Genomic DNA, 288358 nt, shown 5'->3' with positions numbered 1-288358 from the left:
AGTCACACTTTATTTTCTGTTCTAAGAAACATCTTATTGTTGTACATTAAATATACAATACTATGAGTTCTATTTTAGTTTTGTTTTGTTTTGTTTTGTTTTTCGAGACAGGGTTTCTCTGTGGCTTTGGAGCCTGTCCTGGAACTAGCTCTTGTAGACCAGGCTGGTCTCGAACTCACAGAGATCCACCTGCCTCTGCCTCCCGAGTGCTGGGATTAAAGGCGTGCGCCACCATCGCCCGGCTTATGAGTTCTATTTTAATATCTGCATTCATGTGTAAAATTTATTTTAGTACATCACCCAACCCCTTCTCTTAGCCTTTCGTGGCTCCCTTCCTCCAAATATTCTTTCTTCTACTACTTTCAGAACTTTTAAACATTTTTATTATATTGTTTTACTTATTCATTCATTGTGTGTGTGTGTGTGTGTGTGTGTGTGTGTGTGTGTGTGTGTGTGGACATATGCATTGTCAGAAGAAAACAAGTAGCAGTTAGTTCTCTAATCACCCTAACCATATTTCTGTCCCATTTCCATGACTTTAAAAAATGGACTTTCCAAGTGGGACAACTGGCCCCACCCCTTGCTCATAACTGCAAAAGGTAAATTAGCCAGGGCAATACAGGAGAGCTCACCTTGTGATGAGGACGTGGGAGAACTGGCAGGCAAACCAAACTGCTAGCCAGGTTCAGAATCAGGGTTATGACTTGGCCCACCCCAACATCTACCCCATCTATGATCAACTGAAGCATATGAAGGAACCTGAACCACAAGACCCAAAGCTGAAGGATCTCCACAACACAAGGCAACTACAGGATATCCAAGAAGAGTCCTAGTGAGAATCTAGCTTCAATAGAGTAGTAGAAAACAAAGCACTTGGATCAGACCAATGACTCTATGCAATGAATACTTGCAAGTAAAAATATAGAGACAAAGGAGTTTACTGCACGATTCACTGTGTCACACTAAAGCTTCCTTGATGAGATTTTTAATTTTTTTCCTTTTTCTCTTAAATTTTGTTTTATTTATTTGGGTAGGAAGCAGAGGGAAGATGTGAAAAGACAGGGAAATGAATTGCTGCACAGACTCCTCCCATCATAACACCAGGGCAAATCTGTCCTATTACACTGACAAACATCTTTTGTCTAATTAAACCCTGAAGACACTATGACTGCAAGCACTAAAATAATACTCTGTCCAAGTCATATTTCTAGATACAAATTAGTAAAAGTTTAGTCTGCTACAGTGACCTTTTTGTTTGCACAGAAGTGTACAAATGCATGGTGGGATTTGTGCAAATATCATGCATTTGGATCTTCCTTATAAATATGACACTATATTTACCATAAAAATAACATACAGTACTCTGTATATATTTCCAGGGCCCATGAACATAAGTTCTCCCTTAGAAGGAAATATTTTGTGAGTTCATAAAACCATCTTTTTTTATTATTCTTCCAAAATTATCACTTAAAGATTAATTCTCACACCAATTACTGGGTTCAGTGGATTCTTTTCAACTTCAGGGGTCAATGCATTCCAGATCAAATTCAGAAAGCATCCCTTGAATCTCCCAGTCTTAGCTAGGCTAACTTTGCTCTCATGTACATTTGCTGTTCTTTTATTTTCTAAACTCTTGTTGCAATACCAGCAGAGCTCCATGACTCACCTGGATGGAACTCTGAAAGGTAGGTCTGTGCATTAAAGCCCCAAATCCCCTTTGAATGGCTGATGGTGGAGAATTGAAGCTGTACTTGACACTTGAAGCAGAACAAAAAGAAATATTAATTTCCTGGCAGAGTCAGGACTTCAAAATGAGAATATTAATGTGTAGTTCAAGTTTACAAATAAGAAAGACTACACTGGGGAGACATTCAAAGATGACAGCAGCTCTTCCTTCGAGAATATTTCCCTCATTATTCCAGCCCAGGAGCACATGATTTCCCCATGGGGCATTGCTCTGCACAGAAAGAAAATTAGTCATGAGATTGCCTGTTCTCAAATCAGTAGGTTAAAAGCCCAGATGACTAGTCAGTGTTCCTTCCCCATGAACTCCCTTGCTTTAACCTCCTACCAGCTTACTTCATCCTTATTTAAAGTTTCAACCAAAGTTTAAATCTATGAAAGTTGACTTAAATATGTCTTAGGTCACCAAAGCATTGTATTACATCAGTAGCTTCAGATGCACAACAATTCTATTCAACAATAGGGAGTGTTCCTTGATGTGAAATCATGAGTCCTATGCTAATTGGTTTCATTGTTCTTTTTCCAAAATAGCATGGAGTGTATTACTTGTTAGGCAAATAGAAAAATTGCATTATGCCATTATTTATGAGACATCATATATGGAATGTATTCAGGTTCCTTTACACATTTTTTTCCTAAAATTAGTTACTTTTTCTCTTTAAAGGATTTATTATTTAAAAAAAAAAAAACTATCTTTTTTCATTATACATACCAATCCAAGTTCCCACTCCCTCCCCCCTCCCATTCCCTCCACATACCCGCCCACCCCACCCCCATCCACTCCTCGGAGAGTACATTGCTTGGGGAAGGTCCAAGGCCCTCCCTACTGTATCTATGCTGAGCTTAGGTATTCATCCAAAGAGAATAGGTTCCCAAAGCCAGCACATGCACTAGGGATAAATCCTGGTCCACTGCCAGTGGCCCCTCAGTCTACCCCAGCCATGCAACGGTCACCCACATTCCGACGGACTAGTTTGGTCCTGTGCTTGCTCCTTCCCAGTCTGGCTGGAATTGGTGAGCTCCCATTAGCTCAAATAGACTGTTTTAGAGAGTGTACCCATCATGGTCTTGACTTCTTTGCTCATATTCTTACTTCTCCCACTCTTCAACTGGACTTTGGGAACTCTGTCCAGTGCTCCAATGCAGGTCTCTGCCTCTGTTTCCATCCATTGCTGGATGAAAGTTATATGATGATATTTAAGATACAGAACTCCTATTTCAGGGTACTTATTCTATAGTCTGACTTGCCACAGCTTAGACTGTTGTGAGTTTCTTTATTATTGCCATCTACTACAAAAATATGTTCACCTTTAAAATGAAATACTAATCCCATTCCATTTGGGAAGAAAGGGACATTTTTAGAATTATTAAAAATTTTAGAAAAATATAAAGGAGGTATTTTGACTTATGAATGGTTCCACTGACTTCAACAATAGGCCACAAATCATAGTTACATTATTGTGCAAATAAAATTTAAAATGCTGTAGGAAACTGTGAGGGAACCCAAGGTTTACTCAGCCTTTTCAGATGTTATAAGGCAGCTGATGGTGTCATTGAAAAACAGCTCTCAGTAACTTAGTAAATCAGTGTCTTCAAAACAATGTGAAAGAAAGAAAAAAGAATATATAAAATTTGTGGACCTAGATGTTTAAATATATTTTCCTCACTCTGTGAGATTTTCATACACATATATAATGTATTTTGGTTTAACCACTTTTTCCTCTCAAACTCCCCCACTGTATGCCCCTCCAAACTCTACATCTTCTTTTATAAACTTACTTTAACACACTAAGCCCAATTTTGACTGTCCATATGCTCATGTGTGTGAGGACGTGTATCCATGAATGGTCAACATACTAGGGTCCACCTATTTTTTAAAAACTCTCCATGCACTAACTGCTATCATCTACCTTTAGTTCTCAGCTAGGAGTGAGAACAATAATCCATTTCTCCCTCCATGCTAGAATGTTGACTGGTATGTGTGTTGACACTCTTGTGAGATGTGAAGACATCTACCAACCCCAGATCAAGGACAAATCAAAATAAGAATACTACCAAAGACCAACTTGGTGAACCAATGACTTTTATTGTAACTGATAGGAACATTGGTGAGAAGTTACTTACAGGAGCAGAAATGACTCAAAGAGCTGCATCACCGAAGCCCACCACAGCTCATGAAAGCTGAAAACCTAGAACATATTTCTTAATCTGTAGGCAGCTCACGAAGTTGAAGAGTGTCTTTTCCAGCTCATTGGTTTTTAAACCTCTCACAGACAGACAGTTCTGCTTGTGCTTTCTTCTTCTAGGCTTCTCAGCTGATCTGAGCTCCTTTAGGCAGCTGAGTTTAGCTGAGAGTTTCTAGACAATAGTTTGTCTCCAAGTGCCATGGCCATCCTTATTGATTATATACTTGAGTACAAGAGAGGTCTAGTGAATCTAGTCAGTTCAATGGACTTGCTCAAGCTATTGAGTTGTTTACTCTCTAAACCTAAGAAGTTTCTCTGTATGATGGAGTATTTAACATACTCTTAAAACATCTGGATAGTCACCTCCCTGCAAACACCTTGTGCTTAAGGAGCATTCCTCCAAGATGGAAAGTTCTATTCTTGAAGGAAACTACTACACAACAATGAAAACTTTGCAGGTCTTGTAGAGGGCAACCGAAACTGCTGTGATTTCAGGAGTATAATAGCATAGCACATCCGGAAGACAGTATCCATGCATCTCTTCCCAACCTCTCCTCCTTACAACCATTTATTTGACCTCGGATTCAGTGATAGTTTTCAAATTATTAGAAGTTATACAATTATGTACCCTACATGCCAAATGAAATTATGTCCATAAAGGAGCATAACTTAAGGATACTGTTTAGTAAAAGAAAAGAAAAATAACTCAACACTTGTTATTCCAGAATAAATCGCTTATGAAGTCTCAGTTATTTTCTGGTTACAGTGAAAGTTTCTAGAGGATTTGATCCAAGGATGGGTATTCAAGAAAATAAGAAATGACAAAGTAAAACACAGATACCAAAAGGAACACTAATCCTTATAAAGAAAGGAATTATATGAAGAAATGATATAATGGACAGAGGAATTAGAAGAAATTGTTAGACTAAGTTTTATCACAATTTATGGTCAAAGACTACAATTGCTAATGCCATAACGCTAGGTTCAACAATCATAAGTACACAACTATGAAGGCAAGTCCATTGGTCGGTTTCTGGTCACTCTCCCTAAAAGTAGTTTCAGAGCCTTCTTCATGTCATTGTTCCTTAGACTATAGATGAATGGGTTAAGCATGGGGGTGACCACAGTATACATCAATGAAGCCACTGCAGTGGCATGGGGGTTTTGGGACACTGCAGAACTGAGGTACACTCCCAGGAGGGTGCAATAAAATAAAGAGACAACAGAGAGGTGAGATGCACAAGTGGAAAATGCTTTGTACTTCCCCTGAGCTGAGGAGATTGCACGTATGGAGGATACTATCCTGGAGTAAGAGTAAAGGATGCCAGACAAGGGGCCCACAGCCAAGAACATGGCTGCAATATAAATCACTATGTCATTAAGAGAGGTATCAGAACAGGCATGGTGTACCACATGATCAAGTTCACAGTAAAAGTGAGGGATTTTCAGGTCTGCACAGAATGACAACCGCAGTACCAAAAAGCTGTGTAACAAGGCATTCAGAACACTTATGATCCAGCATGCTAGAATCAGTAACCCACAGTGTCTTGTATTCATGATAACCATGTAGTGTAGGGGGTGGCAGATAGCCACAAAGCGGTCATAGGCCATCACAGTTAGCAGAAAGATGTCCAATACTGAAAAAAGTAGTAAGAAGTACACCTGAGTGATGCAGTTCGCATAGATGATAACTGTGCTCTGTGTCTGGATGTTCACCAACATCTGTGGGACGGTGGTAGAGGTGAAGCAGATGTCTACAAAGGACAGATTGGAGAGGAAGATGTACATGGGCGTGTGCAGGTGGGAGTCCACAATGATGGCCATGATGATGAGTGAGTTGCCAAAGACAGTCACGAGGTACATGGAGAGAAAAAGTCCAAATATGAGAGGTTGAGTTTGAGGTTGATTCTCTGAAAATGCAAGAAGAAGGAATTCTGAAAGTTGAGTGTCATTTCCTTGATCCATGTGTTTGATACGCCTTCTAAAATAAGAAATTTGGAGAAGATTCAGTTACTTATTGGTAACCTAACATCAATGTTTATTTCTTCCTTCATTTCCTTTCTTCTTACTTCTTCTCCCTGCTGCCCCTGCCCTTGTCAACCTCCTAGTGGTCACATGTCTGAAAATAATTAACTCTCTCCTCTGGCAGCTAACAACTTTCAATGGCTTTTCAGCCAAGGTTAAGGTCTTATGAAGCCTTTTGGCTTCCACCATAGAATGTTGACTGATCTGATCTTGTGTAAGTCTTGTGCAGACAACCATAGCTGTTGTGATTTTATAAGTATAAGAACCTTACTGTGTTCAAAAGGCTCGATACCACAGGAAACCCTTCCAATCTTCTGTCTCCTACTCTTTCCACTTCCCCTTTCACACTATTCCCTGAATCTTTTGATTTAAGTGTGTCATCTTGGGCTAACCATTTTGTAGATGTTTACTCTCCACATTTGGACAAGTTATCAGTTCCTATATTATCCTGCATCCACTGAAAAAAAAGAAGTTTCTCTAATGAGGACTGGGAATATCACCTATCAACATAGATATAAATATTTAGACTCATGTTCATATTATGCACATTTAGCACAATAATAACTGCACATTCTTCCCTAGGGCCTATGAGCTCACCAAACAAGCAGTTTCTGGTCATATAATTTATATTTTAGGCATGTATCTACTACTAAGGAACTTTGCAAGCCTAGTCTTCTATAGTCATGAAACTTAAGTCTGTGTTGTGTAGTTATACCACAAAGAGAGTCCTAGTGTTATTTCTGAGTAGAAATTCCCATGTCATGTTCAATTTGTTCTCAGAGACTTCATATTAAAAAATCACTAATGTTCCTCATCCATCTGTCTTATGGTGGCATGAACAGCATAAAGTTTCCTTCCTCCTGCCCCACACCCATCAAAGCCTGAGATGTGTGTGAGAACTGGCCAGAGGTCACAAGGGTGGGAGAGTTGTCTCTGCCCCCATCAGCTGCAACACCTGGGAGAGCAGGCCCTGCACCTCTTCTGGGTAACAAAATAGAGTCAATTTGCAGGTGGAGGTGGAGGTAAAAGTTGTAAGTATGGGAGCACTGTCCCCACTATTCATCTCTGGTGTGGTAGTGTAGAAGGGAGAAAATTGCCCCCTCTCACCTCTTGTCCCTAACCACCTGCAACAGACAACAGAACTGAGTTCCTCTTACCAGCTGCAGCACTCAGGAAAGTGAACCTTGTCCCTCACCTAGGCAGCACAACAGAGTTTTCCAATGGTTGGAGGTAAGGGTGACCAGCTCAGATGTTGTGAGCAAGGGAGACCTGTCCCCATTACTTATCTGACATGTGGTGGAATGAGCGAAGGAGAGATGCCCCCCATCTCCCACTCATCAACACCTGAGATGTAAAGGACCTGGCCCTGGAGTCATGAGAGCAGGAGGGCTGCCTCTGCTTCTCACTTGCTCCTGTACCTTGCTTGGGCAACAAAATAGAGCTGGCCTGTGGGTATAGCTGTGGGAGTGCCATCTGGAGGGCATGAAAGCAGAGCATTAGCCCAACCCCTTGTGTATTGCTGCAAGAGGTGAATTACCTGAAACAATGCCAGAGAACTCATCTTTTGATGAATACAGGGGAGCACTGGCAGGCAGACCAACCCTGCAGCTACCCAGGTCCAGAACCACGGTTATCATTTGGTCCACCCCAACATCTACCCCGTCTATGATCTGCTGAAGGATGTGACGTGACCTAACCCACAGACCCAAAGCTGCAGGATCTCCACAACACAGAGAAACTACAGAATATCCAAGAAGAGTCCTAGGGAGGGCCCAGCATCAAGATAATAGTAGAAAACAAAGGCCTTGGACCAGACCAATGATTCTTTGCAATGAATACTTGCAAGTAAAGATATAGGGATAAAGGGGTTTACTTCATGATTCACTGCGTCACACTGCGGCTTTCATAATGAGATTTTTAACTCTTTCCCCTTTTCTCTTACATTTTCTTTTGTTTGGGGGGAGTACAGATGTGAAAGGATGGGGAAATGAATGGGATCAAGATAATGATGTAAAAGACATATAGAATAAATAAAAAACATTAATAAGAAGCTCTTAGATACACTTCTGAAGTGAAAATTAAAAATGTCCCTGGTTGAAACACTACCTAGATAAATATGATAGAGTGAAGGAAGACAAAATACTTTCAGTGTAATGAAGGGGAAGCAGGAGGGGCAAAGTTGAAGTATGAGCTTTATCACATGGTTACTGATGTGCTGGACACATCAACTTCTCAGATCATCAGCCCTGGCAGCAAGTACCTTTACCTGTTGAACCAACTTGCTGGCCCAGTTCCATAACTTCTTAAAAAGGACATTACACAATGAGAGATATTTACATGACCACTAAACAATTAAAGAAGAACAGAAGTAAACAGATTTGTCATATGAAAACAATGAAATGAACTGATTCTCATGATACTAGAAGGAAAAGTAGATTTCTTGGTCACAGGGCAAAGTTCTGCCTCCCATTCTATCTCATGACACCCAGCAAGTACAATAAATGAGAAAAAAAATTACCCAAAAGCAAAAGTAATGCACATTAGACTCTTTAGATAAATTTTATGTGTACACCCAAGCAAGCCCTTATTCTAGTGATAATTAATATGCAAAGGTATTTCTTATGGAGGAAATCACAGACCTTTACCCCTTCCTGCTGAATTGGGGGAGGGGGTGGTTGGACTCTGGAGTAAAATGGTCATCATTTGTGTAGCTTTGTTGAAACCACCAGAATCCAATGGATAATTCCAAACCCATGATCACACAGATTGACATACTTAAAGTCATTAAGTCATAGAACAGCAACAATAACAAAAGATGTGGGTGTAAGGAAAGGACTCATAGTGAGAAGAGCAAGCACTGGCAGGAGAGAGACAGGAGACCGTAAAATTTTCAATGAGCAAATTTTATCACTAAAAAGATATCCTCAGTGTTGCTGTATAGAATCTTCTGCCAGAACACTAGGACAATTCTATTTTTACACAAACATACTTTCTCTAATCAATCCCTGTGGACACCAAGTAAATTCATCCTTTGCTACTCCCATGACACTTCTGGATCAACATGTCATATTATCTTTAATAATGTATAATTGACTCGGAGACATATATTTATTATTGTGTTATATGAAGATAAATAAATAACACATGTTTGTGAAACTTAAACTTCACTTGAATGCAAATCACGAATTAATGAGAACCAAAAGCCACAAGACTTGTTGAAACAGACCTGTTACCAGGCCAGCCCTGGTAACAGACACACAATCATAGCTACCAGAAAGACTGAGGCAGGAGGATCACAGGTTTAAGGGATAAGCTATGAACATCTTTAGTTTTGTCCTTTTGACTTTGTAATCTTGAGCTGCACTTTTTTTAAGTCATCCCTGTCTATAAAGCAAGGACAAGCCTAGCCTAAATAATTTACTGAGACCATCTCAAAGGGTTTGATAACTCACTGGTGGGACATTTGCCTGGCATATATGAGATCTTGGACTTAATATCAAGCACAGAATTATAAAAGACCAAAGGTACAGCAAGGATTAACACTCATAGATGAAATGAGGGTATGTAACAGGCTATTCAGTCAATCACATTCTGCTGGGGCAGAAAAAACAGTACATGTGAGCATTAACAACAGTGAAAAAAGCCAATGACAAATACAAACAGCATTTTTCTTTCATATATTTATATAATCTAGAATTAAAAATAGCAGAAAAGTAGAAGTAAGTGCAATGGGAAGTACTAAGAAGACTATCAAAAGTGATAGTAGAGTCACAAGAAAGAGATGAACAAGATAGTGGCACATTCTACACATGTACAGACACATCACAGGTAGACACAGTGTGTTATATAATTAATATTTCATAAAATGTTGGGACAGTTAGGAGGACAGAATATGTCTATCATGCTGGACCTCACAAAACTACATAATTTCTCCCCAAACACACACACACACACACACATACACACTGGAATATCAAAGAGAAAAGGTGCTGGGGAAGTCTAATCTGTACATGTGAAAGAATTCTGTTTTGAAGTGGAATAAACACATCATTTCTACTTAAAAAATGTAAAGGATATGCACCATTTGCAATAGAGGAAGTAAACAGGTAAAAAAAAAGTCACAAGAATTGTTTGTATTCATCAGTAAGGAAATGATGGCAAGCAATCTTTCTAATATAACCTTTTCCACTTTTTAATATGAGTACAAATTTTAATATGACTAAAATTCATGAACTTTTGCAACAGTGCAGACATTATTCATCAGGGTCTTTCTTTTTTATTTATTTATTTTTGGGGGGGTCTTTCTTATTAACAAGACATTATGTTCATTTTAAACATAAAAGGCATGAAGTGTATATAACTTTACAATCAATGTTTTTGCTATATATGTTCCATAATTTCCAAGGTCAAGGAACACAAGTTCTCATTTATATGGAACTATTTTATGAGTTCATAAAGCCATCCTTTTATAATTATCCTTCCAAAACTGTCACTTAAGGATTAATTCTTACCCCAATTACTGAGTTCAGCATTCTTTTCAGTTTCATGAATTGGTACATTCCAAGACCAACCCAGAAAGCCCCCTCACATCTCCCAGTCTTGGCTAGGCTAACTTTGCTCTCATGTATGTTTTCTGTACTTCTATTTTCTGAACTCTTGCTGCAATACCAACAGAGCTCCACGACTCACCTGGATGGACCTCTGAAAGGTAGGTCTGTGTATCAAAGCCCCAACTCCCTTTTGAATGGCTGATGATGGAGAATTGAAGCTGTACTTGACACATGAAGCAGGTCAAAGAGAAATATTAATCCCCAGACAGAGTTAGGACTTCAAAGTGAGAAAATTAATGTGTAGTTCAAGTTTACAAATCAGAAAGACTACACTGGGGAGACAAAGATGACAGAATTTTCTCCTTTGAGAATATTTCCTTCCTGTTATTCCAGCCCCTGAGTGCATGATTTCCCCCTGGAACATTGCTCTGTACAGAAAGAAAATTGATCCTAAGGATTACCTGTTCTCAAATGAGGATGTTAAAAGCCCAGATGACTAGTAATTGTTCCTTCCCCATGAACTCTCTTGATTTAACCTTCTACTAGCTTACTTCATCTTGATTTAAGGTTTCAACCAAAGTTTAAAGCTATGAAAGTTTATGTAAATATGTGTGAGGTCACCAAAACATTGCTTTACGTTGGTGGCTTCAGAAACACCCAATTCTCCTGCTCATCAACAGAGAGAGCCCTTTCCCCTTCATTTGAGACCATGGGTTCTAAGTTAATTAGCTTCCTTGTGCTTTTTACAAAACAATGAGGGGTGCATTTCTCATTAGGCAAGAAAAAAGAAAGAAATTTATGTCATTATTAATGAGTCCTCTGATAATCATGATGTGCATTTTGATCCCTTGAACAATTTCTGAGATTAGTCACTTATCAGCAGTATCTTAGTAATTTTTTAGTCCGTTTGCTAAATTGGTGGAAACCTAGTGCAATAGAAACTCCCTGGAATCTATGAGGATGATCATAGTGAAGACTCTTAGTAATGGAAGATTCAGAGTATGAAGTGGCCATTCTGCAACTAGGCAAAGGTGTCATTAGGACACCAATTCGGTCACAAAACCAATGACTTACAATTTTTCCTATCTGCAAGATGTGCAGGGGTAATGCTGGCACAGAACTGATGGGAGTAGTCAATCAAGGACTTGAGGTCTACACTGCAGGTGGGAGCCAGTGCTTGACACTCCCTAGACGGCCAGAAATCAGAGGCTGGATAGCCCAGAGATCTAGAATAGAACAAAACAGGACTGACAAAAAGTCATTGAAATGAAGTGATTCCTACTGATATTCTGCGATTCTCATAGCCCAATGATAAAATCATCAGAGAGATTTTATCCAGCAACTGATGGGAGCAGATACAGAGACCCACAGCCAAATGTTAGGTGAAGTCTAGGGAACCTCATAGATAAAGGAAGGTGGGGAAGGTTGTAGGAGCCAGTGCTGTCTGGACACCAAGGCCCATAGGGGCTCACAGAGACGAGAATGAGGAGACAATCATGGAGATTGTATGGGTCTGAGTTAGGTCCTATATATATATAAATGGTTGTGTAGCTTGGTGATCTTTGGGATTCCTATCAGTGGGAGTTATAGTGTCTCACTATGAGTCTTTGGCCAGCCTGCAACTTGCCTTCTCAGACATTTGCCTGCTGCTTCCTCCTAAATACTGGGATTAAAAGTGTTCAGTCCATACCCATCTTACGTGACTCATTTGTATTCATGTCCCTATATCAAACTGTGAGTTTCTTTGAGATAAGCTTACTCTTTTCTTCTCTAATTGTTCCTATGATACTAAACATATACTCAACACCTTACTTTTTAATATTCAAAATAGGTAAAGACCAGACAGATGTGGAAGTCATTCTCTAAGATCTCATGATAAGAAAAAAGCCACATTCACACAAGAGTTTCAGTTTGACAGCCCAGAGTATATAATTTTATATGTTATAACAGAAAATCATTGAGTGGGAAAACTGAAATCTCACATCACACAGCTGTTTTTTAAGTATTATTAAAACCAACTCATATATAAAAAAGAACATTGCAAATTTAATAGTAAAAAAAAAAACATGAAATGAATTGATTTGAGTAGGAAAGAAAGGAAAAATAAATCACCAAGAGCTATCTGTGATGAGACATGTAGTTGAAGTGAAGATAATTGATGGTCTTCACCTACTGTAGAGCCTCTTTTGTCCATAGTCTTCATCCGTCCAATTTTCCCCCTGCACTTTCCCAAAGCCAATACAGTAATGACAATGAAAGACAAATGATGAATTTTTTCTTAGTAGTGATAATAAAATTTGCTTATTTTTTAGATTATAATAAACTCACATCATTTCGCTGATGTGGGATTCCTCTCTGTATGCTGTGAAAAACATTGGTTAATGAAGTTGTTTGGGCCCTATTGCACCACAGAATAGGGTAAGGTAGAAATTCCAAGAGAATAGGGGAGAAGAGAGAAGGCAGAGAAAGGGAAACTCCATGTAGCTGCTGGAGGAGAAAGATGCCAGCCACCACCTGGAACCTTACCAGTAAACCACAAGCTTTGTAATAAGATATAGAATAATAGAAATGGGTTAATTTAAGATGTAAGACCTAGCTAGGAAGGTGCTAGAGTCATTGGTCAAGCAGTATTGCAATTAACAGTTTCTGTGTAATTATTTAAGGTCTGGGCAGGTAGCCTTAGCCCTAGCCATGTTGCTTAACATTTTAAGAAGTGGTCCTGATCAGAAAAGGATTGCCGAAATGCAATATAGTTAGACTCAGATGAAAAGGACCTCTGAATGCATTATGGTGTTGGATAAATGTATGCAGGCTTAAAAGAGAGAAGAAAAAAGTATAGAGAGTTATAAAACGAAGTAAATGATTTATAAAAAATTAAAAAGTCTTTGAAAAGAAAGAGTACATCCCTGCTCCCATATCCACCCTTCCTCCATCCCAACCGTCCCATTCCCCCAAGCTCCCATATCCCCCCTTCTCACTTTTTTTCTCCCCATCTCCCCTTACTCCCACCCCACACCCAACCCCAAGTTTCCAATTTTTGCCTGGCAATCTTGTCTCCTTCCAATATCCAGGAGAATAACTATATGTTTTTCTTTGGGGTCACTTTCTAATTTAGCTTCTATAGGATCACAGATTATAAACTCAATGTCCTTTATTTATGACTAGAATCCACTTATGAGTGAGTACATACCATATTCATCTTTCTGGGTCTGGGATACCTCACTCAGGATAGTGTTTTCTATTTCCATCCATTTGCATGCAAAATTCAAGGTGTCATTGCTTTTTACCGCTGAGTAATACCTTAATGTGTACATATTCCATACTTTCTTTATCCATTCTTCCATTGAGAGGCATCTAGCTTGTTTCCAGGTTCTGGCTATTACAAAGAATGCTGCTATGAACATAGTTGAACAAATATTTTTGTAGTATGATAGAACACCTCTCGGGTATATTCCCAAGAGTGGTATTGCTGTTTCCTGGGGTAGGTTAATCCCGAATTTCCTGAGAAACTGCCATATTGCTTTCCAAAGTGGTTGCACAAGTTTGCATTCCCACCAGCAATGGATGAGTGTACCCCTTACTCTACAAACTCTCCAGCAAAGGCTATCATTGGTGTTTTTGATTTTAGCCATTCTGACAGGTGTAAGATGGTATCTCAAAGTTGTTTTGATTTGTATTTCCCTGATCGCTAAGGAGGTTGAGCATGACCTTAAGTGTCTTTTGGCCATTTGAACTTCTTCTGTTGAGAATTCTCTGATCAGTTCAGTGACCCATTTTTTTAACTGGGTTAATTAGCATTTTAAGGTCTAGTTTCTTGAGTTCTTTATATATTTTGGAAATCAGACCTTTGTCTGTTGCGGGGACGGTGAAAATCTTCTCCCAGTCAGTAGGTTGCCTTTTTGTCTTAAAGACAGTGTTCTTTTTTTTTTTTTTTTTTTTTTTTTTTTTTTTTTTTTTTTTTTTTGGTTTTTCGAGACAGGGTTTCTCTGTGGTTTTGGAGCCTGTCCTGGAACTAGCTCTTGTAGACCAGGCTGGTCTCGAACTCACAGAGATCCGCCTGCCTCTGCCTCCCGAGTGCTGGGATTAAAGGCGTGCGCCACCACCGCCCAGCTTTAAAGACAGTGTTCTTTGCTTTACAAACGCTTCTCAGTTTTAGGAGGTCCCATTTATTCAATGTTGTCTTTATTGTCTGTGCTACTGGGGTTATACGTAGGAAGTGGTCTCCTGTGCCCATGTGTTGTAGAGTACTTCCCACTTTCTGTTCTATCAGGTTCAGTGTGTTCAGATTAATATTGAGGTCTTTAATCCATTTGGACTTGATTTTTGTGCATGGTGATAGATTTCGATCTAATTTCATTCTTTTACAGATTGACATCCAGTTATGCCAGCACCATTTGTTGAAGATGCTTTCTTTCTTCCATTGTATACTTTTAGCTCCTTTGTCAAAAATCAGGTGTTCATAGGTTTGTGGGCTAAAATCTGGGTCTTCTATTTGATTCCATTGGTCAACATCTCTGTTATTGTGCCAATACCAAGCTGTTTTCATTACTGTAGCTCTATAATAGAGTTTGAAGTCAGGGATGGTAATGCCTCCGGAAATACCTTTATTGTACAGAATTGTTTTGGCTATCCTGGGTTTTTTGTTTTTCCATATAAAGTTGATTATTGTTCTCTAGAGGTCTGTGAAGAATTTTGCTGGGATTTTGATGGGGATTGCATTGAATCTATAGATTGCTTTTGGTAAAATTTCCATTCTTATTATGTTGATCCTCCCAATCCAAGAGCAAGGGAGATCCTTCAATTTTCTGGTATCCTCTTCAATTTCTTTCTTCAAAGACTTAAAGTTCTTGTCAAATAGATCTTTCACTTCCTTGGTTAGAGTTATGCCAAGATATTTATGCTATTTGTGTCTATTGTGAAAGCTGATGCTTCTCTGATTTCCCTCTCTGCTTCTTTATCCTTTGTGTATAGGAGGGCAACTGATTTTTTGGAGATGATCTTGTATCCTGCCACATTACTAAATGTGTTTATCAGCTGTAGGAGTTCTTTGGTAGAGTTTTTGGTGTCACCTATGTACAATATCATATCATCTGCAAATAACAAAAGTTTGACTTCTTCCTTTCTGATATGAATCCCCTTGATCTCCTTATGATGTCTTATTGCTATTGCCAGAAATTCAAGCACTATATTGAGGAAGTATGGAGAGAGTGGACAGCCTTGTCTTGTTCCTGATTTTAGTGGTATGGTTTTGAGTTTCTCCCCATTTAATTTAATGTTAGCTGTCGGCTTGCTGTACATTGCTTTTATAGTTAGGAGTGAACCTTGTATCCCTAGTCTCTCCAAGACCTTTATCATAAAGGGGTGTTGAATTATGTCAAATGCTTTTTCAGCATCTAAAGAAATGATTTGTTTTTGTTTTTGTTTTTTTTTTTTTTGGTTTTTCGAGACAGGGTTTCTCTGTGGTTTTGGAGCCTGTCCTGGAACTAGCTCTTGTAGACCAGGCTGGTCTCGAACTCACAGAAATCCGCCTGCCTCTGCCTCCCGAGTGCTGGGATTAAAGGCGTGCGCCACCACCGCCCGGCCCTAAAGAAATGATTGTATGGTTTTTTTCCTTCAGTTTATTTATATGATGGATTACATTGATAGATTTGTGTATGTCGAACCAGCCCTGCATCTCTGGGATGAAGACTACTTGATCATAATGGATAATTTTTCTAATGTGTTCTTGGATTCGGTTTGCCATTATTTTATTGAGATTTTTTGCGTCGATGTTCATGAGTGAGATTGGCCTGTAATTCTCTTTATTGGTTGAGTCTTTGTGTGATTTTGGTATAAGGGTGACTGTAGCTTCATAAAGAGTTTGGCAATGACTCTTATGTTTCCATTTTGTGAAACAAATTAAGGAGTATAGGTATTAGGTCTTCTTGGAAATTCTGGTAGAATTCTGCATTGAAACCATCTGGTCCTGGGCTTTTTTTGGTAGGGAGCTTTCTGATTACAGCTTCCAATTCCTTGCGACTTACAGGTCTGTTTAAACTGTTCACCTCGTCTTGATTTAATTTTGGTATATGGTACTGATCTAAAAAAAAATGTCCATTTCTTTCACATTTTCCAATTTTGTGGCATAAAGGCTTTTGTAGTAAGATCTAATGATTCTCTGAATTTCCTCTATGTCTGTGGTTATGTCCCCCTTTTCATTTCTGATCTTGTTAATTTGCATGTTCTCTCTCTGCCATTTGATTAGTTTGGATAGGGGTTTGTCAATCTTGTTGATTTTCTCCAGGAACCAGCTTTTTGTTTCATTGATTCTTTGGATTGTTTTCTGTGTTTCTATTTTGTTGATTTCAGCCCTCAGTTTGATTATTTCCAGTCTTCTACTCCTCCCGCGTGAGTCTGCTTCTTTTTTTTCTAGAGCTTTCAGGTGAGCTGTTAAGTCTCTAATGTGTGCTTTCTCCATTTTCTTTATGTGGGCACTTAGTGCTATGAATTTTCCTCTTAACAGTGCGTTCATAGTGTCCCATAGGTTTGGGTATGATGTGTCTTTATTTTCATTAATTTCAAGGAAGACTTTAATTTCTTTCTTTATTTCTTCCTTGACCCAGGTGTGGTTCAGTAGTTGACTGTTCAATTTCCATGAGTTTGTAGGCTTTCTGGGGTTAGAATTGTTGTTAAATTCTAACTTTATTCCATGATGATCCGATAGTACATGGTGATTACTACAATTTCTTTTTATCTATGGATATTTGCTTTGTTACCAATTGTGTGATCAATTTTTGAGAAAGTTCCATGTGGTGCTGAGAAGAAGGTATGTTCTTTTTGTTTTGGTGGAATGTTCTATAGATGTCTGTTAAGTCCATTTGGTTCATTACATCTGATAGTTCTCTTATTTCTCTGTTAAGTTTCTATCTTGTTGACCTGTCCATTGGTAAGAGTGGAGTGTTGAAATCTTCTACTATTAGAGTGTGGGGTTTGATGTGTGCTTTGAGTTCGAGTAATGTTTTTTTTTTAAATAAGTGGGTGCTTTTATATTAGGGGCATAGATATTCAGGATAGAGACTTACTCCTGATGAATTGTTCCTGTTATGAGTATAAAGTGTTCATCTCCATCTCTTCTGATGGATTTTAGTTTGAAATCAATTTTGTTAGATATTAGTATAGCCACATCTGCTTGTTTCTTTGGTTCATTTGATTAGAAAACCTTTTCCCATCCCTTTACTCTGAGGTAGTGTCTGTCTTTGAGTTTGAGGTGTGTTTCTTGTAAACAGCAGAATGTTGGATCCTGATTTCATATCCATTCTCTTAACCTGTGTCTTTTTATAGGTGAATTGAGTGCATTGATATTAAGTGATCTTAGTGACCAGTTGTTATTTTTTTGGTGGTAGAGTTTGTGTGTTTCCCTTCTTTGAGTTGTGATGGTGGAGGGTTGTCAGATGCCTGTGTTATTATGGGTGTTGTTGGCTTCCTTTGTCTGTGATTTTCCTTCTAGTATTTTCTGTAAGGCTGGATTTATGGCAATGTATTGTTTAAATCTGTTTTTGTCCTGAAATATCTTGTTTTCTCCATTGATGGTGAATGCAGCTTTGCTGGGTATAGTAGTCTGGGCTTGCATCCACGTTCTCTTAGTGTCCGAAGCACATCTATCCAAGACCTTCTGGCTTTCATGGTTTCCATTGAGAAGTCAGGTGTAATTCTTATAGATTTCCCTTTATATGTTACTTGACCTTTTCCTTTGCAGCTCAGGAGGCAGAGGCAGGCGGATCTCTGTGAGTTCGAGGCCAGCCTGGTCTACAAGAGCTAGTTCCAGGACAGGAACCAAAAGCTACGGAGAAACCCTGTCTCGAAAAATCCCAAATATATATATCTGTTCTTTATTCAGTATGTTTTGTGTTTTGATTATTATATGGCATGGGGATGCTTTCTTTTGATCCAGTTTATTTGGTATTCTGTGTGCTTCTTGTACCTTCATAAGGGTATCCTCCTTTAGGTTGGGAAATTTTTCTTCTACAATTTTCTTGAATATCTTTTCTGGGCCTTTGAGCTGTAATTCTTCTCCTTCTTCTACCCCTATTATTCTTAGGTTTGGTCTTTTCATGGTGTCCCAGATTTCCTGGATGTTTTGTGTTAAGAATTTGTTGGATTTGTTTTGTTCTTTAATCAGTGAGTTTATTTCCTCTATAGTATCTTCAGTGTTTGAGATTCTTTCTTCTATCTCTTGTATTTTGTTGGTAATACTTGTCTCTGTAGTTCCTGTTTACCCAGAATTTCCATATCTAGCCTTCCCTGGGTTTGTGTTTTCTTCATTACCTCCATTTCATTTTTCAAGTCTTGAACAGTTTCCCTTACCTGTTTGATTGCTTTTTCGTGGTTTTCTTGGGCATCTTTGAGAGATTTATTCATTTAGTATACCTTTTTGTTTGTCATCTCCATTTCTTTATAGCAGTTTTTCACCTCCTGTTTAAGGTCCTCAATTATTTTCATATAGTTCCATTCAAAGTCAATTTCTTCTATCTCTTCTGGAGTAGGGTGTTCAATTCTTCTTGTTTCAGGATCCCTGGATTTTGGTGATGTCATACTGCCTTTCAGGTTGTTGGAGAAATTCTTGCATTGGCACCTGCCCATCTCTACCAGTCCAGATAGAACTCTTCAGCACTGTACGGATGGAACTCCTCAGCATTGAAACAGGGATGTATGGTATCCCAAGGGCACCACAGACAAAAGGGCAAACTAAAGGTGTTTATCAGCTGTAGGAGTTCTTTGGTAGAGTTTTTGGGGTCGCCTATGTACACTATCATATCATCTGCAAATAACAAAAGTTTGACTTCTTCCTTTCCAGTTCGAATCCCCTTGATCTCCTTATGCTGTCTTATTGCTATTGCTAGAACTTCAAGCACTATATTGAAGAGGTATGGAGAGAATGGACAGCCTTGACTTGTTCACGATTTTAATGTAATGACTTTGAGTTTCTCCCCATTTAATTTAATGTTAGCTGTCGGCTTGCTGTATATTGCTTTTATTATATTTAGGAATGAACCTTGCAAATGGATGGAAATAGAAAACATTTTATTGAGTGAGATAACCCAGACCCAAAAAGATGAATATGGTATCATAAGTGGATTCTAGCCATAAATAAATGACATTGGGCCTATAATTCATGATCCTACAGAAGCTAAATAAGAAGGTTAACCCAAGGAAAACATACAGTTATCCTCATGGATATTGGAAATAGACAAGATTGCCAGGCAAATGTTGGGAGCACAGGGGTGGGGGTGTGGTGGGGGTAAGGGGAGATGGGGAGAGAGAAGGGAGAAGGGGAGGATTGAGGAGAGCTTGAAGGAATGTGATGGTTGAGATGGAGGAAGGGTGGATATGGGAGCAGGGAAGTATATATCTTAATTAAGGGAGACATTTGAGGGTTGGCAAGAGACCTGACTCTAGAGGTGTACCCAGGTGTCCATGGAGATGTCCCCAGCTAGATCCTTGGGCAGCTGAGGAGAGGGAGCCTGAAATGGCCCTATCCTATAGCCATACTAATGAATATCTTGCATATCACCATAGAACCTTCATCTGGTGATGGATAAAGCTAGAGATAGAGACCGACATTGGAGCACTGGACTGAGCTCCCAAGGTTCAAATGAGGAGCAGAAAAGGGGGAGGACATGAGCAAGGAAGTCAGGACCGCGAGGGGTGCGCCCACCCTCTGAGACGCTAGGGGCTGATCTAATGGGAGTTCACCAAAACAAGCTGGACGGGGACTGATGGAGCATGTGATCAAACTGGACTCTCTGAACATGGCAGACAAGGAGGGCTGACTCAGAAGCCAAGGACAATGGCACTGGGCTTTGATCCTACTGCATATACTGGCTTTGTGGGAGCCTAGTCTGTTTGGATGCTCACCTTCCTAGACCTAGATGGAGGGGGGAGGACCTCGGACTTCCCACAGGGCAAGGAACCCTGACTGCTCTTTGAACTGGAGAGGGAGGGGGGATGGGGAGAGAGGGAGGGAAATGGGAGGAGAGGAGGAGGTGGAAATTTTTAAGTAAAACTAAAAAAAATGTATAAATAAATAAATAAATAAGACAGAGTATAGTCATAGATTAAAGGAGTAAAAATATAAGCCAAATAAATATGGGATATACACAGAGAGTCTGGATTGTGTATATTATTGTGATTTCTTTGACATTTTGACTGTGAATGAGCCAAGTACAAAGAGACATTTCATTGTATGGGTTGCTAAGCTAAACCAACTTACATACTTTAAAGTATCCTGACTTCAAAATTTGGTTCTAAGGATATTTTGCTTCGGAAAAGAGGTTCTGCTTTTGTTTTCACAGAGAATGAGAACCTGTGGATTGCTTCCAGATTAGTGTTGTTTGTTGGACTAAGACCCCCTGAAAGGTCTCTGAGAAATCCCAATTACTTTACCCAACCAAAGACAGGAAGCAGTTTGGAGAGAACTATGCCAAAATTCCCAAATATTGTTTATAAATGTTTGTTTACATTTAAAGGGAGATATGCTATAGGGATGAATACTTTGCATTAGTATGGATCTTGATTTATTGATACAAATTTAACGTCAATTTTGTTAAATGTATATTTCTGCCCATGATTAAGGAATTGTGTTTGTGTAGCTCATTTAAAATGTAATCTATAAATAAGAAATATCGGTTAATAGATAGTTGTCTATAATAGTCAAGCTTGTAGTCATGTTAGTTAGGTTTTCCAGATGTACAAAGATATATTTCAGATAGATAGTTATTCTTCAAACCATTCAAAGGCTAACAGAATATAGCATTTAAAATGTTTTAGAAACTTAAGACTTTTCGTGACAATGAGACACATCTGCTCCTGTCAGCACTAATCTACTTCAAGAGGATGATATGTTGCTTTTGGAGTTTGCTAAACATTTGGGCAAGAAACTGCTCTTGCCTGGACTGCTTGATGTTATGCTGTATGAAGTGGACATTCAGGACCCGTAGAGAAAAGATTGCTGAAGTTACCTAAAAAGGTGAGACAGTCCTTCAGGGTTATTGCTTCATGAAATAGTCTGTCAGACATTCTGCAGGACACAAAAGAAGTGACTGACAAACTCCCAATATAGGCAGAACTATCTTTGAAATTTTCTGTTTCATGAAAAAGCCTGCCAGATACTATGAGCCTGTAGGCTGAAGACAGGTACCCCAATGTTACAGGAAACTTTGGGTGAAAGTTCAGACAGTAAGATGTCTCTGTAAATTTTGGAGTTTTGGAAGTTGCTTGCAATGCACTTCCTGTTTACTTAGGTAATATTATATACTTTTGGAGTCTTTGATAGAATTGAAGAATAGATAGTTATAATTATAGTTTTCTTTAGATATGATAAAAGATAAAGTACATGAGAGCAGTTCTGAAGCAGTGAACCCCACAGGAGCAGGACAGAGCCAGTGACCTGGGCCAAAGCCTGAGGCAGTAAACTCCACAGGAGCAGGACTGAGCCAGCAACCTAGGCTGGAGCAGGCCTAGGATGGTGAACTCCACAGAAGCAGGAGCAGATCAAGACCAAGGACATTTGTGGAAGCAGGACTGAGCCAGCAACTGAGGCTGGAGCAAGCCTGAGACAGCAAATTCCACATGAGTGGGAGCAAATCCAGACCAGCACATTTATAGAAACAGGACTGACCCAGCGACCTAGGCAGGAACAGACCTGAGACAGCAAACTCAACAGGAGCAGGTAGAGGGAAGCAACCGCTGAGGGAGTGGACCACAACCAGAGACCTCTATGGATCTACATGGGAGACTGGAACCACTGATGGAATAGGCCTGAGCCAGGACCTTTGTGGGTACAGACACATCTGAGTCTGGGACCTCCAAGGGAGTAGATTGGAGCCAGAGTAGATTGGGACCAATCCTAAGCCAGGAATGTCCACAGGAGCATATCCAGAACAGGGATATTTACAGAAACAGGTATGAGCCAGCAACCTAAGCCAGAGCAGGCCTGAGGCAGTGAACTCCATGGGAGTGGAACAAACCTCGCAAGTGCTGAGTGACCTCCAGGAACATGAAGTTACCAATGGGATGACTGGAACCATGACACTGACTGCATCATGAGGAGCAACAATATGAGCCTTGGAGCCACTGACACCTGGAAGATTTATCACCAGAGTCACAGTCAGTTCCAACTACACCAATTGGAGAAAAAGATGGGTAGAGAAAGTAAGTACAAACTCAACACCATAAAGAGCAACCTGACAGCAGTAAAATCTTGTGGTCCTAAAACAGCATGACTTCAACAACCAAATATAGATGAAGCAGAATAAAATGACCTAAAAAATAACTTCAGGAGAATGTTTGAGGCCCTTAAAGAAGAAATGAGAAATTCCCTCAAAGAAATGGAGAAAAAGACAAACAAAAAAATATTGAAAGACATCAACAAGTCCCTTAAAGAAAGCCAAGCAAAAGCAATCAAACATATGAAAGAAACTGTTTAAGACTTAAAAACTGAAATAGAGGCAATAAACAAAAAATAAGCTGACAGAATTATAGAAACAGAAATCACGAGAAAATGGTCAGCAACTGCAAATGCAAGCATAAACAGCAGAATACAAGAGGTGGAAAAGAGAATCTCAAGCACTAATGATACAATAGAGGAAATAGACTCGTCAGTCAAAGAAAACATTAAATTAAATCAAAGCTTAACTCAAAATATCTGTGAAATATGGGACACCATGAAAAGACCAAACCTAAGAATAATAGGTATAGAAGAATGAGAAGTTCAACTCAAAAGTACAGAAAATATATTTAACAAAATCACAGAAGAAAACTTTCCCAACCTAAAGAAAGATAAGCCTATGAAGACACAAGAAGCTTACACAACACCAAGCAGACTGGATCAAAAAGAAGGTCCCTCACTACCATAATAATCAAAACACCAAGCATACAGAATAAAGAAAGAATATTAAAAGCTGCAAAGGAAAAAGACTAATAACATATAAAGGCAGACCTATCAGAATTACACCCGACTTCTCAATGAAGAAAATGAAAGCCAAAAGGTCTGGGTCAAGTGTTATGCAGACATTAAGGACTAGAGATGCGAGCCCAGACTACTATGCCCAGCAAAACTTTTCACTACCTCAGAAGGACAAGATAGTCCATGATAAAACCAGATTTAACCAATGCCTAGCCACAATCCCAGCCCTACACAAAGTACTAGCAGGAAAACTCCAACTCAAGAAAGTTGACTGCATCAACAAAAACACATACAATTCATGGTCTCATAGCAACAAACCCCAAAGAAGGGGAAAACACACAAATAACAACACCAACAACAAAAACTAAATTAACAGAAGATAGCAATCACTGGTCATTAATATCTCTTAATATAAACGGACTCAACTCACCTATGGGAAAAAAAAACAGACTAACAGATTGGATAAAAAAACAGAATCTATGCTTCTGCTGCATACAAGAAACACACCTCAACCTCAAAGATATCAAAGATAGACATCATCTCAGAATAAAGGATTGGGAAAAAATTTTCCAATCAAATAGACTTTAGAAACAACCTGGTGTAGCTATCCTAATATCTAACAAAATAGACTTCAAACTAAAATCAATCAAAAGAGACAAAGAAAGACATTTCATATTAGTCACAGTAAACATCCATTAAGAGGAAATCTCAATATAGAACATTTATGCCCCAAATTCAAGGGCACCCTCATATGTTTAAAAAAAAAAAACACTTCTAACGCTTAAATCATATATTAAACCACACATACTCCTGTCTCACCACTGGACAGGTCATTCAGACAAAAAATGAACAGATAAATAAGGAAAATAACAAAATTATGTCTCAAATGAACTTAACAGACATCTATAAATATTCCATCCAAACATAAAAGAATATACCTTCTTCTCAGCACCTCATGGAACCTTCCAAAAAATTGACCACATACTCAGTAACAAAACAAACCTCAATAGATACAAAAAATGGAATAACTCCATGTATTTTATTGTATCATCATGGCTTAAAACTAGACTTCAACAGCAATACTAATTCCAGACAGCCCACAAACACATGGAAATTAAACAATGCTCACCCAAATCATCAGTGGGTCAAGGAAGAAATAAAGGGAGAAATTAAAGACTTCCTAAAATTTAATGAAAATGACCACACAACATTCCCAAATTTATGAGACACAATGAAAGCAGTGTTAAAAGGAAAGTTCATAGCACTAAATGCCTACTGAAAGAAGCTGGAAAAATCCCACAAGTAGTGAATTACAGTATATTTGAAAATTTTAGAACCAAAAGATGCAAACTCACCCAAGAGAACTAGACAGTAGGAAATTGATGTAGGAGGTTGTTCTCTCTTGGTTAATGAATAAAAAAACTGCCTTGGCCTGTTGATAGGGAAGAACTTAAGTAGGCAGGGAAGACAGAACTGAATGCTGAAAGAAGAAAGGGCGGAGTGGGAGAGAGACACCATAGATCTGCCGCCAGAGTTAGACACAGAACTTTGCTGGTAAGCCACAACCATGTGGCGATACACAGATTAGTAGGAATGGGTTAAATTAAGATGAAAGAGTTAGCCAATAAGAAAATAGAGATAATAAACCAAGCAGTGACTTAATGAATATTGTTTCTGTGTGATTATTTTAGTTCTGGGCAGCTGGGACAAACAACCGGCCTTCTTGTTACAGGAAATAATCAAATTGAGAACTAAAATCAACAAAATAGAAACAAAGAAAATGATACAAAGAGGTGGAGCGCTGCAGCGGGTTAAGCAGTGCTGAACAAAGAAGGTCCCGCACAGCCACCCAAGCTCCCGGGGCCACGGGACCGCCCTCTGCCACCATGACCGCCAACGGCACAACCGAGGAGGCGTTTGGCTTCAAGGTGAACACGTCCGCCAGTAGCTTGAAGAAGAAGCAGATCTGGACGCTGGAGCAGCCTCCCGATGAGTCGGGCAGCGCGGCGGCCGTGTGTCTGCGCAGCCACCTGGGTCTCTATCTGGCTGCTGACAAGGATGGCAACGTGAACTGCGAGCGCGAGGTGCCCGACGCCGACTGCCGCTTCCTAGCCATGGTGTATGACGACGGCCGCTGGTCGCTGCAGTCCGAGGTTCACCTGCGCTACTTCGGCGGCGACACAGAGGACCGCCTGTCGTGCTTAGCGCAGAGCGTGTCGCCGGCCGAGAAGTGGAGTGTGCACATCGCCATGCACCCACAGGTCAACATCTACAGCGTCACCTGCAAGCGCTACGCGCATCTGAGCGCGCGACCGGCGATGATATCATGAGATCGCTGTAGACCTCTACGTGCCTTGGGGCGTCGACTCACTCATCACCTTGGCCTTCCAGGACCAGCGCTACAGCGTGCAGACGTCGGACCACCGCTTCCTGCGCCACGACGGGCTCCTTGTGGCTCGGCCCGAGTGCGCCATGGGCTACACGCTCGAGTTCTGCTTCGGCAAGGTGGCCTTTCAGACTGCGAAGGTCGCTACCCTGGCCCCGTCCGGGCCCAGTGGCACCCTCAAGGCTGGTAAGGCCACCAAGGTGGGCAAAGATGAGCTCTTCGCCCTGGAGCAGAGCTGCGCTCAGATGGTGCTGCAGGCAGCCAACTAGAGGAACGTGTCCACGCACCAGGGAATGGACCTGTCGGCCAATCAGGATGAAGAGGCCAATCAGGATGAAGAGGCCGATCAGGAGACCTTCCAGCTGGAGATTGACCTGGACACAAGGAAGTGTGCCTTCCGCACCCACACGGGCAAGTACTAGACGCTGACGGCAACCAGAGGGGTGCATTCCACTGCGTCTATCAAGAATGCCAGCTGCTACTTTGACATCAAGTGGTGCGACTGGCGCATCACCCTAAGGGCGTCCAATGGCAAGTTTGTAACCACCAAGAAAAATGGTCAGCTGGCCGCCTCCCTGGAGACAGCAGGGGACCCTGAACTCTTCCTCATAAAGCTGATTAACCGCCCCATTACTGTGTTCCGTGGAGAACACGCGTTCATTGACTGCCGCAACGTCACGGGCACTCGGGATGCCAACTGCTCCAGCTACGACATCTTCCAGCTGGAATTCAATGATGGCGCCTACAACATCAAAGACTCCACAGGCAAGCACTGGATGGTGGGCAGTGATTCCTCGGTCACTAGCAGCAGCGACACCCCTGTGGATTTCTTCCTGGAGTTCTGCGACTACAATAAGGTGGCCATCAAGGTGGGTAGCCGCTACCTGAAGGGAGATCACGCTGGGGTCCTGAAGGCCTGTGTGGAGACCATCAACCCCGCCTCACTCTGGGAATACTAGGGCCACCTGCCCTCTGCGAGCCACTCATCCAGTCCCTCCTGCTATCCCCACTCGCCAGGTGGCCCTGCAGCAGGTGGCAAACCCCTTGCCTTTCAAACTGGAAACCCCAGAGAAAATGGTGCCCTTGCCTGTTGCCCTCTGTGGGTCCCCTCCCCCCTAACTCTCTGCTCCCCGTGGGTCAGACTTCGGGTCCCTCTGCACCCTTCTTTGCCATAGGGCATGCTGGCACCTTTCTTCTGGACCTTATTTCCCCAGGAAGTGGCCTAGGAGAAGTTGGGGAGGGGGCACGAGGGAGCGGCCCCATCCCTGAGCTTGTAACTGGAAGCCCCTCCCCTGGAGATCACACCTCTCTCCAGTGTACCTGTTCTGGCCTCAGCACCTGGAGGCAAGGCTTTCGTGGGGCTGAAGGCAAGTGTGGCCTGGTTTGCCCACAAGTTTTTGTTTTTGTTTTTGTTTTTTTTCTGGATCATGGCTAGAGAGTGGTCTTTGTTGGACCCTGCAGAGGTCCGAATTGGCTCCCTGACTCAAAACTAGCTGGGTAGCACTGCCATGTGGCCCCTGCATACTCTGGGATTGGGGGATGGGCCTTGCTGACATCTCACCTCTTCACCCTGGCCTGACTGGAAGCAGAAAAATGACCAAATCAGTATTTGTTTTTTAAAGGAAATGTCACTGTTGAAAGGGCCCCGGGCAAACTTGCCTGATTGGTTGTAGCTGTGAGTGGTCTTGAGGGGAGACGCTTGACACCTGGCCTCCCCAGTGGGTTCCCTTCCTCCTTCCCTCCTGCCTGCTCACTTCCAGCCCTGGCCCTGTGATTGGTGCTCCATGTCATCCTGACATCTCAGGGCTCCTGGGGTGGGAGAAAACCAGGCGTGTTCCTTCCCAGGGAGCCCTGGAGTAAACCTCAGGGGGGCCCTTCCCAGACACCTCATTCTACCAGTTCCCCGACACCGTGCATCTCACTCACTCGGGGTGTCTCGGTCTTTTATTTTTTGTAACTGTCCTTTGTATTAACTCTGAAGACCCGTGATAGTAGCTTTTGAACTGGAAAATAAAATAATGCCAAGTCTGCAAAAAAGAAAGAAAGAAAGAAAGAAAGAAAGAAAGAAAGAAAGAAAGAAAGAAAGAAAGAAAGAAAATGATACAAAGAATCAATGAGACAAAGAGTTGGTTCTTAGAGAAAATCAGCAAAATAGACAAAATATTATCCAAACTAACCAAAAAGCAGAGAGAGAATATCCAAATTAACAATATCAGAAATGAAAAGGGGGACATAACAATACATACAGAGGAAATCCAGAGAATCATCAGGTCACATTTCAAAAACATATACTCCACAAAATTGGAAAACTTAAAAGAAATGGACAACTTTTTGGATAATATCACTTGCCAAAATTAAATCAAGACCAGATAAGAAAATTAAACTGACCTATAACTGCTGAAGACATAGAAACAGTCATCAAAAGACTCCCAACCAAAAAAAAAAAGCAAAGCCCAGGACCAGATGACTTCAGCTCAAAATTTTACAAGATTTTCAAAGAAGAGCTAATACCAATACTCCTTGAACTGTTCCACACAATAGAAACAGAAGGAACAATTAACCTGATACCCAAACCACTTAAAGACATTAGTAAGAAAGATAATTACAGACCAATCTCACTCATAAACATTGATGCAAAAAATACTAAACAAAATACTGACAAATCAAATCCAAGAACATATCAGAAAGATCATCCACCATGATCAAGTTGGCTTCATCCCAAAGATGCAGTGATGGTTCAACATACAAAAATCTGTCAATGTAATACACCATATAAACAAACTGAAAAAATAAAAACCACATAAATATTTCATTGGATACTGAAAAAGCTTTCAACAAAATACAACATCCCTTCATGATAAAGGTTTTGGAGAAAGCCGGGATACAAGAAACATACCTAAACATAATAAAGGCAATTGCAGCAAATCAACAGCCAATATCAAACTAAATGGAGAGAAATTCAAAGCAATCCCACTGAAATCCAGAACAGGACAAGGTCGTCCATTGTCTCCATATCTATTCAATATAGTTCTTGAGGTCCTAGCCAGAGCAATAAGACAACAAAATGAGATCAAGGAGATACGAAACAGAAAAAAAAAGAAGTCAAACTCTCACTATTTGCTGATAATATGGTAGTTTACATAAGCGATCCCAAAAATTCTACCAAGGAAATTCTACAACTCATAAAAACACTCAGTAATGTAGCAGGATACAAGATCAACTTGAAAAAATCAGTAGCCCTCCTTTACACAGATGATAAATGGGCCGAGAAAGAAATCAGAGAAACATCACCTTTCACAATAGCCAGAAATAGCATAAAATATCTCAGAGTTACTCTAACCAAACAAGTGGAAGACTCGTAGGACAAGAACTTTAAATCTTTGAAGAAAGAAATTGAAGACACCAGAAAATGGAAAGATCTACCATGCTATTGAGTATGGAGAATTAACATGGTAAAAAAGGGCAATCTTGGTAGGTGCCGAGAAGTTTCATCGGGACGGGTGAGTGTGTGCTATCCTGGGGCAGACTGTCCCGGTAGAGAGCACAAACACCCCTCCCCCAGCTCCTGCTGCAGGGCTTGCTCTCCTACACACCCGCCCCCACCCCCACCCCCAAACCTGCCTTGTCTGCAAGGTCCTTAGCTGTGGAACAGTTTCCTGCCATTTCACTAAGGCTACCAACCCAGAGCAGTGAGTGCCTGACTAGAGGGCAGGCCTCAAGGTCCCCACCAGGGAATGTGGGCCCCTGCTGCTGGGCCTGCAGGGTCTGCTGTGCTCTCCTGGACCCACTCTGCCTGCCTCCTACTTCCCTTGGTCCCTGGCTCATTGGGGCTACCAGGAGTCCCTGTGTAGGTGCTGAGAAGTTCCATCTGGACGGGTGAGTGTGTGCTATCCTAGGGCGGACTGTCCCGGTAGAGAGCACAAACCCCCCTACACTAAGGCTACCCAACCAGAGCAGTGAGTGCTTGCCTAGCGGGCAGGCCTCAGCAACCCCCAAAAGGAGCGCAGGCACCTCCAGCTTGTACTGCAGTGTCGCCTGTGTTCTACTCGACCCCGCCCTAGCCCCTGCATTCGCCCTTTTTGCCGCGGGTCATTGGAATACCAGGCGTCCCTGTTTTGATGTTGAGGAGTTCATCTGGAAGGGAACGGTTCCTGCCCCTACACTGAGGAGATACACCCAGAGAGTTAGTCACAGCAAAGACTGATTCAAGACACCAGACCTCTCCTGTCTCCATTTGAAGGAAGAGATGGGCAGGCACCAATGCAAGAATTCCCCCAACAACTTGAAAGGCAATGTGACATCACCAGAATCCAGGAATCCAAAAATAAGAACTGTACACCCTAATCCAGAAGAATTAGAAGAATTCGACTAAAAAGTGAATTATATGAAAATAATAGAGGACCTTAAACAGGAGGTGAAAAACTGCCATAATCAGTTTGAGATTACAAACAAAAAGGTAATGAATAAATCTCTCAAAGATACCCAAGAAAACCAAGAAAAACAAGAAAAAGTAATAAAACACGTAAGGGAAACTGTTCAAGACTTGAAGAATGAAGTGGAAGTAATAAAGAAAACACAAACCGAGGGAAGGATGGAGATGGAAAATTTGGATAAACGAACAGGAACTACAGAGACAAGTACCACCAACAGATTACAAGAGATAGAAGAAAGAATCTCAGACACTGAAGATACCATAGAGAAAATAAACACTCTGATCAAAGAAAACAGCATAACCAACAAATTCTCATCACAAAACATTCAGGAAATATGGTACACAATAAAAAGACCAAACCTTGCATGAGAAGGGGAGGATGGGAGGAGCTCGGGGGATTGGGATGGTTGGGATATAGGAAGGGAGGTTACGGGAGCAGCGAAGTATATATCCTAACTAAGAGAGCCATCTTAGGGTTGGCAAGAAACTTGACTCTAGAGGGGTTAGCAGGTGTCCAGGGAGATGTCCCCAGCTGGTACCTTGGGCAACTAAGGAGAGGGAACCTGAAATGACCCTATCCTATACTGATGAATATCTTGCATATCACCTTAGAACCTTCATCTGGCGATGGATCGAGGTAGAGACAGAGACTCAATTTGGAGCAACAGTCTGAGCTCTTAAGGTCCAAATGAGGAGCAGAAGGAGGGAGAACATGAGAAAGGAAACCAGGACCACGAGGGATGCACCCACCCACTGTGACAGTGGAACTGATTTATTGTGAGCCCACCAAGGGCAGCTGGTCTGGGACTGAATAAGCATGGGTTGAAACTGGACTCTCTGAGCATGGCGGACAATGAAGGCTGATGAGAAGCCAAGGACAATGGCACTAGGTTTCGATCCTAATACATGAACTGGCTTTGTAGGTGCTTAGCCTGTTTAGATGCTCACCTTCCTGGACATAGATAGAAGACCTTCGTCTTCCCGCAGGGCAGAGAATTTGGACTGCTTTTCAGTATCGAGAGGGAGGGCGAATGGTGTGGGGGAAGGAGAAGAGGCGTGGGGATGGGGGAGGGGGCGGGGGAAGGGGCCAATATTTGGGAGGAGGGGAGGGAAATGGGAAATGGGGAACAGGTGGAATTTTTAATTAAAAAAGAATAATAAAAAAAATAGACCAAACCTAAGAATAATAGGGATAGAAGAAGGAGAAGAAGTACAGCTCAATGGTCCAGAAAATATTTAATAAAATTATAGAAGAAAACTTTCCCAACCTTAAGAAAGATATTCCTTTGAAGGTCCAAGAAGCATACAGAACACCGAATCGACTGGATCAAAAGAAAACATCTCCTCGTCATATAATAATCAAAACACAAAACATACAGAATAAAGAAAGAATATTAAGAGCTGCAAAGGAAAAAGGTCAAGTTACCTATAAAGGTAAACCTATCAGACTTACACCTGATTTCTCTATGGAAACCATGAAAGCCAGAAGGTCCTGGATAGATGTACTGCAGAAACTAAGAGACCATGGATGCAAGCCCAGACTACTATACCCAGCCAAGCTTTTGTTCACTATAAATGGAGAAAACAAAATTTTCCAGGATAAAAGCAAATTTAAACAATACGTAGCCACAAATCCAGCCATACAGAAAGTAATAGAAGAAAAATCACAAACCAAGGAGTCCAACAATGTCCACAATAACTCAGACATCTAATGACCCTTCACCAGCACAACTTGAAGAGGGGAAACACACAAACTCTACTACAGAAAGAAAGAAAGAAAGAAAGAAAGAAAGAAAGAAAGAAAGAAAGAAAGAAAGAAAGAAAGGAAAAATGACCGGAGTTAACAACCACTGGTCATTAATATCACTTAATATCAAAGGACTCAACTCACCTATAAAGAGGCACAGGCTAAGAGATTGGATACGAAAACAGGATCCAACATTCTGCTGCTTACAAGAAACACACCTCAACCACAAAGACAGACATCTACTCAGAGTAAAGGGCTGGGAAAAGGTTTATCAAGCAAATGGACCTAAGAAACAAGCAGGTGGGGCCATACTAATTTCTAAGAAAGTTGACTTCAAACTAAAATCAATCAAAAGAGATGGAAAGGGACATTTTTTACTCATAACAGGAACAATTCACCAGGATGAAGTCTCAATCCTGAATATATATGCCCCTAATATAAAAGCACCCACTTATGTAAAAGAAACGTTACTAAAACTCAAGGCAGTCATCAAACCACACACACTAATAGTAGGAGATTTCAACACTCCCCTCTCACCAATGGACAGGTCAATCAGACAGAAACCTAACAGAGAAATAAGAGGATTAAGGGAGGTAATGAATCAAATGGACTTAACAGACATCTATAGAACATTCCACTCAAATAGGAAAGAATATACCTTCTTCTCTGCAGCTCATAGAACCTTCTCAAAAATAGACCACATACTCGGTAACAAAGCAAACATCCAGAGTTACAAAAAAATATCGGTAACCACCTGTGTCTTATTAGATCACCACAGATTAAAGTTAGAATTCAACAACAATGCTATCCCCAGAAAGCCTACGAACTCATGGAAACTGGACAGTCAACTACTGAACCACACCTGGATCTAGGAAGAAATAAAGAAATTAAAGTCTTTCTTGAATTCAATGAAAATGAAGACTCAACATACTCAAACCTATTTGACACTATGAAAGCAGTGCTAAGAGGAAAGTTCATAGCATTAAGTGCCCACTTAAAGAAAACGGAGAAAGCACACATTGGAGACTTAATAGCCCACCTGAAAGCTTTAGAAAAAAAAGAAGCAGACTCACCTAGGAGAAGTAGAAGACTGGAAATAATCAACTTGAGGGCAGAAATCAACAAAATAGAAACACAGAAAACAATCCAAAGAATCAATGAAACAAAAAGCTGGTTCTTGGAGAAAATCAATAAGATTGATAAACCCCTATCCAAACTAATCAAACGGCGGAGAGAGAATACGCAAATTAACAAAATCAGAAACGGAAAGGGAGACATAACCACAGACACAGAGGAAATTCAGAGAATCATTAGATCTTACTACAAAAACCTGTATGCCACAAAATTGGAAAATGTAAAAGAAATGGACACCTTTTTAGATAAGTACCATATACCAAAGTTAAACCAGCACCAGGTGAACAATCTAAATAGACCTGTTAGTCGCGAAGAATTAGAAGTTGTTATAAAAAACCTCCCCACCAAAAAAAGCCCAGGTCCAGATGGATTCAATGCAGAATTCTACCAGAACTTCCAAGAAGACCTAATACCTATACTCCTTAAGGTATTTCACAATATAGAAACAAAGAAGTCATTGCCAAATTCCTTTTATGAAGCTGCAGTTACTCTGATACCAAAACCACACAAAGATACAACCAAGAAAGAGAACTACAGGCCAATCTCACTCATGAACATCAACGCAAAAATACTCAATAAAATACTGGCAAACCGTATCCAAGAACACATTAGAAAAATTATCCATTATGATCAAGTAGGCTTCATCCCAGAGATGCAGGGCTGGTTCAGCATACGAAAATCTATCAATGTAATCCATCATATAAATAAACTGAAAGAAAAAACCATATGATCATTTCATTAGATGCTGAAAAAGCATTTGACAAAATTCAACATCCCTTTATGATAAAGGTCTTAGAGAGATTAGGAATACAAGGGTCGTACCTAAGTATAATAAAAGCTATTTATAGCAAGCCGTCAGCTAACATCAAATTAAATGGAGAGAAACTCAAAGCTATTCCACTAAAATCAGGAACATGACAAGGTTGTCCACTCTCTCCATACCTCTTTAATATAGTGCTAGAAATTCTAGCAATAGCAATAAGACAACATAAAGGGATCAAAGGGATTCAAATTGGAAAGGAAGAAGTTAAACTTTCATTATTTGCAGACGATATGATAGTGTACATAAGTGACCCCAAAAACTCCAGCAAAGAACTCCTTCAGCTGATTAACACCTTTAGTAGCGTTGCAGAATACAAGATCAATTCCAAAAAATCAGTTGCCCTACTATACACAAAGGATAAGGAAGCAGAGATGGAAATCAGAGAAGCATCACCCTTCATGATAGCCACAAATAGCATAAAATATCTTGGGGTAACTCTAACCAAGGAAGTGAAGGATCTATTTGACAAGAACTTTAAGTCTATGAAGAAAGAAATTGAGGAGGATACCAGAAAATGGAAGGATCTCCCTTGCTCTTGGATTGGGAGGATCAACATAGTAAAAATGGCAATTCTACCAAGGGCAATTTATAGATTCAATGCAATCCCCATTAAAATCCCATCAAAATTCTTCACAGATCTTGGGAGGACATTAATCAACTTTATATCGAGAAACAAAAAACCCAGGATAGCCAAAACAATCTTATATAATAAAGGATCGTCTGGATGCATTATCATCCCTGACTTCAAACTCTATTACAGAGCTTCAGTATTGAAAACAGCTTGGTATTGGCATAAAAACAGAGAAGTCGATCAATGGAACCGAGTAGAAGACCCTGATTTTAACCCACAAACATATGAACACCTAATTTTTGATAAAGGAGCTAAAGGTATTCAATGGAAAAAAGAGAGCATCTTCAACAAATGGTGCTGGCAGAACTGGTTGGCAACCTGTAGAAGAATGAAAATAGATCCATATCTATCGCCATGCACAAAACTCAAGTCCAAATGGATTAAAGACCTCAATATTAGTCTGAACACACTGAACCTGATAGAAGAAAAAGTGGGAAGTACTCTACAACATATGGGTACAGGAGATCACTTCCTACATTTATCCCCAGCAGCACAGACATTAAGGACAACATTGAATAAATGGGACCTCCTGAAACTGAGTAGCTTCTGTAAAGCAAAGGACACTGTCACTAAGACAAAAAGGCAACCCACTGACTGGGAGAAAATCTACACCAACCCTGCAACAGACAAAGGTCTGATCTCCAAAATATATAAAGAACTCAAGAAACTAGACTTTAAAATGCTAATTAACCCAATAAAAAAAATGGGGCACTGAACTGAACAGAGAATTCTCAACAGAAGAAATTCAAATGGCCAAAAGACACTTAAGGTCATGCTCAACCTCCTTAGCGATAAGGGAAATGCAAATTAAAACAACTTTGAGATACCATCTTACACCTGTCAGAATGGCTAAAATCAAAAACACCAATGATAGCCTTTGCTGGAAAGGTTGTGGAGAAAGGGGCACACTCATTCATTGCTGGTGGGAATGCAAACTTGTGCAACCACTTTGGAAATCAGTGTGGCGATTTCTCAGGAAATTTGGGATCAACCTACCCCAAGATCCAGTAATACCACTATTGGGAATATACCCAAGAGATGCACTGTCAAATGACAAAAGTATCTGTTCAACTATGTTCATAGCAGCATTGTTTGTAATAGCCAAAACCTGGAAACAACCTAGATGCCCTTCAATGGAGGAATGGATAAAGTGTGGAATATATACATATTAGAGTACTACTCAGCGGTAAAAAACAATGACTTCTGGAATTTTGCGCGCAAATGGATGGAAATAGAAAACACTATCCTGAGTGAGGTATCCCAGACCCAAAAAGAGGAACATGGGATGTACTCACTCATAATCGGTTTCTAGCCATAAATAAAGGACATTGAGCATATAATTTGTGATCCTAGAGAAGCTAAATAAGAAAGTGAACCCAAAGAAAATCGTATAGTCATCCGCCTGGAGAGGGGAAGTAAACAAGATTGCAGGGCAAAAACTGGGAACTTGCGGGTGAGGTGGCATGGGGCAAAGGGGAAATGGGATGAGAAACGTGAGAAGGGGAGGATGGGAGGAGCTTGGGGGAATGGGATGGTTGGGATATAGGAAGGGTGGATACGGAGCAGCGAAGTATATATCCTAACTAAGGGAGCCATCTTAGGGTTGGCAAGAGACTTGACTCTAGAGGGGTTAGCAGGTGTCCAGGGAGATGTCCCCAGCTGGAACCTTGGGCAACTGAGGAGAGGGAACCTGAAATGACCCTATCCTATACTGATGAATACCTTACATATCACCTTAGAACCTTCATCTGGCGATGGATCGAGGTAGAGACAGAGACTCAATTTGGAGCAACGGTCTGAGCTCTTAAGGTCCAAATGAGGAGCAGAAGGAGGGAGAACATGAGCAAGGAAATCAGGACCACGAGGGATGCACCCACCCACTGTGACAGTGGAACTGATTTATTGGGAGCCCACCAAGGCCAGCTGGTCTGAGACTGAATAAGCATGGGTTGAAACTGGACTCTCTGAGCATGGCGGACAATGGAGGCTGATGAGAAGCCAAGGACAATGGCACTAGGTTTCGATCCTAATACATGAACTGGCTTTGTGGGAGCTTGGCCTGTTTGGACGCTCACCTTCCTTGACGTAGATAGAAGACCTTCGTCTTCCCGTAGGGCAGGGAATTTGGACTGCTCTTCAGTATCAGAGGGAGGGGGAATAGTGTGGGGGGAGGAGAAGAGGAGTGGGGATAGGGGGAGGGGAGGGGGGGAGGGGCCAATATTTGGGAGGAGGCGAGGGAAATGGGAAAGGGCGAGCAGGTGGAGGGAAGCGGGGGGAGGGGGCAATATTTGGGAGGAGGGGAGGGAAATGGGAAACGGGGAGCAGGTGGAAATTTTAATTAAAAAAGAATTAAAAAAAAAACAAAAAAAAGAATAAAAATAATAATAATAAAAAAAGAAAGAAAAAAAAAAGAAGTCATATGTGTTCAAGCTTGTCTGCTCTGCATTTTCCAGTAACCTTGAGAGCTATGAGTAATGTCTGTGTTAGCCCATAGAAAAAAACATTTTGCCCAGTTCAAAGAGCACACTTTTTAAGTTAAGATTTGGGCTGGTGTAGGACAGCAATAGCAAATCATCCTTAGACATTAGAATCTGCTTAGCTGAATAAGATAATGCACCTCTTTGAACTGTTGTCCAAGGATAGTGCAGAAAAATGGTTACCTGACTTAACTGCTCTTTGTTCTGCCTATTGACTGTATCTAGTATATATACTGGCTGAGAAATAAACTCAGGGCTGGGGCTGTTTGGTATTGGCCTTCAGTCCTCTCAGTCTATCCTATGTTTCTGTCTTCATTTCTCTTAATCGAAATTTTTTCAGTCTCAGTATCCACTCACAGGGAATCGCCAGGAAAATTCCAATGAGTGGGCACCAAATGATGGGATGTGCAAGGGAGTGGGAGGAATGACACAAGGACACCTCAGAATGAAAGACTGTACTCAGTATTCAGTTAAAGGGAGATCTGCAGTGAGTTTTCTCAGGGAGCCATTGCTATAAATACAAAGGAAAGTTAATGCAGGAGTGTACATACAAGACAAAAGAGGTTAGCTATACAACATGAAAAAATAATTTAGTAACTGCCGTGTAAGTGTAAAATAAGGAAAGTAGTAACTTGAATAAGAAGTAACTTTTATATAAATGTAAAAAGTAATTATGGGACAAAAAACAACAAACAGCTGTTTGTACATTTATTTAGGTATATTGTAAAACCCATAGGTGCTAAGGTAGGGTGTCAGCAACTGTATACATTTTTGGAATTTATTGAAAGAATTTGTCCTTGGATTCCTGAGCAGGGAACCTTCAATGCAGATATGACGGGGTTATTAGAGTTAAAATACAGCAATATTATAATGAACATGGTCCAGACAACATTTCAGTAGGTATTTTCAGCCTCTCAACACTTATTCATGACAGCTTAGATCTTTATCTTGAAAGAAAGAAATTGTACCCAAAGTGAAGTAAAAGTAAAACTAAGTTTCTGTTTCAGTGAAGGAACTGTTTAATGCAAATGCTTCTGAAAAGTCATCTGATGATGTCACATCAGATACTGATGATGAGGTAAAATTTAAAAGAGAGGTTCCTGATAATGAGGTGAAATCAAAAAGGGACTTCTAAGTGTCCTGATTCAGATTTCCTCTTTTATCTATGAATGTTGAAGAACAGTCATGTAAATGATCTAAGACAGTTGAAAAACAGTCAGAGACTAAGGAGCTGAGGAATCTGATGAACTCTTTAAATAAAAAACTGGAAGCAGTCCAAATTTCTTCCTGGCCAAAAAAAAAAAAAAAAACTCACGGAGGATTTCAAAAAGGAGTTCATGGAGTGCTCCTTCTTGAGCACTCCCTTGCCTTCCACCAGAGAAGAGACAGGTTTAGATTCTCCTGAGGATTATTTATTAAAGAAAGAAAAATTCCTATAATCTCTATGGCCCAAGGCCTGCAAATTTTTAACAGACTTTGAGTATTAGCCCATTATATGGAAGTATTAAGAGAGGATCCAAGAAAAAGTCATTCAAGGATGTAATTTATTTCTGTTATAGAACATCAGGATGTTCAAGGAAATGTTCTGAGAGTTCTCATGTCTTTACTTTTTTTAAACAACTTAAAGAATTAAAAAATGCTGGTTCTCAGTATAGGCCCAAAACTCTATTTATTCAAGCAATTTTGTAGACAATTAGCAGTTGAAGCTTTGCCTCCTGTGGATTGGGAAAAAAAATGGCTAGAGCTTGTTTGTCTGGAGGAGATTATGTATTGTGGAATCATAATTCCATGAGTATGTGAACTTAGAGCTAATATTAACAAAGCACAAAACATGCCTGTCTGGGGCTGGAGAAGGCTCAGTGGTTGGGAGCTCTTCCAGAGGACCTAAGTTCAATCCCCAGCACCTAAGTGGCAGCTCACAACTGTATGAAGATCCAATTGCAGGGGATCAGACACCTTCACACCAATGCACATGAAACAAAGTTAAATGAACCAAAAAAAAAATTAACAATGCCTGTTAAGTTTGACATGCATGCAGGAGAAAATGATTATAAAGATTTAGATCATCAGCTGAAATTTGATGTGGCAGTATATGCTCAACTTAATATTCCAGCAAAAAATGGCCTTGTATAAATTACCTGGCACTGGAAAGAAAACAGAAGAATTGTCTAAGATAAAACAGAAACCTGATGAATTGTTTCAAGATTTTGTTTCTCAATTGATGACAACTGTAGGGAGATATTTAAAAGATTCAGAGACTGAACATTACTTGAAAACAGTATATATGTTGTCCAAGAAATAAACTTGGAGCTGTTTGGTACTGGCCTTCAGTGGTCTAGCCTATGATTGTGTCTTCATTTCTCTTGATCTAAATTTTCCTCAGTCTCAGTGTCCCTTCCCAGGGAACCATAATTGAATTCTGTTGGACAGACCATATGGGGTATTCTACCAAGCTTAAACAAAATTGATGACAGGTTCTATATGATGTTGCCCTGAGATAAGGAATTTTGTTGCATATGCCTTCTATAAATTAAGAGATTAGCTGGATACATTCTACACTATAAGGTGCATTGCTTAGCAATGCAGAGCAAGGGTCTTCCCTTTAATGGTGTAAAATCCATGAAAATCCCTTTTTCACCACTGGACTGTCATCTGAAATTACCTAATACTTTTCTTTTTTTTTTAATTCCTTTCTATGTGTTTCTTTTTCACTGTAGACCTAAAGCAGTCAGCAGCAATAACTATCCAACAGAAATAATATTTTTTCTAAGAAATCAGTCTATTACTTTTTAATTCTGCCTTAACAACCTTCTTGGCACATGGAAATATTAAGAAAGATTTGGGGCCAAAGGATCACAAAAATGATTTCTAGGAAATTCTTTATAAATTCTTCAAGCACCTGTAGTTACTTACCAGATGAATATCACCTAATAGAGCCACAAGGAATGAGGCCAGGCTTGGGCTGGAGGGACCAGAGCTAGATGAGGCTATGAAAGCTTATTGAGAACAATCAGAATTTTTATATATTTATCAGAATCAGAAGTTATTGGCAATTTCTAGGCTCAAAACACTTGTCTTTCCCTGGATGCCATGAAGATTGTAAGCTATACAGGGAATACAAGTTTATTGTCTCAGACCAGTTGCCCTGTATAGCTTCCTTGACTACTAAGTGATTATGAAGAGAAACACAAATTAGCCTGAATGCCTCTGTGAATGAGTCCATCAATCTGCCAGGAACTGGAAGTCACACTGCGCCCCAGTAGCCATTGACTTAACCTGAAAACCCTGAGACACAGACCTCTCAGGACCGATAGGACAGATCACCTCCTTTTGCCCACTAAAATCCTATGACCTTGACCTCCACTGCCTGCCAGTATAGTTAACATTCCGGGCTTTGAGGTCCTACAAGAACAGTCAGTTATGCACTGTGTAGAGCTTTCCGAGACTTTTGGATTTTTTTCTATCTAAAGTTTTGATATCTTCAAAATTCTTCCAAAGTCCATATTCCAAGTCCATTGCAGCAACAAAATCCCTTTTGAGGTACTATTTTTTTGTTGCTACTTTCATCTCTGTTGCTGTGATTAAATTGCCTAACCAAAAGGAACTCTGGAAATGAACAGGTTTATTTGGTTGTTATGCCTAAGTCAGAGTCCACCACTACGGGAGTTTAGTATCAAAACTCAAATTAATCACTGAAGGCAAAACATTCAGAACCATTGTTGCCTAATTTTCTCTTTTGCCTTGTCACTGTCTTGTGCTCAGCTAGCTCTCTTAATCAGCCCAGGCCCACTTGCTTAGAGACACTGCCAACTCAGTGGAAGATCTTCCAGCGTCAATCATCAATCAACACAATGTCTTTCAGACAGAAACCAGACATTCTTATCTGAGCACATGGTTAACTGTTGTGCCCTCAGATGAACCTTGGCTTTGTCCTGTTGACAGCTGAGGCTAATAAGCACACAGACACAATAATATATGAGAAGGTTTTAGAGGACCAAAGACAATGTATTAGTCTAGTCAATGAGCTAAACAGCAAAGACTCAAACATGAAGATAGCAACAACTAGAAAGCACAGACATGCCAGCAAATGGAAAGGGGTAAGCATCTAAGATCAATAAGAGAAAACTAAAACTGTTTATCCCAGGGCTGGAGAGATGGCTCAGAGGTTAAGAGCATTGTGCCTGCTCTTCCAAAGGTCCTGAGTTCAATTCCCAGCAACCACATGGTGACTCATAACCATCTGTAATGAGGTCTGGTGCCCTCATCTGGCCTACAGGCATACATGCAGACAGAATATTGTATACATAATAAATAAATAGTTAAAAAAAACTGTTTATCCCAGAAACTATTATAAATTAACAATTAAGGATCAAATAGCATAATCAATATTCTGAATACAAATTGGTGAAGGTCTATAATTTTCAAGAAAATGAATGATGTAATAAGCTTACAGTTCAAAAAATCAAAAATATAGATAGCACCATTATAGAAAAAGACACAAACACAGATCTACAAATATATATTATGGTCCATTAAACAAGAACTACAAGATACTCATCAAAATCAAACTCCTAGAAATCACTGGCATCCTATCGACTCCAGTTGTCTCCTTTACTAATAATAGAAAATGGCTTGGGTGAGAAGGGCTGTTCTAAAAATATCACAGGATTCACTTGAAGTCTTCTGATGTTTTTACTTTGTAGAAAATAGTTTTGATTACTAAAACATCTCATTCTCTTATGATAAAAAATTAATGTGTCTTAGGATAACTTAGATAACACTTTGTTACCTACTATTGGTGATTGAATCTAAATCGGCATCACAGTGAGGAAATGAAAACTTTTTAAAAGAAATTTCAAAAGAACAGATTTTTTTTGAAGAATCAGTGTACAAGTAAAGCAACTTGCTTTGCTCCGACTTTATAAGTCAAAAGCACTTTTGAAAAGAAGGTTACTGCTATTTCTTGTGAATGAGAGAGAATGTCTTGTATATGTGTACAGGTGACATACAAAAAAAAGTGGTTGTCAGATCTGCTGGATTGGGAATAGTAGAGGTTTATTAACTTCCCAACTTGAGTGTAACTGTATGAACTCAGGTCACCCACAAAAAGAATATGTGCTGAGCCACTTGCCAAGACACATAAAACCTTTTATCCAATAAGTCAAGTCTATCTAAGATTAATAAAATCAAGAAAAAATTCATAAATAAGTAAAGAAGAAATGATCCTTAGGAATATGATGCATCAAAATTAAGATTTTAGTAGCAAAAATTCAAATATGAAGATAGCAACAACTGGAACACACAGATATGCCAGTGAGTGGAAAGAGGCAGGCATCTAAGATAAAAGAAAAGTGAGTCTATCCACAGAAACTGTACCCCCCCAAAAAAAAAATTAAGAAACTGATCACATAAGAGACATTCTGAATAAAATTCGTGAATATCTACCATTTTAAAGAAAATGAATAATATAGTTAAATTGCAGTCATACATTACAGAAAAAACAAATTCATATAATATGACTTTTTTCCACAAATGCACATCAATCAAGAATGTGTACAAAATTAGTGAAAGAATAATAGGGTTGGAGAGAAACAAAGAACAAAAGCAGTGAAATATTGTCAAGTTTAAATCAAAAGATGAAAGAAAACTTAGGTAAGGAAAAATGTGAATTTGACCAATGTTACCCGGCTGCCTTTGATAATAAGTGAACAGAAATTAAATAATCACAAACTTCACAACTTTCACAAAGTTTTTTCAAAGGGATCCTTAAACTGTTATTTCTGACTCCCCAAGTTACTGATGTCCTCCAAAGAAAAGAAGTCTCATGATAAAGATGCTATCTTTCTTTTCTTTCTTCTTCTTTTTTTTTTTTTTTTTTTTTTTTTTTTGTTTTTTTTGTTTTTCGAGATAGGGTTTCTCTGTGGTTTTGGAGCCTAACTTGGAACTAGCTCTTGTAGACCAGGCTGGTCTCGAACTCACAGAGATCCACCTGCCTCTGCCTCCCAAGTGCTGGGATTAAAGGTGTGCGCCACCACCGCCCAGCGATGCTATCTTTCAAATGGAGTAGATTTCTTCCAGTGCAGCCCCACTGATAACCAATCCCAAAACAAGCATAAAATTATTTAAAATTTGCTTCCTGCTACATGGAATATGGCAGGAGATGTGGATTGTACCGTATCTACCTCTCTAACACAATGCACACCGAGAAGTCTCTGCACATCAGAAATTCCTTTTGTCTCCTGGAACTAAGCTTCACTGTATTGCTTCATTGTGGCTAGCAGCAACATCATGTTAAAAGACTTCTAAACATGTATTGCTGTAAGAAGTTTGACATCATCATTTTCCTACCAGTTACCAAAATATTTAAAACCTTTATAACAAAACCTGAAATTAGAATTAGATACTCAAAACTTCTGGAATCTAGACATTCAGTTTTCTAATCTCCCTTCCCACCACACAACAAAAGCAGTGCCCATGTGAATACTCTGGAGAGTGATACAACCTGCATCATATTCTTCATTCCCAGGGCTCCAGAGTCTCCCTTTACCTTGTAAATCTCTATAAAAGGAGGCTCAGACAACAAGGGCCCCTGCCAACATGAACCACAGGGACCAACATGACTACAGTCTGTCTCATAGTCCATCCAAGTCACAGCAGAAATGACAGTTCAACAGGCCTGCTCTGAACACCTTCCACTCAACATGAGATAGCTTTTAGTCTTCCTACAATAGAGGCAGAAGAGAAACATGGAAAGAACCCACTAACCTGTCACTAATACTCCTAATTGCTAACCCTTCCCAGAATCCTTAATTGGCTAGGGTCACCTAACTGGGCCTGAAGATATTAGCAGCTCCCATACAGGATGACTAGAGATTAAATGACTCAGACAGCACAGTTTTTTCAGTTCTGCCCTCCCAGCCCAGCAGACAGTTCCCTAGTTCACTTTGTATTTTAGTACACATTATTCCACTCTCCTAGGGCACATCCTCTTCCTCATCCAAAGCACAGGGTCCTCTGTGTGCACATTCCATTACACACTCACTTCCCAGTGCATCCATCCCATTGCCTCAGAGATGGGAAATCCTGAAGACAAACACAGGTCACATTCATAAAGTAACTACTGTTACTGTGTAACTGTTGTTACTTTGTAACTGTTGTTAAAGAAAAACAGAGCAGAAATTAGAAAATAATTGGGGTCATGTTAGGGCTTGGATGGAGCAAAGAGAATGTGAATATGATACAGGTTTAATCTCAAAACTCATTTTGAAAATTTGACACAGACTTTATGGCCATGTGCTCCAGAGACTAGGGATTTCTATTAGAGCACATTAAAAATGTCTTATATATTTTCTCTAAAGATGAACATATTAATCCAGAAATATAACAGTTTTGTTCAGCAGGACCAAAACCTTTTACCCAGATCTTCTATTTTGGATGAACTACTATAAATATACCAATTAGATTTAAAGATAAAGTCTGTAACTTAGACAGATTCTTGATTGTCATTGTCTGTGCATGGCAAACAATGGTCAATCAGGATAATCATACCACATCTACAATGGACTGCCTGATTCCACATAGGTAATCTCAACTACTGTTGAAGGAGGAAAGCTCTCACCCTCCTCCATCCATCCTCTCCCACTCTGCACTGTGTCTCCACAGCTTCAAAGTTGGTCAATGAGCTCAATCCTTGCACAGGTCCCTCTTCTTCTTAGTCCCCAATAAAATCCAGAAAGATCAGCAGACACTCATTAACTGTTCTATTTTTCTTTCTCCAGGCCAAACCTGGAAGAAGTTGCAGGTTTGTTTTCCCACCACTGGGCAGCAGCAGAGGCAGGATTAGATGTTCAAAATGATGCTCAGTCACGTAGCATGAGGCAAGCCTAAACTATAGGAGACATTGTTCTACACAGAAATCAATAATCAACATCACTTGAGACATATGAAATGAAACTAGTAATGACTTAGAAACATTGGAGAACAGAAGCAAATAGAGATAAGAGCAGCAATACACTTAAATTAAATATTTAAAAATGATTCCAATAAGTGATTTCTAAAGTGATAAGAAATACTACACTTTTAAGATTAAATGAAACTTTGCTATATTGACTTTGAAAAAGAGTAGGCCCTTCCCTAAGAGAGAGGACATCATTAATAAGAGATAGATTGATGTTGCCCATATGCATATGTTGGCTGCTGAAATCTAAAAGCTGACAAATAGAGTTACAGTCAATGGCCTGTTTTCCAAATCTCTAAGCAAACACAACTATGTCAAGCCAGATCATTCATATCTTCATAGGATTGTTTCCTAATTGCAAATTCAATGCTCATTGTCTCATGATAACCTTCCCAAAGTGTTCACCACTCACCATCTGGTTTGTATTCATTAATATGGCATTAATTAACATAAACCATACTGGGAAATTACAAAATCACTTCCCCTACCACAGTTTGGCCCTTTTTTCATAATGGTGGCACCAACACCTGATTGCCTATGCTGTGTCCCCTGCACTGTACACAATAATCTATTCCTCCTATTGTGGTCTGAAGACAGAAGGAATGCTCCATATGCAAATCCTTTTCCTGTGGCTCCATTGGATAGTCAACTACATGACTCAATTGCATAATTTTAAAGCTGTGAGGTGGCAACATCTATTTATTTAAGAATTTTGAAACTATAATATGGAGGACAGCGAAGGTCATTGCCATGGACAGGAACAGACCAAGGCCAGCTGAGTCAATATAACAGAAGTTGTCTCAGAAACAATTTTTCTGGGTTTTTTTTTTGTTTTTTATCTTTTTTTTTTTCGAGACAGGGTTTTTCTGTAGCTTTGGAGCCTGTCCTGGAACTACTCTTGTAGACCAGGCTGGCCTCAAACTCACAAAGATCCACCTGTCTCTGCCTCCCGAGTGCTGGGGTTAAAGGTGTGCACCACCACCGCCCGGCTCAGAAACAATTTTTCTAACAAGATGGAAAAGCAGCTGTTCTAGAACTGATATGCCTTTCCATTGAGAAACCACTTCACTCAGGAAATTAATAAAGAAAAATCTGTTTAATGATGGCACGCATCCATCTCTGGATAATGCTCAAAGAGGAGCCAGCTAAGATAGATTTTGAATTCCACATATGCCATTATTGCTAAATGTCCTTTAGGTTCAGGCTCTAGGTTACACTTTGAAGAACTGAAATAAAAACAGACAACTTGCCAGGCTAGACAATTAGGCAGATGGGAAAGTTACACATCAAAGATATTCTCAGAATGATTTTTTAAGTACAAGGTTGACCTGAAATAGCAGGGCATTCTTCAATGACAGGGTCCTGACGTGAAGGTCACACGGGATGAGAAAGACAGGACAAGTAAATTGTAAAAAGTATAGAAGCTAGGGTAAGATGGTCTTGGAGAAGATATGTCCTATGCTTTGTAAGCTTCTTAAGTAAAATAGCCTCTTGCCAGGCAGTGCAGGCACACGCCTTTAGTCCCCAGACTCAGGAGGCAGAGCCAAGTAATTTCTGTGAGTTTGAAGCAAGCCTAGTCTACTGAGTGAGTTCTCGAATAGTCTAAATAGTCTAGGATAGTAAGGTCAGTCCTACAGAGAAACTCTGTTTAAAAGAAAAAAAAAAACAAAAAAAGAGACAGAAGAAAAGCATACTTTATCTTGTATTCTTCCAGGGGGAAATGGAAGGAAATAGGAGAATTATCAGAAGTCAGTAAAAACAATCACACAAATTTAGGAGGAAGCTAGTCAAACAATTCTACACAAGGAAAACACAGAGTGGCCTTGGGGCTGACAACCATAGCTCAATATGGGGGGAAGATTTAGCTCCCCGACCATTACAGCTCTTTCAAACATATTCCTGGTTTTAGAGAAGGAGCTGTGTGGTATTATCAATACATTGGCCCCTTAGGGAATGCTCCCAAGAATGTTCTTTCACACTACCTGAGATCCTAAACGAAAGCCTAAATTGATCACATCAGTTCTTACCACAACCCTATTTTACTTTTCAAATATTTGTCACCTGAAAGACCCCCGGTGCGGGGAGACTCTCACTCAAGTCTCAGGATAACACGACCCCCCCAGTAACTCATGAGAGACCATCCTTGCTGCAATCACACGAGGCTTTAATTGATGAGATGAGATGGGAACCAGTGCACTGGAGCCGAGATTCATAACCCACGCAGGGGAAGAGTTCGACCCCGAGTGACCTGGAGAAGGGGTTTTTATAGGAAGAAACCACAGGCCAATAATCTGAAAGGAGCCGGAAGGGTGTGACAGAAAGTCACAAGGGGACAACTCCCTGCCTCTCAAGATCACTCAAGGTCACAATCAGCTAGTTCCTAAAATCACAAAGGGGGAAACTCCCTGTTTCTCAAGATTACAATCTAACTTTATCTTCAGCTAGTTCCTGAAACACAGTCACTAACCGGCTTCCTAGATTTTTTTATTCTTCTCTTCCTGCTTGGATTTTTGGCTATTTTCTTGCTGCTGGGGAGGTCTGGATTTATCCAGGTCTTTCAGTTCTTTCTCCCTGCATGAGATCCTAAATGAAAGCCTCGATTGATCACATCAGTTCTTATCACAACCCTATTTTACTTTTCAAATATTTGTCACCTGATGCCATATTGCCCATCTGGCAAAACTATGTCTTTCTCAAAAAACAAAAAAAAACAGGCCTTAAGGTTGTTTGTGACCCTGTAATGCCTCCTTGAGCAGCTTGTTAGAGGCCTCTTTTGATATGCAGAAGGGCCTAGCAACTGGTTTTAAATCAGTGATGGCTTCTTTGTAATGGTTTGGAGAGAAAAATCTTCACAACACTGGTGAACAATGCATACCCAAGCATCCTAAGCTCTACCAGTACTGATTAGCATATACTTAAACTTTGGGTGTTTTAGACACACCTGTCCCTCAGCTAAATTCTACTTTGTGAGACTTACCTATTTCCTAAGCATTGGTAAATACTCTATACATCACCAATTCTACTCTTCCACATTACAGCATAGCAGTGGAGTGCTACCCCAAACACGAGAAGCCTTTGATAACCTCCACAAATTTAGAATTAATAATGACTTTATGTGAAGGTTAAATGAAAAGTACTGAATGTCAGGAAGAAACTGGAGAAACTAGGCCTCTTTGAGTTTGTTAACCTGTTTCCATGAATGTATCAAGTCTGCAGAAATTGACTAGAAAGATGTTTGTACACACAGCTCCCTGCTCCCAACTCTCTAAACAAACCAAGCCCACAATGCAGAGTTATTCAGAGGCCTGCCTGCAGGTCTACAAATTATCAAGGACCACATGGGGCTTCACAAAACAGAGATTCTCAGACAGGTTCCCACCCACATCCAGGAAGAATGCACCACACTGTCTCCCACACCTCACCCTCTGCTCCTCCCCATCTGGAGCCTGCATTCCCTCACTCACCATATTGTTGTTTCCCAGCTCGCCAAAAACTCTCAGTTCAAAATCTCCACAGAGCAGCAAGTGCACCACAGCACAGGAAACTGCTAGCACCAGCTGCTGTGGAAAGCCTAAGGTGGAGGTGGGTCACAGAAAGAGCCCTGCACCATTTCTGACTGACAGGTAAACTGGAGGGTCTGGTTGGTTACTGAGGCCTGAATGGCAAGAACACCTCCCAAAGGGCTATCGTGTGCTTAAAGAGACAGCACAAGGGTTTCTGACCATTCTTTTCTGCCCCCCATAAATGATCTTTTCTAGATCTGCCAAGATAGGCATTTCAATAGCACTTGTGCCTGTCTCCAGTAGCAGACACTGTCACAGTCTTGCACTCCATAGGAACTTTGCCTTTTTCCTCCAGAACACAATATGGTTAGCTAGCTTGTACAGTACACTATGTTAGGTGGGTGCAGTGATTTCCTATCCTACATTTAGAAGACAACCCAGAATATTAACAACTAAAAAGAGTTTTAAGATCACAAAAAGAGCTGGGCAGTGGTGGCGCATGCCTTTAATCCCAGCACTTGGGAGGCAGAGGCAGGCGGATCTCTGTGAGTTCGAGGCCAGCCTGGTCTACAAAGGGAGTTCCAGAACAGGCCCCAAAGCTACAGAGAAACCCTGTCTCGAAAAACCAAAAAAAAAAATGTTCTTTTGGGCTGGAGGAATGGCTCAGTGGTTAAGAGCATTACCGGCTCTTCCAAAGGTCCTGAGTTCAATTCCCAGCAACCACATGGTGGCTCACAACCATCTGTAAAGAGGTCTGGTGCCCTCTTCTGGCCTTCAGGCATACACACAGACAGAATATTGTATACATAATAAATAAATAAATAAATAAATATTTTAAAAAAAGATCACAAAAAGAAATGTTTGTTGTGTGATTTCATGCCAAGGTCAGATGAACTGAATGTACATTTTACCAGGTTGTCACAGGGATTCCAGACAACCGTGAGAAAAAAAGCAGGAACCAGATCTCAAAAAAGATCTTTCTTTCACGAGGAGGCTGGTTGATGGCTGCATGGTTTTTGAGCTTTATTCCTGAAATTCAGAACAAATTCTAGACAAAAATAATAAAGAGAGTAGTGTTCGTGGAAATTTGAATACATAGAGAATAATAGAGCCAGGAAGAATATCTTCATGAGCACTGCTGTTATCCAGCACATTCCTCCATGGACTGGTGAATAAAAACATGCAGCTGCATTATTCAAGATTCTCTACATGAGCAGGACTGGTAGAATGAATCTCACCATTTTAGTAGAAAGTAGGCTTATTAGAAAGTCTCACAAGTGGTAGTCCAGATAGTCTTAAAAATAGCTGTCTACCAATGGAAATTGGAAGAATCCAGAAGACTGCTTCACAGCCTTTGGTCTAAGATCAAGTGAAGAACCCAGTAGTTGTTCAGTCCATGAGGCTCAATGTCTCAGCTGGTTTTCAGTATACACCAAAATTCCAAAGAAGTTGACTCTAATGCTGGTAATGGAATAAACTTGATTGCCAGAGCTTGATACCAGAGCAAAGAGAGAGCTTTGTTCTTTAATATATTTTCTATATGTCAGCTGCTACCAGAAGGTAAGATCTAGATTAAAAGTGGATCACAGTCTTTGTTTTGTTTTGTTTGTTTGCTTTTTCTGTTTTTGTTTTGTTTTCCTTGGTCTTTTTAAGACAAATGTGTCCGTGTAGCCCTTAAACTCATTCTGTAGGTCAGACTGGTCTCAAGCTCAGAAAATTCCACTGCCTCAGCCTCCTGAGTGTTAATGTTAAAGGTGTGCACTGCCACCAAGCAGCTAAAAGTGGAGCTTGCTGGGAGGTGATGGTGCATGCCTTTAATCCCAGCAGTTGGGTAAAGAGGCAGGCAGATCTCTTTGAGTTCAAGACCAACTAACTCTTACAAGAGTTAGTTCCAAAACAGGCTCCAAAGCTATAGTGAAACCTTGTCTCAAAAACAAAAACAAAACAAAAAACAACAAAAACAAATGTGGAGCTTATCACCTCTGCCCACCATCCCCACATATTTCTCTCTCTTGCATAGCTATTGACTTATAAGCTTTATATTAGATTAATCAGGTGTTTCAGAGAGGCAAATTAACACAGCATTATAGACTTAAACATAAGAAGAAAAAGAACACATGTCTTCATCATTGAACAAATATTCCACATCATAAATGCTTGTAACACATCTAAAAATTAGAAGAAGAATTACAGCTCAAAATCACAGAAAATATATTCAACAAAATTATAGAAGAAAACTTTCCCAACCTGAAGAAGGATATTCCTATGAAGGTACAAGAAGCATACAGAACACCAAATACACTGGATCAAAAAAAAAGTCCCCTCACCATATAATAATGAAAACAAAAAACATACAGAATAAAGAAAGAATATTAAGAGCTGCAAAGAAAAAAGGTCAAGTAACATATAAAGGGAAACCTATCAGAATTGCACCTGACTTCTCTATGGGAACCATGAAAGACAGAAGGTCTTGGATAGATGTGCTGCAAACACTAAGAGATTATGGATGCAAGCCCAGATTACTATAGCCAGGAAAGCTTGCATTCACCATCGATGGAGAAAACAAGGTATTCCAGGACAAAAAACAGATTTAAACAAAACAGATTTTTTTATTTTTTTTTGGTTTTTCGAGACAGGGTTTCTCTGTGGTTTTGGAGTCTGTCCTGGAACTAGCTCTTGTAGACCAGGCTGGACTCGAACTCACAGAGATCCACCTGCCTCTGCCTCTGCCTCCCAAGTGCTGGAATTAAAGGCGTGCGCCACCACCGCCCGGCAAAACAAAACAGATTTTAAACAAACCCAGCCTTACAGAAAATACTAGAAGGAAGAGCACAAACTAAGGAAGCCAACAACACCCATAATAACACAAGCATCTGACAACCCTCCACCAGCACAACTCAAAGAAGGAAAACACACAAACACTACCACCAGAAAAAAATATCGAGAGTTAACAACCACTGGTCATTAATATCACTTAATACCAATGGACTCAATTTACCTATAAAAAGGCACAGGTTAAGAGAATGGATACAAAAACAGGTTTCAATGTTCTGCTGTTTTCAAGAAACACACCTCAAACTCAAAGACAGACACTACCTAAGAGTAATTGTTTGGGAAAAGGTTTTTCAATAAAATGGACCAAAAAAAACAAGTGGGTGTGGCTATATTAATATCTAACAAAATTGATTTCAAACTAAAACCAATCCGAAGTGATGGAGATGGACACTTTTTTTTTTTTTTTTTTTTTTTTTGGTTTTTCGAGACAGGGTTTCTCTGTGGTTTTGGAGCCTGTCCTGGAACTAGCTATTGTAGACCAGGCTGGACTTGAACTCACAGAGATTCGCCTGCCTCTGCCTCCCGAGTGCTCGGATTAAAGGCGTTCGCCACCAACGCCCGGCGGAGATGGACACTTTATACTCCTAACAGGAACAATTTATCAGGAGAAAATCTCAATCCTGAATATGTACGCTCCTAATATAAAAGCACTCACATATGTAAAGAAAACATTACTAGAACTTAAAGCACACATCAAACCCCACACTCTAATACTGGGAGATATCAACACTCCTCTCTTACCAATGGACAGGTCAAGCAGACAGAAACTTAACAGAGAAATAAGAGAAGTAACAGACGTAATGAACCAAATGGACTTAACAGACATCTATAGAACATTCCACCCAGAGAAGAATATACCTTCTTTTCAGCATCTCATGGAACCTTCTCAAAAATTGATCACATAATTGGTAACAGAGCAAACATCCATAGATACAAAGAAATTGTAGTAACCACCTGTGTACTATCAGATCACAATGATTTCTTTTGAGACAGGTTCTTGCTATGTAGACTAGCGATGTGAAGTGAAAATCCTCCTGTCTCCATATTCAATGTATTGGAATTATAGGTGGGGAACAATGTGCCCAGATGAAATCTGTCTCATTTGTCAAGCTCTGATATATTATAAAGCCCTCAGCCTTGAGCTGGTGAGATTGCTGAGAGGATAATATCACACTGCCTAAAGGATGATCTCATAGAATAAGCAAGCTTTAACTATAGGAGACATTGCTCTGCACAGAAATCAAAAACCAACATAACTCTAGAGAAATGAAATGAAAATATTAATGACTTAGAAACACGACAGAACAGAAACATATAGAGATAAGAGTAGCAAAACACTTAAGAAAGTGTTTGAAAATGATACCAAAAAGTGATTTTTTAAAGTGATGAGAAAAATGCACTTTTAAAACAGATTTATTTATATATTAAGCATAAAGTGTTCTGCCTGAATGCATGCCTACAGGACAGAAGAGGGCACCAGATCACATTTTATGTGATTGTAAGCTACCCTGTGGTTGCTGGAAAATGAACTCAGGACCTCTGGAATAGCAGCCAGTGTTCTTAACCACTGAACCATCCCTCCAGACCTAATAATGCACTTCTAAAATTAAATAAAACTTTTCTATATTGACTTTGAAAAAAGAGTAGACCCTTCTCCGAAAGAGGGGACGTTATTAATAAGAGATAGGTTGATGTTGCCCATGTATGTATGTTGGCTGCTGAGATCTGAACCTGACACATAGAGTTACAGTCAATGGCCTGTTTCTCAAGTCTCTGAGCTGACATAACTGTGTCAAGCAAGATAAACCATATGTGCATACGATAGTTGCCTAATTGCAAAATGTGTTTTGGCTCAAGATAACCTCTCCAATCTGTACAACCACACAACCTGATCTGTGTTCATTTGCTTGACATTAATTAAAACATGCAGGGAAAATACAAAATCATTCCCCCTACCACAATCGGGCAATTTTTCATAATCATGGCTCCAACAACTGATTGCCAGGGCTATTTCACCTACACAGTACACAATAAACTATTTCTCCTATTCTGGTTTGAAGACAGAAAGAATGCTCAATATGCAAATTCTTTTCCTGTAAATACATTGAATAGTCAACTACATGAGTTCGACCCCAAGTGACAGGGAGAAAGAATTTTTGAGGTAAGAAGCCACAGCCCAGTGGTCCAGGAGGGTCAAAAAATTCCAAATATCCGGTGATGGTCACAAGGGTGCAGCTCCCTGCCTCTCGGGACCACTCCCAGGGTCATAATCAGTTAGTTCCTAAAACACAGTATGCTGATAATCACAAAGGGGAGACTCCCTGTTTCTCAAGATTATTCTCAAGATACAGTCTGGTTTTGTCTTCAGCTAGTTCCTGGGGCAGGGTCACTGAACTGGCTGGTCCTGGATTTTTGATTCTTCTCTTCCTGCTGGGGGAGTCTGGATTTATCCAGGTCTTTCAATACTATGTATGATCCAAAAGTGGCTGTGCCAGTGTGCACTTCCAGCAATGGAGTTTTTTCTTTACCTACATTTTATTTTTTTTAAATATTTATTGATTTATTTATTATGTATACAATATTCTGTCTGTGTATATGCCTGCAGGCCAGAAGAGGACACTAGACTCCATTACAGATGGTTGTGAGCCACCATGTGGTTGCTGGGAATTGAACTCAGGACCTTTGGAAGAGCAGGCAATGCTCTTAACCACTGAGCCATCTCTCCAGCCCTTATATTTTCTTAAGCATAAATTGTTAATAATAATTTTTAATCTTGGTCATTTTTACAAGGATAAGATGAAATCTCAAGAGTTTTGATTTGCATTTCTGATGGTTAAAGGATGTTACATTTGAACATTTTTTTAAGTGTCTCTCAGTCATTTTTAAGTTCGTCTGTTGAGAGTTTTAAGTTTAGGTCTGTAACAAATATTTTTATTGGATTTATTTTTTAATAACTAATTTCCTGAGTTCTTCATATATTTTTGGAATGGGTTTATGATAAGTAAAGATCTTTTCCCACTCTATAGTCTTGTTATACAAAAGTTTCTCAATTCAGGAGATCTAATTGATGGTTTCTCCCAATGTTTATGCCACTGAGGCTGTGTTTGAGATGTGGCAAAATGTACTTCTAAAATTTTTTCTCTGTGAGGTTCAATGTAATTTTTATATGCTGAGGCCTTTGACTCATTTAAACTTGAGTTTTGTACATGGGGATGGATGTAGATCTATTTTCATTCGTCTGCATGTTGGTGTCTAATGAGGCCTAAATCATTAGTTAAAATGCTCCCTTTTTCCATTTTCCTATCTGCAAGGCAGACTTGCAACTTAGGAGGAAAATAGCTTACAAACTTTTAATTAGATATATAATGGTTAAAGCTCTAGTTATTATATTCTTATGGGAGACCTTGAGCTGATAGGTAAAATTCTTACAAAAAACAATGAGCCAATTTCCAATAGAGAGCTTCTAATAAAAGCTGCCTAACAGGTACTCAAACAGGTAAAATATAAATCAACAGGTAAAGCATAAATCAACAAGTACAGTATATTAATTATAATTCATCTGTGGCAAATGTATGCATTAAATATAAAACTTATTCTACAACAGTTTTATGAAAAAACAAAATGCTTTTTATGGCTAAACCTTCCCAATTTTGCAAACTCTTAATTTAAAACAGTAGCCTGTCTGGTACAAAAGGACAGGATAACATCTGAGAGATGGTTTGACAGAATATTGACTATGATCAATGCTTCTTATACTAAACAATAGATTCATTGATAGTTTTAGGATTGATTCCTGGACAATTGCCTTTGCTCAATTCAAAGACCAGAATAATAATCTTTTCCCAGATGATCATTGCTACAATTCACACACCTGTATTTTGCTAATGTTATAGCTAAAAATCCCTTAAAGGATTTTATGCTAAATTTTACAAATGGCTCTTCCATGGAAGAACTACATATATGGTTAATAATAATTAAAAAAAATTATGGAGCATATCAAGGCTCCTTGAAAACAACTTATAAAAGTTGCAAATGGATCCTGATGCAAACAGATCTAACATGATGAAACCAAGCTGACCTTTACTAAGGCAAGGTAAAAAAAAGCCCTTGCAATGCATTATGAAAAAACCCGACCTATATATATTTGGGGTGGAGGAGATGTTTATGCTTTTTTCACAGAAAGAAAATAAAAGCTGGACCTGATGATGTCGTGGCTGTGGACACCCCACAGAGGAGTTCCAGAGGCAATTGGGGAGAGGTCCTTGGTCCAGCCTTCCCTGCCCCCACGGAGAGGAGTTCCTGATAACAGGACCTGCTAAGCCACTCCACAGGGTGTCATTCTGCCTCCAGAAAGTCCAAACAAAGGGCTGAGATAATTGCTAAAATGTGTTTCAGGTAGCTGAATCCAGTTCACCTCACCCAGAAATCTCACCTGCCCTGAAGCACAAATGCTGAGCTGCTTCTGCAGTTTAAATTCTGTTTGCCTTGGAGCCAAGGTGCAGACTAAACATCTGACTGTTTTAGTCTTTGGGACACAGAACTCATTTTGATTAAAATACTAACCCCTCTTCACTTAAGAAGGGGAAAGATCGGGGTTTTAACTGTTGCTCAGAGACTAGAACTGGTGGTGTTTAATAACAACAATGTATGTCATTGTGCTCTTACTGGAATTGACCTAATGATATTTGTAACTGCTTACAGATGTTGGAAAAAGTTTGACACACTCTGTAAAGTGTTTGGGTTTAATGCATATGTTAAGAATTTTAGATTTAGATCTCTTTACACTGCCCTAATGTTTGGCAGGCAGCACTCACAATCTTATGATGGAGTAGGCATTTAGGAAGGAGGATATACCTTAGGCCAGACTAAAAGGTGAATACTGGGTTTGTAAAGTGCCCTTTCTTCTTGTCTGGAGATGGAGTTATTGGTGCCCAAATTATATCTTTACTCAGCCTATATATCTTTTATTTGAGGAGCTCCTCACAGTCTTTTCATTAATGATTCACGCAGAGGCCCCACAACAGGAGTCATTGTGGAGTCGTCCCCTGGACAGCACATCATACAGAGGCCGTACAGGCTGGCTCAACATGGCATGATGTCAGGAGAGGATAGCCCTCCACATAGCCTAAGACAGGGAACCCTGCGGTCAGAGACCTGCTTATTTGAGGAGCTCCAAGGAACTAATGCTACTCACAAGGCACCCCTCTGTTCCCAGGAGAGGTAAATTGCTCCACCACTCGAGAGGAGGGTCCCTCCTTGTCCCAGTTCCTTCTCCTTTAGATCTGACGCCATGGTTGGACTCTAACCTGGTGCCCTCCACTTGATAGCTGCTTGCCTTTATAAAAGAAAGGGGGATATGTCAGGAGCCATTTCCCCCCAAAATTATTGCAGGGACCATTGCCCTGGGGAATTTGCAGAGAGCCCTCCCAACTGTATTTAGAACTGTTTTGTCACACTCCAACAGTATTTAGGACTGTTTTACTGGCAGAACCTATCCCACACCCATTCCAACTATCTAGAGAACTAGGCCCGACATTCCAACTATCTAGAGAACTAGGTGTGTCAATTCGCGACTTCCTGACCTAGGAATTGTGAGCTCCTGGCCAACGACCTCGTGACCAGCTCGGGCCATCTTGCTGCAAGATCCCTTCCTGCTCTGGTCATGCCGCTGCACCCCAAATTCCTCATCCAGGGGCTATATAAGCTGTAACCGTGACACTAATAAACGGAGGCTTTGACAAACTTTGCTTGGCCTCCTTCCTTTCTCCCGCCCATGTCTTTCAGATAGCGCCTCTCCGGGACCCTGGAATAAGTGACCAGCCAGGCCGGTTACAATCCCGAGACGAACTGACCCGCCAAGGCGGTCTACAAATTGTTTTACTGGGAAAAGGAAAATGATTTGTTTTTACTGCTGGGTCATGTTTTGTGTAGTAAAGAAGAAATTCTTTAGTCAATATTGCAATCTTTGTACTTCAATGCTAAGATTTCCTTGTTTGTATTATACTGAATCAATGATTTTGAGAAAAAAAGAAATGAACAATTTTCTGAATAGGTATCACATACCATAATCAGATCAAGACCAGGTGAATAATTTAAATCAACCTATAACCTGCAAGGAAAGAGAAGTCATTCCAACCAAAAAAAGTCCAAGGCCAGAGAGTGTCAGTGCAGAATTCCATCAGAACTAAGATGGAATAGCAATACTCCTCAAACAGTTCCACATAATAGAAATAGAAGGAAGCTTGCCAGACCCCTTTTACGGTGCTACAGTTACCCCTATACCAAAACCATGCAAAGATTCAACCAAGAAAGAGAATTACAGACCCATCTCACTGATGAACATAGATGCAAAAAATACTCAGTAAAATACTAGGAAAGAAAATCCAGCTGTGGCGCACGCCTTTAATCCCAGCACTTGGGAGGCAGAGGCAGGCGGATATCTGTGAGTTCAAGACCAGCCTGGTCTACAAGAGCTAGTTCCAGGACAGGCTCTAAAACCACAGAGAAACCCTATCTCGAAAAAAAAAAAGTTCATCAATCAGTGCACTGATAGTTGTAGATTAGACCATTTCTGCTGTTATCCTGCAGCTGCCTAATTCTGGGTGGTTCGTGCATGATGTATAGAACCATCAGCCAGGGCCTACTCATCTCTTCCTCATTCAACCAGTAATAGGGAATAAACTATAGGTGTATTCTTGACAGCAGAAGGCATAGTAACAGGAGTAGAAACCATTGGAAGTTGGTCATTACCTCATGTATCTTCCCTGTGTCTTTAGGACCTACTTGGTCCTGATCTCTAATATACCACCTTCATTTGATAACAGATTGCGGCTGTACATGTCCTACTTTATAACTTGATAGGTACAGTAATACCCAGCTCATGATGGGCATTTCACATCACTTGGTAATGTGGTGATTGTAATGATTTCAGCCACATATGGTTGATAGTTCTAGCTTCTAGGGGTCATGCAGGGGCAGAGAAGACCTCAGCCAATCAGGAATGTTAAAGGTGCCCTCCTGCATTATCCACATAGGACTCAGCTAAACCCTTGCCCACTTGCATTAGCACCATCATCTGCCTATGATATAGCCATGTCAGCCCCTGTGTGCATGCCCTAAACAGTTTTTAAAAGCTGGGTGAGCCATCTTCCTCCCTCTCTCTGCACACTGACTTCCCAGGCCTGTGCATGCCCCCTCTAGTAAACTCTTAAGAGTGTTTGTTTTGTGGTCTGTGTTTCCTTCTTGCTAAGAAAAAATCCTTAGAAAGCGCAGTTCTGCCAGCACAAAGAAGTCAAATTAGGTGAAATCAAACCAAATCAAAATGCCCATCATTTTATTAAATACTGTGCTCTCTGGTGGCTGAGCACATGTGGGGAGACAGGAAAGCGGGGAGCCCATGCAAACCCAGAACCACGTGTTTCTCTTCTAGAATTCCTCCTAAATACACTATGGGAGTAGATCTGACCCCTTCCTAGGGGGCGTCTGTACCTGGCATGCTGGGATTTGGAGTCCAGGATAATGCAACTCTCAGGCCAGGGGGCTGAAATGGATGCCAGGGGCTAGAGGCTAAGTTCCAGACTTAACACTTCTCACTTTTGACAAGTAATTTCAGTGACCCACTGTCAAATGTTCAGTTTTTCCCAGTGAATTGAATTAATACCATGTGCTTGCTTATTTGACTATATTTATTTTTATGAATGCTTTTATGGGCAGCAGTGGCAGACACTTGGAATGAACTTAAGAGGTAATATTGTTCCAATTCTCCAGTGCTCCTTTTCTTGTATGTTATTCAGGTTTCTTGTTTTCCTGGGTTGTGTGACTTTTTTTTATAGACTATTTAGCAGCCGTGGCCTTCTGCCTAGTAAGCCTGCTCAGGGCAAAAGCAGCTTCCCCTGAGATTAATAGAGATCATCATAACTGTTCCTCCAGAAGCATTGTATATAGAGCTGTTAGGGGACTTTTCCTTGAAGTTTTTTGGTTTTGTGTTCTCTATCTTTTGTGTTTCTGAAAATTATGGTAAAGTTATCTTTTAAAATAAGCCTCAAGATTGATAATCAACATTTCACAGTGTTATCTACTTGATTTTCAACCAAGACCTTATGGTACAATATGAACATGCCAGAGACATTTCTTTCCATCGTTTGTCTAATTTACATTTGTTCCTACGTAATTTTGAGGAAAGAATGTCCCTAAATGTCTCTGCTTTTACATTGTGATTATGGTTAGAAGTGGATTTGTTAACTGAGCATGCTTAAGGAAAGGGAGAAGATTGCATGAGCATGTTCAGACTCCCTACATAAAATCTTCATGCTTCATTAGCTGAGGAAAAACACTGTTTTGGAAACAACTCCCATGCTTTTTCTGCCTTCTACAGGCAAGATTTATTTTCTCATTTCTTCTGTCTTGGCTGCTGAAATGGCTATTTTTCTTACTCAAAACTGACTACCCCTGGGATCATCTTATACACAAAGAATTGATTATACCTGAGAGATTTTACTTAAAGGTTTTGAAATGGAAAAATCCTCCATTAATCTATATAATTTGAGATGATAGGAACCACCTTAAGCTGCTTGTTGTCTGTGCACACTTAACCAGTGAGCCATATCTCCGGCCCGTGTCTGTGCACAGTTTTTACACAATCACTCATGGGCAGAGGTAGTGGGATTTTCTGGTGTGAGATCAGTCTGTCCTACAGAATGAGTTCTACAAATACACAGAAAAATCCTGTCTTGAAATCACCAAAAAAACAAAACAACAACAACAACAAAAAAAAAAACAAAACTGAATCAAACAAAGACTATGGTCCAACTTTAATGAGCATCTTACATTCTGGTAGCAGCAGTCACATATAAAGTATTTTGAAGAAGAAGAAAAGTCTTTTTTTGCCTGTGTGCTCTAGCTCTGGCTACCAAACTCATTCCTTTACTAGTATTAGTGTCTACTTCATAGTAATTTTGGTGAATTCTTTTTTTTTTGGGGGGGGGGATTTTTGAGACAGGGTTTCTCAGCAGCTTTTTGTTCCTGTCCTGGAACTAGCTCTTGAAGACCAGGCTGGCCTCGAACTCACAGAGATCCACCTGCCTCTGCCTACCGAGTGCTGGGATGAAAAGCTTGTGCCACCACTGCCCTGCAATTTTGGTTAATTCTTTTGTTGTTGTTGTTGTTTTTTTTTTTTTTTGTTTGTTTTTCGAGACAGGGTTTCTCTGTGGTTTTGGAGCCTGTCCTGGAACTAGCCCTTGTAGACCAGGCTGGTCTCAAACTCACAGAGATCCGCCTGCCTCTGCCTCCCAAGTGCTGGGATTAAAGGCGTGCGCGTTTAAAACCAGCTGAGTCACAGAGCCTTGTAGGCGGAAGAACTACTGAATTCTTCACCTGATCTTAGACAAAAGCCTGAGAAGCAAGCTATTGTATTCTTCAATTGCTATTGGTAAGCAGTTGTTCTTAAGTTACCTGGACAACAACTTGTCAGACATTCTAATAAGCTCGCTTTTTACATAATGGTCAGATTTATTCTGCCTGTCCTGTTGATGTAGAGAATCTTAAATACTGCAGTTGTATATTTTATTTACCTGACCACGGAATGAGATGTGCTGGCTAACAATACTGCTCATGAAGACTTTCTTTCTAGCTCCATTATTCTCTACGTATTCAAATTTCCATGAACCCTACTCTTTTTATTATTATTTATTTGCCTAGAGTTTGCTTCAAATTTAAGGAATAAAACCCACAAAGCAAAGGAGTCATCATCCAGCTTTCTGATGGGGGAAAGACCAATCATCTTGATTGAGATCTGGTTCCTGCTTTTCTCTTTCCTGTTGTATAAAATCCCTGTGAAAACCATGTAAAAAGTATCTGCAGTTCATCTGACCTTGGAATGAAGCCACAGAACAAATATTTGATTTTGTAATTTTAAAACTCTCTTTAGTTCTTAGTATTCCAGGCCTCCTTACCTCTGTGGGACAGGAAATTACTCCACCCACCTAGCAGAGTGCACCCTACAAGTCAAGTAATGTGCTGGAAGAAAAAGGGAAAGTGCCTAGCAGTGCAAGAAGATGACATTGATTGTTTTTGTAGCCAGGGGCAAGTGCTAATAAAATGCATATGTTCTCAGATCTGGAGAAGTTTTCTGTTGGGGTGAATGGATTGGACAGAAACCAGTATTCTGTCTCTTTAAGCACACTATAGCCTTATGGGAGGTGCTCTTGCCACTCAAGACTCACTAGCCAATCATGCACTCCAGGTGACCAGCCAGTCAGAAGCAGTGCAGGTCTATTCTGGGCAGCTGCCTTCAGTCTTGGCTTTGAAGAGGAGCTGGCACCAGTGGATTCCTGTTCTCGGGTGCAGTTGTTGTTGCAGAGAGATGATGAGCTGAGAACTTTGGCAAAATGAAGAAGCACAACATGGTGAGTGAGGGAATGCTGTCTCCTGATGGGGAGGAGCAGAGGGCGAGGTGCAGAAGACTCTATGGTGTTACCTCCATGGATCTGGGTGGAAACCTGCTGTCCTATTCCATGTATTGTGAAGTCCCTCATGGTCCCTACTAACTCAGGGGCCTAGGGGTAGGCCTCTGAATAACTTTGCTCTGTGGCTTCATCTCCTTAGAGTATTGGGAGCAGGAAGCTGGGTGTACAAACACCTTCTTATTCAACTTCAACAGGGTACATGCATTCATGGAAACAAGTTGCCAAACCCAGAGAAGCCTAGATTCTCCAGTATCTTCTCCATATCTAGCACTTTGCATTTAATCTTTAAATATAATCTGAATTTATATTTAAATTTGTGTAGCTTATCAAAGGCATCTCACGTGTTGTGTAGCTTTCCACTACTTTACCATAATGTTGAAGAGTAGAATTGGTGATACAATAGATTGACCAATGCTTAAAAAATAATTAAGTCTCAAAAAGTAGAATTTTTCACAGGGAGAACTGCATCTAAAACACCCAAAATGTAAGTATATGCTAATTAGGGCTGGAAGAGATTAGAATGGCCGGGTATACATTGTTTACCAGGATTGTCCAGATATTTGACTCCAAACCATTTCAAAGAAGCCATCACTGATTTAAAAATAAAACTCACTGCCTGGTGGTGGTGGTGCATGCCTTTAATTCCCACACTCTGGAGGCAGAAGTTGGTGGATTTCTTTGAGTTCAAGGCCAGCCTGATCTATGAGAGTTCCAGGACAGGCTCCAAAGCTACTGAGAAACCCCCTTCTCAAAAAATCCCTGAGTGCAGGGATTAAAGGCATGCCCCACCACTGCCCACCTAAGATGTTATTTTTCTTAAGAAGCTTACTAGGCATGGAATGTATCTTCTGCAACACCTCCCCACCCTATCTTTTTTTATCTTTTACTTGTCCAGTCCAGTCTTTCTTTTCCCTTGTGATCTTCACCTTAAAACCCTGTCAATGAAGAATGAACCACTGTAACTTGTCACTGGCATACTTAAGAGAATATTCTGAGAATACTTTTGCCTAAATATTTAGACTGGCAAGTTGCCTGTTTCTATTTCAATTGTTCAAAGTTTAATCTGGACCATTATCCTAAGGGATGCTTATGGATAACAGCATATATTGAATGCAAAATCTGTCTAACCTAGCTCCCCTTGAGCATTGGATAGAGATCAATGCATAACATCATTAAAGAAAGTTTTCTTTATTAATCTTCTAAATGTGTATTGTGATTTCTCTGTGGAATGGCATATTAATTCTAGAAGAGCTGCATTTCCATCCCAATAGAAATATTGTTTCTGAGACAACTTCTGTTACGTTGACTCAGATGGCCTTGTTCCCTGTCTGTTGCTTTCCTGGGCAACCTTGAGTGTCCTCTATATTACACCCTCAAAGTTCTTAAATGTCTGTACCAATTCACAGTTTTGAAATTATGTATTTGCCTGGCACTGGTGGTGCACGCAGAGTCTACAAGAACTAGTTCCTGGACATGCACCAAAGCTACAGAGATACCCTGTCTCAAACAAAATCAATACATTAAAATAAAATAAAATAATGCATTTGAGCCATGTAGTTGACTCCCAACGCAGTCACAGGAAAAGGATTTGCATATGGAGTATTTCTTCTGTCCTCAGACCTCAATAGGAAGAATAGATTATTGTGTGCACTGCAGGGGGCACAGCATAGGCAATCAGCTGTTGGAGCCACCACTATGAAAAAGAGCCTGACTGTGGTAGCAGGAGAGGTTTGTAATTGCCCAGCATGTGTAAATTAATGTCATGTGAATGAACACAGACCAGCTTGTGTGGGTGTACAGATTAGGAAGGTTATCTTGAGTCAAGGAACATTCAATTTGCAATTAGGCAACTATCCTCTGCAGATATGATTGATCTTTTTTTTTAATTGAACTTTATTGAGCTCTACAATTTTCTTTGCTTCACTCCCTGCCTCTTCACTCCCCCCTTCAACCCTCTCCCAAGGTCCTCATGTACCCAATTTACTCAGGAGATCTTGTCTTTTTATACTTTATACTTCCCATGTAGATTAGATGTATGTAAGTCTCTCTTAGCATCCTCATTTTTGTCTAAGATCTGGGATTGTGGTTTGTAGGCTGGCTTTCTTTGCTTTGTTCTTAAAAACCACCTATAAGTGAGTACATGTGATAATTATCTATCTGTGTCTGGGTTACCTCACTCAAAATAATATTTTCTAGATCCATCTATTTCCGTGCAAAATTCAGATGTGCATTGTGTTGGGCAGGTAGATAGAGCATAATCCACATCTTGGACCATAATCCATGTAGCAGAAAATAAATTTTAAACCATTTTTCTTTGTTTTCTATAAACAACATTCTTCACGACACATTATTTTAAAAAAAAACCCATCCCTTGTAAATGAGTTTAAAAAAATAAACAAAATCCAGTTCCCACCTCCTTATTCCCACTTCTTCCCATTCCCTCCAAATAAAAGGGAAAATGTAAAGAAAAAATAAAGCAAAACAAAAACACCTGATAAACAAAAGAAACACTGCAAAACTTCCCAAAACAAAGTACTGTATTTCTCGAAGGGTAAGTGGAATTTACACTGAATGCACTGGGAGTGAGTTCTTTCTGCTACAAAAACCTGCAAAGAAAGACACTCAAGACAGATAAATAAAAAAGCAACAAAATAGTTCACCAGACAAACTGGAGAGTCCCGAGCCCTGAGGAAAGAAGAGTAGGGTGTACCTAGACCTGGGAAATCAAAAGCAGGCAGGGACTGCAAAAGACAGAGAGAAGATGAGGGAAGGAAACAAGCTGAACAGATTGGTGCCCTTCCAGAACTCTGTGTAAAAAAAGGCCCTTCTACCTCCCGTACCCACCTACCCTTGAGCAGTCCCAAAGAGTGAAGTGGAGCAGGGAAACAGGAAAATGGTTGCACATTTGAGAAGTGTCCATGTTGAATCTCCAGAGGAAATATGTCACACCTGCCCCATTCCCTGGGCCTCCCCAACCACCCAGATCAGGTCCCTACAGTTAGTTATGGGATTTTCCCCCTTCCACAGTATATTTTTTTAAAGATTTATTTATTTGTTTGTTATTTATTTACTTATTTATTTATTTATTTATTTATTTATTTATTTATTTATGTATCCCTGCAGGCCAGAAGAGAGCACCAGATTTCATTATAGATGGTTGTGAGCCACCATGTGGTTGCTGGGAATTGAACTCAGGACCTTTGGAAGAACAGTCAGTACTATTAAACTCTGAGTCATCTCTCAGCCCCCCAGTATATCTTTTTTAAAAAATATTTTTTCCCATCGAGGTCATCTTTTGTTTTTCTTTCTTTTTAATTCTTTTTTCCCTTCTTTCCTCTTTTTTCCCCTCTCTCCTTCTAATACTTTTTTTAGAAAGGGGAATACCATGATGTCACTCTAGTCTGGCCCCTGTAGACTTGATTCCAGGGCCTGCTGTTAAAATCACTATAGAATCAAGACAGGGAGATGTTGTAATTGGTAGTCTGGGCATGGTATTGGATTTGTGGGAAACCCCTGTCTGTAGTAGTGATGAGAATCATCTTGATTTGTCTCACTCTAAACAGGGACTTGCCTAAAGCCAGGGAAGTCCTCCCCTACTCTTTGTCTAAGAATTCTACATATGCAAGCCCCTTGGCACGGCCACTGAATTTGTCACAGACTGTAGTAATACAGTTGACTGAAACACAGTTGACTGAAACACAGCCGTGAAAGTGAGCTTCCAGCTCTTCTGCTGTTGCAACATAGATGGAACTGGCATCAGCCTCCATCTTCCCCTCAAGAGACTTGATCACCGAGCCAGTATTGCCTGGGGTTGTACTCTTATTCATCTGCTTCTCTATCTCATTTTGTAGTTCCTTTAACTTCTCATCCTCTTCCTCTATCTCCCTGACTCCCTGAAGCTTTGATAAGTTCTAGCTCTGGGACCTCAATGATGCTGTCCCCAAAGTGTTCCTTTTGGCTTCTGAGGACTCCCCAGCTGGTCCCAGAACCTGTATCTAGGGGGTCCTCACTCCCAGCCTCCTCAAAGGCCTCAGGCCCACTTCTCAGGCAGGGATCCCCAACCACCTGCTTCCTTCACTCTTCCTTAAATCATTTTTCTAGGTTGTATGGGATTGGGTATTAGTAGAGCAGCATTTTTCTGAAACCAGAAGGAAGCACAAGGGGCTGGAGAGCCATCACAAGCAACCTCTTCTGTTTGCTAAGAGAACATCTATATCATGAAACTTCTGTCTTTGGAAGACAGATCAGTAATTAAAGGTCAGAAACAACAGTTTAAGGGTCACTTTGAGATAACTTCTTTTTCTGTTGGCTAACACAGATGTTACTCACCGCCATCAAGGTTACTGGAAGAAGAACAACAGGCATAATAAAATTCTGTATAATGTTAAAACATACCTAACATGATTATACTTTCAACTGTAATAAGTAACAAACTACTAATATGCAGTACTTTGTATCTTAATTACTTGATAATAATAACTTTCAAGGACTAGACATTTTCATTACATGTTTAAGTAGTTGTTTTAGGTAAAATATCTTGAGTAAGAATATAGCATCATAGACAGTATGTTTTAACAAAAATAATGTCAAATTACTATCAAAAGGAAGCATACATATCTATATCAATGTAAAATATTTAAATAAGTAGTTACTTTTTAAAATTAAATTTAAAGATCTACCCTTTTATCTCATTATACATATATATGCCTCTTTATTTTTTAAGAGTAGATTCAATAATCTACACTTTTATCCTATCATTTCATTGAGTGCCTTTTGTAGGTGGATAAATGTTTATGAATATATAGAGTTGGCTTTGGAGTTGAACAATGGCTCTGTCCCTCTATAAATCCAAACATGTTGTTAAAAGAAAAATTCAGAGTTTCTGTCTCATGTCAGGAGCATGGGACAGAAAGAAAAAAAAAATTTAGAAAAAAATTTACTTTTCTTTATATCTATTTTTGTCTCTATTTTACATGTCACTGAATATATTCGTCTGTATATGTCTATATAATTAATGTTGAAGGTTTGCACAATGAACAATAAATTTTCCTGCAGTAAATTTTGAAGTTTCCAGGAAGAAGATGGGGCCCCAGAACATCAACTCAACCTGGTTGATATTACATCATGGTGATGATAGCGCTACTACAAGATCTGTTTTGAGTACCAGCTGCTCAAGGGGGTTCTAACTTGGTTAGCTGAAATGGTACACTTTTTACAATGTTCTAGACAGACCTTCTAATAGGAAGCTTAGAAAAACCTTACCAAATGCACAGAGACTATTTGCAATTATACCAGACAGTAATCTTGGAATTTAACCATCATTTTACTTTCACAGGATCCCATAGAAAGAAAATCACCACCATGATAGCTGGAAGTAATTCTAAAAGACAACGTCCCTTCTCCCAGCAAAGTTTGTTCTCAGAATTTGGGACATCATTTAGGGGTTGATTATAATTGTTATAGGGTTGCAGGTTGGAGAGAAAATTTTAGAGGCTGAGGGATCTCTTTGAAAAAAAATGGGAAAATTGGATGGAATAATAGATTAGTGTGAGTAAGCTCACACTAATAATAATAGTGAGTAATAGAGTGAATTTTTGTGAGTTATTACTTATAGGCAATTGCATTGCTATAGATTCTTGTATATTGATATAATGTGAAATTATATTGAATATTGTATGCATTCATGCTTCTACCTCTGCTTAAAACATTTTTATGGATTGATATATATTTATCATATTGCAACATACATTTCTACCTCTGATCAAGACACTTATACATTGTTTACATTTTGAGGTCATTGTCCTCATTTGTTTCACAGTTGTTTATTGAACAATATTCTGAGTCTTAGTTTTTAAGTTTATAGGTATTAAGAATTATAGATCAATAGTCGTTTATATTTGTTATAGTTAAAATAATTAGGTTCTTTAGATATGTAGAGATTATATTCTGCATAGATAAGTAATCTTCAACCACTTCAAAGAGCTGTAGACTATGGCATTTAAATAACTTTGAGTTATGTTTAAGTGAGACACAATTGCTGCTGGTAGCATCATTCTATTCCTGAGAGAATGTTGAACACTGGGTACTTCACTTGGAGCTTGTTTTCTTCTTGGCAAAACTGGCCTTTGGGCAAAGACATGTTCATGTCTCAACCACTGACAAGATACATGATATCCAAAAATGGATAAGCAGGACTGTTAAATCTTGCCAAGACAGGATAGGATGTTTTTTTTAAAATTTCCTACCTCCTTAAATGGTCGATCAGTTATTCTAGGTCTTTGCCACAGTTGGTCGCTTCAACATTGCAAATGAGACTTTGGATGATTGCCCAGGGAGCCAGTTGTCTCTGTAATTTGTTGCACATTTTGAAAGTTGCTTGATTGCACTTTCTGCTTACTCAAGTAATATGATTTCCCTTCTCGGATCTTCAATGGTGTTGAAGACTAGATAGTTGAAGTTACTTTCCTCTCAAGACTTGGCCAAGTTATTATACAAGACATAATTTAGTTAGGATAGGATAATTAATGAATATATTGTTCTTATTGTATATAATTGTGTATTGGGCTTAGAACTCTCTTATTTAAACAAAAGGAGGAGGTGTTGTAGGAAGCCTTACAGCCTACTATATATGCCAGTATAGAGCATGAGTTCAGCCTCTTTTCCCGGCTGCATGACTCAGTTTCTGTTCTCAGTTCAAGCATAGGATTCTGATTTGTGAGTCTATCACTAACAAATAAACATCTATTTCTCAATTCTGAGTTAGTGTTGCATTTCTTTTAAGAGTCCTTCTTTAAGGATCATTAAATGTGAATCTTTGAAATGACAAAATGATTTTTTTTTCAGTTGTTGACCATGGACCAATAGTGACTGGGTTCAGAATGTACTTGATTAGATGAACAACCCCCCAGAAAAAATCATGTATTTGAAGAACTTTCTCTCCTTATTGGTTTTATTTCAATTTTCTGTAGATCTTTAGTAGGAGAAGCCTTTCTAGATGAAATTCCTCATTATATGCTATGAGTTTAAATACTCTTAAGTAATTTCCTGTCATTTATATCTACTGTGTTGTGCTTGACATTAATCAGCCAACTTCCTACTTATACTGAAATGCTTTTACCATCATTATAGGCTTGATCTCTAAATCACATAAGATAGAACAGAAACAGTTGTTAGTCAGTGCTCAGGAGTTTGGTAACCTGCTGTTTTAGTTGTTTTGTTTGCTTTTCTGAGTAATTGTGTGGCTCTAAATTCCTGAAACTAAAGGGAGGCATCATTCCTGGATCTATTTGTTTCTGTGTTATTGGATGATGGTCCTGGAATCCAAGTATTTTTTTATGTCAAGTATATGCTGCTATGCTGAGCTTTATGCTTATCTTGAATTTTAAAATTTGACAGAGGATATCACTCTGATTCCCAGGATGCCATCCCATGGATTGATAGCATTAATACTGCCTGAGTATTTTGAGTCGTTAAATTGCAGTTGTATGAACATCTTCTTGCTTGTTATGCTTGCTTTGATTTTTTTAAATCAATATGACTGTTTTATATGTCTGCATGGATATGTACCATATGGATAACTGATCATGAGAGTGATCAAAAGATATCAGAAATCCTGACCCTGGAAAAATGGATAGTTGTAATCCCCATGTAAGTACAGGCAATATTGTACTCCATTCAAGATCAGAAAGAGTGCTGAAATAATCTGCTCTCTCTGTGTTGATTATTTATGACCAACATTTATATTTCTACTGTTTTCATCTGTCCACTTGTAACTATTTTATACAGGCAGTTCTTTTTCTACAAAATGTTATTGGTATTGCAATTTATATTAGGGTACTTCAGGGTCTGGAAGATGACTACAGAACTGGAGTGAAAACAACTATTTGTAGAAACTTCAATAAAAGCCTGTTAGTTTTCTATCCCATTGTTTGTTTCATTGAGGTCTGCAATGGAGACAGCATCTTGCTGTGTACTGCCACCTCTCCTGGACCTGATTGCATTGGCTTGACTGGTATTCAACTCAGAGACAAATATATCCACCTCTGTTTTCTGAGTGTTGTGGTTAAAGGCAAAAACACCAATTCACCCATTTGTCTATCTTTTTTCCTTTCTGTAATGAGTAATTTTTCATACAATTTTCTCATGCATACAATTTACTGTTGGTCTTTTTTCTTTTCTCACCCTATTAATAGATATTGTTCTTTTAAGGTGAAATCCCATTCAAAGTGTATAGAAATGACAGAATTGACTCCCCTTTTCAATTTACTTCTAAAGTGACTTCCTATATTATGGAAGAAGTCTGGGGAACACCAGAATCATACAACTATAATTTCAAAGAAGTATGCGTTTCTAATGTTGTCATTGTCGTGCTTACATTGTACACATTTATGGTATATGTTTGAAGGCAGTGACCTATGATGATCTACATATAAACTTCACTCAGGAAGCGTGGGATTTGCTGAATCCTTCCCAGAAGAATCTCTACAAAGATGTGATGCTGGAGACCTTCAGGAACCTCACTGCTATAGGTAAAAATGAATTTCCTTCATGTTTCAAAATATGGAGACAACTTTTCCTTGGCTTATAATGTTGTTCTGTAACTTGATTTAGAAAGAAGAAAATGAGATGAATAACACAATCATAGTTCTTAGGTGCACTCAAGATAATGAGCTAATTGTTGTACAATATTAAATAATATAACATACATATTCTGGTACTGTATTTTAGGGTAAATTTTGGATGACTGTAACACTGAGGAACATAGTCAATGTTCTAGAAGACCTGCAAGGTAATTTTCTTGTGCAAGTTTATAACAATGTGACTCTGACTAGTTTGTAATGTGTCCTGGAGCAATTAATCAAAAGCAACAGTGTAAATAAGCACAACTTTAAATGCATTGATGGTATTAAATTCTCACAAATCCATATACCTCAATTTTTTGTATATGAATTGTATTTGCAACGCATTAATTTAAGAAAAAGTCAAGGAAGCAATGACTAAACAGATATCACCATTTGAGTCATAGCAACATGAGAGTTATGTAGTAGATCTGCCAGTCCATTTCTTTCTTGCTACTCATGTCAAAAACTATATACACATTTCACTGATGAGTATAGTTGCAAACTTTCTACTAAATCAATAGCCTATGGTAAGACTTGGATTACTCATATACTTTTTTTGTTTTTTGTTTTTTTTTTTGGTTTTTCAAGACAGAGTTTCTCTGTACTCATATAGTTTTTGTGACTTGCTAAGTTTAGTGAAAGTGGCAGTTAGAATCAAGGGTCAAGGGGCAGTTGTTGTGGAGAAACTTTAATATCTATACCACAAGTCTATGAGGAAAAGCAAGTCAAACCATGAGGATTCAATGTGGAAATCTTTTATTCACTATTCTTCCTTTACTATGTATATCATATGTTACTCTTGACACAAGTGTATGAGAATATGGATATGAAAAGATGTAGCCTACATCTCATTAAGAACAATTAGAAGATAAACTATAGTTCCCATGTAGAGTATACTTGTTCAATTAAATCCAAGTATACAAGTAATTGGTTTTCTACCATCATTGTTAATACATAACCAACCTCACATTACAAAAAAGCCCCATGAGTTCTATTTCTGTGAAAATACTTCTTGATGTCTTAGTTCACTTAGCCAATGTATAATGATTCATAGTATAGTAAAATTTATGAATGCAGTAAAGTTGGTAAAGCACTCAGTGTATGCAGTTCTTTTCAAAAATGTGAAAAATATCATAGAAAAAATATAGGTATAGGTATAGATGAAATGGTAAACCATGACACAAAGGAATTTATCAACACAAATATTTCTCCAGATGCAAAATGACCTCTAATGAAAGAAAACACGATTTTAAACAAAGTTATAAAACCTTAATATTTGATTCATTTTTACAATTGGAACAAATTATGAAATTAATTCATACAGATATAAGGTTCAACACTGAATTGAATGTGGTAAAGCTTTTACATGTGTCAATTATCATTACAGGATTGAAAGAAATCAAACTGTAGAGGAATTTTCAGTATATTCTCACTGTGCTAAAACCTTGTCTTATGACACTCACCTTCTAAGAAATGAAAAAATACATACTGGAGAAAAATGGGGTGAAATTAAGCAATGTGGTAAAGCCTTTGCTTATCACAGTCATCTTCAAATGCATGAAAGAACACACACTAGAGAGAAACCCTATGAATATAGTCTAGATGAAAAAGACTTTGATCTTTATGAAACTCATCAAAGTCATAAAATAACACATAATGAAGAAAAAAACATATGAATTTAATCTGCTTGGTAAGGCCTTTGCTGATCACAGTCATCTTTAAAAGAATAAAAGAACACATACTAGAGAGAAACCCTATGAATGTAATCAGTGTGGTAAGGCCTTTGCTCAACAAGGTACTCTTCAAAAGCATAAAAGAACACATACTGAAGAGAAACCCTATGAATGTCATCAATGTGGTAAATACTTTGCACATCAGGATCATCTACAAACACATAAAATAACACATACTGGAAAGAAACCCTATGAATGTAATCAGTGTGGTAAGTCCTTTGCATGTACCAATGAACTTCTATTGCATAAAAGAAAACATTCTGGAGAGAAACCCTATGAATGTAATCAGTGTGATAAGACCTTTGCTCAACACAGTAATCTTCAAACTCATAAAAGAGCACATACTGGAGAAGCCCTAAGAATGTAATCAATGTGGTGAGGCCTTTTCTTAAAACTATGCTCTTCAAAATCATAAAAGAACACATACTGGAGAGAAACCCTATGAATGTCATCAATGTGCTCAGGACTTTGCATGTCACAATCATTTTCAAACACATAAAAGAACACATACTGGAAGCTGGGCAGTGGTGGCACATGCCTTTAATCCCAGCACTCGGGAGGCAGAAGCAGGCGGATTTCTGTGAGTTCTAGACCAGCCTGGTCTACAAGAGCTAGTTCCAGGACAGGCTCCGAAATCACAGAGAAACCCTGTCTCAAAAAACCCAAAAAAGAAAAAAGAAAAGAACACATACTGGAGAGGAGAGATACATGTGAATGGGATCTGTCATGAATCCTTTTCCCAACCACCTCCAAATATGTAAACTAAGTGATCCTATAGAGAAACTCAGAGTTTAATGTGTGTATTCTTTAAAAACATGAGAAAAATCATACTGTAGTGATACTCTATGAATGAAATCAGTGTTGGAATGTTTTGTGCTGCATATAGGAGTAAGACTTTTTGTGTGTAATCAATCTGATTAAGTTTGTGCATATTACCATAATCTTTGGACCTGAGGAAAAAACTGGGGGCTTATTGTAAATTATTTCTTTAACCAAAAGCAGATATTGTATAGAAAAACATTTTATAGTGTCAACAATTTGTTCAAGCATCATGATACATCTTTTTATTTTAGTTTGAAGTAGCAAACTAATGGACAAACATTTTATGAAGCATTATTGGTTGGAGAAAGGGTATTCAAAGAAATATACATTGCTCCTGAAACCAGAGCGAAAAGAAAGCACCTTGTCTCTGAATCTAGAAGTACTTAAAGAAACAACATCTCTCTGAAAACAGCTAAAACATTAAAAGGGGCCAGTAAATAAACACAATTTGACTCTCAAACCAGAACCATAAAAACAAACTCTATCCTTGTCCAACTGAGCACAAAAGCAAGCAATCCCTCAGCATAAAATCAATCCCATCTCTGAGCCTTTTCAGAATCAGCGATTGAAATCCAGCAAATTCCCATCATCAAAATCTCCTTTGCTGTCTGTTACTAAGAAGTCCTATTTGAGCCATATGCTCATTCAGTATGCAGCTGCCCCTTTCCACACTTGGCAGAGGTATTCATACTCATGTTTTCTTCCTTCTCAAATAAATCTGATTCACGATTAATGTGAATACCTCTTTCACTGGAATGTTTCAGAAACTCCTGGAGTTGAGCCAAGATACAATTGATACCTCTGTTTGGGAACTTACTTAGTTCAGAAGATAAGAGAAGAATTGGACATATATTATGAAATGTTCCCTTGTGAGTGGAGGAGATCAGCACCAGATATTTCTACTGGGAAACTTTCTTTTTTTGTTTTTGTTTTTATTTTCTTCTTTTTTTTTTTTTTTGAAACAGCATTTTTCTGTAGCTTTGGAGCCTGTCGTGGAACTAGCTCTTGTAGACCAGGCTGGTCTCTATCTCACAGAGAGATCCACCTGCCTCTGCCTCTGCCTCCCAAGTGCTGGCATTAAAGGTGTTCAACACCACTGCCAGGCCTGGAAAACTTTCTTAAAAGAATTAATTTCTTGGCTGGGCGGTGGTGGCGCACACCTTTAATCCCAGCACTTGGGAGGCAGAGGCAGGCGGACCTCTGTAAGTTCGAGGCCAGCCTGGTCTACAAGAGCTAGTCTCAGGACAGGCACCAAAGCTACAGAGAAACCCTGTCTTGAAAGCCCCCCCAAAAAAGGTATATAAAAAGTCACAAAATATATAAAAAAATCATAAAACGCCAAAAAATGTTTGCTGTAATTTCTTGTACCTAAATGTTTAACGGTTAATTCTGTTTTTTTTTTTTTTAAAAAAAACTTGTTTGTTTTGTTAAAAGTCATGTTTATTTCTTAAGAAAATTTGTATGCTTGTTTTATTAAAAAATTAGTCTTTGATAATTATAAGTTTTGTACTTGTAATTTTTCTCTGAGCTCTGGTCTTTAGATTCAGGTTCACAAAAATTTAAATGTCTTTTCTATATAGATAGTGTTAAAAACTGTTTTATGCTATTCTTTATTGATATACAAGAATTCAGTTACCACCCAGAATAGCTGGGACTAGACTCCCCAAAAAAAGTTACAAGAAAAAAACACCAATGCCAAGTGATAGTCACCAGAAGCATTAGCTACAATAAATTATGTTATAAAACATATATGCTTATAAAATGTTTCAAACTATTAATATTTAGATTTTAGTCTCATTGTCTTTGCTAAAATCCTTAATTTAAAGGTTCAAGCTGACAAAAATAAGGTATATAGTTCTGGTCTGTTAAAAATACTAGTTAATGGATTCGGTTTGCCAGTATTTTATTGAGAATTTTTGTGTCGATGTTCATGAGTGATATTGGCCTGTAATTCTCTTTTCTTGGTTGAGTCTTTGTGTGGCAAACCGAATCCAAGAACACATTAGAAAAATTATCCATTGTGATCAGGTAGGCTTCATCCCAGAGATGCAGGGCTGGTTCAACATACGAAAATCTATCAATGTAATCCATCATACAAATAAACTGAAAGAAAAAACCATATGATCATTTCATTAGATGCTGAAAAAGCATTTGACAAAATTCAATACCCCTTTATGATAAAGGTCTTGGAGAGATTAGGGATACAAGTGTCATACCTAAATATAATAAAAGCTATTTACAGCAAGCTGACAGCTAACATCAAATTAAATGAAGAGAAACTCAAAGCCATCCCACTAAAATCAGGAACATGACAAGGCTGTCCACTCTCTCCATACCTCTTCAATATAGTGCTTGAAGTTCTAGCAATAGCAATAAGACAACATAAGGGGATCAAGGGGATTCGTATTGGAAAGGAAGGATTTAAACTTTCGTTATTTGCATATTATTTCATAGTGTACATAAGCGACCCCAAAAACTCCACCAAAGAATTCCTGTAGCTGATAAACACCTTTAGTAGTATGTCAGGATACAAGATCAACTTCAAAAAATCAGTTGCCCTCCTATACACAAAGGATCAGGAAGCAGAGAGAAAAATCAGAGAAGCATCATCTTTCACGATAGCCACAAATAGCATAAAATATCTTGGGGTAACTCTGACCAAGGAAGTGAAAGATCATTTTGACAAGAACTTTAAGTCTTTGAAGAATGAAATTGAAGAGGATACCAGAAAATGGAAGGATCTCCCTTGCTCTTGGATTGGGAGGATCAACATAGTAAAAATGGCAATTCTTCCAAAGGCAATCTATAGATTCAATGCAATCCCCATCAAAATCCCATCAAAATTCTTCTCAGATCTTGAGAGGACAATAATCAACTTTATATGGAATAACAAAAAACCCGAAATAGCCAAAACAATCTTATACAACAAAGGAAATTCTGGAGGCATTATGATCCCTGACTTCAAACTCTATTACAGAGCTACAGTATTGAAAACAGCTTGGTATTGGCATAAAAACAGATAAGTCGACCAATGGAATTGAATAGAAGACAGGGATTTTAACCCACAAACCTATGAACACCTGATTTTCGACAAAGGAGCTAAAAATAAACAATGGAAGAAAGAAAGCATCTTCAACAAATGGTGCTGGCATAACTGGATGTCAACCTGTAGAAGAATGAAAATAGATCCATATCTATCACCATGCACAAAACTCAAGTCCAAATGGATCAAAGACCTCAATATAAATCTGACCACACTGAATCTGATAGAAGAGAAAGTGGGAAGTACTCTACAACATATGGGCACAGGAGACCGCTTCCTCCGTATAACCCAAGCCACACAGACATTAAGGACAGCATTGAATAAATGGGACCTCTTGAAACTGAGAAGCTTCTGTAAAGCAAAGGACACTGTCACAAAGACAAATAGGCAACCTACTGACTGGGAGAAGATCTTCACCAACCCTGCAACAGACAAAGGCCTGATCTCCAAAACATGTAAAGAGCAGCCGGGCAGTGGTGGCGCACGCCTTTAATCCCAGCACTTGGGAGGCAGAGGCAGGTGGATCTCTGTGAGTTTGAGGCCAGCCTGGTCTACAAAGGGAGTTCCAGGACAGGCTCCAAAGCTACAGAGGAACCTTGTCTCGAAAAACCAAAAAAAAAAAAAAAAGGAAAAAAAAATACTTGTTAATAATCAATCATCCTCAAAGTACTAATATAAATGCAGGGATAAGCCTTATTTAGTCCCCTATATATGTTTCAAAGCTTAAAACACATACTTTAAAATTAAGTCTGTCTAATCAGAGATACCTAAACAGCCCTAAATACTTCAGAGATCTATAAAAATGGCATTTAAAATAAAATTTAAAAAGCTTGTATCAGATAGAGACCCTGAGATCCTAACAGTGACCCAAAGTCTCCAAAGAAGATTATGGGACACCACAATATCTCCACCTGGATAACAACAATGCTGACCACTGGGAACAATGAACCCCCAGTACAGCACTGGCTGTGAGGACCTAGCCCAGTCTGTGAACAAACACTAGGACCTTGAAGAATTTATTGCACCACTTTTGCCAAGACAAACTAATGTTAGTCTTTTCCATGTCCCTCTTCCAGAGACACCAATCACCTTATAGGTCTGGTAAAGCCTTCTGTTCTGATACTTCTGCCTCCAATGCTATGACGACCTGGGTATGACTGTATATGGGCTGGTCTCTGTCATTTTTCTGTTTTGTCTGTACTTAAGTATAATTTATTTATCCTTCTAAGATTTCTGTATTAATGGATAGATCAGCTATAATATCAATTTAAGAGCAAAAAGGATATCCAGATCCTTACACAAAGCTATAGCCAGCTTGTTAGCTCATTATATACAAAATCTGAGGATATAAAAGTTCATAAACAATAAAACAATGACTATATACTATTTAGGTTACAAGCTCAGGATTTTCTGTTTTTGCTGGGACTCAAAGGTATAAGTCTATTTTACTGTTTTATAGTTATGTGTTATTTGCTATTTCTATAATATGAATTTTAATATGGGCCTAAAAGTTTCAAATGTATTAACTTCTGTTCCTAGTTTAAATTTGTCTCAACAGGTTTTGCTTTGGTTGGTGGACAAAAACAAGCATCAATTGCTGACTACAACCTGCTCCAAATGACTGTGAAACATGGACTTGTTAAAAACTGATGTGGACCAGTCTAGTCAATGTAAATGCTCCCTAGCTCTTCAACAAAATCCACAATCCAAATGTTCCTAAAATTTTCTCTTTTTGATTAACATTTTACCTTTGTTAACCCTTGACAACGATGCCCTAAAATCAGCTAGAAGCAGTTAAAAGAGTACATCATCCAATCATCTCTGGTTAAAATGCTAAGTCAAAAAAAAACCATAAAAATGATTCTGTAATTGTAAAATACAATTTGGCCAATGTTAGCAAAGCCAGCTCATGATTGAGCTTAGGACCAAAAAGAATGGGGAATGTGGAACCCTCATCCCTCATTCTCAAAGGGGCGAGAAGAACTTTCCCAGCAGAATGTTTTCCCAGGAAGATAGTGGCCTTCCCCTCTCCCACCCAGGAGATTCTGAGCACAAGGTCACTTAGGTCAGCCCAGCCAGCCACCTGGTACAGGCTGTTAAAGATGGCCTAACTGAAGGACAGTGACCTTGCTCTAAGAACAAGGAGAAAGCTGACTTAACAGAATGGGAGGGAGCAAAAGTCCTTGTACCCATGCCAAAGCAACATCAAAGATTCTCTTTTTAGTTATTTCTTTAAAAGCTTAGCCGGGCGGTGGTGGCGCACACCTTTAATCCCAGCTCTTGGGAGGCAGAGGCAGATGGATCTCTGTGAGTTCGAGACCAGCCTAGTCTACAAGAGCTAGTTCCAGGACAGGGTCCAAAACCACAGAGAAACCCTGTCTCGAAAAACCAAAAAAAAAAAAGCTTACCCCACAGAGGAGATACAACTCCTCTCTACCTTGCTGTAAGGGGGATAGAGAAGAGTTCCAAACATGTTTGCATCATGCTGATTAAACCTTGCTTATTACAGTCTGGACCTCTCTGGTGGCACTGGGATGTTCTGACTTTGAGACAAGTCTGGCCTAACGAATGAGTTCCAAACCTACACAGAAAATATCCTGTTTGAAATCACCAAAACAAAAAAATCTGAATCAAACAAGACTATGATCTAACTTTAACCTTCTCACCTTCTGGTAGCAGCAATTACATAGAAAGTATTTTGAAGCAGAAAAGTCTCTTTTTTGTCACCTTGCTCTGGCTACCAAGCTCATTCCTTTACTAGTACTAGGGACTACTTCTTTGAAATTTTGGTGAATACTTAAAACCAGCTGAGCCATCAAGCCTTATGGGCTGAACAACTACTGGATTCTTCACTTGATCTTTGGGAAAAGGCTGAGAAGCAATCTACTGGATTCTTCAATTGTCATTTATAAGTAGCTATTTTTAGACAACCTGAAACACAGCTTGTGAGACATTCTAATAAGCCCACTTTTTACATACATGTTGAGATTCATTCTACCTTTCCTGTTCATGTAGAGAATCATGAATACCACAGTTGTATATTTTATCCACCTGACCATGGAGGAAGATGTGCTGGCTAACAATAATGGTCATGAAGACATTCCTTCTAGCTCCATTATTCTCTATGTATTCACATTTCCATGAACACTACTCTTTTTATTATTATTCATTTTCCTGGAGTTTGCTTTGAATATCAGTAATAAAACCCGTAAAGCAATGGAGCCTTCATCCAGCCTTCTGATGGGGGAAACACCTATCATCTTTTTTTTTTTTTTTTGGTTTTTTTTTTTTTTTTTTTTTTTGGTTTTTCGAGACAGGGTTTCTCTGTGGTTTTGGAGCTTGTCCTGGAACTAGTTCTTGCAGACCAGGCTGGTCTCGAACTCACAGAGATCCACCTGCCTCTGCCTCCCGAGTGCTGGGATTAAAGGCGTGCACCACCATCGCCCAGCAACACCTATCATCTTGTTTGAGATCTGGCTCCTGCTTTTCTCTTTTCTGTTGTGTGAATCCCTGTGAAAATCATGTAAAAAGTACCTTCAGTTCATCTGACCTCAGCATGAAGCCAAACATCTCCTTTTGTGACCTTAAAATTCTCCTTAGCTGTTAATATTCTGGGCATTCTTTCCCCTGTGGGACTGGAAGTCACTGGACCCACCTACCACAGCACAGTGCACTGTACAAGCTAACTGGTCAGGTCGTATACTGGAGGTAAAAGGGAAAGTTCCTAAGGAGTGCAAGATTATGATGACTCAGGTAGATGGAATGGCCCGAAATCTCTGTTCTGTCTCTTTAAGCACACTTCAGTCCTGTGGGAGGTGTTCTTGTCACTCAGGCCTCGGTAGCCAATCAGGCACTCCAGGAGACCTGCCAGTCAGATGTCATGCAGGGTTCTTCCGTGCTTCCGCATTCACTCTCAGTTTTGCAGAGGAGCTGGCACCATTGGTTTCCTGTGTTGCGGTGAAGTTGCTGCTGCAGGGAGTTGGTAAACTGAGAACTTTGGCGAGCTGAGAAACCACAACATGGTGAGCGGGGGAATGCTGTCTCCAGATGGGGAGGAGCAGAGGGTGAGGTGCGGGAGACAGTATGTTGTGTCCTCCTGGAAACCGTGTCGGAACCTGCCGCCAGATTCCCTGCATTGTGAAGTCCCACGCGGTCCTGTTAATTCCTAGACCTAGGGACAGACCTCTGAAAAACTTTGCGCTTTGGGCTTAATCCTCTTAGAGAATTGAGAGCAGGGTGCTGTGTGTACAAACATCTTTCTTGTCAACTTCAATATGCCAAAGTCAGGGAAGCCTAGTTTCTTCAGTATCTTCTCGATATTGAGCACTTTGCATATAACCTTTACATACGATCTCCATTTATATTTAACTATGTGGACGGTATCAAAGCATCTCACCTGTTGGGTAGCAGTGCACTTCTAAGCTGCATAGAAGAGGAGAATGGCTGATACAAAGGATTTGCCAATGCCTTGGAAATAGTTCAGTCTCCCAAAGTAGAATTTAGCTGAGGGAGGACTGCCTCTAAATCACCCAAAAGATAAATGTATTTTAATCAGGGCTGTTAGAGTTTAGGGTGCAGGGTACACATTGTTCAACTGGATTGTCCAGATATTTGGCTCCAAACCATTGCAAAGAATCTATTGTTGATTTAAAACCAGACACCAGGCACATCCCCATATCAAAAACAACCTCTATCAAGCCTTTCAAGGAGGCATTACAGTTTGGCACCGTAAGTGTGTGAAGTGATTTCTCAATGAAAGTTATATTAATTTTAGAACAGCTGCATTTCCATCCTGTTAGAAAAATAGTTTCTGAGACAAGTTCTCTTATGTTGACGCAGGTAGCCTTGTTCTGCTACTGTCCAGCGCAATGACCTTGCTGTCCTGTACATTAGACTTTCAAAATTCCTTTAAAAATGACTGTACCACCTCACAGTTTTAAAATTATGCATGTGAGTCATGTAGTTGACTATGCATTGCAGTTGTAGGGAAAGGATTAGCATATGGAGCATTCCTTCTGTCCTCAGACTACAATAGGAGGAAGAGTTTATTGAAGCTGGTGGAGACACAGTGCAGAAAGGAGAGGCTGGACTGAGGGTAAAACCTTTCCCCCTTCATAAGTAGTTGAGATTAGCTATGTGGATTCAGGTCGTCAATTGTAGATGCTCTATGAATGTCCTGATTGGCCATTGTTTGCAGTCCACAGACCAAGGCAAAAAGGAACCTGGGAAAGGGACTGACCTTATCTTTAAACCTAATTGCTCTATTTACAGTAGTTCATCTACAATAGAAGATCTAGGCAAAATGTTGTGGCCCTACTTAACAGGACTTTTCTCTATTAAGACATTGATCTTTAGAGAAAATACGTGAAAAATTTTATTGTGCTCTAATACAAATCCCTTGTCTCTGGAGTACATGACCATAAAGTCTGTCTCAAGTTTTTAAAATAGTTTTTGAGATGACAACTACATCGTATTTACATTCTCCTTGCTGCCTCAAAGCCTTCAGATCCCTGGATTGTTTTCTAATTCCTGGTCTGTTCTTTAGCAACAGTTACAAAGTTACCACAGTTACACTGTAACAGTACTTTATGAATGTGACCTGTTTGTCTGCAGGATTTCCCATCTCTGAGCCAATGGGATGGCTGATCTGGAAAGTGGGTATGTAATGAAATGTGCACACAAAGGACCCTGTGCTTTAGATGAGGAAGAGGGTGTGCTCTAGTAGAGTGGGAAAATATGTACTAAATACAAACTGTCTAAACTGGGACCCTGTCTGCTGGGCTGGGAGGGCAGAACTGGCAGGATTGTGCTGTCTGAGTCATTTGATCTCTGATCCTCCTGTAGAGGAGCTGCTAATATTGAGAGGCCCAGGTGGGTGGCCCTAGCTAGTGAGGGATTCTGGGAAGGGTTGGAAATCAGGAGTACTAGTGGCAGACAGTTTGTGAGTTCTTTTCATGATTCTCTTCTGTCTCTGCTGTGGGGAGTGGTAAGGAAGATCATTATCAATCCCATAATGAGTGGGGGGTATTTAGAGCAGGTCTGTTGAAATGTCATTTCTGCTGAGACTTGGAACTACCGTGAGCTAGACTGTAGTTATGTCGGTCCATGTGGTTCATGTTGGCAGTGGCCCTTGTTCTCTGAGCCTCTTTGTGTATAGAAATACTGCAGCCCTGGAATGGAAGGAAATGATGCTGGTTGTATCTCTGTCCAGAGTACACACATGGGCACTGCTTTTGTTGTACAGTGGGAAGAGAGATTAGAAAACTGAAGGTGTAGTTTCTAGACGTTCTGAATATTGCATTCCAATTTCAGGTTTGTGTTATAAAGATTACAAATTGTTTAGGACCTGGTAGAGCAATAGTTGAGTAGAGTGCTTTTAACATGGTGTTACCACTAGCTGCAATGGTGTGATCCAGTGAAGCTTAGTTCCAGGGGACAAAAGAAGTTTTTGACGCACAGAGATTTCTCAGGTGTGCAATGTGTTAGACAGGTAGATAGGGCACAATCCACATATACTGCTCTATGCCATGTAGCAGGAAGCAGATTTTAAATCATTTTTAGGTTGTTTTGGGAATGAAAAAGATTAATTAGATTAACACTTCATCAGGCCTCTTAAAATATATGCTCAGTTAACAGAAAGGAGGAATTAAGACCACAGAGATAGGTTACAGAATAGATTATTAACCTTTACACTTTTAAATGCTAGTAAAAAGGAAACAACAGCTGTGGGGAGACAGTAGATAATAAAAAAAAAGCCCTGTTAAATTAAATCAACCTGTATGCTTTAAAAATACATTGCATTCAGAATAAACACCAAGATATGTATTAAATTGGAGAATAAAATTATAGAGACCACTTCAATCCTTAAAGATTAGCTTCAAACAAAAAGATCTCTTGAGTAAAAGAGACAACAGTTCATCAGAGAGCATTACCATTCAATCTTAACTAATTTGTAAGATTAACAGATGTTTTCCTTTTGATTAAATATAATTTCCAACAATAAGTCTTCATAAAGTTAGGGTTACGGCAGAGTTTTGTTTTGTCTTTACAAAAGTATGAAAACATTGAACTAAGGAATCTAAAAACCACTAGACAACTGAGGCATCTAAAAAATAGCACATCATCCAAATAAAATACCCCCTTCAAAAGAATAAATTGGTCTAACAGTCACTTATTTATTATCATTTTAGGTGTGTTTTCAAGGTGAAACAAAAAGACATTTTGTTTCCTTTTTTAAAAGACAGATTCCTCTGTGTTGCTCTGGCTTTTCTGGAACTCACTTTGCAGGACAGGCTGGCCTCTAACTTAGTGAGATATACCTCCTTCTGCTATAAAGTGATGGGATTAATGGCATGCACCACTACAGCCTGACAAAAATTCATTTTACATAGACAGGTGGTGTTGTTTCTTCATTTTAAATGTTTTTTTTTTGCTTTATACTTCCTGTTTACTCGGGTAATATTATATCCTTCTGAGTTCTCTGATAGAGCTAAAGACTCGATAATTGTAATTATGCATGTTAACAAATTGAAAAAAATGAACTAAAAATGTATAAAGTATATAAGGCTAAGTAAGAGACAGAAAGATTATTTAAGGTTAGTAATACCAGTTAGGATAAAAAGTAATTTAGGTACAACACCTTGGGCTTACTAAGATAGGATAGATGATCAAACACTTTCTCTAAATTTTCCAAATGCAAATGGATTGGACATTGTTAGTATAATTCTTCCCTGTATATATTATATCTAGTTATTGTATTTAGTGTATATAGCTTTACTGTGATAGTTAAACCTTCACTTTTTAATTAGACAAATAGGGAAATGTGTGATATTTTGATTATATTCTGATAAGAAAGCTTGCTTAACATTACAGCAGAGCTAATCACTACCTGACCAAAATTTACCATAGAGGTTTGGAGGACTCTGGACAGCTAGAAGTCAGGATTCCTAAGGCAGGCCTAAGAGAATATTAGCACTTTACTAACATGGAGAAGCTGAAGAGGTGGTAGTCACAATTTGCTGGTTAACTGCTTCTCTGATCTTTCAGTTTCTCACCCTGCTCTCTGACTCCTGATTTCTTATTGTTAAATGTCAATTAGATTAATGCTTTCACATGGATAGAACTTTCTAAGCCTTTTGAAAATGAAGCCCATATACCTGAGATAGAGCCACAAGATTTGTCATTTGCCCTGCTAAATTTTCATCTTTCCTTGTCCCAATCTTCCCTTGGTGTTCCTCATTCCTCTCTTTCATTTATCTTTTATTTATTCTTTCATCTTGACTGCAGTGTTTCCTCCCACTATTTCTCTCTGTCCCAACCTTCCCCCAAATCTCTCTCCTTTGTTTAACTTTAGAAAAGAGCAGGTCTCTCATACGTATCAACCAAACATGGTGTCTTAATTAGGGTTTCTGTTGTTGTGATGAAACACGATGACCCAAACCCAGGATGAGGAGAAAGGGGTTAGTTTGGCCTATGCTGCCATATTGTTGTTCACTGTTAAGGGATGTTAGGAAAGGAATTTAAAGAGGGCAGGATTTTTTTTACATAACTTGGATATTTTAGAGGGCAGGATGCTTAATAGATTTTTGTATTTTGAATCATCCTTGCATCTCTGAGATGAAGCTGATTTTATCATGATAGATGATTTTTTATGTGTTCTTGGATTTGATTTGGTAGTATTTTATTGAGTATTTTTGCATCTATGTTCTTCAGTAAGATGGGTCTGGAATTCTCCTTTTTGGTTGAATCTTTGTGTGGTTTGGTATAAGGATAACTGTAGCTTCATAAAAAAGGTTTTGCAATCTTCTGTTTCTATTATGTGGAACCCTTTGAGTATAATTTTTAGTTCTTAGTTCTGACAGAATTCTGAACTGAAACTGTCCTGCCATTGGCTTTTTTGGTTGGAAGGCTTTTGATGACTTCTATTTCCTTGCAGGTTATAAGCTGAGTTGAATTGTTCATCTGGTGTTGATTTAATTTTGGTATTTTATTGACTTCAGCCCTCAATTTGATTATTCCCTATCCTCTACTCCTCCTGGGTGAGTTTGCTTCTTTTTGTTCTAGAGTTTTTTTTTTCCCCGAGACAGGGTTTCTCTGTGGTTTTGGAGCCTGTCCTGGAACTAGCTCTTGTAGACCAGGCTGGTCTCAAACTCACCGAGATCCGCCTGCCTCTTCCTCCCGAGTGCTGGGAGTAAAGGTGTGCGCCACCACCGCCCGGCTGTTCTAGAGCTTTTTTTGTGCTCTTAAGTCACTGGTGTAGTTTTCTCCATTTTCTTTATGTAGGCACTTAGTGCTGTGATCTTTCATCTTAGCACTGCTTTCATAGTGTCCCATAGATTTGGGTATTTTGTGCCATCATTTTTGTTGAATTCTACAAAGTACTTCATCTCTTTCTTTATTTCTTGCTTGACCTAGGGGTGGTTTAATAGAGCACTGTTCAATTTCCATGAGTTTTTAGACTTTCTGTGATTATTGTTGTTGCTAAATCCTAACTTTAAAACATGGTGATCTGATAAGACACAGGGGGTTATTCCATTTTTTTGTGTGTTGAGGTTTGCTTTGTTACCATGTTTGTGGTTCATTTTAGAGAAGGTTCCATGAGGTGCTGAGAAGAAGGTATATTTTGTGTTTGGGTGGAATGCTCTGTAGATGTCCATTGAGTCCATTTAAGTCAAGACATTTGTTAGTTGTCTTATTTTTCTGTTAAGTTTTTGTCTAAATGACCTGCCCAATTGGGAGAGTGGGGTGTTGAAGTCTCTTCCTATTCTTGTATGGGATTTGAGGTGCAATTTAAGCTTTAGTAATGTTTCTTTTACATGTGTGGGTGTTCTTATATTTGGTGCATTGATGTTCAGGATTGAGTCTTCATCTTGATTGAATGTTTCTGTTATGGAAATGAAGTGTCCTTCTTAATCTATTCTGATTGACTTTACTTTGAAGTCTATTTGGTTAGCTATTAGGATACCTATACTTGTGTGCTGCTTAGGTCCATTTGATTTGATAATTTTTTCCAACACTTTACTCTTCAGCAATGTTTGTCTTTGAGGTTTAGGTGTGTTTCTTTTATAAAGCAAAAGGATGGATCCTGCTTTTGTATCCATTTTCTTAGCCTGTACCATTTTGTAGGTTAATTGAGTATATTTATATTAAGAGATGTAAATAACAAGGGACTGCTAGTTCCTGTTATTTTTCAGTAGTGGTGTTTGTGTGTTTTTCTTCTTTGGGGTTTGTGGGTGTTAGGATATCTGTTGCCGGTGTTTACAGGTAGCCTCCTTGGGTTGGAGTTTTCTCTATAGTACTTTCTATGTGACTGGATTGTGGATAGGTATTGTTTAAATCTGCTTTTGCCATGGAATATTTTGTTCTTTTTTTCATTTATGGTGATTGAAAGCTTTCGTAGGTCTGGTGTCTGTGGTCTCTTAGGGTCTTCAGCACATCTGTTCAGGGCCTTCTTGGTTTCATGGTTTCCATGAAGAATTTGGGTGTTAGTCTGACAGGTCTGACTTTATATTATACTTGACCATTATCTTTTGTAGCTCTTAATATTCTTTCTTCATTCTCTGTTTTGCATTTTGATCATTATATGTTGAGGGGGACTTTTTTTGGTCCAGTCTATTTGGTGTTCTCTAAGCTTCTTGTTCTTTCATAGGGATATTCTTCTTTGGTTTGGGTAAGTTATTTTCTATGATTTTTTTTTTCGAGACAAGGTTTCTCTGTGGTTTTGGAGCCTGTCCTGGAACTAGCTCTTGTACAGCAGGCTGGTCTCGAACTCACAGAGATCTGCCTGCCTCTGCCTCCCAAGTGCTGGGATTAAAGGCGTGCGCCACCCACCGCCCGGCTCTATGATTTTTTTTGTTGTTGTTGTTGTTGAATATAGTTTCTGTGCCTTTGAGTTGGTGTTGTTCTCTTTCTTCTATCCCCATTATTCTTAGGTTTAATTTTTTCAAGGTGTCCCTGATTTTCAGGATGTTTTGTGTAAGGAATTTGTTGGATTTATTGTGTTCTTTGAACAATGATTTGATTTTGTTCTATAGTATCTTCAGCATCTGAGAGCCTCTCTTCTATCTCTTGTATTCTGCTTGGTTACACTTCCTGCTGTAGTTTCCATTTGTTTACCCAGATTTTCCATATACAGAATTCCCTTCATTAGTGTTTTCTTTATTGCCTCTGTTTCAGTCTTCAAGTCTTGAGCTGTTTTTTCATCTGTTTGATTGTTTTTTTTTCTTGGTTTCTTTGAGAGATTTATAGATGTCTTCCAATTTTTTGTTTTTTTCCTTAATTTCTTTAAGGGAATTTTTATTTCCTTTGTCATCCTCACAAAGTTACATTGACGCAATCATCCTCACAAAGTTACATTGAAAATCATTTTCTTTTGCTTCTCCTGGGTTAGGATGAATAAGACTTTCTGTAGTATGACCACTGGGTTCTGGTGTGACCATGTTGCTTTCTATGTTGTTGGATGTATTCTTGCATTGGCACCTACCCATCTCTTCCTTCAATTGGTGCTAGCAGTGTCTTTGCCTCTTGGTCCAATCCTTAAAGTGGTTGTTTGTGTCTTTGAGACCTGTTCTTGGCCCACTATGTGTTTCAGAGAGCCATGCCACTGAGGTCTGTCTTTGCACTCTCTCTTGGCCTGCTCTTTTCATCTGCACTCCTGGGTCACTCTCCTGGTCCAGTGTGTGCAGTCACAGCATGTGCTTCAGAGTCCCTGTCTTGGGCCACCCTGTGAAGCTGCATCTTGTGTTTTAATATTCCTCTGAAGTTGCAAGGGTCTGGGAGGTAGAATGGTTTTGGGGGTGGAGTGAGACTTGTAGCCTTCAGGGTCTGCTGGATGGTGTGGGGGTGTTTGAGCAGCACACTTGGAGGAAACTTGCCTGTTGATTGGCTAGAGAACTGAAGCAGGTGGGATTTGGGCCCAGAATTTTGCACTAGTATGGAGGGCCTAAAGAGGTTGTCCTGCTGGGTGGGTCATCACTAATCTCTTGGTCCTTTCTGTGTAATAGCAGGCTGTGCTGCAGAGTTCCACTTAGGTTGGGGGTGCATATATAGGAGGGCTTGGGGCAGAGTGGAACTTGTAGCTTTCAAGGTTCAACAGATGGGATGGGGGTGTTGGAGCAGCCTACTTTAAGGAAACTCACTGGCTAGCTGGCTAGGAAAGCTGAGGCCACGGGGGGGGGGGGTTCTGGGGTTTTGCTCTGATATAGAGGGTGTAGAGAGTGGGGTGTCCTGCTGCATGGGTAATGACTCACCTCTTGGTCCCCTCTGAGTAGTAGCAGGCTGGGTTTCAGAGTTCCATTGAGGTTGTGGTAGGGGGTTTGTAGGGGCATAATTGGAGATTTGGTGCAGCGTGAAACTTGTAGAATTCAGGGTCCAATGGATCATGAGTATATTTCTTAAACTTCAGTTTTTAAGTTTCTTCACTTATTGCTTGTTTGTTTGCTTTTCACATTTACAAAACTGGGGTTTCTGTATCTTTGAAGTCTTTTTGTTTTTTGTTTTTTGTTTTGGTTTGGTTTTTTTTGTTTGTTTGTTTCATTTTTTATTTTTCCTTTCAAAAAATTTACACTTCCTCCCCTCCTCCCATTCCTCTCTTGCTCCCCCACACCTCCTCTTCCCTCCCCATCCTTCATTAAGAGAGGGCGGGGAATTCTTCCCTGTGGGAAGTCCAAGACCCCCCCCATCCAGTTCTAGGAAGCTTTGCATCCAAATAGACAAATGGACTAGAGTCCCAAAAAGCCAGTACATGCAGTAGAAAAAAGTCCTAGTGCCTTTATCAATGGCTTCTCAGTCATCCCCCATTTTTAGCCACTTTCAGAGAGTCTGGTTTGATGGCATGCTCATTCAGTCCCGTTTCCGCTGGATTTGGTGAGCTCCCATTAGAACAGGCACACTGTCTCAGTGGGTCGACCAACCCCTTACATTCCAGACTTCCTTGCTCATCTTCTCCCTCCTTGTGCTCTTCAACTGGACCTTGGGAGCTCAGTCTGTTGCTCTGATGAGAGACTTTGTCTCTATCTCCATCTGTCGCTTGATGAAGACTCTCTCCGATGGGTCTTCTGGTACAGGATCTGGTTTTGTTTTGTTTTGGTTTTGGTTTTTCAAGACAGGATTTTAGGTAGTTTTAGAGCCTGGCCTGGAACTACCTCTTGTAGACCAGGTTGGCCTCAAACTCATAGAGATACACCTGTCTCTGCCTCCTGAGTGCTGGGATTAAAGGTGTACATCACCCTTCTTTGGCCAACAAGACTTTAGTGGGTTTTTCAAGACAGGGTTTCTCTGTGTATATCTGCCTCTGTTGGCACACAAACCATACAGCAGGTTGTTCTCAAACTCACAGAGATCTACCTGTCTCTTCCTCCCAGGTGCAGGAGTTTAAAATATGCACCACCAATTCCTGGTCAAACTTGCATTTCTTTATATCCTTTTTTGTGTGTTAAAATATGGTAATATTTTATTGTGTGATTTCATACAATAGAAACTATCTTTACATTTGCATAACCACACAGGAGAAATGGGTCCAATGTTGTACTAGCTATTCCAAGTAATTCATTCTGAATTAAAGGAGGATGGTTTTTACTGACTGAGTTTTCAAATTAATTTTGCATGAATTAGAATTAGTGTGTTCTCTTAAACTACTGTATGAAACACAAAAGCTAGGGAGAGTTGATGCACTGGAACTAGATTTGAAGAAAGTTTACAAATTTCCCATTCATTTCATGTCTTTGCTGTCACCATCTCATTTTATCACCATGGTGAATTCCTCTCAGCTTCCATATCATTTCCAAAGGAAATTTCAGGGAAAACTATCTGTCTTCTATGGAAAGGGATATATGGACATTCCCAATTGCCTCTGAATCCATTTTTTTGAAATGTGTTTCTTTTTTTTTTAGCATAATAGACAAAAATACTAATAAGAGTTTAAAAACCAAAATTCTGATCTCTTTGTATCAAGAACTATGAGCAATTGACCAGGTCCCTTCAGGGACTATTATTTATACTTCCCTTGCTACTTTTTCTGCTAGACTGAAATCAGGTACAAGTATTTGATCATATAATTTGGGTACTTTTGAACTGTTCCTTACCTATTCCTTTTAAGTCTAAATTAGAGGAAATTTGCTGTGTGACAATGGTCATGGATTTTTTAAAGATTTGTCAATTGTATTGTTTTAACAAAATGATCATTGGCCAGTAGCCATGCAGGAAGTATATGCTGGGTGACCAGGCAGGAAGTATAGGCAGGGCAGATCAGAGCAGGAGAATTCTGGGAAGAGGAAAGGTTCAACCTGCAGTTATCACCCAGAGGCAGAGGAGATAAAATGAGATTGCCTTGCTGATTAAAGGTACCAAGCCATGTGACTGACACAGATAAGAATTATGGGTGATTGTAGGATGTAAGGGTTAATAGGAAGCATGATCTAATAGGTACACCAGTTTAAAATCAATGTAGATCTCTGTTTGTTTTTCTGGGACTGAATGGTTACAGGACCAGGTGAAACAAAAACCTCTGTTAACAAATGTTGTCAACATGGATAACTAAATCCTATTGAAACCTGAGAGAGCTTGGAAATTAATTCTAGACACAAAAGAACAGAATTAAGCATGCTTTCTTTGTATCAGCATTTTCTTAGCTGGGCTCTGTTTGATAGAGGCATGCATTTCTCATTTAAGAGAAGCTTCCTGATTCAGTTTTAGCCGTGAAAACCTTGCAGCCCTTTTAAGAAGCACCACATCAAACACTTAAATGGTGTCTGTGTACAGTCACCATCATGCTTCTTGGTGGTGATAGGGACCTTGAAACTCCATAGAATTGTGGCAATAAACATGGTTCCTGCCAGTACCTCAGCCATGAGACTAGACTCTCAGAAAGCTAAGGAATCAGGTGGATCCAGCTGTCAAAGGCAATGTTTTATCCTTAGCCATATTGCTTAGCAAATTATAGACTCATTTGGTCAGAAAAAGAGAGATATACATTAAAGATAAATTCAAATGAAAAAACCTTTAAATAGTTTCTTGTTTGTTTAAAAATATATGTAGACTTGGGGTAGAAATAAAATGATAAAGTCCTAAAAAAAGGAAGGGAGTAGTTGGTCGTGGAGACACATGGCTTCATATCCAATACTGGGTAGCAGAGGCAGGCAGATCTGATTCAAGGACAACCTGGTCTACAGAATGAGATCTATGACAGCCAGATATATACAGAGAAACACTTTGTCAAAAAAAATTAAAAAGAAAAAGTAAAATTAGAGTTTAAAATAAAACCACAAATAAAGATGAAAAATACACAGAGAGTCTGGATACTGTATGTTATTTTATTGTCTTTGAATTATTGGAATGCTGAGGAAGGAGCAGCAGCCGCTAAAAGACTTTTGATTATAAATGCTGCAGGATTAATCCAAAATATATGTTGGCAATACCTTCCAGGAATTTTTAAAAGTCATTAGAAGCCCACAATTGATCTCTCCTAATTTGTAACTTTTGGGATCAAATTTTTATAGGTGTATTTTATGTCCTAAATAGTTAATAGAATCTCTTTGTATATTTTCAGTACTAATTTGTGATAACCAAAGATATAAAATTTTCTTCACTTCATCAAACATTTTCTCTAAAGTATCTATATTTGAATCAGCTAATAAAATTCTGTGTAACCTCATAAATACCTAACTTGAGTATAATTTCAATTGTAATAAATGACAAACTACTAACATGCAGCACTTTATATCCTAGTTAGTTGATAATAATATCTTTCAAGGACTAGATATTTTCATTACATTGTTAAGTAAGTTGTATTAGGTACAATATCTTGAACAAGAAAATAAATGTATAGACAGTAGTTTGAACAAAAATAATGTCAAATTTGTATCAAATGCAAACATCCATATCAATGTAAAATATTTAAAATAAGTAGTTGCATTTTAAAAGGAGATTTAACAATCTACCCTTTCATCTCATAATATCTATGTCCCCCTTCATTCTTTGTAGAGAAGATTCAAAAATCTCCACTTTTATCCTATCATTTCATTGGGTGCCTTTTTAGGTGGATGTTTCTGCCCCACCAAAAACTCCCAAATACACAACAGCCACTTCATAAACAATTGATCCAGAAGATTAATAAAACTTATGAATGTTTGTGCCGTACCTTAGGCTTATTACTAACTCACTCTTAGAGTAAATATTTGCATCAAAACAATCATGCTACCCTTTAAAGCTTATTTTATTCATTTTTCTCTCATTCAATGATATGGCCTTTAAAATACATATTTCAGCTGGAATTAGAGGTGTAAGGCTGTAATCACTGTACACAGGAGTGTGTGTGGGGCCCATCTCAGTGAGTTTGAGGGGTAGAGGCCATCTTGTTCCTCATAATAAATTCCTGTCATCTATGTTTATGTAGACATATCTGTCTCAAAAAAGTCCCAGAAGAAAGCCTACTTCAAATTATGGAACCTTTCCTAATAAAATTTGGCTGGACGTAGACTGAATTCAACCATCCTTTTTTATCTTTACTAACATAGAGAGAGCTGTCTTAACAATGAAAATAAGAAGGAATATACAAATGCCATTCTCATTCTGTCCATGGGATCCTTTGACAACCATCCAGAGGTGACTTTATCTTTCAAGTGATAAGAGACAGAAAGAAGAGTGGGTCACCTTCACCTTCAGCATTGTAATGACATATGTGGGACCCAGAGAGTTGTCTCATGAGTACTGGTCTTCTTGGGTACCCATCTTTGATTCATAGCACACACCTCAGATTTGTCAGAACTCCCTGTAATTGTGGGTTCTGAAGATCTGGTGCATTTTTCTGGCCTTAGGGCACCAGAATGGCAAATGTTGAAGAAAAAAATATGTAGGTGACTCTGTTTTAAATAGGTTTTCTTCATGTTTACATATCTTTTTTTTTTTTTTGGTTTTTCGAGACAGGGTTTCTCTGTGGCTTTGGAGCCTATCCTGGAACTAGCTCTGTAGACCAGGCTGGTCTCAAACTCACAGAGATCTGCCTGCCTCTGCCTCCCAAGTGCTGGGATTAAAGGCATGCGCCACCCACCGCCCGGCCCCATATTCTTAATAATATTAAAAATACATAAATATTAATAAATACCCCTAACATAGTTTTAATAATGTTTTCTGTCAAGGGGAGCCTAGGACATTTAAGGATCAGAATCATGTTGCTCAATAACAAGTAAAACTTTACTTCAAGTGAGTGAATTGGCTTCAGACATGGCTTATCTCCTTATTTGAATATGTTCAGTCCTGAAAGCATAACACACAACCAACAGAAATAGACCCAGCAGATTCTATTCACAAATTTGTCCGTACTTATTAGTACATACTTAACAATGAAGGAATTGGAAGAGAAATATTTGGAAAGGGATAGAGAGACGACACAAGATGGGTAAAGAGATGTAATATATTTTAATTAAAATGTGTGAAAATAGATTTTTAATAAAAATGTGGCTTGAGAGATAGCTTAAAAATTAAGAGCAATGGTTGTTTTTGAAGACGGCAGAGGTTATGTTGCCAGACCTCCTGTAACTCAGGTTCAAGGGATCTGATTCCCTCTTCTGGTCTCTGCAGGTCTTGACACAGACACATTTGGGCAAACATCCATATGTATAAAATGAAGCTTAAAGAACAAAATCCTTTAGAGTAAATTTCACAGCCTTGGAACAGATAGTAGTCAGGGCTAGTTAAAATGAACTATTCTTGGTTCTTCTTACAAGTACGTCTGGTCTTCCTTTGAACCACTATTTTCAGTGTCCAAAGATGCCTTATTCTGAAGTTGGAAGAGCTCAAAATAGCTGTTCATTTAAGATAATCTTTTACAATGTGGACAGGACTTTCCTATATTTTTGTATTTGTGTTCTATTTCCTATGTATGTTGATATATCTTTTAAATGTGTCTTTTAGATCTTGCCTGATCAGAACAATAGATTTGCTCTGTAAATCTCCATCTGCCTACTTGTTTAGACATGCCTTCTCCCATCTCCCTCCCCTTTTTGTTGTTTTGTTTTTCAAGACTAGGTTTCTCTGTAGTTTTGAAGCCTGACCTGCAACTACCTCTTGTAGACGAGTCTGGCCTTGAACTCACAGAGGTCTGTCTGCCTCTGACTCCCTAGGGTTCAGATTAAAGATGTGTGCTACCACCACCTGACTTCTCCTGTCCCTTTTTATGTTGTTCACAGTATAACTTTGTTCCTGAGCTCAATAGAAACTTCAAGATGACAGCTTATGTGGAATGCAATATGTGTTCCAGGCTGGCTCCTCTTTTTAGCATTAACCACTAGTAGATGCAGGCTGTTGTTACAGCAATTTATGTTAATTAAATGTTTAAGTTTGTGGAATAATTTATTCCTGGGAAGGCATATTAATTCCAGAACATCTGTCTTGCAGAAAAATGTTTCTGAGACAAAAATTCTTTTGTTGGCTCAGGTAGCCTTGATCCCACTCCATTGCTCCCCAGGGAATTGACCTGGCTCTCCCGGTGATTAAACTAACTAAATTTTAAATTAAATATCTCAGTCACCACTGAGTTGTAGAATTTCAAATTTTGTCATGGAGTCAACTGTTCATTTCAGTAACAGATAAAGGATATGTGTGGAGCATGGTTTTGGCCTTCAGACCTTAATAGTATAGACAAGCTATGTACACTATAGGAAAATCACTAAAGGCAAACAGCTTTGAAGTCTCCATTATGAAATAAGATATGATTGTAGATGGATAAGTGATTTTGTAATTTCCCAGCATGTATTGATCCATGTCATGTAATGAAGGCAGGCCAGATTTGGGTGTACAATGTGGGAAGGTTATTTGAGCCAATGAATATTGAAATTCCAAAAAGGATCTCTCATATACAGACATGAATCTTGTTTCTCATGTTTGTATCCATTAGCTCTAACTGTGTTTGTCAGGTGACAGGTTCCAGCAGCTAACATTGCATTTAAGAACAGGGTGGAATAATATCTTATTAATGCCATTTCCTCTGCCAGAGAATGGTTTTTTGTTTTTCAAAGTCAGTCTACCTATATGGTATTTTTCAGCTACATGGTTTTTTAAAACAAACTATGAGTTTCAATTTTTAACTTAGAATTTCTTTAAATGCATCTTTGCTCTAATCTCTTATTTCTTCCTATTCCCCATTGTTTCCAGGTTATTAAGGATTTCTTTCCACTTTTTATCGAGTCTGTGGTTTACTTATTTATGTTTTGAGCAATATCTCCTGTAACTTAGGCTGGCCACACACGATGCCATTGAGAATTCCATTGCACACCTAATCCTGCTTCTGCTTCCAAGTGCTGAAAAGTCATGCAACTGCTTCATGGCTGGGCCTTAACTGGTCAGTGAGAAAAAAATAGACTGGTAAATGGGAGCCCTCCTCCTTTTCTGGATTATAATGCAAACTTCCAAATGAAGATGGATTGTGTACAAATTGAATTCAGGGACCAACTTTAAAGAATGTGTAGTCCCAGCAGAGAAAAGGCTGGACAAAAAGAAGCATGAAAACTTGCTAAAGTAGTGCCCTTTAGAAATAAGTAGTTAGGTAATACATTCTAGATGATTGATTGAAGTGTGATGCTAATTAGTAGTATTAATAAAATCCCAGAGTCAGATATTGGGTAAATCTGACAGAACAGAGAAGCAACACAACAGCCACATTTACTTCTTGCCTCTCCAAATACCCATGGATATGGGGAATAGAACTGAGATCATCTTTTGGGCAGGAAGTGATTTTATTCTCTCAGCAATCTCCCCAGTGCAAGGCTGAGGGCCTTAAAAGTGATCAGAGCTTGACAAATGAGACAGATTTTGCTTGGCACATTGTTCCCCACCAATAATCCCAACACACTGAATATGGAGACAGGAGGATTTTGCCTTTCAGGTCAGGCTAGTCTACATAGCAAGAACCTGTCACAAAAGAAAACATTAAACAAACATCATTTATGCTGATTTTGGTGGTTCTTACTTTAGATTTCATTCAGTACATAGCAAGTTGATGCAGGAGTATCACCAATAGATTCAAACCAGGCTAAGGTATCTTGTGAAACCCTGGTCAACAAAACTTCCCCTCCCTAAATGTTTCAAACTGCTTTTCTTTTTACTGTTTCTTAAACCTAACAAAGGTCTACTCGTTTGTTTGGGAATGCTGAAATCAATACCTAAAATAAAAATGGAGAACTGATTAGCACTTATTGTAGATTCCAACTTCATAATTCTCAAGGGAAGAAATACTATCTAAGCACTCTTCACTCTTTTAAATAAGTGAGCCTGTTAATATAATCTTAAAATGTTTGTATTAAATATACAATGATTTACTAGCTAGGGACTTGAGAAATTATGAGTAAAATTGTTGTGGAATGCTGCGGGTTGCATTCCTTCTGCCCTGCTCCCTGCCGCCTGGCTAGCTTATGCCCCAAAATAACAACACACAAACTGTATTCATTTAAACACTGCCTGGCCCATTTCTATTAATGTGTGTAGCACTGAGGTGCACTTACCTGGAAGATTCTAGCCTACATCCATCCTGGGTTGGAGCTTCATGGCATCTGCCTGGGAGAGGGGAGCATGGCCTCTGAGCTCACTTCCTCTTCCTCCCAGCATTCTGTTCTGTTTACTCCTCCCACCTATGTTTTAACCTATGAGGCCAAGCAGTTTCTTTATTAATTAACTAATGACCTTCCTCCATCATAAAATCTATCTCGGAAAAAAATTTCAGATTGTTAATTCAACACATCCAATACAAAATATCAGTGGGTTTTACCTTGCTGTGGTTTAAGCTTTGATGGTGGTATATCCCTTTCAAGAATCCATTTACTTAATTTTAAATTTTAATAGACTTGAATAAATGACAGCAAGATAAATTTAAATAGAATGAACAAGCACCTTCAACATGATCAAAACAAATGATTAAATCTTGCCATAGATCTAATGGCTCATACTGTTTGATAAATTTTTCATCCGTAATAACACTCAATATTACACTTCATTTTCCCCATACTCTTTTGAGTATTACTGCGTGAAAGGTTATTATTTTCATATGTATATAATGTGATACTGAAGTATTTCATAAAAGTGCTTCAGGTGTATAATTATGGCATAAATAAAAAAATTGGGAACAAGAAGTTTAAAAATTTAATTGACTAAAAACCACTAATGTCAGAATTCTCTAGAGTAACAGAACTTAAGGATTAAATCTGTCTCTCCATATATATATATGTGTGTGTGTGTGTGTGTGTGTGTGTGTCTGTCTGTCTGTTGTCTGTGTCTATATGTGTGTGCATATGGCAATTTACTGGAATAACTTAAAGGCTGTACTCCAACAATTGCTGTCAGTGACTGGAAAGTGCAAGATCTAGTAATTACTCAGTCCCACAAGACTGGGTATCTCAATTGTTTAGTGTATATGCTGGAATCCCAAAGAAGTAGACTTCAATGACAATGAGTACATGTACTGACAAGGTAAGGGAAAGCAGAGAGAGAAATAACAGCCCACATTTCTTCGAGCAGAATATGAACTCAGACTAAACATGTGCCTTCCAGTCTCAAGGTCTAGATTAAAGGCAGGGGTCATCCATCCTCAGTATCTGGGTCAAAGGCATGTTTTCTTGTTTTAAGGTCCAGATCACAACTGTGTTCTCCTTTTAGGAATTATAGTTTATTCCAAATGTAGCAAAGTTAACAACCAAAAGCAGCTTTCATAATCAATCACTTGTCAACTTGGCATACAATTATATCAGCTTATTAATTTCCAAATGAAAATTAATAACCAGGTTGTAATTATGCCTAAACATAACATAAGCATACCAAATACAATTGCAAATGCATTATCTTTTTAGAAGAATGGCAATGTCCCTTGGAGCACATTTTTCTATTATTTCAAAATTATTTCTAGCCGGGCGGTGGTGGCGCACGCCTTTAATCCCAGCACTCGGGAGGCAGAGGCAGGCAGATCTCTGTGAATTCGAGGCCAGCCTGGTCTACAAGAGCTAGTTCCGGGACAGGCACCAAAGCTACAGAGAAACCCTGTCTCAAAAAACCAAAAAAAAAAAAAAAAAAAAAAAGACTTCAAAATTATTTCTAATATGACAGGTATACTCATAATTGATATTGAAACATATGATTAAAAAACTAAAAGAACATATCAATAACTGCACAAATACATTATCAACAAAATACAGCAGAAGCACTCACATCAGTTAAAGTTCTCCTTTCTACAATGGTCACATGGCCTCAGATGGTATTTAGAACTGCCATCTCTACTACACATTCTGTATTTCTTTCACCCTCTGCAAGCACTTCACATGATCTTTCACCTTTTCCTAGAGAAGTGACCTATCCCTTCATTCCTGATGAATATGTGACCTTTGTCATACTTATTGTATTAGATTGTTGTCATCTCCCATTAACTTTAATCACAAGGCACAATTTCAGATAGAGACACCCCAAAGGATCTGCTGCATCCCAGACATAATCCTTGTTACTTCCTTCACATTGAGGCAATTCAATTTCCTCACAGTAATCTGGAAATACCACACTGCCAAAGGTTGTTATTCCTTTCTTAGTCTGTTGGTTTAATATCATTTGAACCCATCCCCCCTTCTTAACTTTTTTCTTTCCATATCCTCTTACCCCAACCCCACCCCCACCCCCAAGTTTCCAATTTTTGCCTGGCAATCTTGTCTCCTTCCAGTATCCAGGAGGATATCTATATGTTTTTCTTTGGGTTCACCTTCTTATTTAGCTTCTCTAGGATCACGGGTTATAGGCTCAATGTCCTTTATTTATGGCTAGAATCCACTTATGAGTGAGTACATACAATATTCATCTTTTTGGGTCTGGGTTACCTCACTCAGGATAGTGTTGACTATATTTAGTTTTGGAAATGATTATTTGGGCACCAGTAGCAGAAACTTGAGATGACTTCAAGAAAAATCTTGTTCCAATTCTCCAGTGCTCCTTTTCTTGTATATTATTCAGTTTTCTTTTTTCCTGTGTGTGTCTCTTTATGTTTGCATATAGACTATGTAGCACAGGCTATAAAGTGTATAGTGATCTTCCTGCCTCTGTGTCCAGATTAATGGCACTAAAAAACCTTACTACCACACACAGCTTGGAAAATAATTTTTATGGTGCAAGTCTCCTTTCTTATGGAAGCCAGGGAATCTGGAAGAAGGTCTCAGAAGCCCTGATTTTGGAGGTAAAGATAGTATAGAGCTTCTGTATGTACTTGGGATGGAAGCTGAATGTTCTGAAAGAATACCCAGTGCTCTTATCTGCAGGTAGCATACCTCTTAGCTGAGGTATTCTCTATCCTACGTTTTCTATTCTTGGTTATCTTTCTTGTCCAAGGTTGCCTAGTCAGGGTCAGAAACCTGAAGATGATTAAAAAGTACAATTCTCCTCCATTTGAGAGAATTAGCCTGAAGAAGGGAATAGTTCCTAAATTGTTTATCCAATATGAGTAGTCAGTGCATTATACACATCCAACAAAAAATGGAAGCAGGAAGTTGCATTCATGTATTTAAGCATATTTATTCACCCATATTTGACAGGGATGAAGTTGGAAGGTTTGGGGGGCAGGGATGGAATGAAGAGATGAAAGCAAAAAGTGATGTAATATTTTTTAATTAACAATTCATGAGGATTACTTTTAAATTAAAATGGGGGCTTGATAGATGGCTCAGCAATTAGAGCACTGGGTGCTTTTACAGAGGACCTTGAGTCCATTCTTGGACTCTGCATTTTAGCTAGCCATTTGCTCTAATTCCAGCCCCAGGCATCTCCTCCCTTCTTCTGCCCTCTGTACTTACTGTGCACAGGCACATTCAGTGAAAACACCAATTAACCAGATATTTTTAAAAGTTAGAAAAAGAATGAATGAAATTCTCTACACTGATGTCATAACCTTGAGGGAAAGTGCAAGCCAGGGCTAGTTGAAAATGGACTGCTTCTTGTCTTGCATGGAAACAACTGTGACCTTCTGCTTAGTAACCCTGCTCAGAGCAAAAGCAGCTTTGCACTGGAATTAATAGAGGTCATCATAACCGTTCATCCAGGAGCACTATATAGAGGGCTGTTAGGTAATTTTTCTTGAAGTTTCTGGTTTTTTTATCTCTATCTTTTATGTCTGTGAGAATTATGATGTTGGCACATTTCTCTTTGGTTAAGCATCAAGATTGACAATCTACTTTTCACAGTGTCAATTACTTGATTTTCAACTAAGACCTTATGGTGCAATATGAACATAGAGACATTTCTTTCCATTGTTTTTGTAATTTTCCTATGTTCCTCCATGACTCTGATGTAAGAATGCCCCTAAATGACTCTACTTTATGATCATGTGCAGAGGTAGATTTGTTAACTGGGCATCCCAAAGAAAAGGAAGAACATTATATGAGCATGTTCAGACTCCCTAAGTAAAATCCCCATGCTTCCATTGTCAAGGAAAAAAAATCTGCTTTTGAAACAACTCCCATCCAGGTAAGAGGTTTTTCTCATTTCTTCTCACTTGGTAGTTGAGATGGTTATATTTGGTAGTCAAACTGACTACCTCTGGGATTAATTCATACACACACAAAGATGGTTATATCTAAGTGGGGTTTTACTTAATTGAAGTTTTTGAAATGGCTAAACCTTTTATCGATCTAGATTATTAGAGATGATAGGATCTACCCTTAACTGATTGGTGGCAGTGCACACCTTTAGCACTATCACTGAGGAGGCAGAGGCAAGTCCAGTCTACACAGAGTTCCACAGCTACACAGATAAATCCTGTGTTGAAAACAAAAAAAATGAACCAAACAATGACTATCATCCACCTTTAACCTGGATCTCACCTTCTCATGGCAGCAGACACATATAAAGGATATTAAAGAAGAAGGTTCTCTCTTTTTGCCTCCTTCCAGTAGCTCTGGCTACCATGTTCATTCCATTACTAGCATTAGAGCCGACTTCTTTGGAATGGTGGTGTATCCTGTAAACCAACTTAGACATAGAGTCTCATGGACTGAACTGCATTCTTCACTTGATCTTAGAGAAAAGACTGAGACGCAATCTCCTGTACCCTTCAAATTTCCATTGCTAGGCAGCTATTTTTAGGTGACCCAGAACACAGCTTGGGAGACATTCTAATAAGACCACTTTCTACTTTAATGGTGAGATTCATTCTACCAGTCCTGTTCATGTGGAGAATCTTGAATAATGCAACTGCACATTTTTCTGTAGCAGTCCATGGAGGAAGATATGCTGGCTAACAACAGTACACAAAAGTCATTCTTCCTGGCTCCATTATTTTCTACATATTCAAGTTTCCACATTGCTCTGAATTTCAGTATTAAAATTGAAACACCATGGATCCATCATCCAGCCTTCAGATTGGGGTAAGATCTTGTTTGAGATCTGGTTCTTGCTTTTCTCTCATGGTTGTCTGAAATTGCTGATACCAGGTAAAAATTACTTTCAGTATATCCGATCTCAGCATGAAGCCACAGAACAAACATCTCCTTTTGTGACCTGAAAACTCTTTTGTTTGTTAATATTCAGTGCTTCCTTCCACCTATTCTACAGGGAATAACTCCAGCCACCTAGCAGAGTACACTCTACAATCTAGCTAACCACATTTTGTCCAGGAGTAAAAATGGAAAGATCCTATGGAGTGCAAGATCACAACAGTGTTTGATTTAGAGTCAGGGGCAAGTGCTATTGAAATGCATATCTTGGGACATCTAGAAAAGATCTTTGATGGGGGAGGGAATGGCAAGGAACCACTGTGCTGTGTTTTTAAGCACACTATAGCGCCATGGGATAACTTATGTTCCTACATGACGTTCAGGTAAGAAGGTGCCCAAATGTCCCTGCTTTTATATTGTGATCATGTTTAGAAGTGGATTTGTTAATTAAGCATGTTTAAGAAAAGGGCGAACATTACATAAGCATGTTCAGACTCTCTAGGTAAAATGCCCATGTTTCCTTTGTTGAGGAAAACACTGTTTTGAAAATAACTCCCACGCTCTTCACGCCTCCTGCAGGCAGGAAATATTTTCTCGTTTCTTCTGTGTTGGCTGTTGAGATGTCTATTTTTGGCACTCAAATTGACTCTCTCTGTGATTATCTAATACACAAAGAATTAATTATACCTGAGAAAGATTTTACTTAAAGGTTTTGAAATGGGAAAACCCTCCATTAATCTGTGTAATTTGGGATAATAGAACCCATCTTCAGCTGCTTGGTGGCAGTGCACACTTTTAACACCATGACTCATGAGCAGAGGTAGTGGGATTTTCTGAGTTGGAGACTAGCCTGGCCTACAGAATGAGTTCCACAATTACACAGAAAAATCCTGTCTTGAAATCTCCCAAAAAAATCTGAATCAAACAAAGACTATGACCGAACTTTAATCAGCATCTTACATTCTGGTAGCAGCAGTCACGTCACATATAAAGTATTTTGAAGAAGAAAAGTCTCTTTTTTTGCCTCTGTGCTCTAGCTCTGGTTACTAAACTCATCCCTGTACTAGCATTAGAGCCTACTTCATTGTAATTTTGGTGAATACTTAAAACCAGCTGAGATGCTGAGTTTTGTGGGCTGAACAACTACTGAATTCTTCACTTGATCTGAGACAAAAGACTGAGAAGCAATCTACTGGATTCTTCAGTTGCCATTGGTAGGCAGCTATTCTTAAGTTACCTGAACCACAGCTTGTGAGACATTCTAATAAGCCCACTTTTAAAATACTTGGTGAGATTCATTCTACCTGTCCCGTTCATGTAGAAAATCTTGAATACTGCAGTTGTATATTTTATTCATTTGACTGTGGAGGAAGATGTGCTGACTGACAAGAGTGCTCATGAAGACATTCTTCCTAGCTCCATTATTCTCTACATATTCAAATTTGAACATGAAACTACTCTTATTGTTATTATTCATTTTGTAACTTTAAAACTCTCTTTAGTTGTTAATATTCTAGGCATCCTTCCCCCTATGGGACAGGTAATTGCTCCACCCACCTAGCACAAAGCACTGTACAAGCTAGCTAACCAAGTTGTGTCCTAGAAAAGAGGGAAAGTTCCTAAGGAGGGCAGGAAGAGGACAGTGACTGCTTTTGTAGCCAGGGGCAAGTACTATTGAAATGCATATGCTCTCACATCTGGAAAAGATCTTTCATGGGGTGGATGGAATAGCCAGGAACAACAGTGCTGTCTCTTTAAGCACAATATAGCACTATGGGAGGTGCTCTTGCCCCTCAGGAATCACTAACCAATCATGCACTCCAGGTAACCTGCCAGTTAGAAGCCTGGCAGATCTCTTCTGGGCAGCCACCTTCAGTGTTGGTTTGAAGAGGACCAGGCGCTAGTGGATTCTTGTTCTGGGGTGCAGTTGCTGCTTTAGTGAGATGTTGAGCTGAGAACTTTGGTGGGCTGGAGAAGTACAACATGGTGAGCGAGGGAATGCTGTCTCCAGATGGGGAAGAGCAGAGGGTCAGGTGCAGAAGACAATGTGGTGCATCCTCCTTGGATCTGGGTGGGAACCTCCCACCATATTCCCTATATTGTGAAGTCCCACATGGTACCTGCTAACTCATGACCTCTGAATGATTTTGCTTTGTGGCTTAATCTGCTTAGAGTTTTGGGAGCAGGAAGCTGTTTGTACAAACACCTTTCTAGTCAACTTCAACAGGTTTGATGCATTCGTGAAAACAAGTTGCAAAACTCAGAGAAGCTGGTGCTCTCACCACCACTCTGGTGCAGAACTGAAAATACACAAGAACAAAAAGATGGACATAGACTCAAAATCAGAAGCTGCATGGCAGCAGATCCAAAAATACAGATGGAGGATCATGCCTCCCCTGGAGACTAGGGTGACCTGGTCGCCCCTCCCTCCCATAAATGCCCGTGAAACGTCTTTCAGGGCTAGGGCAAGGGATCTCAGAACACATCTGCCTCCTCCCTTAGCCCTGTTTCAATACATAAAAATGAGCTCGTTTCTTTATACCTCCAACTGAGTTTAGAGTGTGTCTGGGAGCAACTATATTCCCGGTCAGGGAACCAAATGTTGGACTCTAGCATCCAAACACCAAGGAGGAGTCGCCCCCACTCATACACCACCTCATACACCACAGCTGATGCAAAAGCATGAGGATTTTATTAATTCTGTCATGACAGGGTCCCTCAGCATTCGGGAAGCCGAGAGACCCTGAATAGCAGCCACAGGCTACTTTTAAAGGAGAAGACCACAGAAGCAAAGGGGTTGTGGTCGGCTTATTCAAAAGGGCCATTACCAATAATTGCCTGAAGAGCTGTTGCCAGATCAGATGAGGTAAGGGATCATTTTGACCCTGTTTCCCAGGGGACTGAATCAAAACATATGTATATGGCTAATTGTTCAGGAACTGAGTACGTGCATGTGTAGCTGTTAGGTCCTTGGTTCCCAGGGGAGGAGGGGAAGCAGTATGACACAGAGGCTGATAGGATTCAGAATTGTCAGAAATGGCTTCAGAATTGTCTTAAAGTCTTACACTACATATGATAAGGAAATTTAAAGGACATAGAAATAATTTTACAAATGCATTATCAACAAAATACAACAGAAACACTCATATCAGTTAAAGTTTCATTGCTGCAATAGTCATGTGGCCTTAGATGGTATTTAGAACTGCCATACTCTGATGCTCATTCTGTATTTCTCCCAACCTCTGCAAGGACTTCACAAGGTCTTGGGTCTTTTTCTAGAGAAGTGACCCATGCCTGCATTCCTGATGGATATGTGACTTTTGTCATACTTATTGGAGTATACTTTTCTTGTTTCACATTTATCTTAATGACAAGATATGGTATCACAAGGAGATGCCCTAAAATATCTCCTGCATTCCGGACATATTTTCCTTCTTATCTGTATTGTGAAGAGACAATTAATTTCTAATTGCTAATCTGGATATATCACTCTGCCCAAGGCTGTTATTCTTTCTTTAGTCTGTTGGTTTAAGAACATTTGAAGCCCAAATGTCCTTTTCACAGAGGAAGTTTTCCAGTGTAGACAACCTGCCAGTGGGTTGGTGACTGGTCACTCTAGTAATGGTGTCATATATGGGGCTAAGTGTTGGTCTCTGCTGATGTGTGATATGGCAACTCAGCAAAAGCTGTAGCCAAGTCAGCCATGATGAGTGCAAGTCCATGTTGTGTGGCGGCGTAAATGAATGCAGACAGATTATAAAGATATATACAGCTTTAATGAGGAAATAGACTTCCAGGACCACAGGTTCCTGCGGAGAACAGGAAAAGCGGAGCAAAAAGGGCTGCTGGGATCACGCCCGGCAGATTTATCAGCAAACATTAGCCCAAGGCGAACACGCCCCCAATGGGTGGGGCTGTATCCGTACAATGTTGTTGAGCCCACGCCTATCTCCGAATTTGTCAATATAGCCATTTGGTCATGGGACCATTGGACACTGACATGAATAACTGGGAAAAGAGGCTGACTGTACACAGAAGAGTCATCATGTCTGATTGAGTATTGAACTCCTCCTCAGCAGAATTCACCTTTTGATCAGCATTTACATGGAATACAAGGATCTTTATACCCCTTTCCCTTTCACAGAGATTATTCACATTCTCCTTCCTCAGGTGTCTTCTCTCACCAATTTTCTAATCATGCTCTTTACTAATCCCTCAGCATCCAGTCAAAGCACTGGATAAAGCTTATCAATCAGTGCATTGCTAGTTGTAGATTAGACCATTTCTCCTTCCAAATAAACCACATTGAAATGTGTATTGTTTGAATTTCTGCCCACTGTGAACATTTCCTTTCACAAGCATCTTTCAGGGTTGTCCCAGACAGGGATTGTAACCCTGCAGCTACCTAATTCTGGGTGGTTCCTGCATGATGTATTGAACCATCAGCCAGGGCCTAGTCTTCTCTTCCTCATTCAACCAATCATAGGGAATAGACTATAGGTATATGCTTGACAGCAGAAGGCATCGTAACAAGAGTAGAAACCACTGGAAGTTGGCCATTTCTTCATGTATCTTCCTTGTGTCTTCAGGACCTACTTGGTCCTGATCTCTAATATACCACTTCATTTGATAATGGGTTACAGCTGTAAATGTCCTACTTTATAACTTGTTAGATTTTTTTCACAGGGAGAACTGCATCTAAAACACCGAAAATGTAAGTATATGCTAATTAGGGCTGGAAGAGATTAGAATGCCTGGGTATGCATTGTTTACCAGGATTGTCCAGATATTTGACTCCAAACCATTTCAAAGAAGCCATCACTGATTTAAAAATAAAAACTCACTTCTGGGTGGTGGTGGTGCATGCCTTTAATTCCCACACTCTGGAGGCAGAAGCTGGTGGATTTCTTTGAGTTCAAGGCCAGCCTGATCTATGAGAGTTCCAGGACAGGCTCCAAAGGTACTGAGAAACCCCCACCTTGAAAAATCCCCGAGTGCAGGGATTAAAGGCATGCCCCACCACTGCCCGCCTAAGATGTTATTTTTCTTAAGAAGCTTACTAGGCATGGAATGTATCTTCTGCAACACCTCCCCACCCTATCTTTTTTTTATCTTTTACTTGTCCAGTCTAGTCTTTCTTTTCCCTTGTGATCTTCACCTTAAAACCCTGTCAGTGAAGAATGAACCACTGTAACTTGTCACTGGCATACTTACGAGAATATCCTGAGAATACTTTTGCCTAAATATTTAGACTGGCAAGTTGCCTGTTTCTATTTCAATTGTTCAAAGTTTAATCTGGACCATTATCCTAAGGGATACTTATGGATAACAGCATATATTGAATGCAAAATCTGTCTAACCTAGTTCCCCTTGAGCATTGGATAGAGATCAATGCATAACATCATTAAAGAAAGTTTTCTTTATTAATCTTCTAAATGTGTATTGTGATTTCTCTGTGGAATGGCATATTAATTCTAGAAGAGCTGCATTTCCATCCCAATAGAAATACTGTTTCTGAGACAACTTCTGTTATGTTGACTCAGATGGCCTTGGTCTCTGTCTGTTGCTTTCCTGGGCAAACTTGAGTGTCCTCTATATTACACCCTCAAAGTTCTTAAATGACTGTACCAATTCACAGTTTTAAAATTATGTATTTGCCTGTCAGTGGTGGTGCACTTGGGAGGCAGAAGCATGCAGGTCTCTGTGAGTTTGAATCCAGTGTAGTATACAAGAACTAGTTCCCGGACAGGCACCAAAGCTACAGAGATACCATGTCTCAAACAAAACCAATAAAACAAAACAAAATAAAATAATGCATTTGAGTCATGTAGTTGATTGCCCAATGCAGTTGAAGGAAAAAGATTTGCATATGGAGCATTTCTTCTGTCCTCAGACCTCAACAGGAAGAATAGATTATTGTGTGCACTGCAGGGGGCACAGCATAGGCAATCAGCTGTTGGAGCCACCACTATGAAAAAGGCCTGACCATGGTAGCAGGAGAGGTTTGTAATTGCCCAGCATGGGTAAATTAATGTCATGTGAATGAATACAGACCAGATTGTGTGGGTGTCCAGATTAGGAAGGTTATCTTGAGTCAAGGAACACTGAATTTGCAATTAGGCAACTATCCTCTGAATATATGATTGATATTTGTTTATTGATAATTACTGAGCTCTACAATTTCTTTGCCTCACTCCCTGCCTCTCCACTCCCCCTTCAACCCTCTCCCAAAGTCCCCATGCCCAATTTATTCAGGAGATTCTGTCTTTTTATACTTTATACTTCCCATGTAGATTAGAACTCTGTAAATCTCTCTTAGCATCCTCATTTTTGTCTAAGATCTGGATTTGTGATTTGTAGGCTGGCTTTCTTTGCTTTCTGCTTGAAAACCACCCATAAGTGAGTACATGTGATGATTATCTTTCTGTGTCTTTGTTACCTCACTCAAAATAATGTTTTCTAGATTCATCTATTTCCCTGAAAAATTCAAGATGTCGTTATTTTTTTTCTGCTCTTTAGCACTCCATTGTGTAAATGTACCACAATTTTCTTATTCATTTTTCTATGGAGCGGCACGTAGGTTGTTTCCACATTTTGGCTATGACAAACAAAGCTGCTATGAACATAGTTGAGCACATGTTCTTGTGGCACGATTGAGCATCTTTTAATTACATACCCAAAAGTGGTATTACTGGGTCTTGAGAAAGGTTGTTTCCTAATTTTGTGAGAAATTGCCACACTGACATCTAAAGGGACTATATCAGCTTGCATTCTCACAAGCAATGTAGAAGTGTTTCCATTTCCCCACAACCTCTCCAGCATAAGTTGTCATTGGTGTTTTTAATCCTGGCCATTCTTTCAGGTGTTAGATGGAATCTCAGAGTTGTTTAGATTTGCATTTCTCTGATTAATGATATTGAACATTTCCTTAATTGTCTTTCAGCTATTTTAGATTCCTCTGTTGAAAGTTCTCTGTTTAGGTCTTTACTCCATTTTTTATTGGATTATGAGTTCTTCTGGTGTCCAATATCTTGAGTTTTTTGTATATTTTGGAGATCAGACCTCTCTCTGATGTGGGGTTAGTGATGATCTTTTCCCATTCTGTAGGCTGTTGTTTTGCCTTGTTGATCATGTCCTTTGCTTTAGAGAAGCTTTTTAGTTTCAGGACATCCCATTTAATTATTTCTCTCAGGGTCTGTGCTACTGAAGTTATATTTAGGAAGTGGTTCCCTGTGCAATGCCTTCAAGTGTACTTCCCACTTTTTCTTCTATAATTTTCAGTGTGGCTAGCCTGAGGGTAAGAGCTTTCCTCCTTCAACTGAGATTACTTATGTGGAATCAGGAGGTCAGTTGTGATGCTGTATGATTGTCCTGATTGACCATTTTTTGCAGTCCACAGACAATGACAATCTAGGTATGGGACTGACCTTATCTTGAAACCTAATTGTGATATTTACAATAGTTCATCAAAAACAGATTATCTGGGGGCTGGAGAGATGGCTCAGAGGTTAAGAGCATTGCCTGCTCTTCCAAAGGTCCTGAGTTCAATTCCCAGCAACCACATGGTGGCTCACAACCATCTGTAATGGGGTCTGGTGCCCTCTTCTGGCTTGCAGGCATACACACAGACAGAATGTTGTATACATACTAAATAAATAAATATTTAAAAAAAAAGATTATCTGGGTCAAATGTTGTGTCCCTGCTTAACAGGACTGTTACTTTTCTGGAATAAGGTGTCATCTTTATGGAAAATACATGAGAAATATTTATTGTGCTCTAATACAAATCTTTAGTCTCTGGAGCACATGGCCATAAAGTCTATTTCAAGTTTTCACAATAATTTTTGAGATTAAAACTGCATCATATTTACATTGTCTATCTATGCTCCCTCTGAACCATAACATGATCCTGATTGTTTTCTAATTCATGGTCTGTTTTTGTTTAACAACAGTTACAAAGTAACCACAGTTACACAGAAACAGTGATTCCTTTATAAATGTGACCTGTGTTTGTCTTCAGGATTTCCCATCTCTGAGCCAATGTGATGGCTTCACTGGAATGTGAGTGTGCAATGGAATGTGCACACAAAGGACCCTGGTCTTTGGATGAGAAACAGGATGTGGTGTAGGAGAGTTGAATTATGTCTATTAAACTATCTAAACTAGGGCCCTGTTTGCTGGGCTGGGAGGGCAGAACTGGAAGGACTGTGCTGTCTGAGTCATTTGATCTCTGATCCTCCTATAGAGGAACTGCTAATATTGTGAGTCCCAGCTAGGTGGCCCTAGCCAGTTAGGATTTATGGGAAGGGTTAGCCATGGGGAGTACTAGTAGCAGACAGTTTGTGGGTTCTTTCCATGATTCTATTCTGCCTCTGCAGGAGGAGTAGGAGGGAAGATCACAAGCTATATCGTGGTTAGTGTTGGGTGTTCAGGTCTGCTGAACTGTCATTTCTGCTGTGACTTGGACTGATCATGAGCAAGATTGTAGTTATGTTGGTCCATGTGGTTCATGTTGGCAGTGTCCCTTGTCCTCTGAGCCTCCCTGTATATGAATTTATTCGGGTAGGGGAGTCTCTGGAAATTCAGGATATGATGGTGATTGTCCAGAGTACACACATGGGCACTGCTCTTGGTGTGCATTGGGAAGAGACATTAGAAAACTGAAGGTCTAGATTCCAGAAGTTTTCAATTTTGCATTCCAATTTCAGATTTGTGTTATAAAGATTACAAATAGTTTAGGAACTGCTAGGAAATGATGATATTGATATTCTAGCAATGCATGTTCAGAATGCTTTTAATGTGATGCTGCCTCTAGCTGCAATGGTGTGATCCAGTGAAGCTTAGTTCTAGGGGACAAATGAGTTTCTGATCTGCAGACATTTCTAGGTGTGCCTTGTGTTGGGCAAGTAGATAGAGCATAATCCACATCTTGGTCCATAATCCATGTAGGAGTAAATAAATTTTAAATCATTTTTCTTTTTTTCATAAACAACTTTCCTCATGACACATTATTTTTAAAAACCCCATTACTTGTGATTGAGTTTAAAAAATAAACAAGATCCAGCTCCCACCTCCTTATTCCCACTTCTTCCCATTCCCTCCAAATAAAAGGGAAAAAATGTAATCAAAAATAAAACAAAAAAAGAACAGCTGATAAACAACAACACCAAAAAAAAAAAAAAACAGCACTGCAAAACTTCCCAAAACAAAATAGTGTTTTTCCCCTGCAGCGAGTGGAATTTACACTGAATCCACTGGGAGTGAGTTCTTTCCGCTACAAAAATCTGCAAAGAAAGACATTCAAGACCAAAAAATAAACAAAAAAGAACCAAAAAAAATTGATCAGACAAACTGGAGAGGCAGGAGCCCCAAGGAAAGAAGGGTAGGGTATGCCTAGACCAGGTAAATCAGGAGCAGGCAGAGACTGCAAAAGACAGAAAGAAGTTGAGGGAAGGAAACAAGCTGAACAGATTTGTGATCTCCAGAGCTCTAGGTTAAAAGGCCTCCTACCATCGGAGCCCACCTACACTTGAGCAGGACCAAAGAGAGTGAAATGGAGCAGGGAAACCGGAAGCAGGTTGCACATTTGAGAAGTGTCCATATTGAATCTCCAGAGGGAATATGTCACTCCCTGGGCCTTCCCTACTGCCCAGAGCAGGTCCCTCCTCAGTTAGTTATGGGATTCTCCCCCTTCCACAGAATATCTTTTTTAAAAATTAATTTCCTCCTTCTGTTTTACTTTCTTTTTTTAAATTCGTTTTTTGATCCAAGGGCCAGCTGTTTAAACCACTGTAGAATTAAGACTGGGAGCTTTTGTAATTGGTAGTTCAGGCACAGTATTGGGCACATAGGAAACCAGTCTGTTGTGCTAATGGGAATCACCTTGATCTGTCTCCCTCTAAACGGGGAATCATCTAAAGCCAGGTAAGTCCTCACTGACTCTTTGTCTAAGAATTCTATATATGCAAACCCTTTGGCAAGGCCACTGAATTTGTCACAGCCATGAAAGTGAGCTTCCAGCTCTTCTGCTCTTGCACCATAGTCCACATTGACAACTTAGATGGAACTGGCATCAGCCTCCATCTTTCCCCGAAGAGATGTGATCACTAAGCCAGCATTGCCTGGGGTTGTACTCTTATTTATTTGCTTCTGTATCTCATTTTGTAGTTCCTTTAATTTCTCATCTTGTTCCTCTACCACCCTGACTCCCTGTAGCTTTGATCAGTTCTAGCAATCATACAGAGAATATCATACACAAAAAATACACAAACATACACAAAAAATAGCAGTAACCTTGCTTTCAAAAGTGCTTGGAACACCAAGTAGATGGAGTAAATCAAATTGATTTACATTCTTTAAAAATCTGTTCTCTTGAAATTCCATTTAAAAAGATTTCATTTCCTCACTGTAATGCAGACTTGGATTCCATCACCAATTGTAGGAAACAACATGGTAGTGATTCTAACAGACATAATTTTCTTTATCAAAAGAGAATGAGATGCTTTCAGTAATCAAATCTATTTTCTGTAAAGTAAAAACATCAGAAGACTTCAAGTGAATATTGTAAACTTTGGTGAAACAGCCCTTCTCACCCACCCCATTTTCTATTATTGGTAAAGGAGAGAACAGGAGTGTACAGGATGTGTTATGGCCAGTGATTCAGTGAATTAGATTAAAACCTTGTTGTTCTTCTTTAAGAAACAATAATATATATATATATATATATATATGTGTGTGTGTGTGTGTGTGTGTGTGTGTGTGTATGTGTGTGTGTGTGTGTAGATTTGTGTTTGTGCCCTGTTTTGTCAGTGGTGTCATCCATATTGTTGACTTTGTGAACCATAATTTAATTATACCATTCATTGTTTTTGAAAATGATGGACCATCCCCAGTTTGTACTCAGAATATTTTTTATACTCTTTGGTGATAAACAGTTTTACTTTTCTCTTCTTGACCTAGGTGCTTGCTTCTAATTATTTTATTTTATTTTTTCATTTATATTTTAATAATAAAGCTTGCCTGAAGATCATAAAGTAAAACAGATGCCATGGCCAGCCTTACACCACAGGCAATACTGACACACACCTTTAATCCCAGTAGTCACACTAGTTTGTTGTAGAGTCAATGCTGGTGTCTCATATCTTTAATTCTATCACTAAGGAGTTGCAGATAGGAAGTGGCATGCCTGGGCAGAGAGAGGACTATAAGGTGGTAAGAGAGAGGAGCTGAGAATTGAGTGTTTTGTAGAAACAGCATTCAGTGTGAGGACTTGTAGAGACAGGATACCCCATTTGGTGAGTCTAACAACATTTATCTAGGGCTTCCATTGGAGGGAATGCTGAGGATAAGGAAAAGTTAGATTAAGAGAAATGAAGACAGAATCATAGGTTATACTGAGAGGATGAAAGGTCAATAGAAAACAGCCCAAGATTATTTCTCAGCCAGCATATATACTAAACACAGTCAAAAGGCAGATCAAAAAGCAGTACAGTCAGCTCCCCACCTCCGTGCACTGTGCTTGGAGGCAGCTCAAACCTGTGCAATATCTGATTCAGCTAAGCAACTTCTAATCACTAACAAGGAGTGCCGCTGGCTGGCCTACACTAGCACAAATCTTAATAAAAAAAAATGGACTCTTTTAGCTGGGCAAAATGCTTCTTCTGTTGGCTAACACAGGTGTTATTCACAGCCCTCGAGGTTACTAGAAGAAGAACAGCAGGTATGCTTGGACTCAAATAGAATCTTTAAGTCTGAAATGACTCCATATGGAAACTGAGTCACACATGGGCTCCCACATTGGAATGGGAACTTTATAGAGCTAAGATCTAGTGGCTGGATGCTGTGTTTCTCTGATCTTTCAGCTTTCAGCCCTACTATCTGACTACAGGATTTGAATAAGATCAGTTTGCACTACATCTAAAATCTAATTTAAATAAAAGGCTTCTTCTTAATTCCTGTTCATGATTTCAAGTCTAAATCTCTATCAAGTAACTTAAAATTAAGTTTTTGATTTCTGTATATAATAAAAAGCTATGCTCCTTTAACCGCTTTGAGCTTTACTACATATAGCACTTAAAAGGTTTTCTACAGTAAACCACGATCATTCTTAGCAGTGACCATTAAAATCTTAAAGAGGGGCTTAGGGGCCCACATCATTGATTCCTCCTAGAGTGTGGTAATGCCACTAAACTGACTACCCTCCTCCAAAGGTCAGCTTTGGGCTATAAATTATTCAGGACAATTCCAAGATTACTATCTAAGATGGTCCTCATGCACTACACTAGCCAGAACTTGAGATAATTCCTCCACTTTCCCATTACACAAAGACTGGATAAGAGATAATACAGGCAATTCTCCCATGAATTGAAATTATCCTAGGTTTATTTCAGGGACCCTTATAGATGCCATTGCCCACAGACATCAAAAAATAATTTCAAAAGCATGGTTCCCATATTCCCAAGAGTTGGGGTAAGCAGTTTGGTCATTCATTAGGTCATGATTTATGTCATTATTGAGGTGGAGGTGGTAACAAGTTACTATGGGTAATGGTAAAAAAATATAAACAAAGGAAATAATATTTAGTTATCTTATTCTGAAAAGAAAAAGGAAGATATAGAAATTATAGGATAAATGATAGATTACTAATTTGACTTTAAATAAAAAACTATTTATATTAAATATTTTACATTTGTATGGACTTTTGTATATTAATATATATTTGAGATTATTTTGTTATATTGTAGGTGTTTCTAATCTTATTTAACATATTTTTCTATATTCATGGAAATTCAAGGTTATTTTTGATAAAACATACTGTACATGCCTTTTTACTCTTATGTAGGGTTTTCTGCCCAACAAGTCACTTTACGATGTAAAGTAAATCTCTAGTCCTGAAAATTACTATTATAAGCTATTTAAATTAATAAAATTACGAGTTAATAGTTACATGTTATAATCATACTTATATTCATGTTAGGTAGGCTTTCAAGGTGAAACAAAAAGATATTTCATTTTCATTTTTTTCACGATAGGGTTCTTTTGTATTACTCTGGTTGTCCTGGAAATTACTTTGTAGACCAGCCTGGCCTTCAGCACACTGAGATCAACCTGCTTTTGCCACACAAGTACTGGGATTAAAGACATGCACCATCATTCCCTGGCCAAAAATACATTTAAAATAAGTCATCAAACATTTCCTATTCAAAATATTGCATTTAAGATGTTATGATTATATAAGGTATTTATGGCAAGACATGTCTGTTCCTGACAACACCAGTCTACTTCAGAGAAATGATGGATATCATAGAAATGACTAAATGTAGATAACTTTCTTGCTGTCAAGACTTAGGCACTGGCAAGAAACTTCCCTTTGACTTAACTAATGACAGTATAGGGTCCAAGTTCAATAGGCAGGACACAAAAGAAAGTGACAGCTGAGCATTGCCATGGCAAAGCAGGACAATCCTTCAAAATTCCTGCTTCACAGAAACTTGGTCAGATCTTCTAGGTGTATAAGCTAAAGTTTAAATCCAACAGTACAGTGGAATCTTGGGTGACTGTCCAGGCAGTCAGTGGTTTATGTCATTTTTTGGTTTTTTAAAATTGTTTTTATTGAGGTATATATTTTTCTCTGCTTTCCTCCCTTCCTCCCCTCTTCTACCTTCTCCCATGATCACCATACTCCCAATTAATTCAGAAGATTCTGTCTTTTCCTACTTTCCATGTAGATTATATCCATGTGTATTTCACGTAGATTCCTCTTTGTTATCTAGGGTCTCTGGGGTTGAGAATTATAGGCTGGTTTTCTTTGCTTTAGGTCTAAAAGCCACTTATGAGTGAGGACATTGTATATTTGTCTTTCTGGGTCTGGGTTACTTCACTCAGTATGATGTGTCCTTGATCCATAAATTTGCCTGCCATTTCAAGATGTCATTATTTTTTTCTGCTGTGTGGTACTCCATTGTGTAAATGCAGCACATTTTCCTCATCCATTCTTTGGTCAGGGAGTGTTTTAGTTGTTATCAGGCTAATACAAATAGTGCTGATATATTGTGAGAAGTGGCGGGCCACTTCCCGCCACCCGGCTTGCTTTACCCAAAATAATTACATGGAAAATGTATTTTTTTTTGAAAATGTATTCTTTTAAACACTGCCTGGCCCATTAATTACAGCCTCTTATTGGCTAATTCTCACATCTTGATTAGCCCACTTCTAATAATCTGTGTAGCACCATGAGCTGGTGGCTTACCAGGGAGATTCTTTTTTCTTTGTTTACCTTTAGAATCTCATACATATCAACAAAACATGGTGTCTTGTTTTAATTAGGGATTCTGCTGTTGTGAAGAAACACCATGACCAAAAAGCAAAATTGGGTGAAAAGGGTTTAGTTGGCTTATACTTCCATATTGTTGTTCACTATTAAAGAATATCAGGGAAGGAACTTAAGGAGGGCAGGATCCTTGAGTCAAGAATTGACTACTTCATAGGACTTACCCATCCTCTCTTTTTATAGAACCCAGGACCAGCCCAGGGATGGCATAACTCTCAGTGGCCTGTGCCCTCTGCCACTGATCAGTCATTGAGAGAATGCCTCATTTCTGAATCCCATGGAAGCATTTTTTTTTCCCTGAGGCTCCCTAATCTCTGATGTCTCTAGGTCATTGTCAAGTAGACATGGAAAACAAGCCCACATACATGGTACAACAAGATAAAGTAAGACTATGCAGAATCCATATAAAGCCTGAATATAGAAACCCAGTATGAGGAAAAGTGGTCTCAAAAGCTGTCAAATGAGTTAAAGTACACCCCACATATACACGCACCAAGTCTTAGCAGTCCCAAAAAACACCAAAGTATAAACTGATAACATGTATGCAATGCATTTAGCAGAGGCCCCTATAGGATCATGAGTCTCTGTGAGCACCAATAACTTTTACTTAGTTGATTCTGTGGGCTGTGTTAACCTAGTGTCCTCAACCAAGGTGGGAGGCTGTTGCTATGGTACTTCCTCCCCATTGCCAGCAGGGTCTCCTTTGCTCCTCTTATTGCTTGACTGCCTGTGTCTGCTCCTGCTGCTTTGAGTTCCTGGATTAGGCCAGTTTGATAACAATTGGCTGAGGCACCATTCTATGAGAATAAGAGAATATCATGAGAAATCATTTCATGGACTTTTTTCCTATCTTGTTTGGTTCTATCAAAGACCTGTAGTGTGGTGAGCTTCTGGTTCTTGGTCATCCAATTAGGATGGGCATTGTCTCTCTCTAATGGAATGTGCCTGAGGTTTTATGAGTTATTTGTTGTTTACTCCTACAAGTTCTGGGGAACAAATAACTCAATATATCTTGCAAGCAGGACTAGATGTAGATGCAACTGTTGCTGGTTGGTGTCCAGTCCCAACATTGAATACTTTGCTGGTTAGAGAAGACTCCAGAGGCTTCTTATCCTGTTGTAATAGGAGCGGCAGGGCTGCGTCCCGGCACCCAGCCGCCCGCATGGCTAGCTTATGCCCCAAAATAATTACACGGAAACTGTATTCTTTTAACCACTGCCTGGCCCATTAGTTCCAGCCTCTTATTGGCTAGCTCTTACATATTGATCTAACCCATTTCTAATATTCTGTGTAGCCCCACGAGCTGGCTTACCAGGAAAGATCTTAACCTGCGTCTGTCTGGAGTGGGAGAATCATGGCGACTCACTCACTCGGCTTCTTTTTCTCAGCATTCTGTCTGTTTACTCCGCCTACCTAATTTTCTGTCCTATTAAAGGGGCCAAGGCAGTTTCTTTATTACTTAACCAATGAAACAACAGATAGAAAGATGACCCACCTCCATCATTTCCCCTTTTTCTGTTTAAACAAAAAAGAAAGGCTTTTACTTTAACATAGTAAGATTACATATAGCAAAACAGTTATCAAGCAAGAATTACAGTTATAATATTTATATCTATTTTATCATAACTAAGGAAAACTATAACTATCTATCCATTTTTTAACTCCATCAAAGACTCCAGAAGGATATAATATTACCTAAGTAAACAAGAAATCCAAAACTCTAGAAATGACAGAGACATATCATTGCCTGGACAGTCACCCAAAGTTCTTTTGTACTGTTGGGGCATCCATCTTTAACCTTTAGGCCCATAGTATCCAGCAGACATTTTCATCAAGCAGGAAATTTTAAAGACAGTTTAGTCACTTTTTGCTGTGTCCTGCAGAATGTCTCACAGACTCCTTTAGGAGTCAGGAACCCCGAAAAACCATCTCACCTTTAGGCAAGTTTAGCAGTCCTTTTTCTGCGGGTTCTTTGTGTCCAGTTTATGCAACAGTCCAGGCAAGAGTAGTTTCTTGCCCAAATGGCTATCAAACTCCATAAGGAGCCTCTTCAATGCCCATCTTCCTCCTGAAGTAGCTGGTGCTGCCAGAAGCAGATGTGTCTCATTGTCATGAAAAGCCCTAAATTATTAAAACACTTAAATGTCATATTCTGTAGCCTTTGAAAGATATGAAGAATGCCTATCTGAAATATATCTATGTATATCTAGAAAATCTAACTAACATGACTACAAGCTTTACTATTATCAATGATTATCCATTAACAACCTATATTTTTTAATTATACGTTACATTTTTAAATGAACTACACAATCACAATACCTTAATCAAGATCAGAGATACATATACACATAACAAAATTGACCTTAAAATCCTTACCAATGTAAATTACTCTTTCCTAAAAGTCCTTGCTAGTGGCATTTTCATACAATCTAATGAGTATTTACTGAACAAGGCACCGTACCAACTCCCAAATGTTCCCCAATTACTGTAGTCTTTCCTCATTCTCCCTACATCCAAGCACCCTGATCCTGCTTTCTCCTGTTCCCATACTCAACTGCTGCCATTCAATTCAGAAGACCTATTCTAGTGCCCCTTTCAGGGAGATCAATGTATCCTTCCCTTGATCCTTTGTTGTTAACTAACTCTGTGTCTGTGGATTGTAGCATGAATATCCTTTACTTTCAACCAATATTAATGTATAAGAGAGTTCACACTATTGTCATTTGTATTACTGGGTCTTGAGGGAGGTTGAATCCGAATTTTCAGAGAAACTGCCATACTGTTTTCCAGAGTGGTTGTACAATTTGCATTTCCACCAGCAATGGAAGAGTCTTCCCCTTACTCCCATATCCTCTCCAGCATAAGCAGTCATTGGTGTTTTTGATCTTAGCTACTCTGACAGGTGGTATTGCAGAGTCATTTTGATTTGCATTTCCCTGATGGCTAAGGATGTTGACCATTTCCTTAAGTGTCTTTTGGCCATTTGAGATTATTCTATAGAAAATTCTCTGTTTAGTTCTGTACCCCACTTTTAATTGAATTATTTGAAATTTTGATGTTTAATTTCTTGAGTTCTTTATATATTTTGGAGATCAGTCTTCTATCTTATGTGGGATTGGAAATTTATTTTCCCATTCAATAAACTGCCTTATTGTGTTATTGACTGTGTCCTTTGCTTTGCAGAAGCTTCTCATATTCAGAAGGTCCCATTTATTTATTTTTCCTCCCAGACTCTGTGTTACAGGTGTTATATTTAGGAAGTGGTCTTCTGTTCCATGCTTGGAGGCTACATTTCACATTCCTATCACTTTCAGTGTGGTCCGAGTTATATTAAGGTCTTTATCCCCTTTGGACTTGAGTATTGTGCATGGTGATAGATATGGATCTATTTGCATTCCTTTACATGTTGATATCCAGTTATGCCATAGCCATTTGTTGCAGATGCTTTCTTTTTTCATTGTATAATTTTAGCTTATTTGTCAAAAATCAGGTGTTCATAGGTGTGAGGATTAATATCTGGGTCTTTGATTCAATTCCATCATTCAACCTGTTAGTGTTTTTGTCCATCATCTTGTCTTCAGACTTCCAAAGTGAACTGTTTACTTAATTAAAATATATGGTCCCAGCAGTCTCAATCATCTCAATGTACCATTTTGATATTGTCCCGAGCAGTTTGTAGTCCAAACCTGATGTTTAGATGGTGAAACAATTACATAGTGCAGTTGAATTCTTCCTTGCATGACTCACACTTCTTTTGGAGACTGCACAGGTCACTGTAATGCATGCTCATATTTCATTGCAAAAAACTTAAGCATTTTAATTGTCACATGCAGCAGATCTGTAAGAGGTTAAAGGATGAGTATTTGTTATGTATGCCTAGATATCAGATAGAGACTCAAACCCAAAATTAAATACAGGAAGTTAGATGAAACCTTTCCCTAGAATTAGTTACTTCCCTATATGATCATTAATATTATGGCTAAAGGGATATTTGTTGTTACTCTCTCCCAAGAAATTACTGTAAGCTCTTTGCCAATGTTCACTTCCTGTCCATAATGGTTCAATCTCAACATTAGTAAAACATGCTACAATTTAACCTTGGTAAATTCTTGCTAATAGATGAAGTTTCAGTTTTCTTTTTAAAAACAACTCAGGTTTTTTCCACATGACTTTTTAGTTTTTTAGTATGTTCATATGTTTAAAATATCGATTATAAGATAATATCTTTACTGTGCAGTAAAATTTCTGTAGGGAATGCATAGAACATAAAATGCCTAACATGAAGGCCAGGAGGTGATGGCTCAAGCCTTTAATCCCAGCACTTGGGAGGCAGAGGCAGGTGGAGTTCAAGGCCAGCCTGGTCTAGAAGAGGACACATTCCAAAGCAACAAAGAAACCTGTATCAAAAAAAGTCTTGAATGTAACCAAACTTCACATCCAAACAATCCATAAGTGCCTCCTATAATTTTATTTCGATTAAATCATTTTTTTCTCTGCTTTAGATGATAATTCTCTTTGACTATTTAAATCCTTGTCACCTTTTATGGTTTGGTTCTAATTACTGTTTTCAATATTTTACTCCAATAGTGGGATATAGATGGTCAATGTCTTGCAGCAATTTCTGAAAATTATTAAGATTCCACGAATAATCTCTCCTAATTTTTAACTTTTGTGCTCAAATTTTTATAAAAGTATTTTATATGCTGAATAATTAATAGAATCACCTTTTTGTATATTTTCAGAAGTAATCCCGAAGGAGACAAAGTTTGCTTTACTTCACCAACCATTTTCTCTAAAGTATTTACATTTGAATCAGCTAATGAAATTCCATATAATGTTGAAAATACCTAACTTGAGTATAATTTCAATATTAATAAATAGCAAAGTACTAACATGAAGTACTTTATATCCTAATTGGTTTATAATAATAACTTTCAAGGACTAGAAATTTTCATTACATGTTTAAGTGAGTTGAATTAGATAAAATAGTTTGAGTAAGAATATAAAAATCATAGACAGTATGTTTTAATCAAATGTCAAGTTTATATGAAAAGGGAACATCCATGTCTATATCAATGTAAAATATATGAATAAGTAGTTACTTTTTAAAATTAATTTTAATGATCTACACTTTTACATCATACACATATGCTCCTTTATTCTTTTTAGATTCAGTAATCTACACTTTTATCCTGTCATTTCATTGGGTGCCTTTTGTAAGTGGATGTATATTTATGAATATAGAGAGCTGGTTTTGGAGATGGACACTGGCTCTGTCCCTCTATAAATCCAAGCATGTCATTAAAATAAAAATTCAGAGTTTCTCATGTCAGGAGCATGGGACAGAAAGAAAAAAGAATTTAGAAAATTTTTCACTTTCCTCCATTTCTATTTTTGTCTCTATTGTACATGTCATTGAATATATATCTGTATATGACTATATAAATAATGTTTAAGTTTTCAACAATGAACAATGAATTTTCCTGCAATAATATTTGAAGTTTCCAAGAAGAAGTTGGGGTCCTACAACAACAACTCAACCTGGTTGATATGATGGTATGATGATGATAGTGCTACTACCAGACCTTTTTTGCATACCAGCTGCTCAAAATGGTTCCAACTTGGTTAGCTGAAATGGTCAACTTTTTACAACGTTCTGTACAGACCTTATAAGGGGGAGCTCAGAAAAACTTTACAAAATACTCAGAGACTATTTGCAATTATACCAGACAGTAATCTTGGAACTTAACCATCATTTTACTTTCACAGGATCCCATAAAAAGAACATTGCCCCCATGACAGCTGGAAGTAATTCTAAAAGACTACATCCCCTCTCCCAACAAAGTTTGTCCTAGGGTTAGGGACATCATTTAGGGGTTGATTATAATTAGTATAGGGTTGCGGGTTGGAAGGGAAATTTTATGGGCTCGGATTTCTTTGAAAAAAAGGGAAAATTGGATGGAATAAGATAGTGTGTTTACATACATTAATAATAATAGTGAGTAATAGAGTGAATGCTTGTGAGTTATAATTTATAGGCAATTGCTTTGATATTGATTTTTGTATATTGATATAATGTTAAATATTGAATATTGTATGCATTCATGCTTCTACCTCTGCTTAAAACATTTTATATATTGATAAATATATTTATCAAATTGCAATGTACATTTCTTTCACTGATCAAGATACTTATGCATTGGTTACATTTTGAGCCCATTGTTGTTTATTGTACAACATTCTAATATGAAGTCTTAGTCTTTAAGTTATATAAGTATTAGAATTATAGATCAATAGTTATCTATGTTTATCATACTTATAGTTAGAATAATCAGGGTTTTAGACCCATAAAGAATATATTTTGCATAGAAAGGTAATCTTCAACCACTTCAAAGAGCTGTAAAATATGGAATTCAAATAACCTAGGGTATTTGAAAAGTGAGACACAATTACTACTGGTAGCATTGATCTATTTTCCAGAGAATGTTCAGTACCAAAGACACTCGGAGCTTGTTTTCTTGTTGTCAAAACTGGCCTTTGGGCAAAGACATGCTCATGCCTCAACCTCTGACAAGATACATGGTATGCAAAAATGGATAAGCAGTTCTGTTAAATCTTGACTGGCATTTATCTCAGAGACAAATATACCCACCTCTGTTTTCTGAGTGTTGAGGTAAAGGCAAAATACACCAATATGCCCAGTTTGTCCGTATTTTTTTCCTTTCTGTAGTCATTAATTTTCTCATGCATACAACGTCCTGTTGATCTTTTCCCTTTTTCTCTCCCTGTGAATAGATACTCCTCTTATAAAGTGGTATCCTATACAAAGGACACAGAAATAACAGAATTGATTCTCATTTTCAGTTTCCTTCTAAAGTGATTGTCTATGTCATGGAACAAGAATGGGGAACATCAGAAACATAAAACTATACTTTCAAAGAAGTATGCATTTCACTGTCATACTTACATTGTACTCATGTTTGGTATATTTTGAAGGCAGTGACCTATGATGATGTGCACATCAACTTCACTAAGGAAGAGTGGGATTTACTGAATCCTTCCCAGAAGAATCTCTACAAAGATGTGATGCTGGAGACCTATAGGAACCTAACTACTATAGGTGAAAATGAATTTCTTCCATGTTTCAAAATATGGAGACAATTTTTCCTTGGTTTATGATTTTGTTCTGTAATTTGTTTTAGAGAAAGAAGAATGAGGTAAATAACAAACACAATCACAGTTCTTAGGTGCACTTAAGATAATAAGCTAATTGTTGCACATTATTAAATAATATAACATAGATATTCTGGTACTATATTTTAGGATACATTTGGGAAGACCTTAACACTGGAGAGCATTGTCAATGTTCTAGAAGACATGCAAGGTAATTTTCTTGGGCAAGATCATAACAATTTCTTTTGAATAGTTTGTAATGTGTTCTGGAACTTTAAAACAAAAGCAACAGTGTAAATAAGCACAGCTTTAAATGTATTGATGGTTATTGAGTTCTCACAAATCCATATACCTCAATTTCATGTATGTGAATTGCATCTGCAAAGCCTCATTTAAGAAAAAGTCTAGGTAGCAATGCCTAAACAGATATCACCATTTGATTCATAGCACTATGAGAGCTATGTTGTAGAACTGCAGCTTCATTTGCTTCTTGCTATTCATGACAGAAAATGTATACATATTTCAGTGATGCTGAGTATAGCTGCGAAACTTCCTACTAATTCAATAGCCCATGATAAGCCTTGTATCACTCATATACTTTTTGTAACTGTGCTTAGTGAAATCAGATTAATCAAGGATCAAGGGGCAGGGGCAGTTGTTGTGGAGAAACCTTAATATCTATACCACAAGTCTGTGAAAGTAGAACTTTTTGGATTCATTGTGGAAATCTTTTATACACTATTATTTTTTCATATATACATGTATATATATGTATATATATATGATATGTCACTCTTGACACAAGTGTATGAGCATAGGAATATGGAAAGATTTATCATACCTTTCCTTAAGAACAATTAAGAAGATAAACTGTAGTTCCTATGTAGAGTGTACATGTTTAATTTGATCCAAAAATACAAAGTTAATTTATTTTCTATCATCATGGTTAATACATAAATACAAACTCACATTACAACAAAAACAAACAAACAAACATGAGTTCTAGGTCTACGCAAATACTTCTGGGTGTCTTAGTTCACTTACCAATTATATAATGATTCACAATATAGTAAAATTATAAATGGAGTAAAGTTGGTAAAGCACTCAGTAAAAAAATCCTAGAAAAATATAGGTATTGTTATAGATGAAAAGATAAACCATGACACAATGGAATTTCTCATCACAAATATTTTTCTAGATGTAAAATAACCCCTAATGAGAGAACAAAACATGATTTTAAACAAAGCTATAAAACCTTGATATTTGATTCCTTTTTACAATTTGAAAAAACATGATATTAATTCATATAGGTATGAGGTTCAACTGCATTGAATGTGGTAAATCTTTTACATGTGTAAATTATCCTTGCAGGATTGAAAGAAATCAAACTGGAGAGAAGTTTTCAGTATATTCTCACTGTGGTAAAGACTTGTCTTATAACACTCATCTTCTAAGGAATGAAAAAACAAATAGCGGAGAAAAATGCTGTGAAATTACGCAATATGATGAAGTCTTTTCTTATCACAATCATCTTGAAATGCATAAAAGAACACACACTGGAGAGAAACCCCATGAATATGGTCAAGATGATAAAGACTTTCTTTATGATACTCATCAAAGTCATAAACGAACACATACTGGAGAGAAATCATGTGAATGTAATCTGCATGGTAAGGTCTTTTCTGATCACAGTTATCTTCAAAAGATTAAAAGAATATATACTATAGAGACACCCTATGAATATAATCAATGTGGTAAAGCCATTGCTCAATGTACTGTTATTCAAACACATAAAAGAATACAAACTGGAGAAAAATCCTATGAATGTAATCATTGTGGTAAGGCCTTTGTACATCCTAATCATCTTCAATTGCATAAAAGAACACATACTGTAGAGAAACCTTATAAATGTAATCAGTGTGGTAAGGCCTTTGCACAAGAGACTAATCTTCAAATCCATAAAAGAACACATACTGGAGATAATCACTATGAATATAATCAGTGTAGTAAGGCCTTTGCATACCACAGTAATCTTCAAAGCCATAAAAGAAGACATACTGGAAAGAAACCCTATGAATGTCATCAGTGTGGTAAGGCATTTGCAAGTCACAGTGATCTTCAAAGGCATAAAAGAACACATACTGGAGAGAAACCCTATGAATGTAATCAGTGTGGTAAGGCCTTTGCACGACATCATCATCTTCAATTGCATAAAAGAACACATACTGGAGAGAAACCCTATGAATGTAATCAGTGTGGTAAGGCCTTTGGCCAGCCCTGTAATCTTCAATTACATAAAAGAACACATACTGGAGAGAAACCTTATGAATGTAATCAGTGTGGTAAGGCCTTCGCACAGAACATTTCTCTTCAATACCATAAAAGAACACATACTGGAGAGAAACACTATGAATGTAATCAGTGTGGTAAGGCCTTTGCACAACACGGTCATCTTAAAGTGCATAAAAGAACACACACTGGAGAGAAACCCTATGAATGTAATCATTGTGGTAAGGCCTTTGCACGTCAAAGTGATCTTCAAAGGCATAAAAGAACACATACTGGAGAGAAGCCCTATGAATGTAATCAATGTGGTAAGGCCTTTGCACGTCACAGTAATCTTCAAAGGCATAAAAGAACACATACTGGAGAGAAACTCTATGAATGTAATTAGTGTGGTAAGGCCTTTGCAGCTCAGAGTAGTCTTAAAATCATAAAAGAACACATACTGGAGAGAAACACTATGAATATAATCAGTGTGGTAAGGCCTTTGGCAACGTAGTACTCTTCAAATGCATAGAAGAACACATACTAGAGAGAAACCCTATGAATGATATCAGTGTGATAAGGCCTTTGCAGACCTTTGTACTCTTAAAAAGCTTAAAATGTAACATACTCTAGAGATATCTGTGAATGTAATGTGGTAAATTCTTTTTCACAATCATCTCCAAATAAATAATATGAGTCCTTTTGTAGAGAAACCCTGAAGTTAATTTGTGTATTTTTCAAAAACATGAAAAAAAATCATACTGTAGTGAAACTCTATAAATGAATTCAGTTTCATAATGTTTTGTGCTTGATTTAGGAGTAAGACTTTGTGTGTAGTCATCTGAGAAAGCTTGTGCATATTATCATAATCTTTTGGATGTGAGGAATCTTTGAAGAAGACACCAGAGAATGGGAAGATGTCCCTTGCCCTCGTTAGGTAGAAATCAACATAGTAAAAGTGAAAACCTTTCCAAAAGCAATCTACAAGCTCAATACCATTCTCATGTATATATCAGAGAAATTCTTCACAGATCTCAAAATAAAAACACTCAACTTCATATAAAAAAACCAAAAAAAATCCAGGATAACCAAAACAATCCTATATAAAAAATAATTTCTGGAGGCATCACATTTCCTGACTTCTTTAGTCAACTACAGAGCTACAGTACTGAAGAGAGCCTGGTGTTGGCACAAAAACAGATAGGGAGGACTAATTGAACTGATTCTAAGACCCAGATATCAATCCACTCGCTTATTACACCTGATTTTTGACAAAGCACCAAAAAATATAAAATGGAGAAAACATATTTAACAAATGGTACTGGCTTAACTGAATATCAATGTGGGGAAGAATGTAAATAGATCCACATATATCATCATGAACAAAACTCAAGCCCCAATGGATCAAAGACTACAACATAATCACAAACACACTAAACTACATAAAACAGAATATTGGAATTACACTTGAACACATTGGTAAAGAGGACCACTTTCAAATTATAACCCCAGGCATTACTCACACTGAGAAAAATAATAAATGAGATCTCCTGAAGCAGAAGTTTCTGTAAAACAAAGGACATGATCAACAATACAAAAAAGGCAGCTTGTATGGGAAAAGATATTTACCTACCCCCACATTGGACAGAAGACTGATCTTCAAAACATACAAAGAACTTAAATAATTGGTCATCAAAAGAACAAATCATCCAAAAACAATAGAGTACAGAACTAAATAAAAAACTTTTAACATATGAATCTAAAATGACTGAGAGACAATTAAGGAAATTTCCAAACTCTTTAGTCATTAGAGAAATAAAAATTGAAACAAATCTGAGATTTCCTCTTACATCTGTAACAATAGGCAAGATCAAAACACTGATGACAACTTAATCTGGAGAGGATGTAGAGTTAAGGGAACACTCCTCCATTGCTGATGGGGTTACAAACTGAGTCAGCTACTTTGGATATCAGTATGGTTATTCTGTAGAAAATTAGAAAGCCACCTGCCTGGTTGTGAGGCATGGCTTTAATCCCTGCACTTGGGAGGCAGAGATAGATCTCTGTGTCTTCAAGACCAACCTGGTCTACAAGAGCTAGTTCCAGGACAGGCTCCAAAGCTGAAGAGAAACTGTGTCTTGGAAAACCAAAAATTAAAAAAAAAATGAAAGAAAATTAGGAAACAACTTATCTTAAAACCCAACCATGCCCTTTGGATATGTACTCAATGGATTCTCAATCATACCACAAGGACAAATGCTCAACTGTGTTCACAGCAACATTATTTGTCAGATCCAGAACCTGAAAACAACCCCTCCACTGAAGAATGGATAAAGAAATTGTGGTATATTTACACAATGGAGTACTACACAGGGGATAAAAACAATTGCGTCTTGAAATTTAGGTGCAAATTTATGATCTAGAAAACATCATAAAAGAGTCAGTTAACCCAGAACCAGAAAGAAAAATATATGTACTCACTCCTAAGTGGCTTTTAGATATAAGATGGAGGACAGTCAGCCTACAATTCACAATGCCCAGAACATACAACAAAGAGGAAACAAACAGAGACATACATAAATCTATTCTATATAGGACATAGAGAAAGACAAGATCTTAGTAAATTTGAAACATGTGAATCATGGGAGAAGGGGAGGGAAGAGGAAAAGAGAGTAGTGGATAAATATATAGTTGAATAAAAAAACAATTAAAAAAATCCTTGAAACAGCTGTTCATGGGTGAATTATACAAAGTGATAGTATAAAATGAATAGCTGAAATATGGAATTTTGCTTAATTTTGTGGCTGAATAAAATACTTCCTCTTGCTAAGGCAGACTGATTTATGATGTTTAATTAAAAACAATCTACACATTTTCCAAAAGAAAATTAAAGATTTGTACCATATCTCCCCATCTTCCCAAACCTATAATCACACATACAAACACATGAGACAGAAGTGCTTGAGTTTACTTAATATAGCTGCATTCATTCTAAGTTCATCATTAACACTGAGTTCATGTTTTATGATGAATTTTGAAGGCTGTACAAGTCAGAGTGACAGACCTTGAACTATATGAGTACTAATTGAATCTTTGACTTTTGAAAACACCAAGTTAGAGTGTAAGAATATCTTGGGCTTTTATAGGTCAGATGAGCATCTACAGAGCAATGGGTCTTATATACAATATAGCTAGCATCCAGAATCAAAAGCTGGATTCAAGAAAGCAACCACACACTTTACAGATTCATTTATAATGTAAAAGACCATGCCCAAGTGGATTGATATCTTAAAGCTATTGACTGAAGGAACTCTCACAGCACCTACCCATTTAACTTGATAAGAAACTCCAAACCTTATACAAAACTATGTACACAAGAAACAGATGTCAAAATAAAGTTAGAACTACAATAAGCACAATCAATATTAAGGAAGGAATACATCCTAATGGTTTGATAAGCATTCTATCCTAAGGAGTCCATGTTGTAGTAGAAATGGCTTAACTAGATCATAAGAGGATGGTAAGAACGATTATCTCATCTTCAACCCCATCAATTCCTGAGAAGAGCAATAATATTACTTGAGTAGACAGGTAGTGCAGTCTAGCAGCTTCCAAAAAGTGTAGTAGGTGACAGAGACAACTGACTGAGCAATCAACCAAAGTCTCATCACAGTGTTGAAGAATAAGACTTCATATCAGAATATAAAACAATCTTTAAACAACTATGCAGTAAAGGAGGACAATGACCTCAAAATGTAATCAATGTATAAAAATCTTGATCAGAGGTAGAGTTATATAATGCAATATGATTAAAATATCAAAATTGTGTCAATAAAATATGTTTTAAACAAAGGTAGAATCATGCATTTATATAATTTGACAAAATAACCTTGTATAGTTGTTACAAATATTCTAAACAAAAATAGAAATATTCTATATAATAAATATAATTCAAATTTGTGTCAATATGCAAAAGTGTATACCGATGTAAATCCATAAATAATAGTTCACAAGTATTCCTTCTATTACAAACTGTTATTATTAGTGTGAGTAAGTAATCTACCTATTATCCAATTCCATTTTCCCTCTTTTTGAGATCGCTGGGCATACATAATTTCACCCAACCCTATATGAGTAATAATCAACTCTTAAATGTGACTGTGAAGACAAACTTTGTTGGGAGAGAGAATGGCTTCTTCTAGAATTGTTTCCAGATGTCATGGAGGCGATGTTCTTTCTATTGGATATTATAAAGGTAAAATGATGGTTAAATTTCAAGATTGTTGTTTTGGATAATTGCAAAAGGTTTCTGAGTATTCGATAGGGTTCTTTTGAAGTTCTTATTTGAAATTCTGGCCAGAACGTTGTAAGAAGGTGCACCATATCTGCAGCTTGTACCCACATATCGGTCTCATAGTGCTATCAGCATCATGCCGTCATATCAACCAGGTAGAGACATTGTGGGGCCCCAATGTCTTCCTCTTGGAAGCTGTTCTTTGTTGAAAATATAAGCATTATTCATGTACACATGTTTTCAGTGAAAGATAAAAGATATTGACAAAATGGGCATGAAGGAAAGTAAAATGTTCCTTTAAAATTGATCTCTTTCTGTCCCATACCAGAAGGCTGTTGACATGAGACAGAGTTTTGAAGTTTTCTTTTAACATCATGCTTGGATTTAGAGAAGGATAGACATTGTCTAATTCTAAAACCATTTCTGATTCTGAAGTAGAGATGTAAACACAAAAAGACATCTTCTAAAGCTCTAGCCCATACAAAGCACCTAACAGATTATCTCTGTTGGGGTGTGCCTCCTCACAGGTTTACAGGTCAGTATCTGCCCCCTTCCTGAGATACAAGCATTCAGTGTGGCAAGCAGAACCAGAAGTGACAGATCAGCTACTACAGGTGAGGGAAAAATGAAAAATAATCCAGATAGTGAGAACAGTTTAAGCCATGACTTAGAGCTCCAGCAAAGTCAGCAGGACCTTTAGAGTCATTCATCCCTGTGCCATCAGAGCAGCAACAGCACACATCTGCCTTAAGCCAGAAACTCTGGAAGGAAAACACACTGTGTTTGACAGTCTTCCAAATAATTCCAGTATGTGTGTAAGTTTTAGGACCTCTGATCCAGGCTACCAGCTCTCAAATGCTGTTTGCAGGTCATTTCTCTGTGATAGGATAAGAGGTAAAGTGGATGTAAGTTCAGATAAGTTTGGAAGTGCATAGTCTACATTGCTTTTGGAGAGCTTCCAATAAACATTAGCCATTTAAACGTTTTAAGAAGTCCTACAGTAAAGATCTTTATTTCCCATTCAGCTGTGGCTCTCTGTGATTGTGCCTTTTCGTACTTCCATAAATATCCTCTTAGGGAAATTATCCTCACTATTCACATGGATGCGATGTAACCTACAGAAGATGAGGAGACTGTCCCCAAGTCACAGAACGTGTATCCATGTTGAAAAAGACCTTAAAATTTTTTGTGTTCTCAATACACTGCATCCTCTGTCCTTCCACTCTACTGTGTATCCAGGCATAACTGCATTATGTAGCCCAGAATCAGGACAAAAGTCTCTGCATTTATCTTGAAGGAATTTTCTGACTACTCATCCCTGGAAGACCTATTCTTTCCTCTGTGCTCAGTTATGTACCTGGAGACCCTGCTCGGAACACTGCCTTCATGACTGTGTGCATGTTGGATCCCTGCTTACATACACCCATATACAATTTCTGAGTAATATTTCCATTTAGAAAATCTGCTACACATCTACTTTTGTGCCTCTAATGCTTTTCCACTTACTCTCATCCCAGAAGACCATCTCTCTGATGACTGTGACATCCAGATGCATCTGAGACTTTCCACAGGCTCCACAGAGTACCTGCTGCTTGTCATCATGGCCTGTGATCACTACCTTGCAATTTGTCAGCAACTCAGGTATCTGTGCACATGACCCACAGGTTTTTCTCAATGCCTCCAAGAGCCTTCTGGGTATTTTATGTCATCAGGTAGTTGACAGAGACAGTAATTGCCATGGGACTGTCATTGTATGGCCACCAAGTATTCAGAAAGTTCACCTGCAAGGTCCTGGGTGTGCTGAAGCTGGCCTGTGGTGACACATCAGTTAGTAATAAATTTGTCCTGTGGATGCCATCCTTCTGCTACCTCTACTCAAGTACCTCATTTGCCTTCCCGACATGCCAATCCTGGTCACCTTCCTAAAGGTGCTCTCAGCCCGCAGGCCCTGCAAATGCTTTTCCACCTGCTTGGAGCACCTTGCTGTGGTTTTGTTTTTCTATAGTATCATCATGTTCATGTATATGAACCTATGAACATAAAGGGCTATATCTCTAACATGGTCTTTACAGTCCTCTGCATTGTGGACTTCACACCCATGAAGCAGGCAGTGATCTGCAAAGATAGGGATCTTGACTTTCTGTCTGTGTCATCAAATGCCAATACCAATGCAGGGCAGATTATAGAATTATGGGGACCTCCACTGTAGAGACACAGTCTAAGTCTCACTAAATCTGTCAGTCTGACTCTCTAGTTTTCTCCTGTCCTGAACTTGTCTGAGCTAGTGCCCAGCATTTTAATATGATCTAATCTCAAGACTTCAGCCTTTTCTAGGTTCCTTCATTCACAACTATAATACCAGCAATTGTGGGGCAAAAGCAGATTGATGGTTAAATTAATGTCATCCTGTGCTTTATAGTGTAACCACTACCAAGAAAATAAATAGATACTAGACACTAGTATTTCCTTTCTTAATGTGTCCTCAGTGGGTCACTGGGAGTGCCATTTTAAGTACTACTTAAGAGTGCATCATTTCCTGACTGACAGTCACAAATGGCTCCTCACTTCTTTCAATAAGATGTTCATCAGCAGGACCTCACAGCTGCCTGCCTGCCTGCATAGTTCCTAGCCTTCTCCCAGACTTTCAGTCACAGACAATTGGCAAATGTGTGTTTCGATCTTTCCTAAACTCTCTACCCCACAAACTCTCGTGTTCTTCTTGTGAGGCAGTTATTATCAGCACTCATTCAAGAAACCAGGCTCAAAGCTGGTTTCTCCTCTCATTATCTCCCTCCTGTATCCTTGGTTTCTAATATTGTTTATGGCCAGATGGCATTTTTAGGAATGTATTTTTTATTGATTTTTATTGAATTCTACATTTCTCTCTGCTCTCCTCCCTGCTTCTTCCCTATCCTTTAGCCTCCCCACAAGGACCACAATGGGACCTTAATCTCAATTTAGTCAGGAGATTCTGTCTTTCTCTACTTTGCCTGTAGATTAGATCTGTGTAAATCTCTTTTAGTGTCCTCATTGTTGGGTAATTTCTTTGGGATTGTGGTTTGTAGGCTAGTTTTCTTGGGTTTATGTTTAAAAACTACCTGTGAGTGAGTACATGTGATAATTGTCTTTGTGTGTCTGGGTTACCTCACACAAAATAATGTTTTCCAGCTCTATCCATTTTCCTCCAAAATTTAAGCTGTCATTATTATTTTTTTTTGCTGTCTAGTACTCCATTATGTAAATGTACCACATTGTCCTTATCTATTCATTGGTCAAGGAGCATTTAGGTTCTTTCCAGGTTCTGGCTATGATGAACAATGCTGCTATGAACATAGTTGAGCACATGTCCTTGTGCATGTTTGAGCATACCCAAAAGAGGTATTACTGGGTCTTGAAAAAGGTTGTTTCCTAATTTTTTGAGAAATCACCATACTGACATCCAAAGGGGCTGTACTATCTTGCATTCCCACCAGCAATGCAGGAATGTTGCCTTTCCCCTACAACTTCTCCAGCATAAGTTGTCATCAGTGTTTTTGATCTTGGCCATTCTTACCAGTGTAAGATCGAATCTCAGAGTTGTTTTGATTTGCATTTCTCTGATGACTAAAAATGTTGAACATTTCCTTAAGTGTCTTTCACACATTTTAGATTCCTCTACTGAGAGTTCTCTGTTTAGTTCTGTGCTCAGTTTTTTTAATTGGATTATTTGTTCTTTTGATGAGCAATTTCTTGAGTTCTTTGTATATTCTGGACACCAGACCTCTGTATGATGTGGGATTAGTGAAGATATTTTCCCATTCTGCAGGCTGTCATTTTGTCTTATAGACATGTCCTTTGATTTATAGAAGCTTTTCAGTTTCAAGAGGTCCAATTTATTAATTGTTTCTCTCATTGTCTGTGCTGCTGGGGTTATATTTAAGAACTGTTCTCCTGTGCCATTGCTTTCAAGTGTACTTCCCACTTTCTCTTCTATAAGGTTCAGCATGGCTGGCTTTATGTTGAGGTCTTTGATCCATTTTGGACTCGAGTTTTGTTAATGGTGATAGATATGGGTCTATTTTCCTTCTTCTACATGTTGATATTCAGTTATGCTAGCACCATTTGTTAAATATGCTTTCTTTTTTCCATTTGATATTTTTTGTTTCTTTGTCAAAAATCAGGTGTTTGAAGATGTGTGGATTAATATCTGGGTCTTCGATTCAGTTCCATTCGCCCTCCTGTCTGTTCTTATGCCAATACCAGACAGTTTTCAGTGCTGTAGCTCTGTAGTAAAGTTTTAAATCATCCCTCCAGAAGTTCTTTTACAGTACAGGATTATTTTGGCTATCCTGGGATTTTTGCTTTTCCATATGATGTTGCGTACCATTCTTTTGAGGTCTGTGAAGAATTTTGCTGAGACTTTGATGAGCATCGCAGTGAATCTGTAGATTGCTTTTGGTAAGATTGCAATTTTTACTATGTTAATTCTGCCTACCCAAGAGTATGGGAGATCTTTCCACTTTCTGGTGTCTTCTTCAATTTCTTTCTTCAAGGATTCAAAGTTCCTGTCATACAAGTCTTCCACTTGTTTAGTTAGAGTTATTCTGAGATATTTTATGCTACTTGTGGTTATTTTGAAGGGTGTTATTTCTCTGATTTCTTTCCCAGACCTTTTATTGTCTGTGTATAGGAGGGATACTGATTACTTTTTTTAGTTGATCTTTTATCCTGCTACATTACTGAATGAAAGTGTTTATGAGTTGTAGAAGTTCCTTGGTATAATTTTTGGGATTGCTTATGTAAACTATCATGTCATCAACAAACAGTGAGAGTCTGACTTCTTCTTTTCCAAATTTTATCCCCTTGATTTCCCATTCATATCTTATTGCTCTGGCTAGGACCTCAAGAAATATGTTGAATAGATATGGAGAGAGTGAACAATCTTTTCTTGTTCTTGATTTCTGTGGTATTGCTGAGAGTTTCTCTCCATTATAGTGTGTTGTTGGCTGTTGTCTTGCTATATATTGCCTTTATTATGTTTAGCATATTCCTTGTGTCCCTGTTCTCTCCAAGATCTTTATCATTAAGAGATGTTGTATTTTGTCTAAAGCTTTTTTGACATCTAATGAGATGATCATGTGGTTTTTATTTTTAAGCTTGTTTATATTGTGGATTATTTTGACAGATTTTCATATGTTAAACCATCCTTGCATCTCTGGTATGAAGCCAACTTGATAATGCTGAATAATGGTTCTGATGTGTTCTTGGATTTGATTTGCCAGTATTTTATTTAATGTTTTTGCATCAATGGTCACAAGTGAGATTGGGCTGTAATTCTCTTTCTTTATAATGTCTTTCTGTGGTTGGAGTATCAGTGTAATTATAGCCTCATAAAAAGACTGTGTCAACTTTCCTTCTGTTTCTATTGTGTGGAATAATTTGAGGAATATTGGTATTAGTTCTTTGAAAGACTTGTAGAATTCTGAGCTGAATCCCTCAGAATGGGCTTTTTTTTTTTGTTAGGAGACTTTAGTTGACTGTGTCTATTTATTCAGCAGTTATAAGTGTGTTTAATTTGCTTATCTGGTCTTGATTTAATTTTGGTAAGTGATATTTATCTAGAAAGTTGTCCATTTCCTTTAAGTTTTCCAATTTTGTGGAGTACAAGTTTTCAAAATGTGACCTGATGATTCTCTGTATTTCCTCTGTATCTGCAGCTATGTCCCTCTTTTCATTTCTGATTTTGTTAATTTGGATATTCTCTCTCTGCCTTTTGGTTAATTTTGATAAAGGTTTGTCTATTTTGTTGTTTTCTTGAAGAACCTACTCTTTGTTTCATTGATTCTTTGTATTTTTTCTTTGTTTCTATTTTGTTGACTTCAGCTCTTAATTTGATTATGTCTTGCCATTTAGATCTCTTAGGTGAGTTTGCTTCTTTTTGTTCCAAAACTTTAAATTTTCTGTTAATTCACTCATGTGGGATTTTTCCAGCTTCTTTATGTAGGCATTTAGTTCTATGAACTTTCCTCTTAATACTGCTTTCATTGTGTCCCTTAAATTTGGGCATGTTGTGTCGTCGTTTTCATTGAATTTTAGAAAGTTTTAATTTCTCCCTTTATTTCTTCCTTGACCCATTGATGATTCAGGTTAACATTGCTTAATTTTCCTGTGTTTGTAGGTTATCTGAAATTAGTTTTGCTGTTTACTTCTAGTTTAAACCATAATGATCTGAGAAAGTACATTGTGGTATTCCTTTTTTTTTGTATTTGTTGAGGTTTGGTTTGTTACTGAGTATGTGGTCAGTTTTTGTGTAGGTTCCATTAGGTGCTGAGAAGAAAGTATTTTCTTTTCTTTTGAATGGAATATTATACAGCTGTATGGTAAGTCCATTTGAGTCATAATATCTGTTAGTTCTCTTATTTCTCTTTTCATTTTTTGTCTGATTGACCTGGGCAGTGGTGAGAGGGGAATATTGAAGTTTTCCACTATTAGTGTGTGGAGTTTAATGTATGTTTTAAGCTTTAGAAGTGTTTCTTTTACATATCAGGGTAGCCCTTGCATTTGGGGCATAGATGTTCAGTAATGATATTTCTCTTGATGGATTTTTCCTGTGACTAATATGAAATCACCTTCTTTGTCCCTTTTGATTAATTTTAGCTTGAATTCTAATTTGTTAAATATTAGGATAGCTACACCTGATGTTTCTTAGGTTCATTTGATTGGAATCCTTTTTCCTAACCTTTACTCTGAGACAATGTCTGTCTTTGAGGTTGAGATGTGTTTTTTTTGTATGCAGAAGAAGGATGGATTCTTGATTCATATGCAATCTGTTAGCCTGTGTCTTTTTATAGGTGAGTTGAATCCATTTACATTAAGGGATATTAATGACCAGTGATTGCTATCTCCTGTTAATTTAGTATTCATTGTTGGTGATGTTAACTTGTGCATTTTTCCCTTCTTTGGAATTTGCTGCTATGCAACCATCGATTGTCTGTGTTTTTGTTGGTTAAGGGAATTTTCTTCAGTTGGAGTTTTCCTTTTAGTATTTTGTGTAGGGCTAAGTATGTGGCTAGGTACTGGTCAACTCTAGTTTTTTCATGGAATGTCTTGGTTTTTCCTTCTATGGTAATTGAAAGTTTTGTTAGGTATAGTGGTCTGGGCTGGCATTTGTGGTCTCTTAATGTCTGCATAGTGTTTGATCATGACCTTCTGTCTTTCATTGTCTCCAATGAGGAGTCAGGTATAATTCTGATAGGTTTACCTTTATATGGTACTTGGCCATTTTCCTTTGCAGCTCTTAATATTCTTTCTTTATATGTTTACTATTTTGATTATTATATGTTGAGGGGACTTTTTATGGATCCAGTCTATTTGGTGTTCTGTAAACTTCTTTTATCTTCATAGGTATATATTTCTTTAGGTTGAGAAAGTTTTCTTCTTTGATTTTGTTAAATATATTTTCTGTGCTTTTGAGTTGAGCTTCTCCTTTTTCTCTATCTATTATTCTTTGATTTGGCCTTTTCATGGTGTCTCATATTTCCTGGATATTTTGGGTTAAGCTTTTGTTACATTTAATATTTTATTTACTGATGAGTTTATTTCCTGTATTGTATCTTCAATGCTTGAGATTCTCTCTTCCATGTCTTATATACTGTTGTTCATGATTGTAGTTCCTGATCATTTTCTCATTATTTCTTTTTCTATAATCCCCTCAGACTGTGTTTTTTTTTTATTGTCTCTATTTCAGTTTTCAAGTCTTGAATAGTTTCTTTCATATGTTTGATTGCTTTTTCTTGAATTTTTTTAAAGGGATTTGATGATGTCTTCCAATTTTTTGTTTGATTTTCCCTCCAGTTCTTTGGGGGAATTTCTCATTTCCTCTTTCTGAGTTTCAAACTCTTGAATTTATTTTTTAGGTCACTTTCTTCTGCTTCATCTATATTTGATTGTTCAAGTCTTGCTGTTGAAGGTTCTTGTTGCTACTTTTTTTTTTTTTTTGGTTTTTCGAGACAGGGTTTCTCTGTGGTTTTGGAGCCTGTCCTGGAACTAGCTCTTGTAGACCAGGCTGGTCTCGAACTCACAGAGATCCACCTGCCTCTGCCTCCCAAGTGCTGGGATTAAAGGCGTGTGCCACCACCGCCTGGCTGTTGAAGGTTCTTTAGGTTTTCCTGGTGTTTTATTGCTCTTTGTGGTATTGCATGTGGTTTTTCCTTTTGTACTCTTTTATTACTCTAGTAGGTCCATGTTGCAGCTGTCTGAGATTCTGTTGATTAATTTACTAGGTGTCCATGAATCCAAAGCTCCTATATTTGTTTTGTGGTACTATCAGTACCATAGTTCTAGTTACCCCATTCGTTAACCTGTGTTCCTGGAGATAGCTCCACACTCCTGGGCTTTGCTCTGCTCCCTTGGAGTTTGCTGTCTCAGGACTACTTTGGCCTAGGCTACCAGCTTTGACCTGTTTCTGTAAATCTTGCTCTAGATTTTCTCATGCAGAAGTCCCTGGCTTGGAGTTGGTCTTGCAAAGGTCCTTGGCTCCAGTCTATTGCTTCAGAGTTCCCAGGCTCAGGTGTGCCCAGAACCACAGAAGACCTGGCTCAGGCTTACTCCCTCAGAGTTCTGATTCACACTTGGACCTGCAGAGGTTTCAGTTTCCTGTCTATTCCCTTTGATGTCCCAGACCAATGCCCAGAGCAACAGAGGTCCTGGATCAGCGTTTTTCTCTCTGAGGTCCATGACTCACACTTGGCCCTGCAGAGATCTCTGGTTCTGCTTACTCCCTCAGAGGTCCCAGATTCATTCCCAGAGAGGCAGAGGTCCTGGCTCAGACCTATTTCCTCGGAGGTCATAGACTCACGCCTAGACAAACAGGGATCCTGGCTTAGGTCTACTCCCTTGAAGGTCCCAGATTTATGTCTGGACCCTCAGTGGTCTCTGGCTCTGGCTCACTCACTCTTCAGTTACTCCCCTGTACCTGTTCCAATGGAGTTTACTGTCTCTGTTCTACCCCTTGGTTTGTAATATTATATCAAGATCAGGGAACAAAAATCCTACTCTTCTAATATCTAGTCTGCCTCAATTCCAGACCTTGTATACCTTTATGGAGTACATATATGAACATGATTATGTAGAGACATTCATGGTAGCAAGGTGTTCTCTTTGAGTATAAACAAAACTGGATGAATTTCTTACAGTTTAGGCAAGACTTAGCCCTCTGGGAAATGTCGGCAGAGGTTGAAGTTAGGTCTGTCAAAAATCACAAGAACCCAGACCTGTCTGGTAAGGGAACACCAAACACCCTGACCAACATTAAACTGGGGTTCCTCTCCAACCCTATCCAACAACAACTGCATATTCCAATATTCCTGATTCATCTGAGGGGTCTTGCCCTACATGTCATCATGTTATTATTATGCTCTCCACATCTATCCTAGGTGGCTGCCCAACCTCCCTAGGGTTCCTTTCTGAGAGCTTATGAGCAGTTAGAGACACTGAAGGTGTGCACTCCCCATGCACACAAGCCTCAATGGTAGGCATCATTGATTTGGGACTCCCTTCTGTATGGTAAGAATATGCTTTATTACCATTGTTTAATAAAGAATCTTCTTTGGCTTATTGCAGGGCAGACTATAGCTAGTTTGGAAAACTAAATTGAATGGAGGCAGAAAGAAGGCAGAGTCATGCAGATGCCATGTAGCCACCCAAGAGTCATGATGTGAAGTAAGAAACTATGACCCTCGTAGTAAAATATAAAATAACAGAAATGGGTTAATTTAAGATGTAAGAACTATATAGCAATATGCTTGAGCTGTTAACAAAATAGTGTTGTAATTAATATAGTTTTGTGTAATTATTCAGGTCTGGGAGGTCAGCAAACAAAAGTACAGTCTCTATTTATACATCATCCAACCAGATGGAGTGAGGTCTGACCTGCAACAGTGGTCTGCTGTTGTGGATAATTATTTTCACTGTGTAAAGGTGTGCTACACTTTTTGCTGCCTTTTTAATGATGCAAACATGTTTTACATTTTTTGATTAAATAAAATTAACCTGTGGTCAACAGGCTGCATCATCAACCATCTGACAGGAAGCTGTAGTGAGAAACTGAGTGTAGTGAGTTTTTAAGTGGGGGCCGAGTAGAAGGACACTCCCCTTTTCATAAATGCAAGCAACAAGGACACATTAGAAACTTGTTATTCAACCTCTCTCAGCTAGCAGGAATTTTCCTCAACATTTAAATTCTGAGTTCAATAGAAGGATAAGAGATTTAGATATAGATTTTCTTAGTGTCTTGTTGGGATCCCCTATCTCATATCTCTGTGAGTCTGAGGCCAGTGTCTGAGGGAACAGAATTCCTTCATTCCTGTATCCCATAGCACAAAATGCTGCTGGCAAATGTGGAGTTGCAATTGCTGTTTGGGACAGAAGCTGCTTGAGGTGCAGTCAGTGTACTGAATGTAAAACATCAGTGTGGCCCTCCCACTAACTGACTCCAAGCCACCACAGCCCCTCAAAAGCGCTCTGTCTGCCCTTTTCTGTTGGCCTCTGTCCACTGGGACTCAGTGAGGCAGGCTAGAAAGAGGAAGGAAGTAAAGGAGGAGGGCAAGGGATAGAAGCTGCTCCCTCTTGGGTCTAGTTGGTATATTTTCCTCACTAAGAGTCAAGAAAATTTGACACAAGTGATAAAACACGGATTTTCTGCAGAGGCAGTATGCATCATTCTAAAGATATCTCAAAGAGAATGTTCAAAACGATCAAGAACTCAAGATGGGTGATGGGGTTGTATGCTTCCAATCCCCGCATTCAGGAAGGAGAGGCACAAAGGTCTCCATAAGTTTGAGGCCAGACTGGTCTACAAAGAAAGTTTCAGAACAGCCAGAGTGGTTACAAAGAGAAACCTTGTTGCTGGGGTAAAAATAAATGTATAAAAACCTAACCACAAGCCCGGCAATTGTGGCCCATGCTTTTAATCCCAGCACTTGGGAGGCAGAGGCAGGCGGATCTCTGTGACTTCGAGACCAGCCTGGTCTACAGAGCTAGTTCCAGGACAGGCTCCAAAGCCACAGAGAAACCCTGTCTCAAAAAACAAACAAACAAAAAAAACCTAACCACAAAACAATAGACAACTCTCTTTAATTAGGGCCAGAATGTCTATGTCTTGCATTTTACTGTGTTAGCATACCATACTCATTTTTAAATCTAATTAATACACCTTACAATTTCATTTCAAAATAAAATACCTGAGGATGAGGAATAAAACCTGAAAGGATGACTCAGCAGTTAAGAGTACTTACTGTTCTGCAGAGGATTCACACCCACATAGCAGATCACAACATAGATCCAGGTGACCCAATGCCCTCTTTTGGCCTCCATGGACACTGCATAAATATGATGCATATATATATATGCTGGCAATTATTAATATACAGAAAATAAGTAATTTTTAGATTCATATATATGCATATAAATATGCAGGCAAATATATATACATAAAATAAGTAATTTTTAAATTCATATACTTTTACTTTCAATTTGTACTAAATCTTTAAGTTTTATAAATTGCATTATTTTTTTTATTTTTTAAGACAAGGACTTATGTAGCCCATTGCTGGTCTGGAACTCACTATGTAGACCAGTATCAGTCTGCCTTTGTGGTATGGGAGGTCCCTCAATATACAGTTCCTTTTATTGGTTAATGAATTAATATATAGAAAGAGTAGACAGGGTCAGAGGAGAAACCATGTTGCTGCCACCAGAGACAGATGCCTCAAACTTCTGGGATTAAAGGCATATACCCAACTATGAATTATATCTGTTAAGCTATGTGACAAATCTTTAAGCATCTATTATAAGGACACCTAAGCACAGTGTCTCTCTCTATGTAGTACCTATCTTAGTTATACACACTTTTTCCCTCTATGTCTTTTTGAATTTTACTGAAAATGGTTTTCTATTGTGTAGCCAAGGATTTAATTTTACCCAAGTGGTGGTTCCTAAGTAGAGATCTCCCCAAGGGATTGTCATGATGTTGGACTTAATCTCCCTCCACTGTAGTTGATACACACAGAGTCCCGAGGGGGAGTTGCTACTGTTCATGAATATCATCTGAGCATGCACAATTCGGGGCTGGCAGCAGTATGGCTATGCTACTTTTTATTCAGTCTCTGACAAGATACCATCTTCCCTTACACACTTAGTGAATCAGTTTTTCTTGATCATGTGCCCATTGTTAACTAAGAAGTGGGAGGGGGTAATAAATCAATATAAACTTCTTATACAGTAATTGCGATATGAACAGAGGACCTTAAAATGTCAGATATTTTCATCCTTCTCTGCCATCACTAGGAATCTAGTTTAAGAAAAAGTGAAGGGCACATGTGGTGCATACCTATAATTCTCATACTTAGGAGACAGAGATGGAGAGATTAGAAGTTAAAGAAACTCCACAAGCACAAAGTAAGGTTGAGATCAGCCTGGAATACATGAAATACATTCACACATCCACATGTGTGCACACATGCACATATGCACACACACACAGAGACATAGAAAGAAAGATATGGTTAATTCAATGATTAATATGTACCAATTTTACTTACAGCACAAAATACGTTAATCCACATTACAAAAAATAATGAAAATTTGATGTGCAATTTGAAAAGAATGTTTAAATAAATTTCTGTGACATTCAATGGTGGTTTTCAACAGATATGAAAAAACATTTTTTTTTGGTTTTTCGAGACAGGGTTTCTCTGTGGTTTTGGAGCCTGTCCTGGAACTAGCTCTTGTAGACCAGGCTGGTCTCGAACTGACAGAGATCCGCCTGTCTCTGCCTTGCGAGTGCTGGGATTAAAGGCGTGCGCCACCACCTCCCAGCTATGAAAAAACATTTTAAAAGAAATATTGGATTATAGAAAATTATCATCGCAAAATCAATGGGAGGGGGAAAAGGCAAATCATCAAACATTGCAATAGCTTCTGTTCTAATCTTATTTTAAAAATTATCTCTCCCATGAAAAGTCTGTAGAAAATTCTCAAAAATTGTGGTGAGATGCTAACAGTTGCTTCCACTCTGCACAAAGATAACTACTCTTCTCCTTTTCAATACTGTTAGATATTTCTCTCTGGTTCATGTATTGAAGAGCTACTAGGCTCTATTCCAAAGCAGCTGCCTAATTTTCCAAGTCAGCAGCTGTGTGTAAGCTTTCTCGTCCCTTGGAATTCATAAAGGTGTCTTTAAATGTTTCTTGGCATCTTTCTTTTTAATATTTTGAGCAGTTTATGAGCAATTGGTATTGTTTCTTTAAATGTTGGGTAAATTGAACAGAAATGTAACTGGCCTTCTGCTTTTTATTATTGCCAATTCCACCTTTTTATTGAGGACAAGTTAGCCTAGTTTGTTCCCAACTGCTTTGAGGAAACAACATGCCCAAAAAGCACATGGGGAAGAAACAACTTATTCCATGTTCTCAAGGCAGGAGCTGACTCAGGGGAAATGGTAGGGTGCTGCTTACTGGCTTGCTCCTCAGGGTTTGTTCATTCTGATTTTTACAGCACCCAGGGACACCAGACCCGGAACAAAACTACCCACAATGGCCTGGGCTTTCCCATATGAATCATTAATCAAGAAAATGCTCTACAGAATTGTCTTCAGTCTATCTGATGGAGGTGTTTTCTCAATTAGTTTTCTCTACCGAGATAACCCTAGCTTGTGCCAAGCTAATGCACAATTAATCAGAACAAAGTCTACTCAGAATTTCTATTTCTTCTGGGTGAGTTTGGGTGTGTGTAACATGCATATGCATGAATATGATTGTATGTGTATGAATGCTGGTGTGTGTGCACTGCAAGTGTTACAGCTCCAGAAGAAAAGTGTCCTAACTTGTCAGGATGTCAGGTTATCCCTGAAAGTGTTATAACTCGGGAGAAAAAGGTATTCTAATTTGTTGGAAAGTCCAGATATGCCCACAAGTGTTATACATATGGAACTAAAGGTATCTTAACATCTCAGCCAGTCATGCTGTACCTACAGCTGTAAGGGAAGGTGTCCTGGGTATTAATGGGGCTAAATATAAATCTAATTTAAACTATCATTATGCTCTGGACCTCTATTATCTTAACCTCACCACAATTACTGAGGTTCTAATCATTTAGTTAGTCTTATAGAAGGTACAGTATACGTGTGGCTACCTCCTGGGACATCTGTTCACAGTTCCTTAGTCCTGTGCCCTTGGGCAGAAAAATCACAGTGCCTGAAACAAGTTACTCTGGAATTTCTTATGATATGGTCACTAGAAAGCAGAGGGAAAAATACAGGAAGGCCAGGATCTGAAGATGCCACAACCCCCAGATGCTGGCACCATCTGGGAAATGAGGAATTGAGCACGTGAACTGTGGGAACATCTCATGGTCAAACTGTAACAATGGTGATACACTCCTACACTCCACAATAGGCTTCACAATTGATAGCAATTTAATAAGTATATCTTATCACATATCAATCTGTTTATCTAGCAAGTATTCATCTGTTCATATTATGGTTTTATAGCCTGCTTTTTAGGAGGTGTCTGTGGTGCCTGAGGGGTTGTTAAAGTGCTGCGTGCAATAATTGGGTACCTAATTCTGGATTTCCAGAATCCACATAAAATATCAGGTTGTGGGTTCCTAGGCCTGTGATCCAAGCTAAGGGGGAAATGTAGACAAGAGAATCCCTGGAATGTGTTGATTAGCTACAGTAAGAGAATCATAGAGCTCCAGTGTGAGTTCCTGTCACAAACAAATAAATAGGGGAGAAAGATTGAGGAAGAACCTTCATATCAACATCTGGCTTTCAGACAGACATGTTACACTGCACTTGAGGGACCAGTATCTAGGTGGCTACATAGAAATGTCTCAAAAACTAAATCAAAACCACACAGTGACAAGAAAATTGCTGGAGTTGTGAATGACTGAGAAGACAGGTGAGCTTGTCTTGTGAGCTTAAGAATCTCAATTTGAGCCCCCCAGAATCCATGCTGAAGAGAAAAAGAAAAAAAGTATGGTCAAAAGCAATTTTTACACCACACCGGATGGTGGTGGTGCAAGCCTTTAATCCCAGCACTCCGGAGGCAGAAGCAGGCGGATCTCTGTGAGTTCAAGACCAGCCTGGTCTACAAGAGCTAGTTCCAGGACAGGCTCCAAAACCACAGAGAAACCCTGTCTCGAAAAACCAAAAAAAAAGGGGGGGGGAATTTTTACACCAGCGACATGCAGACAAATAGGTACTGGGTGCTTGTTACCCAGCAAGCCTTTTATACTCAGGAAATTACAGAGCAATTAAAGACCCCAATTCAAAAAAATAAAAATTCAGTGAGAGTACTTACACCAATGGTTGGCCTCTATCTTCCACACATAAATACACAAATGCACACCCACACATACACAATCCTATACATACACACATCTCCACAAGTATATATACACTCATGCACACACATACTCACATACATGCACATAGAGACGTGCACTGGCACATACAAACAAATGTACATAAAAATCATTGTGAACATTGCCTGTCTGGCTTTTATTCTTTTTTCTTTCTTTTTTTTTTTTTTCTTTTTTTTTTTTTTTGGTTTTTTTGAGACAGGGTTTCTTTGTAGGTGTGGAGCCTGTCCTGGAACTAGCTTTTGCAGACTAAGATGACTTCAAATTCACAGAGATCTGCCTCTGACTCCCAAGTACTTGTAATAAAGGCATGCACCACAATTGTCCGGCTGCTTGTGTAGTTTTCTAAATGTTTATCTATGCCTGTGATGATATGAAAGCAGTGATAAGAGGAAAGTTCATAGCAGTAAGTGCCCACATAAAGAAAATGGAGAAAGCTCACATGAGAAATTTAATAGCACACCTAAAAGCTCTAAAAAAGAGAAGCAAACTCATCCAGGAGGAGTAGAAGGCTGGAAATAATCCAACTGAGGGCTGAAAACAAATAGAAACACAGAAAACAATCCAAATCATCAATGAAACAAAGAGCTGGTTCTTAGAGAAAATCAACAAGATTGAGAATCCCCTATCCAAACTAATCAAAAGGCAGAGAGAGAACACTCAAATTAACAAGCTCAGAAATGAAAAGCAGGACATAACAACAGACACTGAGGAAATTCAGAGAATCATTAGGTCTTACTACAATAGCCTGTATGCCACGAAATTGGAAAATGTATAAGAAATGGATGTTTTTTAGATAAATATCATATGACAAAATTAAACCAAGACCAGGTTAACAATATAAATAGACCTATAAGTCATGAGGAAATAGAAGTTGTCATCCAAAGCCTCCCAACCAAAAAAGCTCAGGACCAGATGGGTTTAGTGTAGTATTCTACCATAATACTACAAGGAGAGCTAATACCTATACTCCTTAATGTGTTCCACATAATAGAAATAGAAGAGTCATTGCCAAATTCTTTTTATGAAGGTACAGTCACTCTGATACCAAAATCACACAAAGACTCAACCAAGAAAGAGAGTTACTGATTAATCTCACTCATGAACATTGATGAAAAATTCTCAATAAAATACTGGCAAACCAAATCCAAGAACACATAAAAAAATCATCCATTATGATCAAGTAGGCTTCATGCCAGAGATGCAGGGCTAGCTCAACATACAAAAATCTATTAATGTAATCCATCATATAAATAAACTGAAAGAAAAAACATATGATCATTTCATTAGATGCTGAAAAAGTATTTGACAAAATTCAAGACCCCATTATGATAAAGGTCTTAGAGAGTTTAGGGATACAAGGATCATATCTAAATATACTAAAAGCAATATACACTAAGCTGGTAACTAACATTAAATTAAACGAAGAGAAACTCAAAGCTATTCTATTAAAATCAGGAACAAGACAAGGCTGTCCACTCTCTCCATATCTCTTCAAAATATTGATTGAAGTTCTAGCAATAAGCTGTCATTGTGAAGTCTCTTTTGGATTCAAGCCCAAGTTTATATAGTGAACAGCTTTATAAAGGAGAAGATTAGACAGGCAGTGGTGGTGCATGAATTTAATCCCAACACTTGGGAGGCAGAGGTAGGTGGACCTCTGTGAGTTCAAGTCCAGCCTGGTCTACAAGAGCTACTTCCAGGAAAGGCTCCAAAGCTACAGAGAAACCCTGTTGCAAAAAACAAACAAACTAACTAACTAACTAACAAAACAGAACAAAGCAAAAAAATTCCAGGAGAAGTGGTGTTTAACCACTCAGGCAGATAAAGATTTACAGAGCAAAACTATCCTTCTGATTTTGCATGATAATCTAAATATATCATAATGTATCGGTAAAAGATACATCATAATGTATAATGTAAAAGATATATTTAAAATATTTGTCAACATTCAAACAAAATAGAACAAGAATACAAAATAAAATGGAAAACTCCTATCCACATTGTTAAATTTGTTTTTAAATAAACAGCTACTCTGACCTATTCTAACCCCAGAATAAGCTTTCTTATGACACTGAACATGCTGGTTCATACAAAGGCTAGAGATCCTTCTGCAAAGGACCGAAAAGAGCTCATTTTAACTAGTCCTGACTACTGCGTGTCTCAAGGCTTTTGAATTACTCTACAGGATTTCATTCTTTAAGGTTCATTTTATGCATATGAATGTTTGCTCACCTGTGTCTGTGTGCAGCACCTGCTGAGGCCAGAAGAGTTATAGAAGTTCAAGCAACATAACCTCTGTCTTTTCAAAAACACCTACTGCTCTTAATTGGTAAGCTATCTCTCAAGCCACATTTTTATTAAAAAATCTATTTTTCTACATTTTTTTATTTTATTCTTTTTTAATTAAAATTTCTGCCTCCTCCCCGTTTCCCATTTCCCTCCCCTCCTCCCACACATTGCCCACTCCCCCCACTCCCCTCCCCCTCTCCCTACTCCTCCCCCCCTCCCCCCACTCCATTCCTCCTCCCTCTCAACACTGAAGAGCAATCCAAATTCCCTGCCCTGCGGGAAGTCCAAGATCCTCCCACTTCTATCTAGGTCCAGGAAGGTGAGCATCCAAACAGGCTAAGCACCCACAAAGCCAGTTCATGTATTAGGATCAAAACCTAGTGCCATTGTCCTTTGCTTCTCCTCAGCCTTCATTGTCCGCCATGTTCAGAGAGTCCGGTTTTATCCCATGCTTATTCAATCCCAGTCCAGCTGGCCTTGGTGAGCTCCCAATAGATCAGTTCCACTGTCACAGTGGGTGGGTGCACCCCTCGTGGTCCTGACTTCCTTGCTCATGTTCTCCCTCCTTCTGCTCCTCATTTGGACCTTAAGAGCTCAGTCCATTGCTCCAGATTGAATCTCTGTCTCTATCTCGATCCATCGCCAGATGAAGGTTCTAAGGTGATATGCAAGATATTCATCAGTATAGGATAGGGTCCTTTCAGGTTCCCTCTCCTCAGTTGCCCAAGGTACTAGCTGAGGACCTCTCCCTGGACACCTGTGAGCCCCTCTAGAGTCAAGTCTCTTGCCAACCCTAAGATGGCTCCCTTAATTAGGATATATATTTCTCTCCTCCCATATCCACCCTTCCTATATCCCAACCATCCCATTCCCCCAAGCTCCCCCATCCTCCCCTTCTCACGTTTCTCACCCCATTTTCCCCTAGCCCCATGCCACCTCACCCGCAAGTTCCCAGTTTTTGCCCAGCAATCTTGTCTACTTCCCCTATCCAGGCAGATGACTATACGTTTTTCTTTGGGTTCACCTTTTTATTTAGCTTCTCTGACAAAAAGACAACCCACTGACTGGGAGAAGATCTTCACCAACCCTGCGACAGACAAAGGTCTGATCTCCAAAATATATAAAGAACTCAAGAAACTAGACTTTAAAATGTTAATGAACTCAATTAAAAAATGGGGCACTAAACTGAACAGAGAATTCTCAACAGAAGAAATTCAAATGGCCAAAAGACACTTAAGGTCATGCTCAACCTCCTTAGTGATAAGGGAAATGCAAATTAAAACAACTTTGAGATACCATCTTACACCTGTCAGAATGGCTAAAATCAAAAACACCAATGATAGCCTTTGCTGCAGAGGTTGTGGAGAAAGGGGTACACTCATCCATTCCTGGTGGGAATGCAAACTTGTGCAACCACTTTGGAAATCAGTGTGGTGATTTCTCAGGAAATTTGGGATCACCCTACCCCAAGATCCAGTAATACCACTCTTGGGAATGTACCCAAGAGATGCCCTATCATATGACAAAAGCATTTGTTCAACTATGTTCATAGCAGCATTTTTTTGTAATAGCCAGAACCTGGAAACAACCTAGATGCCCTTCAATGGAAGAATGGATGAAGAAAGTGTGTAATATATACATATTAGAGTACTACTCAGTGGTAAAAAACAATGACATCGTGAATTTTGCATGCAAATGGATGGAAATAGAAAACACTATCCTGAGTGATGTATCCCAGACCCAAAAAGAGCAACATGGGATGTACTCACTCATAATTGGTTTCTAGTCATAAATATTTTTATACATTTTAAGTAAGATATATGCCATCACTTTATCCCTTCCTTGTTCTCTTTCCATCCCTTTCCAAATTCTTCTCTTACAATTTCTTCCTTCTTAAGTATGAGTGAATATTGTATGAAAATAAGTGAGTTAAATTTGCTGGGTCTGTTGGCTGTGTGTTATGGTTTCAGTACTGGACATACTGTTTTGAATATACAAATACGGAAATCATCCATGAATGTGGCTAATTTGATGGAGGAAGGTCATTGGCTAATAAAGAAACTGCCTTGGCCCATCTGATAGGGCAGAATTTAGAGAGGTGGAGTAAACAGAATAGAATGCTGGGAGGAAGAGGAAGTGAGCTCAGACTCGACAGCTCTGCTCTCTGGAGCAGACGCCATGCTCCCCTCTCCCCGGCAGACGCGATAAAGCTCCGACCCAGGATGGACGTAGGCTAGAATCTTCCCGGTAAGCGCTCCTTGGGGTGCTACACACATGAATAGAAATGGGCCAAGCAGTGTTTAAAAGAATACAGTTTGTGTGTCATTATTTTGGGGCATAAGCTAGCCATGCGACCGGGAGCTGGGGCGGCATGAACACAGCCCACAGCTCCTTCAACAAAAAAATGCCCCAACGGTACAAAAGAACTTTGGGTGACTGTCCAGGCAGTGAGATGTCTCTGTCATTTCTAGAGTTTTGGATTTCTTGTTTACTTAGGTAATATTATATCCTTCTGGAGTCTTTGATGGAGTTGAAGAATGGAAAGATAGTTATAGTTTTCCTTAGTTATGATAAAATAGATATAAATAACTGTAATTCTTGCTTGATAACTGTTTTGCTATATGTAATCTTACTATGTTAAAGTGAAAGCCTTTCTTTTTTGTTTAAACAGAAAAAGGGGAAATGATGGAGGTGGTTCTTGTATTTTATCTGTTGCTTTCATTGGTTAACTAATAAAGAAAACTGCCTTAGCCCATTTGATAGGCCAAACCTTAGGTGGGTGGAGTAAACAGAAGAGAATGCTGGGAGAAAGAAGCTGAGTCAGGAGTCGCCATGATTCTCCCATTCCAGACAGACGCAGGTTAAGATCTTCCCTGGTAAGCCAGCTCATGGTGCTACACAGAATATTAGAAATGGGTTAGATCAATATGTAAGAGCTAGCCAATAAGAGGCTGGAGCTAATGGGCCAGGCAGTGTTTAAAAGAATACAGTTTCCGTGTAATTATTTCGGGTAAAGCTAGCCAGGTGGCGGTGGGAAGCAGCCCTGCCGCTCCTATTACAACACTAATTCATACACTCACAGTAGAATTTTAGTCTTTATTCAGCAACATGAGTCTGACCTTTAAGTGACCTAAACTGCGTTTGACAGAAAACGTTAAGAATAGGAAACTTGGAGTGGTAAATACCTAAGCCAACACTTCCTGGTGCCATGGCCTTGAAGTTCTACAGCTACAGGGAGGACTATGGACACTGTCCACCAATCAAAGTATCCCTATGTCCCAATGATCTTCAAACATACATACCCCATTGACCATTCTCAACTTGAATGACTATGAAATTATAAAATCCACCCCACTTCCTAAGTATCATGGCCATATGCCTGTGCTACTATGACTGACTTAGCTGACTTCAGCTTCATTTAGTGAGTCACTAAAATTTTGGAATGGTTAAGATGATTGGTTATACTTAAGTATATCCAAAATCACTAATCTCTGTGTACTTGCATTTCACCATCTGTAGAATAAGGACATCACACTGCCCTAGTCCCTTGATGAATTATAGCACACTCAAAGATAAAGAAAAGCAATATTGCTCAGACTTGAAAGTCAAGGGACTTTATGGCAAGAGGGCAGCATTTGATGGGAGTCTTCTTCTGTTACTGAAGGTAGGACACATCCGGTTTCCTGGATACCATAACCAGCAGGCTTAGCAACTTGTCTTTATTAAGTCAATTAAAAGAACAAACTTACACTGGATGTTGGTGGTGCATATCTTTGATCCTAACACTTGGGCAGCATAGACACGTGGATCTCTGTAAATCCAAGGCCAGTCTGGTCTAGAAAGCGAGTTCCAGAACATCCAAGGCTAAAAAAATAATCCCTGTCATGAAAACCTTTAAAAATTACAAATTGGTTGTCTGTAATGCATCCACCTACAATTCTGATACACTGGAAACAAGGTGGGCAAATCTCTGTGATATTGTAGAAAATGCAAGTCTATATAGTGAGTTCCAGGCCAGCCACAGATTCATGGTGAGACTATTCTTTAAAGCAAAAGGAAACAATAGAAATACAAAAGAGTGAATTATTAATGAAAAATTATAAACATCACATTTGTTTTAGTTTGACTTATTTGGAACAGTGATGACGCTAAGAAAATTAATGCATCCTTGCAGCCCTAAAAGGTGAAGATACTTGGCAAGAGACAAACACAATTAACTTCTATAACTAAACCAAATAATGAAAGTCTTCCCATCTCTGAAACGCTCATCCATGCTCCACTCCTGCAAGGTGGTCAGATAAATAGTAAATGGGAGCAAATGTCAGAGAGACATTCTCATCTGGAGAAGTCAGTCTTTTCCCGCAGTGAAACTCCCAGGGAAATTACAACTTCATGGTGTCTACTCTTTCGCTATTTGTTGGCCAAAGGGAGATATATAAATGTCTCCTAGAATATCCTTATTCTTCCAGGCAGGCAGGTAGTAGGTATTGACAAAGTGAAGACTGGGGAGTTTTTAATTCCCAGTGGGGCCCTCAAAGTGGGGGCTGCAGGGTACTGTCACTGACCACTACATGAGGTGCCAAAGAAGAGTGGAAGAACTAGAGGAGGAAGACCCAGCACAGCTGAGTGGAGGAAGAGAACAGTTCATGCCAGCTTGGTTGCAGGTGCACCCTAAACACTGCTCTCTGGCATTTGATCCTCAGGCTTTCACAAACCTCCATTCCTATCAGTCCACTCAAATTCCACAGCTCTTTGTCGATGCCTGATCACCTTAACCTTATAGTGACTTCAGTTTTATGTCTCTGGAAGTCCTCACAACCTGGATGTCATCTTGAGTCATCACTGCTTAGAGCTCCTAACTGAATGTTTTTCAGGCACCTGGGTAAAAGAATATGATACCATTCATACAAGGCAGTCTTCATGCCTACAAGTTATGATTCTCTCTTTTTGAGAGGAATGAACTCCAGCACAGTTACACTTGGTATGTGAGCTTCTAGGCTCCAACTGTGGCCAATTGCTTTGATTAAATAGTTAATTACCTTTTAAATACTTTTACTGTCAGTTTGTATCCTGATTACTTTTTGTACTTTTCCCTCATTTGGGGGAGACTTGGGCTCTGAAATTCTTTAAGAAGAAAGTCAGTCCAGGCACCCTCTCCACCCCTGCCCAAGGACCCAGCTGGGGACATCCCCATGGACACCTGGAATCCTCCCCACAGCCAAGTCTCCTGCCAACCCCATAATTGCTCCCCTGATCAAGATATCTTCTTCCCTGCTCCCATGTCTGCCCCTCCTCCATCTACACCCTCCCACTCCCCCAAGCTCTCCCCAATCCTCCCGTTCTCCCCTCTCTCTCCCCCTCCCCACACCCCATCTCCCTCCCCATGGTCCCAACCCCTGCCTGACAATCTTGACTGCTTCCAATTTCCAGGAGGATCTATATCTGTCTTTGGGTTCACTTCATTATCTGCCCTCTTCAGGCTCCTGAACTATAGGCGCAATGTCCTCTGTTTATGGCTAGAGTCCACCAACGAGTGAGTACATACCATATTCATCTCCCTGGGTCTGGGTTATCTCACTCAGGACAGTGTCCTCCATTTCCATTCATGCATGCAAAATTCAAGATGTCACCGTTTTTTACCACTGAACAGCACTCTAATGTGTACATGTTCCACACCTTCCTTTTTATTTTTTCCATTCAAAAATTTACACTTCCTCCCCTCTTCCCATTCCCCTCCTGATCTACCACTCATCCTCCTCTCTCCCCCTCCCTCCTTAAGAGAGGGCAGGGAACCCCGCCCTGTGGGATTTCTAAGGCTCTCCCCACTACATCCAGGACTAGGAAGCTTTGCATCCAAATAGACTAGGGTCTTAAATAGCCAGTTCATGCAGTAGAAACAAGTCCCAGTGCCTTTATCAATGGCTTCTCAGTCAGCCCCGAGTGTCAGCCACATTCAGACAGTCCAGTTTGATCACATGCTCATTCAGTCCTGGTCCAGCTGGATTTGGTAAGCTCCCATTAGAAAAGGCACCCTCATGGTCTAGACTTCCTTGTTCATCTTCTCTCTCCTTCTGCTCTTCAATTGGACCTTGGGAGCTCAGTCCGTTGCTCTGATGAGGGTCTCTGTCTCTATCTCCATCCATCGCCAGACGAAGATTCTATGGTGATATTCGAGATAAACAGTATGATAGTGGGGCAAGGCCAGTTCAGGCACCCTCTGCACTGCTGCCCAAGGACCTAACTGGGGAAAACCCCATGGACACCTGGGATCACTTCAAGAGCCAAGTCTCTTGTCAACCCTAACATGGCTCCCTTAATATAGATATCTTGTTCCATGCTCCTATATCCGCCCTTCCTCCATCTCTATCTCCCCACTCCCCCAAGCTCTCTCCAGTCTTTCCTTTCTCCCTTCTCTCTCCCCCTCTCCCTGTCCCAGACTCCCACCACCATGCTCCCACCTTTTGCCCAACAATCTTGTTTCCTTCCAATTTCCAGGAGTATCTATTTATGGTTTTCTTTGGGTTCACCTTGTTATTTGACTTCTCTAGGCTTGCGAACTATAGGCTTAATGTCCTTTGTCTATGGGAAGAGTCGACTAATGAGTGAGGATGTACCATAATCATCTTTTTGGGTCTGGGTTATCTCACTCAGGATAATGTTTTCTATGTCCATCCATTTGAATGCAAAATTCAAGATGTCATTGGGGTTTTTTTTGTTGTTGTTGTTTTGTTTTGTTTTGTTTCCGCTGAGTAGTACCCTAATGTGAATATATTTCACACCTACTTTATCCATCCTTCCAGTAAAGGACATCTAGGTTGTTTCCAGGTTCTGGCCATCACAAACAATACCACTACAATCATTGTTGAACAAATGCCTCTGTAATATGACTGGGCATCTCCTGGGTACACTCCCAAGAGTGGTATTGCTGGACCCTGAGGCAGACCGACCACCAATCCCCTGAGAAACCTCCACACTAATTTCCAAAGAGGCTGGACATGCTCGCACTCCCTCCACCAATGGACAAGTGCTCCCCTTTCTCCACATCCTACCCTGCCTTGTCCCATGGTCACACTGATGGGTATCTCACGTGTTGCCATGGTTCCTTCATCTGGGGATGGATAGAGATGGAGACAGGGACCCATATCAGAGCACTGGAGTGAGTTCCCAGGGTCCAGTTGAGGGACAGAGGGAAGGAGAGGACGAGCAAGAAGGTCAGGGCAGAGAGGGGTTGGTCCACTCACTGAGACAATGTTTCTGATCTAATGGGAGCTCACCAAATCCAGCTGGACTGGGACTGAGTGGGTCTGTGGTCTGACTGGAATCTCTGGGCATGGCTGATGGTGGGGGCAGGCAGAGAAGTCACTGATAATGGCACTGGGACTTGTTCCTGCTGGATGTACCGGCTTTTGGGGATTCTGGTCTGTTTGGATGCTTGCCTTCCTGGGCCTGGATGGAGGGGGGAGGGCATTGGACTTCCAACATGGCAGGGTATCCTGGGACTGGAGGGGGGGAGGATAGGTCAAGAAGTAGGGGGAAGGTGGAGATGGAAATTTTTAATGGAATTTTTTTAAAAAAACTAAAAAATAAAATAAAAAATGTCAAACAGAAAAAAAGAAAGCCTAAGTTAGTTTCCCATGCTACCCCTGTTTTATTTCTTCCAGGTCATCAAGGCTGTGGTAAAGAACTTAGATCAGCCATTCATATCACACTGTTACTGACATGTTGATGAGACTCAGCACTTAGAACATTGGTGACTCATCCACAGGGACTAACATTGATACCCAGCACCCACAACTGTGTGTACTTCCAGTCAGAGGGAATTAGACACCGTCTTCTTGTCTACATCTAAACTAAACTTCATTCTTTTTTAAGATAACAGGCACATGAAGAAAACCTATTATAAATATAGGATCACATACAGACATTTCTGTTCAGCATTTGCATATCTTGTGCCAAAAGAGGTCAGAAAAATGCACCCGATCTTCAGGACCTACAATTACAGGGAGTTCTGACCAATCTGAAGTGTGGGCTAGGAATCAGACTTGGGTACCCAAGAGGATCAGTACTCCTGAGACAACTCTCTAGTTCCCATATATGTCATGATAATGCTGGAAGTGAAGTTGTCCCAGTTTCCTTCTGTCTCTTGTCACTTGAAAGATAAAGTCACCTCTAGATGGTTGTCAAAGGATCTAATGGACTGAATGTGAATGGAATTTCTATATTGATAAAACAGATCTCTTTATGTGAATAAAGATAAAAAAAAATCTTGGTTAAAATAAACCTGAGTCAAGCCAGATTTTATTAGGAAAAGTCCACATAGTCAGGGATTTCAAGAATTCATGATGGGGAACAAGTTGACCTCAAACTAACTGAGATGGGCCCCACGCATACACCTATGTGCTATGATAATAGCCATGCACCTCTAAGTCCAACTGAAATAAGTGTTTTTAAAGCACTTATCATTGAATCAGAGAAAAAAATAAAATAAGATTTAGAGGGAGCACCATTGTTTTCATGAATAGCAATATTTCTTGAAATTCTATAATTTGAAAAGCCAAATCATTTCATATGTTCTCAATAATGGGTTATTTTCTTTGCATTGTTAATTCCATCCATTTAAAAATGTTTGAAGTGTGTTTGTGTGAATACACCTGTGCCATGATGTGTATGTAGCACTGACAGGAAAACTAACAGAGGTCTATGATCTACTTCCACTTTGTGAGTTCTAGTGATGATACCTAGGGAATTATTTGGCTGCAAGTGACCTCAATGACACTTCTTTGTATTTAAAAATTATTCACCAATGAGCTCATATAGAAGTGTGCACATGGAACCACCCAAGAGAAAATATGAGAAACAAGTGTAGAAGTCTTATCAGTAACCCAGAGATAGAACTCGGGTTCTCAGAATTAGCAGCAATGAACATTACTAAATGAGGCAATTCTCTGAAGAATTTTCTGAAGAATTCAATTCTTATGTTTTAAGAAAGTGTTATAAATAAATATTTAGCCCTTAGAATGAATAAATTAGATATGTATGATGGTGTAAATATTTTTATATGCAAAGAAGATTTATTATTCAAGATGTTCTGGGTCCTTATAACTTTGAATGAATTTACATTTACAATCTGAAAAAAGACAATAATTTACTGATGTACTATTTCTTCAAACCAAATTTGATCATCACTGATATGGGTCTGTGGGAAGAAACTGTTGTATATTAGGCAAGAAACCTAACCTTAATCTCTGTAGAACATCAAGCTATGGTATGAAATACACAACTGATTGCTGATTATCTTACTTTATTATATTAATATCACAAAAATGAAAATATTTTTAAATACACACATGAGGTATTTAATGTTTCTTATAATCACATTTTTCAGTCATTTTAATATTAACATTGTTAAATTGTGTTGAGAAAACAGAACACATTGGGAGTTCATCATCTACCCTTGAATTTGTGCTCAGGTGGCAAACATATGAGCATCATGAGTTCAAATGTATCTCTGAATCATTACTGACATCCAAGCCAGGATGAATAACAAACAACAAAACAACAAGGGATTTTGTGAAAAGATGAAAATCAAAACCACAAAAAAAAAAAAACCTGACCACCCTTTCACCGACACCCTTACTTGAAAAGTATGATCAGACATGTTCTAATATTTTAATAACCAATGGGACACTTCAATGATGGGAATGCCATTCTATATATTACATCAGAAAAATATCTATTACTAGGTAAAGGCACAATAGAAGCTGAACAAAAGCCATAGAAGGAATAAAATGACTACAAAATAAATTTTAGTAAATGGTGTTGCCACAATATACAACACTTTAGTACCTACCTCAAATGTTTCAAAATAGAAACCAAAATGCAATGATTTCCAGCATCAAACTTGAGTGAACATGTTACATCATTTACTTCCTTCAAGGCTATGATGAAAAATAATTTTTCTTCAAGCTGAAGACAACTTTGATGGCTAAAGTCACTAAAAGTTGTTTTCATGAATAGGGCTTTCTGCTTTTATGAGTTTGTTCCTATTTCCAAAATTCAATGAGATATAAATAGACATTAAAATATTTATAGCACTAGAGTCATAGCTAGATGACTAAGAAATCTTCATTCCAAGACTCAGGTCAGATTTTTAACAGCTATCTGTAATTTCTGCTACAAGAAGATCTAAGGTGTTTAACTTTTCCAGGATACAGAATGCACATTTACATTCCCCCCCACACACACATCACATCATTACAATAAAAGAAATTTTTTAAGTAATTTTCCACTCATGAAAATTTTTCTCCTGTAAGCATTTGTTAATGTAAAATAGGAGTAGAGGCATCTTACAGCTCACTTACAGAGTTTTTCTTCATAAAACATTGGTTCATGTAAAGAGAAAGCAAATTTAAACTTGAAGTAAGAGAAAATAATCCTTGTAAGTTGATGGTATCATTTGGGAAGATTTAGGCTATCAGAATTTGCATCCATATACCAGTTCCAACACTCTGCTTCATGTGGAAGATTACAGCTGTGAGTGAGTTCTTAAGTTCCAGCTTTAGTGCCATGTCTGACACTTGTCATGGCTCATTCATGGTGATCCTGTTATCCTCTAGAACCATGGCCTGAATAAGATGCTTTTATATGTTGAAATAGACATCATATCACAACCAAAAGGGAGGCAATGCACATCCATCAATATTTGCACCTGAATTGCATATTCCATGTAGTTGACAAGAAGTGTAAAATCTAAAAGGGTTACATTATTGTTCAAACTCATCTTGCAAGAGTTAAAATTCTTGCCGGGCGGTGGTGGTGCATGCCTTTAATCCTAGCACTCGGGAGGCAGAGGCAGGCGGATCTCTGTGAGTTCGAGACTAGCCTGGTCTACAAGAGCTAGTTCCAGGACAGGCTCCAAAACCACAGAGAAACCCTGTCTCAAAAAACCAAAAAAAGAGGAGTCCCTGTGTAGGTGCTGAGAAGCTCCATCTGGACGGGTGAGTGTGTGCTATCCTGGGGCGGACTGTCCTGGTAGAGAGCACAAACCCCCCTATACTAAGGCTACCCAACCAGAGCAGTGAGTGCCTGCCTAGCGGGCAGGCCTCAGCAACCCCCGAAAGGGAGCGCAGGCACCTCCAGCTTGTACTGCAGTGTCGCCTGTGTTCTACTCGACCCCGCCCTACCCCCTGCATTTGCCCTTCTTTCCACGGGTCATTGGAATACCAGGCATCCCTGTTTGGGTGTTGAGGATTTCATCTGGTACGGAACGGTTCCTGCCCCTACACTGAGGAGATACACCCAGAGAGTTAGTCACAGCAAAGACTGGTCCAAGACACCAGGCCTCTCCTGGCTCCATTTGAAGGAAGAGATGGGCAGGCGCCAATGCAAGAATTCCCCCAACAACTTGAAAGGCAATGTGACATCACCAGAATCCAGGAATCCCGAAATAAGAAGTGTACACCCTAATCCAGAAGAGTTAGAAGAATTCGACTCAAAAGTGAATTATATGAAAATAATAGAGGACAATAAACAGGAGGTGAAAAACTGCCATAATCAATTAGAGATTACAAACAAAAAGGTAGAGGAAATGAATAAATCTCTCAAAGATACCCAAGAAAACCAAGAGAAACAAGAAAAAGTAATCAAACAGGTAAGGGAAACAGTTCAAGACTTGAAGAATGAAGTGGAAGTAATAAAGAAAACACAAACCGAGGGAAGGATGGAGATGGAAAATTTGAATAAACGAACAGGAACTACAGAGACAAGTACCACCAACAGATTACAAGAGATAGAAGAAAGAATCTCAGACACTGAAGATACCATAGAGAAAATAAACACTCTGATCAAAGAAAACAGCAAAACCAACAAATTCTCAACACAAAACATTCAGGAAATCTGGTACACAATAAAAAGACCAAACCTAAGAATAATAGGGATAGAAGAAGGAGAAGAAGTACAGCGCAATGGTCCAGAAAATATATTTAATAAAATTATAGAAGAAAACTTTCCCAACCTTAAGAAAGATATTCCTCTGAAGGTCCAAGAAGCATACAGAACACCAAATCGACTGGATCAAAAAAACATCTCCTCGTCATATAATAATCAAAACACAAAACATACAGAATAGCCAGGCGGTGGTGGCGCACGCCTTTAATCCCAGCACTTGGGAGGCAGAGGCAGGCAGATCTCTGTGAGTTCGAGACCAGCCTGGTCTACAAGAGCTAGTTCCAGGACAGGCTCCAAAACCACAGAGAAACCCTGTCTCGAAAAACCAAAAAAAAATAAAAAAAATAAAAATAAAAATAAAACATACAGAATAAAGAAAGAATATTAAGAGCTGCAAAGGAAAAAGGTCAAGTTACCTATAAAGGTAAACCTATCAGACTATACCTGATTTCTCTATGGAAACCATGAAAGCCAGAAGGTCCTGGATAGATGTACTGCAGAAACTAAGAGACCATGGATGCAAGCCCAGACTACTATACCCAGCCAAGCTTTCGTTCACTATAAATGGAGAAAACAAAATTTTTCAGGATAAAAACAAATTTAAACAATACGTAGCCACAAATCCAGCCTTACAGAAAGTAATAGAAGAAAAATCACAGACCAAGGAGTCCAACAATGCCCACAATAACTCAGACATCTAATGACCCTTCACCAGCACAACTTGAAGAAGGGAAACACACAAACTCTACTACAGAAAGAAAGAAAGAAAGAAAGAAAGAAAGAAAGAAAGAAAGAAAGAAAGGAAGGAAGGAAGGAAGGAAGGAAGGAAGGAAGGAAGGAAGGAAGGAAAAATGACCGGAGTTAACAACCACTGGTCATTAATATCACTTAATATCAATGGACTCAACTCACCTATAAAGAGGCACAGGCTAAGAGATTGGATACGAAAACAGGATCCAACATTCTGCTGCTTACAAGAAACACACCTCAACCACAAAGACAGACATCTACTCAGAGTAAAGGGCTGGGAAAAGGTGTATCAAGCAAACGGACCTAAGAAACAAGCAGGTGTGGCCATACTAATTTCTAAGAAAGTTGACTTCAAACTAAAATCAATCAAAAGAGATGGAGAGGGACATTTTTTACTCATAACAGGAACAATTCACCAGGATGAAGTCTCAATCCTGAATATATATGCCCCTAATAAAAAAGCACCCACTTATGTAAAAGAAACGTTACTAAAACACAAGGCAGTCATCAAACCACACACACTAATAGTAGGAGATTTCAACACTCCTTTCTCACCAATGGACAGGTCAATCAGACAGAAACCTAACAGAGAAATAAGAGTATTAAGGGAGGTAATGAATCAAATGGACTTAACAGACATCTATAGAACATTCCACTCAAATAAGAAAGAATATACCTACCTTCTTCTCTGCAGCTCACCTAACCTTCTCGAAAATAGACCACATACTCGGTAACAAAGCAAACTTACACAGCTACAAAAAAATATCGGTAACCACCTGTGTCTTATCAGATCACTGTGGATTAAAGTTAGAATTCAACAACAATGCTATCCCCAGAAAGCCTATGAACTCATGGAAACTTGGACAGCCAACTACTGAACCACACCTGGATCAAGGAAGAAATAAAGAAAGAAATTAAAGTCTTTCTTGGATTCAATGAAAACGAAGACTCAACATACTCAAACCTATGGGACACTATGAAAGCAGTGCTAAGAGGAAAGTTCATAGCATTAAGTGCCCACTTAAAGAAAACGGAGAAAGAACACATTGGAGACTTAATAGCCCACCTGAATGCTTTAGAAAAAAAAGAAGCAGACTCACCTAGGAGAAGTAGAAGACTGGAAATAATCAAATTGAGGGCTGAAATCAACAAAATAGAAACAGAGAAAACAATCCAAAGAATCAATGAAACAAAAAGCTGGTTCTTGGAAAAAATCAATAAGATTGATAAACCCCTATCCAAACTAATCAAACAGTGGAGAGAGAATACGCAAATTAACAAAATCAGAAACGAAAAGGGAGACATAACCACAGACACAGAGGAAATTCAGAGAATCATTAGATCTTACTACAAAAACCTGCATGCCACAAAATTGGAAAATGTAAAAGAAATGGACACTTTTTTAGATAAGTACCATATACCAACGTTAAACCAGGACCAGGTGAACAATCTAAATAGACCTGTTAGTCGCGAAGAATTAGAAGTTGTTATAAAAAGCCTCCCCACCAAAAAAAGCCCAGGTCCAGACGGCTTCAATGCAGAATTCTACCAGAACTTCCAAGAAGACCTAATACCTATACTCCTTAATGTATTTCACAATATAGAAACAGAGAAGTCATTGCCAAATTCCTTTTATGAAGCTGCAGTTACTCTGATACCAAAACCACACAGAGACACAACCAAGAAAGAGAACTACAGGCCAATCTCACTCATGAACATCAATGCAAAAATACTCAATAAAATACTGGCAAACCGTATCCAAGAACACATTAGAAAAATTATCCATTATGATCAAGTAGGCTTCATCCCAGAGATGCAGGGCTGGTTCAACATACGAAAATCTATCAATGTAATCCATCATATAAATAAACTGAAAGAAAAAAACCATATGATCATTTCATTCGATGCTGAAAAAGCATTTGACAAAATTCAACATCCCTTTATGATAAAGGTCTTAGAGAGATTAGGAATACAAGGGTCGTACCTAAGTATAATAAAAGCTATTTATAGCAAGCCGTCAGCTAACATCAAATTAAATGGAGAGAAACTCAAAGCTATTCCACTAAAATCAGGAACATGACAAGGTTGTCCACTCTCTCCATACCTCTTTAATATAGTGCTTGAAATTCTAGCAATAGCAATAAGACAACATAAAGGGATCAAAGGGATTCAAATTGGAAAGGAAGAAGTTAAACTTTCATTGTTTGCAGATGATATGATAGTGTACATAAGCGACCCCAAAAACTCCAGCAAAGAACTCCTTCAGCTGATATTCACCTTTAGTAGCGTTGCAGGATACAAGATCAATTCCAAAAAATCAGTTGCCCTCCTATACACAAAGGATAAGGAAGCAGAGATGGAAATCAGAGAAGCATCACCCTTCACAATAGCCACAAATAGCATAAAATATCTTGGGGTAACTCTAACCAAGGAAGTGAAGGATCTATTTGACAAGAACTTTAAGTCTATGAAGAAAGAAATTGAGGAGGATACCAGAAAATGGAAGGATCTCCCTTGCTCTTGGATTGGGAGGATCAACATAGTAAAAATGGCAATTCTACCAAGGGCAATTTATAGATTCAATGCAATCCCCATTAAAATCCCATCAAAATTCTTCACAGATCTTGAGAGGACAATAATCAACTTTATATCGAGAAACAAAAAACCCAGGATAGCCAAAACATTCTTATATAATAAAGGATCGTCTGGAGGCATTACCATTTCTGACCTCAAACTCTATTACAGAGCCTCAGTATTGAAAACAGCTTGGTATTGGCATAAAAACAGAGAAGTCGATCAATGGAACCGAGTAGAAGACCCTGATTTTAACCCACAAACATATGAACACCTAATTTTTGATAAAGGAGCTAAAAGTATTCAATGGAAAAAAGAGAGCATCTTCAACAAATGGTGCTGGCAGAACTGGTTGTCAACCTGTAGAAGAATGAAAATAGATCCGTATCTATCACCATGCACAAAACTCAAGTCCAAATGGATTAAAGACCTCAATATTAGTCTGAACACACTGAACCTGATAGAAGAGAACGTGGGAAGTACTCTACAACATATGGGCACAGGAGATTGCTTCCTATGTATAACCCCAGCAGCACAGACATTAAGGGCGACATTGAATAAATGGGACCTCCTGAAACTGAGAAGCTTCTGTAAAGTAAAGGACAATGTCACTAAGACAAAAAGGCAACTTACTGACTGGGAGAAGATCTTCCCCAACCCTGCAACAGACAAAGGTCTGATCTCCAAAATATATAAAGAACTCAGGAAAGTAGACTTTAAAATGCTAATTAACCCAATTAAAACACGGGGCACTGAACTGAACAGAGACTTCTCAACAGAAGAAGTTCAAATGGCCAAAAGGTCATGCTCAACCTCCTTAGCAATCAGGGAAATGCAAATCAAAACAACTTTAAGATACCATCTTACACCTGTCAGAATGGCTAAAATCAAAAACACCAATGATAGCCTTTGCTGGAGAGGGTGTAGAGAAAGGGGTACACTCATTCATTGCTGGTGGGAATGCAAACTTGTGCAACCACTTTGGAAATCAGTGTGGCGATTTCTCAGGAAATTTGGGATCAACCTACCCCAAGATCCAGTAATACCACTATTGGGAATATACCCAAGAGATGCCCCATCAAATGACAAAAGTATCTGTTCAACTATGTTCATAGCAGCATTGTTTGTAATAGCCAAAACCTGGAAACAACCTAGATGCCCTTCAATGGAGGAATGAAGAAAGTGTGGAATATATACATATTAGAGTACTACTCAGCGGTAAAAAAACAATGACTTCTCGAATTTTGCGTGCAAATGGATGGAAATAGAAAACACTATCCTGAGTGAGGTATCCCAGACCCAAAAAGAGGAACATGGGATGTACTCACTCATAATCGGTTTCTAGCCGTAAATAAAGGACATTGAGCATATAATTTGTGATCCTAGAGAAGCTAAATAAGAAAGTGAACCCAAAGAAAATCGTATAGTCATCTGCCTGGAGAGGGGAAGTAGACAAGATTGCAGGGCAAAAACTGGGAACTTGCGGGTGAGGTGGCATGGGGCAAAGGGGAAATGGCATGAGAAACATGAGAAGGGGAGGATGGGAGGAGCTCGGGGGATTGGGATGGTTGGGATATAGGAAGGGTGGTTACGGGAGCAGCGAAGTATATATCCTAACTAAAGGAGCCTTCTTAGGGTTGGCAAGAGACTTGACTCTTGAGGGGTTCGCAGGTGTCCAGGGAGATGTCCCCAGCTGGTACCTTGGGCAACTGAGGAGAGGGAACCTGAAATGACCCTATCCTATACTGATGAATGTCTTACATATCACCTTAGAACCTTCATCTGGCGATGGATCGAGGTAGAGACAGAGACTCAATTTGGAGCAATGGTCTGAGCTCTTAAGGTCCAAATGAGGAGCAGAAGGAGGGAGAACATGAGCAAGGAAATCAGGACCACGAGGGATGCACCCACCCACTGTGACAGTGGATCTGATTTATTGGGAGCCCACCAAAGCCAGCTCGTCTGGGACTGAATAAGCATGGGTTGAAACTGGACTCTCTGAGCATGGCAGACAATGAAGGCTGATGAGAAGCCAAGGACAGTGGCCCTAGGTTTCGATCCTAATACATGAACTTGCTTTGTGGGAGCTTAGCCTGTTTAGACGGTCACCTTCCTGGACATAGATAGAAGACCTTCGTCTTCCCGCAGGGCAGAGAATTTGGACTGCTCTTAAGTATCGAAAGGGAGGGCGAATGGTGTTGGGGGTGGAGAAGAGGAGTGGGGATAGGGGGAGGGGATTGGGGGGAGGGGGCAATATTTGGGAGGAGGGGAGGGAAATGGGAAACGGGGAGCAGGTGGAAATATTAATTAAAAAAAAGTTAAAATTCTGGAAGGAATGATACACTGACTACCAAAAGTTAGGCAATACCAACAACTGTGAAAAGAAGTTTGCCCCACTAGGTGTAGCAATTCTCTTCCTCTCTGAGAGAGAGTCATTACAGCTGGGCTCTGCTCCATTCTTCCATGAAAGCTTCCCAGCAAAAATGTCTGTTGCTGATATGCTCCACTCTCCTAAGGGAGTCTCCCATAAAAGGTGTCCATTGCTTCTGTGCTCTTCTGGGCTAAGTGAGTTTCCAAACAGTGGTGTCAACTGTATCTCGGTTCAATTCCACTAGGGATTTCCTGATCCATTCCAGTAAAAGAAGGTGTTCATATAAATCTCAGTCAAGAGATTTATTTGGGAGGGAAGAATGCAGAGTGTGACTTCCTGAGCAGGTGTCAACTGAATGAGCATATGACTCATATAGGGCTTTTCTTTTTTTTTTTTTTTTTTTTGGTTTTTTGAGACAGGGTTTCTCTGTAACTTTGGTGTCTATCCTGGAACTAGCTCTTGTAGACCAGGCTGGCCCCGAACTCACAGAGATCCACCTGCCTCTGCCTCCTAAGTGCTGGGATTAAAGGTGTGCGCCACCACCACCCTGCGGGGGGTAAAAAAAGTACCTGTGTGGTTGACCTTTTCACTGGGGAGAGTGGGGTGTTGAAGTCTCCTACTTCAACAATGTGTAGGATTTGATTGCAATTTAAGCTTTACCACTGTTTCTTTTACATATGTGTGTCCTCTTGTATTTCAGGCATAGATGTTCAGGATTGAGATTTAGTCTTGATGGATTTTTTCCTGTGACGACTATGAAGTGTACTTCCCCATCTCTTCTGATTGATTTTAGTTTGAAGGCTCTATTTTGTTAGATATTAGGATAGCTATACCTGCTTGTTTCTTAGGTTCATTTAATTGAAAATCTTTTCCCAACCCTTTTCTCTGAGGCAATGTCTGTCCTTGAGGTTGAGGTGTGTTTCTTATATACAGCAGAAGAATGTGTTCTGCTTTCATATTCATTCTCTTAGCCTGTGTGTGTCTTTTTATAGGTGAATTGAGTCCAATAATATTTGGAGATATTAATAACCAGTGATTGATAATTCCTGTTATTTTTGGTGGTAGTGCTTCTGTTTCCTTTCTTTGGAGTTTGCTGATAGGGAGTTATCTGTTGCTTTTTTGGGGTACAATTAGCTTTCTTGAGTTGGAGTTTTTCTTCTATTTCTTTCTTTATGCTAGAATTTGTGGATAATTATTGTTTAAATCTGGGTTTGTCATGGAATATTATGTTTTCTTCATTGATGGTGATTTAAAGATTTGCTGAGGCTGATTGTCTGTGTTCCATCCATGGTCTCTTACTCTCTACAGCACATTTGTCCAGGACCTTCTGGCTTTCATGGTTTCACTTAAGAATTCGGGTGTAACTCTGATAGGTTTGCCTTTAATATTACTTGGTCTTTTTCTTTTGCATGTCTCAGTATTCTCTCTTTGTTGTGTATGCTCTGCATTTTGATTATTATATGGTGAGGGGACTTGTTTTTGTTCCCATCTATTTGGTGTTCTGTAAGCTTCTTCTACCTTCATAGTGATATACTTCTCTAGGTTGGGAAAGTTTTCTTCAACGATTTTGCTGAATATGTATTCTGTGCCTTTGAGCTGGAGATCTTTTCCTTCTTCTATCCCTGTTATTCTTAGGTTTGAATTTCCATGATGTCCCAGATTTCCTGGATGTTTTGTGTTAAAAATTTGTTGAATTTAAAATTCTCTTTGACTAATGAATCTATTTCTTCTTTAGTACCTTCAACTACTGATATTCTTACTTCCCCCTCTTCTATTTTGTTAGTTATGTGTGCATCTGTTGTTCCTATTTGTTTTTGTTTGTTTGTTTGTTTGTTTGTTTTTTCTTTTTCGAGACAGGGTTTCTCTGTGGTTTTGGAGCCTGTCCTGGACCTAGCACTTGTAGACCAGGCTGGTCTCGAACTCACAGAGATCCACCTGCCTCTGCCTCCCGAGTGCTGGGATTAAAGGCGTGCGCCACCACCGCCCGGCTTGTTGTTCCTATTTGTTAAATGGATTTTCCATTTCTAGAATTCCCCTTATTGGTGTTTTCTTTATTGCCTTTATTTCAGTTTTTAAGTGTTAAGTATTTCAACTCTTTGCTTCACATATTTGATTATTTTTTCTTGGTTTTCTTTAAGAGATTTGTTGATTTCTTCCAATTTTTTTGTTTGCATTTTCCTCCATTTCTTTAAGTGAATTTTTTATTTCCTCTTTAAATCTGTCCATCATCCTCTTAAAGTTATGTTTTAAATTATTTTTTCTGCCTCTTCTGGTTTAGGCTGGTCAAGTCTTCCTGTAGTATTTCTATTGGGTTCTGGTGTTACTTTTCAGGTTGTTGAATAAGCTCTTACATTTGTACCTACCCATCTCTTCCTCCAATTGTTGCTAACAGAGTCGTTGCCTCTTGGTGCAGTCATTGCAGTTACTGTCTGTGTCTTTGGGAGCTGTTTTTACATGCTCTGTACTGACACTGTTTCTTAGGGAGTGACTGAGGACTCTCTTGGCCTTCTGTCTTGGTCCACTGTTTTGGTCTTCTCTCTTGATATTCTCTGTGCAGTAACAGTCTCTATTTCAGAGTTCCTCTGAAGCCATGCAGGATAGAGGTTTTAAGGCCAAAGTAGGACTTCTAGCTTGAAGCCTCCTACTCTGAGAGTTTTGGAGCAGCCAAACTGCTTGAAGCTTGTCTGCTGACTGGCTGGATAACCAGAACCTTACTGTACTGAGGGCTTAGAGAGTGGGGTATCAAGCTGGGTGGGTGTTCACTCACCTCTTTTTCCATTGTGTGTCCTCACAGCCTGTGCTTTAGAGTTCCTCTGAGGTCTACATATGAATTTTTAATCTGTTGAGCATCATGGCTAGGATTGAAGCTGCATCTTTGTTGGCTGGCTCCACCACATTCCATAGATTTCTGAGACCCTAGCTTCACTGAGGAGGTACTGAAGAGAGACACGTTTATTATCACAACTCTGGAGTTTCTAGGTCCATGAAGACACCAAGAAGCCTGCAGCTGACTGCTTATAAACACAATTTAAATATTTCATGGTAGATCTTTCTAAAAGAACTACAAGGTCTCTGCCTGTGTTAAAGGAAACCTTCTTCTGCCTCTAGCAAACAGAGCCCACATAATACAATGCACTACCACCAAGAAATTGTCCCATTTCTCCTTAACACATTTTCCTCTGATATTTTTTCTTTTGCTTTTTTACAATCTCTTTCCTTCTGACTGTGTAGCTGACCGTGTGGCTGGGTAGCTTGCTCATGGACTCTTACTCTCCTTCATTTCTCACTCCTCTGCATTTTTAGATATCTCTTCCTCTTTATTCTCTCTGCCCACCAGCCCCACATATTTCTCTCTCTTGTCTAGCTATTGGCTATTAAGCTCTATATTTGATTAATCAGGTGTTTTAGGCAGGCACATTAACACAGCGTTATATAGTTAAACAAATGAAAAAAATTAATGCAATATATCTTTGCATCATTAAACAAATATTCCACAGCATAAATTCATGTAACACATCTTACATATTCCATTACATGAGCTAATTCATCACGTACTCTATGCAAGATTTTTGATTTATGAAAAATTTATAGTAACTGGGCTTTACCTATGAAAAGATACATACATATATCTTACTGTGACTTGAAAATCAGAGTCTCCAGGGCTGGAGAGATGGCTCAGCGGTTAAGAGCATTGCCTGCTCTTCCAAAGGTCCTAAGTTCAATTCCCAGCAATCACATGGTGACTCACAACCATCTGTAATGAGGTCTGGTGCCCTCTTCTGGCCTGCAGGCATACACACATTCAGAATATAGAAGATTGTATTGTATACATAAATAAATAAATATTAAAAAAAAGAAAATCAGAGTCTCCAGCTGGGCGGTACTGGCACACACCTTTAATCCCAGCACTCAGGAGGCAGAGACAGGCACATCTCTGTAAGTTCGAGGCCAGCCTGGTCTACAAGAGCTAGTTCCAGGACAGGCTCCAAAGCTACAGAGAAACCCTGTCTTGAAAAACTAAAAAAGAAAAAGAAAAAAGAAAAAAGGAAAAAAAAAAGAAAATCAGAGACTCTTTCCCAGCTCCCCTTTCCCCAAAAAATCTCCAGAGCTGGATGAGTTCAGAGCAGAATTCTACCAGAACCTCAAAGAAGAGTTAGCACCTATACTGCTCAAATTGACTTGGTAGAGTGAGGAATATATTGTGGGAGGGGACAGGAGCCCACACATTTAATCAGAGTATTTATGGGAAAATGATCTTGCCCACTTTGGTCTAAGGATTCAGTAGACATAAAAGATCTTTATAGTCTTTGACTCCTTTACTTCTCTGATCTTTCAGAATTTATTCCAATATCTGACTCTGTCTTTTTATAATTAAGAACAATTAGATGTTGTACTACAGTGATATGTAAATAAATTTCATTAAACCATGTACTTTCAAAAATCCCACAAAAGTTTCTTGGGTATATTGTTTTTTAGAATCTACATCATTATTAACACTTACTTTTAGAGTGTTTTATTCCAATTTTATACCTTCAGGTTTAGCTACTGAAGCATGCACACATACCTCTGAAAATCCATTAAGTATGGATGACACTAGATGAGACCTCCATTTAGAAAGTAATGGTGAATTTCATTCTGTATGTTAAATGTATTTATTTTATGTTATGTGCATCATGCTTTGCATTCATGGATGTCTGTGTGACAGTGTTATGTCCTCTAGAAATGGAGCTATAGACAGTTGTGAGCTTCCATGTGGGTGCTGAGAATTAAGCCAAGTTCCTCTAGAAGATCAGGCAGTGCTCTTAACCACAGTACCATCTCTCCAGTGCCATCATTCAAGTACAATTCTAAATGTGGCTTTAGAACAGGAGACAGAGTTTACTTTTCCATGCTTTAATGGTACAAGCTTTGATTTTCCTTTTAAGCATCAATTTACCTAATTTTTCAATTTTATTAGACACATGAATGCAAAAATAAACTAATAGATAAATAGCTTTCCACTAACTAGTAAGTATCAACTTAATTAAAACAAATAACCAAATCTTTACATGGATCTAATGATTCATATTGTAATGATTGTTGTGTCTCTTTAAGAGACAAGCCATGCCCATCCCTCCCCCATCCGCTGAGGCAGGCTTATCTTTAGCTTCCAGAATGAGCTTGCTCTCTTTTCCCTCTTCCTCTTGGAGAGGCAGCTTCGATTCTGCCTCTCTCCCCACTTTTCTGCTTTCCCCCCTTGTCTGTCTATCTCTCCTCTTCTCTCTCTCTCTCTCTCTCTCTCTCTCTCTCTCTCTCTCCCCATCCTTTTGCCTTCCCCCTCCATAACCCCCCAGATAAATATTCACCCTCACTCTGCATGTCATTTCTATCCATGTCTCTGTCTCCTGCCCACCTGCCATGTGTCTCCCTGCCGGGGACCAGCCACCGCTCGGGGACCGGCAACCAGCAGCCATCTCTGACTGGGACTGGCTGCACCCAGGTCCTGCTCTCTGCTGCCATATGACCTGCTCCCACCATTTGGGAACCTACAGAATTTCTGCTCCCTATTGCTGCTGGGGATCCTACAGCATTTTTAATTTTTCCATTATACATACTGTTTTACATTTTTTTTGTCAGAAATAGCACTCAATCCTTTGCTTCACTGTTTGACATTTTTTTACCCTATTTCAGTATAAAGGCTTGTTGTCTTAAAATGTTTAAATGTGATACTAAACTTCTTGCTAAAATGTTTCTGATGTGTACTTAGAGTTGAGGCTTTGTGAGTGGTGTCTGGAGCAACTCCTTCCTGATGATTGGACTTCTAGTCCAACATTTTGGTCCATTGGCCAGGAATTCAGTTGCTTCTGGACTCATTCCAGGCCCAGTTGGAGGTAACATCAAGCGCTCTTATTGTCTTTGTCTGTCTGCTTTGTTTCTGTGATTATTGTAGTCTGTGTTTGTTGTTATTTTGAGTCTGTAGTACTGCAGAGCTTCTGAAATTGTACCTACGTAGGGCCAGTATCTGTACTGGAGGACACTCCAGTAATCTGTAAATCTGGGGGACGCTCCAGTAATCTGTAAATCTGGAGGACACTCCAGTATCTGAAGGGGCTAAGAGTGACCAGGTCACTCCTCTAGTTCCCAAGAGGCAGGGCTTTTTGCCACTCACCTCCTCTGAATCTGAAGTGCTGTGCAGTTTCTGATTTTGAGTTTGTTTTTGTTTTTTGTGTCTTTGTTTTTATGTCGTGTCTTTGTTTTTGTATATCTGTTTGTACTCGAGTCTAAATCTGGTACCATGGGGCAGTAAGTAACCACCTCTCTGACCCTAACTCTGACTTTAGAGTAAAGCTGTAGACCAAGCTGTGAAACCTGAAAGAAATGCTGGCAAGTGGTCTGCTTCCTGGAATGACCCACTTTTTTTGGGGGGGGGGGTTTCGAGATAGGGTTTCTCTGTAGCTTTTGGTTCCTTCCTGGAACTAGCTCTTGTAGACCAGGCTGGCCTCGAACTCACAGAGATTCGCCTGCCTCTACCTCCTGAGTGCTGTGATTAAAGGCGTGCGCCACCACTGCCCGGCAGGAATGGCCCACTTTTGATGTGGGCTGGCCACAGGGTGGGACATTCAATCTAGATACTATTTTTCAGGTAAAAGAAAAAGTCTTCCAACCTGACCCTTATGGCCACCTGGACCAGGTTCCCTATATTGTCACCTGGGAGAGCTTGTCCAGAGAACCCCCCTACTCTGGGTCAAACCATTTCATTACCAGAGCACAGTGCAGGCACCAAGGCCGGCTTCCCTCTGACTTTGATAACAGCAGTCTGCTGCTCTTTTCCCTGCAGGAGGCACACATGCCAGCAGGGTCCAAGTTGGTGCTAATTCCTCCCCACAGGACCCAGTAAGCCTGTGGGCTGTTTCTCTGGGGTCAGATACCCTATTAGAAAGCAAAAGTCCTGTAAAGAGCCTGGACCTTTCTCACTTTGGCAGCAGATAGAGAGATTGCAAATAAGTATCCCTGTGGCTTTTGGTAAACCACGAATGTAGATTCAGGAGCATCAGATAGTAGGGCAAGCCAACATCAGAAGGGCCTCCCAGCCCTGTGGCATCTCTCTTCTAGGGATGCTCTGTTCTGGTCATCACGTGATGTGTCCAGGGTAAAGCTTCTGGTTTAAAAATTGGGGAAAGTTAAGCTAAGTCACTTTAAAAAAATGTGCTTATAAAAAACTACAGATTGTTGGTTTCTATATTTCTTACTAAACAGTATGTACAGAAAAAAGTAAATTCCCAGCTCTGATTAGATGGATACAGGACTACACTGTCTTCACGAACTATTGCTATAAAAGCCCTGGCCCCAGGCCAGGGCCATGTAACCAGCCCAGCTGAGCTTCTAAGCCACCCATGTGCCCATGTTCAGATCTGAATTTTTTTTTTTTTGCTTCATGTTAGTATTTCACAAACCTACTGTTTGTACAGCATCACCAAAGTGTCTTGATGAACACTGGGCATTAAAAGACTATGTAATACAATATAAATACAGCAAAGAGAAGCGAATACTAAAGCATGTTTTTAAAATTTCCAACAATTTAACAATGTGTCAGAGAAGTAATGATATGAAAAAAAATGTCTGGAATTATTTCTAAGTTAAAAACCCTCCTGGTGCTCTTGACTGCGGAGTCTCAGAGGCGAGAAACGATGAGGTCACCCCCAAAGGAGATGTGTCTGGCACGACCTTGCTGTCTGGACTCCACCTGTTTACAGGGACTGGCGTTGCTTAGGGCTGGTGGATCAAGAAGTTGGTGTTCAGAAGTGAGCTGTCTATGTAATGGTTCTGACTGGGACACTCTGGAGTCTTCCTGGGAGGCGTCTGGTGAGGGGGAGCTCTTCTCAGGGTCACTCATCAGCACATCTTGGGAGGTAGACTGTAGCTCCACGCCTTCCACATCAGAATGCGCTTCTCTCTGCTTGGCGTCACCGGCCACTCGACCGGCAGGAAGAGGCAAATTCATCACCTCAGCGGGGAAACAATCCATTTCTACATTTATCTTATTTACAGCATGGTCCAGGGCACTTGACTCTCGCTCTCCAGGGCACTAAGTGTCGTCTGCTCTGCTGGACCTGCTTTCAAGGGTGTCTGAAAACGTCTTATTGACCCCTTCACGTTTGCTGCTCTGAGGGTCAGGATTCTCCAGCGATCTCCTTTGTCTCTGAAGGTCCCCTGCAGCCCCGCTCTCAGACATAACTCTGCTGGCAGGTATGAGCGCTCCACATCTCTGAGAACGACGCTCAGAAGAAAGTGCTGAAAATGATTTAACAGGACTCTCAATTCTGAAAAACCCAGCATCAAACACTATTTTGTCAACTTCCTTTGGTGTCTCCACGGCTGCCACTGGGGCATGCTCTTCCTGCTTCAGCCTCGCTTTCATCGCGTTCTTTATGGCAGCGAGGCGGTTTCTAGCGGCCAGTCTTCCTGCATCATCCTGCTTTGTTCTGTTTGTTTCAACAGGCACAGTCTTTTTCCGGAGAACTTTTTTGCTTGGATTATTATTGTTTTTCCATCCAGCTTCCTCAAGTTTGATCAGGTTGTTGAACTTCTGGTTTACATCATCGACCTGAAAATTAACCATATCCCAAAATCCATCCAGATCTGAACAGGTGGTCTCCTTTTCACCTCGTTTATATTCACAGTTATCTATCAGTCCTTCAAACTGCTTGAACCTTTCCATAATAAGGAGTCTTGTTTGACCAACTGTTGTGCGAATAAGATCTTTAGCATCATCAGGAATGTCCAGGTCCAGCTTCCTGTCCCACTCCAGGCAGTGCGAGGTCAATCTGTCAGTTTCTGACTGGAGGATTGTTCTGAAATACGGCACATCATGCTGTGGCTGAGACACCTGCCCCTCAGCTACTCCCAGGGATGTGGCTCCGTCCAGCGCAAGGCAACTGCAATTTGTAGCAGGGGCTTCCTTTTGGTTTAAGACATGTTCTTCATCACAGGCTGCCGGAGACGCTAAATCCTGCTCTAAGTTATTTGATTCTTGCTGCACCGATACAGACTTTTGTACCAAGAGTCCATTTGCTGAATCCTGAGTTGTAGAGCCATTTAGTTTCAAAGGGCTCCAGGGCGTCAGGAGGGCGTGGTCACTTCTATGATACGTAGGCGCCACTGGGTAGGTCTTCAGCCCACGAGGTGGCTGAAACCCACAATGCTCAGGCGCAAAGGAATTCCTTTGCTTCGCTTTTGCAGGAACTGTCCTCGGTAAGCTCCCCACGGCTGGGAAAACTCCGTCCTGACCCGTTCCACTTGTTACACTGCTCTGTGGACCCACATGATTTTCTTCACTAGCACCTATAGAGGGAATGACCTTGTCAGGCTTGGCGTCCACCTTTCTGGCAGGTCTTCCTCTACCTGGCCCCACTCTTTCAGATTCATTCTCCCCAGCAACTCTTGTGACTGGCTTGCTTGTGGCAGACGGGACTGCTTGGGTCATCTGCTTTGTCCTCTGAGTAGCGGCTGCTCCGGTCATCTTCCCTGACGGCACCACAGACTGTACAGCCTTTTTCTCTTTGTACGGTATCTTCTTCTCAGAAGTCTGTTTTTGGCCAAACCGTGTTGCTTGAAGGGCGTTCCTACTATCAATCTTAGTGTGTTCCATATGATCTTTGGCCTTTGATCTTGTAATTCGCCCGGTGTATGGAAAAGCCTTTTCCGGCTCAGCTTTCACGCTCCTGTTGTCTGTGACGAGGAAGCCGGGGGCGTCAGGTCTGTAGAGACCCACTTTAAATACTCCTCGCTTAGCTTTCTCTCGCTGTTCTTTCAATTTTTGAAGCTGTTTTTCTTCTTTGTATTTTTGAAGGAGTTGTTTCCGCTGGTCACTCAGAACCATTTTCTCTGACTTTGTTTTGGTAGTGGCCTTTTCTGGAGCGAGGCTTTGAGGCAACTCAGGTATATTAACAAGATCTCTACCTTCCGGTGGAATGTTGACATCTCTCAAGCCGAAATGCCTGTTTCGTTCATACACCTTGTGTCTGTTTTCTTTCTGTGACAAGGACTTCCTGTGAGCAATGCTAGTTCGAATCATTTCAGTGCTTAAGTCTTTCCGAAGTCGACTGGCAAAATGGGATAAAGGCATCCTGACGCAGTTTCTGGAAACAATCCTCCACAATCCTGCAACAGAGACCTCCGCAGCTCCGCAGACGGAACTCCTCTAGCCTGTCCCGAACTGAAATTTCCCGCGGCCGCCTCAGATCTGAATTTATCATTTGACTGCTCGCAATACTTGTGATGAGGTGCGGACCCCGAGTTGGCCCACATGGCGATGATGATTCTCATTTATTATTGATATAAAAAAGGTACATTTTGGGTTGTTTTCAGATTCTGTCTATGAGAAAATAATTCTGCTATGTAAAATAGGCCCAAAAGGGATATTGCTGAGTTTTGAGGTAATATGTTACCTAATTCTGAAAATTCATCAAACTAATGTTCAAAGTAGCTGTATCAGTTTGCATTTTTACCAAAAATGGAGGATTTTTATTCCACATTCTTTTAAGCATAAATTGTCAAACAATATTTTTAATCTTGTTCATTTTTACAGGGATAAGATAAAATCTCAGAATTGTTTGATTTGCATTTCCCCGATGAATAAGGATGTTATATTGAAGCAAATTTTAAATATCTTTCAGTCATTTTAAGTTCTTCTGTTGAGAATTTACAGTTTAGGTCTGTAACATAATTTTATTGGATTATTTGTTCTTATTAGGACTAAGTTTTTAAGTTCCTTATATGTTTTAAAAATAATTGATAAAGATACCTTCCCATTCTACAGGTTGATATTATGTTCTGTTGATTATATCCCTCGCTACACAAAAAGCCCAGTTCTGGAGATCTCATTTATTGATTGTTTCTTTCAATGTCTATGTCACTGAGGCTGTGTTTGAAAATGTATTTAAAACTTTTTCTTCTATGAAGTTCAGTATTGTTGGTTTTATGTTAAGGTCTTTGATTTGTTTGGGTTTCAGTTTTTTGCATAGAGATAAATATGGATCTATTTTCATTCTTCTATGTCTAATTAATTCTTAAAGAGAGAAACTGACAGTCAAAATGCCGGGCTCATGGCAAATCTCAGGGGCAAGGCACCCCACTAATTTGGCCAAAGTAAAAGAGGTTCTTCAGGGGCAAGTTAAAATCTGTGTTTCTTAAATGTTTAATGGAGGTTTACAGGCATTTTACCCAACCTCTAAAGGTCAGCAGGCAGTAGTAGCCATGGCCTTCATTGGAGAGTCAGCATCAGATATAAGGAGAAAGTTACAGCAAGTAGATAGGTTGCAAGATTATAGCTTGCAGAATTTGGGGAGGCAGAGAAAATGTTAAATGAGAGACAGAGAAAATGAAGCAAAAGAGAGGCAGGAAGCGAAAGAAAGAGAAAGGCAGGAGGCAGACAAAAGAAAAAAACAGAGGGATCATAAACAAGAAAGAAATTTGACTAGAAAAAAAAAGACAGGACTCAGACAGATAGGGAGCCTGGGCAACAGAAGATCAAAAACAAATGAAGATGGACAGAGGCACTCCTTGGAAAAAGGCCAATGTGCTTATGGCAAGAAAAAGACATTAGATTCCTCTAGAGATTTTCTAAGGGACACAGGAACTGAGCACTGTGCTAACACAACTGTTAAACACACTGGACACCTTACAAACTATAAATTTGGGAAAAGAACAAATAAATGACTCGTTCCTCCCTGATCACCCCTAAATGTATGATCAAAGCCTTTTGTTGACCAAACGAGGGACTTTACTTTTCCTGCTGTTTTCAGTTCTGTAGGAGATGCAGGCTGCTTGTCTGCCTGGGCCTCCACCACACCCTCCTCACCAGGATGACCACCTCCCCCTGCCACACCACCAGAGAAATCCTTGCCTCCTAGCAACTGCCTTGGTGCCATGCTTGCCCTAAAGCCTGCATGAGCCCTTGCTGCTCACCCTGCAGTCTCGCTCCCCTCACACACGTCAGACTGATAGAGCACTCACAATGCTACTGCAGGTGCCCTCCTGCACTGGGCTGCTGCTCCTGTGCCTTGCTCACAATGATGGACTATGGATCCTACCAGCATCTGCAGAAAGGACAGGTGACTGACAGAATGGCAGACTGAGCTGTGCCAGGCAGAGCTGGAAATGATGGTGAAGCTTGCCTGGGGCACAAGGCTGGGGGTCTGAGCCAAGCAGGTATACAAGACTGAAGGTAAGCGGAAGGCGGGGGCAGCAATGGTGGACAGGAAGCAAATGATCTGGGCCAGTAATCTCCCAGAAGGGATGGCGGCGCGACCAGAAAGCAGAACTTGTGGCTTTGATACAAGCTCTACAGATGGTAGAGGGAACGTCTACACTGACGGCAGGTATGCTTTTGCCACTACCCACATACATGGAGCAATATACAGACAAAGAGGACTGTTGACATCTGCGGAAATTTTTTGAGCCTCCTCGAGGCCACACAGTTGCCAAAGAAGATAGCCATCATACATTGACCAGGACTGGGACAGCCAATGTAATGGCTAAGAAGATCATAAAAGATATCTTCCCGAGGTTTAGAATGCCCAAGGTAATCATGTCCGATAATAGACCTGCCTTTGTTGCCCAGGTAAGTCAGGGCATGGCCAAGACATTGGGGATCAATTGAAAATTGTGCTTACCAACCCCAAAGCTCAGGTCAGATAGATAAGATAAATAAAATTCTAAAAGAAAATTTTTACAAATTAACAAAAATTGGCTCCAGAGACCGGCAAAATGATTGAATAGACCTCCCTCCCTCTGTCCTTTGCTGGGTTCAAAACACCCCTGGGCGATTTAAACTCACTACCTTTTTTTTTTTTTTTTTTTTTTTTTGGTTTTTTTGAGACAGGGTTTCTCTGTGGTTTTGGTGCCTGTCCTGGAACTAGCTCTTGTAGACCAGGCTGGTCTCGAACTCACAGAGATCTGCCTGCCTCTGCCTCCCAAGTGCTGGGATTAAAGGCGTGCGCCACCACCACCCGGCTTAAACTCACTATTTATGAGATCCTATGTGAGGGCTGCCACTGCTCACTAAGGCAAATGAGCTATATAATCCTGATTCTGTTCTTCCCAGACTGTTATCTGCCCACCTAAAGGCCCTCCTGATCATCCAAGCCCAGGTGTGGAAGCCTCTGGCTGCTGCCTACCAGCCCAGACACCCAGAGATCATCCATTGGTGATTCCATATACGTCCGGAGCCATCAGTCCCAGAGCCTTAAACCTTCCTGGAAGGGACCCTACACCATACTCCTTATGACAACCACCACTCTCAAAGTAGATGACATTGAATTTGGATCCACACATCACACATAAAGCTGACACCTCCACAGGATGTCTCAGGACCCTCCAGATAAAAGCTTCAGCACACCCAAAGCTAAAATAAGAACTCTTAAAAAAATACCAAACGAACTCTCCCTGGGACTCTTCCCTACACGTAGACATTATGACTGATATATTTGTCTGGAGGAGGGGATGTAAGCAAACTTGACAAGGTAGGGGAGCTGAACTATCTCCCTCCTGCAGGGGCCCTAAGCACCACACCAAGCCCTAAGGCCCTGCCATTTTTCAGCTCCCTCCCTAAAAACCCCAGCTAGATTCTTCCCAGTCCCAGGCCTGTAGAAAATACCAACTCCTGAAGTTCATTCGTGAACAACTCAATATTACCCAAGTTTTAGTACTGACCCACCAATATCAGGCTCTCAAGAGAGACCTCAGAAAATATCAAGATTGGGATTTGTCAAAACAACAGAAGGGAATGAAAGACTCTAAATGCATTTCTAAGCCCCCTCAACCCTAAGACATGTTTCTAAAACCTTACCCTCACTCTTGGAAATGAGACAGTCGCCCACACACACACATGCTGGACTGTTTATCTTCCTATGTCCTTGTGAATAATTTTCAAACATAACTCTGTTCTGAGAATTGAGGCAAAGACAACCCACAGATGTTGACTCAGTTCCTAACGCATTGATTTAGTCACCAGAACAAGGTCAGGAAGACCACAGAGATGCTCTCCCTTATCACCTGACCACGCAGCTATTCTCCTGCCCTGGAATAGACCAATCATTGCTAGTAACCCTTTGAATAAGCCAATCCAATAAGTTGGAAAACAACCTACAGTTTCTTCCCTTGTGTCTATGGCTTTTTGCTTTAAAAGATGGACTGTAACAGCTATGGGATGTCCTTCATATCCTGAACTTGAAGGGCCCTGTCATGACAGAATAAAAATGCTCTTGCTTTTGCATCAATTGAGGCTTTGTGAGTGGTGTCTGGAGCAACTCCTCCCTGAGGATTGGACTTCTAGTACAACAGAGTATAAATAGAAAAATTAGAAACTAAAAGTTTAAAAATTTAATTGACTAAAAATCACAGTATATTAGTCAGGGGTCTCTAGAGTCATAGAACTTATGGACCAAATCTCTCTCCATCTATCTATCTATCTATCTATCTATCTATCTATCTATCTATCTATCTATCATCTATCTATCTATGCTCATATAGGGATTTTCGGGGAAATAACTTTCAGAGTGAAGTCCAAAAATGGCTGTCAGTGAAAGGAAGGTTCAAGAATCTAGCTCAGATACACAAGACTGGGTGTCTCAGCTGTTTTGTGTATATGCTGGAATTCCAAAGAAGTAGACTTCAATGACAATGAACGAATACCTGTGCTGACAAGGTGAGGGAATGCAGAAATTTTGAAGACCCCATAACTGTACAGGAAATGCACATGTGACAAAGCACTAGGCAGATCCACAGGAAGTGTATACACCCACCCAAACATGGAACAACCTATTTTGCTGAGCTTCGGGAACACTTCTCTTTTGGAAAAGTCACTGTCGTACCTGTCTGTGTTAACTTTGTGAAGGCATGATTCTTCCCTTTGAAATGGGATTTGCTCCCAAAACACCTCAGCAGTGTGACTTCTGCAGGGCAATGGTGTGACCTTGCTTCCCCACACCAGTGGGCTTTAGAGTGATAACATTCATTCCTTTTTCTAACAGTCAAATTGACATTTGTCAGTCCCAGAAATTTACCCTCTAACAGACCACATAGAAATTTCTATAGAAGGCAGGCATTGAGTAGTAAGACAGCATGCCCCACCTTTGCTAAAAAACAAATCTGGGCATTCCCAAAATTGGTTATCACAAAGAGATTAGATAAGGAGAATGGGTGAATTGAGGATTTAGGCAAGTTTATTAACTTTATCTAATGGTTTGGAATGTCAGGTACTTCCCCTTGAATGCTAGTGCTTTCTTTCCTGGGTCAGGTCACCTGTTCAGGAGTATTGCTTTGTCTGGTTCTACCTGCCTGTTTTTGTCATTCTTATATGCCTATTATCATTGTTCTTGCTTGGGGAATATTCTAACTATGTCTGTAAAGACTAGAAACCTCATGGAGACCAGCCCTTACTCTTACTCTTCTTCTCCTCACTACTTCTACTTCTTCCCCTTACTCTCCTTTCTTCTCCTTCTCCTTCTTTTCTTTTCTTTCCCCTTCTTCTTCACTTCATTTCTTTCCCCTTGCATGAACAATAAAGAAGCCACAGAAGTAATGTACTTAAGTTTAACTTTTACACTCAGGTCCTTGCCTGCTGTACACATCCAATTCTAAACACTCTGGGGACACTGAGGCTGGTACTCAAGGCCCCTGGTAGAGAGAAATAATACCCCATCTTTCTTCTTCCATTGTCCTTCCAGCAGAAGGTGTGACACAAATTGAAGGTGTGCCTTCTAGCTTCACCGTCTAGATCAAAGTTGAGTGTCATCCATCCTTACTATTTGGATAATTGGCCTGTTGTCCTCTTCCCTTAAGGTACAGATCACAACTGTGCCCTCCAGTTTTGAACTGTAGTTCATTCCTGATATAATAAAGTTGAAAACAAAGAACAACTGTCATAATCAGTCCATTGTCAACATGGCATACAATCATATCACCTTATTAATTTCCAAATGAAAATCAATAACCGGGTTGTAATTATGACTAAACATAACATAATTATGTCAAATACAAATGATTATATATTAGGAATATTGGCACTGTCTCATGGAGGATATCATTCTAGTATCTCAAACTTCTGATAAACACAAATATTCTCTTAATTGATGTTACAACATATGATAAGGAAATTTAAAGGACATAGAAAAAGCTTTACAAACACATTATCAACAAAATACAACAGAAGCAGTCATATCAGTTAAAGTTCTCATTGCTGCTATAGTCACTTGGCCTTAGATGGTATTTAGAACTGCCATAGTCCGCTGCCCATTCTGAATTTCTCCCAACTTCTGCGAGCACTTCACAAGGTCTTGGGTCTTTTCCTAGAGAAATGACCCATGCCTTCATTCTTGATGGACATGTGATGTTTGTCATATTTATTGGATTATACTGTTTTTGTTTCTCATTTGTCTTAATGGCAAGTCCTGGTATCACAAGGAGATGCCCTAAAAGATCTCCTGCATTCTGGACATATTATCTTTCTTATCTCTATTGTGATGAGACAATCCAATTTCCCCATGCTAACCTGGATATATCAACCTGCCTAAAGTTGTTATACTTTCTTTAGTCTGTTGGTTTAAGAGCATTTAAAGCCCAAATGTCCTTTTCACAGAGGAAGTTTTCCAGTGTAGTCAACCTGCCAGTAGGTTGGTGACTGGTCACTCTAGTTATGGTGTCATACATGGGGCTAAGTTTTGGTCTGTGCTAATGCATAATGCGGCAACTCAGCAAAACTGTAGCTAAGTCAGCCATGATGAGTTCAAGTCCATGTTCTTGAACCCATGCTTATCTCCCATTTTGGCAATGTGGCCACTTTGGTCATGGGCCCATTGGACACTGACATGAATAACTCGGAAAAGAGGCTGACTGTACATGGAAGAGTCATTCTGTCTCAATGAGTTTTGAACTCCTCCTCAGCTGAATGAACCTTTTGATCAGCATTTACAAGGAATCCCAGGATCTTTATACTCCTTTCCCTTTCACAGAGATTATTCACATTCTTCTTCCTCAGATGTCTTCTCTCACCAATTTTCTAATCATGCTCTTTACTAATCCCTCAGCATCTAGTCAAACCACTGGATAAAGTCCATCAATCAGTTCATTGCTAATTGTTGATTAGACCATCTCTCCTTCCAAATAAACCACATTCAAATGTGTATTGTTTGATTTTCTGCCCACTGTGAACATTTCTTTTCACAAGCATCTTTCAGGGTTGTCCCAGACAGGGATTGTAATCCTGCAGCTGTCTGATTCTGGTTGGTTTGTGCATGATGTATTGAACCATCAGCCAGGGCCTCGTCATCTATTTCTCATTCAACCAATCATAGGGAATAGACTATAGGTGTATTCTTGACAGCAGAAGGCATAGTAACAGGAGTAGAAACCATTGGAAGTTGGCCATCTCTTCATGTATCTTCCTTATGTCTTCAGGACCTACTTGGTCCTGATCTCTAATATACCACTTCCATTTGATAATAGGTTGCAGCTGTAGATGTCCTTCTTTATAACTTGATAGATCCAGAAATACCCAGCTCATGATGGGCATTTCACATCACCTGGTAAGGTGGTGACTGTAATGATTTAAGCCACATGTAGTTGATACTCCTAGCTTCTAGGGGTCATACAGGAACAGACAAGCCCTCAGGCACCTGGGGATGTTAAAGGCACCCTCCTGCATGATCCACATATGACTCAGCTAAGACCTTCCCTGCTTGCATGAGCCCCATCATCTGCATATGATGTAGCCATGTCAACCCCTATGTGCATGCACCAGACAGCTTGTAAAAGCTGGATGACCCATCTTCCTCCCTCTCTGCACACTGACTTCCCAGACCTGTGCACATCCCCTCTAATAAACTCCTAAGAGTATTTGTTGTGTGCTCTGGTGTTTCCTTCTTGTTAAGAAAAAAATCCTAGCACATAGAAGTCCAATTAGGCAAAATGAAACCAAATCAAAATGCCCATCATTTTATTAAGTACAGCACCCTCTGATAATGGATCCCATGTTGGGAGATGGCGGGGGGGGGGCGAGAGTGAGGAGCCCATGCAAACTGGGAACTAGTGTTTCTCCTCTAGGATCCTACCTAAATACACTGTTGGAGAGGTCCTGACCCCTCCCTGTGGGGTTGTACCTGGTATGCTGGGATTTGTAGTCCAGGCTAATGCAACTCCTCATCCAGGGGGTGCTGGGATGAATACGAGAGCCTGGAGGCTATGTACCAGACTTAAAATTTCTCATTTGTGCCAAGTAATTTCAGTGACACACTGTCAAATGTTCGTTCTTTCCCAGTGAATTGAATTAATAGTATATGCTTGCATATTTGAGTATATTTATTTTTGCAAATGCTTTTATGGGCAGCAGTGGCAGAGATTTGGAATGAATTTAAGAGGTAATATTGTTCCAGTTCTCCAGTGCTCCTTTTATGGATGTTATTCAGGTTTCTTGTTTTCCTGGGTTAAGTAATTTTTTTTGTTTGTAGACTGTGTAGCAGCTGTGGCCTTCCGTCTAGTCAGCCTGCTCAGAGCAAAAGCAGCTTTCTCTGAGATTAATAGAGATCATTATAACTGTTCCTCCAGAAGCACTGTATAGAGGGCTGTTAGGTGACTTTTCCTTGAAGTTTTCTGGTTTTGTGTTCTCTATTTTTTTGTGTTTGCAAAAATTATGGTTTTGGTAAAGTTATCATTTAGAATAAGCATCAAGATTAATAGTCAACTTTTCACAGTGTCATATACTTGAATTTCAAGCAAGACCTTATGGTATGAACATGCCAGAGGCATTTCTTTCCATCATTTGTCTAATTTACATTTGTTCCTACATGATTTTGATGTAAGAATGTCCCTAAATGTCTCTGCTTTTACATTGTGCCTCCTGCAGGCAAGAATTTTTTTTTATCATTTCTTCTGTCTTGGCTGTTGAAATGTCTGGCTATTTTTGGTAGTTAAAACTGACTACCTCTGGGATTATCTGATACACAAAAAGAATTGATTATACCTGAGAGAAATTTTACTTAAAGGTTTTTGAAATGGGAAAATCCTCCATTAATCTGTATAATTTGAGATGATAGGACCCACCTTAAGCTGCTTGGTGTTTGTGCACAATTAACCACTGAGCCATCTCTTCCAACCATGTCTGTGCACAGTCCTATCACCATAACTCTTGAGCAGAGGTAGTGGGATTTTCTGCATTTGAGACCACTCTGGCCTACAGAATGAGTTCTACAACTACACAGAAAAATCCTCTCTTGAAATCACAAAAAAAAAAAACTGAATCCAACAAAGACTATGGCCCAACTTAATTAGCATCTTACATTCTGGTAGCAGAAGTCACATATAAAGTATTTTGAAAAAGAAAAGTCTCTGTTTTGCCTCTGTGCTCTAGCTCTGACTACCAAGCTCATTCCTTTACTAGCATTAGAGCCTACTTCATTGTAATTATGATGAATACTTAAAACCAGCTGAGTCACAGAGCCTTGTGGTCAGAATAACTACTAGATTCTTCACTTGACCTTAGACAAAAGGCTGAGAAGCAAGTTATTGGATTCTTCAATAGCCATTGGTAGGCAGCTATTCTTAAGTTACCTGGACAACAGCTTGTTAGACATTCTAATAAGCCCACTTTTTACAGACATGGTGAGATTCATTCTACCAGTCCTGTTGATGTAGAGAATCTTAAATACTGCAGTTGTATATTTTATTCACCTGACTATGGAGGGAGATGTGCTGGCTAACAATAGTGCTCATGAAGACATTCTTTCTAGCTCCATTATTCTCTACATATTAAAATTGCCATGAACACTACTCATTTTATTATTATTCATTTGCCTGGAGTTTGCTTTGAATTTAAGGAACAAAGCCCATAAAGCAATGGAGCCATTATCCAGCTTTCTGATGGGGGAAAGGCCAATCATCTAGATCAAGATCTCGTTCCTGCTTTTCTCTTTCCTGTTGTGTAAAATCCCTGTGAAAACCATGTAAAAAGTACCTTCAGTTCATCTGACCTCAGAATGAAGCCACAGAACATATATTTCATTTTGTAACTTTAAAACTCTCTTTAATTGTTAGTATTCTAGACATCCTTACCTCTGTGGGAGAGGAAATTACTCCACCCACCTAGCACAGTGCACCATACAAGTCATGCAGTGTGCTGGAAGAAAAAGGGAAAGTTCCTAGGAGTGCAAAAAGATGACATTGATCGCTTTTGTAGCCAGGGGCAAGTGCTATTGAAATGTATATATTCTCAGATCTGGAGAAGTTCTCTATTAGGGTGAATGGATTGGACAGGAACCAGTATTCTGTTTCTTTAAACACACTATATACCGATGGGAGGTGCTCTCGTCACTCAGGACTCACTAGCCAATCAAGCACTCCAGGTGACCTGCCAATCAGAAGCAGTGCAGGTCTCTTCCGGGCAGCCATCTTCAGTCTCGGCTTTGAAGAGAAGCTGGCGCCAGTGGATTCCTGTTCTCAGGTGCAGTTGCTGTTGAAGGGAGCTGATGCCTGAGAACTTTGGCAAAATGGAGAAGCACAACATGGTGAGTAATGGAATGCTGTCTCCTGATGGTGAGGAGCAGAGGGCGAGGTGCGGAAAACACTATGGTGTTACCTCTATGGGTCTGGTCACCATATTCCCTGTATGTGAAGTTCCTGATAACTCCTGAACCCAGGGGCATGCCTGTGAATAACTTTGCTCTGTGGCTTCATCTCCTTAGAGTATTGGAAGCAGGAATTTGTGTGTAAAAACACTTTCCTAGTCGACTTCAACAGGGTTGATGCATTCATGGAATAAGTTGCCAAACTCAGAGAAACCTAGATTCTCCAATATCTTCTCAATATCGAGCACTTTGCATTTAAGCTTTAAGTATAATCTGAATTTATATTTAAATTTGTGGAGGTTATCAAAGGCATCTCACATGTTGTGTAGCTTTCCACTACTGTACCAAAATGTAGAAGAGTAGAATTGGTGATACAATAGATTGAACAATGCTTAAAAAATAGTTAAGTCGGTGCAGGCAGGCCCGGGAGGCGGAGGCACCGGCAGCTAGGCAAGTCCAGGTGGCAGAGGCACCGGTGCGCGGGCAGGCCCGGGTGGCGGAGGCACCGGCAGGCAGGCCTAGGCGGCGGAAGCACCGGCGCGCAGGCAGGCCCGGGCGGCGGAGGCACCGGTGTGCAGGCAGGCCCGGGTGGCGGAGGCACCAGCAGTCAGGCCCAGGCGGCAGAGGCACCGGCAGTCAGGCCCAGGCGGCAGAGGCACCGGCAGGCAGGCCCAGGCGGCGGAAGCACCGGCGCGCAGGCAGGCCCAGGTGGCAGAGGCACCGGCAGGCAGGACCAAGTGGCAGAGGCACCGGCAGGCAGGCCTAGGCGGCGGAAGCACCGGTGCACAGACAGTTCTGGGCGGCGGAGGCACCGGCAGGCAGGCCCGGGCGGCGGAGGCACTGGATGCAGGATAGTGCGGGAAAGAAACAGTGAAGCTCGCACTGAGAGCAGATTGCCCCGCTACAATTAAATCAAACCCAATACATAGCATCGGTAAGAGGAGATGGGCAGACGCCAAGGCAAGAATTCACCCAACAATCTGAAAAACAACATGAAAACACCAGAACCCAATGATCTTACAACACAAGGACTTGAACACCCTAACACAGGAGAAGAGGAAAAAACTGACTTTTTGAAAGCAATAGAGTCCCTTAAACAACATGTAAAAAACGCCCTCATAGAAATGGATGAGAAGTATAACAAAAAGTTTGAAGAAATGAGTAAATACATAAATGATACCCTGGGAAACCAAGAAAAAACGATCAAACAGGTAATAGAAACAGTCCAAGAATTGAAAACTGAAATGGAAGCAAGGAAGAAAACACAAACTGAGGACCAGCTGGATATGGCAAATGTAGGTCAACAAGCAGAGACTACAGAAACAAGCATAATCAATAGAATACAAGAGATAGAAGAAAGAATCTCAGATTCTGAAGACACCATAGAGAAAATAAACGGACTGATGAAAGAAAACACCAAAACCAACAAATTCTCATCACAAAACATTCAGGACATATGGGACACAATAAAAAGACCAAACCTAAGAATAATAGGGATAGAAGAAGGAGAAGAGGCACAGCTCAAAGGTCCAGAAAACATTCTTAACAAAATTATGGAAGAAAACTTCCCCAACATAAAGAAAGATATTCCTTTGAATATTCAAGAAGCATACAGAACACCAAACAGACTGGATCAAAAAAAAAAACAAACGTCCCCTCGCCACATAATAATCAAAACACAAAATATACAGATTAAAGAAAGAATATTAAGAGCTGCAAAGGAAAAAGGCCAAGTAACTTATAAAGGTAAACCGATCAGACTTACACCTGACTTCTCTATGGAAACCATGAAAGCCAGAAGGTCCTGGATAGAGGTACTACAGAAACTAAGAGACCATGGATGCAAACCCAAACTACTATACCCAGCCAAGCTATCGTTCACTATCAATGGAGAAAACAAGACATTCCAGGATAAGAACAAATTTAAACAATACGTTGCCACAAATCCAGCCCTACAGAAAGTAATAGAAGGAAAATCACAACCCAAGGAATCCAACATTGTCAACACTGCCTACAATAACCCAGGCATCTAGCAACCCTTCAACAGCACAACTCAAAGAAGGGAGACACACAAACTCTTCTACCAAAAGCAGTAAGAATAACCGGAGTTAACAACCACTGGTCATTAATATCACTGAATATTAATGCTCTCAATTCACCAATAAAAAGGCACAGGCTAAGAGATTGGATACGAAAACAGGATCCAACAGTCTGCTGTTTGCAAGAAACTCATCTCAACCACAAAGACAGGCATCTACTCAGAGTAAAGGGTTGGGAAAAGGTTTTTCAAGCAAATGGTCCTAAGAAAAAAGCAGGTGTGGCCATACTAATTTCTAACAAAGCTGACTTCAAACTAAAATCAATCAGAAGAGATCGAGATGGACACTTTATACTCATAACAGGAATGATTCAGCAGGATGAAGTCTCAATCCTGAATATCTATGCCCCTAATATAAAAGCACCCACTTATGTAAAAGAAATATTGCTAAAACTCAAGGCAGACATCAAATCACACACACTAGTAGTAGGAGACTTCAACACACCTCTCTCACCAATGGACAGGTCAATCAGACAGAAAACTAATAGAGAATTAAGAGAATTGTTGGAGGTAATGAATCAAATGGACTTAACAGACATCTATAGAACACTCCATCCAAATAGGAAAGAATACACCTTCTTCTCTGCAGCTCATGGAACCTTCTCTAAAATTGACCACATACTTGGAAACAAAGGAAACCTCCACAGATACAAAAAAAATCAGTGTCCACCTGTGTCTTATCAGATCACCACGGATTAAAGTTAGAAGCCACCGACAATGCTACCCCCAGAAAGCTGACAAACTCATGGAAACTGAACAGTCAACTACTGAACCACACCTGGGTCAAGGAAGAAATTAAGAAAGAAATTAAAGTCTTCCTTGAATTTAATGAAAACAAAGAGACAACATACTCAAACCTATGGGACACGATGAAAGCAGTGCTCAGAGGAAAGTTCATAGCACTAAGTGCCCACTTAAAGAAAATGGAGAAAGCATACATTGGGGACTTAACAGCACACCTGAAAGCTCTAGAAAAAAAAGAAGCAGACGCGCCCAGGAGGAGTAGAAGACTGGAAATAATCAAACTGAGGGCAGAAATCAACAAAATAGAAACACAGAAAACAGTCCAAAGAATCAATGAAACAAAAAGTTGGTTCTTGGAGAAAATCAACAAGATTGACAAACCCCTATCCAAGCTAATTAAACGACAGAGAGAGAACACGCAAATAAATAAGATCAGAAATGAAAAGAAGGACATAACCACAGACACAGAGGAAATTCAGAGAATCATTAGATCTTACTACAAAAGCCTGTATGCCACAAAACTGGAAAATGCAAAAGAAATGGACACTTTTTTAGATAAGTACCATATACCAAGCCTAAACAAAGACCAGGTGAACGATCTAAATAGACCTGTTAGTCGCGAAGAATTAGAAACAGTTATCAAAAATCTCCCTTCCAAAAAAAGCCCAGGACCAGATGGTTTCAATGCAGAATTCTACCAGAACTTCCAAGAAGAGCTAATACCTATACTTCTTAATGTATTTCACAATATAGAAACAGAAGAGTCATTGCCAAATTCCTTTTATGAAGCTACAGTTACCCTGATACCAAAACCATACAAAGACCCAACCAAGAAAGAGAATTACAGGCCTATCTCACTCATGAACATCGACACAAAAATTCTCAATAAAATACTGGCAAACCGAATCCAAGAACACATTAGAAAAGTTATATATTATGATCAAGTAGGCTTCATTCCAGAGATGCAGGGCTGGTTCAACATACGCAAATCTATCAATGTAATAAACCATATAAATAAACTGAAAGAAAAAAACCATATGATCGTTTCATTAGATGCTGAAAAAGCATTTGACAAAATTCAACACTCCTTTATGATAAAGGTCTTGGAGAGATTAGGGATACAAGGGTCATACCTAAATATAATAAAAGCTATTTACAGCAAGCCGACAGCTAACATTAAATTAAATGGAGAAAAACTCAAAGCCATCGCACTAAAATCAGGAACACGACAAGGATGTCCTCTCTCTCCATACCTCTTCAACATAGTGCTTGAAGTTCTAGCAATAGCAATAAGACAACATAAGGGGATCAAGGGGATCCATATTGGAAAGGAAGAAGTTAAGCTTTCGTTATTTGCAGATGATATGATAGTATACATAAGCGACCCCAAAAACTCTACCAAAGAACTCCTACAGCTGATAAACACCTTTGGTAATGTGGCAGGTTACAAAATCAACTCCAAAAAATCAGTTGCCTTCCTATACACTAAGGATAAGGAAGCAGAGAGGGAAATCAGAGAAGCATCACCTTTCACGATAGCCACAAATAGCATAAAATACCTTGGGGTATCTCTGACCAAGGAAGTGAAAGATCTATTTGGCAAGAACTTTAAGTCTTTGAAGAAAGAAATTGAAGAGGACACCAGAAAATGGAAGGACCTCCCTTGCTCTTGGATTGGGAGGATCAACATAGTAAAAATGGCAATTCTACCAAAAGCAATCTATAGATTCAACGCAATCCCCATCAAAATCCCATCAAAATTCTTCACAGATCTGGAGAAGACAATAATCAACTTTATATGGAAAAACAAAAAACCCAGGATAGCCAAAACAATCTTATACAATAAAGGATCGTCTGGAGGCATTACCATCCCTGACTTCAAACTCTCTTACAGAGCTACAGTACTGAAAATGGCTTGGTACTGGCATAAAAACAGAGAAGTCGACCAATGGAATAGAATAGAAGGCCCTGACTTTAGCCCACAAACCTATGAACACCTGATTTTCGATAAAGGAGCTAAAAGTATACAATGGAAAAAAGAGAGCATCTTCAACAAATTGTGCTGGCAAAACTGGAAGTCAATCTGTAGAAGAATGAAAATAGATCCATATCTATCACCATGCACAAAACTCAAGTCCAAATGGATTAAAGACCTCAATATCAGTCCAAACACACTGAACCTGATAGAAGAGAAAGTGGGAAGTACTCTACAACACATGGGCACAGGAGAACACTTCCTACGTATAACCCCAGCAGCACAAACACTAAGGACATCATTGAATAAATGGGACCTCCTGAGACTGAGAAGCTTCTGTAATGCAAAGGACACTGTCACTAAGACAGAAAGGCAACCCACTGACTGGGAGAAGATCTTCACCAACCCCGCAACTGACAAAGGTCTGATATCCAAAATATACAAAGAACTCAAATTAGACCGTAAAAGGTTAATCAATCCAATTATAAAATGGGGCACTGAGCTGAACAGAGACTTTTCAACAGAAGAAGTTCAAATGGCCAAAAGACACTTAAGATCGTGCTCAGCTTCCTTAGCAATCAGGGAAATGCAAATCAAGACAACATTAAGATACCATCTTACACCGGTCAGAATGGCTAAAATCAAAAACACCAATGATAGCCTCTGCTGGAGAGGTTGTGGAGAAAGGGGCACTCTCATCCATTGCTGGTGGGAATGCAAACTTGTGCAACCACTTTGGAAAGCAGTGTGGCGGTTTCTCAGGAAAGTCGGGTTCAACCTACCTCTCGACCCAGCAATACCACTATTGGGAATATACCCAAGAGATGCCCAAACATACAACAAAAGTATATTCTCAACTATGTTCATAGCAGCATTGTTTGTAATAGCCAGAACCTGGAAACAACCTAGATGTCCTTCAATGGAAGAATGGATGAAGAAAGTATGGAATATATACATATTAGAGTACTACTCAGCAGTAAAAAACAATGACTTCTTGAATTTTGCATACAAATGGACGGAAATAGAAAACACTATCCTGAGTGAGGTAAGCCAGACCCAAAAAGAGGAACATGGGATGTACTCACTCATATTTGGTTTCTAGCCATAAATAAAGGACACTGAGACTATAATTCGTGATTCTAGAGAAGCTAAATAAGAAGGTGAACCCAAAGAAAAAACATATAAGCATCCCCCTGAATATTAACCTTCATCAGGCGATGAAAGAAGACAGAGACAGAGACCAACATTGGAGCACTGGACTGAAGTCTCACGATCCAAAGGAGGAGCAGAAGGAGAGTGAGCACGAGCAAGGAACTCAGGACTGCGAGGGGTGCACCCACACACTGAGGCAATGGGGATGTTCTATCGGGAACTCACCAAGGCCAGCTGGCCGGGGTCTGAAAAAGCATGGGACAAAACCGGTCTCGCTGAACATAATGGACAATGAGAACTACTGAGAACTGAAGAACAATGGCAATGGGTTCTTGATCCTATTGCACGTAATGCCTTTGTGGGACCCCAGGTAGTTTGGATGCTCACCTTAATAGACCTGGATGGAGGTGGGTGGTCCTTGGACCTCCCACAGGGCAGAGAAACCTGCTTGCTCTTTGGGCTGAGGAGGAAGGAAGACTTGATTGGGGGAGGGGGAGGGAATGGGAGGTGGTATCGGGGAAGATGCAGAAATCTTTAATAATTAAATAAATTAATTAATAAATAAAAAAAGAAAAAAAATAGTTAAGTCTAACAAAGTAGAATTTAGCAGAGGGAGAACTGCATCTAAAACACCCAGACTTTATGTGTATGCTAATTAGGGCTGGTAGAATGCCCGGGTATACATTGTTTACCAGGATTGTCCAGATATTTGACTCCAAACCATTTCAAAGAAGCCATCACTGATTTAAAATTTAAAAGTCACTGCCAGGCCATTAATTCTGGCACTCCGGAGGCAGAGGCGGGTGAAATTCTTTGAGTTCAAGGCCAGCCTATTCTACAAGAGTTCAAGGACAGGCTCCAAAGCTACTGAGAAACCCCCATCTCGAAAAATCTCCAAGTGCAGGGATTAAAGGCAGGCCCACCACTGCCCATCTAAGATGTTATTTTTCTTCAGAATCTTACTAGGTATGGGATGTATTTTCTGCAACACCTCCCCACCCTATCTTTTATCTTTTACTTGTCCAGTCCAGTCTTTCTTCTCCCTTGTGATCTTCACCTTAGAAACCTGTCAGTGAAGAATGACCTGCTGTAACAGGTCATTGGCGTACTTAAGAGAATATTCTGAGAATACTTTTGCCTAAATATTTATATTGGCAAGTTGCTTGTTTCTATTTAAATTGTTCAAAGTATAATCTGGACCATTATCCTAAGGGATACTTATGGATAACAGCATATATTGAATGCAAAATCTGTCTAACCTAGCTCCCCTTGAGCACTGGACAGGGATCAATGCATAACATCATTAAAGAGACTTTTCTTTATTAATCTTCTAAATGTGTATTGTGATTTCTCTGTGGAATGGCATATTAATTCTAGAAGAGCTGCATTTCCATCCCAATAGAAATGTTGTTTCTGAGACAACTTCTGTTATGTTCACTCAGATGGCCTTTGTCCCTGTCTTTGGTTTTCCTGGACAACCTTGAATGTCCTCTATATTACACCCTCAAAGTTCTTAAATGACTGTACCAATTCACAGTTTTAAAATTCTGTATTTTCCTGGCACTGGTGGTGCACGCAGAGTCTACAAGAACTTGTTCCTGGACATGCACCAAAGCTACAGAGATACCCTGTCTCAAACAAAATCAATACATTAAAATAAAATAAAATAAAATAAAATAAAATAAAATAAAATAAAATAATGCATTTGAGCCATATAGTTGACTGCCAAGGCAGTCACAGGAAAAGGATTTGCATATGGAGCATTTCTTCTGTCCTCAGACCTCAATAGGAAGAATAGATTATTGTGTGCACTGCAGGGGGCACAGCATAGGCAATCAGCTGTTGGAGCCACCACTATGAAAAAGGGCCTGACTGTGGTAGCAGGAGAGGTTTGTAATTGCCCACCATGTGTAAATTAATGTCATGTGAATGAACACAGACCAGCTTGTGTGGGTGTCCAGATTAGGAAGTTTATCTTGAGTCAAGGAACATTGAATTTGCAATTAGGCAACTATCCCCTGCAGATATGATCGATCCTTTTTCTAATTGAAATTTACTGAGCTCTACAAATTTTTTTTGTTTCACTCCCTGCCTCTCCACTCCCCCCTTCAACCCTCTCCCAAGGTCCCCATGTACCCAATTTACTCAGGAAATCTTGTCTTTTTATACTTTATACTTTCCATGTAGATTGGATGTATGCAAGTCTCTCTTAGCATCCTCATTTTTGTCTAAGATCTGGGATTGTGGTTTGTAGGCTGGCTTTCTTTGCTTTATGCTTAAAAACCACGTATGAGTGAGTACATGTGATAATTATCTTTCTGTGTCTGGGTTACCTCACTCAAAATAATGTTTTCTAGATTCATCTATTTCCCTGAAAAATTCAAGATGTTGTTATCTTTTTCTGTTGTATAGCACTCCATTGTGTAAATGTACCACATTTTTCTTATTCATTCTTCTATGGAGGGGCATTTAGGTTGTTTTCAGGTTCTGGCTATGACAAACAAAGTTGCTATGAACATAGTTGAGCTCATGTCCTTGAGGCACGATTGAGCATCTTTTGATTATATAACCAAAAGTGGTATTACTGGGTCTTGAGAAAGGTTGTTTTTTAATTTTCTGAGAAATTGCCACACTGACATTCAAAGGGACCTTATCATCTTGCATTCCCACCAGCAATGCAGAAGTGTTTCCATTTCCCCACAACCTCTCCAACATAAGTTGTCATTGGTGTTTTTAATCCTGGCCATTCTTTCAGGTGTTAGATAGAATCTCAGAGTTGTTTAGATTTGCATTTTTCTGGTGACTAAGTATATTAAACATTTCCTTAAGTGTCTTTCAGCTATTTTAGATTCCTCTGTTGAGAGTTCTCTGTTTAGGTCTTTACTCCATTTTTTTTTATTGGATTATGAGTTCTTCTGGTGTCCAATATCTTTAGTTCTTTGTATATTTTGGAGATCAGACCTATTCAGCTCCATTGGTCCTTCTGTCTGTTCTTTTTTTTTTTCAAATATTTATTTATTTATTATGTATACAATATTCTCTCTTGTGTATATGCCTGCAGGCCAGAAGAGGGCATCAGATCTCATTACAGATGGTTGGGAGCCACCATTTGGTTTCTGGGAACTGAACTCAGGACCTTTCAAAGAGCAGGCAAAGAGCAGCCATCTCTCCAGCCACTTTCTGTCTGTTCTTATGACAATACCAGGCTGTTTTCAGTACTGTAGCTCTGTAGTAAAGATTTAAGTCATGAATTTTGATGGTTCCAGAAGTTCTTTAATTTTATAGGATTGTTTTGACTCTCCTGGGTTTTTTGTTTTTCATATGAATTTGAGTGCTGTTCTTTTGAAGTCTTTGAAGAATTTTGCTGGGATTTTAATGGGCATTGTATTCAATCGGTAGATTGCTTTCGGTAAGAAATATGATCGATCTTGCTTGACAGAGTTATGTCGGCTCGGAAATTTGAAAACCAGGCCATTTAATAACTCTATGTGTTCGGTTACAGATCTCAGCAGTCAACATATGTATATGGGCACCATCAATCTATCTCTTGTTAATGACATCCCCTTTCCTAGGGAAGGGCCTACTCTTTTTTAAAGTCAATATAGAAAATTTTATTTAATCTTAAAAGTGCCTTTTTTGGTGTATTGAGACAGGGTTGGTTTCTCTGTAGCTTTGGAGCCTGTCCTGGAACTAGCTCTTGTAGACCAGGTTGGCCTCAAACTCACAAAGATCCGCCTGCTTCTGTTTTCGAGTGCTGGGATTATAAGCATGTACCACCACTGCCCAGCTAAAAGTGCATTATTATCATCACTTTAAAAATCACTTTTTGGTATCAGTTTCAAATACATTCTTTAAATGTATTGCTACTCTTATCTCCATTTGTTTCTGTTCTCCAATGTTTCTAGGTCATTGAGAGTTTCATTTCATTTCTTTCAAGTTATGTTGATTTCTATGTAGAGCAATGTCTCCTATACTTTCAGCTTGCCTCATGCTATGTAATTGAGAATTATTTTGAACACCTAATCCTGCCTCTGTTGCCAGTTCTGGGAAGGCGGTCGTACAGCTCCTTCCAGGTTTGTCCTTCACTAGTCAGTGAGAAAGAAAAATAGAGCAGTTAATGAGTGTCTGCTAATCATTCTGGCTTTTATTGGGGACTCAGAAATAAAGAGGGATTGGTATAAGAATTGAACCCAATGACTAACTTTGAAGCTGTTGGAGACACAGTGCAGGAAGTGAGAGGTTGGCCTGAGGATGAGAGCTTTCCTCCTTCAACTGAGATTACTTACATGGAATCAGGTAACCCTGATTGATCAGTTGCGATGCTGTATTATTATCCTGATTGACCATTGTTTGCAGTCCACAGACAATGGCAATCTGGGTGTGGGACTGACCTTATCTTAAAACCTAATTGTGATATTTACAATAGTTCATCAAAAACAGATTATCTGGGTCAAATATTGTGTCCCTGCTTAACAGGACTGTTACTTTTCTGGAATAAGGTGTTCATCTTTAGGGAAAATACATGACAAATATTTATTGTGCTCTAATACAAATCCATAGTCCCTGGAGCACATGGCCTTTAGCCTATTTCAACTTTTCAAAATAATTTTTGAGATTAAAACTACATCATATTCACCTTGTCTTTGCTCCCTCCAAGCCCTAACATGATCCTGATTGTTTTCTAATCCATGGTTTGTTTTTCTTTAACAACAGTTACAAAGTAACCACAGTTACACAGGAACAGTGATTCCTTTATGAATGTGACCTGTGTTAGTCTTCAGGATTTTCCATCTCTGAAATGGGATGGCTGCACTGGAAAATGAGTGTGCAATGCAATGTGCACACAAAGGACCCTGTGCTTTGGATGAGAAACAGGATGTGGTGTAGGAGAGTCAAATTATGTGTACTAAATACAAACTTTCTAAACTAGGGCACTGTGTGCTGGGCTGGGAGGGCAGAACTGAAAGGATTGTGCTGTCTGAGTCATTTGATCTCTGATCCTCCTATAGAGGAGCTGCTAATATTGTGAGGCCCAGCTAGGTAGCCCTAGCCAGTGAGGAATTCTGGGAAGGATTAGCAATGGGGAGTAATAGTGGCAGACAATTTGTGGGTTCTTTCCATGATTCTATTCTGCCTCTGCAGTAGGAGTAGTAAGGAAGATCACAAGCTATAACGTAGTGAGTGTTGGGTGTTCAGGTCTGCTGAACTGTCATTTCTGCTGTGACTTGGACTGATCATGAGCAAGACTGTAGTTATGTTGGTCCATGTGGTTCATGTTGGCAGTGTCCCTTGTCCTCTGAGCCTCCCTGTACATGAATTTATTGGGGCAGGGGATTCTCTGGAAATTCAAGATATGATGGTGATTGTCCAGAGTACACACATGGACACTGCTCTTGGTGTGCAGTGGGAAGAGAGATTAGGAAACTGAAGGTCTAGATTTCAGAAGTTCTCAATATTGCATGCCAATTTCAGATTTGTGTTATAAAGATTACAAATAGTTTAGGAACTGCTAGGAAATGATGATATTGATATTCTAGCAATGCATGATTAGAAGGCTTTTAATGTGATCCTGCCACTAGCTGCAATGGTGTGATCCAGTGAAGCTTAGTTCCAGGGGACAAAGGAGTTTCTGATCTGCAGACATTTCTCAGATGTGCATTGTTTTGAACAGATAGATAGAGCATAATTCATATCTTGGGCCATAATCCATGTAGGAGAAAATAAATTTTAAATCATTTTTCTTTTTTTCATAAACAACTTTCCTCATGACACATTATTTAAAAAAAAAAAACATCCTTTGTAATTGAGTTTAAAAAATAAACAAAGTTCAGCTCCCACCTCCTTATTCCCAATTCTTCCCATTCCCTCCAAATAAAAGGGAAAAATGTAAACAAAAAATAAAGCAAAACAAGAACACCTGATAAACAACAACAACAAAAAACAACAGTGCAAAACTTTCCAAAACAAAGTAGTGTGTTTCCCTAGGGGTAAGTGGAATTTACACTGAATGCACTGGGAGTGAGTTCTTTCTGCTACAAAAATCTGCAAAGAAAGACACTCAAGACAGAAAAAATAAACAAAATGGAACCAAAAAAATTCACCAGACAAACTGGAGAGGCGGGAGCCTTGAGGAAAGAGGGGTAGCGTGTGCCTAGACCTGGTAAATCAGGAACCGGAAGGGACTGCAAAAGGCAGAGAGAAGATGAGGGAAGGAAACAAGCTGAACAGATTGGTGCCCTCCAGAGCTCTAGGTAAAAAAAAAAGGCCTCCTACTATCCGTGCCCATCTACCCTTGAACAAGCCCAAAGAGAGTTAAGTGGAGCAGGAAAACAGGGAGCAGGTTGCACATTTGAGAAGTGTCCATATTGAATCTCCAGAGGGAATGTGTCACCCCTGTCTTACTCCCTGGGCCTGCCCTACTGCCCAGAGCAGGTCCCTCCTCAGTTAGTTATGGGATTCTCCCCCTTCCACAGTATATCTTTTTAAAAAAATAAATTTCCACCTTCTGTTTTTTTTTCTTTTTTTAATTTTTTTTTATCCAAGGGCCATCTGTTTAAACCACTGTAGAATCCATTCTGGGAGCTGTTGTAATTGGTAGTTCGGGCACGGTATTGGGCACACGGGTAACCCATCTGTTGTGCTGATGGGAATCACCTTGATCTGTCTCCCTGTAAGCAGGGAATCATCTAAAGCCAGGGAAGTCCTCACTGACTCTTTGTCTAAGAATTCTATATATGCAAACCCTTTGACAAGGCCACTGAATTTGTCACAGACTTTAGTAACACGGTTGAATGAACCACAGCCATGAAAGTGAGCTTCCAGCTCTTCTGCTGTTGGACCATAGTCCACATTGACAGCTTAGATGGAACTGGCATCAGCCTCCATCTTCTACTCAAGAGACGTGATCACTGAGCCAGCATTGCCTGGGGTTGTACTCTTATTCATCTGCTTCTCTACCTCATTTTGTAGTTCCTTTAAATTCTCCTTCTCTTCCTCTATCTCCCTGACTCCCTGAAGCTTTGATCACTTCTAGCAATCATACAGAGAATATCATACACAAAACATACACAAAAATAAGAGTAACCTTATTTTCAGAAGTGCTTGGAACTCCAAGTAGTAAGAGTAAGTCAAGTTGCTTTACATGTACACTGATTCTTTAAAAATCTGTTCTCTTGAAATTCCATTTAAAAAGATTTCATTTCCTCACTGTGATGCAGACTTGGATTCCATCACCAATTGTAGGAAACAACATGGTAAGTGATCCTAACAGATATCATTTTCTTTATCAAAAGAGAATGAGATGCTTTCAGTAATCAAATCTATTTTCTGTAAAGTAAAAACATCAGAAGACGTCAAGTGAATATTGTAAATTTTGGTGAAACAGCCCTTTTCACCGAACCCATTTTCTATTATTGGTAAAGGAGAGAACAGGAGTGTACAGGATGTGTTATGGCCAGTGATTCAGTGATTTTGATTAGAACCTTGTTCTTCTTTAAGAAATAATAATATACGATCAGAAGACTGAAGCAGAAGGATCTCGAGTTCAAGGCTACCCTAAGCTATATGAAAGACACTGGTTTAAAAAAAATGAAACTAAATTCTGGCATAAAAATTCTCTTCTGTAAGTCAAATAAATACACACTATACACCCACCCTCTCTCCCTCCATCTCTCCTTCCCTCCCCCCCTCTCTCTCTCTCTCTCTCTCTCTCTTACACACACACACACACACACACACACACACACACAGAGTTTCATCTTCAGGCCCTGAAATTTTTGTCAGTCTTAATTCATGTGATGCTAAGAATGTTCAAAGGAAGAAAGATACAAAAACTAAAGTATTGTGTCCTATTTTCTCAATAAACTAAGTAATGTTATTCATTAAAAAAAAAGAAACAATAATATATGTGTGTGTGTGTTTGTGTGTGTGTAGATTTGTGTTTGTGTTTGTGCCTTGTTTTGTCAATGGTGTCATCTATATTGTTGATTTTGTGAACCATAATTTAATTATATCATTCATTGTTTTTGAAAATGATGGACCTCCAGTTTGTACTCAGAATATTTATTTTATTTATTTATTTATTTAGTTTTTCGAGACAGGGTTTCTCTGTGGTTTTGGAGCCTGTTCTGGAACTAGCTCTTGTAGACCAGGCTGGTCTTGAACTCACAGAGATCCGCCTGCCTCTGCCTCCATAGTGCTGGGATTAAAGGCGTGCGCCACTACCACCCGGCCTCAGAATATTTTTTATACTCTTTGGTGATAAACAGTTTTACTTTTCTCCTCTTGATCTCAGATGCTTGCTTCTAATTATTTTATTTTATTTTTTTATTTATATTTTAATAATAAAGCTTGCCTGAAGATCATAAAGTAAAACAGATGGCATGGCCAGCCTTACACCACAGGCAATATTGACACACACCTTTAATCCCAGTAGTCACACTAGTTTGTTGTAGAGTCAATGCTGGTGTCTCATATCTTTAATCCTATCACTAAGGAGTTGTAGATAGGAAGTGGCATGCCTGGACAGAGAAAGGAATATAAGGATTGAGTGTTTTGTAGAAACAGCATTCACTCTGAGGACTTATAAAGACTGGATACCCCATTTGGTGAGTCTAAGAACATTTATCTAGGGCTTCCATTGGAGGGAATGCTGAGGATAAGGAAAAGTTAGATTAAGAGAAATGAAGACAGAATCATAGGTTAGACTGAGAGGATGAAAGGTCAATAGGAAACAGCCCGAGTTTATTTCTCAGCCAGCATATATACTAAACACAGTCAAAAGGCAGATCAAAAAGCAGTACAGTCAGCTTCCCACCTCTGTTCACTGTGCTTGGAGGCAGCTCAAACCTGTGCATTATCTGATTCAGCTAAGCAGCTTCTAATCACTAACAAGGAGTGCCCCTGGCTGGCCTACACTAGCCCAAATCTTAATAAAAAAAATGGACTCTTTGAGCTGAACAAAATGCTTTTTCTGTTGGCTAACACAGATGTTTTCACAGCCCTCAAGGTTACTAGAAGAAGAGCAGCAGGCATGCTCGGACTCAAATAGAATTTTTTTAATTAATTAATTAATTCATTCATTCATTTATTATGTATACAATGTTCTGTCTGTGTGTATGTCTGCAGGCCAGAAGAGGGCACCAGACCTCATAACAGATGGTTGTGAGCCACCATGTGGTTGGTGGGAATTGAACTCAGGACCTTTGGAAGAGCAGGCAATGCTCTTAACCACAGAGCCATCTCTCCAGCCCCTCAAATAAAATCTTTAAGTCTGAAATGACTCCATATGGAAACTGAGTCACACCTGGCTCCCACATTGGACTAGGAATTTTATAGAACTAAGAACTAGTGGCTGAATGCTGTGCTTCTCTGATCTTTCAGCTTTCAGCCCTACTATCTGATTACAGGATTTATGAATAAGATCAGTTTGCACTACATATAAAATCTAATTTAAATAAAAGGCTTCTTCTTAATTCCTGTTCATGATTTCAAGTCTAAATCTCTATCAAGTAACTTAAAATTAAGTTTTTGAATTCTGTGTAAAAATAAAAAACTATGCTCCTTTAACCGCTTTGAGCTTTACTACATACAGCACTTAAAAGGTTTTCTACAGTAAACCACGATCATTCTTAGCAGTGATCATTAAAATCTTAAAGACGGGCTTAGGGCCCCACATCATTGATTCCTCCTAGAGTGTGGTAATGCCCCTAAACTGACTACCCTCCTCCAAAGGTCAGCTTTGGGCTATAAATTATTCAGTACAATTCCAAGATTACTATCTAAGATGGTCCTCATGCACTACACTAGCCAGAACTTGAGATAATTCCTCCACTTTCCCATTACACAAAGACTGGACAAGAGATAATACAGGCAATTCTCCCATGAATTGAAATTATCCTAGGTTTATTTCAGGGACCCTTATAGATGCCATTGCCCACAGACATCAAAAAATAATTTCAAAAGCATGGTTCCCATATTCCCAAGAGTTGGGGTAAGCAGTTTGGTCATTCATTAGGTCATGATTTATGTCATCATTGAGTTGGCGGTGGTAACAAGTTACTATGGGTAATGGTAAAAAATATAAACAAAGGAGAAAATATTTAGTTATCTTGTTCTGAAAAGAAAAAGGGAAGATATAGAAATTATAGGATAGGGCGGAAGCCCGGCCTGCGACGGATGGCAGCAGCGGACCCCCAGCCTGCACAATTAATCAAGTAGGTTTTTTTGGGTCCTGGCCTGTAGAGAGGGAGGCCTTTTATTGTCGAGGTCCATGGGCGAATGGGGAGCCACGTCCTGTCCCTGAAGACCCTCCTGAGTGGGGAAAGTGTTCTGGGCCAGCGACCGGACACAGGAAACGGAGCTGGAACATTCTCAGACCCCTTCACCACCCTGGTAAGCCTGCGAAGGCTGATACCCTCTGCGGGGGCTGCTCCTCCTCTGCTGTGACTTCTCTATTGCTGGCACATCCCAGCTTGTGCCCAGGGCCCTCTTCCACTCCCCCTCCCTTCTGCAGGGCTCCGGGATCATCCAGTATAGCCTGTTTGGGCACTGGGTCGGGAGCTCGGGACAGAGGACAGCAGGAGTTTCTCTGTTGTGGTGGCTGGCCTACAGAGGGGTAGGCCTTTTGTGGACGAGGTCCTGGGCAAATGGGGAGCCTGGTCCTGGTCCTGAAGATCCTTCTGAGTGGTGAGAGCAATCGTGGCCCACGCCGGGAGCCAGGAAACGGAGCGAGGGCACTTTGTAAGCAGAGCCCTTGGTGAGCAGGGAAACCTATTCTTGACTTAAAAGACCCATTAGATAGCATTGTTAGGAGGAGATGGGCAGGTGCCAAGGCAAGAATTCACCCAACAATATGAAAAACAACATGAAAACACCAGAACCCAATGATCTTACAACAGAAGGACTTGAACACCCTAACAAAGAAGAAGTGGAAAAAATTGACTTTATGAAAGCAATAGAGTCCCTTAAACAACATGTAAAAAACACCCTTATAGAAATGGATGAGAAGTATAACAAAAAGTTTGATGAAATGAGTAAATACGTAAATGATGCTCTGGGAAACCAAGAAAAAACAATCAAACAGGTAATGGAAACAGTTCAAGAATTGAAAACGGAAATTGAAGCAAGGAAGAAAACACAAAACGAGGACCAGTTGGATATGGAAAATCGAGGTCAACGAGCAGAGGCTACAGAAACAAGCATAATCAGCAGACTACAAGAGATAGAAGAAAGAATCTCAGATTCTGAAGACAACATAGAGAAAATAAATGCACTGATCAAAGAAAACAGCAAAACCAACAAAGTTTCATCGCAAACCATTCAGGAAATATGGGACACAATAAAAAGACCAAACTTAAGAATAATAGGGATACAAGAAGGAGAAGAGTCACAACTCAAAGGTCCAGAAAATATTTTTAACAAAATTATAGAAGAAAACTTTCCCAACATAAAGAAAGATATTCCTTTGAATATTCAAGAAGCATACAGAACACCAAACAGACTGGATCAAAGAAAAACATCCCCTTGCCATATTATAATCAAAACAAAATATACAGATTAAAGAAAGAATATTAAGAGCTGCAAAGGAAAAAGGCCAAGTTACTTATAAAGGTAAACCGATCAGACTTACACCTGACTTCTCTATGGAAACCATGAAAGCCAGAAGGTCCTGGATAGAGGTACTGCAGAAACTAAGAGACCATGGATGCAAACCCAAACTACTATACCCCGCCAAGCTATTGTTCACTATCAATGGAGAAAACAAGACATTCCAGGATAAGAACAAATTTAAACAATACGTAGCCACAAATCCAGCCCTACAGAAAGTAATAGAAGGAAAATCACAACACAAGGAACCCAACATAGCCAACACTGCCTACAATAACTAAGGCATCTAGCAACCCTTCACCAGCACGACTCAAAGAAGGGAGACACACAAACTCTACTACAAAAAACAATAAGAATAACCAGAGTAATCATTAATATGGTCATTAATATCACTTAATATTAATGGTCTCAATTCACGTATAAAAAGACACAGACTAAAAGATTGGATACAAAAACAGGATCCAACATTCTGCTGTTTGCAAGAAACACATCTCAACCACAAAGACAGGCATCTACTCAGAGTAAAGGGATGGGAAAAGGTTTTTCAAGCAAATGGTCCTAAGAAAAAAGCAGGTGTGGCCATACTAATTTCTAACAAAACTGACTTCAAACTAAAATCAATCAGAAGAGATCGAGATGGACACTTTATACTCATAACAGGAACAATTCATCAGGATGAAGTCTCAATCCTGAATATCTATGCCCCTAATATAAAAGCACCCACTAATGTAAAAGAAATATTACTAAAACTCAAGGGAGACATCAAACCACACACACTAGTAGTAGGAGACTTCAACACACCTCTCTCACCAATGGACAGGTCAATCAGACAGAAACCTAATAGAGACTTAAGAGAATTGCTAGAGGTAATGAATCAAATGGACTTAACCGACATCTATAGAACACTCCACCCAAATAGAAAAGAATATACCTTCTTATCTGCAGCTCATGGAACCTTCTCGAAAATTGACCACATACTCGGAAACAAAGGAAACCTCCACAGATACAAAAAAATATCAGTGTCCTCCTGTGTCTTATCAGATCACCACGGATTAAAGTTAGAAGGCAACAACAATGCTACCCTCAAAAAGCCGACAAACTCGTGGAAACTGAACAGTCAACTACTGAACCACACCTGGCTTAAGGAAGAAATTAAGAAAGAAATTAAAGTCTTCCTTGAATTTAATGAAAATAAAGAGACAACATACTCAAACCTATGGGACACGATGAAAGCAGTGCTCAGAGGAAAGTTCATAGCACTAAATGCCCACTTAAAGAAAACGGAGAAAGCATACATTGGGGACTTAACAGCACACCTGAAAACTCTAGAAAAAAAAAAAAGCAAAAGCACACAGGAGGAGTAGAAGACTGGAAATAATCAAACTGAGGGCAGAAATCAACAAAATAGAAACACAGAAAACAGTCCAAAGAATCAATGAAACAAAAAGTTGGTTCTTAGAGAAAATCAACAAAATCGACAAACCCCTATCCAAACTAATTAAACGACAGAGAGAGAACACGCAAATAAATAAGATCAGAAATGAAAAGGGGGACATAACCACAGACACAGAGGAAATTCAGAGAATCATTAGATCTTACTACAAAAGCCTGTATGCCACAAAACTGGAAAATGCAAAAGAAATGGACACTTTTTTAGATAAGTACCATATACCAAGCCTAAACAAAGACCAGGTGAACGATCTAAATAGACCTGTTAGTCGCGAAGAATTAGAAACGGTTATCAAAAATCTCCCTTCCAAAAAAAGCCCAGGACCAGATGGTTTCAATGCGGAATTCTACCAGAACTTCCAAGAAGAGCTAATACCTATACTTCTTAATGTATTTCACAATATAGAAACAGAAGAGTCATTGCCAAATTCCTTTTATGAAGCTACAGTTACCCTGATACCAAAAGCACACAAAGACCCAACCAAGAAAGAAAATGTCCCTCTCCATCTCTTCTGATTGATTTAAGTTTGAAGTCAACTTTGTTAGAAATTAGTATGGCCACACCTGCTTGTTTCCTAGGTCCATTTACTTGATAAGCCTTATCCCAGCCCTTTACTCTGAGTAGGTGCCTGTCTTTGTGGTTGAGGTGTGTTTCTTGTAAACAGCAGAATGTTGGATCCTGTTTTCGTATCCAGTCTCTTAGTCTGTGCCTTTTTATAGGTGAGTTGAGTCCATTGACATTAAGTGATATTAATGACCAGTGGTTGTTAACTCCGGTCATTTTTTTTTAGTAGTAGATTTTGTGTGTTTCCCTTCTTTGAGATGTGCTGGTAAAGGGTTTCTAGATGTCTGAGTTACTGTGGTCATTGTTGGACTCCTTGATTAGTGATTTTCCTTCTATTACTTTCTGTAAGGCTGGATTTGTGGCTACGTATTGTTTAATTTTGTTTTTATCCTGGAAAATTTTGTTTTCTCCATTTATAGTGAACGAAAGCTTGGCTGGGTATAGTAGTCTGGTCTTGCATCCATGGTCTCTTAGTTTCTGCAGTACATCTATCCAGGACCTTCCTGCTTTCATGGTTTCCATAGAGAAGTCAGGTGTAAGTCTGATAGGTTTACCTTTATAAGTAACTTGGCCTTTTTCCTTTGCTGCTCTTAGTATTCTTTCTTTATTCTGTATGCTTTGTGTTTTGATTATTATATGGCGAGAGGATGTTTTTTTTTTGATCCAGCCTATTCGGTGTTCTGTATGCTTCTTGAACCTTCATAGGTATATCTTTCTTTAGGTTGGGAAAGTTTTCTTCTATAATTTTATTAAATATATTTTCTGGACCGTTGAGCTGCGCTTCTTCTCCTTCTTCTATTCCTATTATTCTTAGGTTTGGTCTTTTTATTGTGTCCCATATTTCCTGAATGTTTTGTGATGAGAATTTGTTGGCCTTGCTGTTTTCTTTGATCAGCGTGTTTATTTTCTCTATGGTATCTTCAGAATCTGAGATTCTTTCTTCTATCTCTTGTATTCTGTTGGTTATGCTTGCTTCTGTAGTCTCTATTCGTTTACCTTGATTTTCCCTGTCCAGCTGGCCTTCTGTTTGTGTTTTCTTCTTTGCCTCCATTTCAGTTTTTAAGTCTTGAACTGTTTCCATTATCTGTTTGATTGTTTTTCCTTGGTTTCCTAGGGTATCATTCACTGATTTACTCAATTCTTCAAACTTTCTGTTATACTTCTCATCCATTTCTATAAGGGCATTTTTTACATGTTGTTTAAGGGCGTCAATCACTTTTATAAAGTCAATTTTATCTACTTCTTCATGATTAAGGTGTTCATGTCCACCTGTTGGGAGGTCGCTGGGTTCTGGTGGTTTCATATAGTTTTTCAGATTGTTAGGTGAATTCTTGCATTGGCGCCTGCCCATCTCTTTCTCCGAATGCTCCCCTCAGGATCTTCTTTTACCGGATTAGGTCTCCTTGCCTACTGATGTACCTTCCCCTGTGATGGCTCTCTGCAGTGCTAGCTCTCCTGGTGTTCTAGTGATGTCTCTCCTTGCCTGTTGCAGGCAGGCCCGTGAAACAAAGGAAGTCTCGCCTGCCTACTTGCCCTGAGGATTTGCCCCCAGCGCCAGACAGACTGAGCTGGATGGTGTTATGTGCCCAAAGAGGAAAGGGGACAGAGGGAAGAAGGGTTCTGGATGCAAGCTGGGTGGGGCAAGAAGAGAGAGGCAGTATGGGGGGGTAGAGCCCCTGCAGGGAGCCCGGGGAGTATAGGGAGGGGGATGAGGAACTTCAGAGTTCCCTGTCCAGGGCTGCTTCCGCCGCCGCTGGTCACAAACTCACCGCACTGCTGTCTCTCCTGGTGCCGAGATCAGATCTCCGTGCAGGTTGGGTAGTTCGTAAACAAAGCGCCTACCTTGGTTGGTGCAGGCAGGCCAGTGAGACAAAGGAGGTCTCGCCTGCCTACTTGCCCTCAGGATTTGCCCCCAGCGCCAGACAGACTGAGCTGGATGGTGATATGTGCCCAAAGAAGAAAGGGGACAGAAGGAAGAAGGGTTCTGGATGCAAGCTGGGTGGGACAAGAAGAGAGAGGCAGTATGGGGGGGTAGAGCCCCTGCATGGAGCCCGGGGAGTATAGGGAGGGGGATGAGGAACTTCAGAGTTCCCTGTCCAGGGCTGCTTCCGCCGCCGCTGGTCACAAACTCACCGCACTGCTGTCTCTCCTGGTGCCGAGATCAGATCTCCGTGCAGGTTGGGTAGTTCGTAAACAAAGCGCCTACCTTGGTTGGTGCAGGTGGGCCAGTGAGACAAAGGAGGTCTTGCCTGCCTGCTTGCCCTGAGGATTTGCCCCCAGCACCAGACAGACTGAGCTGGATGGTGATATGTGCCCAAAGAGGAAAGGGGACAGAGGGAAGAAGGGCTCTGGATGCAAGCTGGGTGGGGCAAGAAGAGAACTCTTTATTCTTTTTAGATTCAGTAATCTACACTTTTATCCTGTCATTTCATTGGGTGCCTTTTGTAAGTGGATGTATATTTATGAATATATAGATCTGGTTTTGAAGATGGACACTGGCTCTATCCCTCTATAAATCCAAGCATGTCATTAAAATAAAAATTCAGAGTTTCTCTCTCATGTCAGGAGCATGGGACAGAAAGAAAAAAGAATTTAGAAAAATTTTCACTTTTCTACATTTCTACTTTTGTCTCTATTGTACATGTCATGGAATATATATGTCTGTATATGACTATATAAATAATGTTTAAGTTTTCAACAATGAACAATGAATTTTCCTGCAGTAATTTTTGAAGTTTCCAAGGAGAAGTTGGGGCCCCACAACAACAAATTAACCTGGTTGATATGATGGCATGATGATGATAGTGCTACTACCAGACCTGTTTTGCATACCAGCTGCTCAAGATGGTTCCAACTTAGTTAGCTGAAATGGTCCATTTTTTACAATGTTCTGGACAGACCTTATAAGGGGAAGCTCAGAAAAACTTTACAGAATACTCAGAAACTATTTGCAATTATACCAGACAGTAATCTTGGAACTTAACCATCATTTTACTTTCACAGGATCCCATAGAAAGAACATCACCCCCATGACAGCTGGAAGTAATTCTAAAAGACTACATCCCCTCTTCCAACAAAGTTTGTCCTAGGGTTAGGGACATCATTAGGGGTTTATTATAATTGGTATAGGGTTGCAGGTTAGGAGGGAAATTTTATGGGCTGAGGGATTTCTTTGAAAAAAAGAGAATATTGGATGGAATAATAGATTAGTGTGAGTTTACATACATTAATAATAATAGTGAGTAATAGAGTGAATGCTTGTGAGTTATAATTTATAGGCAATTGCTTTGATATAGATTTTTGTATATTGATATAATGTTAAATATTGAATATTGTATGCATTCATGTTTCTACCTCTGCTTAAAACATTTAATATATTGATAAATATATTTATCAAATTGCAATGTACATTTCTTTCACTGATCAAGATACTTATTCATTGGTTACATTTTGAGCCCATTGTCCTTATTTGTTGTACAGTTGTTTACTGTACAATATTCTAATATGAAGTCTTAGTCTTTAAGTTAAATAGGTATTAGAATTATAGATCAATAGTCATCTATGATCTATATATAATCTATGTCATACTTATAGTTAGAATAATCAGGTTTTTTAGACACATAAAGAATATATTTTGCATAGATAGGTAATCTTCAACCACTTCAAAGAGCTGTAAAATATGGAATTTAAATAACCTAGGGTACTGTTGAAGTGAGGCATGATTACTACTGGTAGCATTGATCTATTTTCCAGAGAATGTTGGGCACCGAAGACACTCGAAACTTGTTTTCTTGTTGTCAAAATTGGCCTTTGGGCAAAGACATGCTCATGCATCAACCTCTGACAAGATACACGGTATCAAAAAATGGATAAGCAGTTCTGTTAAATCTTGACTGGCATTCATCACAGAGACAAATATACCCACCTCTGTTTTCTGAGTGTTGTGGAAAAGGCAAAATACACCAATATGCCTAGTCCATCTTTTTTTTCTTTCTATAGTCATTAATTTTTTCATGCATACAACGTACTGTTGATCTTTTCTCTTTTTCTCTCCCTGTGAATAGATACTGCTCTTATAAGGTGGTATCTTATACAAAGGACACAGAAATACCAGAATTGATTCTCCTTTTCAATTTCCTTCTCAAGTGACTGTCTATGTCATGGAACAAGAATGGGGAACACCAGAATCATAAAACTATACTTTCAAAGAAGTATGCATTTCACTATCATACTTACATTGTACTCATGTATGGTATATTTTTGAAGGCAGTGACCTATGATGATGTGCACATCAACTTCACTAAGGAAGAGTGGGATTTACTGAATCCTTCCCAGAAGAATCTCTACAAAGATGTGATGCTGGAGACCTACAGGAACCTAACTACTATAGGTGAAAATGAATTTTTTCATGTTTCAAAATATGGAGACAACTTTTCCTTGGTTTATGATTTTGTTCTGTAATTTGTTTTAGAGAAAGAAGAATGAGGTGAATAACACAGTCACAGTTCTTAGGTGCACTTAAGATAATAAGTTAATTGTTGCACATTATAAATAATATAGCGTATATTCTGGTACTGTGTTTTAGGATACATTTGGGAAGACCTTAACACTGAAGAGCATTGTCAATGTTCTAGAAGACATGCAAGGTAATTTTCTTGGGCAAGTTCATAACAATTTCCCTTAAATAGTTTGTAATGTGTTCTGGAACTTTAAAACAAAAGCGACAGTGTGAATAAGCACAGCTTTAAATGTTTTGATGGTTATTAAGTTCTCACAAATCTATATACCTCAATTTCATGTATGTGAATTGCATCTGCAAAGCCTTCATTTAAGAAAAAGTCTAGGTAGCAATGCCTAAACAAATATCACCATTTGATTCATAGCACCATGAGAGCTATGTTGTAGAACTGCTGCTTCATTTGCTTCTTGCTATTGATGACAGAAAATGTATACATATTTCAGTGATAATGAGTATAGCTGCAAAACTTTCTACTAATTCAATAGCCCATGGTAATCCTTGTATCACTCATATACTTTTTGTGACTGTGCTAAGTTTAGTGAAATCAGATAAGTCAAGGGTCAATGGGCAGTTGTTGTGGAGAAACCTTAATATCTATACTACAAGTCTGTGAAAGTCAAACCTTGTAGATTCATTTTGGAAATCTTTTATACAGTATTCATTTTTTCATATATATATATATATATATATATGATATGTCACTCTTGACACAAGTGTATGAGCATAGGAATATGGAAAGATTTAGCATACCTCTCCTTAAGAACAATTAAGAAGATAAACTGTAGTTCCTATGTAGAGTGTACATGTTTAATTTGATCCAAAAATACAAAGTTAATTTATTTTCTATCATCATGGTTAATACATAAATACAAACTCACATTACAACAAAAACAAACAAACAAACATGAGTTCTAGGTCTACGCAAATACTTCTGGGTGTCTTAGTTCACGTACCAAATGTATAATGATTCACAATATAGTAAAATTATGAAGGGAATAATGTTGGTAAAACACTCAGTATATGCAGTTCTCGGCAAAAATGTAAAAAATATCCTAGAAAAATATAGGTAGTGTTATAGATGAAAAGATAAACCATGACACAATGGAATTTATCCTCACAAATATTTTTCTAGATGTAAAATGACCCCTAATGAGAGAACAAAACATGATTTTAAACAAAGCTATAAAATTTTGATATTTCTTCAAAGACTTAAAGTTCTTGTCAAATAGATCTTTCACTTCCTTGGTTAGAGTTACTCCAAGATATTTTATGCTGTTTGTGGCTATCGTGAAAGGTGATGATTCTCTTATTTCCCTCTCTGCTTCCTTATCCTTTGTGTATAAGAGGGCGACTGATTTTTTGGAGTTGATCTTGTATCCTGCCACATTGCTAAAGGTGCTTATCAGCTGTAGGAGTTCTTTGGTGGAGTTTTTGGGGTCACTTATGTACACTATCATATCATCTGCAAATAATGCAAGTTTAACTTCTTCCTTTCCAATTCGAATTTCCTTTATCCGCTTATGTTGTCTTATTGCTATTGCTAAAACTTCAAGAACTATATTGAAGAGGTATGGAGAGAGTGGACAGCCTTGGCGTGTTCCTGATTTTAGTGGGATGGCTTTAAGTTTCTCTCTGTTTAATTTGATGTTAGCTGTTGGCTTGCTGTAAATAGCTTTAATTATATTTAGGTATGACCCTTGTATCCCTAATCTCTCCAAGACCTTTATCATAAAGGGACGTTGAATTTTGTCAAATGCTTTTTCAGTATCTAATGAAATGATCATATGGTTTTTTTCTTTCAGTTTATTTATATGATGGATTACATTGATAGATTTGCGTATGTTGAACCAGCCCTGCATCTCTGGGATGAAGCCTACTTGATCATAATGGATAATTTTTCTAATGTGTTCTTGGATTCGGTTTGCCAGTATTTTGTTGAGGATTTTTGCGTCGATGTTCATGAGTGAGATTGGCCTGTAATTCTCTTTCTTGGTTGAGTCTTTGTGTGGTTTTGGTATCAGTATTACTGTAGCTTCATAAAAGGAATTTGGCAATGACTCTTCTGTTTCTATATTGTGAAATACCTTAAGGAGTATAGGTATTAGGTCTTCTTGGAAGTTCTGGTAGAATTCCGCATTGAAACCATCTGGTCCTTGACTTTTTTTGGAAGGGAGGTTTTTGATAACAGCTTCTAATTCTTCGCGGAGAGAGAATTTGCAAATTAATAAGATCAGAAATGAAAAGGGGGACATAACCACAGACACAGAGGAAATTCAGAGAATCATTAGATCTTACTACAAAAGCCTGTATGCCACAAAACTGGAAAATGTAAAAGAAATGGACACTTTTTTAGATAAATACTATATACCAAAGTTAAACCAGGACCAGGTGAACAACTAGCTCGGTGGAACAAGACCCACTGAAAGGTCTCCTTAAACCCCTAAAATTACTTTACCTGACAAAAAAACAGAAATCAGTTTGGAGAGAACTATGTCCAAATTCCCAAATATTGTTTATAAATGTTTGTTTACATTTAAAGGGAGATATGCTATAGAAATTAATACTTTGTATTGGTATGTGTCTTGGTCTATTGATACAAATTTAATGTCAATTTTGTTATATGTATATTTCTGCTCTTGATTAAGGTATTGTGTCTGTACAGCTCATTTAAAAATGTAATGTATAATTAAGAAATGAGTTATTAAATAGTCTTCTATGATAGTCAAGCTTGTAGTCATGTTAGTTAGGTTTTATATTTCAGATGGATAGTTATTCTTCAAATCCTTGAAAGACTAACAGAATATGGCATTTTAAATGTTTTTAAAAACTTAGGCCATTTTATGACAATGAGGTACATCCACTCCTGGCAACACCAATCTATTTCAAGAGGATGATAGGCATTGAAAAGTCTCCTTATGAAGTTTGCTAGCCATTTGGGCAAGAAACTGTTCTTGCCTGGACTGCTTGATCATATGCTATATGAAATGGACTGGTGTGGGAGAATTGTCTGTAGTCTGTCAATTATGTTTCAAATAAACACTGATTGGCCAGGCAGGAAATATAGGCAGGAAAACCAGACAGGAAGTAGAAATGATGTAATGAGAACAGGAGAATTCTGGGAAGGAGGAAGCTGATTCCTCCCACCCCTGCCCAGATCACCAAAGCAGCAGGATGTGATCTTCCCCACTGAACAAAGGTACTGAGCCACATGGCTAACATAGATCAGAAAAATGGATTAATCAAGATGTGAGAGTTAGGGGCTGGTGAGATACCTCAGTCGTTAAGAGCACTGACTGCTCCTCCAGAGGACCTGGGTTCAATTTCCAGCACCCACATGGCAGCTCGCAGCTGTCTGTAGCTCCAGTTCAAGAGAATCTGACATTGTTATACCAATGTGCATGAAATAAAGTTGTTGTTTTAAAAAAAAAAAGATGTGAGAGTTAGCCAGTGAGAGGCTAGAGCTAAGAGCCAATCAGCTTTATAACTTATAGAGATCTCTGTGTGATTTTTCTCTGGGACTAAACAGCTGGGGAACTGGGCAGGACAAAAACCACAACAACAAACAAGCAGGTCTGTCCCCCTCCTTGTTACAATGGGCATGCAGGACCCATAGAAAAATGACTGCTGAACTTGCCTAAAGGTCAGATGGTCCTTGGGGGTTACTGCGTCATGAAATAAGTGTGCTAGATCTTCTGCAGGACACAGAAGAAAGTGACTGACAAATTACCAATATAGGTGGAACTGTCTTTGAAATTTCCTGATTCATGGAAAAGTCTGCAAGATACTATGGGCCTATAGGCTGAAGATGGATGCCCCAATGATACAAAAAACTTTGGGTGACTGTCCAGGCAGTGAGATGTCTCTGTCAATTCTAGGGTTTTGGAAGTTGATTACAATGCACTTCCTGTTTATTTAGGTAATATTATAACTTTCTGGAGTCTTTGATGGAATTTAAGAATAGATAATTATAGTTTTCCTTAGTTATGGTAAAAGATAAAGTAGATATAAATATTATAACTGTAATTCTTGCTTGATACCTGATTTGTATAGCAATTTTACTATGTTAAAACCTTCCTTTTTATTTAGACAGAAAATGGGAGGTAATGTGTGATTCCCCTCTGTATACTATGAATGTGTTTTATTGTCATTTGGTGTAGGAGGGTCTTCTGTCTATGTGTTACTTTCATTGGTTAAATAAAGAAGCTACCTTGGCCTTTTGATAGGCCAGCCCTTGGATGGAGTAGACAGAACAGAATTCTGGGAGGAAGAAAGCAGAGTCAGGCAGACACCATGGCTCTTCTCTCAAAGACAGACATAGGTTAGAATCATTGTGGTAAGCCACAGTCATGTGGTGATACACAGATTTAATAGAAATGGGTTAATTAAGATGTGAGAGTTAGCCAAGAAGATGCTAGATATAATGGGCCAGCAGTGTTTAAATTATACAGTTTACATGTAATTATTTTGGGTAAAGCTAGCCAGGAGCCGGGCAGTGGGATGCACCCGGCCATTCATTTTACTACAGCCATTGGATAATAAAGAAACTGCTTTTGGACAATGGCTTAACAGAATATAGCAAGACTAGAAGAGATATATATAGAGCGAGTAGGCAGAGTCAAGAAGAAGCCATGTAGCCACTACAACAGACAGATGCCGGACACCAGACAGAACCTTGTCAGTAGGTCAAAACTATGTGGCAATACACGAATTAATAGAAATGACAACATAATAGAATTGGGTTAATTTAAGATATAAGAGCTAACTAGAAAACACATATAAGCTAATAGGACAATCGGTGTTTTTTTTTAAAAAATTTTTTATTTTTACTTAAAAATTTTCACCTCCTCCTATGTCCCTCACTCTACCCCATCCCCTTCCCCTCCCTCTCCAGTCCAAAGAGCAGTCAGGGTTCCCTGCCCTGTGGGAAGTCCAAGGTCCTCCACGCTCCATCCAGGTCTAGGAAGGTAAGCATCCAAACAGACTAGGCTCCCACAAAGCCAGTATATGCAGTAGGAGCAAAACCCAGTGCCATTGTCCTTGGCTTCTCAGTCAGCCCTCCTTGTCCACCATGTTCAGAGACTCTGGTTTGATCACATACTCCATCAGTCCCAGTCCAGATTGCTTTGGTGAGCTCCCATTAGATCAGCCCCACCATCTCAGTGGGTGGGCACACCCCTCATGGTTCTGACTTCCTTGCTCATGTCCTCCTTCCTTCTGTTCCTCATTTGGACCTTGTGAACTCAGTCCAGTGCTACAATGTCGGTCTCTGTCTCTAGCTTCATCCATCGCCAGATGAAGGTTCTATAGTGATATGCAAGATATTCATTAGTATGGCTATAGGATAGGGCCATTTCAGGCTCCCTCTCCTCAGCTGCCCAAGGATCTAGCTGGGGACATCTCCATGGACACCTAGGTACACCTCTAGAGTCAAGTCTCTTGCCAACCCTAAAATAGCTCCCTTAATTAAGATATATATTTCCCTGCTCCCATGTCCACCCTTCCTCCATCCCAACCATCCCATTCCCCCAAGCTACCCCATCCCCCCTTCTCCCTTCTCTCTCCCCATCTCCCCTTACCCCCTCCCCATACCCACCCCCAAGTTTCCAATTTTTGCCAGGCAATCTTGTCTCCTTCCAATATCCAGGAGAATAATTATATGTTTTTCTTTGGGTTCACCTTCTTATTTAGCTTCTCTAGGATCATGGATTATAGGCTCAATGTCCTATTTTTTGTTAGAATCCGCTCATGAGTGAGTACATACCATATTCATCTTTTTGGGTCTGGGTTACCTCAGTCAGGATAGTGTTTTCTATTTCCATCCATTTGCATGCAAAATTCAAGATGTCATTGTTTTTTACTGCTGAGTAATACTCTAATGAATACTTTTCCACAGTTCCTTTATCCATTCTTCCATTGAGGGGCATCTAGGTTGTTTCCAAGTTCTGGCTATTACAAATAATGCTGCTATGAACATAGTTGAACTAATGCTTTTGTAGTATGATAGAGAGTCTCTTGGGTATATTCCCAAGAGTGGTATTGTTGGGTCCTGGGGTAGGTTGATCCCAAATTTCCTGAGAAACCACCACACTGACTTCCAAAGTGGTTGCACGTTTGTATTCCCACCAGCAATGGATAAGTGTTTCCCTTACTCCCCATCCTCTCCAGCATAGGCTATCAATGGTGTTTTTAATTTTAGCCATTCTGACAGGTGCTACACAGATTATTAGAAATGGGTTAAGCAAGATGTGAGAATTAGCCAGTAAGAGGCTAGAGCTAATAGGCCAGGCAATGTTTACAAAAATACAATTTGTGTGTTGTTATTTTGGGTGTAAAGCTAGTCATGTGGGAGCCGGGTAGGATGAAAAGCAGCCTTGCTCACCTCATCACTACAGGGGAAAGTGGGAGGAGGGGAGGAGGTGGAAATTTTTAATTAAAAACAAAAAGATTAATATGATATAAACCAAGACTCCCTGAAAGGTTGCTTTGAACACAGCTCAAAAAATTACTTCATCCAATAAACAGAAGGAAGCAGTTTGGAGAATAAATACACTCATATCCCCAATTATTGTTTATAAATGTCCTTTTACATTTAAAGAGGGATATGCTATAGAGATCTGCATTGGAAAGGATCTTGATTTACTGAAACAAACTTAAGTTAAATTTTGTTATATGTATATTTCTGCTTTTGATTAAGGCATTGTGTTGTGCAGCTCATTTAAAAATGTAATGTATAATTAAGAAATTTAGGTTAATAGATAATCATCTATAATAGTCAAGCTTGTAGTCATGTTAGTTAGGATTCCTAGATATATAGACATATATTTCAATTAGATAGGTGCTCTTCAAATCTTTTAGAGACCTTCATGGCATTTAAAATGTTTTAAGGAGTTAGGACTTTTCATGAAATGAGACATATCTGCTCCTGGCAACACCAATCTATTTCAAGAAGATGATGGGTATTGAAGAGGCTCCTTGTGGAGTTTGTTAGCCATTTGGGCAAGGAACTGATCTTTCCTGGACTTCTTGATGAACTGGAAATGCAGTATACACAGAGAAATGACTGCTAAACTTGCATAAAGGTGAAATGACCTTAAGGGGTTCCTTCATGAAAGGCTCTGCTAGACAGTCTGCAGGACACAGGAGAAAGTGACTGGCAAACTGCCAATATAGGCAGCACTATCTTTGAAATTTTCTGCTTTGTGTAAAAGTCTGCTGGATATTATGGACCTGAAGGCTAAAGATGGATGCCCCAACAATACAAAAACCTTTGGGTGACTGTCCAGGAGATGTCTCTATAAATTCTAGAGTTTTAGAAGTTGCATATAATGCACGTAGTGTTTACTGAGGTTATAATATATCCTTCTAGATTATTTGATGAAGTTGAAGAATTTATAGTTATAGTTGTCCATAGTTATACAACCTTGTCTCTGGCACTACCATTTTGAGGGACAAATTTTACCCAATGGTGAAAACTAAAATTGCAAAACATAACATATGACCTGTTCATTTTAACAAGTGGAAGGAATAACCAAGAAGTAGTTTCATACACATGTAGTCACAGCACATGTAGTCACACACACAGAAGTGGAAGGAACATTGGTTAAATGTCATTCTGGGACAACCATCCCCATTGCATCTGTGAACACCCAAGCCTTGGCCCTGACTACCCCTGGAGAGGTGAGTGTCTGTGTCCCTGGCAGGAGGGCCCTGCTCTCTAGGCCCTAGGCTGAGAAGCACACACTATGGCATGTCCCCACCAATCAAAGCCCCAGTGACCCCAGAGTGGCATCCTCATACACACAACCATCACCCACCAGATCTGCAATGATCAAAGCCTTGGTCCTCACTGCACCTGGATAGGGCCAGCAATGGTAGAGTAGTCTCCCGACACCCACAGCTATCCCACACCATACCTACAACCACCAGACCATGGACTCTGACTGCACCTGGAGAGAGGCCCCCTGAGCTGAATCAAAGACCACCAGAGGAACAGTCCATCTGAATTAGAGGAAGAATGACCACCTAAGCCACAAACACCAACTGTACCCATGGAGGAAGAGATGGGTAGACCACAAATTCTTAACACAAAACATCCAGGAAATCTGGAAAACCATGAAAAGACCAAACCTAAGATTAATAGGATAGAAGAAGAACTCAAGCTCAAAGGCACAAAAAATACATTCAACGAAATCCTAGAAGAAAATGTTCCCAACCTAAAGAAGGACATGCCTATGAAACAACAAGAAGCTTACAGAACACCAACAGACTGATCCAAAAGAAAGTACACCCACCACATAATAATCATGATACTAAACATACAAAATAAAGAAAGAATATTAACAACTGCAAATGGAAAGGCCAAGTAACATATAAAGGCAGACCTATCAGAATTATACCCGACTTCTCAATAGAAAGTCTGAAAGACAGGAGGTCCTTGATAGATGTTATATAGACACAAAAGACCATGGATGACAGCTCAGACTACTATACTCAGCAGAGCATTCAATAAACATAGACAGGAAATCACATTCCATGACAAAACCAGATTTAAACAATATCTACAAATCCAGCCCTACAGAAAGTACTAGAAGGAAAAGTTCAACCCAAGAAATGCAACTATACATATAAAAACACAACAAATAGATAATCCCACACAAGCAAAACCCAAAGAATTGAAACATACATACACAATATGACAGACAACAACAAAACCAAAAATAATGAAAACTAACAATCAATAATTATTAATATCTCTTAATATCAATGGTCTCAATTTGCCAATAAAAACATACAGGCTAACACATTGGATATAATAACAGAATTCATCCTTCTGCTGCAAGTAAGGAACATACCTCAAATTCAAAGACAGACATCACCTCACAGTGAAGGGTAAAGAAAATATTTTTCAATGAAATGGACCTGAAAAGAAGCTGGTGAAGTTATCCTAATATCTAATAAGATAGACTTCAAATGAAATTTAATCAAAAAAACATGAAAGACATTTCATTTTCATTAGAGGAGAAATCCATCTAGATGAATCCTCAATTCTGAACATCTGTGCCCCAAATAAAAGGGCACCCACATTTGTCAAAGATACATTACATAATATAACATAACATAGAAAACAAAAATCTTAGCAATATTGCTAGCATATGTTATGTAGACAGCAGAAATGAGACTAATGAAGATTCCAGGAAATATTTGTTCATATTTATAATATCTATTTTATTTTTATTTATGCATGTGTGTAGGGGTATTGTGATTATTAATGTTGGTAACTAGAAAGAAGATGGTATTGCATCCCTTGGGGCTGGAGGTACAGGAAATTATGAACTTACAACATTGGTTCTGGGAAATAAATTCTGATCCTCTCAAAGAGCAGCAAGGGCTCTTCATCTTTGAACAATCTCTCCAGACCATCCACGAAATATCTAGATGTGCCTTCTTAATTCATGAATTGAAGACAGAGACCCAATCTCTGGCTCGGCAACTCCACTCTCCTGCAACATGGAGAATCCTTTAGCTCAGTGAAATAGGACAATTTATTTTTCTCCTAAGAGTCTTTCCAGAGCTCTCTTCACATCTTTATTCCTTAGACTATAAATGAATGGGTTCAGCATGGGGGTGACCACAGTGTACATCACTGAGGCTCTTGAAGCAGAGTGTGAACTATGGGTCACAGCAGAACTGAGGTAAACTCCTAGGCCTGTGCTATAAAATAAGGAGACGATGGAGAGGTGAGATGCACAGGTGGAAAAAGTCTTGTACTTCCTCTGAACTGAGGAGAAAGCACATATGCAAGAGACTATCTTGAAGTAAGAGTAAAGGATTGCACTGAGGGAAGTGGCTGCCAATAGGACAGGTGCAAGATGAATCATCAGGTGGCTTGGAAAGTTGTTTGAGCAGGTGAGTTGGGCCAGTTGGTTAAGCTCACAGAAGAAATGGGGGATTTCTACATCTGTGCAGAAGGACAACTGTAGCACCATTAAACTCTGTAGCAAGGCATGCAGGACGCTAACAACCCAGCACAGCAGAACCAGCAGCATGCAGACCTGGGGGTTCATTATAACTGTGTAATGTAGGGAGAGACAGATGGCCACATATCGGTCATAGGCCATCACAGCCAGGAGCAAGTTGTCCAGTTCTGCAAAAACCAAGAAGAAACACATCTGAGTGATGCAGTTTTCATAGGTGATGGCTTTGCTCTGTGTCTGGATGTTCAGCAGCATCTTTGGGACTGTGGTGGAGGTGAAGCAGATGTCCACAAAAGACAGGTTAGAGAGGAAGAAATACATGGCTGTGTGCAGGTGAGACTGTGAGATGATGGCCATGATGATGAGCAGGTTCCCAAGCACTGTGACCAGATACATGGACAAGAACAGTGCAAAAATGAGGAATTGAAGGTCTGGGTTTTCTGAAAATCCAGTAAGAACAAATTTTGGAATTCTTCTTGTGCTGTTGCTCCCTGATTCCATGAGTCACATGTATCTGTGAGAAAAGATAAAGGCAGCACATTACTTACATAGATGATATGCTGCAATTTATATTTTGAACATAACATATGAATTGTGCCTATATAATGGGTCTTTGTATGAAGTCCCTGATGCTAATTTTGAGTGACATTCCTTTCACTATCAGGGAATTCCATCAAAGTTCATATATTCTTATAATTTTAGTGATGAATTATTATAAGCACATAGTATTTGCTGATTATGTTCAGGCAATGATCATGGATATTTTATAGAGGTTGGTAACAAAAACCCTTCATATTTCATGTATATAAATCAAAAGACTAGAAGAAAACAAAAAAATAATATCCACTGCCTTTAGGAGTGATGGTTTGACATATTTGGCTATGCACAGAATTCACTAAATTTCACACTTTTAATCAATGTGACCATGTGTATATATAATAACAAATAAAACTGTTTGAAAGCAATTATAACATGACAAAGAGTGGAGATGCAATGAAGAAAATTAAAGCATATGTAATTGAAAGGGAAGATAAGAAAGAACTGCCATTTTTATGTCTGTTTTTTCATATGCATGTGTGTGCCTGCGAGAATGTTTATGAATTTTTGAAGAACTGCACTCAGGACTTTCTTCTTACAAAGAAGGTGACATTTTGACCAGATCATTCTGTGCAGAGGATGTACTGTGTCTTATAAGATGCATAGCAGTAACCCAGCTTCTAGTGAGGCTCCCCTGTATAACAGCTAAGTGTGTCCAGATACTGATCAAGATTCACAGGAAATGAAATTGGTTTATAGTGTGAACCACAGTTTGAACTAAGAGCAAAAATGTTATTTCAGCATTGGTATAATTATAAATTCTTGAAAAAGGATATAAAACTCCATCACAATTGATCCACAGAGCCCATCATACAATAAGATGTGAAACAGCCATCTGCACTATGAACATTCACTTCCAGATGGCTATGGCTGTCATTTAGTGACAAGGTAGGCAGAGAATGGGAAAAGAATATTGGCAAGCATGTGTGTATACATATACATGTACATTATGACAGGCTTAGCATCCTACTGGGGAATTTTATAAGCAATGTATGAGAAACTATTTACACATTACGTGTAGAGACACACTTTTTAAGAAATATATAACCTTGAAGCTGAAAGGGACAGTGCATTTTCTTTTTACCTTAATAGACTCAGATTATAGATGCTGTTTTCATTTTAATTATATCCAGTTTTATTTAGTATCATGAGTACTCTTTTCTTATCCAAAATGCTGTGGCTCAATGTCACATTTCTCCACATTCATACAGAGGATATTAACCACATTCCCTCCTCTACTACATTTCTCACATGCTCTCTCTCTGCCTGTTTTGAACTCCATGTCCACAGTCACAGAAATGCAAGTATTGCCTGCTTTCTTTAGTGTGGTAGGGCAGGGAAGCATAGGAAAGTCAAAGGAAGGGTGATGGTGATGGCAGGCAGTGTTTCTATTGTGTTGCCATTGATTTGGGATTTTAGTTCATCCCTAGTAACTACTCATAAGCATGGGATTCAGAGAGTAATTCCACACAGGTACACAGCCTGTAATCATCACAGACAAGAACTTAGTGTTGCCCTTTCATCCAACACCCATCACTCCTTGTGCTGAAAAGGTTCAAATTCCTGTCTTCTGGTTTTCTGTTTAAAAACCTTGTGATGAAATACATGCACAGTGCTTTTGAAGTAATGTTTTGTTTGTTTCCCATGAAATAAAAATTAGCCATGGAAATATATGCAACAAGTTGTAAACTGGGATCGCCTGACATACTTCAAACCATAGGCCTTCTGCACCCATGAAGCATTATTTGGTAGCTGCTTGAATCTCAATTACTCCTCTCCTCCTTTCATTCCTAGACTCTAAGGAATACTTCTACCTTATGCAACATTCAGTTTTAATTGTTGATTAGTGTGTTTCAATTTGAACCAAATATATAAAGTAGTAATCAATTAATAATATCACAAAGGTAAATAACCTAAGTCAAACTTCTGTAAACTTGAGAGTAACCAAATAAGATTTTAAAAAATGGAATAATTTCAAATGCATGATTTAAGATTTATCATAATTTAATGTGTCCCATAGAGCTGTATGTTTGAGGATGCTCAAATCAAATACATGAATGTTACTTAAATGAGGAGTAGAATGAGTACCCTCTAAATAAGGCATGAAGGTGATTCTTCCCACTTTTGGGAATGCATCTCATTGCAGAAATGCCAGTGTCAAAATAAGGAATAATAAAGATAAAGAAACACACTGAAAGCATGAACAGAAATGATCTGATGGCAAGACTGGACATATAAATAAATGGCATATTGCTGAATTCTTTCTGAAGAACAAGAGACAAGCTAGATATGAGTATGATTGATTAATAGATTTATGTACACAAAACAAACTTCTACACATTGTTACAAAACACATGCCTGAGAATAAGAAAGGGGAAAGAGGCAAGCAGGCAATTTGTGAGAAAAGACAGCGAGAGAATTCTAATAGACTGGACATCAGCACTATAAATGTCACCACAATAGTATACAAGAGAAGGGCATTTTCAGTACAGAAAGGAAACAATCAACAACCTCATAGGGACATTCAGTTTCTAGACAATTGGAATAACTGCAGTCTCTCTCTCTCTCTCTCTCTCTCTCTCTCTCTCTCTGTGTGTGTGTGTGTGTGTGTGTGTGTGTGTGGTGCATAAAGAATGAGAGGTGATATTCTGAAAAACATTTCCCAACAACTTCTCTTGAAAGATTAGACAATTAAGAAGACCTTTCTCTGATCTTCCTCATCATCATAAAAACAGTACAGTAAGTCCCACCTAGTAACAACAGTCCCTATTTCTCCACATCACAGTTCTGCAAATAACCTACTACCTTCTTCTTGTTGTTGCTGCTGCTGCTGTTGACATCATCATCATCATTGTTGTTGTTTTGACTAGAGACAGAGTTTCTCTGTATTGCAGCCCTGGCTGTCCTGGAAATCTCTCTGTATACCAGCCTGGCCTTGAACTCAGAGAGATCCATCGGCCTCTGCCTCCTGAGTCCTGGGATTAAAGACATTCACTACCACCAGCCAATCTTCTCCTATTACCTTTAAGTGTGTAGATTCCTGGCTAGTTCTTACACTGGAATAAAGTTTTCCCTTTGACACAGTTTCCTCTTTCATTTGGGAAGCTGTTTCTGCCGTTTCTTATAAGCAGTGAAATCAAAATTAATTAATTTAATAGTCATGTCTCAATATGACATCCTGAACAAAAATTGATACTAACCTGAACACTCTCTTTGAGGAAGATCCCTGTTAAGTAGCTCAGGCTTTCCCCTGAATGGTGAATACTGACGGTAAGAACCAGAACACACAGCACAAAGAACTGAACACTTGTAAGATCTCAGAAGCAATGACCACACCCTCTCCACACCTGCTCAAGATTGCACACCCTGAAGACCATCAGAGGAGAAGTTTAAAGCTTTCTCCATCTGCTCACTGGGCACATTTCCCTCTTCTTACATCATCCGACTTTAACCACCTGATGGCCCTCTGGGACACAGGCCAGGAAAGACAAGAATTTCATTCTGCTGATTCACAGTAGACCAGAAATTTTATTTATCTCTTCTCCATGATCTTATCTACTCTCCAGAGGTCTGGCCAACCTGATATCTTGAAGTCTACCACAGATGACCTCTCTTCAGTTAAGCTCAGTAATCTTTAAATTATTGGTCAGTGGCTGGCATAGAAAACTTAAACTTCATAAAACTGCCACCACTACTAATGTCAAATTTTGTGTTTCTGGTTGTTGCTTCTGCATATACATAAGTGCATTTTGTGTATAGAGGGCCTTCAGGGGACAGGGGAGGTGACTGGATTCTGTGGAACTGGAGGCTGATATGGTTGCAAACTAACATGTGTATTCCAGGAAAAAAACCCGGGTTGTCTACACGGCAGCAAATGCTACTAACCACTGTTCCATCTCTCCAGCCCCTCCTTTAGCTTTTGTTGAGTTCATTCTGACAATTTACCACAAGTATCATACACATTCTCACATGCACAAATCAACCATAACTCCCTCCTATTCTTATTACTCCTGCTCTGCCTCCTCTCTACAGGTTGCTCCCCTCCATCTTGTATTGATATTTTTTCAGACCCACTCAGGATAAGCTGTATCATCTTTTGGGCCATGAGTTTGGATCTAGCTGTTGAGGGCTGGTAGCATGCTCAGTGGTTACAAAACTAAAGGGGATGACTGTCCCTCAACAGGAATCTAGTAGTAGCCAATAGTTCATCTGAAAAGAGCAGGGCACCATGATTTCCCTAATTCAGACACTGTGATGTCATGGCTGTAGTGACTTTGTCTTACTCAGAAATTAACACCATGCACGTGCGCTATTTGTGTGGTCCATATAAGACCTCTCATAAATACACTTAATCATGAATGGGGCATATAGAGTTACTGTTTAGGACCAAACTCTCAACTGACACTTACTTAGGGAACTTGAGTTGCCAGCTGTGCATCTGTAATTAGGTTAATATAATATATCTATTTTTCTAATTAAAGCTGGGTGTTATCATTTTTCTATGGGAAAAAACATGAATATGTAGAAAAAGGATGTGTCCATGGTATCTAAAATATAGTACTAATATCTATTCCTAAGATCTAAGAACTTGTCAGGCTTGCTCTTTCAACAGAGTTTCATGTACTAGGTATGAATTCCCTCCCGTGGAATAGGCCTAAAATCCAATCAGAAAATGATTACAACCACGAGAATTGTGTCTGATTGCAATAATGCTGCAACCATATTCTTGGTCAATTTAAAGTTAGATCCACAAGAGGAAAAATATCACTGACAGTGTTAAAGTGTGAAGGGGACGAGAAGCTCTAAGTGGACAAATCATGAAACCTAGGGGAGACTGCAGGGGCTAGAAGAGGTGATCTACTACTATTATTCTGTTAAATGGATACTTTCTTTTTTTTAATTGAAAAAATTTCCACCTCCTCCCCGCCTCCCATTTCCTTCCTCCTCCCCCACTCTTCTCCCCCTCCCCCCACTCCTTTCCCCATCCCTGTCCAGTCTGAGGAGCAGTTCCCTGCCTGTGGGAAGTCCAAGGTCCTCCCCACTCTATCCAAGTCTAGGAAGGTGAGCATCCAAGCACACTAGGCTCGCACAAAGCCAGTTCATGCAGTAGGATCAAAACCCAGTGCCATTGTCCTTGGCTTCTCATCAGCCCTCATTGTCCGCCATGTTCAGAGAGTCCGGTTTTTTGCATTGCTCTTTTAGTTCCAGTGAAACTGGCCTAGGTAAGCTCCCAATAGATCAGCCCCACTGTCTCAGTGGGTGGGTACACCCCTCACGGTCATGACTTCCTTGCTCATGTTCTCCCTCCTTCTGCTCCTCATTTGGACCTTGGGAGCCAGTTCAGTGCTCCAATGTGGGTCTCTGTCTCTATCTCCATCCATCGCCAGATGAAGGTTCTATGGTAATATGCAAGATATTCATCAGTATGGCTATAGGATAAGGCCATTTCAGGTTCCCTCTCCACAGCTGCCCAAGGAACTAACTGGAGACACCTCCCTGGACACTTGGGAGCTATTCTAGAGTCAAGTCTCTTGCCAACCCTAAGATGGCTCCCTTAATTAGGATATATACTTCCCTGCTCCCATATCCACCCTTCCTTTACCCCAACCATCCCATTCCTCCAATATCCCCCCATCCTCCCCTCCAAACTTTTTACTCTCCATCTCCCCTTTGCCCATCCCACCCCATGCACAAGTTCCCAATTTTTGCCTGGCAATCTTGTCTACTTCCCATATCCAGGAGGATGACTATATGATTTTCTTTGGGTACACCTTCTTATTTAGCTTCTCTGGGATCACAAATTATAGGCTCAATGTCCTCTATTTATGGCTAGAAACCAATTATGAGTGAGTACATCCCATGTTCCTCTTTTTGGGTCTAGGATACCTCACTCAGGATAGTGTTTTCTATTTCCATCCATTTGCATGAAAAATTCAAGATGCCATTGTTTTTTACCGCTGAGTAGCACCCTAATATGTATATATTCCATACTTTCTTCATCCATTCTTCCACTGAAAGGCATCTAGGTTGTTTCCACGTTCTGGCTATTACAAATAATGCTGCTATGAACATAGTTGAACAAATGCATTTGTAATATGATAGGGCATCTCTTGGGTATATTCCCAAGAGTGGTATTGCTGGGTCCTGGGGTAGGTTGATCCCAAATTTCCTGAGAAACCGCCACACTGATTTCAAAAATGGTTGCACAAGTTTGCATTCCCACCAGCAATGGATGAGTGTACCCCTTACTCCACAACCTCTGCAGCAAAGGCTATCATTGGTGTTTTTGATTTTAGCCATTCTGACAGGTGTAAGATGGTATCTTAAAGTTGTTTTGATTTGCATTTCCCTGATTGCTAAGGGGGTTGAGCATGATCTTTTGGCCATTTGAACTTCTTCTGTTGAGAATTCTCTGTTCAGTTCAGTGCCCCGTGTTTTAATTGGGTTAATTAGCATTTGAAAGTCTAGTTTCCTGAGTTCTTTATATATTTTGGAGATCAGACCTTTGTCTGTTGCAGGGTTGGGGAAGATCTTCTCCCAGTCAGTAAGTTGCCTTTTTGTCTTAGTGACATTGTCCTTTACTTTACAGAAGCTTCTCAGTTTCAGGAGGTCCCATTTATTCAATGTCGCCCTTAATGTCTGTGCTGCTGGGGTTATACATAGGAAGCAATCTCCTGTGTCCATATATTGTAGAGTACTTCCCACGTTCTCTTCTATTAGGTTCAGTGTGTTCAGATTGATATTGAGGTCTTTGATTCATTTGGACTTGAGTTTTCTGCATGGTGATAGATATGGATCTATTTTCATTCTTCTATAGATTGACATCCAGTTATGCCAGCACCATTTGTTGAAGATGCTTTCTTTCTTCCATTGTATACTTTTAGCTCCTTTATCGAAAATCAGGTGTTCAAAGGATTGAGGGTTAAAATCCAGGCCTTCTATTCGATTCCATTGGTCGACTTCTCTGTTTTTATGCCAATACCAAGCTGTTTTCAATACTGTAGCTCTATAATAGAGTTTGAAGTCAGGGATTGAAATGCCTCTAGAAGTTCCTTTATTGTATGAGATTGTTTTGGCTATCCTGGGTTTTATGTTTTTGCATATAAAGTTGATTATTATCCTCTGAAGATCTGTGAAGAATTTTGATGGGACCTTGATAGGAATCGCATTGAATCTATAAATTGCCTTTGGTAGAATTGCCATTTTTACTATGTTGATCCTCCCAATCCAAGAGCAAGGGTGATTTTTCCATTTTCTGGTATCCTCTTCAATTTCTTTCTTCAAAGACTTAAAGTTCTTTTCAAATAGATCTTTCACTTCCTTGGTCAAAGTTACCCCACGATATTTTATGCTATTTGTGGCTATTGTGAAAGGTGGTGATTCTCTTATTTCCCTCTCTGCTTCTTTATCCTTTGTGTAAAGGAAGGCAACTAATTTTTCAAGTTGATCTTGTATCCTGCCATGTTACTAAATGTGTTTATCAGCTGTAGGAGTTCTTTGGTGGAGCTTTTGGGGTTGCTTATGTATACTATCATATCATCTGCAAATAACGAAAGTTTAACTTCTTCCTTTCCATTTCGAATCCTCTTGATCCCCTTATGTTGTCTTATTGCTAGTGCTAGAACTTCAAGCACTATATTGAAGAGGTATGGAGAGAGTGGACAGCCTTGTCATGTTCCTGATTTTAGTGGGATGGTTTTGAGTTTCTCTCCCTATAATTTGATGTTAGCTGTGGGCTTGCTGTAAATAGCTTTTATTATATTTAGGTATGACCCTTATATCCCTAATCTCTCCAAGCCTTTATCATAAAGGGGTGTTGAATTTTGTCAAATGCTTCTTTGGCATCTAATGAAATGATTATATGTTTTTTTTTCTTTCAGTTTGTTTATATGATGGATTACATTGATAGATTTTCATATGTTGAACCAGCCCTGCATCTCTGGGATGAAGCCTACTTGATCATAATGGATAATTTTTCTAATGTATTCTTGGATTCGGTTTGCCAGTATTTTATTGAGAATTTTTGCATCGATTTCCATGAGTGAGATAGGCCTGTAATTCTTTCTTGGTTGGGTCTTTGTGTGGTTTTGGTATCAGGGTAAATGTAGCTTCATAAAAGGAATTTGGCAATGACTCTTCTGTTTCTATATTGTGAAATACATTAAGGAGTATAGGTATTAGCTCTTCTTGGAACTTCTGGTAGAATTCTGCATTGAAACCATCTGGTCCTGGGCTTTTTTTTTGGAAGGGAGGTTTTTGATAACAGCTTCTAATTCTTTGCGACTAACAGGTCTATTTAGCTTGTTCACCTGGTCCTGGTTTAACTTTGGTATATGGCACTTATTAAAAAATGTCCGTTTCTTTTACATTTTCCAATTTTGTGGCATACAGGCTTTTGTAGTAAGATCTAATGATTCTCTGATTCTTAACAGAAGAAGTTCAAATGGCCAAAAGACACTTAAGATCATGCTCAACCTCCTTAGCGATCAGGGAAATGCAAATCAAAACAACTTTAAGATACCATCTTACACCTGTCAGAATGGCAAAAAAAAAAAAAAAAAAAACAAAAAAAACACCAATGATAGCCTTTGCTGGAGAGGTTGTGGAGAAAGGAGTACACTCATCCATTGCTGGTGGGAATGCAAACTTGTGCAACCACTTTGGAAAGCAGTGTGGTGGCTTCTCAGGAAATTCGGGATCAACCTACCCCTGGACCCAGCAATATCACTCTTGGGAATATACCCAAGAGTTGCCCTATCATACAACAAAAGTATATGCTCAACTATGTTCATAGCAGTATTGTTTGTAATAGCCAGAACCTGGAAACAACCTAGATGCCCTTCAATGGAAGAATGGATGAAGAAAGTATGGAATATATACATATTAGACTACTACTCAGCAGTAAAATCAATGACTTTTTGAATTTTGCTTGCAAATGGATGGAAATAGAAAACACTATCCTGAGTGAGGTAAGCCAGACCCAAAAAGATGGACATGGGATGTACTCACTCATATTTGGTTTCCAGCCATAAATAAAGGACATTGAGCCTATAATTCATGATCCTAGAGAAGCTAAATAAGAAGGTGAACCCAAAGAAAAACATATAAGCATCCTCCTGAATATTAACCTTCATCAGGCGATGAAAGGAGACAGAGACAGAGACCCACATTGGAGCACCGGAATGAAATCTCAAGGTCCAAATCAGGAGCAGAAGGAGAGAGAGCACAAGCAAGGAACTCAGGACCCGAGGGGTGCACCCACACACTGAGGCAATGGGGATGTTCTATCGGGAACTCACCAAGGCCAGCTTGCCCGGGTCTGAAAAAGCATGGGATAAAACTGGACTCGCTGAGCATAGCACCAATGAGGACTACTGAGAACTCAAGAACAATAGTAATGGGTTTGGGATCCTACTGCACTTACTGGCTTTGTGGGAGCCTAGGCAGTTTGGATGCTCACCTTACTAGACCTGGATGGAGTTGGGGGGGTCCCTGGATTTCCCACAGGGCAGGGAACCCTGATTGCTCTTTGGGCTGACGAAGGAGGGAGACTTGATGGGGGAGGGGAAGGAAATGAGAGGCGGTGGAGGGGAAGAGGAAGAAATCTTTAATACATAAATAAGTTAATTAATTAATTAAAAATAAAAGTTCTAATGATTCTCTGAATTTCCTCTGTGTCTGGGGTTATGTCCCCCTTTTCATTTCTGAAATATTAATTTGCGTATTCTCTCTCTGCCATTTGATTCATTTGGATAGGGGTTTATCAATCTTCTTGATTTTCTTCAAGAACCAGCTTTTTGTTTCATTGATTCTTTGGATTGTTTTCTGTGTTTCTATTTTGTTGATTTCAGCCCTCAGTTTGATTATTTCCAGTGTTCTACTCCTCCTAGGTGAGTCTGCTTCTTTTTTTTTCTAGAGCTTTCAGGTGGGCTGCTAAGTCTCCAATGTATGCTTTCTCTGTTTTCTTTAAATGGACAACAACAATGCTACCCCCAGAAAGCCAACAAACTCATGGAAACTGAACAGTCAACTACTGAACCACACCTGGGTCAAGGAAGAAATTAAGAAAGAAATTAAAGTCTTCTTTGAACTTAATGAAAATAAAGAGACAACATACTCAAACCTATGGGACACGATGAAAGCATTGTTAAGAGGAAAGTTCAAAGCACTAAGTGCCCACTTAAAGAAAACGGAGAAAACATACATTGGAGACTTAACAGCACACCTGAAAGCTCTAGAAAAAAAAGAAACAGACGTGCCTGGGAGGAGTAGAAGACTGGAAATAATCAAACTGAGGGCTGAAATCAATAAAATAGAAACACAGAAAACAGGCCAAAGAATCAATAAAACAAATTTGGTTCTTGGAGAGAACTAACAAGATCAACAAACCCCTATCCAAACTAAACGACAGAGAGAGAACACACAAATAAATAATATCAGAAATGAAAAGAGGGACATAACCACAGATACAGAGGAAATTCAGAGAATCATTAGATCTTACTACAAAAACCTGTATGCCACAAAACTGGAAAATGCAAAAGAAACCGACATTTTTTTAGATAAGTACCATATACCAAAGTTAAACCAAGACCAGGTGAATAATCTAAATAGACCTGTTAGTCGTGAAGAGTTAGAAACTGTTATCAAAAATTTACCTTAAAGAAAAAGCCCAGGACCTGATGGTTTCAATGCAGAATTCTACCAGAACTTCCAAGAAGAGCTAATACTTATACTCCTTAATGTATTTCACGATATAGAAACAGAAGAGTCATTGCTAAATTCCTTTTATGAAGCTATATTTACCCTGATACCAAAACCACACAAAGACCCAACCAAGAAAGAGAATTACAGGCCTATCTCACTCATGAACATCGATGCAAAAATTCTCAATAAAATACTGGCAAACTGAATCCAAGAACACATTAAAAAAGTTGTACATTATGATCAAGTAGGCTTCATCCCAGGGATGCAGGGCTGGTTCAAAACATGCAATTCTTTCAGTGTAATCCACCATATAAATAAACTAAAAGAAAAAACCATATGATCATTTCATTAGATGCCGAAAAAGCATTCGACAAAACTCAACACTCCTTTATGATAAAGGCCTTAGAGATATTAGGGATACAAGGGTCATACCTAAATATAATAAAAGCTATTTACAGCAAGCCCACAGCTAGCAATAAATTAAACAGAGAAAAACTCAGGCTATCCCACTAAAATCAGGAACATGACACGGCTGTCCACTCTCTCCATACCTCTTCAATATAGTGCTTGAAGTTCTAGCACTAGCAATAAGACAACATAAGGGGATTCGTATTGGAAGGGAAGAAGTTAAACTTTCGTTATTTGCAGATGATATCATAGTATACATAAGTGACCCCAAAAACTCCACCAAAGAACTCCTACAACTGATAAATACCTTTAGTAACGTGACAGGATACAAGATCAACTCCAAAAAATCAGTTGCCTTCCTATACACAAAGGATAAGGAAGCAGAGAGGGAAATAGAGAAGCATCAGCTTTCACGATAGCCACAAATAGCATAAAATATCGTGGGGTAACTTTGACCAAGGAAGTGAAAGATCTATTTGAAAAGAACTTTAAGTCTTTGAAGAAAGAAATTGAAGAGGACACCAGAAAATGGAAGGATCTCCCTTGCTCTTGGATTGGGAGGATCAACATAATAAAAATGGCAATTCTACCAAAAGCAATCTATGGATTCAATGCAATCCCCATCAAAATCCCATCAAAATTCTTCACAGATCTGGAGAAGACAATAATCAACTCTATATGGAAAAACAAAAAACCCAGGATAGCCAAAACAATCTTATACAATAAAGAATCGTCTGGAGCCATTACCATCCCTGACTTCAAACTCTATTACAGAGCTACAGTATTGAAAACAGCTTGGTATTGGCATAAAAACAGAGAAGTCGACCAATGAAATCGAATAGAAGACCCGGACTTTAACCAACAAACCTATGAACACCTGATTTTCGATAAAGGAGCTAAAAGTATACAATGGAAAAAAGAGAGCATCTTCAACAAACGGTGTAGGCATAACTGGATGTCAATCTGTAGAAGAATGAAAATTGATCCATATCTATCACCATGCACAAAACTCAAGTCCAAATGGATTAAAGACCTCAATATCACTCCAAACACACTGAACCTGATAGAAGAGAAAGTGGGAAGTACTCTACAACACACGGGCACAGGAAACCACTTCCTACATATAACCCCAGCAGCACAGACATTAAGGGCAACATTGAATAAATGGGACTTCCTGAAACTGAGAAGCTTCTGTAAAGCAAAGGACACTGTCACTAAGACAAAAAGGCAACCCACTGACTGGTAGAAGATCTTCACTAACCCCGCAACTGACAAAGGTCTGATCTCCAAAATATATAAAGATCTCAAGAAACTAGACTGTAAAAAAACTAATCAACCCAATTATAAAATGGGGCACTGATCTGAACAGAGAATTCTCAAGAGAAGAAGTTCAAATGGCCAAAAGACACTTAAGGTCATGCTCAACTTCCTTAGCGATCAGTGAAATGCAAATCAAAACAACTTTAAGATACCATCTTACACCTGTCAGAATGGCTAAAATAAAAAACACCAATGATAGCCTCTGCTGGAGAGGTTGTGGAGAAAGGAGTACAGTCATCCATTGCTGGTGGGAATGCAAACTTGTGCAACCACTTTTGAAATCAGTGTGGTGGTTTCTCAGGAAATTTGGGATCAACCTAACCCAGGACCCAGCAATACCGCTCTTGGGAATATACCCAAGAGATGCCCTATCATACAACAAAAGTATATGCTCAACTATGTTCATAGCAGCATTATTTGTAATAGCCAGAACCTGGAAACAACCTAGATGCCCTTCAATGGAAGAATGGATTAAGAAAGTATGGAATGTATACATATTAGAGTACTACTGAGCAGTAAAAAACAATGACTTCTTGAATTTTGCATGCATATGGATGGAAATAGAAAACACTATCCTGAGTGAGGTAAGCCAGACCCAAAAAGATGGACATGGGATGTACTCACTCATAATTGGTTTCTAGCCATAAATAAAGGACATTGAGCCTATAATTCATGATCCTAGAGAAGTTAAATAAGAAGGTGAACCCAAAGAAAAACATATAGTCATCCTCCTGGATATTAACCTTCATCAGGTGATGAAAGGAGACAGAGACAGAGACCCACATTGGAGCACGGACTGAAATATCAACGTCCAAATCAGGAGCAGAAAGAGAGAGAACATGAGCAAGGATTTCAGGACCGCGAGGGGTGCACCCACACACTGAGACAATGGGGATGATCTTTTGTGAACTCACCAAGGCCAGCTGGACTGGGTCTAAAAAAGCATGGGATAAAATCTGACTCGCTGAACACAGTGGACAGTGAGGACTGCTGAGAAGTCAAGAACAATGGCACTGGGCTTTGATCCTACTGCACGTACTGACTTTGTGGGAGCCTAGGGAGTTTGGATGCTCACCTTACTAGACCTGGAAGGAGGTGGGAGGTCCTTGGACTTCCCACAGGACAGGCAACCCTGACTGCTCTTCGGGCTGATGAGGGAGGGGGACTTGATTGGGGAAGGGGAAGGGAAATGGGAGGCGGTGGCGGGGAGAAGGCTGAAATCTTTAATAAATAAAAATAAAGTTGATTTCTTCTGTTCTTTCTGGAGTAGGGTGTTTAATTCTTCTTGTTTCAGAATCCCTGGATTCTGGTGATATCATGTTGCCTTTCAAGTTGTTGGAGGAATTCTTGCTTTAGCGCCTGCCCATCTCTTCCTTCAAATGAAATAATGCCTGCTGACATTATTGACAAACAAATTCTGTTTCACTATGGGTTGACATGAACAGGGAAAGATAATGAAAAATGAGAACAAATCCAGGGAGAAAGGGCATCATGATCAAAGAGTTCGGGAAAAAAGATAGGCATACCCGGCAAACAAGATCCTCTTTAGTATACGAAAGTATCTTTCTACTTACTTTCCTCTCTCATGTGAAATAAATTCTTCAGAGAATACAGTGATAATGGAGCAATTAATTTAATGAGATCCAATGGGAATTCAACACAAAGGTACTGGAAACACTACTTCCCACTTGACACTTCCAATAACAGAGCAACAGTTCAAGAAATCAGAGAGTTCAACTGTTCCTTCAAATGGGACTTGATAGCACCTCCTTGTCTTGCCTTTGGAGCTTAGTTGAACCCCTTCCACTCAGGGAAAAAAGAGAATGCAGACAGCACACCACCACTGGAGCTCCTGATGGGAAGCAGGTATAAAAATAGCTAGTATTTTCAATGGGTGAAGTTTGGGGCTCAAAACGGTGCAGTGTGGTGAGGAGCATCCCTGGTGAGGAGCGTCTGTTCACTTAAAGTGTTCCAAACAATCAGCTCCTGTGTTTTTCTCAATTACTCTTCCTCTCAGCTTCATCTCACTCCCCCCACCCTTTGTAGAATCTAATTCAGATATCTCTCACCTTCCCTTAGCTCACTACCTCTCTTAGAGTTCTTTCCCAAGCATCTGCATCCTTTGTCTGAAGGCATTAAGTTGTTTCATTTTCTATCAAAAATGTCAATGTCTGGGGAGATGGCTTGGCTGATAAGTACTTGCCACATAATCTTAAGAACCTGAGTTCAGAATCTCAGAACACATGCCTGATAATAAAGTGTTCTAGAATTTAATCTACTCTAAAATGGGAGGTAGACCCAGGAGAATTCCAAAGAGCTTACAGTCCTGCTAGCCTGGTATATGAAGCAGCAAGTAACACACCCAGACTCAACAAAATGTAAGGTCAAAACTGACAACCACATATGCAACATGGCACACAAGGACCTACACATTCACACACAAAGACAAGATTCAAATATTTATCACTAATTTTACATTTCCTTTTATGAATACTTAATCTTCTCTATCCTTTTCCCTATGAGATGCTGATGATTCTATGACTTACAATTAAGGTTTTATACACATAACAAATTAGCTTTGTAATATTCATCAAACATCAACCAGCTAGGTGATTTTGAGATGGGAAATATCTGTACCACATTTCCTCAATTGTAATTCTTCAGTTTATCATTCTGACTCTTGAAATTTACTTCTCTTTCATCTGTTAAGGATTTCTATTCTCAAAGATTATGCATGTTCAAGTTTATGTTTATAGCATTTATATATTCATGTTTTCCTAAAAGACCTTGTTGTCAGTCTGTTCTACATCTAACATTTGGAGACTATTCGAGAATATGGAATCAGATTTAGCGTCATATCATCTAAATAGCTATCTGTGAACACTTAGTCATACTTATACTAACACTTTCTAAAATATTTGTGAAAATGTGAATACATGTGATAAAAATTACATATGATATAGTTTAACCTGAAAGTGAACATCAGGTGATATTGTACAACTCCCGAAAGAAATAGAGAAGGAAATCAGCAACTCTATCTCTCATAATAAATTTTGACAAGGTTCTTGCAATTTCAAGTAAATAGAACAGTACCTGAAGGAAATATGGTGCAATGCAGGGAATGTGATACATTTTGCCTAGAACTTTTGTGGGGAGTGTATCATGTGTGCGTGTTGCCTGTGAAAGTCAAAAAGAAGTATTTGATTCCCACAGTTGTAGACCTATATATATAAAGGCAGGAGACCAAGCCCCATCCTCTGAAAGAGCAGAGTGTGCTCCTAACTACTGAGTCATCTCTACCCTTGAATGTGATCAATTTCAACAAAAACTAATAAATTAATAAGAAAGTTCAGAAACAAATACACCTCATCAAAAAAGGCAGATTTTATTTTATTATCATTATTATTGTTATTAAATTTTGTTTTATTGCACAAGTAGAGATACATCATAGAGGAATATCATTCATAATATCAACCTCGAACTACACTAAAACACTATTAATGAGTAATAAGTATAATTTTACATGTTAAAAACTGTCAGAAAATTTTGCTAAGAAAGAGAGTGGTTTCAAAAGAGAGCTATCTGTTACTTCAACAAGAAATTTTGACACAATAATAATATCAACTTTTTCAGAATTAACTCATAAATTTGATGGAATCCAATAAATAGATTATTTTTCAGAGGACAACTTGCAGGAACTGCTCTCTCCTACCACTCAGGTCTCAGTGTTTGACCTAGGACATCAGGTGTGGTAACAGGTGCCTTTATTTACTGAGACACCTCCTGCCCCCCCCCCCAAATTCTTTTTTTTCTTTTATTTTCTGGCACCATGGATGCCTCAGGAGCTCTTGGTTACAGGCATAACCCTCCTCCTGACCCTCCAAAGATGCGGACATCAGATGGCTGTGGGGCTAGAGAGTATGGTGTCCCAGACATCAGTTCTACATGGGTACTGCCTACCATCCCTTGACACATTCTGTTTTTCCTGTCACTAGACTGGGCTGGAACCCACTCCTGATCTGAAACATGGGGAAAATTGTCAGGTAAGTCTCGCCATTTCTGGTCTATAATCTTCCCTGCCACGGCCTCCTCTCCCTCCAAGGTGGGAAAAGCTAACGTTGAGGCAGACTCAGGCTCTAGGTGAGTGAGCAAAAGATCTGCCTGGCCCAAAATTCTTATTTATACAAAGATATTTGACAATCAACTCACAGTTAAGACATATGTGTGTGTGTGTGTGTGATTATTTAGAGTAATTCATAGATAAGGTGAAAACAGTAGTGCACTTTTTAAATTTATTTTATTTTTATTAATCTTTTTTGTATTTATGAATTTTTAAGAACTCACAGGATGCTCCCATAAATTGTCATAAAAGAAGAAAATTGAAAATCCAATGAATCTAAACTGTATTTGTAATATATAAAAATTTGGAACTGATGTAAATGATCAAATGGACAGAATTTACTAAACACTTTCATGTAATGATAATCAGGGGCTGAGAAAGTAACTCAGTGATGATGCCACAACAATGCCTAGAAGCTTCCTCCCAACACTGGCAGAAAAAGTCAGATAATGAAAAATTAATTTAAGACTTAGAAACTGAATTCTTCATGCTTGGAAACTACATTTCAGGCCAGGAGGTGGTAGCTCACCCTTTAATCCCAGCACTACAGAAGCAGAGGCAGGTGGATCTCTGTGAATTCGAGGCCAGCCTGGTCTACAAGAGCTAGTTCCAGGACTGGCTCCAAAGCAACACAGTGAAACCCTGTCTCGAAAAACAAACAAAAAAGAAAGAAAGAAACTACATGTCATAGAATTTGTACATAATTTGTATCAATAAAGGAAATCTAAACAATAATTACATGAAAAGTGGGTATTAACAATTGTGATCAGGCTCATATAAGAACCAGAGAAAGCACTATCATAAAACTAAGATTTCCAATGATTTACAAATCAGTATTTACTCAGAAAATTCCCATTCACACTTTCATTAGACAGAACACACCAAAGTTGCCGTCAGGGATGCTGATGAGGTCTGGTTAACTTAGGCACACCATAGCTGTGGTCTTCATACGCATGTGGACATCAGAGTTTCCCAGAGGGCTTGGTAAAACACAGATGAAATCACTGGTTCCACAAAATGCATGGCACTCAGTTGGTATGAATGGTTTCCAAACACCCATTTCTAATAGCCGTCAGAGTGACGCTGAAGTTGCTGTTCCAGAGAACAACACTGAGAACCACTCTTCTGCAGCCAACTACTTTAGGTGACAATGGTAACAACAAATTGCCAGTCAGAGATTAAATGATTACCCACAAAAAAATGAGTACTCCCATGAATTTTTTGTTTCTTTAAAATTTTTATTATATTTATTTTAAAGATTTTTATAGTTATTTTAATTATACACATTTTTGGATGTGTGCATGTGTGTGTTTGTACATGAGTGTAAGTACTGGCTGAAACCAGAAGAGGGCATCAGATCTCCTAGAACTAGTGGTTTTGAGCTGCTCCACCTGAATACTGGGAACTAAATCCAGGTCCTCTGAAAAAGCAGTATGAGCCCTTAACTGCTGAGCCATCTCTCCAGCCCTTACATTTATTTATTTATTCTGTGTGTGTGAATGTACATGTGTGCCATGGCATATGTGTAAAGGCTGGATGACAAAATGAAGGATTTGGGTCTCTCCTTACACTATGCATATACCAGAAATCAAAAACAGGTCATCAGCCTTGAGTCAGCTCACCAGCATAGTATCTTAGGTATTTTTGGTTTTGTTTTTTGTTTGTTTGTTTTGGAGAGGTGAGTTTTTTGTTTTGTTTCTTTTGTTTTGTTTTAGGGTTTGGTGTTTTGAGACAGAATCTCTTTACGTGACCCTGGCTGTTCTAGAACTCTTTACGTAGACTAGGCTGGCCTTGAACTCACAAAAATCCTTCTGCCTATGCCTTCTAAGTGCTGGGGTTAAAAGGCATGTGCCACCATGCTCAGCTAATACCTTGGGTTTTAATAAAATATGTTGCCATTATTTGGAAGAATCCACTTGAGATTAATTTATATTGTGTTTTTCCCTCCTTTTAGATAATCCAGCAGTCCTATGGAAAGAGAAAACCAAACAGGAGGTAGAAACTTTCTCCTCCTGGGATTCACCGAAGACTCTGACCTGCAGTCCTTCTTCTTCGGGTTGCTTCTCTCCATGTACCTCGTCACCATCACAGGCAACCTACTCATCATCTTGGCCATCATATTAGACCACCACCTGCACATGCCTATGTACTTCTTCCTCTCCAACCTGTCCTTAGCTGACATCGGCTTCACCTCCACCACCATCCCAAAGACTCTACTGAATATCCACACCCAAAACAAACTCATCCCCTTCACAGGCTGCATCACGCAGATATTTTTTTTCATTGTGTTTGGATGTCTAGATAATTTACTCCTAACAGTGATGGCCTATGACCGCTTCGTGGCCATCTGTCATCCCCTGCACTATGCCGTCATAATGAATTCTTGCTTCTGTGTGATGCTGGCTCTTGGGTCCTGGTTAATCAGTGTCATGAGTTCCCTGCCTGAGACCTTGACTGTGTTAAGGCTGTCTTTCTGTACAAACATGGAAATCCCACACTTTTTCTGTGATCTTCCTGAAGTCCTGAAGCTGGCATGTTCTGACACCCTTGTCAATAACATTGTGGTATATTCTATAACTATAGTTATAGCTGGTTTCCCTTTCTCTGGGATTCTATTGTCTTATTCTCAGATTGTCTCCTCCATTCTAAGAATTCCCTCCACTGGGGGCAAGTACAAAGCCTTTTCCACCTGTGTGTCTCACCTCTTGGTGGTCTTCTTGTTCTACAGCAATGGTCTTGGAGTCTACCTCAGCTCTGCAGCCACATCATCTTCTAGAATGAATCTGATTGCCTCATTAATGTACACTGTGGTCACTCCCATGTTGAACCCCTTCATCTACAGCCTGAGAAACAAAGATATGCAGAAGGCATTGGGAAAACTCCTTAATAAGATGGTGTTTCTTGGCAAAGGGACCATATCAGGACCCCCATAAATAGCAATTCAATGAAATCAGAAAACATATCTAAGGTAGTGACTAAACATCATCTAAGGTAGTGACTACATTTTTTCAGAAACAAGATTTATATTGTTTTTTATTTATTCTTGAGAATGTTGTGTATACACATAAATATGATCATATATCAAAGGTCTCAGATGTGGGCTTAAGAGGGCACTGAGACAAATCTGGGGGTCAAGTAGTTGATTAGAAGAGTTATTAACATCATGGACAGAGCAGCAGGCAGAAACAGCATGACGTGGGCTCTGAGAGGAGTTCAAGCCCTAGCACCAGAGACAGACAGCATGTCAATATCTCTAATGAGGATATTAAGACCCATGTTGTAGATTCTAGGTCCCTTATTACAACTCTCTGAGAAAGATGTAGTTCTCTCTGACAAAGGGGATGATGCTCACAGCACAAGTCTGAATCCTAACTCTCTAATTCCCAGGTGAGAAAGGTAAGGGGCAGGATATGTGGTCACCAGTACCTCCTCTGATGTGAGTTCATTTCTATTAGAAATCTGTTAGCTAAATATTCATAGATGGTGCCCTTAGTGAGGTACCTTCCAACATCTGTAAGAGAAAAAGGGCTGCTTCGGGTATTAGGGGCCTTAAACAAGAGTCTGGTCTTGATTCAAACACTATATTCATTTAATATTCACACACACACACACACACACACACACACACACATGTTTTACTCTTCAAATTCTCCTCCAACCCCCCATCAATGTTACCTGCTCCCAGTATGAACTCCTTTTCTTTCTTTTTTATTAAACCACTAAGTTCAATTAATGCTGCCGGTATGTGCATTGGTATGGGACCATTTGTAAGAGCATGGGCAACCTACCGGTGGCCACATGCCTGAAAAGGAACAATTCTGTCTCCCCCAGCAGTCAACAACTCCCAAAACTCCTCAGTTAGGGGCAGATCCTCATGATTCCCTTTCTTTTCCATCATGGAAAACAAATGTAGTACCACATGAAATCAGGGGAGGGAGCAACAGGGTTCTTCCAAAATTACCAATTCTGAAGTGACTTTCATAATGCGTTTTATTAAGTCCCAGACATAGAATTCAAAAGAATGATTATAAGAATGTTTAGGAAAAAAAATTTCAAGAAAATGTTTAGAAAATCAAAGAGGATATTTACAAACCCCTGAATTAATTTGAAGAGATTATAAATAAAGAGCTAAATGACATAAGGAAGCCAATACAGGATATAAAGATGGAAGTAAAGAGAAATTTAGATTAAAATTAAAATTTTGATAATGAAAAGCTTCAATAAATTAATTTTTAATTAACAAAATCTCTAATGAGTAAGGTGGAAGAGAGACTGAGAAGTTGAAGATAAGGAAGATGAAATGGAGCCTTCAAACTATAAAATTCAGAATATATAAATAAAACCTAAAGAATCTAAGAGACACCACTGAAGGGTGAGGTACATGCACATATGTATGCAAGCAAGAGGTTGATATCAAGTATCAAGTGTCTCCCTCAGTCTCTCTTCACTTATATTTTGAGACATGGTCTCTCATTGAACCTGGACATTACTAATTCATCTAGACTGGCTGGCTAGCCATCCCCAGAAGCCTGTCTCTGTTTTCCCAGCACTGGGATTATAAGTACGTATTTATGCACCCAGCTTTTTCATGAGTCCTGGGAGACTGACCTCACTTCCTTGGTGTAGGACCATGGTCTGTATTCTGTCAATTATATTTTAAATAAATGCTGATTGGCCAGTATCCAGGCAGAAAGTATATGGAGGACAACCAGACAGGAAGTAGAGATGGGTCAAGGAGAACAGGAGAATTCTGGGAAGGAGGAAGCCCATTCCTCTACAGTCCTGTCCAGACACAGAACAAGCAAGATGTGACTACGCTTCTGAAAAAGGTACTGAGCTAACACAGGCAAGAATAATGGGCTAAGGTAAGTTATAAGAGTTAATAAGAAGCCTGAGCTAATGGGCCAATCAGTTTATTATTAATGTAGGCCTCTGGGACTTAATGACTGTGGGAAGCAGGCAGAACAGAAACCTCAGACAACAAATGGTGCCCAACGTGTGAATGACTGCATCCACATAAAGCCTGACAGAGCTTGGGAAGTAATTCTAGACAAAAAATATAGAGTTAAGCATGGCTTATTGATAGCAGCATTTTCTCAGATGGGCTCTGCTCACTAGAGGCAAGCACACTCATTTAAGAGAGGCTTCCTGATTCAGCTTTAGCTGCAAAACCTTGCAACTCTTTTAAGAGGTCCTGCCGAGAAACACTTAAATGGTGCTGATAAAAAGCTGACCACATGCTTTTTAGTTTCAGTCCTTGTCAGAAAATAATTATAAATACACATTAAAGACAAATACAAATGGAAAAGAATCTCTAAATGGGTCATAGTGTTGGATAAATGTACATAGGCTTGGAAGAGAAAAGGAAAAATGTATAGACAGTTAAATAAAACAAAGTCTTTAAAGAGACAGAGTACAGACAGCCATAGATTAAAGGAGTAATTATAATAAAATAAATATTAAAAAGTAATAGAGTAAAAAATAAGCCACATAAAGATGGAATATACACAGAGTCTGGATTATGTATATTATTGTGTTTTCCTTGAATTTTTTTTACTGTGAAGGAGCTAAGTACAGAGAGACATTTCATTGTATGGGCTGCTAAGCTAAACCAGCGTATATATTCTAAAGCTATCTTGAATACAAAATATGTGTCTAAGGATATGTTCTTTGGAAAAGAGGTTCTTCTTTTGTTTCTACAGAGGATGAGAACCAGTAGATTAATTCCAGGCTAATGTGGTTTGATGGATGAAGAACCCCCAAAAGGTTCCTGTGAACACCCCCAAAAATTACTTTGCCCAACAAACAGCAAGAAACACTTTGGAGAGGACTCTGCCCATATTCCCAAATATTGTTTGTAAATTTTTCTTTACATTTAAAGGAGGATATGCTATAAGGATTTGAATTGTTATGGATCTTGGTTTATTGAGACAAATTTAAGGTCAATTTTGTTATACTGTAGGTAGATAGATAGATAGATAGATAGATAGATAGATAGATAGATAGATAGATAGATAGATAGATAGATATTTCTGCTCTTGATTAAGGTATTTTGTTTGGAAGATAATTTAAAAGTGTAATATATATATATAATTAAGAAATATAGGTTAATAGAGATTCATATATAATAGTCAAGCTTGTAGTCATGTTCGTTGGGTTTTCTAGATATAAGAGATATATTTCAGTTAGATATTCTTCAATTCTTTCAGACACCTACAGAATATGGCATTTAAAATGTTTTAAGAACTTAGGACCTTTCATGACAATGAGACACAGCTGTTCCTGGCAGCGCCAATCTACTTCAAGAAGAAGATGGACATCGAAGAGGCTCCTTATGGAGTTTGTTAGCCATTTGGGTAAGAAACTGCTCTTGCCTGGAGTGCTTGATGTTATGCTTTATGAACTGTACATGCAGGACCCACAGAGAAATGACTCCTGAACTTGCCTAAAGGTGAGACAATACTTCAGGGTTCCAGCTTCATGAAAGAGTGTACTAGACATTCTGCAGGATACAGAAGAAAGTGACTTGCAAGCTATCAATATAGGCAGAACTGTCTTTGAAATTTCCTGCTTCATGGAAAAGTCTACCGAATACTAATGTGCCTGGAGGATGAAGATGGATGCTTCAATGTTACAGAAGAACTTTGGGTGACTGTCCAGGCAGCAACATCTCTCTGTAATTTCTAGAGTTTTAGAAGTTAATTACAATGCACTTCCTGTTTGCTCAGGTAATATTATATCCTTCTGGAGTCTTTAATGAAGTTGAATAATAGATAGAAAATAGGTATTAATATTGTAACTGTAATTCTTGCTTTATAACTATTTTGTTACATGTAATCTTACTATTTTAAAGTTAAAACTTTCCTTTTTATTTAAATAGAAAAGGGGAGGTGATGTGGAATTCCCCTCTGTATGATGTGACTACCATTGGTGAATAAAGAAACTGCTTTGAGCCTATAGCAGAGCAGGGCAGAACTTAGGTAGATGAAGAAAACTAAACTAAATGCTGGGAGGAAGAAAACAGAGTCAGAGAGAAGCCATGTAGCCTCGCCAGAGACAGACGCCAGAACTTTAACCAATAAGCCACAGCCGCATGGCAATACACAGATTAATAGAAATGGTTTAAATTAATATGTAAGAGTTAGCCAATAAGAATCTAGAGCTAATGGGCCAAGCAGTGATTTAATTAATACAGTTTCTGTATGGTTATTTCAGTTCTGGGTGGCTGGGACAAACAAGCAGCCTCCTTACAACACACAGAGAGACTGAAGCAGCAAACATAGGGCCTGCATGAATCTGCCCATGTCCTCTAAGTATATATTATAGCTTTTAGTTTGATAATTTTATGGAACTTCTAAGTGTGTAAATGAGTGAATCTCTGATTCTTGTGCCTGCTTGTTTCTCTTTTTCTTTCATTGGTGTCTGGCCCAGCCTTGATATGATGATTTTGTTTTATATTACTATATTTCATTTTATCAAAAAAAGAAATGAAAAGGGCCATATTATATTTAAATTTATCTTTAAATATGTAAGACTAAGGTAATATTAAGATAGGAGTAAAATAAGATTAAAAATATATTGAGAAATTACTTATGGTATTGCTATAAACAAAATGCACTTTTATTTAACCCTTGGCCTTTTATCTGTGAGACAGATGATAAATATGAAGCATGATTTCTTTCCTAAAGATTAATTAAATTTATTGCATACATTTTGGGGGAAAAAGAAAAAGAAAGAAAATCTAATCCAATCCCTCCCACAAACAAAATTGTGTACCCTTATGTACCTTTTATCTATGAGAATAAAATAATTTTTTAAACTCATTCTACTATAATTTGGATCTAGCATAGCCCCAAAAGACACATGTATTTAAGGTGTGATCCCTATTTTGGAACATTGGAAGGTCACTTAACTTTTATGAGGTGAGTCCTAATGTAGAGGAAGTCTTTGAGTCATCAGGGATGTATCTCAGAAGAGACTGATGGGCTCAAATCTACTTCACCAATGTCACAACCCAAAGAATTTGACCAACAATGGTTTGAAGCCTTTAAATATTTGAGTAAAAACAAACTGAGTGTCACAACAATGAGAATCTAACACAGAAACTTACTAAGGAAACTAGAGCAGGAGGGAAGGAGCAAGAAGGCTCCAAGAATTGGGGGAAGGATGCTTCTACCTCTTCATTTGTCATGCCCTTTCACACAAAGCCCTCTCTGAGGATGGAGACCTTCTAATACAAGGTAGGATGAAGGTGTAAAGGCTGAAATTGAGCTGAATACTGTAGTCTTTGGGAAAGTTTCAAAGGGTCCAATGTGGAGTCCATTTGTTTGTTTGGATGGTTGGTTGATTTGTGTGGTTGGTTGGTTGGTTTTACATGTTTGTTTATTTGTTTGTTTGGTTAGTTGGTTTTGCTTCATTCTGTTTTGTTTCTAGAGGCCAGGTTTCTCTTTGTAGACCTGGCTATCTTGGAACTTGCTCTATAGACCAGGCTAGCTTTGGACTCAGATTCACCTGCCTCCACCTCCCAAGTGGCTTGGAGTTGGCGTTATTAAACAGAACTGCCTCTTGCCTTTGCAAGGACTACTTTAAATCTCTGATTATAAATACATCAGTTGCAAATAGATTGCCTTAGATCTGAAGCTTCCCCCACCCCTATATTTCCCAGCTGTTTCTACTCCAGGATTATCTTAGGTGTTTAAAGAATAATGTGAAGGTGTCTCAAAATACACCTGTACTGAGGATTACTCAGACCTAAATAAGACAACTTCATCATGCCCTCTTCACATGACTCAGAGAACCTCATGGGATAGGGAGTAGAAAAACATTAAGAGTTGCAGTTGTGTAGAATGGCTGCGAAAGTGTTGCTGGAGAAGGAAGAGTTAGTTATCTCCAGAGAAGTGGCTCTTGTTAGGGTATCATAGAACCCTATGTGTTCTCTGGGCATGACAGGACTGATATACTCATGAATTCATAATGGCTATGACTGTTTACACAATACCTGTATAAGATCAATCCAGTCAAATTTCCATTATACATAAGAGAGGCTCATGGCCTCTTTCTTGCTGAAAAGCCTTAGCATTTGAAGGCTGTTGACATGGAAAGGCAGTGCTTTTTAGGAAATTAGCACCTAGTAGGTTGCCTATGATCCAGTGGAAGGTTCTACATCAGTGTGCCCACGGATAGCATTGATTGGACTGAGTGGGCTATGAAAAGAGGACATGAAATTGAGAAAGGAGTTTGGTAGAAGTGGTTCTGAGAAGGGTTGGAAGGGGAGAAGAGAGTGGTTATGTTCAAAATATGTTGGATATATGTGCAAAATTCTTGAAAAATGTACTTTTTCTAATCTTAAAAAATTAGTAGCTTGAGAGATGGCTCAAAAGTTAAGAGTACTGCCTGCTCTTCCAGAGAACTCAGGTTTATGTCCTAGCACACACATGGTAGCTACCATCTATAACTCTAGTCCCAGAGTATTTGGCATCCTCTTCTGGCTTCCAGGGGCACTGCACACATATGGTGCACAGGAAAAACATTATCACACATAAAATAAAAGTAAATCTTTTTTAAAAAATTAAATTTAGCTGTACTTAGATTTCTTTCCCCTATTGGAAAAAAATGTGTTTAAGTTACATTTCATCTAACTTAGGAAACTGTTAATTTTGTCTTTCTTGGACAAAGTGGACACAAACTTTAACTTCAAGTCATGTTTCTTTCTGTGAATGGCTTTATAGTATCTCCCAAAATGTCCTTGTTGAACCCTGACCTCTCAGTGAGGCAGTACTGGATAATGGAGCCTTGTGAAAACTGTTTCATTTACAGAAATTCACAAATAGAATCATGCCTTACCTGTGGATTAGTTTTCACACTTGATCCCATTTTCCTGTGCATGCCCTTCCTCCCCCTCTGGCTTCTCCCATGTTATGGACCAGCCCAAAACTCTCATCTGATTAGCTGGAAGTGCCTGGCATTAGATTCCTGCTTCCAGAACCAGTAATTTTTATAAACTTGCTTACTTTATAAATTATCTAGTCTTAATTATTGTTATAGCAATATGAAATAAACTATTTCAGTGTTTCTTTGTGTTTTCACTGAGTCTTTGATATCCATCCAGGTTCAACTAGGTGTAGTAAATAATTCTTAATTCAATGCTCTTCAATTTGTAAAGAAATACAGAATCTACTGAGGCAGCATGGAGTTATAAGTACAGTCTTAGGAGTCAATGTTTGGTGATATTAGATCCAGAAACCTATTCTGTGAGAAATTGCTTCATTTCCAACCGTAGTGTGCAATCAGGAGGTTAATTCATGGGACAAAGAGTACTCAAAGCCTAAAAACCAAATAAAGGACTGGCCTTTGCTTATCTCTTGAGCTATGACCTTTATTCTCCTTTGCTTTAACTGTTAACTTGACAGTCTAGATTTGCCTACGGGAGTCTCAATTGAGGGATTGCCCAGATCAGATTGGTCTGTTGGAATTTGGGAGGAAGGAGTCATGGTAGTTTGAATAATAATGGCTCCCACACACTCATAGATTTAAATATTTGGTCTCCAGGGAGTGGCACTATTTGAAAGGATTAAGAAGTGTGGCCTTCAGGGAAGAAGTGTGTCACTGGAGGTTTCAAGGACCCAAACCAGGCCTGGTGTCACTTTCTCTTCTTGTTGCCTGCAGATCGGGATATAGAACTCTCAACTCCTTCTCTAATAGCATCACTGCCCACATGCCACCATGATCTCCTGTAATGAAAATGGACTAAACCTCTGAGACGGTAAGCAAACCCCAATTTGCTTTATAAGAGTTGCCATGTCTCTTCACAGAAATAGAACAATAAAACCGATGTCTTATTAATTGATGTATAAAGGCCCAATCCACTGTGAGCAATACCATCTCTAGACAGCTGACCTGAACTGTGTAAGAAATCAGTTGAGCACGTTTGCCTGCCAACCAGCTAGCAAGCAGAATCTTCCATGTTTACTACTGTACTCCTCTGGCTGTAAACTGAGCTCCTTGGTTGAAGATAATCCTGTGTGGAATAGAAGCAGACCAGCCTTCAAGTCCCTGCATTGACTTTACTCAGTGATAGAGTACGACCTGGAATTTCACATCAAATAACCCCTCAAGTTGATTTTTGTCCAAGTGTCTTACCACAGTAACAGAAACAAAACTAGAACACCTCTGATCTTTGGAATAATCTTCCAAAAATTTTGCCTGATAAAAGTGTCAGGCAAAACAATGGGCTCTGGCCATTCCAAAGAGTGTATGCTGACCATGAGGTTAATGACTTCTGGTATGCACTTGGTGCCCTGGACCATAGTACATTGGTTTGTCCATTTCAGAGACTAAAAAGTGTAAGTCCGAGGGTGTTCCATGCCTGTGTGACATAGTGAGAGTTCAGGTGAGCTTCTTAATGGTTTTAGCTTAATTGTCAGTTTAGATTGATAGTTTAAAATCGCCTGGAAGGAAATCTCAATGAGAAATTGTTGAGATAGGGTTTTCCTGTGGACTTGTGAGTGATTTTCATTGAGTTACTTGAGATAAGAAGATCCATCGTGAATGCGGACCATACAGTTCTATGGGCTGGACCTTGGACTTAATGAAATGCAGGGAGCAAGCTGAGCACTAATGAGCATACATTAATGAATTTGAATACTTCTCTCTGCTCTTGTCTGTGGATGTGACAGCTCCTTCAGCTTCCTGCCACCTGGACTTCCCTGCGATGATAGACTGTAATCGGGAACTAAGAGACAAATAAACCCTTTACCCTCAAGTGGCTTTGTCTGCATGTTTTGTCCCAACAGAAAATGGAGCTAAGATATCAGTGCACCATGCACGTTGTCCATAATGTTGCTGTAGGAAGAAGCCATTGGTTGACTTCACTAGAAAGGGACTGGAAACACACATCTAGTTGTGCCTTTGTTGCTTTTAACCAATGCTCTTCACCATAATAAACCATACCTGAGAGGAGAATGACTTTTCAGAGTTTGTTTAGTCTGGTTAATAAATCATTAAATCTAAAGGTGGTCTTTAGGACCTCAACAAAAATGCTACAGATCACTTTATCAATAGAAATAATGGGTATTTTTCTTTACCTTTATCAGCTCCTCCACTCCTCGAGAACATAAAGAGTATGAGTTGATCTATCTGAAGATTTCCTTCTTCCCAATTCCAAATGTTTCCCTCCCCTTTTTCTCACACCATCCTTCAAGTTCTCATCATACACTCAGAAATGAACAGGGACCTTTGTGATAGCGGACTGTTTTTGTCAGCTGGGCTGGACTGAAACCAGTGCTTAGAAAATTTATAAAGCACACACCTCTGTGTGTCTGTGAGGACATCTCCAGAAAGGAATGCATTGTGAGGGCTCTGGCCTCATGGCCTAATGAGTGGATCAGACTCTTGATGGTTCCGTGATATGACGGCTGTGCTGGAGTGGTGAGAAGTAGGAGACAGGGTATCGTTGAAGTAGGGTGTGTCTGGAAGAGCTGTGTCCTTCCCTGGTTACTTCCCATTCCTCTCGTCTCTGCTTGCTGACCACCATGAAGTGAGCTGCTCTTCTCTACCATGCCTTCCCACTATGGTGAACTAAGCCCTTTATAACCATAGCCAAAATAAATCTTTCCTCCCTTAGGTTGTTCTTGTATTTGGAGCACACAACAGTGATGACTATACCTTAGAGACCTTTCGTTCCTTCTCTTTTATCTCAGCAGTTCCCAGAGAATCCATAGAGAATATGTATACTCAGCCCACAGTCAATTGGGCAACAAATTGTCCCCAGGACTCCCCTCCCAGTCCCTTCCCTCCTCCCTAGGCAGAGAGCTGGAAGCTTCTCACATAACACTTTCATTACCTCCCCGACCCCTTGATGCCCCCTTTTCTTGTGTCATGAGTGACTTATAGGGCTTCCCCAGGCTGGGAAGGGTCAGCTCAGCCTCCTGCAGCTCCAGCTCCCGTTGGGACAAATGCTCAATGACAGCAGCTCCAATTGAGTCTCCCAGGACATTGGTCATCGTACGAAGCCGGTCACTGGTGGAGAATAGACAGATTAATGGGTGGGGCTGAAAAACTCCTTTGAAAACCAAGGGTAGACTAGAAGGGTTTCCAGGCTAAATTACAACCACATGACCTTAAACAGGCCCCACTCTTCCTAACAACATCATCCCTTAAATCCTCAGATCTATTCTTTGATTTGTGACTCTTAGAAATTATTAGAAATGAGAGTCTGATGCAGATGGTCAGACATTAGGATCTGACATAGACTTATTAGATTGTTATACATAAGCATCTGATGAAGATCATTAGACATTAGCACCTGATGCGGACTATTGAACATGAATGTTTGATACAGACTCTTCAGCATGAGTCTACGTAGGTGTAGGGCAGGCTGGGGACTGTTCAAACAGAACTTTAGTTTTTTGTACAAATGGGACTTGATCTTGCTCACAGCTCCCACATGGGGGATGAAAATCAAAATTTTATATAAAATTCATGTTATAAGAAAAAAATGAGAGAGGGAAGGAATGGTAAAAGAAGGGAATGATACAGGAAGGATAAAAAGGAAGAAGGAAAGAATGAAAGAAAGTAAGAGAGAGAAGAAAGAAAGAATGGATAGAAGTAAAAAAGGAAGAGAGAAAGGAAGGGAGGGAGAGAGGAGGAAGGAGAGAGAGAAAGAAATGAGACAGAAAGATAAAAAGGAAGAAAAGGGAGCTCACCAAGGCCAGCTGGACTGTGACTGAAAAAAGCATGGGATAAAACCGGACTCTCTGAACATGGCGGACAATGAGAGCTGAGGAGAGGCCAAGGACAATGGCACGGGATTTTGATCCTACTTCATGTTCTGGCTTTGTGGGAGCCTAGACAGTTTGGATGTTCACCTTCCTAGACCTGGATGGAGGGGGGAGGACCTTGGACTTTCCACAGGGCAGGGAACCCTGACTGCTCCTGGGACTGGAGAGGGAGGAGAAGAGGAATGGGGGGAGGGGGAGAGGTGCGGGAGGAGGGGGAGGGAAATGGGAGGCGGGAAGGAGGCGGAAAAAATTTTTTTCAATAAAAAAATAGCAAAAAAAAAGGAAGAAAAATGGAAGACAAGAAAAGACAGTGAGAGGAGGAAGAAAGGCAAGAAAGGGAGGGAGGGAAAAGAGAGAACAATAAAGGGGGAGGAATGGTGATTAAGGAGTGGCTCATTCCTGCCGAACTACTGGTGCTGCTGGATTAGGAGTCCTTGTCTCCAGTGTGCACCCTCTCATGCGCCTACTAAGCTCCATGGCATAGTCTTACACCAAGACACACGAATGTCTCTGTTGTAACTCAGTGGGTCACAAACAAAAGACATGGGACAAAGGCTGGCAGAGATGAGGAGTTTTAAGAGTAGCGGGAAGTAACCAGAAAGCATTGCATACATGTATGAAATTGTCAAGGAACAAATTTAGTTAGTGAAAAAGAATAGGGAGAAGGAGGGAAGGAGAGAAGAGAGAGAAAATGTGACTAGTTGTAGCATTCAGATCATAAATCCACCAAAATTCTTTTGTCTGTCATCACAAGTGATTTTATAAGCCAAAATTCTTCACTCTTTAACACAACAGATAACTTGTGTTTTCTTCTCACTTCTAAAATTCTTTATATTTAGCATTTTCACTAAGGAAAAAAACTTTTAAAAATTTGAGTTTAAAAACTATATATTTAAACACCTTTGTATGATTTCTGTATGAAATGGGCTGAAGAGGAGTGGGCTGACCAACAGACAGAGACCTCCTTTTCAGAATCCTCCTCGCTCTCTGTGGGATTGGAGTCTATGGCCATCATTAGCAGACCATCCCAATGCTCCCTAGCCCTCTAACGTACTACAACCCTCTCTTACAGAATCCTGCAGGAAAAGGTTATGAGATAGGTCAAAGCCAAGCACACTCACAGGAACCAATCCACAGCTATGATCAGCGTAATGTCCTCTGTGGGCAGGCCGACGGATGTGAGCACGATCACCATGGTGACCAGTCCTGCCTGGGGGATGCCAGCTGCTCCAACACTGGCAGCTGTGGCTGTGATGCTGCAAATGAGAAGAGTTGGGGATACAGGAAGAAAGAGAGGATAGATTAGAGGACCAGACAGGGAAGGACATCTTAAGTTAAATGCCCAAACCAACACAGAAAGCAAAGTGATACATGAGCTCGCTTTGGATGCGAAGCTAAAGTTAAAATGCTGAGGTCACCGAAGCAAAAAATCAGAAATCATTATGCGGGGCAGATGGACTGGGAAATGGAAAATGTCTGTCAAAACCTACAAGATGTCTAGATTCCAGATGACTGAGTGCTGGGGATCTAATGTACAGTGTGGAGGGTGTGGCTAAGGATAATGTATTCGTATTTGAGTTTTTCAAAGAGAACAAACCTAACGTCTATTCTCACCATCAACAAAGAGAAAGAGAAGGGAAGGGCCAAGAGAACAGAAGAACAGACAGGGAGAGGAGGGGAGGGAGGAGGCAATAAGGCTCTGGAGGGGAGAGAGGAAAAAGGAAGGAAGGGAAGAAAGGAGATAGAGAAGAGAAAGGAAGGAAGGAGGGGTAAAGAAGGAAGGAAATGAGAAAAGGAGAGGACATAAGGGTTAGAAGAGGAGGTGGGAAAGGAAGGAAACTATAGGAGATAAATATAATAAGCAGCCTGACTGCAGTGATCACTTTGCAGAGTGCACATATTGCAAATAATCACGAAATACATCATAAAATATAGGCAACTTTTGTCAGCTATCATTCAAGAAAGATGTGGCTTGAAAAGGCAGAGTCTTGTTTGTTTTTTTTTTTTTTTAGAAGGCAAATACAGCTTACCACATTGGAGGTGAGAGCATTCTGTCCCATCTTAGTTTTAGAATCTTTTTATTCCTTGATTTTTTTAAGTTGTTTGTTTCCTTAATTTTATATTAATGGATGTTTGCCTTCATGTATGTTGTATACTGCATGTGTGCCTAGTAGCCAAGGAGGCCATAAAAGAGTATTGGGACCCCGGGAACTGGGGTGATAAACAGTTGTAAGCCACCATGTTACTAGTAGGAATCAAACCCAAGTTCTCCGCAAGAACAGCAAATGCTCTTTTTGAAAAAAAAATTATTTATTTATTATGTATACAACATCTATCTCCATATATGCTTACAGGCCAGAAGAGGGCACCAGATCTCATTATAGAGGGCTGTGAGTTAACATTTGGTTCCTCTGAAAGAACAGTGCTCTTAACCTCTGAGTTATCTCTCCAGAACCCCAGCAAATGCTCTTAACCACTGAGCCATCTCTTCAGCCCACTAGAGACCATTTCTTAATCAGATAATCTTTTAAAAAAAAATTAAAGAGCCAAGTGTCTGTCTCAGTGGTAGAGCACCTGTCCAGCATGTGCAAAGACTTGTTTCCACTTCAAGTCTCACAAATTAATATGAAATTGAAAGTAGGATCTACCGGGTCACAGAGGTGACCTCTGATAAAATTCCAGCATCAACTCCAATTGCTCAGCATGATGTAATACGCATTGTAAAGGCCAGTGAGCTTTGAAGAAAAGGCAGTAGCGCCCCCCAGATGCCAGCTTTCTCCTCAGTAGTTAAGGAAATCACTTTCTAGATTTTATAGCAATACACATAGAACAGGGGAGATGAATGGCCCAGAGAACTTCTCTATCAGAACAGTGGTTGAGCAAATACTCAGACTGGCATTAAAGAATGAGCTTTGGAATGAGAAGACTCCTTTCATGAGCTTTGTACAGGAGAAAGGCAGACACGTTCCTATCTTCTCATTGTGAACAGGAAAGAGCCAAGGACAGTGCCTGTCCAGTCTTCTTATCTATTACTGAGATTAATATATATATTTATACATACATACATACATACATACATACATAAGTATGTGTGTGTGTGTGTGCATGCATGCACACACGTGCCAAAAAGAAACTTCAGGAGAAAAGGTTATGTGTTTTAACTCACAATTCCAGGTTATAATCCATCGTTGTAGAGAAGTCGAGACAGGAACTTGGAGCAGTTAGCAACAACACATCCAGTCAAAAGCACATAGAAAATGTGTGCATGCTTGCGGGTGAGGTCTCTCTCTACTTTTAAACAACTCAGGATTCAAACCAAGGGAACAAGCATTGCCCACTTTTAGACTGAACCTCCCTGCAATTATTAAAATAATCAAGCTGATCCCCCCCCCCCCCAGACATACTCAGAGGCCAACCTGATCTATGTGATCTCTCACTGAGATTCTCTTATCAGGTGATTCCAGATCCCGTCAAGAGGACAATTAAAACAAGCCACCACATCACTAGCCTAGGAAAATATTCCAATCAAAAATAAAGTGTAGAGACCTGAGAGACAGCTCAGTGGGTAAAGATGCTGTGCTGCCAAGTCTGAAAGCCTAAATTCAATCCCCAGGACCCACATAGCAGAAGAGAAAAACTGAATCCTGTGAGTGATCCTCTGACCTTCACATGTGCATTGTGACACACACACGCACATACACACACACAAATGCAATTCTTAAACTCTTTAAAACCACGTGCCTGGAGAGATGGTTCAGTAGTTAAGAGCACTTAACAGCCCTTGCAGAAGGCCCAAGATCTATTCCTAAAACCTGTATCAGACAGCCGCCCGTAACCCCAGTTCTAGGGAACTTGAATCCCTCTTCTCACCTTGGAAAGTACCTTCACACACATGGCGAATATAGACTCAGACAGGTACACATACATACATACAAAGTAGAAACATGCAAAGTGTAGTTTCTATTAAATATGTATCACACTCACACCCTTATAAAGTCAGAATATCATTCCATTACCAGACCTGACGGCACATGACTACAATCCCAGCTACCCAGCCAGGCCAGCCAGCTCAGAAGGGGCAGGGGGTGGAGAGGGAGGGAAAGAAAGATCGTAAGTCAAACATCTTAAGTCAGGATGTGTCTACAATAGAAATTTCCAGTGAAGAAACACTTTCCTTCACAGAGTTTACATTTTCATTCTTGTATGATGGGCAGACAATAAGCAACGTAGGTGAGAAAAACCATCTATGGGACAAATGCTGCTGAGCATCCTACATCCCTTATCCAAATACTGAAAACCAGAAATGTTTCACGGGTTGGTTTTGCATTTTACAGATTTAAGGATATTTGTGTATACATAATTATATAGCTTAGGTAGGAATGAGATGCAACTATAAAGAGGAAATTTGTCTGTAGACCTTGTACACACAGCCTGTCCTATCCAGCTGATGACATCACCGTCTCACCTGATTGTGGTGATCTGGCCCAGATTGAGCTCATAGTTGTTGACTTGAGCAATAAAGATGGCTGCCAAGGCCTCATAGAGTGCAGTGCCATCCATGTTGACGGTGGCCCCCACAGGCAGCACGAATCTGGTGATGCGTCGATCCACGCCCAGGCCCTCTTCCAGGCAGCGGAAAGTGATAGGCAGGGTTGCAGAGCTGGAGGAAAAGAGTTCTGGAGGCTGAGAATAGGGAGTAGAAGGATGGGGCAGGGGCAGCCATGGGTCAAAGGAGGGCTTCCCTCTAGCATGTGGAAACCAGGCTGGAATCTGAGCAAGGAGTAGAAGGTGGGAGGAACAGCTGTGCGAGGGGAAATGGAACTCCTGATGCAGAAAGAACTCAGTGGTAGGGATCCCTCAAGAGGAATGTCTCTTGACCTATCACACCAAGAGTTTATAATGCCAGTCTAGCCCTGATGGCTGACCTCCCACACCAAAGCCTGAATATAATGAGTAACTTTGTCAACTTCGCAACCAGGAATTACCTGGGAAGACAGTTTCAATGATAGCTTACTACATTTGGTCATCCTATGGGAATTACCTTTGGGGGATTGTCATAACTAATTGAAATGACAAGACTCGGGCCACTGAGGGTGGTACTATTCCATAAGCAGAAGGTCCTGAACTACATCAAAGTGGAGAAATCAAGCTGAGCCAAGCAAGCAGCAAGCATGCATTTACTCTCTGCGCCTGAGTGTGATGTGACTAGCTGCCTCAAGCTCCTGTTTTGATTTCCCCACAGAGATGGACTTGTAACCTGGAATTGTAAGCCAAATAAATCCCTCCCCCCCCCCAAACTATCCTTTATTGGTACACTTTATCACAGCAACAGAAATGAACCTAGAACAGTAAAAGGCAGATTGTCAGTCTGCACAGGGAAAAAACCCCATCTACAGGAGCCCTGGGCCTCTCCCCAACCACTTCAGACTGTACTTCCATTTGACTGTCAACTTAAGTAGAAAGAGTAGGCATCTCATTTGGGGTCAGTTTGTCTGCAAGAACTGACCCCTGTGTGGTCAGCTTTACTCCATGAAACTTAGAGCTTGGACTCACAGTCGTTGGCCTTGGAACTAGACATCACCTACTGCAAAACTCCCAATGCTACTTCAACCTTTTCCAAGCATCAGAAACAGCACTGGGAGGGTGGGGTGAATAGCTCCATAGTGATCAGATTGGTTTACTTCTGGGTACAATAGTATCAGTCCTATTTAGCCACAGATCAAAGATCAAAAGGCACATTCTCCAACCACCATGAGGACAATAAAAATATTTTATCCTATCTGTTTGGATCTTGGGATACTTGCTCAAACAATTTTGAATTTGAATGATGAGAGATAAAGGAGCTCACTTTATTAGCCCCCTAAAAATTCAAACAGGAGAAGAAAGCCTCAGAAACCAAGACTCTCTGAGCTTGTGGTACTCGCACAGTACCATCTCAAACCCAGCATTGGCATCTGGTTCTCCTCATAAACTGGAGAAACAAAAGAGACAGGAGGTTAGGAGAGTCATCACAGGACAAAGACTAAATCCCCAAGTATAGGCCATGTGTAGAGAGCTTCAAGAGTCCCCCAAAACCATTGTACAACCAGAAGAGGTATTTGGGGAGGTGGAGAGGAGGACACCTAAAGGAACCCATGAAAGGTGAACAATAGATTCAGGGAGAGTTCCGGGAAAGGTCATACCTGGAAGAGGTACCCATGGCTGTGATGAGGGCCTGTAGCATGCCCCCAATGAATGGGAAAGGGTTCCGATGAGTGACGAGGAAGTAGATGAGGGGCAACACACCACCAGCATGGAGGAACAAGCCAACGATGACAGTCAGAGTATACATGCCCAGCTGACCTCCAAGGACAGCCATGTCTTCCATTTCTAGAATCTTCCCAGCAATCAGGAACAGGATGCCCACTGGTGCATACCTGAGCAAGACACATATTTATTAGGGTGATCTTCCTCACAGGTCTGAAGCTGGTATTCCCAAAGCTTTGCCCATACAGTGTCCTGAACACAGACAGCTCCTACCACACAATCCCAACTTCATCCCAACCTATCCCAAGCATCAAAGTCAGCACTGGGACACTGGGAAAATGACCCTGTGGTTAGGAGTACTTGATGTTCAATGATGAAAACCTGATTTTAGATGCCACCATTCACATTGGACAGCTCAAAAACACACTACAGCTCCAAGGGTTCTGGCACCACGTTTTGGGCTCTTTGGGTACCTATAGGCATATCTGCACATCCACTAACACATCCACACTCATAAATAAAATAAGTTTTTAAATAGCACTGGTGCTAGGGTTTGCTTCCAAAACATTGCCCCCAAAGGCTCACTTGTTGAACACTGGTCCTTAGTGGTCCAGTGTTCTCAGGTGGGGACTGTGAAACCTAAACTGTTATGAGCATCCCAACCTCTGCTGCGAGTTATGCATTGATGCATTCATAACTGAATGAGCTATTGGGAGCAAACTATATGAAGGACCTGGTTAAAGAAAGTAGGTCACTAAGGGGTGTACCTTCTCTCCCCAACCCCTCACTCTCTTGCTCTCTTCTTCCTAGATGCGGTGAAGTTGGCAGCTTTATTGGCTGTATCCATTCACTCTCATGGTCCAAATGCAATGGAGCCAGCCAACTATGCACTAAAATCTGCAATACTGTGAGACAAAAATAAACCTTTCCTCCTTTAAATTGCTTTTTTTTCTGGGCATTTTGTCATAACAACAGGAGACTAACTACTACAGTCGATTCTATGAAACATTCACCTCCCACCGGTCACCCAACTACTCATCCAATCAGCAAGAAAGTTCCTACCACACCACAGTAGGCAGCCTTCTGGTGTCTTTATCTCATTCCCTGGTTCAAGTTCCTTCCAACTCGACTCCAGATGACTATTCCCTTCAGAATCCCATCCTTAGGCATTGCTAAGTGTGGTAGTTTGAATGAACATGATCCCCGTAGGCTCATAGGAAATGGCACTATTAGGAGGTGTGGCCTTGATGGAGTAAGTGTGATCTTGTTGGAGGAAGTGTGTCACTGGGGACAGGCTTCGAGGTTTCAGATGCTCAGCCAGACCCAATTTGTTTCTTTCTTCCTGCTGCCTGCTGATCCAGATGTAGAACTCTTGTCTCTTTCTCCAGCATCACATCTGCTTGTATGCCACCACACTTCCTGCCATGGTGATTATGAACTAAACCACTAAACTGTAAGCCAGTCCTAATTAAATGTTTCCTTTATAAGAGTTGTCATGGTCATAGTGTCTCTTCACAGCAATAGAAACCCTAACCAAGACACTAAGACATCCCCTATCTATGGCCTTCTAAACTTCCATAAATTTTTCTCTGTGCTAGTTAGTTTGAACTATCAACTTGACACAAGCTAAAATCACCTGACAAGAAAGTTTCAGTGAGGGATTGTCTAGATCAGATTGGCCTGTGGGCATGTCCATGGGGGACTGTCTTAATTGCTAATTGTTGTAAGAAGGCCCAGCCCCTTATAGGCAGCACCATTTTGTGGGCCCTGGACTGTGGGAGAATCAAGGAAGCTAGCTGAGACTAAGCAGGCAAACAAGCAAGCAATCAGGGGCTCCCATGTCGATTCTCTCTACTCTTGATTGTGATATGATGTTTTAAGTTCCTTCCTTGTCTTCTGTACAATAATGGAATGAAACCTGGACCTGTGAGGCTGTAAATTCCCTGTGTGCTGCTCTTTATGTCAGAATTTTATCACAGCAACCAAAATAAACCCAGAATAGTCATTGTACAAACACTCAGGGCTTCTCAGGCTTTGCCTGTTCACGTCCTTGTTTGCGATAACTCCTCCTCATACCCAGTTAGATTCTTCCTCACCTTTCAGGTCCAGTTATAAATCTCACTCCTCATCTTCCCAGGCAGCATCCACTGTATTTCACTACAGCACCTACTGCTTTGGGTTACATACACATGGTCTGCATCTGTCTCCTCCTAGATTTTACAAATGTCTTCAAGATAAAGTGTAACATGAGGGCCTGCTTGTTGGGGATTCTGGCCTGCCCAGTTCCCACAGCTGTTTAGCCCCAAAGAAATCACACAGAGGTCTATATTAATGATAAATTGATTGGCTCATTAGCTCAGGCTTCTTATTAACTCTTATAACTTATATTAACCCATTATTCTTATCTATGTTAGCCACATGGCTCGGTACCTTTTTCAGCAGGATAGGTCACATCTTCCTTCTCCTGTGTCTGGGCAGGGCTGCAGAAAGAGCTTCCTTCTTCCCAGAATACTCCTGTTCTCATTGCCCCACCTCTACTTCCTGTCTTGTTGTCCAGCTTATACTTCCTGCCTAGCTATTGGCCAATCAGAGTTTATTTAAAACAAAATTGACACAATACAGAATTGTCCCACACCAATAAAGTATGACTTCAGTGTATCTATGTTTCAAGCCTGGGGAGATGTCTGCTAGGTGGATGATCTAGTGGTGGAACGAAAGGATTTTGAAAAAATTAATGTGAAAAGGGGCACGGGTCTGGGTAGATGGCTCAGTGGTTAAAACCCTTGTCATGTAAGCATGAGGAACAGAGTTTGAATCCCATGTAATACTAGATAGGCACTGCAGCAAGCCTGTATTTCCAACCTCAAAAGGTGAAGTCAGGGGATCCCACAGAACAGCTTGGCTAGCAAGATGAGCCATTTTCTTGAACCTGAGGTTTAACTGAAAGATCCTTCCTTAATGAATAATGTGAAAGAGCGATGAAAAATGATTCCCAACATTCCCCTTAAGCCACCGCATGCATACTCACCCCCACACATGCAAAAATAACATGCAAACACATACACATATATATCACACCATTCCCAAATGTAGAAAGGAAAATGAGAAAACAGGACAAGAGTAAGTATATAAGTGAATAGACATGTGGAATGTTTGAGGGAGTGAATGAGAGAGTGGCAAATGCCTATGTAAATAAACAGGTCTGGGAATGAATCCAAGTAGATTGGTGTAAGTGGGTAAATGAATAAATGCAGTCAATAGCTTAACTAATAGGGTTAACACTACAGTATTAACCTAGCTTATTCAAGGCCCTAGGTTCCATCCTGAGCACCATGCAAAAAAAGACAGTTATTTAAGAGACTGAGGGTACAGATCAGTGATTGTAAGGCCTCAATTCAACCCTAGCACTTAAAATAATTATAGGGGCCAGAAAGATTGCTCCACAGGTAAGGATGTGTTCTGCAAAGTATGATGGTCTCAGATGGATCCTGAAATCCACATGGTAAAAGGAGAAAACTAACTTCCACAAGTTTATCCTCTATCTCCATGTGCATGCTATGGCATGCATATCCATACACATATACTCAGACACAGCAGATAGATGATAGAGATAGATAGATAGATAGATAGATAGATAGATAGATAGATAGATAGATAGAGATAGAGAGATAGAGAGATAGATAGATGATAGATAATAGATTATTGATATATGATAATGCAATAAAGTAATAATTGTGAAATAATTTAACTAATTAACAGATTTATCACTGACTAGATATACAAATAAGTGATTGAACTGATAAATAGAAGAATAAATTAAAAGAAGTTAAGCAAGTGGGCCAAAGCTAGAAAAATGAGAATAAATGAGTGAATGAAAGAAATAGATGAATGAATGACGGAAGAAAGGAATGAAGGAATAAGTCACTGGGTAAAATCATTACAGTAAAGTGAAGTTAATTAATGACTTGATGAGTAAATTAGCCAATGCAGAAGTGTAGTGGCACATACCCATAATCCCACTAATCAGGAAGCTGACACAAAAGGCTGGCATGTTCCAGACAATCCTGGGCTACATAGGAAGACTATCTCAACAACAATGAAATGAACTCACAGCAACTGTAGCTTTCTTCACAAGATTGATATGAGATCAAGCCAGTCAACATTCCAACATGGAGTGGGGAGAGATTCACAAACCCCACCCATAGCTGAGAAACTATTTTGATTTTGACAGTTAATGGCTGTTGGAAAAGGGAAAGTCAACTTTCTTCATGAATGTGGCATCTTGTAGGTTGTTCAAGCTCAGTGAATGTGCCCTCATCCACCTTCCTACAGACAGCTCTACTTGGAATCAGTGGAAGATATATACAAACATGCATATGAGGATAAAAAGTTAGAAGGGGGACATGAGCATCTGAGAGAAGCTGAGAAATTGGAGGGAGAATGAGAATGTGAATATTATCAAAATGCTTTGTATTCATGTATGAATTCCTCTAAGAATACATTTTTATTACATAAAAATGGGGGGTGGATGACCCAACGTGTGGAAGAATGAGCATAGATTCACTGAGTCAATGCACAAGTGAGGGAGTAAGTAGATTAATGGGGTCATGAACAGCTGAATAAATCACTACAGAAAGATATGAATGAACAAATGAGTTGATGATTAAATTAACTAATACACAGATAAATGACTGGCCAAATGTCTCCAACAGTCCCATTAGCCCTGTTGTCATCACCTCCAGGAACCATTACCACCCACCCAGTCCCTGGTACCCACTCTACTACTCACCAGATGATGATGCCCACCAGCCTCATAATAGCCTCATTGAGGCTGTCAAAGAAGTCCCTCAGGACACGGCCTTTGTGCTTCATGCCACCAATGACCAACCCAAAGGCCACAGAGAAGACCACAAGGCCCAAGGCATTGATGCCATTGGCCGAGCCAGGCACAGGCACAGTCTCCTCAAAGCTTATCACCTCCTGCAGGGTGCCCAAGGCCCGGGTGACATTCTCCAGGATGCTGGTTTCATTCTCTACTGAGGATGGGGGAGACATGGAGGCCCCCAGCTCTGACCCATTTTCTGTCCTTACAAGCGTCCTGGTTACCACACGTGTGCTGTACTGCGTCTTAAACTGAAATGCAGAGAAATTGGGACCAGATTCAGTATGGTGGTTAACCCCCTTGTAAATATCCCTAAGAATGAACATGTTACAAAAATAAAAACCAGGAACTAGGCATATGAGGTTCTATATTCAATCCTTGGTGTTTGCATGAGCATGCACAAACACATGTATGCACATGTGAGAGCACAACACACATACACACACACACACACACACACACACGAATTACTCTTATAGCCCAGCAAGACCACAGTTGGATATGTAACCAAAGAAATGGGTAAAACAACTCAAAGAAATACAAATTGAGCTACCAAAAACTCCAACTCTGTGGGAGACAAGATGGCTCAGGGCATACGGGAGCTTTCAACTGATGCCGATAATCTGAATTTGATCCCAGGTCCCACATGATAGACATGGAGAGCTGACTCTGCACCGTATCCTCTTATCTCCACATGTGCAGCATGACATGTACCCACATCTATACATAACCACACACACAAAGTAAATAAATAAAATGTAATAAAACAACAAACCAATAACCAAAATTGGAAAGATTTTTAAGATTTATTTATTGTGTGTGTGTGTGTTTATCTAATTGGCATGATTTGGCCATTTCACCATATATGCATATTTTGTATATTTATATATTTTGTTTATACATGAAATATATGCATATTTCATATATAACAAATTATATGTATGCATATATAAATGTGTGTATTTAATATATATTTTATATATCATATGAAATATACATGTCTGTGTGTGTGTGTATATATATATATTTCAGAGTTCCATTAAAAACATATAGTATTCTACTGTTGTATAGCAGCTTCCTCTAAATTGAAAGATTCACTCCAGTAGGTTCATGAAATTCAGAAAGTAAACAAACTTCACATATTTGGGAAATCTGAAGCTTACAAGATTTGCAAAAACCATTCCTTGCCTTTATAAAGCATTAAACAATCACTAGTGGAGGAGACTCTGACCTGCCAAGCTCCCAAGAGGAGAGTCCAGGACCTGGTGAGCTCCTTGTAAATTACACAGAGAGCTCCTCTGGGAATACAGCTTTCAATAGCTGTCACCCATTCTGGGCTGGGCTTTTCTGTCTTTGAGTCATTCCTGCTCCTGAAGTAACCCCTCACCCATACTCCAATTAGAAAGCCTGTCAAAAACTCATTGGTTCCATAAATTGTGCAATCATGACTGAGGTCTGTCATGGGCTGACAGACCTGTATGCTTTATCTCCCTAGAAAAAGCTTCACACACAACTCCTTAGCATGTGTGAATTCCATGTCCATAGACACAAGCAACCATGAATTGGAAATACTAAGAGAAAACCATTTATGTAGTGAACACATACACACCTTTGTCTTGTCATTATTCTTTAAACCAGCGGTTCTCAACCTGTGGTCATGACCATCAGATAACACATATTTCTAAGTTTCTTAAGAACTAAGACACCTCTCAGTTGCAAAATTACAATTATGATGTAGCAACAAAAATAACTTTATGGTTGCAGGTCACCACAACATGAGGAACTGTATTAAAGGGTCACAGCATTAAGAAGGTTGAGAACCACTACTCTAAATGGTTCTAATGCAGAACAGCTGTCTGCATATCATTTACATGTTTTAGCTGTACTATGTCACCTAGAGGATGATCTAGAGGTCATTAGAAAATTCTACCTGTTGTTGTAAGAGACTTGAGCAGCAAAGATTTTGTATAAATCTTTGTTAATGCCAAAGGATAGTACAATTTTTGTATCTCAATTTTAAAGTTCTTAACAAAACATATGACTAAAGAAATGAGTAACTGGGCCAGCAAGATAGCTCACAGCAGGTAAAAGTGTTCACTGTACACAGGCTTGATGATCTGAGTTAGATCCTCCAGAACCCATGGTGGGAAGAGAGTACCAACCCCCCCAAAATTGTCGTGTGAGCTCCACGTCCACATCTGATATGCATTCACACACAAACATACACACATATTGATGATGATTAATAATGATAATAATAAAATAATTGACATTTGCCTAATATAAACAAGACTTGGATTTCATCTTCTTCACCAAGGAGAAGAAATGAGTAACTGAGTAACTGAATAGCAAGGATGTTAAAAACCAAAGCTTGGAAGAATGGCTATATAGTCTGCATTTTTATTCTAGCCTTCAATAAAGGGGTTGTTAAACACCCTCTGATGGTCAAATACAGTCCACTACTTGCTTCTGTAAATAAAACTTTACAGAAAAGTCCTCCACACATTGCCTGTGGCCACTTTTCTATTATCAGCCCCAAGGTAATGCTCAGACACATTTTAGGATATCTGTGATCAGAAATCCCAGAACGCCTACCCTAGATTTTCAGTATGAGTCCCATACCCTGGCAACCCTTTGCATCACCATCATAGCCATGGGAAGTACACTTGTTCTCCCAGAATCCTCCTTAAGGCCTCCCACCCACCCACTCTTTTAGGCCCTTCTTCCCACCCTTCTCCTTGGGAAGCAAGCTCCCTCCCCCCTCCATCCCTCCTTGATTAAAACATGTGCTTCCTCCTAACCTGTTTAAAGCAGGCCTCCACAAGGTTAGGTGGAAACATATTTCTGCACAAAAACATTAGAGAAGGGAAAGTGGTTAGACTTTGGAAGTGAACCAAAGGTGACTACTGCAGAAAGCAATGACAATAGTTGCAGCAGGCAACATAGAAATGCATGTTGTGGGCCAAGTGCTGAGCCAAGTGCCTGCCCTGCATCATCTGACATGAGCCCTACAGTGACCCTAGAAGTAAATACTGTTTATATCCCTAGCTTCCACACAAGATAACCAAAGGCCAGAGGACATCACCCACACCGACAGAGCTGCTCGAAGGTGCAGGTGTAACTTACCATGGACTGACTACAGTTAGGCCCCTCCAAAAGTCGTGTTGGAATCTGACTGCCATTAAGAAGATGTTGAGAGGTGGAGCCTTGTACTAAAAGGTTTATAGATTAATAGGAAGTGGCTTAGTTTTTGATATGCTTGCTCTGGCTAACTATACATATGCTTTCTGCCATGTTAGCATGCAACTAGAAGGTCCTCACTAGATGCTGGTACCAAGTTCTTGGACATCCTAAATTCATAAATAATGAGCTAAATAAACCTTTGTTTTTTGTTCTGTTTTTGATATTGTTGCTGTTATTTTACAACTAACTTGGTTTCAAGTATACTTTTCACTTCATTTAAATTTTAATATATTTATTGGGGAGCTGCCGTGCCATGGTGTACATATAAAAGGTAGACAACTTGTAGGAGTTGGTTCTCTCATTCCACCATGTGGATCTCATCAGGTTGTCAGGCCTGGTGGCAAGTGCCTTTACCCACTAAATCATCTCACTGACCCTAAATCTTATTACATTTATTTAGGGATGCATGTGTATGCATGTTTGTATGTGTGTATGTGTGTGTGTACATATATGCCACAGGATGTATATGGATGCGGGATTCTCTCCTTCCACCAGGTGGATCCAAAGCATTTGCAGCAAGTGCCTTTACCCACTGAGCCCTCTCATTGACCCTCAGCTATTGTATAATAGCAGGAGAAAACACCATAACAGTTCCTGAACTCTTCCAACTCCAAGTCAGTACTATGAGAACAACATGACTAACTTTGATGTCAATTCTGACTGCAAAGTCTTGTTGGATTAAGAGAATCATTTGCTCATGAAAGGACGTTGGGAGCACCTAGTGAACAGCAGCTCCTCTTTCTCAGTCCTGAGATACTCAGACTGTGTCCTCCCTAGTCTCAGAGTGCAAAGTCATACCTAGATGTAGCTTTCTTGAGGATATGCAGGGCAAAAATTGAGTACCACAAATAGCAACCAATAGTTGCTTTCTTTTCCAAACTAGATCCACCTTTTCCTGTGATCTCTCAGAAAAAGAGAATTGTTGCATGTACATCCAGAAGTCCCAACAAAATGAGAATGTCACCTGACCAGGTCCATGAAAGCATCAGCTGTTGGGACAGTCTCAATTCGGCCCTCACGGTGCAGACCCTCCTTGGAGCCCTTGCCAGGATGGATGATGGTGACCATTAGGATCCCGATGAAAACCGCAATGACTGTGGTCACCATGTAGTACACAGCTGCACGCATTCCCATCCGCCCTGTTGCCTTGTTGTCCAGGGATGCCATACCTAGAAGAGAGATAGTGCATTCCGTGCCACAGCACCCAACTCCTTTTCCCTCCATCTGCTCCACCTACTCCATACCATCAGCTCAAAAATTATTGCATATTCCTCAACTGAAGATGTCCACAGAAACCATAGTTTCACCTTCAACTGCTGATAGTTATCTATACAACTGCTTTTATGCTATCATGAATAAATATATTATGAGGTAAAATATAAATTGATCATAGTTTTGTAAAGTGAATAAAGGGGCTGGTGAGGTAACTCAGTAGTTAAGAAGACATGCTGTTCTTACACAGAACCCAAATTCCATCAGCAGCACAAACATTCTGTGGCTCACAACTATTTGTAACTCCAGCTCCAGGTATCTTTTGGCCTTTATGGTGACCTGCACTCATGTGCACATACCCACATAGGCACATGATTAAAGAATAATACCAAAATAAATACATCTTGGTTGTGGGTGGGTTATGATTAGCTGCTTCAAGTTCCTATGCTGACTTCCCTGAATAGTGAAATACGACCTGGAACTGAGAGTTAAAATAAACGCTTTCTCTCCTAAGTTCTTTTGTCAAGTGTTTTATTACAACAACATCAATGAAACTAGGGCAACAGTCATGCCCATTTGTTGACATATTGCCTATAGGTGCTCTTCCACTCCAGCATCAGAATCAAACCATTGCAATGTAGATCAGATGACCCTTGAAGCCAAAAACATTTACCATCTATAAGAAAAATGCTACATAATGCATCCACAGCTCCTTCCCTTCCTCCATCCTCCGTCCTGACACCTCCACCCCACTCACTTCCTACATGTTCACCCATATCCCACTTCCTATTCATCTACCCCACATTCCATCCACCTCCTCTGCCCCTACATGGTCTCTTTCTCCCCTCTGGATAACTCTGAACTCACGCAAGATGGTATTTTACCTTCAAGCAAAAGCACAAGAAAGTTATCGGGCTACATGGATCATGTGGAAGCAGAAATTAAGCAAGACCTGGGCATAGATTGAGTTGGTGAGTTGGGAAAGGGCTCCGATAGTTAGGGTGGCCCTGGCTCTTTTCTCAAGTTTGGACTCCAAGTGGATCCTGAAGATGCACAATGGCTTGGGATCTCACCTGTGACAAGGCTGGAAACGATGAGGGGGAGTACCAGCATCTGCAGCATCCTCATGAGCAGCTCACCAGGAAAAGAGAAGTACTTTATCTGGCGGTAGGAGAGCTGATATGGGCGCAAAGCAAATGCCAGGCTGACCCCTAGAGCAACAAAAGAAGGGTTCATCGAATGGACTATGGATCTCAACTCCATGCAGGGTCCATCTATCCCAAAGAGAGTGCACTAGAGTGAGCAGTGAATATTTTATAAGGGTGTGTATTTCTGTGCTTGGTTATTCTGTGGATTTGTGTGTGCATGGATACATTTGTGCATGAATATGTGTGTGCTTGTGTGGATATAGATGTGGGTATTTGTGTGTACTTTACACATGTGTGGGCTTGTGTACAAAAGTATATGCATGGCTAGGTATATGTATGGGTATGTGCATGAGTACATTGTGTTAGCTATAAGTGTGCATTTGCATATGCATGGATCTGTGTGTATATGAGTATGTTCATGGGTATGTATGCATGTCAGTGTGTATGTGAGTATGTGTGTACATTTGTGTGAGCATGAGTATATGTGTACATAATGTGCATTTGTATAAATGGGTATGTATGTGTGTACCATTGTGTGCACACAGATATATGTGTGCACTATATACATTTGTGTGCTTTTAGGTATGTGTGTACATTCATGTGCACATATATGAAGAGTGTACGTTCAGTTGTGAGCATAAACATGTGACTGCATATGTGGGCTCATATACAAAGATATGCACATGCAGTTCTTGGGCGTGTCCATAAGTGTGACTCTTGTGTCTATGTTATCACTTTCAAATATGCATATGCAATTAGGCTTTTAAGCATGTAGATGTAAATGCAAATATGAGTGTGAGAAAGTGTTCACAAAGTCTAACACAGCTGGCCCTGGTATCCTTGGATGCCACACTGTCAAGTTAATCAAGCACACATGGAAATTCTTAGCGGAAAAATTGTATCTAATGAAAGCAGTAGGGGAACTACTAGGTGAGGGGAAAAGGACCAGCAGGGGCTGACTAAGAAAGATGGGGTGAAGAAAAAGAATATGACCAAAGTGCATTGAATATATAGATGTCATGATGAAATCCATTGTTTTATACAAAATGCACATAATTCAACAGTTGTATCTGTTGAATGTGTGGAGATTTTTTTCTCTTATTAATATTTCCTAGATAATATAGTATAGCAACTATTTACCTAGCGGTTACATTGCTTTAGGTGTTCAAAGTAATCAAAAGAGCAAGACAGCCACCGATCCTATACAAACACTAGCATCATTTTATTTAAGAAATTTAAGCATCCACAGACAACAAAAGCTTGTGAATAATCAAATCCCCGCATATCTAAATCAATAGACATTCAATTTCTTTAAACAAAACGGGGTAGTATTTGACGGAACCAATATCCCAACAGTATGATGGATATCTGCATATTTATGAACGTTTGCACAGTTTATGTGATTGCACCTCTAAATTTTGTGCATATGTAAAATATATGCGTCATTCTCTGTGTGTAGTTGTAAAGTGCATGTCTGCACAGTGTACTTGTGTGTGTACATATTCACACATGTGACATCACGTCATGTTTATACAGCTGTGTTTGCCTGTGTGTGTACCCTCTCTACCTATGTCCTCTGAGGGACTGGGGACTTGTTAGATGAATGCACGGAGGGGAGGAAGGGGGGTGATGTTAATAGAAGTCCCGCCTCCCTTAAGCAGAGCTCACCAATGATCACAGCGCTAACTGTGAGCAAGATGAAGGCATTCCTGCGCAGGAAGCGCCGCACGTGCTCTCTGGTCATGGTCTGCAGACGCAGGCGCGTGCGCAGAGCTCTCTGCTGCAGACTGTCCTGGAAGCTCTGCAGACAGCCCACGCCGCCCAGGCGCTGGCCGCTCTCCCTCAGGAACAGACTGTTGCCGTGGCTGCTCATCGTGTCTCTGCCAGGACAGAAGAGACCATGTCTGGTGAGGGAGGAGTCCAAGAAAGGAGTGGGTAAGGTCGAGGGGCGGGCACTGAAGCTCAGAAGTCAGGGGAGGGGTGATTTTCATCTGCCAGTGTGTTACCTTGCAGGGACACCTGAGAACGTGCCTGGATCGGATTCAGTTTTTATCCTAGCTGCAAAAGGTTAAGGCCTTTAGACCCAAACACACCAGAGTGGGTGGTTAGAGACAGGGAATAAGAAAACACACACACACACACACACACACAAATACTGCACACCTTTAATGTTTTCTGTCTCCAGTCTCCTCCTTCACTGAGATCATCTCAAGCAATTGGGGAGTACTGCAGCTGTCAAACCAAAGCGCCATGCCTTTGCTGAATGCCGATTGCATGAAGAGCTCTTGGAAGGGCAGCCCCGCCCCAGCCACAACAGTTGAGCCTCCAGTCTGAAGACGGCCATAGTCGACTTTTCACAAGAACAAATTCAGCAAGCGCCTGGTAAATGGGGGGGACCCAACTAAAGTGGCTTACTTTGTGTGCATAACCAAGAAAGCAATAAAGTAAGGGACGGATAGCTCAGGAACGAAATGATGACATTTCTAGTCCCAGCTTGATGTTTGTGAACCTCTTTTGGAGTGAAATCTCAGACTTTGTATCCCTCTTTTACATTTGCCCATATCTATTTATCCTTATTGACTTACTTTTTTAAAGGTATCCAAAATGGGATGTTGTATTTTCCATAAATTAAAAAAAGTACACATAAATATAAAACCTACCAATCTGTTAAACTGCTAAACACTTGGAAGTTACAAAACAGCCTAGAAATGGTGACTTTTGACCCAGTCTTTGGCAGTCCTGTAAAACCAGCAACTCAGGGGTGGGGTGGGGTGGGGTGGGGGACAGAGAGTTTATAAGTGCAAGGCCAGCTCCTGTCTCAAAAAAAAAAAAAAAAAAAAAACTTAAAAAGAGAGTTAGTGGACAGGGGCTGGAAGATGGCTCATTGATTAAGGGTGCATATTGCTCCTGCAGAGGACCAGAGTTTGTCCCCAGCAGCCACATCAGGTAGCTCAGAACTGCTTAAGTGCCTTCCTAGCCTCACTGACACCTGCACTCTCATGTACAGACACAGACACACATGCACATGCGCTCGCACACACACACATGCACGTGCACACACACACACAATCAAAAATGAAAACTCCTTTTTAAAGAGGGCCAGACTGTATAGTTCAGTGGTAGGGTATTTGCCTGCCATGTTCAAGGCCCTAGGTTCAGTTCTCAGTACTGATCCCCTCCGCTTCCCAAGGAGCTGGGATTGCAGGCATGCACCATCACGGCATGCCCCACCACGTGCATCCTTGAACTGTTTCGTCATTGTTTTGCTGCCACTACCTAAGTGGCTGTCTTTCTAAGATGGCTGCCCTCCCTATCTGTCTGAGTTCTCCATCTGCTTCCAAAAGACAGGTCACCTGACTAGGCTTCCCGTGCCTTGTATGCTGCAAGCCAAGGCCTTGCTTCTCAGTGTGAAGCCCCACCCAGTCAGGATCTTGCTCCAAATGGACTGGTCCCCTGGAGCCACAGTGTTGCTTCTCACCCTGGTCTGAACACTCACAGATGCAGGACTGAAAGCTGCACAGAAAATAAACAATCTCTCCCTCTCCTCTGGGACGTCATGTGCCCAAATGATAACTCAAAGTCACCATGGATCCTAAAGACATTCAACTGAGTCCAAAGCAGTAAGAGCCTAGACACTTTGTCTTTTCTTCTCGCTGCCCTACAAGCCATGCTGTACAGTCCAGATGGCAGTTTTGCAAATCACAAATCAGCCTCCTCAGATAAGACCAACACTGGATGAAAAGCCATCTTGGCACTCAGGAGGCTGAGACGGGAGAAGCAGGAGTTCAAGGCCAGCCCTGGTTGAGTAGAAAGACCCCATCTCAAAAAGTCAATCATCAGCTCACGTCTAGCTGCAAGATCTATTGACAGTTGATAGATTCTGAAAGAAGAAGGGGCAGTTTTCTCAGTGGCGTGGCCCGTGATAGGTTGTTCATGCTCCATTGGACAGTGCTTTATGGGCGTCAGGGCAGCATTAAATGGACTCAGTGGATTATTTAGAAGAAGAGGAAGATAAAGAGGAGGAGGCAGCAACATGAAGTTAGGAGAAGAATGGGAGGGGCGTTCAGGAAGAGTTGAAGAGAAAAAGGAAGGAGATGTCTATATTATCTAAATATACATGTATTCATATATGAAATCACCAAAGAATACTTTTAAAAACTCAGTGGTAAGGCTGAGAGATGGTTCAGAGGTCAACAGTGCATGCCGCTCTTTGAAAGGACTCACGTCAGGTGGCCCACAGCCAGAGGATCCGACCCTTTCTTCTGTCTCTGACATCACCTGAACTCATATGCACATACCAACACATGGATACACATAATTAAAAATATAAAAATAATTTATATTTTACGTGTATGAGTGTTTGACTCCATGTGTGCAGTGACCGTGGAGTCCAAAAAGGGGCATTGGATCTCCTGGAACAAGAGCTACAGGGAATTGTGGGCTGTCCTGTGGGTGCTGGGAGTAATGTAAAGATGAGCTAAATATGAAAGAAGACAGGAAAGGGCTCTGTGCAGATATGATGCCATTTTATGTAGAAGACTTTCGAATACAAAGGTTTTGGAGTCTATCCAGGATGGAGGGTGTGCCTGGAACAAATTCTCTGACAAAACCTAAAAACAACTAGGTGGTGTGGGAGTTGACATGTAATAGTCTGTGAGTCAAATCTGTTTTAATATCTGTGTTGTTAGCATTTTTTAATCATGGTATTGGCACACAGCTACATTCATTCATTGTGTGTTTCTGCAGGTACTTTCATGCTACAGTGGCAACGGTGAGTTGCTGAAATAGAGATCAGAAAACAAACTATTTACCAAAGTGGCTATGACTTTACAAAAGTGGGGGCAGAGAGGACAAGAGGGCTTGTTGGGTAAAGAGGATTGTTGTCAAGCTGGGTGGCCTTAACTCAGTCCTGGACCCACATGAAGAAAGGAGAGAACTAACTCCCACAAGTTGTCCTCTGACTGCCTTGTGCATGCTCGAGGGTGCATGCGCACGCACACACACACTGAATAAATGTAATAATTTTTAAAGGCTGACTTTAGCCTAGTAAAATCATCTATGAATGCTGGAGTACTGAGGGCACAGCTCAGAAACGGAGCGTTCATCAACTGCACATGAGGCCCCACGTTCCATCCCAGCAGTGGAGGGGGGAAAAAGCCAACCGGTGGTAATTAAACATTAAAAAACAATTCAACAAATAAGCAGAAGTCCAAAAGATACAGACTTGGGCTCAAATGCAAGGCTGTCTTCAACACCCTCACCACACCCGCCTAGATCATTGTAAATGCACACAGCTGTGATGTGCCACTATGTTGATTCTTCCTTTTTATCTCAGTGGACATGTGATAACTGCTCCCACTCACAGGGCACAGTAAAACCTTTCAGAACATAAAGGCAACGCATGATGCCAGATCAAGTTCCTTAGCAGTTTCATTCCCATTGGCCAGGAACATTCAAACTCCTGTTTTCTAATCCTTTATAAAAGAATAAACTGTTGAACAGTATCATCACCCTCCCCTTCTCTGTCTCCCCTCTGATAATCACTATTCTTCTGCCTGTTTGTTCAAGGTCAAGATTTGTAGCTTGCATGAGAATGAGATCGCACGGCATTTGACTTTGTGTGCTCAGCTTATAAAATTAACATCACCAATCATTGGAGAAAATGCTATAATGAGAATGAATTCTTCGTATGCTTATTAAAATGCAGTAAATGTTTTAAAACAACATTTTGTAATGCTTGAAAGTACCCTTCACCTGGGACTTCCTGGCTCTCTTGGGCCCCTGGAGCTGTCGGGTACATCTCATCCAGGGAGTGGCTCTGATTTCTTTTGGTTCTCTTAAACTACCTATTCTGGGAATGGCTTTTCTAGGCTCTCCAACACCTGCAAGGTAAAAGGTTAAAGGATGGATCTCATCCCTTTCCCCCAACTCTCGAGTGTAATGAGCCATGCCAGCCACCACTTGGAGATAAAGGGAAGACAGGAAGGTCCATCTGACCCCTAGAGCTCAAGCAAGTGTCAAACATTCAAGACCTAGAGGTCTTTGAAAGTAGAAGGGTCTGTCTCACTATACAGATGATACCCAAAGTTAAGAGCCACCTGAAGCATGACCAGAAAGCAATGGGAGGAAAGACCTCAAAGGATCTAAAGGGGCATGGTGTGTTAGAATAAGCCCCGAGGGAGAAGAACTGTACATTCCTTACATTGACCATACATTAGCTATAGATGTGCAATGGCACCAACTCCACAAAACAGTCATTGTTCTGAAATAGAAGGTTCATTCAAAATCAGATTTTTGTGAGCCTGGCATGGTGATGCATGGCTGTAGTCCCAACACTTGAACACAGCAGCAGAACGACAAGTTTCAGGCTAGCCTGAGCTACACAGGGAGTTCTTTTCTTCTAATAGACAGAGAGGGAAGAGAAGAAGGGGGAAGGAGAAAGAGAGAGTTGTTGGTACTTCTTAACCAAATCACAGTGTGATGTGATGCGGCCTTGTGGGGTAACTTCAGTCTTAGCAAAGTATATGCAAAAAAGATTTGTTTGTTTATGTTTTTCATGTTTTCTTTTTCTTTGCTGATGTAGCCTGAAGCTGTGCAGGTGTGTGTGTGTGTGTGTGTGTGTGTGTGTGTGTGTGTGTGTGTGTGTGTGTGTAAAAAGATGAGTTTATTTTTATCTCATGTATCCAAGTGTTTGACCTGTATCTGACATGCCTGGTGCTTGTGGAGGCCAGAAGAGGATGTTGGAGCCCCTGCAACTGGCAATCAAACCAGGAACCTCTGCAAGAGCAGAAAGTGCTCTTTACCACTGAGCCTGCTTTCCAGCCCTGAAGTTGTGAGTTTTTTCTTTCCTCCCTCCATTCTTAGACTTATAACTAAGCCATCTCCAAGGTCTCCTCTTACACAAACAGTGGTGGGCTAAATCTTATATCAGTGCTGTGCTAGGGGAGGAGTGAGTGACAGGAGAGAAAGGCAGGATAGAAATTAGTTCATCGCACACATGCATACTTAAATACAGTCTCACATCTTGTGTTCCATTGACACCTACATAATCCTTTATGGACACACAGTCCCTCAAAGACTCTTCAGACAAACAACCACACACACCCTTCAGAAATGCAAATCCATATTGCAACACCAGACACACAATTCCTTCACAATTCGACGACACAAACATCTGCTACGTTCATGCACAGCCTCAGAAATGCAAACCCATGCAGTCAGCATCAGCCATACAAAGTCCATACACACACACACACACACACACACACACTGACCACTGTCATGCACAACATGAAACACAAAGCCACACACTTAGAGTCTCCTGCACAAGTACCCCATGCAAATGAAACTACATGGATAGTGACATCCACACAATTCTTAGCCACACAAGCACACGACTTGAGAGCACAAAACTCTCAAAAGTCAAACACTTAGCTACACACACCTCTTTAGAAAAGCAATTCCACCAAAAACTCAATCACACACATACAACCTTCATACTCAGTGTCTGTGGAATGGGGCCAGTTTTAACCACAGCAGATATAATTGGGGTTGTGTTATGAACCTGTGGCAGGGAAGAGGGACTTCAGCCCAAGAAATAGAAGAGGCGTCATATTCAATGTTGAAAGCAGGACTGAGAGTTGAGGTTACTAAATGGGGGGTACGGGAGATGGGAAGGAGACCCAGGGATCTAGTGACAGGAAACTCACCAGGGTGACCGGGGCAGAGGAGGGCTCCGCACCTGTAAAGGGACAGGGGAGAGCTAAGGAAAGGTAGTAGTAAGTGGAGACCTGTGCACAGGGGATCCCCACCTGCCTCGGACCCAGAACCAGCCCCAAGCGGAAGCAAATACCCCACTCACCAGCCTCGGGTCAGCGGGGCCGCCTTGCCCGCGCCTCGTCGCTGCGCCCAGATGCAGAAGCCAGAACCCTTGGAAGCGCCGGCCGGGTCCGCTGGGACCCGCCAGTGACCCGCGCTGAATCTGCGTTGGGGACAGGACTACCGAGGCACCGGCACGGAGCCGGTACTCGCTGTGCAACCGGAGGGATGCGGGCTGGTCTGACGCTCACGTGGGAGCGGGGGGCGAGGGGCAGGGACGGGGGGGGGCGGTACCCCCTCAGGGATGTCCCCCTGCCGCAACCGCACCGGAGCTGGGGGACGCGGGGCGGGCGGGGTGACCGGCCTTTCGCGCACAGCCTCCGCCCCTGCGCCGAGCCGCGCCTCCGAGCCCGCCCCCTGCCCCTCCCGAGTCCTCGGAGGCCAGTAGGTCCCCTTGGGATGCACAGAGTACCAGGCGTTGTTACCGCTAGGCGGGAACCCACATTCTCAGCGTGGGTCTGAGGCAGGGGGAGGGGAGAACGCCAGCGTCGGGTGACCACCGCAAGCACGTGGGTTCGCTGGCCAGCTTCTCCCTCCGGTGCACCCTTCTGGCTTAGGCCACTTCACTGCTGTGTCCCTTTGGGCCAGCCCCTCTCCCTCTCTGAGCCTGACCTGAGAGAAAATTACAGCTGAGCAAAGCAAAGCGCGAGAGCCTGGAAACACTCTCTGCTGTGTGAACCTCAGTGCAAACCGGAACCTTTCATAATTGCTGTTACTATTGTAATTAATATTATCTCTTGCTATTAGCACAGTACACGGGACAATGTGGAGCTTCATTTTCCTCTCAGATGACACTGATTTGGTTGCTTCCAGCATATTGGTTCTTCTGAGAACTGAGGTTCTTTATAATTTTGCACAGAGCCCAGCGAGAGAATAAAAGTCAATAAGGTGGACCCCAGCGAGATGGCCTACCGCTTGTTGTACTAGGCTGGTGACTTGAGTTCCATCCTTGGGATTTACCTAAAGGTGAAGGAGAGAAACAGCATCATAAGTTGTTCCCTGACCTCTACAATGTGCTATGGCAAGCTCACCGACACCCACATGCACACATACTATTATTATTATTAATTATTATTACTATTATTATTATTGTCATATCTGTTCTCTTTATTGTTATTTTGGGCAATTATTGGTGGCAACCTCGTCAATCAGACAGATTCCTTTAACTATATTCTATTTGCATAGCCCTACAAAATAGACATTACCACCCCAGTCTGCAGACAAAGTGACAGGTATACAGAAAACTGGACAGCCAGGGAACTGTCCCCCAACAGAAATCTTTGTACACACAGCCCTGGCCCTAATCCTTGAACACACTTGCTAAACAAGGTGGTTCTCAATATCTTAGCTGTACCCTCCAAACACCAGAAAAACTTCTTAAAATTCTGATGCCAAAACAAAACTGCACTGGGATTCCATCTCTCCCGAGTCAGTGTGGCCATCACCAATAAAACCAGAAAGAGACTCTGGCGAGGAAAAGAGTAAGGGAACCTTTATACTCTGTTAGTGAAAGTGTAAAATGGTGCCACTTCTGTGAGCTTTCCTATAGAGGTTCCTAAAGAACTGGAAATAGAAATATCATACGACAATACTAGATCATGCTTGAGATAGACATAGAGCATCCTAATCCAGAGATCCACACATCATGTATGTGGCTACGCTACTCATCACAGTGTGGGTTCTGTCCATCGACCCCCGAACAGATAAAAATACTTCAGTAAAGGCCCACAATGGAATTGCACTCACCTGTAAAGAATGAAACTGTCAAATTTACTGGAAAATAGATAGAACTTGAAAATCACCATTTTAAAATACTTTTTATTTGTTCTTTGAGAATCTCATATCTGTACATAACTTATTTTGACCATATCCTCCTTCCAACTCTTCCCAGACCTTCACCACCACACCCCTCTACTGCTTGATATCCTTGTTTTTGGCCCGTTGAGTCCCACTAGTTCTGGTTCCATATGGATGTGTGTGTGGTCATTCACTGGAGCATGGCCAGACCACACTGTCAAGAAAACTGACTTTCCCTCCCCAAGCAACCATCAGCTATCAATAACTCCTCAACTGTGGGGTGGGCCTTGTGAGCTCCTGGCTCTGTACTAGACTTCTCATTGGCTAGATCTTGTACAGACAACCAGAGTAGCTGCTCATGAGTTCAAGTCTTGCTCTGTTCAGAAGACATTGCCTGCCAACATGTATCTCACAAAACGTCTGACTCTTGTTTAAACGTCAGAACAATCGAATCACACCCCTTTGAATGGGACCCAGACATTGGTTTACTTAAATAATCCTGCAAGTGATACTTAGGTATGATTTAGGTTAAATGAATACCTGCCCTAGATGTAGGTAGGACCAGCAGGCAACACTTTTAAGCTGTTTCTGCCTCCTCCCCATTCCCTCTGCTTTGCTCTCTGCCTGTGATCTGTTTCTATTTCTCCTTCTTTATATGTCATTTTCACAACTCTGTTGGCACACATGGAGACAGAGACTCAGAGAAGTTTGGTAACTTCTCCCAGATGACACAGCCAAAAGTGGCTCCCTAGTTTCAATCTTTGTGCATGCAAGCCTGGCTCTGGTCCTTGAACACATTTGCTAACCAGGGTGTTTCTCACCTCGACCTACCTAGAACATCCCGATACCAAATCAAAGTTGTGCTGACATTATCAGCATGCACCCAATTCTGTAATGTTGTATGTGATCCTGTTCTTAAGGCTTAATCAGTGGAGCTATCAACAAGGAAAGTCTCAGAAATTGTCAGATTCAAAGGATCTCAGGAGATTCAATAACCCAGTGTAACTCAAAACCTTAAAATGGAATGAGACTGCAACTCAAATCCAAAGTTCCCCCATATCCAAACCTTACATAACCTACCTGATACCACAGATGGAGATTCCACTCCTGGCCATATGTGACAGTCCACAGCAAAAACTCAAGGGCACTAAGAATACTGTAAGCTGAGCATGACGTCACACACCTACACTGCCTGTATTTAGGAGTCTGAAGCAGGAAGATTGCAATACGAGGCCAGCCTGGGCTACAAGTATGAACTTTTCTCTAAACAAAAGAAACATTAGGTATAAAATGGCTTCCAGATAATGTCTATCAGATGTGTATGCAGCATGATTGAACTTTGTGTTTAGATTAGACTCACACCTTTAATCCAAAATCTAAGAAGAAATTGCAAAATCTAAAACAGTGGCTGGGGTAATTAAATCACTTGCCAACCAGGTATAATTCCCAGGTGGGCATGGCAGCCTTTCTATAAATCCAGCCTCCGAAAGTAAAGGCAGGAGAATCTCCAGAGTAAGTGAGCTAAGAAGTCTCGTCATATCAGTGAACTCTCGGTTTTACAGAGATAACCCCCCCCCCCAATAAGGTGGAAGAAGAACAATTGGAGGATGATTTCCAACATCCATCTTGGGCTTCCATATGCACACACACACACACACACACACACACACAATTTCCCCTTAGTTAAGACAACCTATCCTAGAGAAATGATTAAGGAGGTTCTGAGAGGAGGCTCATTAACAATAGAGAAACAAACAATTCAAAAGTCTTGAGAAGCACCTGAAACTTAGTAGATTCACAAGGCTCCTTCTTTATATAAGCAGTAAAGAATTTTGAGAAAAGGAGAGTCCCTGTCTGCAAGTCATGTAGAGAAGTTTTCATGAGTCATCGTCCATGCTCACCCATACTCATCCTCCAGTAAACACGTTAGTCCACCCATCAGATTTGGATGGTGTTGTTACTCTGGTCTGCAGTCAGTTCCCTCTCTGAGATGGGTAGACATTTATTCTACATCTCTCCAGGAAGAGGGTCACACAGAGGTGGCCGTACTAGGGAGGCTGAGATAGGAAGACTAAGAATGTCACAGTTGTGACAGTTATGAACTCAGTGTCTTTGCCTACTGGAGGGAGGAGGAGCTCACAGGACCCCACCACCTACAACTGAGTTACTAGAAACCAACAGAGTCCAGGAGAGAGGGAGAAATAGTATCGAGGGCTGTCTGACTTGTAAGCCCACTAGGTTCTGATGGTTAGTTCCAAACTCAGGGTCACACAGGTAGCTCTGGTTAAACTCTATGGTACACTAAACAAACCGAAAACCAATGCTTACAAGAAAGAGATTTGTAAGGAAGGAGTAGGTACCACCAGGGCTTGGAGGGACATAAGAATGGGCATTTGCGCAAGTAACCAGAATACACCAAAGACATGTATGAAATTGTCAAAGAACAAAATTTATTAATGAAAAACATCAGAGCAATCAAGACACCCAACATCAATCTCTGACCTCTGTACATACACACACACACACACACACACACACTTGAACAAATTATATTTTTTGAAAAACAAAGCACACACAAAGACATAGCATTTGTTTCTATTTCTATGAACTGTCCAGAATAGGTCCATCCATGAGCACAGGAAACAGACCTGTGGCAGCCTGGGGCCAGGGGAGAGCAGTGTAGTGATGCTAAAGGGGTGGAATTTTCTCATAGTGATAAACTTCTCAGTGACTAGATGGAGTGATAGGTGCCCAAGATGGTGAATTGTACTGGGTGAGGTAACAATCCCAAATCCATGCTCTTTGAAATTATTGCATATGACATGAAACTCCCCTCAATAAAACAAAAAACTAGTGACATAAGAAGAAAGAACTTGAAATTTATCACAAATATTTCTACACAATGTTTCTCCAGGATTCATTGATTTTAAACTAAGCGGGGGAGCAAGAGAGATGTATATGGTGCTTGCAGCACCTGAGAGGCAAGAAGAGGGCATTGGGTCCCCTGGACTTCAGTTACAGGTGACAGGGAGCTGCCAGAACTAGGTGCTGGAAACCAAACTCCAGTCATCTGCAAGAGCTGTACAGACTTTTAATAGCTGTGCCATCTCTGCAGGCCCCTTGATACAGGATCTTAAACGCTGAACACTTGACATACCAAACCTTGTGTGTTAACGAAAGACATCATCTAACAACACATTCAGTACAAGACATAAAACTGATGATGAAATACCCACACTGCAGAATGTTGCCATGGAAACTGTAGTAAGGTTCCTGGTTTTTCTTTCTGCCTCAGCCACCTGTGTTACTTGGCTCAACAATACTATTGATTCTGTCAGCATTTTGCTATTTTGATGATTTTTTAAATAGTCACAAGTGTTAATATGGGAGGGTGTTAATTACTAACATTGTAGTACTATGAGCAAATGACCAAGTTTGGCCATTCTTGACATCTTGCACACTAGATAAATACTTCATCCCAGTTCTCACCAATAAATCTTTCCTCCCAGTAGGTTAAGGATACTGGAATCACAAGAGGCTCAAAGGTACTGTTAATGCAGAGTTGTGCAGGCATTTGAGCCCAAGTCTATGACCTGCTGTTATAGAATCAGTCTCTGGCTCCAGTTCCCTCCCAGAGCTGCCATCCCTTGGTGACTGCACGCATTCCTATGGGATGGGCTTGAGCACTAAACAGGAGCCAGAGATAGAAGAATCCAGGCTAATTCCTCTGTGAGAAGTACTCCCTACCAATTAACTGGGGCAGAACTAGCCTAAGGCATCCCCGAAGCCCCAAGAGTTATTAAGAGAGAAGAGGGTCTCATTATGGGCTGGCTGTTTCTCTGTTGTTTCCAGAACCACCCCCAAGGGGGGGTCCACCTCTCTGACTCCCACAGCCAGAGCAGCCTGATATCCAAGAGAAAAGTCTGAGAGTAGAAAGAGAATTTCAAAGGAAGAAAAAAAAAGAGTGGACTATCAGAAACCACACACACACACAGTTCAGTCTGCATTTTTATTCACATTTTATTCCAATTACTTGACATATATTAATTCTTGGAAAGCAAAGAATTTTTTTCTCTTGGTAGTTGTGTGACAGTATATGGTGATATTAATCCTATTTTTTACATGTCACATTTTTACATGCTCTATATTATAAAGTTAGTTTTATTTGCTTTGTATTAAACTGAATCCTTTAAATACTTCCTTGTTTTGAGACATGTATTTTAAAAATAATAACAAGTAAAGCCTTTTATCTTAATTTTAGATCTCATCGATTTATTTCTTTACAGTTCATGTGTTCAGTAATGAGTTTTGTCAACCACAAGTCATTTTCCTGTCTTTAGTTTCTTGTATTTATTAGAATAATTCATTTTAAAGGGAGGGCATAAAGTTGGTAAGAAGTTGGAGGAAAGTGGTAGTGAATGAGTTCTATTAAAATACATTGTACAAATCAAAAAGTTTTCAAATGATAAATAAATATTATTTTAAAAATAAAAGGTACATATGTGGGTTGATGGATTTTTCTCGTAAATTAATTTATTAGGAAAATCCAGAGCAAGTAAATCCATAAGGATAGAGAACAGAGTGGTTGCTATCTGTCAGGGCTGCAAGCAGGGGAAAGAAGGATAACAGTGTAAATGGAGACCCTTTGGGGTAATAAAGATCAAGGATTTTTTCAGCGATTTATTTTTTAATCATGCGCATGAGTTCATGAAGCAGCTCCCTTGGGACTGGAGTTACAGGCAGTTATGAGCTGCAACTCTGGTCCTGGGCAAGATCAGTATGAGCCACTAACTGCTGAGCCACCTCTCCGGCCCCCACAAGTCAGTACTTGAATTTGGTGGCTGCAGAGCAAGATGGTTATAATAAATGCCTGAAATGTGTCGGGTTGTCTGTTTATTTGGTTGGTTGATTTTGACTTTTTTTGAGACACGGTCTCATTTCATAGCTTGGACTGGCCTCACACTGATAGCAGTCAGCCTCTTGAATGTAGGATTCTAGGTGTGAATCACTCTATCTGGCGGAATTGTGTGCTTTCTGACAGTCAAATTTATCTTCTGTATATTTTACACTTAAAAAAAAAAACAAAGCCTGATATGATGGTGCATGCCTTTAAGTTCAGCACTCATGACAGAGAGGTAGTGGATCTCTGTCAGTTCAAGTCCAGCCTGGTCTATATAGCAAGTTCCAGGCCCACCAAGGCAACAGGGACAGATGATAGATAGATAGATAGATAGATAGATAGATAGATAGATAGATAGATAGATAGATAGATAGATAGATAGATAGATTATATAAATCTCAAGGGATGACTCAACAGATAATGGTGCCTGCCATCAAACCAGCTTCATAAACTGTTCTTTTTCCTCCTCATGCATACTATGGCATGCATGGAGGAATTAGAAAACACAAACGCACATGAAATGGTTGTGAAAACTCAGTCTCACTATTTGATCAGAAAGAAAGAACAGAGAAAGAACGAAAACTAACTAAAGGCTGGAGCTAGAAGTCCAAGGAAGAACACCTGCCTGGGTGCATATTATCCTGAGTTTGGTCTCCAGGAGAGGCAGGATGGAGAACACAACTTTACACATTTCAATGTATTTTGTTCAAAGTAACAGTTGTGGGAAGCAGAAAGGAAACTACCTACTGGGGGATAAAGGAAGGGGTAGTCAAGATGGAGGAAGGACAGGTATGAGAGCAAGAAAAGAGATATCTTGATGGAAGGAGCCATTATGGGGTTAGCAAGAAACCTGGCTCTAGAAAAATTCCCAGGAATCCATAAGGATGACCTCAGCTAAGACCCTATGCAATAGAAGAGAGGGTGCCCTAAATGGCCTTGCCCTGTAGTCAGACTGATGATTATCTTAAATATCACCATAGAACCTTCGTCCAACAACAGATGGAAACAGAGGCAGAGACCCACATTGGAGCACTGGACTGAGCTCCCAAGGTCCAGCTGGAGAGTGAAAAGAATGAGAATATGAGCAAAAAGGTCAAGACCATGAAGGGTTAATCCACTGAAACAGTTTATCTGAGCTAATGGGAGCTCACCAACTCCAGCTGGACTGGGAAGGAACAAGCATAGGACCAAACTAGTCTCTCTAAATGTGGTTGACAGTTGTATGGCTGGGCAGACTGAGGGGCCACTGGAAGTGGCACTGAGATTTATCTCTACTGCATATACTGGCTTTTGGGGATCCTATTCTCTTTAGATGAATGCCTTGCTCAGCCTAGAGGTAGTAGTGAGGGCCTTGGACCTTCCACAAAGCAAAGTGCCTTACCCTCTTTTAGGATTAGATGGCTATGTAGTGGGAGGGTGTGTGGAGGGAATGGGAGGAGGGGAAGGCGTGGAAATTTGGATTGGTATTTTTTAAAAGATCTAATAAATTAAAAAAAAAGTGGGGGGGACTGGGGGTTGGAAGATGAGAATCACCAAAACAAATGATGTACGAAAATGACATCATAAAGTCCATGACTTTGCGTGTTAAACAAACTACTTAAAAGAGAAAATTCCTAATTTAGCAATAACTAGAGGTTTTAAAAATCATTTTTCTAAGTGGACATAGTATCGACCTCCATTCTAAATAGTTATCTCCATGCCCACAGGATAGCACAGCTCTCAGATCTCATGGGAAGTTCTCTGTACAGTGCGTGGAGACAAACACAAAAGCTTACAACCGAGCTAATTGTGGTGAAGACTGCCAGAGTCTTCTCTGTGCATGAGGTTAGGGAAGAGCTGGACAAAATAGTGACTCCTGCATATGGCAAGACCACTGCATCTGTGAGTTCACAGGCGCCGCTATTACCTGCACAAGAAACCAGTCAACACTCCAGAATGGATCTGAACGGGGATATAAGCCCCCATCCCCAGCTGAGGAGTATCTGACAGCTGACAACTGCTAGAGACATAAGAATCAGTTTTCATGAGGAATGTGATCCCAGGTAGGTGGCTCCAGCGTGTGGCCCCACACCCATGCACTTAAAACCAACACTAATTGGACTCAGTGGGACATAAAATGAGAACATGAAGTTTGGAGGGTGATATAAGGGAGGATCTGGAACAAATTGAAGGGAGTGTGAGAGGTGAATTTGATCAAAATATATTATAAGCATACATGAAATTTTCACAAAATAAGTAAGAATATTTAAATCATATTCTACATGATAAGAACACAATGTTATCTAGGTAAGCTTTAAAAATTAAAAATTTAAAAAGATAAATGTCCTTCCAGCTCATGATTATTTATTCAACATTTTTAAATATTTTTATTTTTATTTTAGGCATATTGAGCCTTCCGCCTCCATGTTTGTCTGTGCACCATATGTGTACCAGGTGCCCCAGGATGTTGGTTCTCCTAGACCTGGAGCTACAGTCAGTTGTGAGTTTCAGACAAATAATGTGGATACTGGGAACCAAACCTGGTTCCTCTGAAAGAGTAGTCAGTGCTCTTAACTGCTGAGCCTCCCTTCAGCCCTTGCTTAGCATTTATTATCTTCTACCTTATGCTAGGTGTGGTGACCTACACCTTAATCTTAGAACTCAGGAGGCAGAGACAGGTATATCTCTGTCAGTTCAAAGCCAACCTGATCTACATAATAAGTTTCAGGGTAGTCGGGGCTTCATAGTCAGGCCCGGTCTCAAAAATAAAATAAATAAAATAAAAACATCTACTTTGGTATCATACTAAGACAGGCAGCCTAGTCCAGCCTGATCTTGCAGCTGAGTGATCATGAGAAACAGGGCTGGAGAACTTACATGGCCTGCAAGGACCCTCCACCCATCTTCACCAGCTCTATGCCCTCATGGACAGTGGTACTCATGAACTATATCAACTGACCCATGATCCTTTGACTTCTCTTAGGTTCAAGCAGTGGGAAGAGCAGAAAGTTGAAGGGATGGAAGAGTGAAGGTAGAGCAGTTATTGCTTTGGACCCATCCCTCATGCTCCCAGCAGATTTATCCTTCCCCCAGCTCCTCTCCAAGGTCTTCCCACTATCTCCACATCCACCGAACTTCATCTTCTCTTTTGTTGATATGTGACAATCATCTATATTCTGTCAATAATATTTTAAATAAATGCTGATTGGCTGATAGCCAGGCAGGAAGTATAGGCGGGAAAACAAGACAGGAAGTAGAAGTGGGGCAAAGAGAACAGGAGTATTTTAGGAAGAAGGAAGATCCTCCAGAGTCCTGCCCAGACCTCTGAAGAAGCAGGATGTGACCTACCCTGCTGGAAAAGGTACTGAGCCATGTGGCTAACCTAGATAAGAATAATGGGTTAATATGAGTTACAAGAGCTAATAAGAAGCCTGAGCTAATGGGCCAATTAGTTTATAATTTTATGGAGACCTTTGTATGATTTTCTTTGGCACTTGCCGACTGTGAGAACTGGGCAGGACAGAAATCCCAACAAGCAGGCCCTCCGTGCTACATTTTGTTGTCGTTGTTCTTTTTAAAATCCATCTAGTCCAAATTGTATTCCCCAAATATTCTTGAATGTGGAACCTGCCTTGGAGTGTGGTCCACCAATCCTTAAAGAAAACAGATTCCCTCCCTCTGCGGCCATTAAGTACCAATAACTTCTCAGCTAGGAAAGGGAATGTGTACCCACCTCCTTCCTTCCACTCCAGCTTCCACTTCCTCAGCTAATGCTGAGATTTTGTCCAGCTTGAGTTTGTACAGGTCTAGAGTAAAGATTGTCATAACTGCTGTGAGTTTCTATGTGCAACTGCCCTGTTGTACTTTCTGTCTATTGCCTGGGGCTGACCGACTTAAGACCTGGTCTTTAATTACTACTCCTCCAGTCAGAGTCAGAAGTCAAATTAATACGCTTAGTTAAAGCAGCCTGCAACTTTTCAGAGAATTCTACTGGTGCTTCTCTAGCCTTTAGATACCCAGTAAAAGCTCAGAATTACATCGAGGCAGATGGTATCATGTCATATGAGGAGTAAGCTCATGGTACAAAGAGGAGACTGACTCCCATGGGTTGTCTTCTGACCTACACATACACACACACATATACATAAACACACATTGTGGCACATACATACATGCTTACACACATACAAATACACAAAATAAATGAGATGTATTTTTTTTAGATCCCCATTTAAAAAAAAACTGGGCATAGGCTACACATGCCTGTAACCCCAGCATTTTGGGTAGGGGCCCAGAGACAAGAGGATCCCAAGAATCCAATGGCCTCACTGAAGTATTGAGCTCCAGGTTCAGTGAATAATCCTGTCCCCCCATCAATAAGCCAGAGAGTGACAGAAGAAGACATCCAATTTCCTGAACTGGCCATTCTATGTATGCACATTTGCACACTCACATGTATGCAGTATAACACACATACACACACACACACACACACATACTCCAACAATAAAAACAAAAGAAAAAAACCTTGGAGCATGAAAACATGGATGAGCTTTCTCCTTGTGATGGGGTGGAATGAGGGACTGCAGCTAAAGTGACCGCTCAGAAGTAAAGAGCACTTGCTGATCTTCCAGAAGAACAGAGTTCCCAGCACCCATGTTGGGCAGCTCACAGCTATCTGAAACTCCAGTTCTAGGAACTCCACTGTCCTCTTTGGATCTCTGAAAGTGCCCATATATGCTCACATAGACACACACATACACATAAATAAAATAAAAAGCGAAGAGTAAGAAAGTAAATAGAGACAGAACCTTGGTGCGTGGGTTACCTATTACTTGTACAAATGATTCCAAATTTATCAGCTTAAAATAGTGTAGTAAGTACACTAAATGGATCCCTGCACATCTAGACGTAGCTTAGCTGGGTTCTCTGGGATATGGTCTCTCACCAGCCTACAGATAAATGTCATCTTGGGTCATTGTTTCATATCAAGAGTCAACTGTGGAAGCATCTAACGTCATGCTCAGACTTGCATTCTGAGCAAGTACTATATGACTTTTCCCCTGGGGAGATGTGAACAAACATCTATTCCCCACAGACTGGGCACCAATCACTGACCAAAGTAACAACATCAACAAAGTCCAACTTGATAAGCCATTGAGTTTATTGGGATTACTTGCAAAAGTATGGGTGATAAGTTACTTACAGGAGCATGGATGCCTCAAAGGCAGCTGTGTCATCAAAAGTCAATCTTAACATGGGGGAAAACTCACAAACACTACATCCCACGTGTGGGAACAGCAGTCCCAAGTTATGATATCCCTGCTCCCATTTGAGGTGCTTATCTGCAAAGAAAATATAATAAATTCCCTCTGCTCCTGGAGTGGAGGAAGAAATTTTGAGTGCATGGTGACTATTCTTTGTTCCCTGCTGGGGTCAGGTTACAGTCCCTTCACAGCCCCCTCCTTATTTGGTGCCATGGTATAAAACCAGCCCCAGCAGAACAATAAAGAAGCTGTTCCACCTCAACCTCATGCTCTGTGCATTCATTCAACCTGGACACCCTCCGCCAAGATTCTTGGTTCCAGCCCGCGCTGGCGTGGCACCCACATATAAAGTGAGGACATGACCATTCAAAGATGTGGTTGAGAAGGTGTTTATTGTAGATAGAAGGAGAATACAGCTAGAGGCATCTGGAAGAGTCCAGTGCAGGAGAGTAAGTAGTACACCAAACATGGCCAGCAGAGTAAACTGGGCCATGGGAGGCAGTGAAGGGCCAAGGAAAGGGGGCAAGAGAGAAAGGTCAGAGAGAGAGAGAGAGAGGGACAGAAAGAGAAAGGGGGGAGAGAGAGAACCAAGAGAGCAAAACAATAGAAAGCTGAGAGCCAAAAGAGCTCACAGCCAAAATGGCAGGGTTACATAGGAATGAGAAGCTATACAAAGGGAAGCCCATGGTCTGGAGAAGTTTAGGGTCAGGGAGGGGTGAGAAGAGCCAGGACATCAGCATGGACCTTCTGTAGCAGGTACTTGAGCTACTAAGAGATTCAGGAGGCCAGCATGCACTTTTTTTTTTAATTAAAGATTTCTGCCTCCTCCCCGCCACCGCCTCCCATTTCCCTCCCCCTCCCCCAATCAAGTCCCCCTCCCTCATCAGCCCAAAGAGCAGTCAGGGTTCCTTGCCCTGTGGGAAGTCCAAGGACCTCCCACCTCCTTCCAGGTCTAGTAAGGTGAGCATCCAAACTGCCTAGGCTCCCACAAAGTCAGTACATGCAGTAGGATCAAAACCCAGTGCCATTGTTCTTGACTTCTCAGCAGTCCTCACTGTCCACTATGTTCAGCGAGTCCGGTTTTATCCCATGCTTTTTTAGACCCAGTCCAGCTGGCCTTGATGAATTCCCGAAAGATCATCCCCATTGTCTCAGTGTGTGAGTGCACCCCTCGTGGTCCTGAAATCCTTGATCGTGTTCTCTCTCCTTCTGCTCCTGATTTGGACCTTGGGATTTCAGTCCAGTGCTCCAATGTGGGTCTCTGTCTCTGTCTCCTTTCATCACCTGATGAAGGTTAATAT

At 39.8% G+C, this 288358-nt stretch overlaps 4 protein-coding genes, 1 long non-coding RNA gene and 4 pseudogenes across 9 annotated transcripts; 4 read left to right on the top strand and 5 right to left on the bottom strand.

Moving 5' to 3' along the window:
- Nucleotides 1-4934: 4934 nt before the first annotated feature.
- Nucleotides 4935-5894, bottom strand: LOC130870058 (olfactory receptor 19-like). Its single transcript, XM_057762634.1, has one exon. The coding sequence runs from the start codon at nt 5892-5894 to the stop codon at nt 4935-4937; it is 960 nt and encodes a 319-aa protein (XP_057618617.1).
- A 19439-nt stretch (nt 5895-25333) lies between these two features.
- On the top strand, nt 25334-26960 carry LOC130882610 (fascin-like; annotated as a pseudogene).
- A 38243-nt stretch (nt 26961-65203) lies between these two features.
- Nucleotides 65204-66170, bottom strand: LOC130882536 (polyadenylate-binding protein 2-like; annotated as a pseudogene).
- Nucleotides 66171-79959: 13789 nt separating this feature from the next.
- Nucleotides 79960-126236, top strand: LOC130881437 (zinc finger protein 431-like; annotated as a pseudogene).
- LOC130881447 (olfactory receptor 7C2-like) lies at nt 79961-244184 on the top strand. 3 transcript variants are annotated; one of them, XM_057781036.1, is made up of 4 exons: nt 209364-209475; nt 209671-209731; nt 236603-236650; nt 238682-244184. In XM_057781036.1, exon 4 carries the CDS (start codon nt 238698-238700, stop codon nt 239658-239660), a length of 963 nt encoding a protein of 320 aa, XP_057637019.1. In that variant the 5' UTR covers nt 209364-209475; nt 209671-209731; nt 236603-236650; nt 238682-238697; the 3' UTR covers nt 239661-244184. The 3 variants fall into 3 exon arrangements, with proteins under 3 accessions (XP_057637029.1, XP_057637035.1, XP_057637019.1); XM_057781046.1 differs by lacking the exons at nt 209364-209475; nt 209671-209731 and adding an exon at nt 79961-80076; XM_057781052.1 differs by lacking the exon at nt 209671-209731 and having other exon boundaries at nt 209351-209475.
- Nucleotides 172550-175082, bottom strand: LOC130882482 (disks large-associated protein 5-like; annotated as a pseudogene).
- Nucleotides 185261-220079, bottom strand: LOC130882437 (olfactory receptor 8-like). The gene is made up of 3 exons (XM_057782523.1): nt 219159-220079; nt 215051-215086; nt 185261-185407 (listed from the first exon to the last, which is right to left on the bottom strand). The coding sequence occupies exons 1-3, from the start codon at nt 220077-220079 to the stop codon at nt 185261-185263; spliced, it is 1104 nt and encodes a 367-aa protein (XP_057638506.1).
- A 3610-nt stretch (nt 244185-247794) lies between the features above and the next one.
- Nucleotides 247795-275465, bottom strand: Slc1a6 (solute carrier family 1 member 6). 3 transcript variants are annotated; one of them, XM_057781021.1, is made up of 11 exons: nt 275098-275462; nt 274946-274977; nt 268905-269116; nt 267162-267299; nt 265841-266045; nt 264435-264477; nt 261541-261884; nt 256688-256921; nt 254971-255165; nt 251627-251761; nt 247795-249744 (listed from the first exon to the last, which is right to left on the bottom strand). In XM_057781021.1, the coding sequence occupies exons 3-11, from the start codon at nt 269107-269109 to the stop codon at nt 249549-249551; spliced, it is 1695 nt and encodes a 564-aa protein (XP_057637004.1). In that variant the 5' UTR covers nt 269110-269116; nt 274946-274977; nt 275098-275462; the 3' UTR covers nt 247795-249548. The 3 variants fall into 3 exon arrangements, with proteins under 3 accessions (XP_057637004.1, XP_057636996.1, XP_057637011.1); XM_057781013.1 differs by lacking the exon at nt 274946-274977 and having other exon boundaries at nt 247798-249744; nt 275098-275461; XM_057781028.1 differs by lacking the exons at nt 247795-249744; nt 251627-251761; nt 254971-255165; nt 256688-256921; nt 274946-274977 and having other exon boundaries at nt 261537-261884; nt 275098-275465.
- LOC130881467 (uncharacterized) lies at nt 269028-272870 on the top strand. Its single transcript, XR_009057731.1, has 3 exons — nt 269028-269143; nt 269422-269618; nt 271983-272870. It is a non-coding gene; the product is annotated as an uncharacterized LOC130881467 (long non-coding RNA).
- Nucleotides 275466-288358: the final 12893 nt, after the last annotated feature.

This window comes from Chionomys nivalis, chromosome 1 (assembly GCF_950005125.1).
Source record: "Chionomys nivalis chromosome 1, mChiNiv1.1, whole genome shotgun sequence".
Taxonomy (NCBI): domain Eukaryota; kingdom Metazoa; phylum Chordata; class Mammalia; order Rodentia; family Cricetidae; genus Chionomys; species Chionomys nivalis.
This window is presented reverse-complemented; position numbering and strand designations above follow the sequence as displayed.

Excerpts from the sequence above, each read along its gene's own strand:
- LOC130870058 (XM_057762634.1), bottom strand. The coding sequence starts at position 5,894 with ATGGATCAAGGAAATGACACTCAACTTTCAGAATTCCTTCTTCTTGCA.
- LOC130882437 (XM_057782523.1), bottom strand. The coding sequence starts at position 220,079 with ATGGAATCAGGGAGCAACAGCACAAGAAGAATTCCAAAATTTGTTCTT. Across the intron at positions 215,087-219,158 it reads GAGCTCTGGAAAGACTCTTA|AGGGAAATATATATCTTAAT; the intron begins GGAGAAAAATAA and ends GGACATGGGAGC. Across the intron at positions 185,408-215,050 it reads TAATTAAGGGAGCTATTTTA|TTCTCAGGCATCAGCTCCCT; the intron begins GGGTTGGCAAGA and ends ATTTTGCCAAAG.
- LOC130881447 (XM_057781046.1), top strand. The coding sequence starts at position 238,698 with ATGGAAAGAGAAAACCAAACAGGAGGTAGAAACTTTCTCCTCCTGGGA.
- Slc1a6 (XM_057781021.1), bottom strand. The coding sequence starts at position 269,109 with ATGAGCAGCCACGGCAACAGTCTGTTCCTGAGGGAGAGCGGCCAGCGC. Across the intron at positions 267,300-268,904 it reads AGTTAGCGCTGTGATCATTG|GGGTCAGCCTGGCATTTGCT; the intron begins GTGAGCTCTGCT and ends TTGTTGCTCTAG. Across the intron at positions 251,762-254,970 it reads GGCCAGATCACCACAATCAG|CATCACAGCCACAGCTGCCA; the intron begins GTGAGACGGTGA and ends TCTCATTTGCAG.